Consider the following 288358-nt stretch of genomic DNA (forward strand, 5'->3'; position numbering starts at 1 on the left):
TTCAAATGATTTCCTAAGGTAAGAAAAGAATTATTTCCTAAAGGAAGGAAGACAGAGGGGTGGGGCCTGAAAATTATGGGGAGAAGAATTGCAGGAGGCTTGGGATGATTTCCTGTATCTGTCAGAGAAGATCACACATTCACATCTTCCTTCAGACCCAAGCAAGTATTTATTATTTTTTTTTTTTTTTAATTTAGAGAAGAGATTATCTTCAGACAAAAGTGGTACCAATATCCTGCCACCCTGATTAAAAGCAGGAAAAAGATAAAATGATTCCTCTATCCTTCGTGGCCTGGGAAGACAACACCTCCCGGGGAAATGGCCCTTTCCCAGTGGCAGGCCCGCTGTTCACTTTTGAAGCTGCCCCTAAACCTGTTTGTTTGGGAGCTCCGGTAAGAACTGTGCTCCCTGCCCACAGGCTGGTCCCGCATGGCTGCTCCTGCAGAGACCGTGGCTGGCTTCCCAGATGAACAACCACGACAGTCAATTACATCAAGCCAATTAGCAGTAGCGCCCACTTTGTGCCAGTAAGGCTCCCCTGTGGTCTTACCCACGTCTGGAAAAGGGCCCCGGGGCCTTGGGGGGAAGTTGGTGAGTTGAGAGGCTAAATGTTTAGCAGTGATCTCCTCTCAGAACCTCTTGTCTTAGAGATAAGTGAGGTAACCGGGAAAAGACCAATCTCTTACACCATTGTCTGCTAAACAGCCTGCAAAGAATATGGTTTTCAGAATCTTCCACTGGCTAGGAACACAGTCTTCCCTCAGCACCTAGTGAACGATCAGAGGTGGAGCTTTATCAGATATGGCCTTTGGTAATGAGGCTGTGTTTGCCCTGCCTCTCGCAGAACCCGGACTAAGGACGGGCCCTTTCCGTGGAAGGAGGGAGGGAGGCCAGGGAATGGGACAAGCATTTTCCTAGGCTCCATGCTCTCTGTTCCCACCTTTACAGAGAATAAGAAGTCTGGGTTCAATGGCAAAGTCTAATCACCCATTAGGCACTTACCTTGAGCAAGCTGCTTAAATTCTCTGAGTTTTGGTTTTTTATTTACTAAAATATGATTGTACAGGATCTAGGGATGCAGAAGAAACCAGGGATTTACAGGGAGCTGGGGTGGGGAGGGAATGACTACGAAGGGCAGCACGAGGGTGATGGGACAGTTCTGTGTCACGATTGTCGTGACTTTACACATTGGTCAAAACTCAGAGCCTGAAAAGGGTGTCTCAATCTAAAAATAGATAAAATTTTTAAGTGTGGTTAAAAAATTTTTCAAAGGTCAGTTATAAGGATAAAGATGATAAAAGGTTTGAAATGACCTCGCGCAATGAATGGCCCATACAGGTCTTAAACATATACCAGGGTTCTTTTGTTTTTCTTTTCTTTTTGAGCTTGCTGTTTTCATCCATAAAATGGGTATGAAAATATTACTTCTTATAAAAAGTTTTATCTTCTTCCTAAGCATGGTGCAGCGATAGTATGAGATTGTGAATGTAAATACTTCATTGGCAGTCAAGATGTAGCAATTCACACATCCATTCACATTTTTGAATGTTTTTGCTGTGTCTGGTCCTGTGTAGGCCCTGCTGGATACCTACAACAGAGTTGTGCCTTCCCTACTGTAGCTCATAGCCTAGGGAGGGAGGCAGAGGTGGAAACACCAGAGTAGCGAATGTTGCACGTGTGAAGTTCCGGCGGCCAAAAGACGTTTCTAAAGGACATCTCAGGTAGCCTCTTATCTAAGTATTTTCTGAAGTGAGACTTGGAAGGCAAGTAGGAGATGGGCCCAAGATGCAGCAAGGAAAGGAGAAGGGTACTGCAGGCTGAGGAAGCTCTACGTAGAATGATCTGGAAGTGGGGAAGACCGAGGCTCATTTACGAGCAGAGGACCTTTCTGTCTGGTTGCTGTCAGGGATGGTCCATTTTGAAGATTCAAGCCTTTGACAGGAGGCTGGACCAAGTGAGCATTACAGAGTCTTGTAATCTCTTGAGTATATGATTCTACAGCTATCCTTGTCTCCCTCTTTGTACACAATTGAAGGCAACTTTGACCTCGGTCCCTTTCTTCTCATTGAGCATCTGGGTCAGAACCTAGGAAAAAGCCTTTCCCTTAGGAATGTGACCTCTAGGTTTCCTTGCATTTGCTTTTGAATAATCACTCAGCTCCCAACCTGAGGTTTTCACCACCAGATAGGAGGAGGCAGGAGTCGTAGAAAGGTTTCAGATCCTCAAAGGCTGCTCAGTGATGTCAACCCAATTACCAGAAACAGTGCTGTCTGCCCGGCAATGCCCCTCAGGTATCTGCACTTGTGTGGCTCTGGGTGGAATTCTTTGATGTGACACTTGGGGGTCTTGCTGACAGATATTCTGCCCCTCTCTGCCTCTTTTTTTCTCCTCCTGAAAAGGAAGCAGAATCAGCAATGAGGCAAAGCCCCAGTTGCCTTAAAAGAGCTTCAGCAGTTACAAGGAAACCCTGCAACTTTGGGTATTCTGAGAAATAAATATTTAAAGGCCAGGCCTGATATTGCACTATGATGGAATGGCTCTACCAGTTATTAAATAATTCCAGACTTTTATAAATAGCGACTTCCCCCGGCCCAGCCCCTGGACCAGTCCAACCCCTGCTGCCCCCTCCTCTAAAACCCCCGGGACGTCCTCACGATCCAGCAACTGACAGGGTAAACCCTGCATGGAGGGCTTCCCCTGGACTCTCCCCCACCCCCCAGTGCTTTATTTGTTCTGATTGGTTAGAATATATTGGTTGTTATATATTGTAAATATCACCTCTCTGGAAGAAAGACAACTGACCAACTGACTTCCCTGAGCAAATCATTTCTTCTCCCTGGGCTTCTATCAGTCAATAAAAACTAAAATTATTATCATTTTATTAGATATGTAGAGTTTTTGGATTTGTTGATTTCTCCGGTCTCTTTCACCTTTAACATTCCATGATTCTATAAACTGTGAAGTTCAAATTCCTGTATCTGTGGTCTGGTTAGTTCGAGTACTTGTCCAGAGGAAGTATGCGTCTGATAGGAGTAGGAACTTCTTAAAATCATGGATTTAAAGTACTTTAGAGGTGGGAGTGGCTTAGAGTTCAGTTCACCCAGCAGGCTTTTTGGAATATGTTCCACTGAGCTCTAGGGAGAGTACAGAGGCCGACAAAGAGTGGAGACTGGACAGGGCTCCAAAGTCCTGGCTCCTGCTTCAGCCCAAGCTCCCACAACTTTTCCTGTTATATACACTGGTATTCTTCCCAAGATTTTATGTGTCTGGATGGCAAGATGCTAAAATCCTTCAATCCTGGCTTGCTTGGCAACGTGCTCTCACTGGGGCCATGAGTAAGTTACTTAACTCCTTTGGGCCTTGGTTTCCTTATCTGTAAAATCTGATGGCACTGTTTCGCAAGGTTTAGAGCACACCAAAGCGTTCAATACAACGTCTGGCAAGAACTAGGGGTTTGATATCTATTAGTTGGATCTAAATTCAATCCATGGTTTCTTCCTTGCAGTGGAATCTAAGTTCCCAGAGCCACTTTGAAAAGATGGTAAACACACACGCACACACACACACACAAACACACACACACACACACACACACCAGGAACTGCCAAGAGGACATTTCAACAGCAACAATTACACTTGCAACACTTGCTATTGCTGTGTTACCAAACAAGGTGACAACAGCAAAATCCTATTCAACCACAACTGCAGAGGGAGATCGCCCTGATAATCCCCGCAACACCACGGATTTGGTTACTGTTGAGTAACTCACTGACCTTACTGGGCTTAAGTTTGTATCCATACAGTAGCTATACAGGAGAAGTTGAATAACCGGTCTGGTCCCTCACAATCAGGGTGTGGCAGCTATAGCACTTGAAGCACTTTAAATTGGCTAATCCATCCCCTTCCACCCTCTCTCCAAGGACCCTCTCTAAGATGGTGGCCAATAGGTTTCTCCCCTCAAGACAGGTGGGCAATAGACAGAAAGCTGTGTGCATCTTGAATTACTTCCCTTTGCTGAAGGGAGGATACTTTTCCAAATGGAACAATCTAGAACAGCCTCTCTTCTGTTAAACTGTCCGTTCTCATATGACTAATTTGAGAATCCATCCACTCTGGGGGCCATTAGGCAGGTGTGCAGAAGGATATCCAAGCAGTGTTCTAATCACAAATTGTATCAGTGCAGGGTTTTATGATCAGATGGGGATTGGCCCACTTTTGGTGTCATTTTCCAGACTGCTAGGATAATTTATCCCTGGGCTGAGGTTCAACCTTAGCCCGATAATGAATTGGATGTGTTATCTTGGATCAGCCGTCTGCCTCCTTTGCATCTCCTCACATATGGAATTCTCAGGTCTCTTATACATCTATTTTTTTGTCTCAGTTGGAACTTCCACAGTGCTTCTCTTTCCCTTGTTAATGTTTTCTTCCTTCTGAGCCCTCTTTAATCACAAGTTTGGATTCTGGCTCTTACGTATCATTGACTGCTAGACTTTGAGAATACCACTGCTTGGAGCATCCTTAAAGATCCCTGAGTCCAAGGCCTTCATTTTAAAGATGGAGAAAATAAGAACTAGAGGGAGAAAGTAATTTTCTCAGTCTCACCCAAATCCTGTGTGGCTGAACTAAAACTCGTGACTCTCAGTTAATTGTCCTTTGATTGTGTGTCCGCTCCTTCCTGTAATCATGTATACATGAATTCAATCAATATTTCTGAATTTCTACTCTGTGCCATGTACTATTTTAAACCCTGGAAGTGTAGTAATTAATAAAATTCCTGCCCTAGAAACGATATTCTGCATGGTGGGAGACAGGCAGCAAACAGAATTTATTAGGTAAAATGTTAGATGGTGATAAGGGTATGAAAAATAAAGCAGAGAGGGGGAGTGGGGATGGCAGCTGCAAGAGTTCAAGTGTAGAAAGAAGATCCCCTAAGAAAGTATGCTTTGACCTTGACTCCATAGGCGTGAATGATGAGCCATGTGAACACCTGAGGGGAGAATGGTTCGGACATCAGCAACAGCAAATGCAAAGGCCCTGAGGCAGGTGCATGCTGGATGTGTTCTAGGAACAATAATGAGGGCAGTGTCACTGGAGCTAAGTAAGGAGGGAGTATATAGAGGGAAGAGCAGAGGGTAACTGGCTTAGCCAGTGAAATGGAAAATGAGCGAAAGATTTTGAGCAGAGGGGTAAACATGATCTGACTTATGTTTCAGAAGGATGACTCTAGCTTTTGTGTGGAGAATACACTCAAAGGAGACAAGGATGGAAAGCAGGACAGAAGTTAGGAGGCTTCTGCGATAATTCAGCAGAGAGACAACAGGTGCTTGAACCAGGACGTTGAGAGTGGAGGTACTACAAAGACATCTACTGTGGATAGCAGGGGAGATGGATCTCATCTCAGTAGTTAGGAGAGTGAGAAGGGTGGCAGCAGGTTGGGGGTGGACTACTTACTCAGTGGGGAGATGGAAATTATAGCCTGGGGCAGTAGCGGGTCAGGAAAGGCTTCCAAGAGGAAGAAGAATGCAAGACAAAAGCTGACTCACGTGTAAGGTGACCAGCTGTCCAGGTTTGCCTGGGACTGTCCTGGTTTGAACACTCTTCAGTCCCAGAGAAACGGGGACGGTTGGCCACCCTCCTGTGAGAGTTTCCTGGTGAAGCTGGAGAGGTTTGGAGAAGATGAGAGTGTTCTGGGGAGAGAAGACAGAATGTAAACATCTAAGAGGCAACAGCGGGCAGTGTAAGGTAGGGAGTCAAGGAGAGAAGAAGGTACACAGGGCTCCAATGTGCACAGTTCTGTCACCGTAAGAATAGTGACACTGGTTTTGATGTCAGTGGAAGGATGTTAAGCGATGAATGGTAACACTAATAGCTTGGCAGTTTTATCCCTCATTTCAGTTCCTTCTTGTAAAAGAGATATATGCAACCCCCATCATTTATAAGTATCAGATGAAAAGTGGAAAGCAAGAAATCGATAAACAGAATAGGAAGTAACTTTGTACCAAAGCATTCCAGCTGAGGGTTGACTTGCCACTTGGAAGTCCTCCTGTCCTGTAAGGTCACGTTCCCTCCGAAACCAGTTTACTTTTTTCTTCACTTCCCTATTTGCATTATTGACATCGTTATTTTCCTAGGCTCAAAATCTCAGAATCATGATTTTTATCTTCTTTCCTTGGTGATTCCATCAGCTACCAAGTCCTTATTTCTTTTTTCTTCAAAATAGCTTTTCTCAGTTTTTTACACTGCTGCCAGCCTGATTCAGGCTGTCTTTACGTTGTGCCTTGACAGTGGTAGACCAGAGGGTGTATGGGACTAGGGTAGGAGGATGGTGGGATTTGACCCCCCTGGGTTGCGGCAATAAGGGAGTGTGTTTTCTGTAAGGAATTTAAAACCAGTCAATTTAAGGTCCATTTGCTTTGTAGCACTATTTACAATAGCCAAGACATGGAAGCAACTTTAATGTCCATCAACAGATGAATGGATAAAAAAGATGTGGTACATATATACAATGGAATATTAATCAGCCATAAAAAAAGAATGAAATAACGCCATTTGTAGCAACATGGATGGACCTAGAGCTTATCATACTAAGTGAAGTAAGTCAGAAAGAGAAAGACAAATACCGTATGATATCACTTATATGTGGCATCTAAAATATGACATAAATGAACTATCCACGAAGCAGAAACAGACTCACAGACATAGGGAACAGACTTGTGGTTGTTAAGGGAGGGGGGGTGGGGAAGGAGTGGATTGGGAGTTTGGGGTTAGCAGATGCAAACTACTCTGTATAGGATGGATAAACAACAAGGTCTTACTGTATAGCACAGGGAACTATATTCAGTATCCTGTGATAAACCATAATGTAAGAGAATAGGAAAAATAATATATATATATATACACATATATATGCATATATAGTTAAATGAGTCACTGCTGTACAGCAGAAACTAACACAACATTGTAAATCAACAATATCAACAAATAAATTTAAAAATTTTTTGTTTTTGTTTTTGTTTTTTTGTTTGTGGCCTCTCCTATTGCAGCGCACAGGCTCCGGACACGCAGGCTCAGCGGCCATGGCTCACGGGCCCAGCCGCTCCGTGGCATGTGGGATCTTCCCGGACCGGGGCACGAACCCGTGTCCCCTGCATCGGCAGGCGGACTCTCAACCACTGCGCCACCAGGGAAGCCCTAAAAATGTTTTTAAAGGTCAGCCTTCTTTGTATTATTTCTATGTGCCAGCAGTTAATGGCAATCATAAAATCTCCTCCCATCTGGAGCAGACCACTCCCACTTACTGCCACCACAGCCTCAAATCCTGTAATATTTTCTTTATTGGTATCTTGATTTCTCTCCTTTTCTTCCATTCCCTCGTGTGCCAGATTTGCTATGCAACTGCAGCAAAGAACCACCCATCGCTAGTTTCCCTAAACCTCAGAAACCTTCCTGAGGTTTACGGGATCAAGCCCCAATACCGCAGTCTAACTCTTGGTCAAGCTCTTGGTAACCCGAAGCCAGCCTAACAGCTGAAGCTTATCCTATTACTCTGCATCCCAAACTCTCTTTGCTTTGAGAGTCTGCGTCACAAGAGCCATGGTTTCCTGCTGCATTAGCTGGGAGAAAAACTAGTTTGGGGATCCTAGCCCTAACAGAGACGGCTTGTGTGACCTTAAGCGCGTCATTTTCCCTCTAAGGGTCTCAGCGTTCTTACTGGTCAAATTAGAATAATACCTGTAGAGCTGAAGTCGCAGGATTTCAGCAAGGGCCAAATGAGGTCACGGTTGTGAAAGCCTCCATCCACGTGAGCCGTGATGACTGTTATAAGACATAGAGGTAATACTTGTTGCAGTAGTGGTTGCCATGGTTACAGTGCCGCTGTTGATGGCAACGCAAGACTCTTTGGTTTTGCTGTCTATTTTACCTTTTGCCTCATCTTTGCCATGCCATGTCCAGCTCATCATTTAAGGAACAGCTCTAGACCAACTCCCTCAAAAACTCTTCCTGTGGGCTTCCCTGGTGGTGCAGTGGTTGAGAGTCCGCCTGCCGATGCAGGAGACACGGGTTCGTGCCCCGGTCCAGGAAGATCCCACATGCCGTGGAGCGGCTGGGCCCGTGAGCCATGGCCGCTGAGCCTGCGCGTCCGGGGCCTGTGCTCTGCAACGGGACAGGCCACAACAGTGAGAGGCCAAGTACCGCCCAAAAAAAAATTTTTTTTCCTGAGCTATTTAAGCCTACTCTAAACTCTGCTCTCTTCAAAAATCTCCAAAACACACTTTCTTTGTGTTTGCATAGGTACCATGCTTATCTTTTATTGTGCAGCCTTCCCAACCTGGACTCTCAGTCCACCTCTTGTGTTACTTTAGCACCCCTCCGAATACCGAACACACAACAGATATTAAGCCACGACTTGTCAACATGAATGAATGAATGAATGAATGCACAGAGGCATCTCTTTTTTTAACCCCTTAAGGCAAAATATGCCGACAGTGCCCTCTGCTGCTAAACGATGATTCTGTGTTTCCTACACAGTGGAAAAGCAAGTGAGAGAACGTTTAGTGAAAGGAATAGTTGAAAATTGCACTTCTCAACATGCTGAGACAGAGAGGATCAGGAAAAGCCATTGAATTGTCCCGGTCTCGGGGAGGCTAGGAAGTCAGAAGGGCCAGATAAGGTGGCTGCAGGAAAGGCGGGCATCTCCTTTCTAGACTGATGACAGTCAGTTTGGAATTGAAATACCCTCTCGATTTTGTACAACAAATTTCCCTTCTCCTGTGCCCCTGTCCCAGAAATAAGTGTGTTATGGGGCCAGAGATAAATCTTAAATCTAATAGTGTGAAAAATAACTTTGAAGATTCCAAAATGCTTCATGGGAAAATGCATTTTAAAAAAAACGTCATGAGAGCTGGAAACATTGCTAGAGAGATCATAGTTCGTTTTCCTTCTGTTGAGGCATTCTGATATGGAAAAATTAACAATTGCCTTTTAATGATGGCCTGCTAAGTGCTTGGTGTTTTCCTTCTATTATCTCGATTAAATCTCATGACAACTCATCAGATAGCTATCACTAGCCCTTTACAGATGAAGACATTGAAAATGAAAGGATAAGAAATTTGGCCATTATCAGAGAGCTAGTAAAGTCAGCAAGGGTTTCCAAGTCTAGGAGGCATAAAATCCGAGCCTTCCCTGCTATTATATACTGACTCCAGGGATGGGGCTACCTGGGACTTAAGCTCAGATTCTACCAGTAACTTTCGTAGTAAAATCAAGTGAATAACCGCTTCTCTGGGTCTCAGTTTCCCCAACTCTAAAATAAGGGGTGTAAGACCAGATGCTCCCTAAGGCCCCTTCCAACTTGCAGTCTGTTATTTGCAGCGATCTTCATTTGCTGAACTATAAATACAAAGCCTTATTGTGACCATGATTCTCCCTTGTGTTTCCACCACAGGCTTGATCTCTCCAGTCTAACCAGATTTGAACAGTTCAATGTGGACTGAACAATGACCACAAGCACTCTATGCTCAGCTTTGAGGACTGAGATATTTTTCTACTTAATTTGTAAATCCGTCTGCATGTAAATGATGCATTTCATTTCCCCATAGAGTTCAAAGCATGATGGATATTCTAGGCTGGTTCCGAAGGTAGAGCAGTTTGAAGTTGCAGCATGCCAATCTGTCACAATCTTTAAGTGTTTTGGTGGGCAGTGTGTCCCGGGTTGGTGGGCACACCTCGGTAGAGCAGAGTCCCCAGGAACAGCATCTCCCTGTCCGAGTGGTGCTCAGCCTTTGAAGTGGATCGCTGGTGCTTCAAAGCAAAGTTCATGGTACAGGGAGCAGCATCAGATGTACTTTTATTACCCTTAGAGACAAAAAAAAAAACATTACTGAGAAGCCAAATGACTGGGAGAAAAATCTGTACCCTGTGCTCAGCCCTGCAGCTTGGAAGATCAGAGAAGATTCAGAGCGTTCCTCATGAGGAAACCGGAGTGTGCTGGAACAGAGCTGGAATCAGACCTGGTACCCTCAGAGCAGTGGTAGCAACCATCTTGCTGAAGACAGGAGCCTCCTTCTGGATTTCCAGAAGGTATGGAGGAGTGGGGAGACCTAGAATCAGATCAGCTCATAGTAATTCCTCCTGCCTCCTAGCTTTTCGTAAAAAATGATCAGAACTGCAAAACATCCTTAGAGAGTACAACCGCTTGTTTTTTTTTATTTGGGGAACTGACATCTATCAATACTATGACTTTAAGTCAATTTATTCGTCTACTCTGGGTTTCTTTTTCCCTCTGTGTGAATAACGGTCCCGTCTCCTGGGATGCTGTGAAACACTTAGTGACCACAATGCTAAACAACGAAGGAAAATGGAACACTCTCCAGAAATCTTGACTCTGTGTAGTCAGCGGAGGTCCCACAATGCCTTCGTGCCTGTTCTTTACTTGAAGTAGCTAAAGGTAGAAGAAATTGCATATTAAGACTTCTCAGAATCCAACTGTGCTAAAAAAATGTTGTTATAACTTTATCTTGGATACTGAGAGGGAAAAAAACTGAATAGCATTTATTTAATTACCAATAATAACGCCAAATAAGTATAATTCTGATTCATATTATCTTGTGAGGAAAGAGTATTAATTATGCCCCATTAATGCCTGTTGGAGATGGTTTGCTTCCAAGGAACCCCAAAGCTTCTGAAACTCTGCTCCCTGTTTGACATTGAAAGAGATGTCCTCACTAAAACATTCCACAGCTCTCTGGTTTCACCATAAGCTTGACTGATTTAACAGATGCTTTAGGCTTTGCAGAAAGCATGACTGAATATCATCAGATGGGCTGGAATATTGTCATTACTCCTATTTCTAAGGTGAAAGTGTAAGAATTTGAGAGAGTGGACTGGCCCCGGGGCATATGGGATAAAAGCTTTCTTGGACCCACGGGCAGAGGGCAGTGCCGCTGGGTGAGCTCATCGCCCAGCACCTGACTGATGGGGTTCCCCTCAGCTTTTTCTGATGCCGGCTGGGGCTCCGCTTTTCAGCAGGAAACCTGGTCCTCAGCGGCCTCACTCCACCCACTTCCAAAAACCTCCTCACAAGGGAATAAAATAAAACTTTTAAATTGGTATTCATGTGGATTTTCACAGCATTCATTAACATGCTTTCCCAGAAAAATTTGTAGTAAAGATGCTACCCCACCCCACCTTCAAAACAACAACTGTAAAATAAACTCTCCAACTTTTCTGAAAATTTAATATTTTAGAACCCAAGAAACTACTGAGTTCGAATTCAAACACTTTTTCAGTTGAGGACATTGTGGCTCATTTCTGCTTATTGGTGACAGACAGGCACTCAAGACCCAGCTTAACTGCCACCTTCTCTGCAAAGCCTTCCCTCTCTCCAGCCACTCCTTCTCTGAACTCACATGGCCTTTTTTTTTTTGTACCTGCCTCTATCATAACCCTTCTGTCACCGCACTTACCTCATTTTATATTTTTCATCAGTTTACATCTACTTTTTCCACTGTACTTAGAATTTCTTAAAGGAAGGGAAGAAATCATACTCATTTTGGAACCCCTCTCTAAACCCACTACTAAGTAACAAACTGTCTAAGGAATGAATTCATGAATGACAAGTGCTTTCCTATACCTCCTTCGCTGTGCCTGTTCCTTTCTCTGCTTACAAAATGAAGATTGCACTGATGTGTCTCTTAAGATAATTATGTACTTCCATTTGACTGCCAAGTGCTTCAAGGTCATAAAAAAACTTTATAAATGCCAACCATGACTACAACCCTTTGAAACAATGGGATATATGATTTACAGACGGGAAAAAGATGAGACATAACAGGTAATCCTTCTTGTCTGATCCCCACTTTTATCCCCACCCACCATCAGATAGTAATTCAGAGGTAACAATGCCAGCTTGGGAAGAAGGAGGAGGGTTTAAACTGGGGTCTAGATAGGATTTCCAGGGCCTTTTTAGGTACCTCTGTCTTGAGGGAAGTTACCTGAATCTGACAAGACGGGCCAAGGGCAAGAGTTCCCAGAAAGATGGGTGACACCCAATTCCCAGTTTCAAGAGAGGACTCGGATAGAGAAGGCAGCTGGTTGGCCCTTGCAAAGCAGAAGATGGCTTAGAGAAGGACTATTAAGGTGGAAATGCTGTCAAACTCTGCTCTATCCTCAATCTCCAGTAACCTAACAGGGAAAGAAAGGGCAAGACTTACCATGTTCACCCTCTCTCCAGGTGTATCATAGCAAGTGACCAGAAAAGGTGGGTTGTATACTGAATTAACAGAGCATGCAGATTTTCCTCCCTAGCAATGTGTGTCAGGAGAAGAGGGGGCTGGAATATTTTGTTTGGCTATTTTTCTGGTGGGCTCTTCATAAGATCTTTCAAGAAACTATTGTATTCAAATTCCATAGTTTCAGAGGTGAGTCACTCAAAAGCCAGCTTTTCACAGAGCTGATGCCATCCATCGTAGAGCGAGGCAGGATCAGTGATCAGATGGTTCCAGACTTGACGCTGTCTGGCCTCCGAGGTCAGAAGCAGGCACAGAAAACACCGTGATTTACCCGGGGATGTGAGAATGAGGAGACTGACAGCAAGAGCCTGCAGCTGCAACCCAGCAGTGAGCTCCAACGGTGGTGGACGTTACGTGTCTCAGTGTGCCTGAAGAAATCGCCCAGGTCCAGAACGGAACGGGCCCTTGTGTCTCGTGCTGGAAACATCGAATTATCTGGGGGTAGAAGATTTGCAGGTGGGATGAGGGGCTGTGGGGGGAGGTCACTTCACATCACAGGCTTCTTGACAGGATGTATGTAGCCAGGGATCATAACCATGGGCTCAATCAAACTTGCAGTTTGGGAGTTTCTGCAAGTGGCTCCTGTCTCCCGGAAGAGTTTTGGATGTGGGAACAGTTCAACTTTTTCTCACTTCTCAGCCATACATTGTCAGTCACCTTGGGATGTTTCATTCTTTGGCATCAAGAACTAGTGAGGTGGCCCTCATTACCTCCTTTCTTGACGTCAGTGAGCGAGTTGTTCCCCATGGCTGTCTTCTGTGAAATAATTCAGCATTTGTACTGCAATTAAAACTCATAGGTGTATGTTATTAAATGGTACTGACTCATTCCACGGTTTCTCCTCAGCTGAGGAAGTGCCAGAAAATGCTATGCACAAAGCAGTGATGAAGACTGTGTGCCTCACACATCCAAAGAGATCACTCTGTCCTGTGTCGGGGTTTTCTCAAGAAGAAATTGAAGTTCCAGATTCTTTCTGCCTTGGAGGGAGAGGAAAATGGCACCTGACTAGAACCTTCTTCCCTTCTTCCCTTTTGTGAGTTTCATAAAAGCAGGGCCAGGCACCAGGTATTTGCTTCATTGAATTAGGCAACCATGATCAAAATCCCTCAGAGGAGATACACACAGGAGATTCGCCTTCACACATCAGCAGGAAAATAGAGGAGGAGAAAAAGTTTAGATTTTATAAAAACCTAACTCTGTTCTTTACATGAATGTGCCATTTTATATTAAATATGCCTGGGGGCAAACAAGCTGGTACTTTATTTCTTCCCTCCTGTTCAAAAGACTGTGCTTCTGCCTCAGACATGGACACTCGAAGCCCAGGGACCACAGGCTCTGACTTCTCTTCACTGCTCTCCGTTTCCTCATCTATAAAATGGGAATCATAATCTGGGCCTGGAACAGCTCTTGGCGTTCCTAGTGTGAGAACCTGTTCTGCGTCATAAACATTCAATACAACAATACGAGTGAAAAAATAAACTCTGTAAAACCGCAGGCTTTGGGCTTCCCGGGTGGCGCAGTGGTTGAGAATCTGCCTGCCAATTCAGGGGACACGGGTTCGAGCCCTGGTCTGGGAGGATCCCACATGCCGCGGAGCAACTGGGCCCATGAGCCACAACTACTGAGCCTGTGCGTCTGGAGCCTGTGCTCTGCAACAAGAGAGGCCGCGATAGTGAGAGGCCCGCGCACCGCGATGAACCGTGGCCCCTGCTCGCCGCAAACTGCAGGCTTTTTACGCAAGGGATAGTCATCAAGACACGTGGTTGTTCTCCAAGTGATATCGATGAAGAGTCCTAGACTTGGAGTCATAAAAATTGGGCTTCTTAGCCTAGGCTGCCTCAAGCACATACAGTACTTTTAAGTGAATTAGAAAAAGGCACCCCTTGTGACAGAGTCCTGCAGGTCTGTGGACTGATGAGCAAGTAGCATTTTGGGGCCAAACAGAAAAAGGCACCCCTTCCTCTAGTGGATGCTGCCCTGTGCCTGGATTCTCGTATAACTCAATTCAGCAGCCCTGGCTCTTCCTGCTTAAATTCTGGAACCACACAATCATTTTTATTACCTCTGAGCCTCCTTTTCCTTCCAGACAGAAAGAAAGAATTGAATTGTGATTTCTATGACCTCCTTGAGCTCTAAAAGCTACAAAAATTCTAATGAGCTTTCCCTTCCTTCTACACAAGGGACTAGGCATCACATAGATTGAAATTCCTGAGCTTGATCTTTTAAAAATCGTCTGATGACACTCCCTAATATTTGAATGAAATTGTGTATGGTTTGATGTGGGGCAGATTAAAACATAAATGCTTGAGAGTATACGTGATGTCCCAGGTAGAACCGGACATGGGTAGCCTGCCAAACAAGAATAACGACTCTGCGTTGTCAGCAAGGAAACAGGATGGGGATCTACCCCAATGCCCATCTATTGAGGTCTCTGCTCACTGTCTGTGGGGCTGAATGGCAGTCAGTGCTGGAGTCCTAGCCTCTCCCAGAGCGCCCAGAGCATCCAGGAAGCGTGGGCTGTAAGGAGCCAAAGACTGTTTTCTTTGTTGACGCCTTGTTGCCAGAAAACAGAAATTAGATCCTTGGCCAGAACCTCCTATCAGCAAATCTGTGTGCCAGCAAATGCTTCTCAGTAAGAGAGCAGACAAATAGTAACCTCCCTTTCCAAAGCTCAGGGATTTTCAGCCCTAAAATTAGGTTTCAAGTTTTAAAATCACACATACACATAATGGACCCATTCACAATTCTGAAAAAGTTGGTAGAAGTAAATTTGGTTGTATTTGTGAATATTTCTAAAATCAGTTTTATGGTTTATTTCATTTTAGCTTTGTTTTGTATTTAGAGCAAGAGGGAGGGCTTTTGGAAACAATTACAGCCAATGATGTCATTTTCAGAGAAGGAAACTGAAGCCCAGAAAGGGAAAGAGAGTAGCTCCAGGTCACACAGCAGAGCATATTTGATCAGGCTGGGATTATAATCTGATGCTCTTTTCACTCTCCCATGATGAAAATGCAACCAGAAGGTTGGGTGAAAAACGGATGGCACATAACTCATTATGACTCAATTTTTCAGTCTCAAAGGATGAATGTTCTTACCACTACCCAAGATCATAAATGGCAGAAAGTAAATGTGATTTTAAGAAAATGCTTTTATCTGCTGGTTTTCTTAAGGGCTACAACCTCTACCACTGCCCATCACAGAGGCAGATGATCTCCCATGGGTTAGTGGAGCAGACTCTCTTAGCTAGGACAATCTCAGTCCCCACCCCCCAAAACATTGTCTTTGCAGTGTCTTCCTTAGAATTCACACCAAGGACCAGATGTTCTCTGGATTAACGCCTGTTTGCTAACCATCTGTTTCTTCACAAGTAATGCTCCCATCTTCTTGTAGCCCCAAAGCACCTGCCAGCAAAACTAGCCATGGCCCAGTATTACCCCGGGTGGTCCCCAAAGCTCCTGGGGGATCACAAAACCATTACCTGGAGACAAACAAAACATTTGGGGGAAGAAAAATAAACGCCAAATATTAAAAGAAGGCTCCCTTTATTTAAAAAATCAGATACAAGCACTAAAATCCGTGAGCTGGAGAGCACCGAAGAGAAGGGGACCCCAAAATATATGCAGATGGAGAGTGGAATCAATCAGAAATCCATTTTATTCTTCCTGAAGAACAAAACACACCTTCTCAACAGTGGACCCCACTCTCAGGCAATGTGGCCATGGTGCCCTGATTCAGGTGGGATTAAAGATTTCCTTCCAAAGTCACTGGGATGAAGAGCCATTCCACTTCAACCCCTGTACAACCTTTTTAAAGACACAACTCCTCGGGCAGTCCTTTCTGGCACCCGGTTGGAGGGCGAATTGAAGTTTCCAGCGTAAGGGTGCTCTCTGCTGAAAACACCAGAGTCACAAACTCCACCCAGGCCCTGGGAAGGCTGAGCTCCCCCGTCTCACGCCGTCCTCATCAGAGTCGTTCCTTTGCAGAGCTTGGAGGCCCTCAAGCCAGCAATACCTGAAGCAGTTCTGACCTCACCAGAGACTCCTCAGACTCAAACTCATGGCCGTCAGCCCTGGGGGAGATGGTGGCTGAAAGGCACAGAGCCAGGAGGGCCTTCTGAGTCCAAATCACACGCTAACTTTAGACGTGGGCATGTCAGGGAGCTGTTGTTTCGCCAAGAATGGACTTACTCTTTCTGCTTGAGTTTTAGGATCTACAGCAAATGAATTGTGTGTGTGTGTGTGTGTGTGTGTGTGTGTGGTGGGGAGGGCGTGACTGGGCTTTGAGAGATGACCTGCTGAAAACCAAGACACAAAGACTGAGAGGGGAAAAGCAAGCATCCTTAGGCACAGAAGGGAGATCTGGTCACTCATATTAACCTGTTAATTTATACCGTGGCTCTGTACAAAAATAAAAAGGTTCTCATAAGATTAACAGTTTAAATAAATATCTGATAGAATACTCTTTTTCTCGTTTTTATAGCTCATCTTTGGGGTTGATATTTGGTCTGTGCTTCCCTTGCTGTGCTTGATCCAGGATCGTGATCACTTCATCAGCCTGTATTCGCTCCTGCAAAAAAAGACAATTTACACATTGCTGTTACAAGCATACTAGTCAGTGGCAGAAGCTTCCTCAACACTTCCAGGCATCCATCTGTAATGGATGGGTGCTAAATCTGGCTAAGAAGGAAACCTCATCTCCATCCCTACCCGGGTACCTTCTCTTAACTTCCCTATGTCCTGAGCAATCACTTTCCAAGATTTCTCTCTTGCCAAGCAATCTTGTATATTCAACTGCTGACTTCCCTTGCTACTTTGTGGTCCCACAGAGATCTCCAATTCAGTTCTCCAGGTCAGTATTCAAGCTGAATTCACCATTTTCTCCCCCACAGGCCTACTCTGTCCCCTTCACATATTTCTTCTCTCAGTAAAGACCACCACTGCTCCCCGATTTGCCCCAAAGGCCTGACCAGGGTTTCTTGGATCTGATAAATCACCAGTCCTCTCTGTTCTGCCTCCTGTTTCTGTCCCCTCTTTTTTTCAGTGCACATACTGTTGCCTTACTTGAGGCCACTGTTTCTCAACCTTGGCATGGCTGACGTCTTGGAGCAGATAACTCTCTGTTGGGTGGGTTGTCCTGTGCATTGTAGGATGTTTAGCAGCATCCCTGGCTTCTGCCTACTACAGGTAACCAGTGGCACATGCCCGGCCCCAAGTCGTGACAACCAAACATGTCTCTAAATGTTGCCAAATGTGCCCTACAGGACGCACAATCGCTCCTGCTTGAGGACCATGGGTTTACGCGCTCATCCTCTCTTAACTCAGTTACTGCGGCAGCTTCCAAATTGATCTGTTTCACACCCCCTCCCACGTGCTTCTGATGGACTCTCTGCGCTTGAAGCATGATCCCCGCCCTTTCCTGCTCACTGCTCACTGCTCACAACCCTCACGTGGGTTCCCGTGGCTCCACGCTCCAGGTCGAACCTTCTTTTTTTTTTTTTTGTGGTACGCGGGCCTCTCACTGTTGTGGCCTCTCCCATTGCAGAACACAGGCTCCGGACGTGCAGGCTCAGTGGCCATGGCTCACGGGCCCAGTTGCTCTGCCGCATGTGGGATCCTCCCAGACCAGGGCTCGAACCCGTGTCCCCTGCATTGGCAGGCGGATTCTCAACCACTGTGCCACCAGGGAAGCCTCCAGGTCCGACCTTCTTGATGTGCTTATAAGGACTCTGACTTTTCTCTCTTCTTCAGCTCACCTTGTCTTCCCCCCTCGCCTCACCTTACATTCCACCGTCCTGACTTACTGCAAGGTCTCTGAATGCAGCACTCTGAGAAGGACTTCCTAATTCTAGTCCAGGTTAAGTGCCCCTAGGATTTAAAGGATGCTTCCATTGTGCTTTCTCTTATCCCCACACCAATCCTTCAACAGGCCCAGCTGGTCTACCTCCAAATGGCATCTCCAATCGCCCACATCTTTTCACCGTCTTTATCATGACTCTAGTCTATGATGTGTTAGCTACAGTAATCTTTCCTCTCCTGTAACTCCTGGGGCTGGAGGAGGTGAGGAAGGAATATGGCGTCCCCTGTACAGTTAGAGTAGAATTCATATTTCTTGAGCAGCTTTTCCATCCGATCGCCACCTCCTCTGTGCCCTCTTGTCAGCCCGCTCTCCGCCTTGCATGCCCTGTTCTGGCCACCCTGGCTTCCTTTGCTTCTTGACTGTTCTGTGCTCCTTCTTGTCTCTGGGCCTTTACAACCTCTTCTCCCCCTGGAATACTCCTTCGAAGACCTTTACCACGGTTAGCTTCTTCTTGTCACTTGTCTGGGGGCCCCTCACACTTCACCCCCGGCTCCTTTTTACTCTCAGATCAGTTGCCTTGTTCTCTTTCCCACACATCATTTCTCACTATCTGAAAATCCCTCAATTATTTATTCTTTTACTTATTTGTTGTCTTTTTTCATTAGAAGGTAAGCTCCATGAAAGCAGGGAGTCTTGTCATGTTCAGTCACTGTTGTTTTTCCTGTGTCCAGAAAAGCTACAGACATTTGGCAAGGGAGTATTATAGTTGATGAATAAATACAGAAGTGGATGAAGGGCTGTCCCTGTCTAAAATATCTCTCCCTAAGGAAATCATGCTCATCTTTGAAGGCTCATGTCAAATGCCATCTCCTCAACGAAGCCTTTCCTGGTTTCCTCTTTCTATCCCCTAAACACCATGCATTTTTTTAAATTAATTAATTTTATTTTTAACTGTGTCTCGTCTTGCTGCATGCGGGATCTTTCATTGCTGTGTGCCGGCTCTTCATTGCGGCACATGGGCTTCTCTAGTTGTGGCATGCGGGATCTCTAGTTGTGACCTTTGTGCTCAGTAGTTGTGGCGTATGGGCCACGGCATGTGAGATCTTAGTTCCTCAGCCAGGGATTGAACCAGTGTCCCCTGCATTGCAGGACGGATTCTTAACCACTGGACCATGAGGGAAGTCCCCACCATGCATTTTTGCCTCTAATAATTCCTACTGAACTTTGCTGTGCTTTTATTACTCAGGCCCCTGTATTATCTCTTCACTTTGACTTCAAGCTCCCTGAAAATAAAAGTTATGTCTTATCTAGTTTGTATCTCCTATAGGTAGTCCCTAGCACAATATCCAGCATAGTGAGTTATATAAAGAACATTTTATGACTTGAAAACAAAGCCTCTTGTATTCAAGAGCTTGTAATTGAGCATAATGTTGACCAAAAGGCACCTACGAGGACCAAACATACTGAATAACAGAAAACTAAACTGTCTTGATGTCCAAGTAAAATGGGCGAGTATTACTTTTATGAATATGGGGAGAACATCTTGCTGATTAGCAAACTGATATAGATACAAAATGTTGCAATCTGAATGCACAGGAGACTGTTGTCACGTACACCCTGAAAGGAAAGATGTTTAAGAGCTGCAAGTCTCTATAAAAGCAACTGAAGCTTCTAATATTGGGCATCCTTACCGGTGTATGTTGCTAAATACTCCTTGAGAATTCAGTGCCTTTAAAAGTAATCTATGAGCATGGAAGTCTGCCAGTTCTCATGAGGTATTGATAGGCAGGCTTTCTTTGCCCAGGGATTCAACCTGAGAGCAGATGCCTAACTCAGGGACTCTGAAGATTTTTTGCACATTGAAATCACCTGGGGAGCTTTTAAAACTTCCGACACTTAGGTTACAGCCCAAATCAATTAACCCAGAATTTCCAAGGGTGGTAGACAAAATGTCAATAGTTTGTAAAGATCACCAATTGATTCCAGTGTGGAGCAAAGTCTGGGAATCACGTCATAGGCAAAATTTTCTAGCAGTTGCTTCAGAGGCTCTGGTCATTTTCTTCTGTGACCACTAGATGTCACCACAGCCTGGAGATTGAAGAATTTTCTTAACACTGTACTTTCCAGGTTAGCAAGGCTCAAAGAGAACTTAGTGTTAGCTTATTTAGATATAAAAAATATCTTGGGAGAGAGGGCTGAGGTAATGAATAATAAAACAGGTTATGTGTTCATTGAATTAAACACTAAAGAGAAAAAAGGACGAGGCAATTTTTCAACAATGTGATAGCTGCACTGCGTACTCAGGTACCTAGGTTCCTTAGTCCAGAAGGAGTAATGTGGAGGAACGCTGACATTATGGATGTGGAGACACAGGAGGAGAGAGGAATTACAGGTGAAGGAAGTGAAGTTTTCAGATCTCTCCCTGCTCTGCTCCCTCTGTCAGGACCATTCTTTTCTCTTTCTGTGGCTGGCTATCTTCCTCTGCTCTCTTAGGATTGCACTTATATACATAAGTCTTCCTTGCTATCCCCCTGCAAACGCAGACTGTTTTCTCCCCGTCATTTGCTTTTCAGCCTTTCTAAGCTCCTCGTGGCCAAAGCTATGCTTTGTTCAACTGTGTCCCCCCAGGGCCTACCTAGTGGAGTTTTCCAGACACAGAGTAGATCTTCCATAAATATTTGGGAAATATATGAAAGAATGCTTAGGGGATATGGCTTAAAAACTGAGCCAGGTTTGATGGCAAAAAGTATATGAGAAACTCATTTTAAAGTTTCTGATGAAATTGGATTCAATTTAGGGATGTAAAGAGGAAATTTGGTTAGAATGCCATTTTCAACACAAGAATTTCATAGCTTCATTAAGACTCAAGGCTGGAGGAGACTTTGAAGTCGTCCGGTTTAGCCCTTGCCATGAAGTTTCAGCTTCAGGTTCAGCGTTCCATGCCAAGCAGTTGCTGAGGCTTTGACTGGAGCCGTCCAGTGACAAGAAACTCAATACTTCCAAACAAGACAAGTTCACCAAATAGTGCTGACGATTAGAAAGTTATTCCTTATGTTGAGCCTAGATTTTCCTCCCAGGGGCTTGTATCCAGAGGTCTTAATTCATCCCTCTGCAGCCTCACAGACAGACACCATAATCTCTGCCCACAGCACCCAGAAGGATGTGATCATGGTCTATGACCCAGGCTAAGCATCCTTAGCTACTTCCAATAGAATAATAACAATATTTTAATATTTAATTTACTAGTAGTAAATGATAAACTTGCAGGTGTCCTCACCCTCTTCTACATATGTTTCATAAATTATTCAGTGAACTCTTAAAGGATTTGTTGAGAAAATAAATCAGTCTTCCCAGTGACCAGTAAAAAATGACTCCTCTCTCTTGATGCTACAATTTATTAATAAACTCAAGACTAATTAGAGACTGCCAAATATGGCTGTGATGTCTATTTCTGCAAACCTTCATTTCTAAGAACCCATCTGATTAAGAACTGCATTCATAGCCCTTCTTTTCCTCAAACTCATCCTACAAACGTCAAATGTGTAATTGCTAGGTTATGGGTCTGATTAACAAAATCTGTTCTTGCTTAGAAAACAGAGCCAGTGTTGGAAACCAGACAGAAAGGATTCTGTAAAAGTTTTTGTTTGGTTTGGTTTTGGTTTGGTTTTTTTCCCCATGATCTCTAAGATCCCTGAAGGGTTATGAATCAACCCAAAGGGCTTTTCTGATAAATCGGTTCATGAAGCAGGTCTATAGGATGTCTCAGTGGCTTTCTGGGTGGGTCAGAAACTCACCAATTCTCTGTAGAGTGGGTCCAAGGTAAACCACAGAGCCACAGCACACCTCTGGCCCTTGGTGACTGCCTTCACCCCATGCGGGTTCTCTCCTCCAGATGAGAAGCTGATCATACGCCCACACTTTGGTTTTATAGAGGCCTGAGAAAGAGAGTGAAAATTTGACTCTCAATTCCTATACTGTTAACATTTCTACAATCCCCCTTCTCTGTCCTTCTAATGGAATCCTGGGGTTGAAAATTGCTTCAATTTCCTCGTCTGTAAAACAAAGATAAGGTCAAAACAATACGTAATTCAGAAAATAAAGTTATCAGGTAAAACGGTTGGCACAGTCCATGGCAAATGGTAATCGCTCAATACATGCTATGTTGGTGGCTGGTAAACTCCATGAAGGCAAAGCCTCTCTCTTTTAGTTCACGTCTCTAATTTTAGCACTAGTACAACATCTGGCCTAAGCAGATGTACATTTAATATTTGTGGAATGACAAAAACAAACCAAGGGGACATGTAGAGTGCTGGTAAATTCTTATAATTGATCTAGGTAGTGGTTCCATGGATGCACCCTTTCTATTTCCTTATTGTGCATTTATGGTTTGTGAACTACTCATAATACAAAAATTTTTTAAAGTCAAGTCTAATCCCATGTGATACTTTAATTCCTGTTACAATATTCCTGCCCAGTAGTCCTTAGCCAATGTTTTCATACCTCCAGTGATGAGAACACACCACCCCTTCAGATGACCAATTCCATGGCCTCCAGAGCTCTGGAATGATGGGCACAGTCCTTCCAAGCTTGGCTCAGATGGAGCTGTCCACTAATGATTAGGTAGGACAGGGTAGAAGGGAAAGAGGCACTGCTGGGGGCCCTGAGCCAGAGCATTAGATCAAACAAGCAGGCTCTCCGAACTGAGTAAGCGGAAGCGATGGAATATTAGGGGTCTTGCTTCCGTGAATAAAGTGTCTGCTCTAAGCAGAGTTCATTTTTCTTTCTTGAGAAACACAGAAACCTGACTTATTCCATAGTACAGCTTAGAAATAAAAGCAAGAAAGTAGCACCAATCGTTGTACTATTTGATAAGATGGACCAGTTCTAACTAGCTATTTTCTGAATTGAATTGAGTTGATACGTGACCATTAGAAGAACTTTGGTCCCCTTCAGCATAAAATGGGATGGCTAAGTTTTTCCACTGCCATCCTCAGGAGGAATATTTGGAAGATTTCCTGAAGTCCTTGGACGCTACTTAACGTAGGTACTCCCAGACTGTGTGACGAACTTGTGGAAGGTCAAAGGTAAGTGGAGTAGTCAAAGATCCTGAGGTGTGTGTGTGTGTGTGCGTGTGCGTGTGTGTGTTGTGTGTGCGTGTGTTAAAAGGAAGAGCAGAGAAAAGCAGTCACTTTCTGGGTTACTCTTCTGTTCACGATAATTGAGGAGTGATTTGTCTTTGCGAGAGAGAGTTGCTTTTCCCAAGCAGCTTCATCAAAGTGACTTTCTGACATAAATCTAGGTTCCTAGTTACTGGTGCCTCCAGCATCAATCCGATTTTGTGTTTCTGGAGCAGGAATTTGTTGTGCATTTTCACACAGAAACAGCAAGTTAACTAATACTAGAAGACATATGAAGCAGGACAGGAAAGCCTTCCTATACGCATGGCTTTAGGATCTAATTTCAAATTTTCAGAGCTGCTCATCCCCTGATGCTGGTCAAGGGCTTACTTACCCACACACGCTTGCCAGTGCTTCTATGTGATTAGAGTCTTGGCCTCAACATCTTACAATACTAAAGAGAGGCTGTGGGAACAATTTAATGCTTTGTCTCTGATGGAAGAATTGAAAATATGTTTACACATGAAGAACTTTGGGAAAAGAAGCTATCCATTGCCTGAAGCAGTTGGGACTGGTTGCAGGTACGTGGAGTCACAAAGGACTAATCTTATCAAGTGGAGAGCATCACCTCTCATAGATCAGGTATGCGGAGGAATAAACAAGCTCCACTAATGACATTGCTTCTAAGGGAAAATGTATTCTGAAGTTTAAATGATTGTAAACATACGTTTGGAACACAGACCCACTGAGTTTAGTTTTTCATGAAGCAAATGGAACTCATTGGATTTTATCTTTTTCAAACTTGCACAGAGAAACCAAAATAACGAAATACCCAAGTTTCACAAATATGCTGCTGTCGAAAATAATCCATGGCTCTTCCAAGTATGATGAAAGAAAATTCCTTTTGATTTGCATCTAACTGATGATTAAAGTCAGAGAAGGCTTTGTGCTGTACTTGCCTTGAATAAATGTAAATCTTCAGCCACCATTCAGTAATTATACAATTTCCAGATTTTTCCAAAGTAAAGAACTTAGGAGACTATTCTTCCTTGCATAGCACAAAGCTGGGGCATTTCCCTGCTCCAATTTTCCCTCCAGAATCAAGGGAGGGAAAACTGAAAAGAAAAGCTATCCATTTCTCTTTGTTATTGGCACTGGTTAACTAAGAATTTTAATTATCTACAAAATGCTCCCAAAACTCTACCATATGCATTAATCTGAAGTAGAACTAATTTTTGAAAATAGCTCTCTCAACTTGGAGCTTTTTCATTAAAACGTTGTTTAAATTAGTTTTTCTTTTACTTTTTTAGGGGATGGTGGTGGTTAGATTCAGTACTTTTAAAAATAGCTGCATCTTGATCTTAAAAGTATAAATCTTTTAAAAAGGAGTAGTATCTGCTTTCACATCTTTAAAAAGCAGAATTACAGTTAATTTTAATTCAAAAATTGGTGAATTCACACATATTTAATGATTCATTTATGATTCATACATATCAATAATATTCCCGCCTTACTTATTTTCAAACATTGAACATTTCCAAATATGGCCACTAGATGGCGCAGAAGCAAAGAAATCTTTTCAACCACCTGCCTGATTTTCTCTCCAATTGTGTGAGATTCAAACAGTTTTGAACCTGTTAGCAGAGCTCAGAAATCAAATGCTTTCTGCACAGAGGCTTTTCAAAAGTTGATATTTTTGTACTGGCATTTAAACTGAGCCTGGATCATCAGTCTTGATTTAATTTCCCAAATCATGAAGCATCAAAATACTCCCATGATAATATTTAAGCTTTTTACAAAAAAGAGTGTGAGGCATCATGACCTTTTAAATATACAGTACATTAAAGAGTATGAAATATTTTTCTTAATTATATCAATGTTTCTGGGCAGTTCTAACCAGAATTCCCATAGGTTTTCCCTTTAAATCCAGTAATACATCGTTTTTATATCATTTGCTTACACCTGGTAGTATGCCATGAATGAGACCAAGAAAAGGGTACAAAATAAGAGGGGAAAGACATAAAACTCAGAAAAAAGTTGTGGAAATAACTTACATAATGCAAAATCCTTGAAATCTATCACATACATGTCTCAACTATTTTGATTTTGTATAGAGGAAAGAGATATCTCATAATCTACTTATAATTCAAGTATCTCCTCAATCAGAAAACCTCTTTTTTCTACCATGGCATATGCCGTTCGGCTTAAAAACCAAAGATTCTGGCTATACGGTTTATATGTGTTCAGTAGGCTGGTTGTCCAAAGGCATTAGTTTGCTTAGGAAGATGGTGGTTGAGTTTAACTTTCGATTTTTGATCTACGATAGTGTGTTTAGAATCTCTTCCAAAGTATGAATATGTAACACATGTGTGTCTGTGTGAATGTGTATATATCAATTTTCAAGTATAGGTTTACTTACTATCAGAATTATATATATATGTATACATATATATATACACACGCATATCATAATTTGGATAATGAGGGGTATGGAAGCCAATGCTCACCTAACATACAGAGCACCAGGGTACTTGAAAGCCATTCTGTAGAGTCATTTGACTTGTTATAGTCGTGGGTGATTTAAGAATAAGTGTTTAAAAAAAAAAAAAAAAAAGAATAAGTGTTTTTAGGTTCCCATCAGATTACTTGGCAAAGAATCAGAAGATCTAGGTTCTAGTTCTAAGTCTAACACAAACTAACTATATGATCCTTAATATATATTATTTATATTACCCATCTGTAAAAAGGAAAAGAAGATTTTTATTGATGATTCCATTTCTAACATTTTATAATGTATACATTTACTGGATCTCTCTCCACCTCATGAATTCTCAAGCTCAGAAATATTTGAAATCCAGCAGTCTTTGGAAAATGGCAAAATTGAGACTAAAAATGCTAGATAAATTTGCAAGAATCGGCTTGCTTACGGTCACAGTTTTGGCATCCATCTCAGTGAATATGAATTCGCCTCCTTCAAAGTCATCATTCATATATAGGAGAGCACTGTAAGAAGAAAGGGAAGCAATTTGTACTCTTATATGACTACACAACATCACCGCAGAACACTGCAGACTGGGCATGAACTGACCAGCCTGATTAGTAAGTTTCCTCTGAACTAAACATTAAAATGATTGACCCTCCTAACCCTCAAGCGTAAGATCAGATGTAGGGTCATAACCCTGAAGTATTTATTTATTCCACTCAGGTTAAAGTTTTAATTATATGTCAGACTTCATCTATCATTTCACCTCCTCCAAATAAAATCTAGCTAGGTTTAATCTAGCCCTTTGATCTCGCCCACAGCATCTAAAACTCTGTTCTTTCCTTTTATACTAGTAACTCGAAAGGATGTATTTTTTCCGTTAAGTAGCTGGAGAGATCTAAGGGGTGTATCCAAGTCTTGCAGATAGGGGGCGCTCAATAAACATGTTTGTATAGAGCACAGTGTAGTAATAATTAACACATTATATACATGATGACTACAACTCCTGACTGTTTACACAGTAAAATATCATTCAATAAGACAAAACTTTTTTGTCCTGAGTTTTCAGTTTCTTACTTACAAAATGCAGACATAGATAAATGATGTGTTGTGATCCCTATGCCTGCTGAGATGCATACCCTGTGTTCTCAGACTGAGATATTAATACATATACCACAAGGAGTATGTTTAAATAAAAGCCAAGTGAGAAAAAAAACCCCATAAACTTTACTTTTTATATTAAAACAAAATGGGCATTCTGTGGAATAAGACACAACAAATCGTGCAGGGATTTTTAAGATAAAAATATGATATGCTGAAATCACTTCTCAGTTGTGGCAGCCGCTTCAGAAGACTGAGCATTTCTGCTTCATTGAGATGAATGTGATGACAAGCAAAACAGATCAGCTTTCTAGTTTCCATGGGGTTTTGATAACTGTTGGGCACAAGTTTGGTTCTGAATCAGATGCTGGCAGTACCTATAGTCCCGGAATGTGTAAGCAGGAGGCTCCTTCCAGCATTCATTGGCCTCTGGATCCAACAGGCAGTTGTCAGCATGGATGGGATGACTGAGGTCATTTCTTCTATCCTGTTGACCTGCCAGAAAAGGGAACAGGGAAGCATGAGAAATTGAATGCCGTAACCTCCAAGAGCAAAGCTGGCAACCTGTCTTCTCCCGTGGCTGGTGCCCCTTGCAAATTTGAGGATCAGAACTCAGAGCAGGCTAAAGAACGCTGGGCAAGCACCGTGAAGAGACTCTGGTCCTGCTTCGATATGAACTTGATGTAAAAAACTGTAGGCAAGTCACACCTGTCTCTTCAGCTATAAAAGTTCTCCGATATAAATATACATGCAGAAATTCCATGCATTTCATGGGCTGTACTTTGTGTGGGACAAAGGATGAGGATAAAATGCAAACGTCAAAAAGAAAAGATTTGGGCTTCCCTGGTGGCGCAGTGGTTGAGATTCCACCTGCCGATGCAGGGGATACGGGTTCGTGCCCCCGTCCGGGAGGATCCCACATGCCACGGAGTGGCTAGGCCCGTGACCCACGGCCGCTGGGCCTGCGCGTCCGGAGCCTGTGCTCCGCAATGGGGGAGGCCACGGCAGTGAGAGGCCCGCGTACCGCAAAAAAAAAAAAAAAAAAAAAAAAAAAAAAGAAAAGAAAAGATTTGATGCAGCTGAAGGTTCACAAGTAGAAAAGTCTACTTCTGTGACATTCTCTCCCCCCCTCCTCCTCAGGAGGGTATAGAAGAGAAGATGTAGAGGAAAAAAATAGTGATGCCAGGGAGTGAGGAGGTCTCTGCCTTTTGAAAACATTTCTTTCAACAATCCTTTTTATCTTCTATGCTTCCCCTCAATGCTGGTGGGCATAATGGTGACTGTAATTTCCAGGTTCTTGAACCCTGAAAAGTGAAACCTAGAGCAGAAAGGTATTTTTCTGTGTGATTGTAGCAAGCAGAAGAAATGGATTTGAAAGGGAAAATAGGTCTTCTAATACTTTAGGGGACCAGCAAAGTAGAAAAAAAGGGAAGGGAAAAATCAGAGTGAGTGAGCTTCTTTTGTTTTAGAAATGTAGAACTCTTCTGAACCGTTAGTCTGACACGTTCATAGAGCTTTGTCCTGCATTGTTTTCTTTCTCATTTCACTGTGGGTAAAAGGGAACATGTTCAGATTCTGGAATCTCACCAGACAGGGCTGTGCGGCAGACCATGTGTGTATAGGAAAAATACAGCGTTGAGTTCAGCATGAAATAGGATTCGACAATCTTTCGAGCCTTCTCGCTGATGTCATAAAACAGACGGGCACTCTTCAGGGAGACTCGGCCTTCATAACCAAACTGAAGAAAGAGAAGAATATTAGAAACCACTGGGTTGATTGGAAGGCTGGAGGAAAACAGATGTTAGGTTTTATTAAGCCAATATAGGACGCTCATCTCTCTGTTGGCTCGTGGGAATACTACTACAGACTTGCGGATTTGGTTTAGGAAAATGAGGGAAAGTTGAGAGCTAATTATCCCTCTCCTCTCCTCTCAGAACACTTTCCTCACTCTTCTACAAAAACACCTCTCGCAGTACAGACTGATAACTTTTTTGAGTACGTTTTCGCCATTGGACCTTGAGCTACTTGAGGACAGGGGGGTTGTGTATTATTTGTCAGATGCCAATCTAGGAAATAGAGTTTGATCAATTGATAACCGAATGGAGGAATGCAGGAGTGATTAAAAACAATGAAGGTGCCATTTCATACTTGCTCCCTTCAATGACCTGATAGGTCTATATCTTAAGCCCTTCTCTTCCCTGTATCTGCCATTCCCAGAAGATCCTGGGTTGACCCTTAGGAATTCAAAGCCAAAAAAAGTTAAGTTTTACTTTGAGTGCTTTCAGGACGGTTGCACCTTCAAACTTTTCATTGGGTGTATGGGGTGAAGTCTTTCCTCTGTATCCATCACCAACAAGCATGATTCCCTAGAAGCAAAATACAGGGTGCTTTATTAATGAGGATAATGAATTCATCCCATCTCCCTTTCTGCCTTGACCGCCAGAAAACTGAGAACCAAAGTCAATACTCAGAACCGTCTCCATTTTATTCTAGGATTCCGGTATCATTAATTCTTCCAACCAAAAGAGGCATCGTTATTTAACTTTCACCCCGCATTTTCATTACAAAATGGTGCCACCACTTTCTGTAGAAATGGGTAGAACATAAATAATTAATATATTGATTAATCATTGATAAAACTAAAGAGACTTTTCCCAACGACTTTATATGATAGGCAGGGCACATGCTGGATACAGTTGTCCTAGGAATGAAGCCTCTAGCTCTTCCAGACCCAAGAGCTATGTCCAGAGCTGGACAAAACTACAATCACCCCAACCCAAAGGCTATGAAAGTGCCTCCACAATCAATGTCCTTCTCCTAAAGAAAGTAACGTTTCAGGCCTGGTTTCCTGGCTCCAAGTAAGTCCAGGACCAAAGCTCTTCCATGCTCAGGCCAGACCAGCACAGCAGGGCTTCCGGTCCTCACACTAGCCACGCTGTGCAGCTCCCGGCACTGTTCTTTTGACAGGACGTTGTCCAGGAGGACGCGCTGAGTCCCGTTCAGCTGCTCGGAGTTGTAGACGAACGTGATGTTCTCATAGAGCAGAGGGCCACCTGCAGGGACAAAACACATGGTTGTCCTTGTTACCTCTGTCCCCAAGGCGGGAAGCACAGAACACCCAACAGCTTTCAATGTGCGGTTCAGGAGTCAGTTTCCTCACGAACATTTAGGAACGCAAAGACAAATTACAAATCTGGAAGCCTGAGAAACGCAATATGGATTCAAGAAAAAGGCAGATGTCTGGCTACCAGGTTTCCCCATGATGTCGTAATTAATATATTACATTTGTATAGGATTCGGGGATTGATAAACTATTTTTTTTCAGTTGATTCCAGGGATGATCCTGCAAAACAGACTGGGCATCTCATAGGATTCTTCTCAGTGAAGACTTTCCAGGATTTTCTCAGCGGTGGGCCCCTCCCTTCTCCACAGCCCTGGGTTCCTACCTCTGCCACAACATCTCATGCAATTACTGGGTGACATGACCTCAGGGTAGGTAAAGACTTTTTAAAGAGATAGCAGGACAACCAAACAATTGAAAAAAAAGAAAGAAAGAGAGAAAGAGAGAAAAAGTTATTTGACGACATGTTTGTGTCCTCAGTTCCTAGAGCAGTCCTCAGTCCTAGAGCAAAACCTTCACCAAGTAACTCAGGGAATAAATGCCCATCAGGACAGTCATAACCAAGTCACCTGACTCCTTGCCAGTCTTCTTTCCACCACCTACTGACTCTGGATGGTCTGACTTTTGGAATATCTCTTTTTCTCTGCTCTCTGGGCAAATTATGTCGATATATATATTATATATATATATGTATATATATCTCCCCCACAGGAGAGTTTCCTGTAGGCACCTTCCCCCTCACTGGACAGAGCTTACAACTTTATAAAATTAGCTCCATATTGGCTCTTCAAAGCATGATGCTTTGGGGCTATGTTTTAGGTAGCGAAATTACAAAATCTAGACCTGACATGGTTCTTTCCTCATAGAGAATAGGACTGAAGGACAAAGCCTCTGACGGTGAGGAAATCTTCCAATGTAGCAAAGTACAAATACCTTGAACCAGAAAACTGAATAGAAAAGCAAAACTTGTTTTTCTCCTCTTTATAATATTCCTCCTAAGGGACCTGATGCCTGTCAACAAGGGCAGCTCACCATGGAGGGCACAGAGGTGAGGAGGGCTCCTCCCATTCCCCCCCCCCCAGTTGGGCAATGGTCACCAGCACACTGGTCTAAAACACATCATTGAAGGAGAAGGAGACAACTGAAATTGATGTCTACTCTTTGGCTTTAAAACAGATTAGTCAAACTAGGGAACGGCACTGAATGTTATTAGTCCAGTTGGGATAAAAGAGTTAGTACAGCCCATGATTAATGGAATATTAAAATAATGGGACAGTGTTTCTTGGTCTTGAGTAATGTATGGTTATCTGTTAAAGCAAAAGTTCCCTAAGAAGCTTCAGTGAATTATTTGTACTGCAGTTTTACTTCCATGTTTGCAATCATAAAACTGTAGGTACAGTATTTATTTTTATAGCTTCATACAACTATCATACCCAAACTAATTTACAAGATTAAATAAAAGCAAGACCATAAAACCAGTTAAATTCAAATTAACAATCTTAATAAAATGGTTAATGTTGTTTTGTGGAAACTAAAAAGCAATGTTCCACATGAATATTCTAATGAGTGATCTGGCCCTGGTTCTTCTGAGCCAGCATTCCTCAGAGTGCTTTTGGTGTGTGATGACTCATTCTACTACAAGTTTTCTCTGTTGAAACTACTGTGGAATCTTAGTGGACCATAATGAATTTTAGCCTTCATCTGGTCTTAATACATTATTCATAAGTTTGTCCTACTTCAATTCTTATTAGTCTTTGACCATTGAAGTGTTATTAACCGATGCCAATGTGATGGTAACTGCATCCATACCCACTGAGGTATGAAATCTCATGGCAGTCCTTGGCTATAAGGGGTTATTCAGATGACCCACTAGTTGTCCCTCTTATTATTTTTTTTTTCTCTTAATTTTTTAAATGGCCGTCAACATTTATAAATACAGAATTTCTTGGATTCCAGGAATATACCCACAAGCTCCCAGTTTTAGTATCAATCTTTTGGATGAACAGAAAATACATAACATAAATATCTATAACTGTAACTATCTATATCTATATATCTCCTACAATTCAATGTTTTTCCAACTGTGCTCTACAGGAAAGTTTTTAATGAAAAAAGAGTTTATAGATCAAATACGTTTGGGAAGTACTGGAGTAAACAACATTTAAGAGGACTTCTTGGAACTTTTAATATGTGAACAGGCATTATGAATACCAATATAATATGCAGCCATTCTCACCCTTAAATTAGCACAATACCCACCCTTCTCTCCTTCCCTCCCTCCCTCCCTCCCTCCCACCCTCCCATCCTCCCTCCTTCCTCCCTCCTTCCTTCCTATGGCAGAGAGACTCTAGGTTGGCCCCTAATGGTCACAGCCTCCTGGTACTCACAGGTTTGTGTACTTTGCTTCCCTCAAGTGTGCGTGGGGCCTGGAGCTTGCCTCTAACTAATAGAATATGGCAAAGGTGATGGGATATCACGTCTTTGATTGGTTACATAACATTGCAACTCCTATGTTGCTGGTTGACTCAGTCTGTTGCTTTCTCAGCTTATAGTCTGATGAAACAAGTGGCTGTATTGGACAGGCTCACACGGCAAGGAATTGAGGGCAACCTCCAGCCAACAGTCAACCAGAAACTGAGAATAGCCTTCAGGAATCGAATTCTGTCATCTGAGCTTGGAAGAAGATAGTTTCCCAGCTTTAGAAGAGACGTCAGCCCTAATCAACACTTGATGGAACCTTGTGACAGACCCTGAAGCGATGGACCCAGCTAAGCTACCCCCATAGTCCTGACCCACAGAAAGTGTGAGATAGTAAGTGTATGTTATTGTAAGCTGCTACCTTTGTGCTAAATTTTTTCACAGCATGGAATGGACCTCTTAACAAAAAACACAGTTTGTCTGGGAAAGGTTGCTCTAATCTATATAGTTAAGATCCATAGCCACATTGAGACTGTCCCTCAAATATTCAAAAGTGAATGGCATATTCCATTTCCATTCAGAAACATAGAAAGAGACGTTCCTTCAACAAGAAAGACAAGATACTTGCACGTTCACTGGAAAGAATTTTTTAGTATAAAATTCGAATACAGGGCTTCCCTGGTGGCGCAGTGGTTGGGAGTCTGCCTGATGATGCAGGGGACACGGGTGCGTGCCCCGGTCCGGGAAGATCCCACATGCCACGGAGCGGCGGGGCCTGTGAGCCATGGCCGCTGAGCCTGCGCGTCTGGAGCCTGTGCTCCGTAACGGGTGAGGCTACAGCAGTGAGAGGCCCGCGTACAGCAAAAAAAAAAAAAAAAAAAAAAAAATTCGAATACAAATGGAAGACAGATCAAGGGTTTAGTGGACTAGGTTGGTTTGTACTTCGCCATGTTTTTCTCATTTTCTATATTGAGGGTGTATCACTTTAAATACATTAGTTTATTTTCAAAACATGACTTCAAAAGTTATTTTAAAACATTCAGAAAAGTGCCTACCATGCTTAAGCTCTGTATAAGTATTTTCCATTATTATGATGATCATTTTTGAATTGTTAAAATGTGCCTGGTATATTGTGTTAAGTTTGAATGAGACATCTTAATAAGCATATGGCATAATGGATTATATTTAAAAGAGAGCTACTGGGATATTGACAATTTCCCCAACCATGGCATAAGCAATATACAAAGATCAGGTGAAGGGACAGAGTGCAACACAGAGTCTAAAACACCTAAATTCTAACAGGTTTGGGCAGAATCTGTATAGACATCTGCCTTTCATGTAGCTCGCACAACCACCAGTAAGCACAGAGCTTCATACAGAGGTTTCCCACACATCCATTTAACAAAAAACAGGCAACTACCTACCCACTAACCAAAAGGAAAACAAAATGTAAAAGGAAAAATAAATCCTGCCATTCAAAACTGCAAGTCTACCAGCCTATAAATGACTAGTAGCACAACAGACAGAGAAAAACATTAAAATAAAAATAAAAATGTAGTCCAATAAGTTGTGGTTCCTGGGATCTGATCTGACAGCTTCAGCCAACTCTTAACCACAGCCTAAGGAGGTTTAGTTAAACAACTTAATTCTTCTCTCATTCACAAAGTATGTGCCTGGCTCTGTCTCTCCATTTGCAATAAAGAGGGATCTTACAGGAAAATGCTCTTTTGTGTTCACTGCCTATGGCTCATGGCAAGAAGATATATTTACCATAAATACGACAAGGTCATATAAGTTACGACGGGAGTGTGCTAACAAGCCCTTATATGAGCACCACCCTTTACAGTTTACAAAAGACTTTCATATTCGTCCTCTCCACAGAGTTGCTATCCTTCTGTTACAGGTAAAGGACCATAAGGGTCAGAGAGAGTGAGTCTCTAGTTACCCATCACTCTGGAGAACATCAGACTAAGATACGCTTCCTGACTCCAAGTTCAAAGTTATTTCTACTCTACCCCCGCTGACTCTGGGATTATTCTCGAGCAGGGCTTTTGGAAAACTGGTGGTTGAAAGAAGAATGGATAAGTGACAGATGTTTTTAATAAGATGACACGCATATTCCAAGGGCTGGAGTCGCTCTGGGGTGCAGTAGCCCTGAGTCACTCCCATCTTAATGCTCGGAAGACATCCAGTATGAATACTACTAAATACTGTTAGGTAACCAGAGTAGATGACAATCTCTTTGTGGAAAATGAGAATAGCTGAAATATATTCTATCTGGAAGCATGCATCCTTTCTTGCCTCCCTGACATCTGCTTTCAGCCAGACTAAGATGTTGAAAGTGTTTTCTCATTGGGAACTTTGCCTCTGTCTACCACTGTTCTTTATTTAGACCATATTTTGATCTCTAGTGACTGCACAGAAGGCTTTCCAGTAGGTTCCCAGGGAACATCCTATGATTCATTAGCCCATTCAATGGCAGAAATGATAGAATTTGGCCACCCAGTCAATCATGACCTTTCTCCATCCTGTGTAGTTTTCTGTTCTACTCTTCCCATTAGCCTTCTTAGTCAGTTGCTGGACATCAGATCCCCTGGTAGCCAGGAAAAAAATGCTTTGAAATTTGCCAGCTGTCCTGGAGCTTCCCAAACACTTCCCAGCTTACTGGCATGTACTTCCTGGGTGATTTCTCAGCTTAAAAAGCAACATGAACTCTGGCTGCCCATGAAGCTCTCTGGCACTCGTAAAATAGCTTGGGCTTTGTGACGACAAACTGAGGTCCAGGTCAGATTAGATGAGCATATTATCCTGTTTACTGCCTCAAACTGACTTGGAAGCTGAGGAAGGAAAGGGCTGGGAAATGTGACAGCTGTAGAGAGCCAGAAGTTTTCAAATCAGCTAGAGGAATGTGCTGACATCTCTCCTGTTGGGGAAAGGGGGACTGTACTTACTCTCAATGCAGGTTTTTGAAAAACCTCTTCTTATCTTGCAATTATTTAATCAATAGGGGATACATTTCAGATATCTAGACACTTCTATGTTCCATCATCAGGTGAGGAACAGAAAATGGGATTTGGATTCAAAGGCCTGCTTAACCTATTACAAGCTCTGAGGCTTTGGATAGGTCACTACATCTCTGTGAGCCTCAGTTTTCTTACCTGTGAAGTGGGGGACACTTGTCTCACAGGAGATGCTGCCAGTATTAAAATGAACTGTGTATAAATTTGCTGGGAAAATTGTAAAACATTTAGAAGTAGTAATAATTGTTAAGGATTACTACCGTTGTTAGTACTACACTTGCTAATAAGCTATGATTACAACAATGTTTGGCTCCATTTAAAACCTATGTTTGGCAACACTCCACCTACGGCTCCAGTCATTTTGAGGTTATGTAAACAGGCAACTAATATCCTGCTGTCTCCATCTCTGAGCCTTTTGTGTCCTTTGTTTCATCCACTTGAATGGCTCCCTCCACACTTCTGTCAACCTAATCTAAATTCTACTGATTTCTAAAAGCCCTGATCAGATATGTGCCTCAAGGATCTTAAGTTAACTAATATCCCATGTGACCTGTCTCTTCAAGTTCCCCCGATACACAGTCTATTCCATGCTCTTTAGCACTCCCCTCCAATGTGAGAGAAGTAAGCCAGGTAACCTCTCCAAGCCTCAGGTACTCAGCTGAGGACGGCAATGATCATATAGTCCCTGCCTAGCTCACAGGACTCCTGTGAGTGAATTTGGTAGCGCTTTTGTTGAAAACCAAAAGTAGTGATATACACAACTGAGACATTCTTGTTTTTGAGACTTGCTTTCAGAATTTTATGAACTGGAGTAGTTTAGTCCTATTCTTTATTTTTCAATGAAAATGGGTTCTGCCCTGATCTGGGTAAGAACTGGCCAAGTCCCAGCCTCCCCTTCCCCTCCTTCTAAGAGTAAAAGTGCAACAATACTTACCCTCTCTTAGGTTTCGGTCTATCTTGGGTGATGACTTTTTCTGTGCTGATAATCCATGAACTTCTGCCCTCTCCACATTCACTCCTGAAGGGACCCTGCCCATTCAAAAAAAAAAAGTTGAAATAGCAATATCCCATTGAATAAAGATGTTCAAAGGCAAAGGATACTTTACTCAGGTAGTCTATGACTTCATATTGTATATTTTTGTGGTTCACAAGTCCACATCTTTCAAGATCAAATTAGATGCCATTGCCTCCGTGAAGCTCTTCTCTATTTTCCCAATGAGTGTGCTCTATTTCACTTCTCTAAATCTTCTTAGCAACCTTTATTACAGTTCATTGTATCCATAATGTAAACCCCTTGAGATTAGACTTTGAGTACCAACAGAGCATGAAACAATGATCACGTGCATGTTTACCATGCTCAGAGTGCTGTATTATATGTCTTGAATATAAAGCGCATCACTGAAAGATGGTTGAATTGAAATAAATCATGTCCGAGTGTAGTGGTTCTCGACTATTCCAAGATAGAAGACATGAGTTTGTGTCAAACCTTGTGAACACACACAATTGCATGATGCCCTTTCAATATATACAAATTGAGCAAATCCAAATATGCATATACATTCTTGGATCTCTTGCAATAATTTGAGGTCACCCAGGGGTTGAGCCCTTGAAGCTCAGCGAAAGACCACAAGATTTTGAATAAGAAGGTCTGGATCTGCCAGTCCTTCATGGTGAGACACTGAGTCCTTTGCCTTGTCAGGGTCTCAGTTTCTGGTTTTGATAATAACCTGGACCTCAAGATCTTGTGGACTAAGAATGCCGCCTGCCATATCAGTAAACGGAGGATGTTGCAACCATCAAGCCATCAGCCACTACAGCCTCCCCTGATGGTGAGCCCTGAGGAACTGAGGATGGAAACGGGATACGCACCATCAAGCAGTCAGGCACTGCAGCCTCCCCGCAACGGTGCACCCTGAGGGGACTCAGGATGGGAAAACACAGGACACTGGCCCCAGAGAGCTGAGGTGCATATCAAAGGAATGATTTCAATGAGCCCAGGCTCTTGAAATCTTCCCATACATAGAAAAGCGTAAACCCTAAATTAACTAGGGATGTCTTGTTTTCTTTAATTAACAGTAATCTTTTGCTATTCTGACTGTCTGCTTTTTGTTACAAAACTCGTATACATCCTGGCTCCTCCCTTAACTCTTGGGAGCAGTCCCTCAGAGCCATCTGAGAGGCTGTCTCCCGGGCTTGAAGTCCTCAGAAAATCCACTGAATAAAGCATAACTCTCGGGCTTTCCCTGGTGACGCAGTGGTTGAGAATCCGCCTGCTGATGCAGGGGACACGGGTTCGTGCCCCGGTCCGAGAAGATCCCACGTGCCGCGGAGCGGCTGGGCCCGTGAGCCATGGCCGCTGAGCCTGTGTGTCCGGAGCCTGTGCTCCGCAACGGGAGAGGCCACAACAGTGAGGGGCCCGCGTACCACAAAAAAAAAAAAAAAACAAAAAAAAAACATAACTCTCAATTTTAGAGTGCATATTTTTTTCAGTGGACAATCTCAAACATGTAACTCCAAAATTCTATGACTCCTTGAAATGCTCAGAACATGTAAACTGACTTTTGACATCTATCATTTTAAAAATTGTGTTTTCTTCATTTCTGATTGAGTCCATGACACTTAATATTTTAGCTTGTTGTAAAACTTTCCAAGCTTGATGCTTTCAAATAAATGCAGTAAGAAAATTTAGCATGAAAAAGATAATTTAATTGATTTTTTCCTATTAAAAAATCAAAAAGGGCATCCAACTCTCTCTGATTTAGAGTCACAGAACATTTAGCCATTAGAGATCACCTGATTCAACCCCTTGATGTGAGGAAAAGCATGAGACCCAGAGAGGAAGATAAATTATTTAAGGTGCCTTGGAAATAAGAGGAAGAGCTGGGACCAGAATGCAGAACTCCTAATTCCAAGTTCAGAGCTCTTCTAATTATATCCCTTTGCCTATTTCATAGAGCCCAAGTTCTTTATAATAAATATGATTATAAGTATTTCTTCTCATTACAAATAAACATTCTAAATGGAGAACTTACTGATTCTCATCCTGTCGTCCTCCATATTGAATCCAATAATTCTGTTTTAAATTAAAAAAAAAAAAACTCAGTAGTTTTGTCACTAAAATTCCATGTACAGAAATAAGATAAAACACTCAAAAGACCTAAAATATTAGAAAACTTGCATATTATATAAATCTATAATATAGTATTTATTTTTAAATTTTAATAAAAAGGAAGGCTAAGGTTGGTGCAATTTTGGCTAAGACAAAATGGATTAAAAAAATAGCATGGAATTAGCCTGGGCATCCATCCCTTTGTCCAAGAAAGTGATTTAGAATTTGGTAGCAAGAAGACACTTAGAAGATAATTAAGTATAACTCCTTTCACTTTTATAAATAAAACAAATAAACAAAAAGTCCAGTCTGGTTACTCATCTGTATAGGATCATAAAGTAAGTGATTTTTTTTCCTAGGGTCATTTGGGATAACATAACTTTCAAAAATAGTAAGACCGGATGTAAACATATTAGAAATGTTACACTAGAAACGTACATTAAAATTATCTTAATTTAAAAAATGTGTCAATAAAAACATAATATAACTAAGAAAGAGACGAAAAATGTGTTACAAATAGGATATATTATAAACAGTGCTTTTTATATTAACTATTAACATGTACAGTATATAAAGAACTTATATAGCAATGAACAGATAAATGAATAAAATACATGTCCAGGTAAATCAAATGAGAGGACAAATACTTAATAATAATTTGTGAAAAGTTGATTTTTGCTGGTAATCAAAGGAATACAAATTAAAACAACAGTGGTGCACCATTTTGTACGTAATATATCAGGCATATGAATGAGTTTAAGATGTTATTTCTCATTGCTGAGATGTTCATGGTAAAACTATAAACTTTTATGAACTGTTAGGAATAACGAAGGTACCAGAAAAGTCTCCTAGAAAAAAAATTTTATACCTTCTCATATCCTTTGATGGCAGAGTTAACCCACTTCTGGGAATTTATCCTATGGATACATTTCAGTAGAAAGAAAAATGCTTAATGCATTCATTTGGGCACAAAAAACCAAAAATAAATAAAACAAATGTTCAACAGCAGGAAAAGAATTAACTTATTTATTGTACATCAACTATAGATGTAGCTAAAAATAATTTTGAAAGCTGTAAAGATATAGAAATTGCTTATGCTATCCCAAATAAAAATCAATAAATAAAAATAGAAATCTATATATATAGAGGTACTACTTCTACAAAAGGGATGTCTTCATATGAAGAATGTTTAAAAGACAACATGGGAGACTTCCCTAGTGACACAGTGGTTAAGAATCCTCCTGCCAACTAAAACCTGGTTTTTTGAGAAGATAAACAAAATTGATAAACCACTAGCCAGACTCATCAAGAAAAAAAAGGAGAAGACTCAAATCAACAGAATTAGAAATGAAAAAGGAGAAGTAACAACTGACACTGCAGAAATACAAAGGTTCATGAGAGATTACTACAAGCAACTATATACCAATAAAATGGACAACCTGGAAGAAATGTACATATTCTTAGAAAAGCACAATGTTCCGAGACTGAACCAGGAAGATAGAAAATATAAACAGACCAATCACAAGCACTGAAATTGAAACTGGGATTAAAAATCTTCCAACCAACAAAAGCCCAGGACCAGATGGCTTCACAGGAAAATTCTATCAAACATTTAGAGAAGAGCTAACACCTATCCTTCTCAAACTCTTCCAAAATATAGCAGAGGGAGGGATACTCCTAAACTCATTCTACGAGGTCACCATCACCCTGATATCAAAACCAGACAAAGATGTCACAAAGAAAGAAAACTACAGGCCAGTATCACTGATGAACATAGATGCAAAATCCCTCAACAAAATACTACCAAACAGAATCCAACAGCACATTAAAAGGATCATACACCATGATCAAGTGGGGTTTATCCCAGGAATGCAAGGATTCTTCAATATACATAAACCAATCAATGTGATACACCATATTAACAAATTGAAAAATAAAAAACGTATGATAATCACAATAGATGCAGAAAAAGTTTCTGACAAAATTCAACACCCATTTATGATAAAAACCCTCCAGAAAGCAGGCATGGAGGGAACTTACCTCAGCATAATAAAGGCCATATATGACAAACCCACAGGCAACATTGCTCTCAATGGTGAAAAATGAAACCATTTCCACTAAGATCAGGAACAAGACAAGGTTGCCCACTCTCACCACTATTATTCAACATAGTTTTGGAAGTTTCAGCCACAGCAATCAGAGAAGAAAAAGAAACAAAAGGAATCCAAATTGGAAAAGAAGAAGTAAAATTGTGACTGTTTGCAGATGACATGATACTATACATAGAGAATCCTAAAGATGCTACCAGAAAACTACTAGAGCTAAACAATGAATCTGGTAAAGTAGCAGGATACAAATTTAATGCACAGAAATCTCTTGCATTCCTATACACTAATGATGAAAAATCTGAAAGAGAAATTAAGGAAATACCCTGCCTTACCATTGCAACAAAAAGAATAAAATACCTAGGAATAAACCTACCTTAGGAGATAAAAGACCTGTATGCAGAAAACTATAAGACACTGATGAAAGACATTAAAGATGATACAAACGGATGGAGAGATATACCATGTTCTTGGATTGGAAGAATCAACATTGTGAAATTGACTCTACTACCCAAAGCAATCTACAGATTCAATGCAATCCCTATCAAACTACCACTGGCATTTTTCACAAAACTAGAACAAAAAATTCCACAATTTGCATGGAAACACAAAAGACCCTGAATAGCCAAAGCAAACTTGAGAAAGAAAAATGGAGCTGGAGGAATCAGGCTTCCTGACTTCAGACTATATATACTACAAAGCTACAGTAATCAAGACAGTATGGTACTGGCACAAAAACAGAAATATAGATGAATGTAACAGGATAGAAACCCCAGAGATAAACCCACGCACATATGGTCACCTTATCTTTGATTAAAGGAGACAAAAATATACAATGGAGAAAAGACTGCCTCTTCAATAAGTGGTGCTGGGAAAACTGGACAGCTACATGTAAAAGAATGAAATTAGAACACTTCCTAACACCATACACAAAAATAAGCTCAAAATGGATTAAAGACCTAAATGTAAGGCCAGACACTCTAAAACTCTTAGAGGAAAACATAGGCAGAAGACTCTATGATATCAATCACAGCAAGATCCTTTTTGACCCACCTCCTAGAGAAATGGAAATAAAAACAAAAATAAACAAATGGGACCTAATGAACCTTAAAAGCTTTTGCACAGCAAAGGAAACCATAAACAAGATGAAAACACAGCCCTCAGAATGGGAGAAAATATTTGCAAACGAAGCAACTGACAAAGGGTTAATCTCCCAAATATACAAGCAGCTCATGCAGCTCAATATCATAAAAACAAACAACCCAATCCAAAAATGGGCAGAAGACCTAAATAGACATTTCTCCAAAGAAGATGTACAGATTGCCAACAAACACATGAAAGGGTGCTAAACATCACTAATCATTAGAGAAATGCAAATCAAAACTCCAGTGAGGTATCAGCTCACACCAGTCAGAATGGCCATCATCAAAAAGTCTACAAGCAATAAATGCTGGACAGAGTGTGGAGAAAAGGGAACCCTCTTGCACTGTTGGTTTGAATTAAATTGATAGAGCCACTATGGGGAACAGTATGGAGGTTCCTTAAAAAACCAAAACTAGAACTACCATATGACCCAGCAATCTCATTACTGGGCATATACCCTGAGAAAACCATAATTCAAAAAGAGACATGTACCACAATGTTCATTGCAGCAGTATTTACAATAGCCAGGACATGGAAGCAACCTAAGTGTCCACTGATAGATGAATGGATAAAGAAGATGTGGCGCAAATATACAGTGGAAAATTACTCAACCATAAAAAGAAACAAAACTGAGTTATTTGTAGTGAGGTGGATGGACTTAGAGTCTGTCTGTCCTACAGAGTGAAGTACGTCAGAAAGAGAAAAACAAATACCATATGCTAACACATATATGTGGAATCTAAAAAAAAAAAAAATTGGTTCTGAAGAAGCTAGGGGCAGGACAGGAATAAAGACACAGATGTAGAGAGTGGACTTGAGGACATGAGGAGGGGGAAGGGTAAGCTGGGACGAAGTGAGAGAGTGGCATGGACATATATACTCTGCCAAATGTAAAATGGATAGCTCGTGAGAAGCAGCCACATAGAACAGGGAGATCAGTTCGGTGCTTTGTGTCCACCTAGAGGGGTGGGATAGGGAGGGTAGGAGGGAGACACAAGAGGGAGGAGATATGGGGATATATGTATATGTATAGCTGATTCACTTTGTTATATAGCAGAAACTAACACACCATTGTAAAGCAATTATACTCCAATAAAGATGTTAAAAAAAAAAAAAAAAGAATCCACCTGCCAGTGCAGGGGACATAGGTTCGATCCTTGGGCCATGAAGATCCCACATGCTGCAGAGCACCTAAGCCCATGTGCCACAACTACTGAGACTGCACTCTAGAGCCCATGAGTCACAACTACTGAGCCCACATGCCACAACTACTGAGCTCACGCTCTGCAGCTACTGAAACCCACATGCTCTAGGGCTCGTGTGTCGCAACAACTGAGCCTGTGTGCTGTAACTACTGAAGCCTGCATGCCTAGAGCCCATGTTCCACAACAAGAGAAGCCACCTCAATGAGAAGCATATGCACCGCAATGAAGAATAGCCCCCGCTCACCACAACTAGAGAAAGCCAGAAAGCCCGCGCAGAGCAAGATCCAACGCAACCCCAAAAAATAAGAAAAAACAAGACAACATGGACACGTGGAAAAAAGTAGTCAGCATGATAGGTAGTACGATTGTGACTGATTCTGTTCTTTTGAATTCTTTTTATTGTTTAAAATGTTTAAGAGAAATGTTTAAAAGAAAATACAAAATGTTGTATACAGAAATTAGGAAATAAAACAATCCAGAGGCAAACATCACATTCAAAACATTTCTTTCCTATCCAAGTATATTTGCTTTTGACTTTAGCTCTCAGTGACATGGAAATCTGTTAAAGTCTTTTACAGTTCATCACATATACAGGGTAAACACCCCCTCCCTCCAGTGTTTGTTTACAAAAGGCAGGGGATTATAATCTTCAACAAAAGGGGCTGGGGAATACAATCATAAATAAGAAGTCCACCGAATAGTTCCTTTAAAGACCTTTTCCTCTCTCCTCTTTGTTCTTACCGGCTCAGTGTATGAAAATCCCAGACCCTCTGCAGCTGATTTTATTAGTTCTGATTCCAGTTTATGATGCTTCACAAACATCGCCAAATCCTACAGAAAAAAAAGAAAAGAAAATGTATATTTAAATAACAGGTAAAAGGTATGATTAATGTTCAAGTGGAAATAATTTTCTTTAGACAGTAACAAATGAGCTAAAAAAATATTCACAGCTGCAGAAAATGTCTCTATCTCTGTAGATTTTCACAAGCTAGCACATAGGCGAAAAACACGCTTTTAGCATTACTAATTAAAGTTGCAACGAACTGAGTCCTAGAACCTTTACTAAATTGTTAGCTATCTTTAAGAGAAGTGTTATATTTTTACCAACTCTCCCCAGAGCACTGAGCAGAATAATGAGTTTCTTCTCAGAACATGGGTCTCACCTCTCTGGCCTGGATAGATGCTGGGTCAGTGCTGTCATCCAACAGACTCTCATAGTAATCAACATTGTCTCTGACATCCTCGTCATCCGGATGGAGTAGAAGATAGGCCTTGGCACACTCCAAGGCTTTCACATATTCGCCAACTGAAAAACCCAGGAGTTGCGGCATTAGAGTCAGTCTAGGTTGGTCTACAAAATTTTTAAAAGCTATGTCAACACATCCATGAGAGTCAGCATGAAATGATCAGTAAGAGGGAAGATGCTACCTCTGTATAGCACAGGGAACCCTACTCAATACTCTGTAATAACCAATATGGGGAAAGAACCTGAAAAAGAATGGATATATGTATAACCGAATCACTTTGCTTTACACCTGAAACTAACACAACATTGTCAATCAACTGTACTACAATATAAAATAAAAATTAAAAGAAAAGAGGGAAGATGCCGTGAGGCTGAGTAGAAGCAGCAGAAAGAGTTGCAGATGAAAGGAAGGACAGGATTTCAGGTATTCCAAAGGTACTAACTTCGGTCTGCTCTGCTGCTAGATGTCTTCAACAAATTATCAAAAGCTCCACCTGAGGGCTTCCTTGGTGGCGCAGTGGTTAGGAATCTGCCTGCCAAGGCAGGGAACAGTGGTTTGAGCCCTGATCCGGGAAGATCCCACATGCTGCGGGGCAACCAACCCCGCGAGCTACAACTACTAAAGCCCGTGTTCTACAACAAGAGAAGCTACCACAATGAGAAGCCCGTGCACCACAACAAAGAACAAAAGCAGCCAAAATAAATAGACTAAATAAATTTAAAAAAAAAAAAAAAAAGCTCCACCTGAAAATATTTGCTGGCAACTTACATTATTTAATACAGAGTAGAATTTTTGAAGTTAATTCTGATTTTTGTACTGAATTTGAAAACATAATATCTAAGACCAATTTCAGCAATCCAAATTCTATTAATTGCTTTTAAACATAAGATGCTCACTCTTTCTTTCTCAATGAGACAAATGGAAATTAAAACTTTATTGAGATATCAATTTTCACGTAATGATTTGGGAATATTTAAAATTTGATAATATATTCTGTTGCTGTTCAATGAAAAGTGTCCTCCATGTGGAGAAAAAATCGGCAACATCTGTCAAAATTACAAACAAATAAACCATTTGATGCAGCAACTGTACTTCTAGAAATTTATCCTATAGGTATTTACATGCAAACGTAAATGACATACAGGAAATATTATTCATTTGATCATTGATTGTAATAGTAAAATATTACCAACAACACAATGCTCATCAGTAAGGAGACACATTAAATAAATTATAGTATGGTGATATCTAGATATAAAGAAAAATTAATGAGGAAGATCTTTATGTACTGAAACAACTAGATTGAGCCATATAAAACTTCCCAAACTTGACCATTTTTGACCAAGCAAAAGGGAAGTTCATAGGTCCAACATACTAAAAGAAATCTGATATGTATCATTAAGTGAAGAAAACAAGGTGAGGAAGAGTGTAAATAATGTGCTATCTTCTATGTGTAAGAGGATAAAATAATTCAGAGACAGTGTGTGTGTGTGTGTGTGTTGTTTCTGTATAAAATTTTGGAAGGGTAAATAAGAAACTGTGGATTTTAGGGCGTGAAATTGGGTTGTGGGGAAAAGAAAGAGAGAGGTTTTTAAATATTTAGTCTTTAAACCTGTGAGTATATTATCTTTTCAAATTAAGTCGAAAAATTAAATTTAAAAATCACATAAAATATCAATCTAGTATAACTTTCAGGGCATTGTCACAACATTTGCCCACTTGTGGTTTCACCGTCTGCTCTTGTTCTGAGCTGTAGTGATGTGAGGTGAGACAGAAGATGCATACACACCCATAGCTTGATTACAACTGAGGAAGGTGGAGGACTAACCCACAAAAATTCGATGTCTCTTGTGATGAGCCACACCCCTTCCCCCCAAAGTTTTTCACAGATGATCCACGCTTTACCTCGATAGTAGGCAAACTGCAGGTAGTCATAATGTAGGGGAAGAAAGTTCTCGATTGGTGAGAGGCGGCCAGGGCGGGTGGCAAGTTCCCTCACGCATTCATGCTGACAAACCAGCACCTGCACATAGTGATCTGAAAAACAAGAGCCAAGAAGTGGGTTCCTCTCATCTGCTCAACGTCCAGACTTCAAAGTGAGAACCACGGTTACGCAGGGCATCTCACCTCACCACACACTCATTCATGACCAGAAATCCTTTTCACAAAGAAAGTAAGTGACTCGCCAACTTCCTAAGCAGTGATCACTAGACTAATTACTAGTAGATTCTAAATGTATGGCACTCTTTCCTTCCGTGTATTCTTTTTCTACATCTCCTGAAAGTGACATAGGCCATCTCATCCCACCCATGCCCAGCTGAGTAGATTACTTTACTTAACAACTTGGGGGTCTCTTTTTGGACTTTAGATGGCCTGAAGTGTCCTGGAGTCAGGATGGGAAGTTCAGATCCCAGTTATGTTAAGGACCGGTTGAGAGAAAGGAACTGCCACGTACGTGGGGAGTTCACACAGAGAAGTGAAGCCACAATGCTCTTTTTCCCTGTTAATATTTTCAAGCCACTTTTACCAAAGGGGAAATAAAAACAACATTCCTTTACATCCATTGATCAGGAACCTATTCTACCCAGTTACAAATTAGTCTATCACCTGGACACTATAAATTCTAATACTGTAGGGACTGGTAAAATAGGAGAAGCTAAAGAATTTGAAGAAGCATTTTGCCTCTTTTTCTTTGTTCCCCTTTCTTTGTTCCCATTCTTCTCACTTGCAAACAGGCCAGGATCCTGAAGTGCAGGGGTTTTCATGCTCCTTTTAGCTCTGGGTTCTATCTCATACAAGCATGAGCAGAGGAAACACAAGTGGCTAATGTCCCAGAAAGAAAACGCTTCTTACATTTTGCCCCGACTCTGATTTCTACAATGAAGATAGAGGCAGTCTTTTCCATTAAGAGAATAGTCCATTCATGCTTGTGCAGAGCAAGTTCTCCTGAGAATAATGATAAAACCACCCGACTTCATGACTGTACAGTCTAATCCACAACTGCCTCCTTTCAAAAGGCTTTCTATTATGCAGAGTCTGGCTTGTATCTAGATGACCTTGAAGAGGGACCCCCAAAACACAGCAGAAAGGAAATAACTGTTTCCTGGTGTGTAGGGAAATGTGCTAGTTCTCTTAAAACCTGGCTAACTCAATCTAATATAGTACAGCTAATAGGATCACAATCATCCATTGGTTCTTAATTTCAGTTGGAAGACATGAGGAGAAGAATGGGTTATGTTTATTTGATTAGCATGTTATAAACAAATAGCTAGCTATTTTATTTCTTAAGAAAACAACAAACAACTCAAGCATTTCTCCGAGTTTCGCTGGCCATTTGCTTTCCTTTTTACCTTTTAATATACACTCTTAATTCCAAAACCCAAGCAAAAGGAAAAGGTGGGAAACACACCCAACAGGAATCCACAATCTGAATGAAAGTATTTTTCAAAGTAAGATATTAATAGCAGCAAAATAAGAGTGACAAAATGATATCCTTTAGGGCTTCAGTGAGCATGGCTGGTAATAAATAACTGCATTCAAAAGCCATTTGTAGTTTTCTCCAATTGGTAATGTTCTTCCAAGTCTAAAAGTAAAAAACTCTGGCTTTCTAAATACATTCTGTATTTTAAAAGCCAGTTTTACTCCTAATCGAGAATAGTTTTGAACCAGGCAGGAATTTACATAGTTTGAGTAATGATATCCCTTTTTATTAGTTGTATTCCTTGCCTACTTTCTATAGCAAATGTTACTGTGAAATGATTATGTTTTAATAGGTTTGAGATTCAAGACACTCGCATGGAATACTTTTAAAGATTTCCATCTCATTATGAACTGGATATGCTTCAAATTCCTGAGAAGACTTACCATATTCCTGCAACATATAATATTTGATTAAACTTGAGGGACTATGAATTTTTTTATCACTTTTCTTTATTGGAAGTGGGGTGATGGTGGTGGTAGCTGTGTTAGTAGCCTGACTTAGGAGACTTCTATTCTTTTCCAGCAACCAACAGGCTGTGGTGACCTCAGAAAATTGCAAAATGTTAATTTGTGGGAATTTGTCAGTCAATTCTCTTAAACCAGATCTAGGACATTTGCCAAAGCTGTTCAGTGGCCAGTAGAGGTAGGTGTAGAGAGGAATGTGGGAATGAAAGCAGGGAACCTATCCTTAAAAAAACTACAAGATAGTAAACTGTAATAAAGGAAAAGCCTGCCCATTCTCAAATAAAAGATTAAGTTAAAGAAATATTCAGCAATTGAAATGTGAAGCACACATAAAAGTGACATTCAAATGAGCAGTGTTTACAAAAATGCAAGTAAATGGCTCTGGTAGAGGCCCAACAAAATAAAACCTTAAGGGAAAAAAATCCCCAATAATGCTGTATTGATTTTAAATGAATTGAGTTGAACTTGGGTAATTGAATGTGTAGCAAATAAGTCACTTGACAAATAATATATTTACAATAGCCAAGGTATGGAAGCAGCCTAAGTGCCCATCAATAGATGAATGTATAAAGAAGATGTGATATATGTGCACACACAAGGAACAGTACTCAGCCCTCATCCATAAAAAAGAATGACATCTTGTTACTTGTGACAACATGGATGGACCTAGAAGGTACTATGCTAATAAGTCACAAAGAGGAAGAAAAATACTATATGGTTTCACTTATATGTGCAATCTAAAGATAAAACAAAACAAAACAGAACAAATGAACAAACATAACAAAACAAAGACAGAGTTATAGATACAGAGAACAAATGGGCCAGAGGGGTAGGTGGGGGGGGAGGAAAAAAATAGGTGAGGGAGCTTAAGACATACAAACTTCCAGTTGCAAAATAAATAAGTCATGGTTATGAAATGTACAGTGTGGGGAATATAGTCAATAACTATGTAATATCTTTGTATGGGGACATATTTTAACTAGACTTATTGTGGTGATCAGTTTGAAATGTATAGAAATATATATATTTCTAAAATGTAAAAAAAAAAAGGCTAAAAGAAGGCACATTGATTTTCAGTTTACTTCTTACTCTAAATTTTGATTGATAGATATTTCCTAATTACCCCTCTAAAAAACCTCAACACAAACTTGCACAAGGCTCTTAGATAACCTCATCCACCAAAGGGCAGACAGCAGAAGCAAGAAGAACTACAATCCTGCAGCCTGTGGAAGAAAAACCACATTCACAGAAAGACAGACAAGATGAAAAGGCAGAGGGCTATGTACCAGATGAAGGGACAAGATAAGACCCCATAAAGACAACTAAATGAAGTGGAGATAGGCAATCTTCCAGAAAAACAATTCAGAATAATGATAGTGAAGATGATCCAGGGCCTCAGAGAAACAATGGAGGCAAAGATCGAGTAGATGCAAGAAATGTTTAACAAAGACCTAGAAGAATTAAAGAACAAACAAACAGAGGTGAACAATACAATAACTAAAATGAAAAATACACTAGAAGGAATCAATAGCAGAATAACTGAGACAGAAGAACGGATAAGTGACCTGGAAGACAGAATGGTGGAATTCACTGCTGCGGACCAGAATTAAGAAAAAAGAATAAAATGAAATGAAGACAGCCTAAGAGACCTCTGGGACAACATTAAATGCAACAACATTTGCATTATAGGGGTCCCAGAAGCAGAAGAGAGAGAGAAAGGACCTGAGAAAATATTAAAAGAGATTATAGTCGAAAACTTCCCTAACATGGGAAAGGAAATAGCCACCCAAGTCCAGGAAGCACAGAGAGTCCCATACAGGTTAAACCCAAGGAGAAACATGCGGAGACACATAGTAATCAAACTGGTAAAAATTAAAGACAAAGAAAAATTATTGAAAGCAGCAAGGGAAAAATGACAAATAACATACAAGGAAACTCCCATAAGGCTAACAGCTGATTTCTCAGCAGAAACTCTACAAGCCAGAAGGGAGTGACATGACATATTTAAAGTGATGAAAGGGAAGGACCTAAAACCAAGATTACTCTACCCAGCAAGGATCTCATTCATTTTCAATGGAGAAATCAGAAGCTTTACAGACAAGCAAAAGCTAAGAGAATTCAGCACCACCAAACCAGCTCTACAACAAATGCTAAAGGAACTTCTCTAAGTGGGAAACACAAGAGAAGAAAAGGACCTACAAAAACAAACCCAAAACAATTAAGAAAATAGTCATAGGAACATACATATCGATAATTACCTTAAACATGAATGGATTAAATGCACCAACCAAAAGACACAAGCTCACTGAATGGATATAAACACAAGACCCATATATATGCTGTCTACAAGAGACCCACTTCAGACCTAGGGACACATACAGACTGAAAGTGAGGGGATGGAAAAAGATATTCCATGCAAATGGAAATCAAAAGAAAGCTGGAGTAGCAATACTCATATAAGATAAAATAGACTTTAAAATAAAGAATGTTACAAGAGACAAGGAAGGACACTACATAATGATCAAGGGATCAATCCAAGAAGAAGATATAACAATTATAAATATATACGCACCCACCATAGGAGCACCTCAATACATAAGGCAACTGCTAACAGCTATAAAAGAGGAAATTGACAGTAACACAATAATAGTGGGTGACTTTAAAACCTCACTTACACCAATGGACAGATCATCCACACAGAAAATTAATAAGGAAACACAAGCGTTAAAAGACAAAATAGACCAGATAGATTTAATTGATATTTATAGGACATTCCATCCAAAAACAGCAGATTCTTCTCAAGTGTGCACGGGACATTCTACAGGATAGATCACATCTTGGGTCACAAGTCAAACCTCAGTAAATTTAAGAAAATTGAAATCATATCAAACATCTTTTCTGACCACAATGCTATGATATTAGAAATTAATTAAAGGGGAAAAAATGTAAAAAACACAAACACATGGAGGATAAACAATACGTTACTAAATAACCAAGAGATCACTGAAGAAATCAAAGAGGAAATCAAAAAATACCTAGAGACAAATGACAATGAAAACACGACGATCCAAAACCTACAGGCCACAGCAAAAGCAGTTCTAAGAGGGAAGTTTATCACAATACAATCCTACCTCAAGAAACAACAAACATCTCAAATAACCAATCTAACCTTACACCTAAGGGAACTAGAGAAAGAAGAACAAACAAAACCCAAAGTTAGTGGAAGGAAAGAAATCATAAAGATCAGAGCAGAAATAAATGAAATAGAAACAAAGAAAACAGTAGCAAAGATCAATAAAACTAAAAGCTGGATTTTTGAGAAGGTAAACAAAATTGATAAACCACTAGCCAGACTCATCAAGAAAAGTAGGGAGAGAACTCAAATCAATAAAATTAGAAATGAAAGAGAAGTTACAATAGACACCACAGAAATACAAAGCATCCTAAGAGACTACTACAAGCAACTCTATGCCAATAAAATGGAAAACCTGGAAGAAATGGAAAAATTCTTAGAAAGGTATAACCTTCCAAGACTGAACCAGGAAGAAATAGAAAATATGAACTGAACAATCACAAGTAATGAAATTGAAACTGTGATCAAAAATCTTCCAACAAACAAAAGTCCAGGACCAGAATTCTATCAAACATTTAGAGAAGAGCTAACACCCATCCTTCTCAAACTCTTCCAAAAAATTGCAGAGGAAGGAGCACTCCCAATCACATTCTATGAGGCCACCATCACCCTGATACCAAAACCAGGCAAAGATACTATAAAAAAAGAAAATTACAGACCAATATCACTGATGAATATAGATGCAAAAATCCTCAAGAAAATACTGTCAAACAGAATCCAACAGCACATTAAAAGCATCATACACCATGATCAAGTGGGATTTATCCCAGGGATGCAAGGATTCTTTAGTATATGCAAATCAATCAATGTGATACACCATATTAACAAATTGAAAAAGAAAAACCATACAATCATCTCAATAGATGCAGAAAAAGCTTTTGACAAAATTCAACACCCATTTATGACAAAAACTCTCCAGAAAGTGGACATACAGGGAACCTACCTCAACATAATAAAGGCCATATATGACAAACCCACAGCAAACATCATTCTCAATGGTGAAAAATTAAAAGCATTTCCTCTAAGATCAGGAACAAGGCAAGGATGTCCACTCTCACCACTCTTATTCAATATAGTTTTGGAAGTCTTAGCCACGGCAATCAGAGAAGAAAAAGAAATAAACTGAATACAGATTGGAAAAGAAGAAGTAAAACTGTCACTGCCTGCAGATGACATGATACTATACATAGAGAATCCTAAAGATGCCACCAGAAAACTAATAGAGCTAATCAATGAATCTGGTAACGTTGCAGGATACAAAATTAATGCACAGAAATCTCTTGCATTCCTATACACTAATGATGAAATATCTGAAAGTGAAATCAAGAAAACACTCCCATTTACCATTGCAACAAAAAGAATAAAATATCTAGGAATAAACCTACCTAGGGAGACAAAAGACCTGTAGGCAGGAAACTGTAAGACACTGATGAAAGAAATTAAAGATGATACAAACAGATGGAGAGATAAATCATGTTCTTGGATTGGAGAATCAATATTGTGAAAATGACTATACTACCCAAAGCAATCTACAGATTCAATGTAATCCCTATCAAATTACCAATGGCATTTTTTACAGAACTAGAACAAAAAATCTTAAAATTTGTATGGAGACACAAAAGATCCCGAATAGCCAAAGTGGTCCTGAGGGGAAAAAAATGAGCTGGAGGAATCAGACTCCCTGACTTCAGACAATACTACAAAGCTACAGTAATCAAGACAATATGGTACTGGCACAAAAACAGAAATATAGACCAATGGAACAGGATAGAAAGCCCAGAGATAAACCCATGCACCCATGGTCAACTAATCTATGACAAAGGAGGGAAGGATGTACAATGGAGAAAAAACAGTCTCTTCAATAAGTGGTGCTGGGAAAACTGGACAGCTACATGTAAAAGAATAAAATTAGAACACTTCCTAACACCATTCACAAAAATAAACTCAAAATGGATTAGAGACCTAAATGTAAGACTGGACACTATAAAACTCTTAGAGGAAAACATAGGAAGAATAGTCTTTGACATAAATCACAGCAAGATCTTTTTTGATCCACTTCTTAGAGATCCACTTCTTAGAGTAAAAACAAAAATAAGCAAATGGGACTTAATGAAACTTAAAAGTTTTTGCTCAGCAAAGGAAACTACAAACACGATGAAAAGACAACCCTCAGAATGGGAGAAAATATTTGCAAACAAATCAACGGATAAAGGATTAATCTCCAAAATATATAAACAGCTCATGCAGCTCAATATTAAAAAAACACACAACCCAATCCAAAAACGGGTAGAAGATCTAAATAGACATTTCTCCAAAGAAGACATACAGATGGCCAAGAAGCACAGGAAAAGTTGCTCAACGTCACTAATTATTAGAGAAATGCAAATCAAAACTACAATGAAGTATCACCTCACACCAGTTAGAATGGGCATCACCAGAAAATCTACAAAAAACAGATGCTGGAGAGGGTGTGGAGAAAAGGGAACCCTCTTTCACTGTTGGTGGGAATATAAATTGATACAGCCACTTTGGAGAACAGTATGGAGGTTCCTTAAAAAACTATAAATAGAATTACCATATGACCCAGCAATCTCACTACTGGGCATATACCAAGAGAAAACCATAATTCAAAAAGACACATGCATCCCAATGTTCATTGCAGCACTATTTACAATAGCCAGGACATGGAAGCAGCCTAAATGCCCATCAATAGACAAATGGATAAAGAAGATGTGGTACATATATACAATGGAATATTACTCAGCCTTAAAAAGGAATGAAATTAGTTTATCTGTAGAGACGTGGATGGATCTAGAGACTGTCATTCAGAGTGAAGTAAGTCAGAAAGAGAAAAACAAATATTGTATATTAACGCATATATGTGGAACCTAGAAAAATGGTACAGGTGAACCAGTTTGCAGGGCACAGATGTAGAGAACAAATGTATGGGCACCAAGGGGGGAACATGGCAGAAGGGGGTGGTGGTGTGTTGAATTGGGAGACTGAGATTTACATATATACACTAATATGTATAAAATGTATAACTAATAAGAACCTGCTGTATAAAAAAATAATTAAATAAAATTCAAAAAAAACCTCAACAATTTAAGACCTATATTTTCACAAATATAGAGTATTAGTAGTAACCTTTTAATCTCTGCAATGTGATTGATGGATATGTCATCTCCTTCCTTCCTTCCTTCCCTCATCTTTTCTTCCTTCCACCCATTCATTTAACAGATATTCACTAAGCACCTGCTATTTGCCAGTCACCATAAGTAGGCAGTGAGGATTAAGCACTTAACAAGATAGGGCAATAGCCAAGTGAGAGAAGACAACATTTTCAAGTCTGTAAGTGGAAATGAGCCTGGCGTATCTTAGGAATTAAAATAAGTACAGCGGGAATAGATTAAAGAGATAGAAAAAGAGAGAGGATGAAAATGAACACTACTACGCAGTCATGAAAGTCCTTGTTAAAGGTTTTGGGTTTTATTTCAAGTGCGATGGAAGCCAGTGGCGGGGCAGGGTGTGATTCAGTACATCTGTGAGCAGACTTTCTGTTTTTTGGAAAACTGTTCTGTCTGCCTACAGAGTAAAACCTGATCAGAACATGAGGACCAGCAAGGAGACTATCACAGTGAATTAGTTAAAATATAGTGTTGATTTGAACCAGGGTGGTAGCAAAAGGACTGGAGGGAACCAGGAAATCTCAAATGCTATTAGGAAGTAGCATCTTTCAAAGTTTGGTAACAAGTCGGAGGGGAATAAGAATTGAAGGAAATGTTGGATTGAAAGATAACTTCTAGGGGTTTGGCTTGAGCTACTAGATGAGTGATGCTTTTTATGAAGACAGAAAACATTGAAAGTTGGGGAAAGAAAACTGACTTCATTAATTTGCATTTCTATGAGTATATGAGAAGTTGAACATTGTTTTTCATGTTTTATAACTTGGAATACAATATGCACTCAACAAATATGTGTTAAACATTTATTATTGAATAAATAACCTTTGCCCATTTTTCAACTGTGTAGATCTTCAAAGTATGGGCTCTAGAGTGAGAAAAACCTAGGTTTGATTCCCAGTTTCACCTTAATCCCATTTCTTAATCTTTCTGAGGTCTAAATCCCTCATTTAAAAGGGGAGAAGAGGGTGAATAATAATACCTACAAGGAGTTGTTTATAGGATTAAAAGAGATATAGCTATATAAAAGGCTCTGTATATTTTAACTGTTAAATAAATTCTGCTTATTTTTATTACTACCAATAAATAAGAAATGAATTACCAGTACTACTAATAATTCACAGTCTGTGTTTAAGTATTAATGATATTAACTGTTTTCCTGTAAACATTCTGCAACTTTTTCCACTTGCTATTACAAATCAATTTGATTAAAGTAGCTTTTATATTTATAAATCTTATGTAAAATCTATCTTTTTCTTAAAATTTCTTGTCTTTCATCATGCTAAGAAGAGCTTTCCTACTGTTATACAAATATTCCCTTGCATTTTCTTCTAAAAGTTCTATTTTTACTCATATTATTAATATAATAGAATTTATTTCGTGTATTTTTTCATATGCAGCAGAGAACTCAGTCCCCACCATACATGGTTAACTAGTCAACCTCCCCAATTAATGTATAATGAACTTTACCTACTATTTTAAAGTGTTATATTAAAATCCCATATGTAACAAAATATTCATTTAAGTAATAGAAGAAGACTATACAAAGATATTCACTACTACATTATTAACCATAATAAAAAACTGCAACTTCCTTAGTATTCATCAGTAAAGGACTGGTCAAATAAATTATGCTTTCCCCATATAATGCAATAAGGTAGATCTACATGTACTTACATGAGAAGTCCACAATATATTGTTAAGCATAAAATAAAACAAAAACAAAACATATACTGAAAATCAATATTTACAGTGTTGTCTTATTTTTATAAAAATGAAATAATAATTATAAATAAATACCTAAATATTTGTGTATGTATCTGAAAAAGCTTGGAAGCATAGTCACCAAAATTTAAGCTAGGGAAAGTAATCCACGGGAGAGAGGATGGCATACGTATATGAGAATTTTTTTACAATTATACTTTTTACAATATATACGTCTACATTATTGGAATAGTTTTACAGATGGCATGTAGTATTTCTATAAACAGGAAATCAAGGGAAAAAATAAACTTTACCTGCAATGGCTTCATAGAGACCAGCTTTATACCCTAAGTACTCATACTCCTCAAATCTCTGAGGCCCCTCACACAGGGCTCTGCACTCTGTATCTTCATTGAAATATTCTCTTAAAGCTTGTTCAAAGTACTTGATAGCTAGTTCAAAGTCATCTGCCTCATAATGTTTAACTCCTTCACTGTAACTCTCCTGTAAAGAAACAAAGAAAAAATTTTTTTCAAAGAGCACCCAAGGGGCACTTGGATGGCAAAATGCAGGCAGACTCTGGATCACTTAGGTAGGTGGGTGTGGGACTCTTGTGCTGTGGAAGATAAAGAAGGATCGCACTGGGAGATAAAGGGAAACTTCCCTGGCTTCAACTAATTGTAAATGAGAAGGGACTGACTGAGTAAGCCTACTGCTGTGGCATCAATCAATTTCATTTTCTTCCTGAGCTCACTCAAGACTACATTTTCTAACCCTTTTAAATGCAGGTAGGGCCACGCAACAAAGTGCAGGAAGATGGATGTGGGTGGACGTGACACTCAATTCCAGGCCTGGTTCAAATATATATATTTTTGTGTGTGTATACTGCAATTTTACTTCAATTGCATAAACAAAGTTAGTGTGTAAGAAATTTAAATGAAACAGTATGGTAAAATTATCAGAGAACCAAAAAATCTAAAAAGGAAGTACACCTAAAACATGAGAATTCAACGTTCATTAATGTTGCATCTTCAATTTTGATTGACACTTGATGCTTGCAAATTTTGAAACAAACTTTGAGATCATGATGACTATTTTGAATAGATTTCAGCACCAGCACTAAGATTTGTGCATTCAGTTGGTTTGCAGTTGACTTGTTAGCCATGTACATAATGTATAGTACAGATTTGTCACAGATCGGATCACAGCGTTGAAGGAAAGAAGTACCTTCCTGTGATTAGAAAGGGTCCCCTAGACTGCACTCAGCTTAAGACATCCAACGTGCAAGAGCACGGAAACCATCATAATAAAGTGGCTCCAGGGAACATAGTTCATTTTTTAAAAAAATAAAAGGAAAAAAGACTTTCATCTAAAATCTTCCTCTCTTAGCCTTTTCTTCAGTCCTCTTGGAGGCCACACATTGAGAATGGTGATGTATCCAATTGAAAAAGATGCCCTTTCAACACGCTGTGAATTTCAAGTAAGATTTCATTTAAAGGAATAATTATGTAGCTTAAAAAAATCAAAATTTGTAAAGTACAGGTACCGTGGAAAAAGCCACTGGACTAGTTGCTGGGAAACCATGGTGTGACCCTGAGCAATTCACATGGGCTTCAATTCCAGTGGGTAAAATTGAAGTGCTGGAGTGGGTGCTGAGGCTCAGAGAGGGTTACAGACATTTACGTCACATCTTACTTTTCACCATATCATACTGATTTTCTAAGTTAATTTTCTTTTTCTTTCAATTTTTCAACCCTGAATTACAATACTTCATCTTGGGAACTCTGAAAGTGTAAAAATGATACCGTATTGGACGTTGGAAATCAATGTGAGATATCCATTCATAGGAATTTGCTTTGAGTCCATTGAAAATTAGGAGCACTAAGTTCCTCATGGTTAGGACAGGGTCCCCAAAGCTCACCAGGTGTGGTTTGGCATCCCGATCTACCAGCTGGAGGTCTTCAACACCCGCCATCGTTCTGTAATTCTTGATGTTCTGCTGCATTTCCATGTGCTCAGGGTTGGCCATGAAAAATGTGTGTGCTGCTTCCACTGCCTTTTCCAGCTGGTTAAGCTATAAAGAGAAAAAAAGAGGATCAAATGAAGGCGAATATTTCTAAACTGGGTTCAGTACCAGTCCAAGGTCTCACAGACAGAAAGTGTCAGGGCTGAGTTTTAGTTCACATTCACTCTACCCAGCCTCCACACTAAAGGGCAAGAGGTTAATAAACAGTGCTCCTAAAATGATATGTGGGTATTTTGGCATTGGTGAAAATGGATGAATGTGCTTTGTTCCAAGTTTGTTTCCTTCTCCCTCTTTTCTAAGCCATATGTGTTTTCTGGGAAATTGAATCTACATGCTTCTGTTTGTCTTACGATTGATCAAAATTAAAATCTGCCAATGCTGTGCCACCTCTAATTCACATTTTCAATATTTTTGTCTTTTATTTTCTCTTCTTTTCTTTTTGTTCCTTTTGCCTTTAATCCTGACAATGGAAGAATAAACTGTGACTTTCTGAAGGATGAGATTAGGGATACCTCCCACTCCTCCAAATCTGTTTTCAGGCTTTAGAATGTGAAGAACACAAGGTTAAAGGGAATAAATTTTTCCAATCCAGAAGAGATGCTAAATACAGCACACCACATTCCTTTGATTGAGAAATTGATTCCAAACTTACAAGTTGGATTCTCATTAATATAAAAGGAAGGATTTTTAATAAACTACAAAGACACTATAAATCTCCTCTTAAACCACTTAATAAGCTGCTCTCCATGTAACGTGCAATGATGCATTTTTTGGTAACAAAATGTAATTAAATTTACTTGATTTAATACATTTTGCCCTATGCTTTATCCATGGAGAATGTCTATAGACAGAACCCTTTGCCTCATTTCAGAAAAGTGAATATTCACACTAGTACTAGTCATTTTCATGGTGAAATCCAAATTATGCTTGGTCTATTTTGAAGTATAAAGAAATGAAACTCACTGTTACTGAACAAATAAATATAAAATCATGGAAGGCATATAAGATTCACCTGAGTAGGCTTTTGATAGTCTGGCCACTCAAGTATTAGTAAGAAATAGAAAGTAGTAGTAGGTTCTGGAGTTCCCAGTCACTGCCTTCTCATGATATATAAAGAACTGTATCCCTTACTACAGAAAACATAAACTGCCCTATTTTAAGATCTGATATCCTTAACCTTGTCTAATAATAGTAAAGCCTTCTCCTTTTTTTTTTTTTTTTTTTTTTTTTTGTGGTACGCGGACCTCTCACTGTTGTGGCCTCTCCCGTTGCGGAGCACAGGCTCCGGATGCATGTGGGATCTTCCCGGACCGGGGCCGAACCCGTGTCCCCTGCATCGGCAGGCAGATTCTCAACCACTGCGCCACCAGGGAAGCCCTTTTCTTTTTAATTTGCATATTCTTCGCTACTGGCCTTCCTTCCATTAAATCAGCTTTCCTTGCCACTTTTACCTTTGTTCTCGATTCTGTGGTTTCAGAATTATTTTTGCTGTCAAAATCATTCATTTTGAATTCCTGGTTTTTTTCTTAAATTTCCTCAATTTCTCACACACCAACACAGACAAATATGAGTTGTATGGATATCTACATAGTGACAAGCATATAGCTATAGAGGAAAATGAATAGGTCCTAAATCGGGTATGTGTCTACACTTACTGACCAAGTGAACCTGGAAAAAGTCATTTAAACACTTGTGTCTTGGTTCTCCATTAAGAAACTGCCATACCACCACCTACTACATAGGATTTTGGAATGATTTAATTGTGTATTATATATAAATGTGCTTCAGAAATCACTAAAACTCTAAAAAAATAAAACTGGATACAATTTATATAAGATCTATTCATTTCAAGGATGTGAATATACTCTCATTAATGCTGGGTATGTACAGTCTACAACTCCCATAGACACATAATTTATGAGGATATAGTGAGGTACTTGTGGTTGGTGGAAACGGCCTCCAGTTAAGGGCCAAACTATAAGTTCCGAACACAACAGGTTAGTACTGACACGCTCTAGTTTTATAACACCAGCCATTAACATTGAACGAAAATAGATAAATTTTTATAAATTTTGCACTTTCCTACCTTCATGTTTTGCTCAGACTGTTCCACTGACCTAGAGATCCTCTGACACTTGGATTTTCTTGTTGGAAATCTAACATATCCTATAAGGCCAAGCTTAAATCCTGCCTTCTCTAAGAAATTTTTTCTCAACCCTAAAGCTACAGTCAAGCACTGCAATATCATTGTATCCCTGTTCTTCTACTGGCACTTAGCATACTCTGTCATATGTGGCACCTACCTAAGTACATTTGTTACTCCTAGTAGAACTTTCCGAGGATAGGGACCACATGACTTACTTATTTCTTTGTTTTCCATCTACTTTACATATAGATGATGTCTATGATATGTCTAGGAAAAGAGAAAAAATAAATTCTAAGAAGCAAACATTTACACACAAATCAAAAGGTATATTACATGTGAGTGTGCTTCATAAGCTATAATGGACTAGAAGGATATAAGTTTAATAACAACATCTCTGAGAGCTTCCAATACTGATGATCACTGATGAATGTGATTCAGTGGCTCTTGAAGACTGTTAGCCAACACTGATACATTGGTTCCTTCTCTTAAGTTTGACCACATTGGTTTTTTGCTTATTTGGTGCTTTCCCCATTTATAACCCAGTATTAAACATAATGCCATGTTCCCCAATATAAATATAAAGAAGATTCCATGACTTAAGGTTAATCCATAAAACTTATTCATGAACTGGCTTTTAAATTATTGTGAACCAGTTCAGGAAACTAGAATTGGCTGCCAGAGATTATATATAAAACAGGCCATGATTTTAACTGGAAGCCTGATATCTTTGTAGTTCATTTTTGAAATTAGATACACACATCTGAAGTGGTAGGAAAAGTCCAGGTGAACATGTGTGTGCTACATATAAGCCTGTACTATTAGATGGAGATTATTATAAGGCCGTATAAGTACTAGGTTTCAGCTAAGGAAGGATCTACCTGCTACTCCATTGAAGCAAGCAAGAAGCTAACTGCCTTTAAAGGCTTCAAACTGGATTTCCTTTAAGACCAGACCAAATTAAAACATACCACAGGAGAAGGTAACTCTAATGTGAGGGTAACTCTATGCATTAGAAAAGTAAATTGTAAAATAAAGAACAACTGAGGAAAGGGGAATGATTCAGCAAGATGGTATCACGCTTTGGGGGAGCTTGCTGCTCTACTGAGATATGAGAAATAACTGGTAAGAAATGCCTTCAACAAGCACTGGTTCACTTCATCTCAGGCTGTGAAGAACTAAGGCAAAAATTTTCTCCTGCCAGCCATGCTCCATGAAAAAAGGCTGATTAAATCAACACCCTGCTGATGTTTGGAAGTTACTCAGTCAACTGGTGAGTGAACCAGACTCTACTGACACACAAATGGTTTCCATAATGAATAATAAAGGAGCATTTCAAAAATGTTTAAAAACTGTCAATAGCTATCCATTGACCACAGAGGTGATTCCAGAAACTATGTACCACGACATTCAGGAAACTGTAGGATTTGGCCCCTGCCCTATCTTTCTAGCATAACTTCCTCCTATTTACCACTATGCAAACTTTTCCCAGGAAAGTTCTAGAAAAACTTCTAGAAGTTTTATAATTTACCAACCCCCATTCAAGAAAACACAGGCTCAGTACTCCAGCCATACCAAATTCTTTATTTCACTCATTCATTTATTCAACAAATATTTATTTTGCATTAAATCCATGCCAGGCACTGTGAAAGTCGATGAGAATAACTACATGGCCAAAACAGACAAAAACCCTGCTTTCCAGATGTTTACAGTCTCATCCAAGGGGACAAACCTCAAGTAAATCAATCATTAATGAAAATAAGTTTAGATTGCACTAAGTGCTATGAAGAAATAAATGAACAAACAATACAGTAAGAGCTGGCTGGGCTGGGTGAAAGCAGGACTCCTTTAGATAAATTAGTCAAGTAAGGTCTCTGCAATGTGATTTTTGAGCTGAGACTTAAACGTTGAAAAGCCAGTCATGAACAGAAGAGGAGGAAGAGTGTTCCAGGCAAAAGAAAGTCAAGCAAATGGAAAAAGCTTGACATGTTTTAAAAGCAGAGTAGAAACTAAGAAGAGAGATTTGAGAAGTTGGATAACAGATCACTTGTACGCTACAGTAAAGAGTTTGAACATTATTCTAAGTGCAAGAGGAAACGATTAAAGAATTTTAAATACCTGATACATATTTTCAAATGATAATTCAGACTGCTATGTGGAGAACAGATCTTTGGTAGCAGGCAGGAGAACACTGCAGTAATCCAGGTCAGAGGTAATGCTTTCACATCGCAAAATAAAAATGGGACAGCATAGGTTTGCCCCCTCTTTTGAACCCCTCCCTCTTCCATTCCTTTGTCTTCCTTTCCATTTTTGCCCATCCTTGCCATAGCAAAATTTCTCAATTCCTAAGGCAGACGCATAGCCCAAAAGGAAACAATTCTAAAATTTCCAAACTTATTTTAGGAAAGATATACAAGTTCCCTCTCTTGTGAATTAGCATAAATATGAAGCTCAAATATTTTGAGTGTGAGTTTAGAACAGCTTGTAAGACATGTGCAAGAAAGGAAAGGGACTAATTCTAAAACACATTAAAAGATGTAAAGAACACTGCGTCCATATGGGAACATATGTATATGTATAACTGATTCACTTTGTTATAAAGCAGAAACTAACACACCATTGTAAAGCAATTATACTCCAATAAAGATGTTAAAAAAAAAAGAACACTGCATCCTTTTGTAAGAGAATATTTAAGATCACATTCCATTTTCTGAAGCCTTTTATACAACTAGTATAAAACATCAAGCCTGAAATAAGTAATTTCCATTCTTGTACTCAAACGACTTTTTCAATAAGGAAAGGAATTCTTTCTCTACTTTCCCCACCCTAACTTTGGGAATTCATCCAATATCATGCATTTTAGTTTGATGCAGTGCTATATTTTTGCCTTGGCTCTTTACTTAAATTTCACAATATAGCAACTTTAGAGAATTTTTAACCCCATATGAAGTTTCTTACCAACTGCCAAACATGTAAATAGACAGTGAAGACATCCTGTTTCTAAGCCACAGCAGAATTTTTAAGCTCTGATTAGTAGCATAATCACATTAGATGCAGGGGGAAGGAAGTCATCAGATTACAGCATGTACATCATCCTGAACACTAAAAATTCATGGGCTAAAAACTTTCTTTTATGAAGCGGGAGGATTTTTTTTTTATTAATGATGATACCCAACACTTTTGTAGATACTTCAGCTCTTGCTAATGTCTCCAAATTTACCTCAAATTTTTGTCAACCTAAAGTTAATTTTCCTTCACAGAACCACATCGTTAAATAAATAAATAAACTTCAAATAACTGAGCAACATATTAAAAGAATACTGTTGGGAATTTCCTGGCAGTCCAGTGGTTAGGACTCCGTGCTTTCACTGCCAAGGGCCCAGGTTCAATCTCTGTTTGGGGAATTAAGAGCCCGCAAGCCATGGCATGGCCAAAAAAAAAAAAAAAGAGAATACTGTTAAAATAAAGACCCATCCAATTTTGAAACAAAATTTGGAAGCAGTTTGCTTGAACTACTGAATTAAACTAAATCCTACAAATTACAGTGTTCCAAATTTAATGACCAGGATTTTTCATGAGAATTCAATCTTAGGAAATTCCTAAACATTTCCATATAATGGAGTAAGATTTTTAGAGAGTCCAAAAATAGCTATATGAAAAATAACTTTTCCTTCTTATGCCATAAATTCTGGCGATGTTACCATCCTTTATTTTGGTAATATAACTTGCAAAAAGCCCCATATATTGAGCTCTTTTCATAATCCAGTTATAGTAAATAATTGGTTGATTTTCCTGATTAATTTATAAAATTAATTTCACCAGACATTGAGGACTACATGATAGACTGTGTTGTCCTTTTTGTCTTGACTACAAGGAAGCTCAGAACTAAACTGTATTTTCATTTACTGTTAACTGTATCATGCTGGTTTATAGTATATCAAAGTGAAGCTAGTATATTTCTATTTTTTTCTTTGAGTTTTTTTTGTTTTTGCTCCCATTTCAAAAATCTAATTATACAAATAATTGCTTTCACAAGGTAACTCAAAGTTCTTTTGGATACAGAAAAGGTGCAACTTACTCAAAAGATAAACCTCCATAGTAAAGGAAATTTCTAGTAATTAAGTTCTTTCCTGCATGGCAAGGGAGAAAATTTAGAATTTTTTAGCTTTAAAGAACACATAGGGCTTCCCTGGTGGCACAGTGGTTGAGAGTCTGCCTGCCAATGCAGGGGACGCGGGTTCGTGCCTCGGTCCGGTAAGATCCCACATGCCGCGGAGCGGCTGGGCCCGTGAGTCATGGCCGCTGAGCCTGCGCGTCCGGAGCCTGTGCTCCGCAACGGGAGAGGCCACAACAGTAAGAGGCCGCGTACCACAAAAACAAACAAACAAAAAAGAACACATAGTAATTCACACATTAGGTGTTGACGCTAAATGAAGAAAACTAACTTATCTTTGCATTTACAGAATGTTAGTCTAAAGTGTAGTCATGGTTATAAGTAAATATTTGTAGCTTTCAAAATGCTATTTGGTAAGGTTTAGATGAGAAATGACATATTTAAAGAGTAACATTTTCTCTGTAGAGTAAGCTGGAAAGGAAACATATGTCTTTTTAAAGCACTCTCTTTTGCCAACTGCTTGTATCCTTTCCTTCAATTACTTACTGTCCTGAGCCTGAATAATGGACTCCCGTTTTTTCTAAACGCTCTAAGTTTTAATCTGATGTTTACAACTGAACGTTAAACACTGATGGTGCCTTGCCACCGTCAAATGAGGTTACCAGTATGAACTCAGTGGAACGACAGATTCTATCAGTTAAGCTTTCAGGAAGATTTCTTATCTAAAGAAAAACCATCTCTCAGGGTAACAAAAACACTAAAGTGAAGGAGCAAAACTTTTAAACGAGCTACTTCATATTAGAGACTATTTAAAACAAAAAGTCCTTGAGTTTTTGAGAAGAAAAAAAAACCAGGGAACTCAAAGTATTTGCCAAAAAATATGTGTGTGCTTAATTGCACAAAGTCCTCAGGCTGTCTGTGTATTGTTGTATTGTCTAAGTCCTAACAAGAGAACACAAAAGACTTGGATGGCTGCTGGGTAAGGAGAGAGTACTATCTCAGTGATGGAAGGGAAGCAAGTCATATCTGCCACGGATCAAATGAAATTAACGTGTGGTTTATTGGTATGTTACTGTTATTTTTAGTTTTAAACATTAGGACAGGGTAAGACTGAAAGACTGAACAACTGGGAAGGCATCTTAACCTCTGTGGTATTGTCCAGAAGTCTCCCTTGAGGTGTCAGAGAATGACTAACGTTACCGAAAAGAAAGTTTAGGCTAAGACCTCTCTGACCTTTGTTTCCTGCTACTGTTTTTCAAAACACAGCTTTCATCCTCTTTAAAAATGTCTTTGGAAGGTCACTCATTTCATGTTCAGTTTTGCCAACATCCCATGACTGTTGTAGTAATCATCACTTTAACATGTAAAGAATCTTATTCGTGTCTGATTTTGAAAAATAAATAAATAGAAATCCAATGTCCCTCTTTATGATCTCAGAATTGTACTCTCCTTTGTGACCCCCATATCATGTGAACATAATTTTGTTTGTGAGCTTGTTAATAAGAATTTACACGCGTGTACTGTTGTGTAGTTTGCAAAGCACATTACAATACTACTAACAAGAATTAAAATAATAAAAATGATCATTTATCAAGTGTATACACAATCCTGATTACGAAATTCTTCAAGAAGCTGGAAGATGAACCCCTGTACATCACCCCGGGTCCAGTGCAAAAGTAGTTGATCATTATTTACAAGAGCACAGTCATAATACAATGAGCTACAGCACCATGGGGAAGCTAGTGCTGGCACAGTCTGAGCGGCCCTTCATGAACCTGATGGTATGAAAACGAAGTTTGTTGTTCTAACTGTTCATGCATGCTTAGCTTCTGCCTGGCTTTCATTATGACAAATGGAGATGAATGCTGTCTATCCCTAGTGACCCACTGAAAAGTTCTAGCTGGCCATCACTTTGCTAGAGCCAACAGCCTAATTGCTCACTACCAGAGTTGTATCTCCTCAGCGATCAGCAGCCAGATCACATTCTTTACACCAAACTTCACAAAGGTGCAATCATTTGAATTTATTTGTCAGATACGATTGCAGAACGGCAAATAAACTGGATTTGGGCTTTCTGCTTCTAAGATATCCTTTAAAAATCAGCACAGAAATAGCTTAATATAGATCTGGCACTGATTTTTCTGCTCTTGAGAATACAAAAAACTTTTCAAAACTTTTTTTGTATATCAGCCACATCGTTTTGTGAAAGAACAAAGTGATGGGTATAAAATGCTCGTCATAGGTGAGAAGGAGCGGGAGAACCGAGGACTGAGAATCAAAGTTTGGGTTTAGTTTCTGTTTCTTTCATAAGCACCCACGTTTCCTGAGTGGATGACAGATGAAGGAATATGTGTCAGGGAAAAGAAGTAACACACTGGGCTTTGCCTTCTTAAAAATTGTAACAGTGCTAGGATAACGCTGGAGATAGCTCGCCAAAGTTGATGATTTGGGGAGGGGCTTTAGGGTTTAGTGAGCGTATAGAAAAATGCTATCATTACCATTTCTACCATCTTCTTTTCATTTCGGTCTCCCTTCCATTTTGTGTTTATGAAACAAATTTAACATTCCACCCAAACCACTCCACTGTGAGAAATATAAGAATAGCAAACAAGCAAATCAAACGCTTTCTCACTTGTACCTTTTTGGTATAAAGATGCCACATTCCTCTATGAAATATAAACTTTCTCTTGCTCTTATAAGGGTGGGGAGATTTACTTCAAAAAGTATTTCAAAACCTTCACTTCAGCTTCTGTAAAAGAAAGCACCATGGCTGCAAGCCAAAGGGAGTTTCACTCCAAAGACCCCTCTTGGAGGGGACTTCAAGAAGAGACTAAGGTCCTTTCAGGTATTTAACCCATCAGGATGACTAATTGGTACTCTTAACCTGCCAGGCTGCAGGGTCTTATTAAAGAGGTGTTTTTTGTTTTGTTTTGTTTTGTTTGCGGTATGCGGGCCTCTCACTGCTGTGGCCTCTCCCGTTGCGGAGCACAGGCTCCGCACATGCAGGCTCAGCGGCCATAGCTCACGGGCCCAGCCGCTCCGCGGCATGTGGGATCTTCCTGGACTGGGGCACGAACCCGTGTCCCCTGCATCGGCAGGCGGACTCTCAACCACTACACCACCAGGGAAGCCCAAAGAGGTGGTTTTGATGATAGAGTTCTTTCAATGTTTCATTAGCTCCTCTGGCATCACACCTGTACTTTGTGAAACATTCAGCCATAGCAATAACCTTAGGCTGTATTGTAAATTAAATATCCCTGCCATATACACAGGTTAAATATAAACCCAAACATTTCCTCCATACCTCAGTCAATAGACTGTATTGGAAAGAAGTTCCAGTCCACCTGAATTTCTGAGGACGTTAAAGCTTGGAGAAAATCTGCTTACTTACTGAACATTTTTCTGTTACTTTAGTGGAACTTGCATTGGTCTTCTGAAAATTAACTTCCATTAACCAAGATAACCAGGGCTAGAAAGGCCCTTTAAATCACATAGTACTAGTGCTTCACTTTGCAGGTGGATAAAACATTTGCACAGAAAATCAGTGGCAAGACTACGGTTAGAATCTACACCTTTTCTTAAAACATTCACAAACATGTATTTGGGATTTTAATCCCTGTGATTTCAAAGTAGAGGTGAGTTCATGTAACAAGCATTTCCTGCTCACCTCTGCCATAGAAAGAACTGTGATAGATGTTCTCTGAGGATATAAAATATTTACAATATAGTCCTTGACCTTTTATTAAATACAGTCCAACGGGGCAAGGAGACTTACATGACTATTAATATCAAGAACTAAGTCTGTACAGGTAGAGTGAGTTACAGTCAACACGGTGCTATTGAAATTGAGAGAAATTTGAAACTACAGTAACCTGGAAGGTACAGGAAAGGCCTCATGGAGAACTGAGGACTGAGACTGGGTCTTGAAGGACAGAAAACATGTGGATGTCTCAGATGCAGAATAAGGTGAGCAGGAAGACATAGGAATGACTCAGATGTTTTTATAGAATAGTAATTTGGCTGAACTGGCTCATGTGGAAGGACTAGATTGCGGAGTAATGGAAAACAAGGTTGAATGCAGCTGGAATTTGGGGACCTTTGAACACTAAACTGAGGTGTTTTGACTTTTATTTTTGAAAAAGAGACTCAGATATATCTATGTGTGCATGTATGTGAGTGTAGTTATGAAAATAACCTCTGTATCATTTAAAAAATAATTCAAAAAATAAAAATATTTGAGGTAACTATAAAAGTGTTTTTCTTAAGACTTTTTTTTGGGGGGGGGAGCAATTTTAGGTTCAGAGCAAGATTGAGAGGAAAAACAGATATTTCCAATATCTCCCCATGTTGCCAAACAGACATAGCCTCTCCCATCATCAACATCCCTAACCACAGTGGTACGTTTGTTACAACTGAGGAACCTACATCAACATACCATAATCACCCAAAGACCATAGCAATCACTACTGGTAGTATACATTCTATGGGTTTAGAGAAATGTATAATGACAAGTATATATCATTATAGTATCATACAGAGCATTTTCATGCCCTAAAAATCCTCTGTTCTCCATCTATTCATCACCCCCACCCCAACCCCTGGCAACCACTGATCTTTTTACTGTCTGCATAGCTTTGCCTTTTCCAGACTGTTATATAGTTATAATCTCAGTATTGTGACTTTTCAGATTGGCTTCTTTCACTTAGTGATGTGCATTTGAGGTTTCTCTGTCTTTTTCACTTGATAGCTCATTTCTTTTTAGCATTGAGTAATATTCCACTGTCTGATGTACCACAGTTTATTTATTTATTCACCTACAGTATGAATAAATACTGTAGGTATGTCAGTATTTGTGAGCAGTAGGTCATGGCTTTTTCCAAGTTTTGCAAATTATGAATAAAGCTGCTATAAACATCTGGGTGCAGATTACTGTGCTAACATAAGTTTTCAACTCCTTTAGAGAAATACCAAGGAATGATATTGCTGGATGGTGCAGTAAGAGCAGTTTAGTTTTGTAAGAAACTGCTCTTCTGTCTTCTGGAGTGGCCTCACCATTTTGCATTCCCGTCAGCAATGAATGAGAGTTCTTATTGCTCCACATCCTTGTCAGCATTTGATGTTGTCAGTGTTCTGGTTATTGGTCTCATAGTTGTGTGGTAGTATTTCATTTTTGCTTTAATTTGCATTTCCCTGATGAAATATGATGTAAAGGATTTTTTCATATGCTTATTTACGATCTGTATATCTTCATTGGTGAGGTGTCTGTTAAGGTCTTTACACATTTTTAAAGTGGGTTGTTAGTTTTCTTATTTTTGAGTTTTAAGAGTTTTTTGTATATTTTGGGTAACAATTCTTTATCTCAAATGTGCCTTTTGCCAATATATTTTCCCTAGTCTGTTGCTTGTCTTCTAATTCTCTTCACATTGTCTTTTGTAGAACAGAAGCTTTTAATTTTAATGAAGCCCATCTTATCAGTTATTCCATTTATGGATGGTGCCTTTGGTGTTGTATCCAAAAAGCTACTGCCATATCCAAAGTCATCTATGTTATCTTCTGGAATTATATTTGTGCAGTTTCATCAATTTTGAGTTAATTTTTGTGAAGGACATAATTTTTTATGTAGATTCCTTTTTTTGTTGTTTTTTTTGCATGTGACTATCCAGTTGTTCCAGCACCATTTTGAAAAGACTGTCTTTGCTCCACTGTATTTCCTTCACTCCTTTGACAAAGATCAGTGAATATATTTATATGGGTCTATTTCTGGGCTCTTTACTCTGTTCCATTGATCTATATGTCTGTTTTTGTGCCAGTATCGTACTGTTTTGATTGCTTTAGGTTTGTAGTATAATTTCAAGCTCGGAAACATTGGTTTTGTTTTGTTTTGTTTGGTACCTTTCTCAAGATTTCTTTGGCTTTTTGGGGTCTTTTGTGGTTCCATATAAATTTTAGGAGTATTTGCTCTAGTTCTGTAAAAATTGCCCTTGATATTTTGATAGGGAGTGTATAAAACCAGAGATCAACTACAAGAACAAAACTAAAAAAAAAAAAAAAAAAAAAAAAAACACACATGGAAACTAAATAACACACTACTAAACACAAAATAGGATGATGAAGAATTCAAAGAGGAAGTCAAAAAATACTTTTAGACAAATGAAAATGGAATCACAACTGTCCAAAACCTATAGGATGCAGCAAACGCAGTTCAAAGAGGGAAGTTTGTAGTGATACAGGCCTCTCTCAAGAAACAAGAAAAATCCCAGATAAACAATCTAAATGTACATTTAAAGGAATTGGAAAAAGAAGGATAAGCAAAGACCAAATTTAGTAGAAAGAAGGATATTATAAAGATCAGAGCAGAAATAAATAAAATAGATTAAAAAAAAAACAGAAAAGATCAGTGAAACTAAGATTTGGTCCTTTGAAAACATAAACAAAATTGACAAATCTTTAGCCACACTCATCAAGGGAAAAAAAAAAAAGAGAGAGAGAGAGAGAGAAATAGCCCAAAGAAATAAAATTAGAAATAAAAGAGGAGAAATTACTATGAATGCCACAGATATACAAAGGATCATAAGAGAATACTACAAACAATCATATGTCCACAAATTATAAAACTTAGAAGAAATGGGTAACTTCCATTGTATGTAGAAACATACAATCATCCAAAACTGAATTATGAATAAATAAAAAATGTGAATAGACTGATTTGCTAGTAATGAAATTAAACAGTAATTTAAAAAACTCCTCCCCCAAAAAAGTCCAGGTCCAGAGGGCTTCACAGGTGAATTCTACCAAACATTTAAAAAGGAGTTAATACCTCTCCTTCTCAAAGGATTCCAAAAAATTGAAGAGGAAGAAACACTTCCAAACTCATTTTATGAGGGCAGCATTACCCAAATACCGAAACCAGACAAAGACACCACAAAAAAGAAAATTACAGGCCACTATCCCTGGTGAACATAGATGTAAATATCCACAACAAAATATTAGTAAACCAAATTTAACAGACATTAAAAGAATTATACACTATGGATCAAGTGGGATTTATTCTAGGGATGTAAGGGTGGTTTAACATCCATAAATCAATCAGTGTGATACACCACATTAATAAAATGAAGAATAAAAATCATATGATTACCTCAACAGATGCACGAAAAGCATGTGACAAAAGTCAACATCTATTTATGATAAAAGTTCTCAACAAAGCAGGTATAGCCGGAACATACCTCAACGTAATAAAGGGCATTTACGACAAACTCACAGCTAACATCATACTCAACCCTGAAAAGCTGAAATCTTTTCCTCTAAGATCAGGAATAAGACAAGCATTTCCACTCACCACTCTTATTCAACACAGTATTGGAAGTCCTCACCGTAGCAATTAGAAATAAAGAAATAAAAGGCATCCAGGGCTTCCCTGGTGGCGCGGTGGTTGAGAGTCCGCCTGCCAATGCAGATGCAGGGGACACGGGTTCGTGCCCAGGTCCAGGAGGATCCCACATTCGGCGGAGCGGCTGGGCCCGTGAGCCATGGCCGCTGAGCCTGCGCGTCCGGAGCCTGTGCTCCGCAACGGGAGAGGCCATCCAAATTGTAAAGGAAGAAGTAAAGCTGTCACTATTCGCAGATGACATGATACTATATATAGGAAACCCAAAAGACTCCACCAAAAAAAAATTAGAACTAATAAATAAATTCATAAAGTTGCAGATCCCTTCCTCCAGGTCAGTTAGTCTCTGATGGTACTAGAGCAAGTTAGGTTCTGGTTAGCTAGTTTCTCCTGAGGGTAAGCCTTGTTAAGAAGAACAAAGTTTCTCTGGTGTACTTCAAAATGGTTCCTTTTCCCCCTCCTTGCTGGAAGCACGAGGGGATTTTTCTCTAATATTTACTGTGAGAACCTGGTCGAGTTTCTAGAGGTAAATTTCACACTATTGAGTGTGCCCCTCTATGATTGGGTCCTCCACTGGAGTTTTTAACGCTCAGAATTGTCCATACTGAACCTAAAGCAATTTGTCAATTACAGTTTAGGTTTTCCTACCCCTGCACTGGTCTCCTCAGTGGTTTCTGCTAATTAGTCTCTGCTTCATAAGCCAAGATAACCTGTATTCATCTGTCTATCTCTCCAATCTTGGAAGCAGTGGTTTGCCCGACAGTCTCAACCTCTTTTACGGATCCTAGAATAGTTGTTGATTTTTCAGTCTGTTTAGCTCTTTACTTGTTGCTAGGATGGTATGGCAACATCCAAGTTCCTTATGTGCAGAACCAGAAACCAGAAGTCTGAAATACATTTCATTTCTCAGCAGGGGGAAGAATATAAGAATGGCACTATATAACCAACTTGATATTCTTTCTCTTGTGGAAAAGTTAGCCTGGTGTTTGTAGGATAAACTGGGAGTAAAGGGAGACTGGAGAAGAGGCAAAATTCCTGGAAAACATTGTGATTTTTTTCTCACATAAAGAAGAAGTAAGTTGACTGCCTTAGTCACCTTAGGCTGCCATAATGAAATACATTGAACGGGTGGCTTAAACAAGAGATATTTATTTTCTCACAGTTCTGGAGTCTGGATATCTGAGATCAGGGTGCCAGCATGGCCAGGCTTTGGTGAAAGTCCTCTTCCTGGTTTGCAGATGGTCACCTTCTCCTTCTGTCCTCATATGTAGTGGGCTGCTCTCTGGTATCTACTCTTATAAGGGCACTAATCTTATCATGAGTGCCCCACTCTCATGACCTCATCTAAACCTAATAACCTCCCAAAGCCCTCACCTCCAAATGCCATCACATTGGTAGTTAAAGATTCAACATATGAATTTTGGGGGAACACAATTCTGTCCACTGCATTAGTCAAAGGAAATGTAAAAATTAAGGACATGCTTAAAATTTCAAAGCCAGTCAGTTATGGAATATGATTGAAACAGCAATGGAAATAAGTATTTTTAGGAGATTCCAAAATTTTGTTGTGGGTTGAAGAAAATATTTCATTTTGAACTTGGTTGTGTTTGGTGTAATGGGAGGAATGCAGAAGAATACATCTCCTTAGCAGTGAAGAATCTTGACTGGAGCACTGATCAGTTGAGAGTTGGGCAAGGTCTTCACCTAAGGCACACTTGGGATCTTTGGTCCAGAGAAAGAGAGGACTTTCAAGGATGAAGGCATGATCAATTGGTATAAGTAACTCAGAGCAACCCGGAAGTGCAGGGAAAATGCCTTTGGGTCTGTGGTTAACCCTTATCTTACTAAGAAGTGTATTCCCCTGGATGGTCATGAGAGTTATTATTTTTTAATGTTTTTATAGTTAATTAAGGATAAGATAAACTGTATTAAAAAGTAAATTTATATAGGGTAAGATTTTTAGAATCTTTAATATGCTACTATGATAGTTCATTTCTATAAATGGAATTTTTTCTCTACATTTTTCAAACTTTTTTGACCAAAGAGCCATCCTTCCTTCTTCAGAGTGACTCAAGGAACTAATCAGCCTTCTGAGACTCTACATTGTTGGTATGTATATAGCGACCCACACTGTGGGTAAACTTCATTAACTGATGAAAGAATGGTTTAATTGTAAAATCATTACATAAGTGATCCCGGAATCCCAAAATGCAAATACTGAAATGGTCCTTATACATCATTTGGTGTAAGACTCCCTCCTCCAATACTTATGTGAATAAGATAACTAAAATATAAAGTGAAAAATTGTTCTCAGGGTCACATATATCCTGATAGAAATGCTAGATCCCACAACCTGGTCTTCTAATTCCAAAGTTAATGGTGTTTTACTACTTCATTGCATCTAAGACTAAGTGGCCAATCCTTTTTATTTAGCAGGAAAATAAAGAATGTACCATTTTGGCTAAGTACATATAAAAAAGTTACACCCAAAATATATCCCTCCAAAAGACATAAAAGAACACTTTTCTCCATGCCACCCAGAGTAAGCAAAATTAAAGTTAAAAAGTGGTTGCTAATGAGGACAGAAGAGAACTATAGGATTGGGTTCAAATGAAGAGACTGGTTTGAATTGAACCACAGCCTAGAAAAATCATATCAATAGACTATACAATTATATCCAGTGGTTAAAAAATAACTCAGGGTTTCTGATTTTAACTTTGCACATACTGTGGGTTTACATTGGCTTCCTTCCCCTTAAAATGTTATGTTGTGGCAGAGTTTAGCAGCTGCATGTTTGGTTTATACTAAGAAAATATTGCCATTATGATCTTCCACATATGGAGTTCAATCCTCCCACTTTTCTGCATAACGCAATACAAGGTTTGTATTTCTAGGGAAACTGAGGTTCAGGCCACTCCACTTTGTCTTTCAGTTCAACCTGACCAACATTTAATGAGGGTCTTATGCTGGGTATTGGGTGGGTGGGGATGATAGGGAGGAATGTGAGTTAGTTCCTGCTTTTTATTAGTAATCTGCGGGACGGGGTGAGAAATCAGACAAATACCTATAATTCAGGGTTGAGTATGATTAAGAGAAGAGAAGTAAAAACAAATACTGTAAGGATTCAAAGTAGGAAAAAGCACTTCTAAATAGGTAGATTTGGGTCTAGAAAGTCTTCACGGAAATCTTATTATGAATATGGCATTTGTAATGGAACCTGAAAGATGGATGGAATTTCAACAGACAGAGTCACCAGGAAGGGTGACTGAAAAAGATGGATGGAATTTCAACAGACAGAGTCACCAGGAAGGGCATCTCACAATTGGTAAGACACCAATAAAAAGTGTTATCCATATGTAAGGATTAGTTTGTTGGAAGTACGAGTGTTGAGAGTGGCTTAAAGTATGCAAGAACACTTAAAAAGTAGGCTGGGGACAAAGTGGTATGGGTTTGAAGCTAAGCACATATTGTATCACATTTGGGGGAACACTTGAAACTTTCAGAGCAAATGGAGTGACTTGAATCTTCTGAAACTCGCTTCCAGAAACATCTCAGTCTCATTGGAAAGGAGTAAGTCTAGGTTACTAGGTTATACTAGGTCAGTCTGTAGTGAGGCAGCTTAGATCAATCCCACTGAGCTCCAGGGGCCAGTATACCCTACTCCATCCGGTCAGGTCTCAACCTGGCCTTTCATCCCTAGCATTATGGAACCAAGCCACATAATCACACTCTGAAAGTTACAGCTGGTCAGGCATGCCAACAGAGTGCTAAATTGCCACATTTCCCATTACTGGAAGACCCACTTTCTGTTAGTCTAAAGCCTCTTTAAGGCTTTCAAAGACTGAAAGCCTTTTAAAGACTCCACTGCAAGTCCAATTTTCAATCAGAAAGAAATCCCAGCCAAGTTATTAAAATGAACATAGCCGTCCATCTGGGAGTTGCCATCTCTGCTCTCTTTACCCAGAACATGTGGTCCTGCTACAAAATAATATAAGCAGGGTTCATTCTTTTCATTTGAAAACACCCCCATGAGGCACTAAAGGAATTCTCACTTGCTTCTCCTCAGAGACAGTTAGGCAGAGAGATTCTGTTACTCTTTTATTAATCTTTGCCTCATGCCCCATGTGAGCAGACGGAAGTCTTATAGGAAAGGCTATATGAATTGCAATGATTAACCTTGTGCTTTCCTGTTCAGGAAGTGAAGATGTTGAAACCTATAAGAGTAAACCTATAAGAGTAAAAGGATTTAGGGAGCCTAAATCCTACTTCTCCTGCTCCAAGCTCTAGTGAAAAAGAAGCTCAGAGCAAATGTTCATATTCTTAAAGGGAAGAAAGTAAGTATGCGTGTGAGTACTTAAGATAAACAACAGTCTCCTACCACTTATTTTATGAAGAAATTTAACATAGCTAATCTCAAGTCATTATCATATGTAGGCTGGGCAGATATTAATGTCCCAATTTCACAGTGACAAAAATGAAGCTCAGAGAAGCTAAATAATAATAGTTGTTACTATTATTGAGGCCAGAGACATGAAATAAATGTCTTATATGTATGACCACATGTTTATGAGCTGAATTGTATCCCCTAAGTCTCATAGGTCAATTTAGGTGAACTCTTACCCCAGGACCTAAGGATGTGACTGTATTTGGAGATAGGGCCAAATATAAGAAAAAAAGATGAGGATACAGAGAGAGACATCACTGACACTAGTGCATAGAGGAAAGGCCATGTGAAGACACAGGGAGAAGGTGACCACCTGCAAGCCAAGGAGAGAGGCCTCAGAAGAAACCATTCCTGCAGACACCTTGATCTTGAACTCGTAGTCTCCAGAACTGTGAGAAAATGAATATCTGCTGTTTAAGCCCCCCAGTCTGTGGTATTCTCTTATGGAAGCCTTAGTAAAGTAATATACAACATTTTTAAAATGAAAATAACAGCGAGGTAGGAATCAATAACTTCATTTTCAACTGAGAAAACTAAAAAGCCTAAGTAACTGAATCTGACTTTAAACCCAGAACTCGGGCCCTTCATCTCACTGCTGTATTCCCCCAAGTGATAAGCTGATCAACGACAATGCTAACAACTAAATTAGGACATTGTAACTTTTAACTCAGTGTTCTTGCCATCAGAGTATCATGAAATTACCTTGGTAGGCCAGTTTTGACATTAAAACAGGGTGGGAAACAGGGTTAAGAAAAAAATAGAGTTCCAAATGAAAATTAAAATACCTGGTTTTCCTTATCATTTCTCAGGATAAGACCAGAAAATTCAAGACAAATGAATCTTCTCTTCTAGGCATTCTGGAATGGTACATCTGTTTTTATTTATGGTACTTAAACCTCCCATTCTGAAAAGGAGTTTGATCAAAACTCTTCCTCTAAGCATCCTCTTTCACTTTATTGTAACCAAAAAGTTTTCCTAATGCAGAAAGCTCCCAAAGGGAAGATACTTTCCTGGTATTATTTTAATTATCTGGTAAAGTTCCTGAAAAATGCTGAAAACTCCTAATACCAGAGAACCAGACAGAGAAGTCTGCCTGGGAAATGTCATGGCAGTTTTGTAAAGCAGAGTTTCTAAGACTCCATACTAACTCTGATCTGATCAAATTAAAAGTGAAGTTTTTAACAATAGGTCTGGATTAATCACAGCATAATTATTTGGTAGAGTATTATACGCCCACTGAGACTAATGAGCCATGCAAAGATGCTCAAGATACATTTGAAAGAAAAAAGCAGGCTGGACGAAACTATGAATAGTATGAACCCATTTATGTAATATAAATTCATTAAAAGATTTTATACACCAGATGTTAATAGCAGCTGTGTTCAGGTGGAGTCAGGGAACTTAACTTAGGACTTAATAATTAATCTCTGTTTTTCATCTTGTTTTCTAATTTTCAAAAACAAATATGTGGTATGGCTGTGTTATGAAGAAACAGAAATGGAAGTCAAATGAGAAAGTAAGCAAAAGTCAAGGTTTATTATGATTTCCTGAAAAAAGAAATATACTAGTCAAGGAAGGACTTAATCTTGGAAGAAGCTCTTTTAATACCATCAGTGAATTTGATTTCTAGAATTCAAGGAAGACAAGTGAAATTCTGAGAAGCTGTGTGTGTGTGTGTGTGTGTACCTGAGCATTCCTGTGTGCATAAGGGCATCGTGTTTAAATGCACAAAGGCAAACAGCTGTGGGGAACTTTCTTGTGAACTCCTGTTCCCCTTAATCTATTGAACACTGAAGCCAGAATAATCTTTCTAAAATGCAAGTCTGATCTTATCCTTCCCTGATTGAAACTTTCAAAGGCTCCCCCCTGGTCTGAGGATAAATTCATAGTCCTTAAGTGACTCCCAAGCTCCTGCCTAACCGGTCCTGGTTTACTGGCCCAGACTTTCTTTTCACTATTCTCTGTTGCTTTCTCAGCTATGGTCCTGTTGGATTTTGTCTCAGTTTCATTTACTCTCTCCTCTCTGAATTTCTATGTTCTTTTTTTCGAAAAAATATCCTTCCAAATCTTTGCCTAATTATTTCTTACTCATCTTTAGTTGTTTGCTTAGACATCATTCCCTCATAGTGCCTCCCTCAAGGCATTACAATCATCCATTGACGTGCCTGAGTTCTCCATTGGTTCTCTTGGGGCAGAGTTATGAAGATGTTGTTTACCAGGATACAGAAAGTTATGAGATTTTGCAAGTTAAAAAAATTGATGCAGGGCTTCTCTGGTGGTGCAGTGGTTGAGAGTCCGCCTGCCAATTCAGGGGACACGGGTTCGTGCCCCGGTCCAGGAAGATCCCACATGCCGCGGAGCGGCTGGGCCCGTGAGCCATGGCCGCTGAGCCTGCGCGTCCGGAGCCTGTGCTCCGCAACGGTAGAGGCCACAACGGTGAGAGGCCCGCGTACAGCCAAAAAAAAAAAAAAAAAGGATGCATTTGTAGAAAAAATAGAACAATATTCTCTCTTAATTTGAAGATATGCTCAACTCACAAAGAGCTCTGTCTCTATGTGGCTCTGATTGGCTATTACATTGCTGGTGATTAACCCTCCTTGGCACATCTTGGGTTTTCAGTAACTGGATGAAAGGCTGTTCATGTAGTTGTCCACTCATCAAACACTGGAGAGTTTTACTTAATGTGTCAGTGTAGGCTAGCCACCAATTATAAGTGATAGGCACACAGGACATGAGTGTGTCCATCACAATGTATCAATATCAACATAGTAAGAGATGACAGCATTGTGAGAGCTACAAAAAGTAGATAAACAATAATCGGGTGGTGAATTAAGTACAAAAGAGAGTGATGTGGGTATGCAGAACACTTAACTCAAAACTGGTGGCATTTATTCTATCCCCAAGTTTTTCAAATTATGGAAGATGATTAAAAACTGTAGCACTCTCCTGATAGCTGTTTTCTGAAAGGAGTTTGGTTAAACTGGAACTAGTAAGTCATTCTTGAGCAATTTTTAAAGATAAAAATAAACTAATAATAATGATAAGAATCTGTTACCAAACCGACTAACTGAAAGACATTTACTTAAATAGGCATAGACTTCAGCCAGCTACCTGATGACAGATTCATTGGTGGAAAGACGAGCAGGTCTGTCTTCTTGCTACATGGGATGGGGCAAGGGTGAAACATGTAAGAAGAGAAAAATATACAAATAAAACCTGTAAATTCCAAAGAGAAGACAGATTTTCCTTGTAAATATTTTCCCTTAGGACTTCTGACATCCTTTAGGGAAATGATGATTTTAAAAACCCTGGCTTTGCATGCTGCTAGGTTTTCAAATATATTTTCCAGAACTGGAGGGTAAATGGAATGGTCCTGGCTGCCAAATGCTGATGGCTTCAAAAATCCTCTATGAGAAAAGAAAATTGAGTCAATTAAATCATCACCTCATCATTTTCGCATATGAAATATTGCACTGAGACCAAGAATTTGGTGTGGGTAAGATATCAGTAAATCTGATTTGATCCCATTTTTTAAAAATAGGAGAAATTATTTATCTTTTTCTTTGTATTTGTCCTCAAGAAAAATACTTCTTTGGGAATTTAGGGAGAAAAAATCTTCTTTGGGAATTTAGGGAGAAAAAAACTTTCGGTGGCAAAATATAGACAAAATATAGACAATAGATAGCTGAGTTATGAGGAGCACTTATTACTTACAGGTGAGGAATTAGAAAGAGATAATGAGAAGAATATAATACGTGCTGGTCTTTGAGGGAAAGCGTGATTTGGCTCTGAGGAGTGGATGCTCAGCAAAGGTTTGCTAAACTAAAAGAATGAATGGGTGAACAAATAAATACTTATTTCAGGTCTACATGAAATTGGAGAATTTTTGGAATTTTCTTTTCATTGAAATTCCATTCTCCAGTTGTATCCGAATAATTTTTATTCTTTCTGAGAGAAAAGTAGACAGGGGACCAAGAGGTACGGTTATGTGAGAAAGCATATCACTGGGGAAAGAGAGGTAAAACTACATAAAGGAAGGGATACTTGAGATCAACCTTGACAGATGGATAGGGTTTGACAGCTGAAAATGGAGAGAAAAACGTATTCTAGGAGAAGTAACTATAACTGAGAAAAGCATGCTATGTATTGACAAAGAAGTTCTAATTGTCTGCAGGTGAGGTTGATGACGGGGAGAGTGTGAATGTACTCGAATGAATGAATGTAGACAACAGCCCTAAGCCCCCAACATCCCCTGTGGCTTAAGTCAAAATGAGGGGCTCACTGTTTTCTATGCCATTCATGGGGGTCTTGTGGCTTCTCCAATGCCTTGGTCTTAGCACGAGAGCCTTCTTCATCTATCATTCTGATCTATATCACTCTTCCCCATAGCCAGCAACATGCTCTCAAGCTGATATCTTCAGAACTGCAGGAAATTCTTTACTAGACTTGTGAGGAAGGAGACACTCAGGTAATGAAGAAAGTATGGGACCAGGACACAGGAGACATGGATTCTAGTTCTTGGCAACTTGCTGAGTAAACTTAAGTAAGCCAATCAATATTTCTGAATCTGTCACTTCTGTAAAATGAAGGGGTTGGGCCAGGTGATTTTTAAGATGACTTCTAGCTTGCTGTGTTTACATATTTAGATTTTATAAATTTTAAGAATGAAAGGCAAAAATAGTATAATCAACTTAATCCCTTTTAGAAACTTAATTGTGAAAAATTTGAAGAGTGTTTCAGTATATAACAAGCCTTACCCAGAGACCCTCTGGCTCACCCTCCCTTCACTCACTGAAGAATAATTCATTCCCATCCCATAAGGGACTGTATTCCACAGTAGAAATAGCACTTATCTAGTTCGGAGCTTGCGATGAACTCTCTTTGTCTGTCTTACTCATCCCCTTTTGACCAGCCTAGACCTACTCCTCACGATGAAAGATCTACTTGAGAATGGGTCCCACATTTCTGATCTTTCCTAAACTGGCATCTTTAGGATCAGGTTTAGTTCAGCATCATTGCACTCACTGGGCCCATCATACAGAGGGTAGATTGAGGCCCTCACTACTTTAGCCTTTTGGGTATTCCCGGAATGAGCCAGTACCTTTGGAGAACCACTTCAGACAAATCATAATGGCTATATTCTTGCCTGGCCTTAAATTCTGCCCGAAGGATAGGACCGGAGATGAATGGTCCACTAGAAGTAAGCAGTTAGAAAAATCTGGATAGAGAAGTTTGTGTGTATGTGTGTGGTGGGAGGGAGCAAGGAGGGGAATTTGCATTCTGCTTTTTGAATGAGTGTTTTCCCTTGGAATTCAGGCATGCTGGTAGGTCTCTAGTAAATACACTTGCTCTTTAGTTTGTTGTTCTGTCTCTCAATCCTCTTAGTCAATCATCAGTCACTCTATCTCTGGCTCATTTATCCTAAGGGAAAGAAATCCACAACAGAGTTCACTGGTGGGATTTCCTGTTCTTCTGCTGATTTCAGTGTGTGGTAAATCTTAATCTTAGTTTAGTTGCCTGGTGTGTTTAATGGGAAGAACAGTAATGCTTAATTTTTATTCAATGTATCTTATTTTTTCACCTGGAATATGATTTGTGGAAAGAATGACAAGTTCATAAGTTACAAATCTAACATAAATTTACTATATTCCCACTGCTTTTTCCATTGAATCTCTGCAATGGAAAAGACCATAAGAGTCACTTGGCCAAACCTCCACCCTCTCTTCTGGTGCTTAAATCCTCTGCAAAGTTCTGTCAGTGGTCATGTGACTTCTTCTTGAATACCCCCAGTGACAGGAAATTCATAGTCTTCCAAAGCAGCCCATTCCAGCTTTGGACAGCTCTGGCCATTCCAGTGTCCTTTCTTATGCTGACTAGAATCTCTCTTAAAATTTCTACCAACTCAATCCACTAGCCACGGCCATTCCAAATAGGTCTAAGGTAGCCCTTCAAATGTGTGTACAAAATCAATGAGTTCTTTCAGTAAAAAATCTGGTTCCTTTAAGAATATTTTTATCAGTGGCTACCGATATCTTAGATCTGAAGCCAGATAGGTGGCAGCACACTCTATTATGGGACCTGCCCCATCCTCTCTCTGTGTGTTCCCTTGAATTTGTTCTTTAACCCCTTTCCAGCTGTCCTGTCAGTCAGAAGTAGTCTTCTGTATCCTAAAGAATTTTGTTCAAGGAAGCAGTATATCATACGGCAATGTCATTTATTTTTCCTTCATAAATCAGGCAGCCATGGCTTGAGCAGTACAGTGAAATTCTACTTACAAGTATACATTTAAGCCACCTCAGCTGCTCTCTCAGGAAAGAAAGAAAAAAAAAAAAAACTATTTTATTGTTGGTTCTCCAGTTACCAAAGTTTGGGAATCATCCCAAAAAATATTTCAAAAGGAGATATTATTTCCAGAGGCTAAATAGCACACACATGGGATGCAAAAGGTTTGTTGATTCTATGGAGCCAGTAACAGCGTGGTAAATATATCTGACTCCTGACAATAACCAAAACAAGTCTCAGAGACAGCTTGGTTAATGGGAAATGGATTGAAAAAGAAATTCTCCTCTGGCTTTCTCCTTAGCACATTTACTGCCAGCAGTACACAGTTATGTGTTTGCCATGGAGCTACACCCCTAAGCCACAATGCATTATACATGTGGTATGAGTTGTTGAGTGCTGTTGATGCCACAGCCCCTGCTAGTCTTGGAACAGGAGGCAAGCTTTGTTTGTGGATACACAAGCAAACAGATGAATATTATAACTCTCCACAGTCTATCTCCTGAAAGGTTTCTCTCTTTCACTTGAACGATCTTGTCTTTGTGATTAAAGCCAAATTATTCGGGACACTGGAATGGTGAAAATTGGTCCCAAGCGGGCAGAAAGTGCTTTAATGCCACAGAAAACTCTGTAATGCCATAGACACATATTCCCCCATATATACACATACATATTAACTAAGTATAACCGATTCGAACAAGTCAGTGAAAATGAAGGCGTTCAGCTTATCTTTCCCATGAGTTATCAGGTGAGTGAAGACACAGTGGTCAATTCCATAGCCTTTTATGAATTTATCCTTTTACTATGAAAGCTTTTACATGCAGCTGCTCAGAGGTATATGAAACTTTACAAGGAAGTGTTATTTTACTCAGCAAAAATAATTTCTAATAAGAGGACATCTACTTTAAATTACTTTCTTAGCCGTTGTGGTTAGTTCTGCTAAACTAATTATTCACATTTTCTCACCAGTTCAATCTCACTTGTACACAGATGCACATTTCTGCAAAATAATGGTAATAATAATAATAGTAATAGCTACCACGCATTGTACTGCTGTGCTAAACACTTTAAATATATTATCACATTAAGTCTTCTTAACATCATTATAAGGTGAGGGGTAATAATCTCATTTTTACAGATGAGAAAAACAAGGCTTAAATGTTAAATATTTCAGGTATTTCTAGCTCTACTACTTCACACTGGTAGTTTACCTTCACACTATAGGCCTAAGGAGAAAATGAATTATAAGTGGTTGTGGATGTATTTCCACATGTTATCACTTGGATTGTTACACTCCTCTCTTTAAACAGTTCACTATTCTAGGACAGACTAAATATTTCTGTCTTTCCCTCTAATACAGATGTCTGTAAGCTCCTTGTGTGGTAATGGGCCAGATTACTATGGAAATAGACGCAGAAACCTTAATGCCACTGTGACTAATGTAGGAAGAAACCACTGGATTCTATACTACTTGTTCCTATCCAAAATACACACAGGAGACTTAGAACACCCAAGGAAATTTAGACTTAGCTTGACCAAGACCTCCCTTCAAAAAGTCAAGAGAATTGCCATTCATTCAGTAACTGGGAAGATTCAATACAGTCACTTCTTTGACCTGACATTTAAGGAAAGTTTAGCCAGACAAACAGAAGAGAAAAATCCACACGAGGAACTGGCCCTCCCAGAGTCTGTGAACACAGACTCCTCTCAGGCAATGGAGGTTACTGACACTGATATTACTTTAACCATGTTTTTCCCTAGAATAGACACCTATTTTTATGCCAAAATACAAGGTATTTCTTTCTAATCCAGAAGTACAATGTGAGAATCTCATATTCAGAATGGCTGGAGAGGTTAAGCTTAGTTTCCAGAACTGAGAAATGGTCAAAATACTCAGCAGCATTGGTTCAATGATTTAATGATTTAGTCTTACATGAGAATGTCCCTCTATCCTTACATCCATAAATGGCAGGATGCTTACAGTCATTCCCAACTCAGTTGACCCTTGAAAAACGCAGGGGTTGGGGACCCATCCTCCACGCAGTCAAAAATCCCATATAACTTTAGAGTCAGCCCTCCACGCAGTTCCCCCATACCTGTGGTTCAGCATCCTGGGATTCAACTATTAAAAACAATGTGCGTATAAGTGGACCCATGCAGTTCAAAGTTCTACGGTCAATTGTATTGTTAATTTGACACTTTGTAAGAAGACAGATGAGCTGGGTCTGTCTTCCATTTTGAGAACCTCAAACAAGCCACCACACTGCCCTCCTAGTTTCGATAAACTCATTAATGAAATAGCAGTGATGATTCCTACATGGTCTACCTCGAGGGGTTGCTGTAAGGGACAAATAGAAAAATCTATGTGACACTACTTAAAACTCACGTACACAAATACATACACCAGCAAACCCACGATTGAGGTTGCTGCAATTATTTCTATTTAAGTATGTCTTCTCTCCATCGTGATGACAAGAACTTGCCATATTTTCTTGTTATCTTGAGTATTTAGGACAGATGGGCATTTAGTGAATGTTAACGATAATCATGAGAATGAAATTAAACATGCCTTGCCCAGTGGACACAATTCTGCCAGTAGTCATGATTGCTGGCCGCAAGAGGTGGCACAAGCCTGAGGACTTTGATTAGAAAGGTTCACGGTTGGTCTACTTCTGTAATAAGGTAGGAAGCTATGACATTAGTTCAAAGTTTCTTCCATTAACTGTGGTGACCACCACCTCCAGAAAGGCTAAGCCTTCCACATCAGGTTTCTGGTGCAAACAAAGGTAGTGATTCAAGAAACCTGTATCACGTGTCTCCACCGCACCAGATGAAGTCAGCGTGCAAGTGGGTCATGTGGATAACGTAAAAGTCAAAGAGATTTGGGAGAAAGTAAAATCAATTAAAAGTAAAATCAATCCCCAAAATATTCCTTTTGGGGAACACTGGGAAAACTTTCCTAAGAGCCAAGTTTGCCTCTTCTTTTCCATCTTAATCCAACCATCTTATCCGTCCTATTTTTATTTAAGCAGCTTACTGGATCCCCAAATATAGTATCAGCAGTAACTTCAAAGAAGCCATGATGAGTCTTTCAAGGACTTACCCTCATAAGCATCATTTTTATGGTTGAACAGACCTGACCTCCTGGTCTCATCTTAAAAGTCAAAGCTTTCCCCTTTCATGAAAGCCTCCTATGTCTGATCAGTCCCAGCTACACAGCAAAGTTAAATAGGGTCACAGTTAAGTGTGGGTCTCTAGTGTGAAGCCCATCCAAGGGTGGGGTGATTTTTCCTGTGCGTGGTCTGGCTGGGCAGCTGCCACAGACACATGTTGATAATTTTAAGCCGCTGAAGTGCTTGAAGACTAACTGGCCTTTCAGAAAGGCTTCCTGAGGAGTCATTTTTCCAAGGAGGAGTGAACTCAGTCAAAAATGTAAAACAAAAGAAAGCAATGTCTACAGAATCCTAGTTAAAATGCTGGAGTGAAAACTGGCTGGTTCTGCAGTTGCAAGGAGCTTTTAGGCATACTTTAGTCCAAATCCCACAATTTTATAAAAGAAGAAACTGAGAACCATAAAACAGAAATGATTTTCCCAAAGTCACTTGGGAAAACTCCATCCCCAAGGCCCTAACTAACCATCTTTGACTTATACTATGCTAGTCTTCCAGATGTTTAGTCTAAATAATGCCTAACTACAGACTTCTGGAAACCCATGCTTACAGAACACCCAACATGAAAAGTTTCCAAATAATCAAAAATTTGGATTGAAAAATTAATATAACAACAAAAAACATCTGAGCAATTTCAGAGATTTCACACCTTTTATGTAAATGTTTTAATCTGATGGAGAGGTAAACACATCAGAAAGTACAAAAGTGTTTCCCTTTCTTACGCATCATTGTAGCTCATTAAAGTAATAATAACTTGCCTCTGCCTCTGCTTGTTTTTTAGCATTTCTTGAGCCTGGAAAGTGAAATTCAATTGGCCTGGTTCACTTTGTTTTTAAAGTCTTCCTTTTTTGATTTTTGGGATTTTCAACACTGCTATAATGCATAAATCCAAAACAAACACATTTTTTCTCACTTATAATTTCCTTTTTTAAAAAAGTAGCTTCTTCTTCTCTGCAAATATTTTATTCCTAGATTATGTAAACCCTTTCTCAACCAGTTTTTAAAAATAAAGTCCACACTTAAAGCTTAAATTGTACAAATTTGTAATATTCATACTGTCAGATGCCTATCTACCTCGCTACCCATCAGCCAGCCCATCCATCCATCCATCCATCCATCCATCCATCCATCCATCCATCCATTGACTTCCTTTCTGTTAGCCTATTTACTTAAAAATGAGATTCTTGAGAATTCTTATAATGCCTTCCTCATAGTATTGTTATAACAATTAAACTGAAATGAGAGCTTTGTAAACTGAACATATACAGATACTACTTGTTCTAATATTGTAGCCTGGTTCTTCAATCAGTGAAATGCATGGTCCTTCTTAGGAGCTCTGTGAAAATTTATTGGGTGTATAAAGCTATAAAATTAAAACTTTAGGCAGGGGGGGAAAATCTCTAAATTTTATTTAAAACATTTGGCTTTCTACAAGCCAAGCACTGTTTTAGGTGATTTACAAACATTAACTCATTTAATCCACATAACACTCTTATAAAGTAGGTGCTATTGTCATTCTCATTTATATATGGGGAAACTGAGGCACTGAAAGTAGAAGGAACTTGCCCAAGTTCATAGAGTTGGAAATAAGAGAGAACATAATTCCAACCCAGGCAGTTTGGCTCTGAGGCATGTGATTTTAAGCTATGATGTCTAATTCCTTGCCATTTAGCTCTGGAGAGAGAAAACCCCAAATAGATAATACCGTACTCTGAAGTATGGATGATATAAATTTACCTCTGTGTTCTATCCATAAGGACAACCAGAAAAGGGTATCACAGCCAGCTAATTCCACCCCTGTGTAAAATAACTAATGAGAGGAAGAATGGCTGGGTACCTGAAAAGTCTAAAATAGAAGAATTCACTGTGAGAAATTATGTCCATATAATGAAATATAAGATTATAAAGAAGGAAGTCATTACTTAACCTATATTGTAAATATTTGTTGTATTTTCAGTAACATAAAATTAAGTAGCTCTCTAAATAAAGTAGATGCTGTTAATATTACTGACCCTTAAATGAGTAACGGACTCAAACTACTAATTTCCAATCATTCCCTGCTCAGGATTTCATGTAGCCGTCTTCCCACTGGTTGCTGGTACATGTGTTTTGCACACAGGAGGTCCTCTGTTCTGGGTCTGAGCATACACCCTCCTCCCTGTTATCACAGAATACAGTTCTAAGACCAGGCTTCTGCTCCCAGCTTTGTCTATATTGCTGCCTGAGCCCTCTGTACTCCATTCCTTGGCTTTTCATTTGAAGTGGCTCTCCTATTCCTAGCAACAAGTTCCCTCCATTTCCACACATTTCCAGAAGAGTGACTGATAATCCCCATACCGTCCATGATTTGAAACCCAAATTTACAGTACCATGCCCAATAAGAGACAAATAATAAATGTTAGCCCTTTCCTTAAAGGGATAATTACCATATTTAGCAAAAGAATAGGAAAGCCACTCTCACTCAGAATACCCAGTAGTAATCTGTTTGTGTCCTACTTTAACAGAGCACAAAGTCAGGGTTAGGGGGTTAATGTAAAGTCAGGATTGGAAGGAACAGGGATACATGTTTAAAGAGCTATCCCAGCCAAGCCCTGGAGTCCAGAAATCCTCCACCTCTTCTTTTAAGTTGACACACTTGAAGGGGATGTTCCTTGTTAGATGTTTCCATGCTGAGAGGCTCTCATGGTGATGCACCCAGATCAGCAGCCATAGCTCAAACCAAGGGTCTTTTTGACCATAGGTGTCTTGGCTTAATCTTTGTAGTGCCCTGCATAGGGTGTGATATGCAGTGAATGTTCCTAGAATTAACTAAAATTCTATGATTCTTAGAATGGAGACCCTGTGTTCTATTATGACGTTATTATTATTTGGGGTTTTGTTTGGGTTTTCTCTTAGTTTTCTTACAAAGTCCATTCTTTAAAAGCCCAAAGATGTCTCTGAGGATATAAGAGAAGAAAATGATAATGTGTCAGGACTTGGGCTAAGCGAGTCTAGGGAGAGGAGAGTGAGGAAAGCAAGGAGAAATTTCCAGGAGCCAAGATGGTGGTAGAAAGCAGGAAGTTGCCACTAACTCACAATGTCCCTTACAGGCCTCTTTGATTTCTATTAGGTTCTTGCCAACTCCTAGAAAGCTGGCCTGTGTTTCTTAAGTAAATATTTTATTACCTCTTAAGGACAGAGTGAGGGTGGTTAATATTTACTGAGTATCTATTGTGAATTTAGCATCTTGCTGACATCTCACATATGTTATCTGATTTAATGGAGCTCTCAGTAACTGGGTACCAGAAGCTGGTGATCCCAGCAGCTGAGACTATTGATTCAATTAACCATGAAGCCCTTGTATCAGAGATAAACCTCTTATTTAATCTCTTGCTGATAATTATTAACAAGAAAGTTTTAGGGGAGCAAAAATATCCAGGGATTTTTAAGAACTGCAGACTGTTTCCCATATTTATTCTTAAATAGCCCCCAACTTGACAATTTCATTTGGTGAGAACTGTATGTTTACATGTCAAATTGTGGTCATTCCTTCACAACTGATAATCCTTTAGAAATGCCAATAGGCAATAGGAAATTGGGGACTTCCTTTTTTTTTTTTCTCTTTTTTCATTAAAGTATCTGATCTGTGTCTTGCATTCAACATAATTTTGGACTCAGAATCATATTTAATGACAAAATATTAGAGAATCATTATCCACAGTGCTATTTAACCCTGTTCTGGAATTTTGATCAATAAATCAAGGTATGACAAAAAATTATAAAAAAGACAAAATTTGTCACTACTTGAGGAACAAAAACAGTTTGCTAAACTGTTAGATTTAATGAGTTCAATCAAGTAGCTCTATAATAGACAATACAAAAAATGTTTAGTTTTCCTGTATTCCTTTAGTAAACAATTTAAATATATAAAGATAAAAGATAACATCTACAGATTGAATATGCAAACCTTTAAAACAATGACTTTTGTAAGTTATGTATTACAGCCATTGGAAGAACACTAAAATTTCACTAAAAGATAGAAAATATCTAAATAATCAGAAAAACAGTGAGTTTCTCTTAAACTTGACCAAATGATTCTGATGTTCCCTTGAAAAACTGAAAAGACCAAAGAGATAACGTTTTGAAAATCAAAAGCAATGAGGGCAAATTTGCTATAATAAAGCCACAGTAATGAAAATACTCTATTAGTGAGAGAAAATCGGACAGAAAATCAGTGGAACAAACTAAATAGCCCATAAATAGATCTTAGAATATAAAGGAACTTAATATAGTAAGAATGAGGCAATACCAATCAATGAGAATAGTATGTGAATCCAGTTAATGATATTCGAAAAACCGTTGATTATTTAGAAAACATCACTTTGACCTTAGCCTGAGATCAAACTAAATAATAAACTGCAGATGGAGTAAAGAGTTATAGGCACTAAAATGCATTTCAAATTATATATTTAAAAAATCTAGAATAAAATGGATGCAAATCAATAAAATTAGACATGAAAAAGGAGAAATCACAAGTGACACTTCAGAAATACAAAGGATTATAAGAGACCACTACAAATAACTATATACCAATAAAATGGACAACCATGAAGAAATGGACAAATTCTTGGAAACGTACAATTTTCCAAGACTGAACTAGGAAGAATTAGAAAATATAAACAGACCTATCACAAGTAATTAAATTGAAACTGTAATTTAAAATCTTCCAACAAACAAAAGTCCAGGACCAGATGGCTTCACAGGTGAATTCAACCAAACATTTAGAGAAGAGCTAACACCAATCCTTCTCAAACTCTTCCAAAAAATTGCAGAGGGGGGAACACTCCCAAATTCATTCTACAAAGAAGCCACCATCACCCTGATACCAAAACCAAAAAAGATATCACAAAAAAAGAAAACTATAGACTAGTATCACTGATGAACATAGATGCAAAAATCCTCAACAAAATACTAGCAAACAGAATCCAACAACATATTAAAAGGATCATACACCATGATCAAGTGGGATTTATCCCAGAAATGCAAGGATTCTTCAATATATGCATCAATCAATGTGATACACCATAATAACAAATTAAGGAATAAAACCCATATGATCATCTCAACAGATGCAGAAAAGCTTTTGACAAAATTCAACACCCATTTATGATAAAAACACTCCAGAAAATGGGCATAGAGGGAACCTACCTCAAAATAATAAAGGCGATATCTGACAAACCCACAGCAAACATCATACTCAATGGTGAAAAACTGAAAGCATTTCCACTAAGATCAGGAACAAGACAAGGATGTTCACTCTCACCACTCTTATTCAACATAGTTTTGGAAGTCCTAGCTACAGCAATTAGAGAAGAAAAAGAAATAAAGCGAATACAAATTGGAAAGGAAGAAGTAAAACTGTTACTGTCTGCAGATGACATGATAATATATATTAAAAATCCTAAAAATGCCACCAGAAAACCACTAGAACTAATCAAAGAATTTGGTAAGGTTGCAGGATACAAATTTAATGCACAGAAATCTGTGGTATTCCTATACACTAAAACCGAAAAATCAGAAAGAGAAATTAAGGAAACAATCTCATTTACCATTGCAAGAGAAAGAATAAAATAACTAGGAATAAACCTACCTAAGGAGGCAAAGGACTTGTACCCAGAAAACTATAAAACACTGATGAAAGAAATCAAAGATGACATAAAGAGATAGAGAAATGTACCATGTTCTTGGATTGGAACAATCAATATTGTGAAAATGACTATACTACCCAAAGCAATCTACAGATTCAGTGCAATCCCTATCAAACTACCAATGGCATTCTTCACAGAATTAGAACAAAAAATTTTACAATTTGTATGGAAACACAAAAGACCCTGAATAGTCAAATCAATCTTGAGAAAGAAAAACGGAGCTGGAGGAATCATGCTCCCAGACTTCAAACTGTACTACAAAGCTACAGTAATCAAGACAGTATGGTACTCCCACAAAAACAGAAATATAGATCAATGGTACAGGACAGAAAGCCCAGAGATAAACCTACACACATATGGTCACCTAATTTACGACAAAGGAAGCAAGAACATACAGCGGAGAAAAGACAGACTCTTCAATAACTGGTGCTGAGAAAACTGGACAGCTACATGTAAAAGAATGAAATTAGAACACTAATGAACACCATACACAAAAATAAACTCCAAGTAGATTAAAGACCTAAATGTAAGACCAGACAGTATAAAACACTTAAAGAAAAATATAGGAAAAACACTCTTTGACATAAACCACAGCAAGATCTTTTTTGACCCACTCCCTAGAGTAATGAAAATAAAAACAAAAATTAAAAAATGGGACCTAATGAAACTTAAAATCTTTTGCACAGCAAAGGAAACCATAAACAAGACAAATAGACAACCCTCAGAATGGGAGAACATATTTGCAAATGAAACAACAGACAAAGGATAAATCTCCAAAATATACAAACAGCTCATGGAGCTCAATATCAAAAAAAAAAAAAAGTCCTATTAAAAAAATGGGTGGTGGGGCTTCCCTGGTGGCGCAGTGGTTGAGAGTCGGCCTGCCAATGCAGGGGACGTGGGTTCGTGCCCCGGTCCAGGAAGATCCCACATGCCGCAGAGCGGCTGGGCCCGTGAGCCATGGCCGCTGAGCCTGCGCGTCCGGAGCCTGTGCTCCGCAACGGGAGAGGCCACAACAGTGAGAGGCCCGCGTACCGCAAAAAAAAAAAAAAAAAAAAAAATGGGTGGAAGACCTAAATAAACGTTTCTCCAAAGAAGACATACAGAGGCACATTAAAAAGATGCTCAACATCACTAATTATTAGAGAAATACAAATAAAAAGTACAATGAGGTATCACCTCACACCGGTCAGAATGGCCATTATCAAAAAATCTAGAAACAATAAATGCTGGAAAGGGTGTGTTAAAAAGGGAACCCTCCTACACTGTTGGTGGGAATATAAATTGATACAACCACTATGGAGAACAGTATGGAGGTTCCTAAAAAACTAAAAATAGAACTACCATATGACCCAGCAATTCCACTACTGGGCATATACCCTGAGAAAACCAAAATTCAAAAAAGACATGTACCACAGTGTTCACTGCAGCACTATTTACAATAGCCAGGACGTGGAAGCAAGCTAAATGTCCATCGACAGATGAACGGATAAAGAAGGTGTGGCACGTATATACAATGGAATATTACTCAGCCATAAAAAGAAACAAAATTGAGTTATTTGTAGTGAGGTGGGTGGACCTAGAGTCTGTCATACAGAGTGAAGGTAAGTCAGAAAGAGAAAAACAAATACCATATGCTAATGCATATATATGGAATCTAAAAAAAAAAAAAAGGTACTGATGAACCTAGTGGCAGGGTAGGAATAAAGACATAGACATAGAGAATGGACTTGAGGACATGGTCGGGAGCGGGAAGCTGGGGTGAAGTGAGAGTAGCAGCGATATATATACACTACCAAATGTAAAGTAGTTAGCTAGTGGGAAGCAGCAGGATAGCACAGGGAGATCAGCTCCGTGCTTTTCGAAGAGCTAGAGGGGTGGGATACAGAGGGTGGGAGAGAGGCTCATGAGGCAGGGGATATGGGGATATATGGATGCATATGGCTGATTCACTTTGTTGTACAATAGAAACTACCACAGTATTGTGAAGCAATTATACTCCAGTAAAGATTTATTAAAAAAAAAACCAAAAAAAACAGATTTTGAAAAAATAAAATACATGTGAATATTTCTTATACCTACATAAGGATAATTTTATTATGCTTAGAAGTGATGGAAGACACAAGTAAACTGCAAATCAATTAAAATACTAAATACCCTAAAATAAACTATAAAACAACTAGAATAAAATATTTGTAGACATTTCTGATTTCTATAACAGAAGACATCAGTAGGAAAAGCTTGTCAATGTGAACATACACAAACTAGAAAAAATAAACCCTTATGTATACCTAATAACATAATCATGTGGGAGAAATATTTTTAAACAAATGTTAGCATCTTAATATACATGGAGTTTTTGTAACTTTTAAGCAAAAATCACTAAAACTCTAATAAGTATCCCATAACTCACAAAGAAACAAATGCAGGTTGGTAACGAACATTTAAAATTTCAGCTAAGATTTGTAACAAGCATTTTAAAAGTTCGACTAGAGATAGCTGACCAATACTCACTAAAAGTGCCAAGATCATGAAAGACAAATACTGACTGAGAAACTATCAAAGTGGAGGAGACTAAAGGGACATACCAACTAAGGGACATACCAACTAATACAATGTGTGATCTTGGACTGGATCTTGGAGCAGAAAAATGACATTACTGGAAAAATTGATGCAATTGGAATAAGTCTGTAGTTAATAGTATGGCATCACATGTTAATTTCCTGGTTTTGACAATTGAATGTACCATGGTTATGTAAGTTGATAAAATAAGGAGAAATGGGTAAAGGATATCTTATTTTTGCAAGATGTCTGTCGTATTTTTGCAAGCTTTCTATAATTCTAATATTTTACTCAAAATAAGAAGTTAAAAAGAATTAAGTCACCATGTGACTAAAGGGGAAGAAAGAAAGCATAATAAAATGTGTTGTATGCTATCAATAAAAACAAACTGCAAAGTTTTTCTTGGGGAAAAAATAGCTCAATTACATAAGAAACAAAGAATTACAAACAAGAATTAACAAACCGTATGGTTTAAGCAGTTTACAAAAGAGTGCAGAAGCCCATCTAGCCTGAAATCCCATGTTTATGTTTCTTTTCGCAAGCAGAAAGGAGTAACATTCATATTCTATCACTCAAGATAAAGAGGTTTTCCCCCTTTCAACAGTTTTGTTCTTTTACAGTCAAACATTCAATAAACAGAAATTTGCATACAATGGTTCCCTTGGCAACCAGGGAAGCTCCTGTTTTCTGCTTTTGGGTATATATTTGATTTCCTAACACAGTTCTCCCTACAATTTCAAGCTCATATTATGAAATACTTTTTAAAGTGATATTCAACCGAACAAAATGTTCTAAAAAGATTTAATGTTTTTCCCCATCAAGTGGTAACGTAAGACTCGGCATGATGTAAAAGCATGTAAAGGAATTTACATAGACTTCTAAGTAACAGTGCTGTGCAGAGGGCTGATTTAAGTAGCTGATATACTTAATCACGTATCAATAATTATTCCTCATAATCTCAGTCAAAAGTCTGATGTAGTAATGATGGTGACACTCAAAAACCCTGACAGCCAGACTTGCGTTTTCTGTGTTGGTATTCCCTCTAGGTATATTAGGTACAGCCATTAGTGGTATAATATGACCAATGATTTGCCTCAGAATTTGGACATCATCTTTCACAATAAACATGGGAATTCAGCGGTTTCTACAGGATTGCACAGTTTCAGATATAAACAAAAATATAGGGAAATATTCACATATTTTCCAGGTGATTCCAAGCACTCATATGAAAAATTTGAAAACAAAAAGAAGCTAGACTCAAAGCTCCATACTGTTTGATTTCATTTATAGAAATTCTTGAACTGGCAAAACTTGAGGAACAAAGAGATCAATGGTTGTTAGGGACTGGGGGCAAGGGAGGGGATGAATATAAAAGGGCAGCGTGAGGAAATTTTGGGGGGTGATGGAACTGCTCTGTATCTTTTTTTTTTTTTTTTTTTGCGGTACGAGGGCCTCTCACTGTTGTGGCCTCTCCCGTTGCGGAGCACAGGCTCCGGACGCGCTGGCTCAGTGGCCATGGCTCACGGGCCCAGCCACTCTGCGGCATGTGGGATCTTCCCGGACCGGGGCACGAACCCACATCCCCTGCATCGGCAGACGGACTCTCAACCACTGCGCCACCAGGGAAGCCCTGTACCTTAATTTTGATGACAGTGATTACTTGACTCTATGCATTTGTCAAAAGCAATAGAACTGTACACCAAGAGTGAATTTCACTGTATGAAAATTCAAAATAAATACATTTTAGATATTTGAAAATATCTGACTGAATTATGTTTCTTTCTCCTCTCTTTCTCCTTCTCCTTCTTGTTTTGTTTCTAATTTGCTTCTTTAGCCATCAGGAATAGTTGTCACAACAAAGGACTTGGCATCAGAAGACCAGCATTTGACCTTTGACTCCTGCATTATTTGTTGCATGACTTTAGGAGAACATTTTAACTTCTCTGGTTCATTATATATAAAATGGTTATGAGAAGAATTGACACCGAACCCATCCCACTGTATTTAGGAACTGAGTGAGTTAATCAATATAACATCCTATAAACATTATCACATTTTATCTGAACATAAAGCTTATTACATAGGTAAAGTTTTAACTCACTAAAAATTACAGGGTCCTAAACAGTTAAATAATTTATTCTCTATTTTGAAATTTTGATTGCATTTTGGGGGACATCCTTTTTGTCACTCCGTTTTGATCCACCAGCTATGATCTATTTACCAATTCTCTGTCACCCATCAAGGAACCTATGGGTTTCCCTTTTACTTCTCCTATTTTGTTGATATGGTTAACATGCCCTTTGCCTTAATTTTCACTAAAAGGCAGCAGGGTTGGGTGTTGCACTATTGATACCTCAAAGTTATTCTTCTTTAAACAAAAGCAAGAACCATCTGTTGAGCTTGAGGGCATTTGGGAGATTTGAAGCAAACCCAGATCTCATGTAGGAATGTCTTACCAGGCTTTCTTCCCCTAACATGTGCTGCTAATTAGCACTGAGATTTGGAGTAGGGGAAGGGAACAAAAGGTATAAGCAGAATATGTGCTCAATTGTTAAGGAAGTTTAGTTTGTCATAGATGGGAAACTGCAGTGAAGAGTCCCTGGAAACTACCTACTAATAATTTTATTCTATTACAATCACCGTCTCTGCTACTGTTATACTTCTGCATCATTTGGCTTCCCATTTTTCCACTTTCAGAACAAAATTTACCTCTGAAAGTACTAGCGGTCACTACCACCTCCTTCCTACCTCTGTTCTTCTCTAATATGAAGTGGCAGTTTCTTTTTTACCACATGACTCTCCCTTTTCTTCCAAATTCCTTCTCACTGCTTTTTATGTCGTCTTTGATTCTCACTGTCAACTAATGATGCAGCCTACTTATCGCACGTGTCCCCAAACAAATAGTAAATGATGAGTACACACAGACTACATATATATGTGTGTATATATATGTATATATTCAAATATATATATTTAAATAAATAAAATACTAGTGAAATCCTATCAGAACAAGTGCCAAGAGAGTGATCTAATCATTTTGCACTTTGGAACTGTCTTGAAATGATTATTCCTTAATGACTAACAACATTTAAAGTAGTATATCACTTTATAGTTGACAAGCTGCAGCCTACAGATATAATTGCGTCATGCTTACTATAATCTTGTGAGATCATTCTTTTTTATCTCCATTTTAAAAATAGTAACATTGAGTCTCAGAAAGAATGTGAGAACTTATGATTGCATGGAGACAAGGCAGGGAATTCAACTCATAATCTAATGTCAAAACACATGCATCTCTATTCTTTCTATTTCTTCCTCAACCTCATTCACTCAACCTACTATTGACCTTTATTCAAAGAAAACAAAAGTAGTTCTTCCAAGTTTCCTTTGTAGAATCTGACCCAGGCCAGGGATATCCCGGTCTCTGCACTAGCACAGTGGTCACCCTGCTCCTGCCCTTACTATGATATAGACTAGGCAGTTGTCATGGTGTATTAGATACTTACATTGATTCATTTAAAAGCAAAGGCCTCCAAAAACATGGAAAATCTATGAACTGGGTAATCATTCTTTGAAAAACTAAGTTGACAACATTGGCAAGGTAGGAAGGATATATTTACTTGTAATATAATAAAATTTTTAACTAACAAAAAAAAGTATCATGGATTGGCAGATGCAAAAGCCCAAATAACCTAAGATAATAGTAATAATCTCTATGTGGTCTATTTTTTACTGTTTATTTTAGCCAGTCACATAACCCATTTTATTTGACTCTCAGGTGAAAATGGAGTATCTGCCCATTTTAAAGATAAAGACACCGTAGTTGAGTAATTTCTCTGAAGTCACACAGGTAGAAAGGAAAGAATTAAGGACTATAATTTATGCCTTTTCATCTTAATTCTAGGATCCTTCCACCAAACACACTGTCTTCCCTAAAAGGAGAAGTAAATTATAAGTCAAATATGCATTAGTGATTTTTTTTGTTTTTTTTTTTGTTTTTGCGGTTCGCGGGCCTCTCACTGTTGTGGCCTCTCTCGTTGCAGAGCACAGGCTCCGGAGGCGCAGGCTCAGCGGCCATGGCTCACGGGCCCAGCCGCTCCGCGGCATGTGGGATCTTCCCGGACCGGGGCACGAACCCGCATCCCCTGCATCGGCAGGCAGACTCTCAACCACTGAGCCACCAGGGAAGCCCCATTAGTGATTTTTAATATTACTGGATTATTACTTTTAGAAATTAGCATAAACTTCAGATTTCTCCCCAGAAGAATGCTCATGTGTACACAATTGTGCATACAATATTATGGATTTCATAGATCCCCAAGCCTCAACAAAAATATGGACTCTGAGGACAAATGACTGCTCTGGATAAAATCTTCAGAAAATAATAAGATACCGTGATCTGAGATTTTAGCAAATGGATTTTTAATATCAATCCTTTTCCCTCAGTCTCAATCTCCCGTACCTGTGCATCCTATGCGTTTGCATAGAATTGCTCTCTTCATATAGTTATTAATCAGCATGCTTTTTAAGGTTATTTTAAATTACTGATGCACATTAGTCATTTGAATTATGAATGTTGATGAGTCTACGGTAAGGCATTTTGATAAAATCAAATCGTAAGCAATTTAACTGTGGATGCTGTATCTAATTCTTTTTTTTTTTTTTGCCTTTTGCTTTTCTTCCGATGCCATATATTGCAGATATTCGATGTTTGTTACATGAAATCATGATTTAAAAAAAATAAGACAATGGATTATTCCCATTGCAGTGAATAAATAGAGGCCCTGAGCTTCTACACAGGTGGCATAAGGCTGGCCCTTGCCACAAGTACTCTTTCCTCCCTGCCCCGACTGTGATTTAGTGACCTTCAAACACACCCAGAAAATATTCTTGTGCCTCTTGCTTATGTACTCCATCTTGATCCCCAATAAAGGCACTTGCCCATGGGTCCTCTTTCTCTCTCGACCCCCCCAGCTGCTTGGTTGAGCTGGCCCCATTGATGCTCCCACTACATGACTCCCTCATGGCATGTAGTGCCTCTCTTTAGAAGCTGTGAATATAATAAACTTTGTTTTCCTGAACCTTGTTCCCTCTTGTGGCCACACCTGACTAACCATCTCATGAAAGAATGCAAAACACACTCAAATGGTTTCACAAAATGCTTATCTACAGCACCTAACGACATAGCAAGAGAAGACCTGGCACTGACATGGAATCCTGATTGGTCCCAAGCCTCATAGAGGCCATGAGTGAGTAACAAGGTAAGACACACAGAACCTTTTGGCACTTGAGCTGCTGAGGTCTCTCGCAGCCTCCTGAGCATCCGCTCTACCTCCAAACCTTAGGCACAGCCCGGCATTATCTCTATCACCTCCCGTGTCCTCCTAGATAACAACCTAGATATGCCCAAGAAAAACTAACTCCAGAATGGGAAAAAAAAAAAAAATGTAAAAGACACAAGCAGGAGTCAAAGAAAAAAGTTATCTAAAATAAAAGCTAAATATTTTTCAGTTCACATTCCCTCTAAAACTCAAGGGATGAAATAAGGATAGCAACTGGCATTGCAGCCTAGAGAAAGTTGTTCCTCTAGGATGCATTAATCATTGAAACCAGAGATGGAAGTGACTGCATAGGCCATTTATTTCTTCATCAAGGCAAGCCAGAAACATACCTTATAGTTTCCTCCCGAAGTACATACAGCATTTATCATACCCTGAATAGAGCCATATTCCACAATAATTCATATTTTATGGTCAAGACAGAGGTTAAGAGTTTGACGAATAAGCTATACTTAGTATGCTTCATTAGAACCTACTTTAAATTTTTTTTTTTTAACAATTGAGCATTATAAGGAAGGAAAATTTCATGGCATGCATGATGGTTGAGTTTTCCACTAATAGTAAGGCCCCTGAGATCCCTCCAAACATCATTGCCAGGTGTAGTTAAATGGCAACTGAGAGTTAAATGAAAGCATATATTCCATTTTAATAAGGGTGATTCTTTTCATTGGTATAGTGTTTCACGGACTGCAAAATTTAATGCATCTAATTTTGATATCATAACTTTATAAGATGTAGCATGCATTATCCTCACTTCCTCACTTACAGATGAGGAAACAGGCCCCAGAGATACTAGATTACTAGTTAGAAGTCTTATGGATTGTTAGTGGCAAAATCATCAGATCATTCATTCATTTTTTTTTTTTTTTTTTTTTAATATTTATTTATTCTTGGCTGCGTTGGGTCTTTGTTGCTGCACGCAGGCTTTCTCTAGTTGTGGCGAGCGGGGTTAGTCTTTTTTTTTTTTTTTGCGGTACGCGGGCCTCTCACTGTTGTGGCCTCTCCCGTTGCGGAGCACAGGCTCCGGACGCCCAGGCTCAGAGGCCATGGCTCACGGGCCCAGCCGCTCCACGGCATGTGGGATCCTCCCAGACCAGGGCACGAACCTGTGTCCCCTGCATCGGCAGGCGGACTCCCAACCACTGCGCCACCAGGGAAGCCCCATTCATTCATTTTTAAAACGTGTAAGTTCATAATATACACTAGGAATAATAGTGGGAACCAGGGATACAAAGATGAGGAAGACAGTCTTTGCTTCCAGGAGTTCCAAGTCCACCAAGAAGCATGCAAGGAACACACATAAGATTCTAAAGATAGACTACACTATATCCCCAAGAAGGCCTCCAAAATAGCATGGGCACTCACAGGAGGGAGGGATCAATATGAGAGATTATTTGAGTTGATTTTCTATTTATAGTGAACTTGCTTAGGGTAGAAAATAGGACTGATTCATTCTTTTTTATTTATGTATTTTTGTATTTATTTATTTTTGGCTGCATTGGGTCTTCGATGCTGCACGCGGGCTTTCTCTAGCTGCAGCACACAGGGGCTACTCTTTGTTACGGTGCGCGGGCTTCTCACTGCAGTGGCTTCTCTTGTTGCGGAGCACAGGCTCTAGGCACCCGGGCTTCAGTAGTTGTGGCATGTGAGCTCAGTAGTTGTGGCTCGTGGGCTCTAGAGCGCAGGCTCAGTAGTTGTGGTGCACGGGCTTAGTTGCTCCACAGCATGTGGGATCTTCCTGGACCAGGGCTTGAACCTGTGTCCCCTGCTCTGGCAGGCGGATTCTTAACCACTGTGCCACCAGGGAAGTCCCAGGACCTATTCATTCTTGTTTCTCCTCAGAGTCTAGAACATCCTGTAGGTGTTGGATGGATGAAATAAATAAAATGAACGCATTAAGCTGTCTGTTCCCTGTATTTCCTTTATGTGATATAGCTAAAATGATTACTGTACACTCTAGGATTAAGGAACAGAACAAAAACTCACTGGACTGTGGAGAAATGAGAAAGGTAACTATGGTTGCATTAGACATTTCTTAAAGGTGTATTCAGCCTTTTAATCCTTTTCCATGCAATGACTCAGCATTTGTGTATCGATGCCCATAGTAACTGGCACCACAGAAATTTGCCTTACAGTTTATCCCTGTAAGGCATTATGTATTATGGGGATGTTTCCAAGGCACTGACAGAATATTTAAATAGTTTTTATTGTGTCTATATTATGATTGCGTCTACAAATGATTACGTAGCTCATTTAATCCACAAACCTGAGTTCAAAAAAGGGTGATTTCGGGGCTTCCCTGGTGGTGCAGTGGTTGAGAATCTGCCTGCCGATGCAGGGGACACGGGTTTGTGACCCGGTCCGGGAGGATCCCACATGCCGCCGAGCGGCTGGGCCCATGAGCCATGGCAGCTGGGCCTGCGTGTCCAGAGCCTGTGCTCCGCAACGGGAGAGGCCACAACGGTGAGAGGCCCGTGTACCGCAAAAAAAAAAGGGTGATTTCAGGCTTGTAAGAGAGAATGCCAACTAATGGTTACTGAATCTGTCACTTGCAGAATAACTGGAAAATCAACCTGTTCCATCAGAGTCAAGACCTACAACTGGATCATCTTTTTGTAAGACATGAATCTGATCTGAATGGTCATCCAAGGACAACTGATGTATGAACCAAAGAAAAAAAAATCATATCCATCATATCCATTCTCCATGAAGGCAATGCTTTCATCTTCATGATCATGAACATGGAAAGTAGCATTTTTTGAGGTGTGGTGATGATTTTGACTTAAGACATGTGCATCTTTTAGTTTGTTGGCCTTATGCAAAGTAGCCTCAACTCAGAGCAAACTGAATTCTTGTCTGGAAAGCTACTGGCCTTGCAGATAGACTGGATATATTTCTATCATACTATATGCACAAAGTGAGTTAACCAATATGTGATCCATTCAACAAATATTTACTGAGTATCTACACACAGCTCGTATGTAATAGTCATAAATTAGGTTCCATTTGGTGGCTTGTGTGACCTTCAGGGAAGCACTAAAATCTGTGTTCAACACAAGTTCTTCATTTGTTATTTTCATACCCCGTTTCCTTTCAGCTTATTAAGAGTGCATTTTCACCAAGAGGGTGGGAATAAAGAGAAGAAAACTTTACTGCCTACTCAGCAAAATGTTTAAAATCTCAGTCCAATAAAGGGTTGTGAGAGGCTCACAGCTGGCTTCTACTTAGTGCAATTACAGAATGAAAACCAGCACTTTTGTCAGAGCCTGCTTAAAAGTTTCCATGCCTGACTTGCAAATGCTTAAAGGAAGTAACAGCTATTCTGCAACCTGAAAGGCCCCAAAGACCTAGGTCAATAGCTCAGCATCCGGTTTGGTCACTGTTTACCCTCCATTAACATTTTAAAACTTAAATTAAGTAATTTCTCCCAATTGCTTTTATATGTCCCCAAGGACAGAGAGAGACAATCTGCCTTTATTGGCCATAAGGACAATTCTGAACTGTTGAGTGGAAAGTAATACCATAAACAGAACTTAAAAATTCATGGTCATGGGAAGTTCAACTTTTCAAAATTTCTCAACATATCAGAAAGTAATTACTTCATTTTGATTACCTAGTTTTTTACAGTTTAGAATCACATATACACACAAAACACATTCCTCTAAGGGAAATACATTAATGATTAAAGTCTATAATTGCCTGGATGTCATCTGGCAATTAGGTGCTTTAAAGACAGTAAACTGGCCCCTATTTTCCCAGTGCAATGGTGGAGCAGTGGAGCGCGAGGAGGGAGAAAGTTATTTATTTTGTTGAAGACCCATCTGGAGTAGATCCTCTGATACGTAACTAACCTAGTAGACATAAACGGGAATCTCAGATTATGTACTGTGTTGGGGGCTGGGGATCACTGGGTATTTGATGCTTTTTTAAAAAACTGGTCAAGTCCATAAAGTTTATTGCACGTGTCCACGAAATTTCAGTGTAGACAGCAGAAAGTACAGTATTAGGAATCAGATGATATGGTTCCAAAATTTTTTTTCATTTGTTTACTTTGTCTCCTTGTCAGGACATCCTATGAATGTCATTTTGTGTGTGTGTGTGTGTCCTGGCCATCTGTCTCACAGAAGTATTGTGGGATATATCAAAATATATCAAAGTAGGTTACAAACTCTAAAGCTATATAGCAATGTAAGAGATTATTGTATTTAAGGAATGATTTTAAAGATTAATATGGCAACTTCCTTCAGAACAACCTACGAATAAAAACACCATATTTTCTATTTCATATCATCTCCAGTCCCAGTTTTAGTGTACTAAAACTTTCGGCCTGGATTCAAAGGAATGGTTCCTATTTCACATTGGCATAGTTACTGATACCTTTTAAGGGTATGTGGGATTCCAGCATGTTGACTGTTATTAGTAACAAGAGGCAGTGAAAATTTGTCCCCAGAGCTCCACATTCTGGAGAAAACTGGTGAACGCTTATGTTTGCTTTTCACAGAAATAAAAGAACACTTTGGTAGAAAGCCTGAGTAGGAAAAAAGGCTGATCGATTCTAATGCTAAAAATGAAGGCAGGTGGAGCTTTTCATTTGAAATTTAACCATTAGAGATAGTCATTATATATTTTTCCCCTAAAATAATCTCCAGTAACAGAGCAGAACCAGATACATGGCCTATTAGTGAAGGGCTGTGAAAGAAGAAATATAAGAAAGTGCTTGGAAATATATGGAATGAAACAATTCCAAAATCACTTTTACGGTATCACTATTATAAACGAATAGAGGTGTGTGTGTGTGTGTGTTTGAAGATGGAGTCTTACATTTATCACATTTCTAGTTAATTATAGTAAGGTCTCATCTGAGACTTATTACATGCCTTCATGAAATGCAGGCAGTTCTCGCCCACTAAGAACCAGAGCAACAAATCAAAATTAAGGAACTAGTGTCTCTAACATCCAGAAAGCCATGAGGATCCCACAGACAACTGGAGACGATGAGCCCACAGAGTGATGAGTGGAAAGAGTGCTGATTTGCTATGGGTAATTCACAGCTTTCAGCAACTTTTCATTCTTCTTGAACTAGTACCTTATGCTGGTGGAAGGGAGAACGGCAGCCTGTAAGATCTTTATTGGGAAAACATTATACCTCTTTCAAACCCTTATCCTGTTCTTGATATCAACCGAGTGTTTATGTCATGATTAGAAATGATAATGAGAATAATGATAATCAACCCCCAGCCGACATGCTCCACAAGTCCTCAGCAATGTTTCCCAGGGTTAGGTGGAGGAGGCTGAAGTCAAAGAGTGACACGGTGTCGGGGCTGAAAGGAAGCACAGAGGCCACCCTCTCTGATCTTCTCAAGGGGACACTGCAGCTCAGGGATAAATGGGGTGAGGATGGAAGGTTTGTTCAAGGTCCTAAGGGTCGATAGCAGAATCAGAGCTAAAATTCAGGTTTCTCACTAAAATATTCTTTCCACTGTACTCACAGTTTCCCTTTTAGTTTTCTAGCAATTGCAGGAAGAGGAGAGAGATACAGAAATATAACTAATTTGACTGCTAAGTCAGCAAGTTCATTTCTGATGGAAAAGGAAAAAAAATTAAAACAAACAAAAAAGCTTTGAAGGCAATAAGGCTTTGAATCTCAGTGTTATCAACTACTGGGCAAAGTACTAAGCCTCTATGATTCTTACTTGCTTGTCTACAGTTTAACTAGGATCTAATTTATGCTTATTTTCTCTTCCTAGTTTCTAGGACAATATTTTTCATTTAGTAAATACTCAGTAACTGGCAGTGCCTGAGGGAGGCATGATGCCTTAAAACAAATCTGGGGTTTTATAAAAACTCCAATCAATTTCCTCCTCTATGTCTGCATCTACACCACCACTGTACTGTCCAGGCTCTATGTGATCTCTTTCAGGGTTAAGGAGCTCATTGGATTAGATTTGACTGTGCTGCCCTGCGACTTTATAAAATCCTCCCATTCTGAGTGGTTCTGACTTCTCCAGGCATTTCTAAGAAGTCCCACCTTATTTCTTCCTTACACTCATTCCAAAACTTGAACACAGCTCTCAAATTCCCATGTTATCTTCCCCCCCCACCAGTTAAATTTTCCCATTTCTTAGAGCTAAGTGAATTTCCTGTCTTTCTTTCATCGGCAACTATTATGACTTGTGTTTCACGTACAGTGTAGGACAGGACATGCTACTGATGACATGAAGCAGCCCATCTAACCATGAGGTGGTTAATCATTTGATGACAGTTGTTTATCCTGTCCAAAGGTGGTCCAAAAATTTGTATAAATAACATGCTGCTAGCTGGACCTCCATGTGCAACATTCCTCTCATTTACTATTTTAGGTTTACAATTACTAACCAACTTCAGCTGGAGAAGACATTCCTTTTGTAATTTATGAACATTAGCAAAGCTACTGACTATGGGTCAAGGTCAGTCACTTAAATCGTTAGCATATGTAAATAGAGTAACCTGCCTTTATCTATGATGGTAAAGTTTTCTGGGAAGAAAACAATCCAGGCAACAGAGTTATTTCATAATTCAAATAATACTGACAATGCAGGTGGTCTTAGTGCATTGAGGTACAAACAGAAAATTGCATTCTTGCAATTTCATAAAGGCAAATGACATTTGGGGAAACTTTCTCCTTCTGAAACTAGAACACTCACATCAGCAGAAGGACAATCATAAACCACAAGTATTATTTTCTGATAATGATGAAAATTGTAATTTTCTCTTCTGAGTTCTATTTTTCTTGGTATATATTATCTATCCTATTATACACCCTTTTATGACTATCAGAGTAGGAATTGGTGAAATTCTATGTGGCACATTTCCAATTAAGAAATTCTTAGAGTCGGCATAATCATCAATCCGTTACCAAAAACTGCCCTAGTGATGCCCTGATAATCTACATAAATTCACGTTCCTCCTACCAGAGAACAATATAGGCAATAGAGAAAATAAAGTACAACATATTTCATAAAATATCTGCTAACTATGATATTCAAACTTTGAAATTATAATCTGCCCATAAAATGATGCTATTTTTTGAACACACACACGGTGAAGTAAAAAATTTTTCTTTTCTAGCAAATCTGCCTTGAAATCAGGTCTTTGTTACTAAAATTGGAGGTTTGGAATGTTATCTGGATGAATTCCAGGGAGAAATCAAATCAAAACAACAGAAATATCTTGCTTTACAGGCTTTCCCAGGTAATAATAAATTCTTAGCAAATAAGTATAACATTACAAAGAAAATTGTTTACATATTATTTTACTTTTAGCATATTGCACATCTGTTAAAGTATACGCAGGGTCCAAAAAATGTCTTTAAAATAAAAGCACAAACAAGGGAATGAACAGGTGTCCAACTCCTTTTTCGAGATATTTTGAAAGTCATCAGCCAATCCTTCCTCAGCACTAGTTAGAGGTAGAAGTTATTCCCTAGATACTCACCACCTTCTCACCACACTTCATAATCACGACACATTACATACTAGTTTCGGCTGAACCAGATGCCAAATGGGAGAAGTTTTACTGTACAGAGGAGTCAGCGTGGTGGAATAATACAGAAAATTTCAGCCAAGGCACATTCCCTCGGCTCCCTATTCCCTTACAGCTGCCATGAGGCTTCCTAGAATGCATCACACACAGCATACTGTTCTGACATCTGCCTCCCTGTGGTCCCAGTGAGAATTCTAAGAGGTTGATATATTATATTCCACTCAGGAGTGGAGAATGAGACAACTCACCAGGGACACTTGATTACCTCTGCAAAGGCACACATTTATCAACAGAGTGTATACACATAAAACTTCCAAAAATAATATTTATCGTAAGGCAGCTTAAAATAAAGACGTATATAAAAGGAAAAGACAGTATTAGAAGGAAAGACCAAACAAATACAGAAAGGAGTGATGAATTGTACCTGGAAAGTAAATTGGGAATCATTTATTCATTCCATAAGTATGGAGTAAAGCTCTACTAAATGTCAGGTAAGGCTCTTGTCACTATGATTTAGTGGAAAACAAAAAGTCTCTGCTCTCCAAAAGATGCAGATAAAGTGGAGATATATAATAACTAAGAAAACTGCTAAATCACTAAGATTATTATAGATATAACTTTTCAATATAAAAATTAAAATTGGATAGCGGGATAAAGTAATTTGGGGATGAGGGGACTCCTTTAGCTAGGGTGGCCAGGAAGCCCTCTCTGAGGGGGTAATATTTGAGCTGAGATGCCAATAGCAAGGCCAGGAAAGAGAAGACTTGGAGAATGTGTTCAAGGCAAAGAGAAAAGAGCAAAGATTCTTGGGAGAAGCACTTTGGCATTTTGAGGAAAAAAAAAAAAAAATGTTGGTTTGTCTGGAACTTAATAAGCTGGATAAGCAAAAAAGGCCCAGATCATCTAATGCATTGCAGGCCAAGGAGCTTGGATTTATTGCTAAATGATGGGAAAATTAATGCAATTAAAATTAATGCAATTTACACTTAGATCTGAGCTTCCAAGCAGCTAAGATCTTTATACTTGTTTTTCCTTCAGCAAGGAAAAATAGGGCTGTCATTGTAAGAAAAGGCATCTGAAAAAAACAATCAACAAAAATATTCTTTTTCCCATTAACTTGGCTTCCTGTTTAATAGATTTTATTCTTGCCCACCCCCCTGCCCCAAAATTCTTTCATAAATCTTAGTTCCAATTATAGCAGAGAGAAAGAGAGAGACAGAGGGATAGAGAGACAGACACAGAGAGAGAGAATGAAAACTAACCGCAGAAGTGTAATGGCCAGTTTCATGTGTCAACTTAGCTAGGCTACAGTCCCCAACCAAACATTAACCTAGATATTGCTGTGAAGGTATTTTGTAGATGTGATTAATGTCCATAATCAGTTTACTTAAGTAAAGGAGATTATCCCAGATAGTCTGAGTGGGCCCGATTCAATCACTTGAAAGGCCTTAAAAAGAGAATTTCTTCTTCTTCCCTAAAGAAAAATAACTTTCTTCTGTAGGTGGCAGCTTCAGCTCATGACCAAAAGTTCACATCTGCTCTTCCTGATGGCCTGTTCTATGGATTTCACACTTACCAGCCAGCCCCCCAATCATGTAAGCCATTTCCTTACAATAAAGCTCTTAATATATATCTGGTTCTATTTTTCTCGCTGAACCTCACTGGTCCTATGTCACACTTACTTTGAAGTAATGTCTTAAAGATAATCTGTGCCAAACACCGAAGAGGTAAAGATAAGCATAATTCCTTCACTCTATGACCACACTAAATGGATTTATTTATGTGGAAGACAAGGAAAAGAATAACAGTCAACTTGTATAATGGGGCCAAATTCAAAATTCAATTGTTCTGAACAAATGAAATCATGGTAGATGATGACGAAGACAGGATCAGGGCTCTCACCCATTTTGGGCGTGAGGGCCACTCTAGTCCCTGATACCTTATCACAGTGACCAGTGATGGCATAGAATTAAGAATAAACATTTCAACACAGAAACCTCACAGATGAGAATTTACTTTAGAATTTACTGTAAATCTCATTGACAGATGAGAAACAATAAGATATGAATGAAAAAATTGATATAAAGGGATTTTCCTCAGTAAAATTTGCAATTAAACAAAAAGAGGATTAAACTAACTAAATGCCTATCATTAGTGTGAATTAAAGAAATTTGGGGTAATTTATATCATGAAACACTGTTCAGCCATTCTAATTAGTGTTACAGAAGAAGATTTAAGAATATCGAAAATTTTTATGATATATTGGGGTTAGAAAATATAGGTTACAAAAAGTATTAGCAAGGTGATACCAGTTTTGAAACAAATGCTCATAAGTTGGAAACAAAAAAGACTTGGAAAAATACCTCATCGTGTTACCAACGACTATCCTTGGGCATTGAGATTTAATAATAAATTTAATAATTTTCAGTTACTTCTTTTTACTCATCTCTACCCTTTATTTTTTCTTTGACAGTGAACACATATTATTAAAAGAGTAAAAACTATTCAAGTTATTTTAAGAACTGAATAGCCAAGAAGTGTCCTTCACTTTAAAATTAATATACTTTGCTTGAAGTTAAAAATCATTGTGGCTAACAGTAAGTATGATGTCCCTATCACATCATCCAGCCATCTTCTGACCCATCAGAATTATCAGGTTGAGCCCGTGCCTACCATCCACTTTCTCACACCCACAGCACCTTCAGTCTTCCCAACCTACCACAGTTTCACCAGCTCAATGTCAATTAAGTATCCTCATCCTAACTGCATCTACTCTTTATATCCCTGGATTCCTTCAACATTAATACAAACCTTCTTTCTATCATGTCTAACATGGCCATATCCCATTCATTTTCCTGGGGTATCAGTTTGCTCTCCCAAATGTTCACCACCTCCGTAATGGTGCTTCTGCCTGAGACCTTCAAGAAGAACCCAAACTTGACTACAGTCACTCTTAAGGACCTTCTCTGCTCTTCTCTGACAAGGAGCTACATCAGCCTACTCATCACTTCCTAACAAGCTACAAACTTCCATCCATACTCATTAGGTTTTCTATGCTTTAAACCCCTTTTTGAACCCATCCCCTTTGACACAGCACAGAATTCTACTCATATTCCAAGGAAGAACTCAATGATCACGTATTTCATATCCTTCTAATGCTTCCAATCACAGTCAATTCCACTGAGCTCTCACAGAATTGTGTTTTCCCTCCACTCTGGTACTTAAGATATCCCGCTTCTTATTCTAGATAGTTGAATCCATTTTCCTCTTTAGAGCACACTTTTGCCTTATTTTTTTATTTTTAATCTCATATAGTAGACATTCAAAAAAGCAGTGGACAGAATTGAAATGATCTAGAATGTGAAAGAAAGAAATCATAGACCTTAAGAATAAAAGGATAGATTAGACCTTCCATCTTTGATCTCTAGTATCAGCATCACGCTGGCAATCAAAAGTACTGACTGCATTGGACTGAAAATCCAATGACTTTATGATTCTATCCTTTTGTGGGGAGCAGTAGTAGTTCCTAAACTTGGGGGCACAAAAGACTCACCTAGGTAGGTTTTATTAATTTATTTATTTTAATATTTTGGATGCAAATGCCAGAGCCTAACATAAGATCTACCAATTCAGACCTTCTGGGTTTGTGAGCCCAAAACCTGTGTTTTAAAAAGCTTGAGGTGATCCCGAGGCATAGCATTGCTTGGGACATCTGACCTAAGAATATGTCTTTATGTTTCCCTGGTTTGGAATGCAATGACACTAAGAAAAACAAAATATAAGCTAGGCCATATTATTAAAAAGCAAGAGGTAATTTTTTTGGCTATTGATATAGACTTGCCTTACACTGAATAACAGAGAGATTATTTCATCCTTCCTGATTCATATGGGTCTTATGATTTCCTATATTCTAGAGTAGTGGTTGTCACACCAAGTTCCCGGAGGTACCTCAAGGACTGTAGGCCACAGAAGAGACACAGTTTTACCAATAAAACTCTTCATTTATTGTTATATTTTTCTTCTTTTTAAAAATCAAAATCATTCAAGACTTTTCATTTGAAAAATGGCTTCTGCTAATTTTAAGAAAAACGGTTTGGAAATAATGACTCCAGATTTTGCTTTATTTTATTAGAGATCCTTTTACTTAGGTTATTGATGGACTCTGAATTAATAACTAAATACTTTAAAAAGAAAAGGAGAGTGAGAGACAGAAAAAGGAAAACATAAGCTTGATATTATATCTTTGGCCTATTTCAAAGTTATTATTTTCCATTTCTTTGGCTAAATGTATGTTATGTAATATTTACATAAAATACTCATACACATATACTCCTGCAGCAGTTTACCCTATCTGAAGACTTACTATCTGATTGGACTATAGGGACAACAGCTGGAGATCAGCTGCAACATATTTGGGGAACACTGTTTCTTCTTGATCAGTATTAAATCACTCACGAGTTTAAATAAAAGTCCTGTAAGAGACAGGAAAGAGATTCTCTTTACTGTTTTCTATCTATATGTCCTTCCACTCCTAGAATCTTCCAGAGGAACAAAAAAAAAAAAAAAAATAGCTTTGCATGTGTGTGCATATATGTGTGATTGGCATTTCAAGAGCTAAACAGCAGTATTGGAATTTGCTTCAGATTTTGGCTTCAAATTACAGAAGACGTGAGTAAAGGCATGTCCATGACTCAGTCCTCAACCCTTGCCAAAGCAGTAGTTTTCTAGAAAGAAAACTACGGGGGGAAAAAAGCCCAGAAAGTCAGAAAAGAGACAAAGAAACTGCTACGCACATTCATAACTTGTGCTCATAACTAAATCTTGACAGTGCCATAAGGAGCAGAGGATCGGTGTTTAGGAAAGAGAAATATACATACATAAGGCCTACCCAACATTTCTGTAGACACACAGTTATTTTCAGTCACATTAATTAAGCTCTGTGCATGGTGCTTGCACATAAATAAAACCAGATGTTTAAGTTGTGGTTCAACCCTGTATCCTCTCACAATCTACTCCTGCCCTCCCTCACCAAGCTCAATAAATTGGCTTTTTGCCTAAACTGCAAGGGAGGGGAGGGGAAAATTAAAAAAAAAAAAATAGTTCTGGAGATGCAGGCTTACTTTTCTCTTGATGAACAGTTGATAATGTGTGGTGACTATAACAGGCTTTCATGATCTCTCTGAGGGAAAGTGGAGAATTGTAGTCTTTCTGAGGCAGTTGGGATCCTAAAATGATTATTTTTTCATCATGCTATCAACTTATCAACCATCGAGACAACTACGTTTCAGTTTGGTCAGTTATATATGAGCATGCCTTCAAACTCACTCTCTGAGGGCATGATGCCAAGTGAAATAAATCAGACAGAGAAAGACAAATACTGCAGGACATCACTTATATGTGGAATCTAAAAAATACAACAACTAGTGAATATAACAAGAAAGAAGCAGACTCACAGATATAGAGAACAAACTAGTAGTTAGCAGTGGGGAGATGGGGGAGGGGCAATATAGGTGTAGGGGACTAAGAGGTACAAACTATTAGGTATAGAATAAGCTACAAAGGTATATTGTACAACATGGGGAATACTGCCAATATTTTATGTGGAGGATAACCTTTAAAAATTGTGAATCGCTATATTGTATACCTGGTACTTTTATATTATTATACAGCAAATATTATATTTCAATAAAAATGAATTAAACCAAAGTCTAACAAATTATATTAAAAAAAACTCACTCTCTGATACACAAGCACAGGAAACACACACACACAAATACAAGTGTTAGTTAACATGTGAATGTGTTAATAAATATGGAGAGAATGGTTTCATGGAATCAAAGTCATTAGGTCTCCCTCCTCCAATGCATTTTTCCATATGTGTTCTGAAGCATATTTGTTCCACAAAATGTGACACATTTTTAGGATCTAAATTAATTTGAGAAGTGATGGGTTACACAGAGTTAAACAGGTTTCTTTAATGTAGGACTTGCAGAGCATCTAATATGCTGATGTACACTGTGAATATTCAAGAAGCAATACCCTAGATAGTCTCTCTCAAAGCTAGTTGACTCAGAGTCTTGGGGACTATCTTGTGAGGGTAGTGATCTTCAGGGCATGCTGTGAGAAATGCTAATCTAAATTAACCCAAGATATTTGTCCAGGCTCCGGTTGAACTTTTCCTGAGTGAAGAAAACCACTACTTTCCAAAAAAAAGTCCATTCTGTCTTACAAAACATCTAAGTCAAACATAATTTCTTTAACATTGAACCGTAATCTACTTCCCTATAACTTCCACACTGCTCTCGGTTTTGTATTTTGGAAGAACAAAAACAGGCATAATGCAATCCCTTTTTCTTATGCTAGATCTTCAGGCATTTGAAGGCAACAATTATATTCCTACACAGCTTTCTATTGTGCAGAAAAGAAACTTCAGTTCTTAAATGAATGTGTTAAATTACATGCGCTAATCCTCTCTATTTGAATGTCTTCTTTAAGAGAAGGCACCAGAAATGAATACAAATTCAGATATGCTTCAATAGATGAAGTCCTAGATCTTATTAGTTTTTGTCTAGAAGACATATCTTATTGACGCCTATTAATTTACTAAAGCTTTTGAGTCCTTCTCATAAATTTTGTGGCAGCGCATGAATGTATGTACGAGTTTTTTGAGGAATGTTGGGAGAACACAAGTCTGCTAGATTTCATTTGCCCTCCATCACAGAAACTCTTCTGTATAATAAATTGGTTCTCCTTTCTCAGTTATCTTACCTCAGTCTCACGCACATTTTATCATTTTAAGAGAATGGGGTGTAGTATCCTGGCACTTACTATCAAAGTCCTCTTTCCAGTTTAATACTAATTCATTATTTGACACCACGTAAATCCTTCCAAGCTATTACAAAGCCACATGATACCAATCAGAAAAAACTTCTCTAGCTGGTTATGAATATTAGAATATAATAAAAGACACTGTCAAATGCCTTCTGAAATTAAGATATTAATCTGTAGCAATTTCCTGGTCTGCAAACCCAAGTAGCCAATCTCATAGCTGTAGATAATGTAGTTCTTATTAATTCACCATCTATGTCATCAATAACAGTACCATCATATAATTTGATATGTTATGAATGTTGTGGGAATAAGACAATGTTGATTGCAGCTGGTGTAATTGCAGGTTAGGATCTGAAGGAAGTAGGCCGTCAATAGCTGACAGGTCACTTTAAATGACAGGAGAGTGAGGAAACAAATGAAGAAAAAAACCACCATAGTCATGATGATAAGCAACCAGTACACAGGAAGGCTTTCCTTTTCGTTTTTGTTTTTTCTTTATAAAAAATGGGAATGGGAAAAGAGGTGACATAGAATTTTATAGCATTAAAATAAACAATGTCATTTCACTCTGCTCAAACAATGCAGTTTAGTATGAAAGGGTTAAATAATTTGCTCAATCTTCTGTACCACTAGACTCCTCAGTTAAAAACAAAAACAAAAAAAACACCCAAATAGATACAAATCCTGGGTATTCAGTAGCTGCAATAATAAGATTTTACCTAAAGGAGAGTTGATTTTGAAAAGTTATATAGCTTAGTCTACTTTTTCTTAAAAAATTAAAAGAAGCAAAGGAAAACTGCCACTGGCAAATTCAAGTGTCTTATTGAATTGTCTTCGGCCATACAAAGTCGCTCATCTGTAAAATCCTCAATGATTTAATTGCAACATAGAAAATAATATCTGCAATACGTATTTGTCATTTTAAGAACAGATATTACTTTCAAATCACTTTTTCTCCCCCGGGATTTAATCTGCCAGATTTCAGCCCACAGTGAATTCTTGCAGCTGGGTTAGGATCCCCCAAGAAAGGGCGTTCAAAACAGAAATGCTGAGGAAGGCATTTCAGCCATGGAAGGCATTTCAGCTGTGGAGGAGGATGGAAAGTTTCTGAGCGCAAGGATTTCCCCTCTCAGGCCCGGGAATGCCATCTCACAAGGCTTCTTCACAATTTTTTCTGCTCACGCTTCCACAAGAGTCAGATCTTACAAAAAAAACCCAAACCAAACAAAAAACCCTCTAGAAAATAGTTCTCGAGGGAACACAATTTTGCTCCTGGTAACAGACATTCTCAAAAATAAAAGAAAAACAGACAGGCAGAATAAACAAATCAGTAAGGTTTAAAACGAAGTGAACTATTACCACAGAGTAATAATTTTTGCTAACATTTTTTGAGATCTTGCTCTGTGCCCAGCATTGTTGTTCTCCTTGAGGGAAATAACATTATATCACCGTTTTAGACAAATATAAACTGAAGGCAGAGAGGTTATTAATTTGACTAAGAACACGCGACTGTGTGCATGGAAGTGTAATGAAAGTGTATATATGTGAGTATGCATATATGTGTGTATGCATATGAGTACATGTGTGCATATACATGATATATATAATCTTTACTGACAAATAATTGGTGACCAATAAATTACATATATTAAAGAACACAATTTGATGAATTTTAACATATGTATTCACCCACAAATGCCTATCATAATCAAGATAAGGAATATATCCATCACCCCTAAAAGTTTCTTTGCAGCTCTTTGTAATCCCTCTCTTTCCCTTTGTACATTTGAGACTACTGATCTGCTTTCTAACCTATAGGTTAGTTTGCATTTTTAAAGAACTTTATAAAGAATTTTATAAAAGGAATTATACAGCATATACTTTTCTATATGGCTTCTTGCACATAGCCAACACAGAGATTCAGCTATGTTGTTGAACATATCATTAGTTTATTCCTTTTTATCGCTAAGCAGTATTTCATTGTATGGCAATACCACAATTTGTTTTGTCATATACTTGTTGATGGACATTTGTTTCCAATTGTTAACAATACACATAAAGCTGCTAAAAATATTCAGGTACAAGTTTTTAATTTCTCTAATGATGTTGAGTATCTTTTCAAGTCCCTGTTTGCCATCTATATATCATCTTTGGTGAAATATCTGTTCAAATTTTTTCCTGCTTTGTATTTTTAATTGGTTTATCTTATTATTATTGAGTTGTGTTCTTTATATATTCTAGATACATGTCTTTGTCAGATACATATTTTGCAAATAATTTCCCCTGGGCCATAGCTGTCTTTCCAGCTACCTTTTTATTACAGTGTCTGTGTTTCCAGCTACTTTTTTATTACTTTTTTTATTGCTCTTTTGAAGAGCAATCCTTTTAAATTTCAATGGGGTCCAAGTTCTTCATATTTGCTTTCATAGTTTACGCATTCCATTCCCTATTTAAGAAATAATCACCAAATTCAAAGTTGCCAGGATTTTTCACCTATGTTTTCTTATATAAATTTCATATTTGTAATTCTTATACTTAGGTCTATAATCCATTAGAGTCAATTTTTGTATATGGTGTGAGATAAGGATTGAGCTTAATTTTTTTGCACGTGGCTATCCAATTTTTCCATCACCCTTTGCTAAAAAGATTATTCTTTCTCCATTGAATTACCACGGTACCTTAGTTAAAAATCAATTGACTATATATGTAGGGGGTTATAACTGGACTCTATTCTCTTATGCTCTTAATCACTACACAGCATTACACTCAGAGGCCACTAGCTAAACACTGAGGTCACTGAAACAATACCTAATCAGAGGCCCCCATCCCCACCTATACTTTAGTTTCCAAATGCCTAATTTACTATCAATGAAGTGATGTAGGCGATGACAGTAACTGGCTTATGTAATTATGGTGTTCAAAAGAACACCATAATCCGAGGAACCTACATTTTGAATAATCTGCAGGTGAACTGAACTGGTCTCTGAGGATCTAGTAAAGTCATCACCTGCTATTCAGACTGACCTGAGAGCTCATACCAGAAACGATATTCAGCTTTGTCTTATCTTTGGGGTCTTGAGGGAGGTGCAGGGAGAAGAACATAGAAGCTCAGAACTGAGACAGACAGTACTGGGCTAGCAGGTCAACTGTCTGACAACAGGATTACCTTTATCATGTATGATATCTTTACTCAGTTATCAAGGTTTGACTGGACTCCTACAGAGAGGCCAACATCCCTCCCTCCCCCTACCCAGAGCAGCCCATTCATCTAAGGATAGTCCTCTCTCTCACACTGTACAATTCCTATGATCCTGAAACTCTCACCTATGAATCCAAGTTTTGTAGCCCCACATGGATTCTACCTGCCTGGCCATCAGCCGTATGAAGACACAATCAGGTACTGCCCTAATCTCCCCACCACACCCAGTGTTATGGGTGGGAATAAAGGAAACTAATCTTAATATTCCCCCTCCTTCACTTATAGAGTTGTATGCCCCTTACCATCTTGTTCTCCACTTTGAATAGCTCTCCTTTTACAATATTCTTCTTAAATGGTTAGCCCAAAACTGAACACAATTCTTCTACATGGGCATCCCATGGTAATGAGAATGCTGACCTCTGTGCCCATAAACAAGCTTTAATGGGGCATTTTAAAGTTAGGAATAATAACAAGGTGTGCATAACAAACAGTCTCATGTTCAGTAGTCTTCTTCTTACTTATCCAAGTTTGTTTTAGTTTGGATAAAAACTAAATATTCTCAAGTTGATTTTTGAGTGACGTTATATTTAATTTTTGTAAATCTGAGTTTGAAAAATTGAAATTCACATTAATGTGTTTTTAATTACACCCCTTTTACTTGAATAACAACCATGATAACAAACAATTTTTCAAATCTTATAACAAGGACCTTTAGATGCTAAACCAAATGTAAGCAGAATTCTGGGATAGAAAGTCTTGCCAGATACAAAGTGTTATTTTTCTCTTTCTCTAGTTTCAGTAAATACCAAAAGGCCCAGTACTTAGATGTGTAAGGTATCCACTAATTACATTTCAAGAGTCAGGCAATGGTCATAGTTATATTTCACAAAACTATCACATACTCTTGAAGGAAGTCAAAGATTATTATGTGGGCATTGAAGCAAGTATGAATAAAATAGACTCTGGTTTCTAAAAAGGGAATACAGAATATAATACCATTCTCAATTTTATCCTCCTGGCTTTACTGATTGATACTTTTGATAGATAATAAAAGTAATCTTTATAAAGCAATTCCAGGTAATACAGCTCTAAAAAGAGCCTATATCTTTCTTCTTCTTAGCATGTATCATACTTTGTAATTAGGTATTATTTGTATGTTTAGTTGTGTTTTAGACAGTGTTCCCCTCCCTACCTCCCAATTCATATGTTGAAGCCCTAACCCCAGTGTGGCTATATTTGGAGATAGGGGCTTTAAGAAAAAAATTAAGGTTGAATGAGGTCATTAGGGTGGGGCCCTGATTTGTACGATTGGTGTCCTATGGATCAGGCTATAGAACAGAGGGTCTTACAAACCCCTCCTCGGATTTGAGTAATTTGCTAGAGCAGCTCACAGAACTCAGGAAACCCATTTATTCACTAGAGTACTGATTTATTTTAAAAGGATACAACCCAGGAGCAGCCAGATGGAAGAGCGGTCCCAGGCAAGGTAGATGGGAAGAGGAACAGAGCTTCCGTGCCCTCTCCAGTCACACCACTCTCTCTTCATCTCCATGTGCTCACCCAGAAGCTCTCAGAACTCTGTCCTTTGGTTTTTTTAAGGAGGCTTCAGTGCATAAGCATGATTAACTAAATCACTGGCTATTGGCAGTTGAGCTCAGTCTGCAACCCCTCTCGCCACCCTGGAGGAGAGGTGGGAGCAGGGACTGAAAATTTCAACCCTCTAATAACCTAGTTGGTTCTTCTGGCAGCTAGCTCCCATCCTTAGGTTACCTTAGGGCTTTCCACGAATTGCCTCATTAACATAATAAAAGACATCTTCCCTGGAAAATTCCAAGGGTTTTTGGAGCTGTGAATCAGGACCCTGGAAAAACACTAACTTTATATGTGAAATATATTCTGGTCATCTGAATGACCAAATACATATTTCTTATAAATCATAATATCACACTCTGAAAAGCCATATCAATAGGAAACATTATTTCACAGGGGTGTGGGTAATAATCTGGATTAATTCATCCGTCTTTAAAGAGTCTTACCCATAATCAAGCTTCTAAGCACTAACAGAAACGTCAGAGACTTTTTCCTAGCTCCAGGCCACTGGATGCCTTAAACATGCCAGCACAGAGTCTATTTCCATGAGTCCAGGAAACTGGATTAGAAAAACACATGCAGCTGCTCAGGCTTCCCCACTTCCTCTGCCTGGGGAATGTCCTCAAATCCATGCCCTGCCCAGACCCTGCTTTGTCTTACACAGGCTACACTTCCCAGGCCTTAACAGCCCAGACAGACTCTCTGCCTTCACCGCAGCCTAGAAACCCATCTTCGGAAAATGTGATCTCATCCCAGGATAACCTGGGTTCATTTATACTGGAGAGAACCCATGAAGCTGCTGCCAACCTTCAGACAGAGGAGGGATGCAGGGGAACAGAAAGTGATGTAGAACAGAAAGAAACAGAACTACCTATAAATCAATTTTGAAACATTTGGAAGACCTGACTTTAAATCTCCCCTTATCCTGCCGCCTTTTACATAGTGATGGGTAGCTTAGAGCCTTGCAACCCAGGGTGTGATCCCCAGACCAGAAGCAAAGACATCAGCTAGCTGGGAACTTGTTAGAAATGCTAACCTCAGGCTTCACCCCAAACCTACTGAATAGAAACCACGTTTAAACAAAATAGCCTAAGTGATTTGTATGCACATGAAAGTCTGAGAAGCACTGATTTTCACAGTTTGGAGTAAGAGCTAGAGAAGGTTAAGTCCCCAGGGAACTGTTTGAAACCTACTAGTTCTGCTCCCTAGTCAGGCCCTGGACAAACTCTTTGCTCCCTCACAGCTCTCTTTTGAGGCCTCCTTCCATCAGCGCTAGCCCTTGTCTTGTCCCCTGGGAACAGAATCCTGCAACACTCTTCCACCTGAAGCAGGCACTTGGTCCTTTGGGGATTTCCCATAGGTGTCTATCTAGGTTAACGATGTGGATGCAGAGAAGGAAGAAAGAGGCTGCCATGATTTTGTACCTCACAGATCCTCCTGCAGGAGACAAAATTCAACCAAAGTTGCTAAAGTGTGGGGCAAATAGAGATGGTGTGGGGTGAGGTCTTGGTTTTAGGCAGAATTTAAATTCCTCTACATTTCAGAAAACAAACAGAAAAAAAACCCTTTGGCTATCAAGAGCATCGTTCCATAAAAACATGGGAGTGAAGTGAGAGATGAAAGGAGAGGCACAAAACTACTTTCAGAGCCTAAGGAAGACATGGAGGTGGGGGATCACCATTAGAGGCTCCTCTCCCTTCTTCCCTTCTCTTTCTCAGTCACTCACAGCACTAATGCATAGCTGACCTTCAACCTGAAATAGTCAGAAATGAGAAAAGAATCTGAGATCTGTCTATGGAAGATGCGGGTAGTTGAGATACAGAAGCAGCTGGGGCAGATCAAAAATGGGATGACAGGCTATCCTGTCAGCAGTACCTCCCCCAAAATAAAAGAGTACAAGGGAGGGCATGGAAATTCCCAAGATCCCCTCAGCAGCTCTTGACTGAACAGAACTTATTTCACAGGGGTGTGGGTAATAATATATCTTCTACACGTGGGTAATAATATATCTTTTACATGTATACCTAGGGAGCCAGCACAATGCCTTGTACATAGAAGGTTTTAGTCCATGTCTCTGATAATTGCCTTTTTGAAGACCTAATCCTTTTCCAATAAGATGGGGATATGCCATACTCTCCTGTGTACAGGTAAGCAGCACTTATCAAATATTTTATGAGTCAATTTTTTAATTTCACAGTGAAGATAATGGGTCCTGATGGATTTACTTCCTTACCTCCAGGAAGTAAAAGTGTGCCTGAACCAAGGCAAAATCTGCTGGGATCCACAGGAACTACAAGAGACAAACTCCTGTTGTTTCAACCCAGGTCAAAGTTCTGAGATGGAATGGGGAGTCAATGATCCCAAGAATGCTGGAAAAACTTGGTAACAGAGTGGGAGTGAGGGCAAGAAGGGGAATGACCCGGAATGGAAAGGATGACATGTTTATATCAACTTAAAAGAGCAAAAGAGACTCATTGCCTTGACAGGTTCAACAACATGCTGGAAGCTGGGGAGAGAAGGGGCCCTGTGCTTTGCTGATATAGACAACAAGTTACAGGGACTATGTGAAAAGGTCAGCAAATGCCAACCTTCATTTGAGCTACTGCTGTTATTTTAACCCTGTTGCAAAGGGTCACAGTGTTCCATCCCAGATAATGAAAGGATGTGGGGAAAAGAGCAGAGAAAGCACAGAGAAAATGGAAATTCACCAAACAAAGGCCAGATTTTGTTCAGGGAGAAATCAACTGGCTTCTGCTGGAGAGTTTTTGTAGTGATACACTGTGGCATCCTCTCTCCCCTGCTCTCCTACTAGCTTAATGGATTGAGGAAGGAGGACGTTATTGTTAGCTACCAAGAAGGCACATCCAGTTGTGGAAGTTCCATTCTGATAACCACATTCCTGGATTGCCTCCTGGTACCCAGGACTGTCCTCAGACAAGGCCGGGCCAGAGAGGAAGCAGGGCCAGAGAGGAAGCAGGCCCAGACAGGCGGCACCTGCTTCGTGGCAGCTGGCAAGGCTGCAGTGGCTTCCTACCCTGAGCTTCTGTAGCCCTGTGGGCATGCTTCATTATGTCCCAACCTGTGCCACAGAACATAATGATCTGTCTTCACATTTGTCTGCCCCACCGATTGTATGTTCCTTGAGCGGCAGTTCTGTGTACTTTCCACTTTTATAAAGCTGATGTACATCGCAGGTGCTCAGGATGTGTCTGGCAAATGTATCACAGAAAGATGGAGTAAGGGACTCCGAGCACAGCTGCAATGGACAGTGGCACTCTCAGCACAGCTGCACGAGGCAGCGTCAAAAGCACATAATTGTCATCCAACACTGGAGAATGGAAAATTAAAAAGGTCACTGGTTTCCATCATGGAGCCCCTCACTTCCTCTGCATCTCCAGCCATACCGGCATCTTGAAAGAAGCAAAGACCAAGGGAAGGAGAAAGCTGTGAACTGTCAGTACTGGAAAAAATGACATTTTCCTATTCATCCTCATATCCTCATTTCCCTGCTCTACTCGGCTCCCAGAACCCTTCACCTCCACTGTATCTGCCACCGACACCTTCCAACAGCTCTGGCCACCGCCCACGAATGCAGGCCTCCTGGTTCTGGGAGGTCTTTAGGATGTGGAAAACAAACAAACAAACAAAAGGGAACCACAACTAAGAAGTCCGCATGCCGCAACTAAAAGATCCCATATGCCGCTACTAAGACCCAGCACAGACTAAATAAATAAATAAATAAATAAATAAATAAATAAATAAATAAATAAAAGTAAATCTTAAAAAAAAAAAAGAAAGGAAAAACTGAATGCCAGCTAAGGGACCAGAACAAATATATTCTTGAACTTTCTTCTGCATCCTGCAAGAAGCCTAACCATGCTCTCTTCACAGCACGTACTTGTTTATAAGTCTGACTTCTTATTTCTCACACTGTGAAAGTGAGGGTGTTTGCTCATAACCTGAGATTTTGTAAGGCCAAGGAGTACCATCACGATTCTAATTAAGTTACACTGGGAAAACCTAACTAGGCGAAACCATACTTAACCCTGAGTTGTGGTTCCATTTTTAAAAGAAAAGATAAGAAATTTTTACCAATTGACAAGTTAATAAAGAAATTCAAAGTAATAATCTTGGATTGCTGAGATATTAAGGTTTTGGCCAAAATCAAGAATTTTTTAAAATAGGCTTTATATGTCACTTAAGCATTTCGAACGTTTTGATGAGAACATTTTGCTTCAATCTAATACAATGCCTGAGAAATATCTGAGTATTTTAACAAATAGCTGGAAATGTTTGTCTTCAAGCAGCCTTTGGAGGGAGGCACCGAATTTACCGAAATTCACTGCTTTAGAAATTCCTAAAATGCGTGGGGGTTAAGGGAAAGAGGTAGCCGTTACAAAAATACAATACCTGCCACTACAAATAAAGCATATGGCTAAATCCTAATCTAGGTATCTATTTTTAAATTACACTTAAGATTTGTAAGGAAGTTCATATCTAAATTGTAACTCATTCAACAGCCAAAGCTACCAAGTTTCTGAAAGTTACAAATGAACACAAAATCTATTCAAGCTCATGTACTAATTTTGTGGGAATTAGAGGGACCATCAATGCCAAATAAGAAAAAATTCTGGATATTTTTAACAGTCAGTGACTCATGGAAGTATTTCCCTCTTACTTGCTCGATTTCCAATTTTTTTTTTTTTTTAGTCATTGTTCGTCTTTTGGTCAAGTCATCATTTCTCTGTTCTTAAGTAACTGAATGATATACTGTAACTTATTCACAATAGCCTAATTTAGACTATGATCTCTACTTCCTGAGATGAAGTATATCCCCAAGGGACAAAGCAAAGATTTCACATCAAAGTATAATTTGGTGCTATTTTGTTCCACTATCTCATAAATGGGAGAATCTGATTATAAAAACTTCAGAGAAATAAGAGTGGATTGTAAACTAAAATCCACCCATTAGCATGCTAGAAATGTAGGGAAGCGGAGGTTGGGATGTCAGGAATGACTACATGGTTTGCTTTATTTTGATTACCCTTATGTAACACCAAAAGCCTGCTTTATTCCCGTTGGTGGGGCTCTCGGCACAGCCGATGCTGTTGTTTCTGACCATGGAGCCTTTACAAAGTGAGACTGAGCTGGAATCAAAAACAAAACTAAAACATCTTCTTTCCCTACTTCCCCTTCTTCTTTCTTCCCCCATAATTGCCAGAGAATCCCTGCTCCAGTTTATTTTCCCTGGGCCTCACGACAGCATTCACAAAGTATGCTGTGTTTGGGAATTTACTGTGTACTAATCTCAACTGAGGGAGAACTGATGTCCCATAAGGCTGCACATTCCAGTGTAAGGTTGATGTCACGAGCTTATGGGTAGACTTTATTTACTGCTAGATGGTTCAATGTTTTTAATGAAAAGCTCCGATGATAAGGTAGAAGTGAGAACAAAGGCTCAAGGAAAGGTCGGGCATTACAAAGATCTGGAGCAGGGTGATGGGAATGTGGGTTTAACCACAGAACTCAGAGACAGAAATAATTCACCCAGTTTGTGTTTACCAACCCCCTCCTACTGTATCCAAATAATAGTAAGCCTTGCAGATTTCAATTCCACAATGTCCTACAGACCGTTTCTTATTCTCTATTCTTCTACCAATACCCTGCTTGAAGCCTCCGGTACCTCTTAGTCTTGCCTCCTTCCTACTCAGTAAGCAAACTGATGCCTAAGAAGTAAATATACTCATGTATTCTTCTCTTAAGAAATTTTTAAGAGCTCCTCATTGCCTTCAGAAGAAACAGGGTATGATGGAGTGAAAAGAACATATGTTAGGATCCATGCAAGCCTGGATTCCAATCCTAGTATATTTCCAGTTGACCTTGGGCAAGTTCCTTAGTCTGTCTAGGCTTCAGTTTTTCCCTTGGTAAAACAGAGAAAACAACAACTATTTGTGGTTGTGAGAATTACATGAGAAAAAGAATGTAAAATGCCTGGCACATATTAGGTACTCAATAAATGATAGATGAACTTTCTCTCTTATCAAGTCCTCTATGATATACCATAATATACTTTACTAATCTCGTCAATGTGCAACAAACAGAAGGATATTCTTTCCCCAGCTTCCTGGACTGTCGTTTATCCTTCATCACAGTCACCCTACATCAATTGTATTCAAATGCTACCCATCCTTCAAAATTCAACTGGAATACCATCTCTTTGTTCTCAAATACAAAGGGAGTGGGGACTCCCTTCAACCTTCATATTTCCCTGTGGATCTCATAGCTCTTTACGTTTACCTGTCTTTTGGCACTTCCTAATCCTGTGCCCTGTACCATAAAGAGATGTATATGACATGTCATATCCCCTTCCACTGCAGACCTTGATGCAAACATCATTTTATTTAACTCTCTAGTCTCAGAGTGCCTTGCAAGAATAGCCCCATTTAACAAATTCAAATTGAATAAATGAATAAAATAATTTCTTATTCTCAAGAGCAATCTCTGATAACTGAAACCCCATGGGCGATGCATTACCCATTGCTCTATCACTGAATGTTGGAAAACTATACTTGTATACTGTAGGCTTAATAGATGTCCAGTGAATACTTACCAGTTAATAATAACCCTGGCACTATTATCATGTGTGAACATTGCATTTTCAAAGCAAAGCTACACTGCCTATGTTGAAATCCCAGCTCTTCTACTTACTAGCTTGGGCGAGTATCTTAAGCTCTCTGTGGCCTGGATTTGTCATTTGTAAAATGGGGCTAATGATATCTTGCTTCAAAGTGAGTGATTTTTCCATCATAAATATAAATATCTCTTATATCTGCAAACCCCATTCTCTACTCCAACTATCACCAAGGACTTCAATAGGGAGCAAGTTCCTGAGACAATGAACTGGTAAGAAGAGAAGGCTAAAGTGGTATAAAACCAGCGTTGGGAGCAAGGATGAGAGTGTGGAGGCAGGGAGTAGTTGGGAGCCACATAAAAATCCTATGGGACAATTTTGTTTATGTTGAGTTCTAAGCTTCCATTACTTTATGGGGTTTTTTTTTTGTTTTTTTTTTTGCGGTACGCGGGCCTTTCACTGTTGTGGCCTCTCCCGTTGTGGAGCACAGGCTCCGGATGCGCAGGTTCAGCGGCCACGGCTCACGGGCCTAACCGATCCGCGGCATGTGGGATCTTCCCGGACCGGGGCACAAACCCGTGTCCCCTGCATCAGCAGGCGGACTCTCAACCACTGTGCCACCAGAGAAGCCCTAGTTTATGTATTTAAAGAAGTTATATCAAGTTATTTTTCTATTAAGCCCGTATACAGGGTCCAAACCAAATTCTCCAATAAATGGCTTCTGAGATGTTTTACTTCAAAGTTAAGAGTTCTACCTTTACAAGTTGCTTCAGAATCTATGAAAAATGTGCCATGTGTGGAATGCAGCTACTGGCAAAGGACAGGTTGCTTCTAGTTAATCAGTGACGAATAGTCTGCAGATAGCATGAGCTGTGGGTTATCAAAACGTAAACAGTAATTCTGCCCTGGAGAGACTCAACATTCATCATTTTCAAGCCCGAGCACAGAATCCTACTTCCCAGGATGCCAAAGCCAAAAGGAAATGTTCTTGGGACAAAGATATTTTGCTAAACTCTCACACAGGTCAATGAATTTGGCTATTAGGGACAGACTGCAGGACTAATGGTTCTCTTTAAATAGGACAACTCCACCAGACACTGCTTGGTCAAAAAAATTATTTTTAAAAATCATAACTGCAGTTGCCTCCAAGACTTCTGTTTTGCATTTTTTCGTTTGAAAGGCTCTGTCTGAATTTTTATGTTCTATTAAATACCAGGTATGTGCTTTGTCAGACATCCAGATGATAGTGCTTCAATGAAGTTTCCACCCCCGGTGTTCAGTGACATGTAAATGTGTCCCGTCTCCTCCTCTTCATTGTCATGGTTGTTGTGATTATAGTGAATATTATTATTGGAGTGAGTGAAGCCTGTGGTGAACCAGCAGAGACCCTCTGAGCTGCCTCTGGAACTTAAGCTGTCACTCCAGATCTGCAGGGAAAAGGACTGGGAAGAGAGAGGCAGAGGCCTTAAAGGGAACAGCTAATTTTTTTTTTGGCGGTACGCGGGCCTCTCACTGCTGTGGCCTCCCCCGATGCGGAGCACAGGCTCCGGACGCGCAGGCTCAGCGGCCGTGGCCCACGGGCCCGGCCGCTCTGCGGCATGTGGGACCCTCCTGGACCGGGGCACGAACCCGTGTCCCCTGCATCGGCAGGCGGACTCTCAACCATTGCGCCACCAGGGAAGCCCCAGGAGCAGCTAATTTCTTAACTATTTTCTGCAAGGAAAGAAATTGAGGAGCCTCCATTCTCTCTTTCCTGATGAGTTAGATGTGAGATTGTTTATATTTAACTATGTATCTATGGAAACAGTTCAATTTAAATCAACCCTAATAAAAAAGTAAAACAAAATAATTTTAGCATAAAAATTCTCAATAACAAAATTCTAGGACAAAATTAGGTCATTTTATCTCTGATCCTTTCTGAGGAGTGAGTCAGGAGACAGGGCAAGGCTGAATGGACAAATGAATCATATTCCGACATGAATATTGAGAGACTAGAGCTGACAGGTTCAAGCTGGGGCTTATTTTGTAACTTGATATAAATACCATTAACATCTCACATTTCCAGTCTTTGTGAATTCACATATGTATTTATTGTTTTAACCTATTTTTATTGAGAGTCAGGGTGTGCAAGGCACTTTGGTAGGCACCAAGAATAGGTGCAGAGCAAATAATGGCATAGCTCCAGGCTTTACTGAAGTGATCCGATGGTTCAAATGTGCATATGTTAAAAATCAAAGATGCCCACATTTTAACATGATGAAATTTGAGTCATTCTGTATAATTTTGTAAATCTCCTTTAAATTAACAGAGCATCTTGAGCATGTTCCTGGAAGGGGAGCTAGCAGGATGACCTACTGGCGAACCATAAAGTAAGCCTTCCTGTTTTGTGCCGGGCAAGATTCAGGCACAGAACAAAGCCTTCAGATACAGAACAAATTCAAAATGTAATGCAGGCATATTAGGTACAAACAGGAGACTGAAGAGGCGTTCAGCTAATTTCATCTTCAAGGTCAAGCCTGCTTTTGCACAGAGAGTCTGGGCTGTTGGTTTCTGATAGGTTGGCTCACCGGGCTCGGAGGACTCCCTGCCTAAAATCTCCTTGCCCCGGAATGCAAGATGTCCAAGGTCTCCAGGAGAGCACGGTCTCCATGGAAGAATCCAGTGTCTCCTAAGATCAGTGCAGACAATGCCAGTATTTCAAAGTCTGTCGGGTTGTTCACTAAACCTGCTTTCCTTTCACCTTGAGCACGAAGCTAGAGCATATTTTCCAGCCCCTTTGCATTAACTGTCACAGTACTGAATTAGAAAATGAAGTATGGATACAAGAGATATGTCATTTCCAGGTTTACCCAAAAGAATCTCCTGTGTAATGCTGCACTTTCTCTTCCCTTGCCTACCAGCTGGCTGACCAATGTCAATATCCAGGATTACTTTGGAAGCCGTTTATTGAAGATGGTAGAGGAGCAGTACTTGCCACCACTCCCCACCACCACGTGGACTTTTTACAAGAAATAAACTTTTATTATGTTAACGCTTGAGATTTAGGAGTTTATCTTTTACAACAGCCAGAGTTATGTTAATAAAGACCCAGAGTTTTGCTTTGCTTTTTTTTCTGTACCTGCTCCTATGGAATTCTAACTGAAGGCTCTCGCCCTCTCTCTCTCTCTATCCCTCTCTCCAGCCAAATCCTTGGTCAACTTTGGATTCAAAAAGAAATATTGTTTGGTTTATTTTACCATTCCCTTAGTTTTATATATAACCCCAGAAATATTTGGTCATCATATCTGCCTTTGTCACCATATGAGAAAGCCTTTCTGGACTACTGCAATAGCCTCCTATTCAGTCTCCCATGAGACTGTCCTCTTACAATCTATTGTCTGATTAATGAAACAAATCTGATAGTGAAGTTCCTCTACTTAAATCATTTAAGACTCACCATCTACATTACAAATTTCTTAATGCGCCATTCAAGCTCATGCCCAATCTGGCTGCAACCTACATCTCCAGCCTTGTCTATTCAGAACTCACACACAAAAATAAAAAACTCACACAAACAAAAAAATGCCAGAGACCCCTCATCTGGCCTTTTGCTTATGTTGTTCCTCCCACCTAGAATGTCTTCTGAATGCCTTCCCCTCCTACCTTTCAAGATCCAGCTCAAATGTCACTTTCTGGGTAAAGCTTTCTCTGAAAGTCACTTAGCTGAACAGTAATTCTCTCCACTATATCCACAGTAGTTTATCTTGACACTTAGCTTTAATTATCAGTTTCTTAGCTCTTTGTAGACATAATTTGAGTCTGACTCATCTTTTTACCTAGTAAAATGCCTGACACATGTCTTTCAAGAAATATTTATTGAATAAATAGTAAATGAAGAGAAAGGGGAAGGAAGAAGGAAGGAGGAATATGAATAACTGTGAGGTCCTTTTCTACAGTCTAGAAACTTGAGTTCCATGTTTCTGTCACAGAAGAAACGAGACAAATCCTTGTGTGATTCTCATATCCCTTTCAGTCATTATTTCCCTCACACACACACAAAAGAAAAAGAAATAATTAGCGACAAAAACTCCCAGTGACAAATTTTCAGTGCCCTTTCCACTATTCTATGTCAGCTCAATTTCTCTAGGGTTTCTCTTTGGATACATAGTGGTTCTGTGTTACTCTCTGGTATTTAATATTGATTTACCTATGGTGCTGGCCCATTAACCTACTAACCATATACTTACGATTCTTCCCGCCCATAAGTGTCTGACAAAAAGGTTTTTTGTAAGTATTTACAAAAGCTGTTTAAGATAAATTTTAGAAATCACTTAAAGCATCCTTTCTCAGAACTTTCAAGAGAATGTATTGTCAGCAAACATTTCAAAAAGGACCTTAAGAAGGAAAGTAACCTGCTGAATTTCAACAGACAATTAAAACTAAAAGTGAAACCTAAATAACAAGAACTAGAAAGAAAGTGGGCAAGTTAGCCTTGTCCCAGCCTCTGATATTGACAAGACCCCAGAGACCTCAACCCCAGTGGTCACTGTAGGTCCCCCGCCCTGGTCTGGCCACACGAGGGGATGCTCAGCCTGTTGAACAAATATAGATGTTTGTAGGAAGTCATCCCCCTCTCTTTTTCTCTCACAGAAGTTGCTGGGTATTAAAAATGCCAGATTTAGTAAACTGGGCTCACTCTAAACCTTAACTGATATCAAAACTGAACAGTTTCCTATCTTTTTTCCAACGTTTCTAAGAACCTGGCAAAGACACATAGAGTAGTACTATGTAGGAGATTAGTTTCTTTGGAAAACTACCATTTCATCAATTTACCAATGCAATATTCCTGGAGGATGAAACAGGAGCAGAGAGGGCAGTTTCACAAAAGCCAGAGTTGCAATTTCCTGAGTGAGAAGGCTTATCACTCAAAAGGGTCTCCTATGTTGCTCAGTGGAAAGACTGATATTTGCTGATCTACGTAATGTATAATTTTCTTCTTTGGCAATAATTTTCAGTTCTCCTATATATTGATTCTTTTTTTTTTTTTTTTTTTTTTTTTAGCCATACGCGGGCCTCTCACTGTTGTGGCCTCTCCCGTTGCAGAGCACAGGCTCCGGACGCGCAGGCTCAGCAGCCATGGCTCACGGGCCTAGCTGCTCTGCGGCATGTGGGATCTTCCCGGACCGGGGCACGAACCCGTGTCCCCTGCATTGGCAGGCGGAGTCTCAACCCCTGCGCCACCAGGGAAGCCCAATATATTGATTCTTTTACATCCAGAAAATGAAATTAAAGTATAATTTCTAAGACTTTTATTTTTAAAAAAGAAGTTGCAATTTGTTTTCAAAGATCAGGCGTAATCTCCTATTATAACTCTCCAAATTCTTGCTACACATACCATTCCACGCCCAGTGGTATCCTGAGAAACCATGAAAAAATGCTTCATATTAATGAGGTCAGTATTTTCATAAGTGACACTTAAATTAGTTTCAACAAAAATTCTATTCTCTGATATATTTGTCCAAAACAGCCTCACGCATCAGTGCCTTCCACACAGTAGAAACTCAATAACTATTCGGGTAATTAAGGAATGAATGTCGGCCCCTATGTGGTTTAGCCCCAGGCCCTGGAGTTGTATCCTTTGGAGAGAGTATACCAAGAAAAACAAGAAAGTCTATGGTGACACACTTTCGTTTCTCTTCTGGAGCATTGCTAAGACTTTGGTTTCCATGGTTGCCAATAAAAGGAAATTGCTACTTTCAATGTGTGGCTTAATTAGCTCACCAATCTCACTGGATGTGAGCATCCAGTGACTTTTCACTGACCTTCAGGGTTAAAAACAACTGAGGGTTCAGAGTTCCTAGAAATCTTTTCCTAGTCTCAAAGTAGATACAACATATTTGATGGGACATTTTAAACTCCTTCTATAAATAAATCTCCTCTTCACCTACCCTAAGTTCCAGCCAAAGAAAACTTTCCTATAAAATTTAAACACGTTCACTTTTCCTCCTTTCCCAGTCCTCCCTATGTGTTAAAATTCTGCCTATCTCTTCAGTGACTGAAATGTCCAAGCACTCCAACATTCAGAGGTAAAGTAAAAATGAAGATCCAGCAAAGGAGACAGAAAACAGCCAGTTAAACAGAAGGAAGTCTAGCAAGAGTGATGGAAAGAATGGCTAGAGAAGGGAGGGTTTCAAGATACAGTGTGTGAAATACTACTGAGAGGTCAAGAAGTTGAAGTCAGATAACTGATCATCGGTTCTAGCAAGGGGTAGACCACTGGGGACATTTATGAGTGCCATTTCAGTGCATGGTATAGATGGAAATCTAACATGAGTACTGAGGAAAGTGAGAGAGAGGAAGTAGGGACAGAAAGTCCAGACAAGTTTTTAAAGTTATAATAATGGAGGAAAAGTAAGGTCAAAGGTGGTTTATTTGTTTTAAGATGGGTGCATTCAGGTAGGTTTGTGAGCTGATGGCAATCATCCAGTGACTACAGAGAAACTCATGATGTAGAAGAGAAAAAAAGTATAATTGTAAGCATGAAATCCTTTGGAAGGCTGGAGGAAATGGGCTAGATCCAGGGTACTAGTAAAAAATCTTGATCTAATGTTGATTTTGTATAGAGATTTATTTTATTTCCTTTCATATTATTATTATCATTATCATTAGTATTGAGATAGGAGGGAAAGAAGCAGTGTCTATCTACCTACAGAAGCTGGTGGATTGATGGACTTGATTGTGACAAGATGGGATTGTACTCATCTCATGACCTCTACCTCATTCTCTTAGAAGTCATAGTACATTAGCAGATGTAGAAGGGGTTCTAAAAAGAATCTGGTTCAACTTTCTTGTCTTGCATTTAGGGTAACTGAGTTCTAGGAATGTCCAGTGAGTTTCTAGTTACAAAAAGCCATGTGTCCTCTGAAAGAGTATTGGGGATTCCTCTTAGTCATGCTGCCTCTCCTTTTTCTCTCCAGCATTGTCAAGAGAACCCCATCCAAGGAAGGAGTACAGCAAGGAGGCAAGAGTTTATGGGACAATAAATCTTGACTATCTACATAGTCATTTTTCCTTCCCACATTAAACATTCTTATTTTTAACAGGACACATTCACAGCCAGGCTTCTCAAAAACTTATCTTTAGTAAAAACACATTGTCTGCCTGAAGCAGGAATTTCCATTACCTCAAACCTGCCTCAAATTCCAGGCTCCTGCTACAGCTTCATCTTTCATGTTTATGTGTTGCCCTCACTTCATTAATTTCTCTTTGTTAAGCCCAAAATGTTGGTCTTTAAGCTGACCAGAGCAGAACATATTAAACACAGACTGCACAGGATCTTTTTCAATGATTTAAAAGCAGAATAAATTAAATCAAGGAAAATAATTTATTAGAGAAATTTTAGAAAGTAAGATAACTTGGCTCTAATTCTGGATTCTGGAACTTTTTTTTTTCCCACTAGCCTCCAAGAGATACATCAAATCTATGTAACTAATTTCCTCAATAAATACCAACGTGTTCCAGGATGACATCTTTGCACTGAAATTGATGAACTCAGCAAAGTTCCATGACCTTGGCTTTAGCTGTCATGATTTGTTTTAGATAGTAACCAAACTTTCGATTAGAAAAGTTAAAACTAAGATAATTACTATTCAAATTATTCCAATGAGGATTTTAAAAGCATTCTTGGACTATTTCACTACTTTCTGTTCCAGAAAAGATCATACTCACTATCTTCGTGTACTATCCATGGGTCTTTCTAGGCACACACATGTTGAAACCAAAAAGAAAAAGTTGCAAATGTGAAAGAGTCCTCTGAGAGTGATTAAAAAGGGGATTTATTTTTCTAGTATTTAGGATTTATTTCAAATTAGCTCTGGGTAAATCTTCTGATCTCAGGTCTAAGTTTGGGTGATAAACAATTCAAGAAACAATGACGAACTAAGAAAAATATGTGCAGGATTAATATCCTTAGCCATAAAGTACATCCAATATAGCAACAAGAAAAATAATCAATACCTCAATAAAATGGACAAAAGGCATAAGCAATGATCAATAAACATTTTTAAAGATGTTTCATATTTCATAATCAACAATGCATATTAAAACAAGGTGTACTTCTTATCCATCAAATTGTCATAGTTTCCTTTATTTAAGTATAATTTACAAAGCTGGCAGTGGTTCTAGGAAACAGATACTCAGCCTCCTATATTTAGCGTATTAAGTGATACCAACTTTCTCAAGGGCAATTTGGCATTATATATCAAATGTCTTAAAGCATGCATACTATTTGATCTAGCAAGTCTACTCTTAGGAATGTATTTTTAAAAAATGATGACAAACGAATATTTAAATTAAATAATGAGCATCGTGCAATATTTATGAGAGTGTAAAACTGTACACAGCCCGAATAACTAAGCAGGTATTTGTTAAATAGATTATAATATATTCATATAATAGTTACATTATAGCCACTTAAAAATTTAAGAGGTCTATTTTATATTTTTTAATTAATAAAGGTTACAGAACAACATGCATAATATGATTCAAATTTTAAGTATACGTGAACATGCAGTGTGTGCATATCTGAAATGGTATACATTAAAGTGTTACAAATGGTTAGGCTTAGGGGATGAAGCTGACTAAGTACTGATTACTTAGAATTAGATTTCTTATTTGTACTTTGCTTCTCTGTATTTTGCAAATTACCTGCAATGAGCATATATTTTTCCAGAAAAATAAATATTGCTCTTAAACCACTTAAGAATAAGTATTATTCTTAAACTCCTATTGTAACAGCTTCATGTCATAGTTACTACCTTCCTGTACTGTTCTTAAACTGCATTTATATGACTGCAAATAGCAAAAACAAAATCACATGATTATATAAAAAGATGATATAAACAGTAGCATGTAATCAACTCTGTAAAAATGCTGATTATCAGAATTTGGCACTAATGAAACACAGGTATCTAATTTGGAATTCTGAATGGACTGCAGATGTTGGTAAACAGTCTTTGTTAAATAGATGTGCAGTTTGTCTTACAACCTGTGCAATTTTTTGTGCGTATGTGAAAAAGATTAAAAGTGAATCCAGCCATTGACCCCTGACTTGCTCCTACAGACTCACAGCAGAGCTAGAAGGAAATATGAAAGGTCACTGAGGCTAACCTCTCACCCCAACTCCTGAGTGCTACAGATAAGAAATGCTGCAATGGCTTGGGTGTCATTCCAGTTTGAACAGCTCTGAGAAGGCCTTATTCCTCACAATGAACCACAAACCATCTGCCTCCTTTCAACTTCCAGGCAAGTTTGAGCTAATCAGCTACAGGCCTGCTTGAATGTAGACAGTAAAAAGATCATCAACCACTAAGGCCTAGAATGCACCCTGTCATGTGGTTTGGGAACTGTGGCTGCCACTGCAACTCTGGTGGGCACGACCGAAGGAAAATGACAGCTGTGTACCCAGAAACTACAGTGTGGTCAACGAAAGTAGGACAAGTGCAAACAGCAGGGCCAGAATTTCTAAGGCTTGGCTGATGGCAACTGAATTTCTTTTTTCAAAGCCAGTGGTGCAGTGGGGTATGGATGTTTTCATAATCATGAGCTAAAGGAAGAGATGTTTGTGATAATGGAAACAGACAGTCCAAGTGCAGCCAAAGACTTTTGTTCTTTTTGAACTAAAGCCATGCCTCAAATGAGCTACAAATAATAAGACTGTTCGGTGAATCAGGACTTTGCCTAAATTTTTCAAATGATAAAGAGGACTTACAAAGAATGCTTTTGAGGGCAGTTTGCTTTTTTGTGTGTAAGGATCAGCTATTGAAGCAGATCATTCAGTGAATGATTTGTCATTAGATTAAAAAATATCTCCACACCAAAAAAAACCAGGATATTTAACCTACGAGTCAGGACACTTGGATTTTACTCTACAGTCTTTATAAAAAAGCTATGTGACTCTAACTAAATTACTTAATCTTGTACAGTTTCAACTTATTCATTAGTAAAGTGTCATTGAACCACTTAAGATCTCATTTATCCCATTGAGTCTGAATCTAAACCTAGAACACTAGGATTCTAAATTTATAATCTCACAGCAAAGATTTCTCTATAAAGAGAAAGCGACCCCCTAATTTTATAAAACACAATATAATTCCCATGTTTACAAAAGCTGTACTTGTATGAATATTAGAGAACCAACCCCATCTCATTACAGCCACAGGGGAAAAGATAAAGAGAGAGGGGATGTGTGCACATGTAAACACAAGCCTATTGTCTCTGTACCCAACACTCTTGATTGTTAACTGTTTGTTTCATGTCTTTTTCTCTCACTTTCTCATGCATCCTCTTAGTTCCCTCTAATACATTTTAGAGGGTTTTTAGCTCTGGTTGATTCTGACTCAGCCCCACTGGCATGTGTGATTCAATGGTTTGTGTCAAACATGAGTTCCAGCCCAGTGCCCTCCATCCGACGTGTTCTCATTCCTGAGCCTGATGGCAGAACTGGTCTCCTAGCAACACTGAACATTTTCTCTGCCTAGTCATCTGTAGCAACTGGCTCTTTTTCAACGTTCTCCTTCGCTCCTTCCCTGTCCAGACAAACCAAAAACCTTTATGCCATTAAATGGATCTGAGGTCTGGATTCAGATCTGGAAAATCCATTGAAATTACATTTTTTCTCTCCCATGCTAGGTCTCCTTCTCCCCTTTTCGCTAATCTCTTTTCTGTCTCTCACTCAAATACACACACACATCAGCAGACAATGGTCTTGATATCTATTCTGAGTAATGGCAATATTGTCTAGTACAAACACATGGAATGCTCCTTACTAGAGGTAAACTTAAGCATCCTCATCACCTCTTTAATTACGTCATCACGTAAAAGGGGGATGATAAATATCCACCTCACAGAGTTTGGGTGAGAATCCAAAGATACAGTGAATAATAAAGGGTTTTGAAATAATAAAGGCTGCATAGACATTCATTATTACATTAACTGAATTAATTTTAACAATAAGCAGAGGAAATGACCTTTACATACAGATTTAGGAAGAGAAACATAGGAACAACGTTGTGAAAACTAGTCATTATTCACTTACTATCAAAGTTCTGATCATGACATGACCGGAATTTACCCTCTCTTTATCATTCAAATTCCAAGTTTAATCAGAGCCTCCCAGAGAGGACTGATTGCAGCTGATGGGAATATGAGACGAGGAAAAGGGAAATGTCATTAAATATAGCAATTTTCAGATGGTTCAAAATGCTCCTGTTGGCCCAAGGGAAATAAATCTACAGAGGGCCCTTCTACCTGCCTCCAACATAGCTCAAACTAAAATGGAGGTACAGGAGCTACTCTGAACCCTTTCCATCCCCTTCCTCAAGAGACAATAAAGTAGGACTAGAGTTTGGAGGTAGGTAGGGTGGAAAAATACTTAAGGGGGAGAGGAACTTGGTCAGCCTTCAAAATCCCTAAATTGTAAACTTCATAAATCCAGAGACCAAAGGTTGTTTGTTTTATTCTTAAATTATCACTGTGCCTTCATTGCTCAGAATAGGGCCCAATGTTTGGCAACCTTTTGATAAACATTTGTTGAAAGGTGGAAGAATTCAGTAGTCAGGGATATGAAGCTGTTTATTTTAGCAGTTTTACTTCCATTTATGATGAATTTGATTGAAACTAATATGATTACTACTATTGAACAAGAAAATATGTGTCAATCATTTGGCATTTAATAGGATCTCAATAAATGGGAGCTGCTGTTGCTTCATCTTCTACTACTATATAATTCAACCATCATTTATTGCCACCTGCTAAAGGTAAGTGATTAGAGGAAATTATGTACAAGGAGCTTTATAATTTAGCAAAGGAGAAGTACAAACAGTAACAGCCCCACGAGACAGAAGAGCATATATTATACGAAGACCAATTGGCATACATGTCCACAGACTGGAAAGGGCTAGAGGGAGCAATGTCAAGTATTACCACCCTCACTCAATTTCATAGAGAAGAAAAAACAGGCTCAGTTCCCTAGGCTCTGACTGTACATCTAGACTTGTCCTTTGTTTGTTTTTTATTTATTCTTTATAAGAGTATCATTTACTTCCTGCAAACGAAGACTTTGCACTTTCAGGGAAGCAGCAAAGAAAGCAGTGTGTATGCCTGCATATTCTTTGTCAAAGGATGCAAGAATCGTCAGACAGCTCCCTCGGACCCTCCATTAGAAGGTACAGGATGGAAGGAGGACTGTCTGCGTGGAGGCTGTATGCACAGTGGTTGAAGGTGTGGGCTCTGGAGCCCAAATGCCCACTATGCTCCAGTCTGAGCTCGGTCACTCACTAGCTACGTGACCATGGACATCAACTTAACCATGCTGTACCTCAGCAGCCCACTTTGTAAAGTGAGGACATAACAGCACCTACCATAAAGGATAATTGTAAGAATCAAGTTAATACATGTAAGCACAAGTGAGCAATAAATAAATTAAAATTTTATTTTTATTAGGATATGATCTGGCAGCATCCCTTTATTTATTTATTTATTGTGGTACGCGGGCCTCTCACTGCTGTGGCCTCTACCATTGCGGAGCACAGGCTCCGGATGCGCAGGCTCAGCTGCCATGGCTCGCGGGCCCAGCCGCTCTGCGGCATGTGGGATCTTCCCAGACTGGGGCACGAACCCGTGTCCCCTGCATCAGCAGGTGGACTCTCAACCACTGCGCCACCAGGGAAGCCCAGTATCTCTCTAGATATATGCCCACAGGTTATAACATCTTATTTCCTTAACAACAAGTTTTCCTGGGATTGAGAGCCCACTAACGTCCCAAAGACATAGAAAGACACTGCCAAGTGTGCATCTCTCCACCTTAACTGAGTATCCACCAACACCATGCACAGGGATTGGAACTGGTATACAGAAATAAATAAGACATTGAACTTCCTCTTTCTTAATTCATAGACTTGAGGTAGTATGTTTACTGGTCAAAAGTCTGGGCTTTAAAGCAGATTGATCTGAATTTAAAATGCTGTCTGTCATTTACTAACTGTGTGCCCAGTTTTCTCATCTGTAGTGGGGAGGGAGAGTGTTAATAGCAATGTCAGATATTTATGATAGGCCATTTACATAGTGTATGAAAAGTGATTAGGGCAGCGCTCAGATTATAATACAATTCAATAGATAACTTCACTGTTATTATATAGTAGAGAAAGACAGGTTATACATTATAGTAAAGGCAGAAAAAACAAATAGAGAATCTACAGGCATGGACTAGTTAGGTAATTGGCTATACAGTCTTGAAAATCCGTTCAGAGGGTGGAATTAAAGCTTGAAAGGCAAAAAGAAGAGTATGGATAAAACCATAGATATGGGGGGCAGATAAATTGGGAGATTGGAATGGACATATACCCACTACTATATATAAAATAGATAACGAATTAAGAACCTACTGTGTAGCACAGAGAACTCTAGTCAATACTCTGTAATGACTTATATGGGGAAAGAATCTGAAAGAGTGGATATATGCATATGTATAACTGATTCACTTTGCTGTACAGCAGAAACTAACACAACATTGTAAATCAACTATACTCCAATAAAAATTAATTTAAAAGACACAGATATACAACTGAGCATGATGAATTCAAGAAGCTGTAGGCATAAATAGTGGGCAATAAGGCTGAAAAGAAAGCAAGGTTACATCATGTGAAGGACCTTGGGTGTTGTGTTAAGAGTTTTAGTCTTTATCTCATTGTCTCCAGATGATCTTGATGACAAACCTGGAAGAGAATGAAATTTGAGCAATTTTTATAACCTCCACTATAGGTGGGGGTAAAAGTTGAGGGAAAAATCATTTAAAAACCCACTAATCCAGGCAATGTCTGTGATGAAGTAAGGGAGAACAAAATTAAAATAATGGCCTTCTCATCTGCTAGATTCACAGACACCTTCTAGAATCTCTTAATTAAAGGAAGAGAAACATTCTGATGTTTCATTCCTAAACAGACAATAATTTATTTCAAAAGAAGTGCAAGGTTTAGATTGCCATGCTCATGTGAGCAGCTCTGACTGACATTCACACCCAGTTAAACTATCTCTTACAGTGACACCAAGCAAACAAACGGCACTTCTGTGCCTCAGTGTCCGAGTTTCCTACATAATAGGAAAAGCATATATATCTTTTTCATAGGGCTATAGAAATTATCAAAGACTAGATTATAATAAGTATTATACATTTAAATAAAAGTCTTTACGATTTTCTTATCTGATTAATTTTTTTTTACTTAGGTATATAATTAATATATAAAAATATAGCTTCATGTTACCATTGACCCCAAATAGAAGGGCTTCCTACATTGAGTTGTATATACGTTTACAAAACTGAAATTGAATATAAGTTGAAAGAAAAAGAGTGATTTGAAAAGGGAAAAATGGCCTTCAAGTTTTTTCAGGGAAACGAGTCTGATTCCTAAAGTGAACTACCATCCAGTTTGACCGTCTTCTCTTCTTCAGGCCTAAGAGCACAAGAAACGCTTTCTAAGCCCATCATTCTAGTCTGGAGGAGAAGCAGAGTGGTACATCTGCCAGCACTGTGTCTATGCCTACCCTAGGTATTATCATTTTTCATTGCATTATTCTCCTCAAATTTTTTAAATGATCAATTTACTTTAAACCAACTCTACCTTAGAACAAAAACGAAGTTATAATATGAAATGCAGAAAAACTGAAGGGATTCAAAAAGTCAGTGATAAGACTGGAGCACTAGGAAGAACATGAAAATACCCAGCCATTTATTCTAACAAAATTACAATTCACGGAGTTAAAAAATGTTCTGAATTTCTGAGGCACTCTGAGACATGAGACTCAAGGCACTCAGCTGAAGAGGCTAAACAAATCAATGGCTAAAACACTGGCCTTGTTGTGAGATGCACCTCAGATGTCAGTCCTGAATTTGTCTTCTTCTAATTGTATGAATGTGCAGAAGGCAGTCTTGATTTCCTTGCAGAAAAATGTCTACCTCAAGATTCTTATGAGGAATGAATGAGTATATTAAGGCATGTACTTAGCAGAGTGCTTTGCATAGAGGAAATGCTCAGAAAGGATTAACTACAAATCCTAATGTCTATAATAAGGGAAAATGGAGAATTACTTACAGGAAGAGACTATATACACACACATTTTTTGACAAAAATTGAAATTTTATTGTAATCATGTTTTGATTAAAGAACATAATACTCCAAGTTTAAGTGGGTGAATATGTATATATAACTAGAATTTCACAATGCAGAGAATCATGGAACTTACCTGCATCCACCCAAGGTCATCAAAACTAAGCAGCTAATAAGGGTGTCTAGCACTTTCTCTTAAGACAAAATTGATTTTCTGAAGTCTTGAAAACCCACTTATGAAAATACTTTGCAGTCTTCCTTCTTCAGTATAATTTACCCAAGATCACATTTGGCCTGAGAAATGCAAAACATTTTACATATTTTAAGGGAAAGAGAGGGAGAAGAGATGGGATGCTCATGGCCAAGTCTGAACAGCATGAAACACTAAGTCATCAGAAGTGTCAGGGAGGAGGCATGCCTCATTCATCTACATCAAAGGAAGAAAGCCCACACCCTTTCTATTTTGGATAAGGAAAAGGAATTAACTCCCTGGTGTGTTCTTTTCCAATAAAAACTACAGCCTGCATAAATATCCTCAAGACTCAAAAAAATTCACATTTGCAAAAAGGACCAAACCATTTTCAAAGGGTTTTTAAATGTTAATCTTTTAACTGGGGAAAAATGAGGGGGTAGAAATTACATCTGTCATCAAAGGATCCTCCCTTCTAAAAATGTGTAATTGTGGTGTGGCCTGCCCCATCACTGGCATAAAAGCAGCTCTAAATAAAAGTTCTTTCTAAAATCAACTGTGTATAAAAATTACCTAGGCACCCATAGAGACCTAATCCATCCTCAATTCGTGTACAGCCTTAAGGAACATTTCGGATTAACATCAAACATTTGTTCCCCTTTGCCAATTGCACTCAAGAGCAACCCTGGGCTCCATACAAGAGAATCCTGCCTTGTGGCTCCCACTGGGCTTGTATTTGTGTTCAGACAAAATAATTAGCTTGTTTAAAAATGAACAAATAAACAATAACCACAAACTTGGCTGGAATTTAAAAATGGGAATTTGGATGTTTTCATTATAGTAACAATTGATACGTTAAAAGCCTTTTAATGTGCTCCATGCCCATTATTTTGAAAAAATATTACCTCAAAGGCAAAAGATACCTGTCAAAGCAACTTGAGTTGTTAGTGAGAAGACGATTTGAGGAGCAGTGTGATTCCTCAGTGACTTAGCTTGAGTCAAACGGCTATTAAAGGGCAGAGTCAGGATTTCAATCAATTCATGAGAAGCTTAGGACTCAAATGAGCTGATTGTGTATACTGTGCCTACTGTGTGTGTAGCTAGAATTCCTGAATCATTCCTCACTATTCAGTTCCTTGATCCTGCAGTAAAACGTCCTCAATGTATTTGCAGCTAACGAGCTTCAGGATGGGAAGATTTCATAAACAAGAGGTCTCTACTAGCCCTTTGAATGTGGATGACAGAGGATTTTTTTTAAACCAACCTTTGCCACGACTTAAAACAGCATTTAAACAGCATTTTTTCATCATCTAAAACGTAAATAATATTATTTTGTGTCTAAATTATTCAGAAAGTTGTCCTAATTTTCTCCATCTCTTGGTCAGAAGATGTACCTTTAGTCTTAGGTCATGTTATTTACTTACAAGTCCTAAAAGCATATTTGAAAAGGAGGGAAACTCAACTGTGAAGACTCTTTGTCAAACACCAATTGAATAAATGAATAATTATGGATGCTAAAAGTAAAGCTGTTATTCTAGCCAAAGGCCTTGCAGTTGTAAAATCGTATTAAATGTTAAAAAAATTAATATATAAAAATATGCCAACTCTATGAAATGCCTTTATTCCATTTCTTTATTTTTCCTTTAACGAGACGATATGAAATAACACAAAACACACAAGCTTTGGAGTCAAACAGACCCCATCTCCAATCTTTTCTCAACTGAACTTTTTGAGCCACAGTCTCCTCAGTCCTAGAGCAGACTTAATATCTATCTCACAGTTTTTTATTCAGATTAAAAAAACACTATACAGATTTTGGAGGAAAAAAAATAGAATTATGTTCAACCCAAATGCTGAATTAGAGAGCATATGCAGGTTTGGCTTAAAGAACTTAGATATGAATTATTCTTATGTTGCTCCTGGTGAAACTCTCTCATTTCACAGATATAACAAATGAGGCTCAGAAAAGAATCGTGGCTTTTTCAGGGTCATAGTAAATGGGGGGAGGAAAAGGAGCTAGAACCTAGTGATCCGACTGCTGCACAGCATTGTCTAATGATGCAGCCATTTGTGACGTCTGCTGTTTTTACTGGGGGTTTTAGTATAACCAAGAGGGCCAAAATATTGCATTACCTATCTTTGTAGATGCAGACATACTTAAAGCTTGCTAACCCCCTGAGATGCTACAAGTCTCTGGATATATGCGGTTAAATATATAAGCTTTTAAATGGAGAACAGAAGTGTTGCCATAGCAGGAAAGTGACTGATTTCCCAATTGCCAGACAAATGCCTGCACAGATTAATTATCTAATCATGTGTAGCTCTGCACAATCTAATAGATTAAACACGTTTCTTGTAAATGAATGCCTCTTCAGAATTGTTACTCTTATTGGAGCTGACTACCTATTTTCCTGTTCATCGTTCAGTAACAATTACTTTTAACCCTTTATTTGAAACAGATTAGAAAATCCAGAGGGAGAAAATACTAACGTCTACACACAGAACTGACTTTTGAATTAATGACATATTTAGTATGTTTGTGAACGTCCCCCGCCACAAACATGGATTGTAAAAATGTGGCATATTTTCACTTTGTTGAAAAATTTGTCCTTACCTTGCTTAGATCTCAAATTTTAAAATCCACACTTCTATATGTTCCCAGTAAGTTTACAAAATTAATAACATGTAATGGTTTGATTTTTAAATTTTCCCTGGACAGGCAAAGAGAGATGTGAATATTCTATTGAGTATAGCAAAGCATATTAAAAAGACTTCAGTAAAGTTCCTTCTCTATTAGTGCAGAAGACTGCATGTTTGTGTTCCCTCCCAAGATTCATATGTTGAAACTCAATCCCCAATATTATGGTTTTTGGAGGTGGGGACTTTGGGAAGTGATTAGGTCATGAGGATGGAGCCCTCATGAATGGGATGAGTGCCCTTTGAAAAGAGACCCCAGAGAGCAACCTTGCTCCTTCTACCATGTGAGGCAAGAAGACAAACATCAAAGAACCAAATTCAGTATCTGCCAGTGCCTTGATGCTGGACCTGACAGCCTCCAGAACTGTGAGAAATAAATTTTTGTTGTTTCATAGGCCACTCAATCTATGGTATTCTGTTACAGCAGCCCAAAGGGATTAAGAAAATTACCAAAACTAGCCTTACTAAATTTACTTCCAAACTCATTATACTGTTTATTTTGACTGATGGCATCACTAACTACATCATCACCCAAGCAACAAATGCTGACATCATCTTCAACTACTCATCCACCAAATTCAAACTAAATCCGTATGACTCTAATCTTCCTAGTATATCTTGACCCCATTGTCTCCTCCTATTCTTCACCGAGTCTTCTAATTAGTGTCACTGGATAGTCTCTTCCTGGATGAGAAAAGAGGATGGACAGTGCAGAGAGAAACTCCTGGAGAAAGAATCAGACTTTTATGAAAGAACCTAAGTACCATAGCATGAGGTGTCAGCTTCCCTGGGTGTCACCTAGAGGTACTGCTGGCCCCCAGATGCCCAGCTCTTCCTTCTACCTCCCAACCAGCAGCGGCCTTCCTGGTTTCCTCAGCCTGCATATAGCCTGAAGGGGATCCAGTCCTCCAGCTTGCACAGGAGAAACTTTAGAATTGATACAATCATGGTTGTGCAGAGTCCTGAGGTCATCACGCAATGAGAGTGCAGTGTGTAAAGATTTCAGTTTCATAAATGGTTAGGACTAAGGAAATCATAAATCTGAACTCTTCTGCCTAAAAGGTCAAGTGGGACCAACTGTACCTCGGTGAATGTCAGTCCAGGGGCCAGAGCCAAAGGACTCCATAAGGATCTGGACAAATCTTCTCTCCTGATACCAAGAAGTTACATTAAACCCTTTCGAATACTTAGAAACAATTTCTATTATGTTGCAAAGGAGCATAGGGAAGAAACAAAAAATTTGAAAGACTGAGTATTTTCCCAAAAAGATTGAGTTATTTAAAACAGACAAGATGGACTTCCCTGGTGGTGCAGTGGTTAAGAGTCTACCTGCCAGTTCAAGGGACATGGGTTCGAGCCCTGGTCCGGGAAGATCCCACATGCCGTGGAGCAACTAAGCCCATGTGCCACAATTACTGAGCCTGCGCTCTGGAGCCCACGAGCCACAACTACTGAAGCTCGTGCACCTAGAGACTGTGCTCCGCAACAAGAGAAGCCACTGCAATGAGAAGCCTATGCACCGCAACGAAGAGTAGCCCCCACTCGCCGCAACGAGAGAAAGCCCACGCACAGCAACGAAAACCCAACATGGCCAAAAATAAATAAATAAATAAATTTATTTTAAAAAATTGAAAATAAAACAGACAAGACCATAAGGGGACGAGATGTCATTAACTGGCAAGTTAAAGTCCCTCTCCATAGCCCAGCCCCTGGCTCACTCTCTACTCAGTAGGATAGAAGCTTATGAGAAAGGTTACATCTGTTATGGAACATAAGCTTTAACTTATTTGCACATGTGAGTAGTAAGTAAATTTGCAACCCCTATGTGATTATCCATGCTATTGACTCTTACTTGAACTCTGCAAACTCTTACCCATCTACCCAGACCCAGTTAAGGTCACCTCCTCTTATAATGTCGCAGCCTGACAAATGCCACCAGGTAGAACAAATTCCTTTCTATGCATATTCCACAACACTCTGCATGTACCTCTCTATAAAAGTATTTTTCAAATTCTATCACTACTCTTTCAACATCTGTATCACCTGCTTTAAGATTCTTTAGGAAAAGGTCCATGTCTTATCAATCTACACTGCTCTACAATATAAATTAAAGATCTTAGTGCACCTCAGGAACTCAATATTTGCTGAAGAATTGATTAGTAATTCCAAATTCCTATCTATAAAATTCCATAATGCTCCTAATTCCTGTGCGGTTTTGTTTCTGATGAGTATTCTTGGGTACAAAGTGAGTGGGAAGAAAGAAGAGAAAGACAAAAATTGTCTGGATTACTGTAAATTAAAGGGAGAGTTGACTACCCTACAGTGTCATAGATAACTAATCAGAAGGATGCCTTATTATATTTCATTGACAAATAAATATTAGAAATAAAGGCATTGGCCCAAGATTTTAATAAATTCTTGAAGCGATTGCCTTCTGACTCCTCAACACATGAATTACACTATTAAAGTTTTTCTTATCAAAATTACATGCTAGATTTTCAACTTGACTTTAGTCAAGGTAAGTTTAACAGAGACCAAATAAAAAATTCCATCTGTAACACATGGAAACAATCTTCATTTCAATAGATCTAAAGTCTCGGTTGTTGATAAACATAAAAGTTAAAGCCGTTTTTTAAAGGAGCTCTTTCTTAGGTCCTTAAAATGAATACCCCCTTTAAACATTTTTGGAATCATTAAAACGTTATTTCCTCAGAATATTAATATACCTAATATTGCATCTGTAAAGTCATGCTGTGGGGTAAAATCCCTGGGCAATACTGAGTGACATAACTGTACTGGACTACATTAGAAGCTTCTGAGATGTCTTGGGTGGAAGGGAGAGAAGGCAGCTTATTCATTAAGCCCAAAACTTCCATGTTTCTTTGTTGATCTGAAAACTAAATCTGTGCTTCTTTCTACACTGCTGATGGTAAAGAAAACATGTGGGTCTCTCTTGTGGCTGGGCTGTCAGCAAAATGAGTCAGACTTGGGGACAGAAGGATAAGAATTGTGTCTAACATCATACCCTTCTCTTGGCTTATACTTGATAACTGCAATATTGGGGTCAACATTAACACAACCTATGAGACCAGATCAGAAGAAGGGTAAAGGGAAATTGTTTTTTCTCCCCTGACTAACAGCTATGGACTTGTGAGAATGTCAAGGACTGATCTAAAGAAAGATCCTTGTGCTTGGATCTCTTCTCACTTTAAAAAAAAAAAGAAACTAATTTTTTTTTAAATTAATGAGATTCATTTTTATTAAAATGAAAAATTTTTGCATAGCATTTTTACATATATGACTGCCAAGGAAACAGTCCCTGTAATACTTGGGGATATTCAGGAGTGAACTTCCTTTCACCCATGGAACGTGCAATATTTGACTCACCTCTAACCACCCTCCAGCTCCCCTGTACATACACCATCCTGAGCACCCAGAGTGTATGAGAGCCAGAGGGAATAAGAACTAGATCTAGTTTTGTTAGAAGTCTTCCCTGCAGTCCCTGGTGTCCTCAGGCAGATGCTGGGGGTCCCACAATCACACCGCACGCTCTAGTCCTTTATCTCTTAGGACCCCTGCCCGCACCATCCACAGACAATGACCAGGGAAATTTCCAACGGAGTGAATCAGGGGTTGAAGTTAATTAAAAATCCCAAAGTAGTCATATGAAGGAAACACAATGCAGGATGGGCCCCCATGTCCTTAGGCCAGATTATTAAGAACTGCTTAATCTCCCCTTCCCTGTGATCTTCTCCCCCTGCCCTCCTAACCAGAGGCAGGACTGGGTGGATGCTCTCTACTGACTCTAGAGGGTAGTCACAAATGCTTACCATATACCCCATCCTCTACCTCCCCTCTTTTTGTATCTTGTCAGTGTGTGGATGTACCTTTTATAGGAATAAGCCAGGGAGGCCTTTGAGACATTTGAAGGGAAACATGTCAGAAACTGGGAGACAAGTGTTTGGTTGTCATGCTGGGGCTTTCCAGCCCAATGGAGTCATAACAATCTGGGCAGGGCAACACGGGTGTCCAATTTGTGAGGTCTGTTAAAAAAGACTTGGAAACCACAAGGCTACCACCCTAGTGCAATTTGGGTTTTCGATCCCATATTTAGCTCTAGTATTGCTTGCTTCCACATCATATTTCAGTCACAGAGTGAAGAAATGATGAATGGAGGCCTTTGTGGGGAAAGCTTTCTGGGCCTGGCACAGTCTCAGTGGTTGATGAGGTAAAGGACTTGTGGTCTGGTGTCTGTACCATAAAGTGAAAGGAATGTGAAGTCAGTGAGTCTCTCTGTAGGGAGATCATCGAAGACCTGGTGGGTAAGTCTTCACAACTGCTCCCTCCTTTCTGCTCCAACGTCATCTTTTCATTTCTCATTATGCATCAGGTCACACATGTTTCTTACCTAAATAAACATGGCTATGTCCTCAAATAATTGGTTATTTCTTTAGAGGACAGTGTTTGTTTCCTTTTCATTTCCTTTTCTTTCTGGGGTCTTCCAGATCATAGGCACTAAATATGTGGAGTTAAATGCTTACTGAAAACAAAATATTAATCTGGCAAACAGGCAAACATTTTAAAGATCTCATTTTGCAGTTCTCACTGTGCAGATGAGAGATGTGAAAAATCTTTACCAACTATTACCTTAGAAAATGGACTGTATACCTAGTAGAATTCCTCATTGAGCACTTAGACATCTCCAAGGCTTTATACAGGATACTCCTCTTATTTGGATCCTGTTTCCTCTGTGTGAGGGCCTCTCACTCATCTGAAAGGCATAACTTCAATGTCAACTTCCCAGAGAAGTTTTGCTTGACTCACCCAGAGTTATACATCACTGCTGAGTACTTTCATAGTCCTTTTCACACACTATTTTTAATACTGAGTTATGTGTCTGTGTACCCCCTCCCAGAACTATAAACCTCTAAGACAGGTTCTGTCTTAGACATTCTGTTATGTTTACTATATGATGTTTGTTCTCTAAATGAATTAAATACTGAAGCTAATTTCTTATTGTACAAATGAAGAGGAATGACAACCACAAATAAATCAAAAAGCAGGTAATCCTAAAATTATGTGTGTTGATTTTCATATTAAGTCTATTTGAAGAGGCAAATTTACCTTCTATGTAACGTTTGCCAAGGGATAATATCAAGCTTAAGTTTGCTGAATGCCTTGTGGTCTGAGCTAAAGCATCCGGATTAATGCAAGTGGTTCTAAGAGTCACATTTGCCATGTGGAAGAACAAGTGGACACATTTGTTACCTTGATTTAATGGTAACTTAATTTAATGAATATAAACTCTCAATCTCATGCTTCTCCCTAATTCACAGTGAATGAAATAATATCATAGGCTATGCCAGGCTGTTTCCCAGTTCAAGAAAGGAAACAAGAGTGCTATTACAACAAGTGTGAAGCACCACTGACAACTTAGAAAGAGATGCACCTTGATGTCTGTAAATGGATATTTGGCACTATTATATATATATTTACGTTAGATAGTTTTCTTAATGCTGATATATAAAAGTTTAAAGAAATATGGCAGAAGCCAGACCTCCAACAAATAGACAACTTGTGTGACTGCGAAAAGAATGAAGTTTTTTAGAATATGTAGACTGGCAGAGGAAAAAGGCATTTGACGTTACTAGAGGAAAAGGATGCTAGAAACTCAGTATGTTTCTTGTGTCTTGACATTCTCTATGAAGTGGGGAAGGTGGGATACAAAGAGACACACTGTAGAAAGGAAGAGAGAAGCTGACCTGAGCTTTATGTGTCATCAAGGATGTGCAGCCACCTTTCCCAGTAGGTCGTTGCCAGACTATATTTCTATCAAAGAGGAAATGTGTTAGCTGAAATAATACACAAGGGCCATGTAGGTAGATATTCGGGGCAACTTGCTACTAAAACAACTCCCGTGTCAGGTGTCACTTGGCACCAACACTGTCAATCTTTGACTTGCTAAAAAGAAAAACCCTCTGAGGAGAGAGTTGGCTCAGCAAAATAGCTGGTGCTTAAGAAAGACATAAAAATCTAGAAAATATTCCCATTAAGAGCTGCATCTCACTTACATAGCTATTTTTAAAAACAAGAGGAAGGGCAAAGGACGTAGGGCATTTTTCCAAAGACAGGATGCTGTTCTAGTTGTCTGACATTACAGAGCTTAAACTTGATTTATTAAAAAGATTATTCTTTCTGGAAGCCAGGACCTGAAATCTTTTTCGTCTTTCTGGTATGTGCTGCTTTATTTTGGAAGCTCATTTATTTGAAGCAATAAATTGTTCTATTTTATGTAAGGTAATTAAGCACAAATAATTAGATTTTTAAGAAGGGCAAAGAGGAACAAAGTGGCAAGGGAAAGTCACTTCCTCTCTCCCTATCCTACTTTCTTTCTTATATTTGCTTCTGTTCATGGAATCACAATCCATCAGTTCCCCAGGCTCCAAATCTCTGGGTCAATTCTGCTGATCTCCCTCTTTTACCTTTCCCTTCCTATTGACAAAAACAATATAAATGCTTATTAATTTCACTTTCTTAATGTCTCATACATGTGCCCTCTCTTCTCCTTTCCCAGCACACCACCCTAAATTCCGTCCGTTATCAAAGCTTGCCTTAGTAATGTGGGAGATAAAGTTATTCCTAGAATGAAGGATTACAGATTTGGGGACTATAAATGATTCTGGACATCAACTCACAGAAAAAATACTGAGCAACACCAGCAGAAAACTGCTAAACGACACTAAAACCCCAGCTGTGAGCACACAGTGACAGTAAGTGGTAGACCTCAAAGACATGGCTGTGCGACATCAGTCTGCAGTGATCCGCAAACAGGGGTTGAGCCTTGCAAAGCTTGACAAGATGGAAAGCTATGGAAGAGAGTGACTGCAATCCTTACTGCATTACAAATGCCCACAGGCCCCTATATAAGTGAATAGTTAAAGAAGCTGCCCATGGGCTTGGTTTGGACAGAAAGGTAAACAGAGGAGGAGCGGACATCAAGGTAAGTTCTGAAATACTAGATAGCTAGGAAGGGAAAAATCAAGTAGAGAAATTTGAGAAGTTTAAAGGAAAACTCTCAAAGCAATGTCCTCATGATGGCTGAATTCACAGAGGCTGGTCGTTGACAAAAGCAAGGACAGTGATGAAACCACAGACCAGAAGCTGAAGCCATCAAGAAAGGTATCCAGGAGGGCAGGAGGGGGATCGGCAGACAGCACTGGTGAGAATGTGACAGGATGTGGGGATCAAAATAAGTGACTGTACAAAGACTGTTTGTTTCCTTTTGTTTTGGTTTGGTTTAATATCATTGTCACCAGGATTAGCAGTAGATACATTAGAAATAATTGAAAAATTGGTGGCTTTTTTATAAGCTTTGCAAAACTCACCATATGAATCTTTAATGAAAATTCCATGAAAATGGAAGATTAAATGCTGTAAGTTTATACTGTTCACTGAAAGATTCTACTGAAGTTATTTAGGTTTCCTTTCACAAGATGAAAAATTCACAACCTTCCCGTTATCACCTCTGCTTCCAAGAAGAAAAATGGTGTCGTGTAGCATAAACCAAAGTAATTTAGAATAATTCTGAGACTTTCACAAATATTTGTACAGAGCAATGGCTAACAATCTGATAGACTGTTTAACCAAAATTGAGAATGTGCTGATCTGGCAAATTGATCTCTATTCTATTCCCTGCACCTCTGGGGCTACATACATTGCAAAACCCACTAAACGGCAATCTAATACTGATACTATTCCTTCCACCCAGGAAGGCAAACTCTTGGACCACATCCTCCCATCTACATCCACACTGTTTTGAGTTACAAGCAGGAAATCCCAAGCCTCGAGCTACATTTCTTATTTTGCTTTCTTCAACACTGCAGTCCTAGCCTTGGGATTCTTGCAGAAGGCATTACTTTGGGAAGTTATTTTCCATTTCTCTTGTATATCCGGTATCCTTCAATTCTATGACCCTGGTTGCTGGCAGCAACGAGAACCATTCTAGATACATCTGTCCTAATATATGAAACAGTGAACGAAATTTAGCAGTCAAGTCAAACAGCCTACTGATTCACGTTTCCCCTGCAATTTCCACAGAACCTAGGCACAGTGCCATAAGTATTGGGACAATGGTGGCCTTGGAGAGGCTGACTCAAGGTCAACAGCCCTGATGTAACAGTTTGGTTGTGCTTGAGCACATATACCAACAACAGTAGAGTACTAGGTTCCTTTGACATTCTGCTCAGCCCAAAATAGAAACTGGGATAGAAGCTGGGATAATAAGAAGCCACATGTACGTAGTATTTTGCAATGTACAAAATGCTTATACAGCCAATACAAAGAAATGTCTCCCCAATGATCTTACAAAAGTAAGGAGACCAAGTATAAGTATGCTCCTTTTCTCCACCATAAGAGAAATCTCATATTAAGGATGTAAAAATATTTGTCCAAAGTCATGCAACTAGAAAGGGAATGACCAGGACAATATCCAGCCTTCCTGACTGGTCATCCACAATTGTTTGGTTGTAGCAAGATAATTCTGCCATAGCCAGGCCAAACCTAATCAATACCACAAGTCTGAAAGCTTACTAAAAGAATAGAATCAGTATTTCCCAAAGTGTGATCCATTAGGTTTAACAGAAAAGCTAACATGTGTTTCATGCTAATGACTTGTTAGGCATATCTAAGCACTTTATATGAATTAGCTCATTTAATTGTCATAATACTTCTGGGAGTTGCTCATCTGACAGACAGGAAAACTGAGACTTATTATCATGCTCATTTTCCACACGACAGAAGTGAGCCTTAGAGACATTAAATCACTTGCCCAAAGTTACAAAGCTATACACACACAGGAGCTTGAAGTTGATTTGTACCTTAAGTCCAAAATCTATAAAATATAAAGAAATACTTCTGAGAAAGATACAGTGTTCAACATTTTGCTTATAATTCCCAATAGGAAAGAACAACAAATTCCATCCAACGCTTTAAGAACAGGGATTTAAGTGGAAATTTCTCTTGGCCACATAGTGAATAAGAACAAGACAGGGCTAAGTCCATGAAGATATATCAGCTTAGGGGAAAACTCAAAAACGAGTTGCTATTCTAACTTATTACAGCTCAAGGGAAAGACATGTACATATATCATGAAAGGCAAAATCGAAACCAAAACAACAAAACCACATGTAATTGTAAACCATCTCTTTCAATGTACTATTTTAGATTCTGAAAATCATGTAGTCTTCAGCTGATCAAAGAATGGAATCCACACTGTACATCAGTGTTTACACTGAGCACAAGTAGACTATTTACAAACTAAATCCAGACATAAACCAAGAACTCGACAAATATAATTGAGGAGCATACAACTGTTATTTCTTTCATGTGAAATGGACAGTTGGGACTATTACCCAGATGGCTCAAGGAAGACGAGTGGGATGTAGATTCCATCTCAGATGGAAAAAGCTTTGGGGTAATCCCACATTCAGCTGTGCCACTGTGCTAGCTGTTGGCTGGAAACAGTATTCTCATACCCAGCCCCTCCTATGCTGTCATAGATCAAAAAGCGCCCATATATTAAAGAGAGGGCCAAATGACTGAATTAGAATCTCTGTAGCTCAGAAATACCACATATCAGAAAAGATAAAGATACAAAAGAGCAGCAGCATGAGGGCCTGGAAATGGAAACTTATTAGAATATATAGTTTTGTGGCTACAAAGGACTCTCCAAATCTTAACAGAGAGCAGCTGCGACATGTCGGCAAGAACGCTGGCCTTGGTCCACAAAGAGCTCCCCTGAGTCACGGTGGACATTCTCTCAGCGTCTGACTGGACAGATCACGAAACTTCAGCTTTCCTTCTCATAGGGCTCTCCTGAGGAAGTGAGGACGTGTGTATGAATGTCCTTCACAGATTTCCAAGCATGATGCAAACACGAGCAGTGATTACCTTCATTTCCATTGTAATTGTCACCACTCAAAAACAAAGAGTACTCAGTTCAGGAAGCTGAGTGCTGGGATATATTAGGCATGTCCTGACTCTGTCACTGATACACTGCATGACTTAAAGGAAGGAATTGCTCTGATTTTTCCAACACTGATTCTTTCCATGCATTTGAGTATCGGAAATAATGATACTGGTTTCTCACGCACAGTTCGATAACACAGTCAATGAGAGACTGACTCATAAACAAGCTACTAATAAGAAACAAAAGTTTTTAAACCCTAAGAAGGCATAGCACTGACATAACTTCAGCCCTATGATCATGCCAGTTGTGATTTGAAAAGTAATGAGACCCCCCACTTACTACACTATGGGGCCAACTCTGACCTGCTCACATGTTCACATTCCTTAGTTTCTTTCTAACCTGCAACACATCTAGAAAGTCTTACTTGAAGGCCCAATTGTGACTGCTCCTGGACTCCCCACAAATTGCTAGATCATCTTTGGGAGCTGATGTTATCACAGGAATTCAAAACAAGAAGCTGCAAATATTCTAACCATTGGCCTTATTAAACAATTCCTGCGCCAAGTGTTGTTTCAAGCAACAGCTTCCACTCCCTACTCCCCAACCCCCAGGGACGAAAGCATGCATGGGTCTGGAATGTATGAAAGGAAGTCAGAGATCTTAAAAATGTCAAGGACAAAAAGAAACCTCTACATATGCTCTCTTACATCTTCGCGGCCCATATTTGATTTATGTAAGCTCAAAAGCGTTCTGAAAAATACTTTTAGGTCATATTATTAAACTTTATGGCCAGCATGGATGTTGTCATTGTGCAAGTAAAAATGAGCAGCTTACCAATCCAAAAATGGGCGGAAGACCTAAACAGACACTTCTCCAAGGAAGACATACATGTGGCCAACAAATACATGAAAAGATGCTCAACATCACTAATCATTAGAGAAATGCAAATCAAAACCACAATGACACATCACCTCTCACCAGTCAGAATGGCCATCATCAAAAAATCTACAAACGATTAATGCTGGAGAGGGTGTGGTGAAAAGGAAACCCTCCTGCACTGTTGGTGGGAATGTAAGTTGATACATTATGAGACACCTTATACATTATGAGAATGTAAATTCTCCATTATGGAGAACAGTATGGAGGTTACTTAAAAATCTAAAAATAGAACTACCATATGACACAGCAATCCCACTACTGGGCATATACCCTGAGAAAACCATAATTCAAAAAGAGACATGTACCACAATGTTCATTGCAGCACTATTTACAATAGCCAGGACACTGAACCAACCTAAATGTCTATCGACAGATGAACAGGTAAAGAAGATGTGGCACATGTATACAATGGAATATTACTCAGCCATAAAAAGGAATGAAATTGAGTTATTTGTACTGAGGTGGATGGACCTAGAATCTGTCATACAGAGTGAAATAAGTCAGATAAACAAATACCATATGCTAAAGCATATATATGGAATCTAAAAAAAAACCGGTACTGATGTAACTAGTGGAGAGGGTGTGGAGAAAAGGGAACACTCTTGCACTGCTGGTGGGAGTGTGAATTGGTACAGCCACTATGGAGAACAGTATGGAGGTTCCTTCAAAAACTACAAATAGAACTACCACATGACCCAGCAATCCCACTACTGGGCATATACCCTGAGAAAACCATAATTCAAAAAGAGTCATGTACCAAAATGTTCATTGCAACTCTATTTACAATAGCCCGGAGATGGAAACAACCTAAGTGTCCATCATCGGATGAATGGATAAAGAAGATGTGGCACATGTATACAGTGGAATATTACTCAGCCATAAGAAGAAACAAAATTGAGCTATTTGTAATGAGGTGGATAGACCTAGAGTCTGTCATACAGAGTGAAGTAAGTCAGAAAGAGAAAGACAAATACCGTATACTAACATATATATATGGAATTTAAGGAAAAAAATATCATGAAGAACCTAGGGGTAAGACAGGAATAAAGACACAGACCTACCAGAGAATGGACTTGAGGATATGGGGAGGGGGAAGGGTGAGCTGTGACAAAGTGAGAGAGAGGCATGGACATATATATACTACCAAACGTAAGGTAGATAGCTAGTGGGAAGCAGTCGCATAGCACAGGGAAATCAGCTCGGTGCTTTGTGACCACCTAGAGGGGTGGGATAGGGAGGGTGGGAGGGAGACTTAAGAGGGAGGGGATATATGTATATGTATAGCTGATTCACTCTGTTGTACAGCAGCAACTAACACACCATTGTAAAGCATTTATACTCCAATAAAGACATACAAAAATAAAATAAAATTATTTATGAAGAAAATGAGCAGCTTAGTGTGGTAAAAAAGGTAAGAGAAATTTTTATTACTATAGTAATAGTAATTTTTTAACATCTTTATTGGAGTATAATTGCTTTACAATGGTGTGTTAGTTTCTGCTGTATAACAAAGTGAATCAGCTACACATAAACAATAGTAATTTTATGACATAAAACAATTTAACAAATTATACATATTCTCATATGAATAAGAAATTACTTGCTTTTTCATTACATTTGTATAGAACTTGAACATCTTTTAAATTCCTTCCTGGGTCCTTATAGTAAACTTGTTGCATAAATAGAGTAAATATTTGTAGCATATCCCCCATTTCAGAGAAAGGGAAATTGTTTCAAAGAAATTAAAGACTTTTTCAGGGATCTGTGGAATCAGTCTATTGTTTTGTAATCAGACTGTATACCATTTAGGATTTAAACAACACTAGGGTAGAGTTAATCTCATGCTACAAAACTAAAAATTAAGAAGGTGAGGTCTGAAAATTAGAATTGTCACAATTCTTCTTAAGTTATATAAGCAAGATGTAAGACAGAATAATAGATGATAGGCAGCCCATTAGAAAAATAATACTGATAATAATATAACATCAGCAACAATTATTATTTACTGAGTGCTTATACTATGAGCCAGGTGCTGTCCTAGGTGCCTGACAGGTATTCACTCATGAAATCCTCACAACACCCCTATGGACTTAACCCTGTTTTAAAGACAGAGGCTTTAAGTAACTTGTGGAAGGTCATAAAACACCATCTCATTTACTTTCTAGAACAGTATTTCTTAAAATATATCCGTCGTCCATGGCTTATTACAAGGACCGCCAACAGTTTCAGACTTAAAAGTGATTTTGTTAAGGTATATTGCACTAATTGAAAATGTAGGTTCAATTAAACTACATTTAATTGAAAATGTAGATTTCAATTTTCATAGAAATCCCATGATGGTCTTAATAATCATGACATTTTTAAGGTCATACAAGTTCTTCACTGCACTACTCTGGGTGTTTTCTGTCAGCTACCTTTCAGTTATCAAGGTGCATTTAATCTTTCTTACTTTATAACATTTACAGGTTGTTTATTATTATTAAATTTTCAATTGTATTATCATTGCTATGTTTTGATATAGTACCATTTTACAAAAATAAAAATAAAAAAAAGAAAAAGATACATGGTTCCTTAGTGATTCACCAAAGGTTGATAGTAGAGATAAAAACAGTAACAAACATCAGAACTAAAAATAATATAACTGATTAAAAAAAGACATTTTGCAAAGTTACACTCCTTATAGCAAAAATAATTACACTGAATACTACTGCCTAGAAGCTTATAAAAAAGAGTCTAAAATTAATAACACATATTATGACTAGAAAGAAAGAAGAATGAGCTTCTGGAAAAATTCCATCTTTAAATGACTGCAAAATGTCACATAATACAATACATACAATGAGGAAGGACAATTACTATCATATGTTTTGATATAACTATATTTTACTGTATAGTTGGATAATCCACTAGAGAAGAATCACATCTGGTCAACTGGTACATATGTAAGGGAAAAGTCAGGAATAACTTGTTCATTTATCACTAAAAGCCCATGCATCATGAAAAAGACTTCAATGTTCCAGTTCAACTCATAATATTATGTGAATCAGAACACGAGTGTGTTGGAACAAGATGTGTTGAAATCCAAATGGATGATAGAGCACTGATTTTTTTATGCAGCAAACAAAAAGTACATTTCAAATAAGAGGTCTTGCCTGAATGTCGATACTTAAAATCTGCTTTATTTGGGCTTCCCTGGTGGTGCAGTGGTTGAGAGTCCGCCTGTCGATGCAAGGGATGCGGGTTCGTGCCCCGGTCCGGGAAGATCCCACATGCCGCGGAGCGGGTGGGCCCGTGAGCCATGGCCGCTGAGCCTGCGCGTCCGGAGCCTGTGCTCCGCAACGGGAGAGGCCACAACGGTGAGAGGCCCGCGTACCGCAAAAAAAACTGCTTTATTCATAGAGAACAGTTGGTATTGACATTTTATATCCTGATCTTGACATTGTCATTGTCCTTGTCCTTGTCATTACAGGAAATAACAAGAATCTTAACTATTAGCTTACAAATTTTCAGAAGGGAGTCTGCAGAACTGTGTAGTAAATACAACACTTTTTCTAACACTGAATTTAGAAAAGAGAGATACAGTTTTTGAATTGAGTGATGGGATCAAAATATTTCTTCAGGACACTGACACTGGTGAAAAAGACTACTTCTATGATTGCAAAAGGCTTGCCTATTTGGCTTTCCTCTTCAATATATTCAGTATTTTATATTGCCTAAGCTTACCATTTTAGTGTCTTAATATCAAAATTTTTAATGTTGAGCGTAAGATACGAGTATTTACTGAGGCCACATTGAGGTAGGTGCAAACAGTTTAATTGCTGAGAGTTTCACAGTTTACTAACATTTAATGACCTTGTTTTATCAAGGATATATTCTGCCAAACATTAAAACATATTAAAGTTAATAGAGACTTTCAAGATTATACATTCCAATTACCTCATTTTATAAGTGAAGGAACTGAAGCCCAGAAAGGAGAAATTCATCATCTTATCACCATAGAGAGTTAGTGCCAGAGTTATAGTTAGAGCCACGGTCTCCAAACTCATTACTCTAACTGGCACTGTTTCTAGTGCATCCACCCAGCTTCACATTAATAATCGTAAATTGACCTATGAACTTAGCACCCTCACGAAAGAGCCCTCTTTAAAAATGATGACCAAGTGCACAGAGTGGCATTTTTAAATGCCTAACTATATGGAGTATCTTAAAGGGATAAATTCATGCCTTAGGAGAATTGACAGTTCAATTTCAACAAACAAGTATCAAGTTCCTACCAAGTGTAAAGAATCAGTGATGTTAGCCATGTGTGCATGTTGAGGTCAAAGACTTGCACATAATAATCTGGAACATAGGAAGTATTGATTATGGGACTGTCATATGGATTTTGGGACAGTGAGAAAGAGAAAAGAGAATTGTTACTTAGCGTTTTTCTTATTCTAAACCCTAAATGAAATTGGTTTCCCGTATGTAACATGGTAGGTAAATCTTTATTAAATATCCTACTGGGAAAATGAACTGGAATGATCACATACTTACTTATTTATGAAGAGTTAAATCACAGTATTCCAGAGGGGTCTCCTCTATGGACCTATAAATAAGTGAAAGGGCAGGCGGGTGGCAACTCAGCTATAAAGGGCTGGGACTTTTTACACCTCTAAGGAAAGACTTAACAACCTTATATGAACCATAGCACAGTCCAGTTGATCTACTTAGGTTTGATTTAGTGGTGGTGAGACTTTTTTTGTTTAACTCACTAGATCACTGGCTTATTCTAAAAGGACATAACTCAGGAACAACCAAATGGATGAGAGACAGAGGGCAAGGTATGGGGAAGGGGCTCGGAACTTCCAAGCCCTCTTCAAATGCCCTACTCTCCCAGCACCTCCACACGTTCACCAATCCAGAAGCCCTCCAAACCCCATTCATCTGAGGTTTTATGGAGGCTTCATTATGCAAGCCTGATTGATTAGCTCATTGGCCACTGGTGACTGATTCAACCTCTAGCCCCTCTCCCCTCCCTGGAAATCAGAGGGTGGGACTGAAAGTTCCAACCCCCCAAATCAATGTTGGTTTCCCCAGCAACCAGCCCACTCCTTAGGTGCTTTCCAAAGGTCACCTCATTAACATAAACCCAGCTGTGGTGGAAGTGGCAATGAGATCTGACTAGACATTTTTCTTAGAGATCAGAAAGGCTTCTCTGTAGCTTTTTGCAGTAAAGCATTGGTAACAAAGATTACCTCGAGTTTTTTTAAATAAAGTCCACTCAAATTGTATTCATCATCATCGTCACTATAATTTAAAGATCACTTAAAGAATCTACATGAAGACTTCTGATTCTGAACAAGATGGAGTAAATTCATTTTCTCCCTAGACCTTCTCTTAAGCACACCTAAAAACTCCGGACAGACACAGGAAGATTCTGAACCATGGCATGAAGAGGCAGATGGGCTAAGGACCTGCCCCTTGAACACAGAGGTGAATTTCCTGGGTTTTCTTTTTGTCTCCCTTATATCCGTGATTGGACTCTGCCTGCAACCTGGATATACCAATGGGAGCAGACACAAAAAAGACCCCCCCCAAAGCATGCTCCCTTTAGTTAAAGAACCGAAATAGTGAGGCATAGCAAAATAGAAACATCTGTGATCATACTTGCCCAACTCCAGCCAAACACCAGGGGAAAAAAATCTTGCTGTCCCCTGCCCTTGGTCAGCTCCTAGGGCAGGGAGCCTGGACTTCTACTCCCCTCCTCCCCAAGGGTAGCAGGCACTCCTCCCCCTCCCAATTAGAGAGTAAGAAAATAATTTCAGAGGAGAGGGAGCCAGATAAAGGGATTTTTTAAAACATTCTTTAGGAACATTTAATATCCTTTAAATGTTCTTAAATATGATGATCTGGGCAGACCCCCTAGCAACTCATATGTGAAACTGACCAGAATGGACATTGGCAAAAGGTTTGATAACTGAACTACAGTGTGGAATACGGCAAGGTTTTCAGTTTAGCCTCGGGATAGCACACAAACGAAGCAAATTAGCAGCGCCAAGGCTCTGTGAACGAAATTGGGTTTTCGGAGTATACCATAATACACTCGCTAAGAGAGTGCACCCACTTTCAATTCCTAAGCGTGTTTGTTCTGATCAGTTGTTACCCATTTAACCTAAAACTCTCACTGGTACTATGCAATTAAATCCTTTTCAGATGTTATCTCAGAGATACTTGAGCCAGAAATCAAAGGACTGATGCAGATCATACATATGGATATTATTACTGCTAAATATTCCGTGTGTGTCTGTGTGTGTGTGTGTGTGTGTGTGTGTGTGTTTCCGTGTGTGTTTTAAGGCCTTGGCACTGTTGGGTTTTTTTTTTTTCTTTCCTTTTTTGCCTTATGTAAGTTATTTATAGGGAGTGTGCTGGTGACCATGGTCTAAGATTACATTAGCCAGAATTAAGAAGCAGGATAGACAAAAAGCTGTAAGATTTTTTCCAATGAAAAAGTCTTTAATGATACACCATCTGTGGGTATAAGACATTTTCATTTCATAAGATCATGGAGTCTTATTAACTCTGGATTGGAAAATATGTTAAATCTTATCTATCTCAACATTGCTTTAATGTTTAAACCTTAAATGCAACTTCCCTGTTTAGGCATTTGCCTAACTTATGTTTGAACACCTTCTTTTTGGGCTATGTATTATATCTGACAGCTGTCAGTGTTAGGAAAGTCTTCCATATCTGAGCCAAGGTCCTGTTTTCTGTAACTTCTGTTACTTCGGCCTACTTGTTCAATTCCTAGGTGCCATAAAGATCAAGAACAATTGTCTCAGATAACGATCTTTTTAAAACCTCTTTTTTTATTTAGTCTACTCATCCCTATTTCAACTGTTTCTCATAAAACATAGTTTTGAGTCTTTTATCTATATGTTTTTGTCCTTCCTGAATGTGCCCTAGTTTATCTTGTACCTCTTAAAGTACCACCAAATTAAACATTAGTGTGTCCTTCTTCAACCTTTACTTTAAAATGACTGATTGTCCAAAGGCGAGGACTAGAGCATCAGACACACTGAAATTACCTCCCTTCTTTTGACCTTTTAAACTTCCTTTATCTCCATTATACTGCTTTGTATTCCATTACTTTATCTCATCATTTTTCTTTTCCATAGGTAGATGGTTGGCTCACAGTGTACCAGTCCACTGAAGTATTTTAGAATCTCAGGCAGAGGTAGCAGAGTTCTTATAAACCATCTGGTCCAACTGTGCCCTTGTCCAAATGGAGACCTCAAGGCATTAGTGCCACCATTGGAGACAGGGCCTAAATTGCTTGATTCCTAGACTCATAACTCACTATATTTTTATTTGAGCTACTCTTCCACTTGCCTGACTGTTATACAAGAAGCGGTCTTATTTTTGGTATCTGTGATGAGATGTTTGTTGATTCCCACACCTAGGCCATCTCCCAGGAGTACCTGAGATCAGGGTGGTGAAGAGATTTAAAGGGGTTTAAAATTCCCAAGATGTGTTGGTCTGTGGGAAGAGATTTTATCTGTTAATAGGAAACAGTGAAGGTTTGGAATGTGTTTGAACAGAGTCTATTTTTTGAAAAATACAAAGAAGAGGCCACAGTCTCAGGAAATTGTGAAATCAGAGGGTTAGAGAATGTAATGGGGAGAGAGCAAAAGGACTTTTCTCAAAACAGCAAACAGCAATCCCAAGTTTTCATTAAGAAGATGACTTGTTTTAGTCTGATGGTGAAAGGAGACTGCTAAGCATATGCTCCAATGTCTAGAGAATCAAACTTGAAGTCAGTAGCTCCAACTGAGCAGGTAAAGTTCCTGTTTTGTGTGTCCCCAAGTTTTCTCTACCTACTGTACATGTAATTATCGTCTCAGTTTATCATGATATATTTGCCTATCTATTCTTTTGCCTTTCATATTCCCTTACAAATTTTCTCTCTCCATAGCAGCTATGAGGCAAGGAATAAGTACAGTTGACCCTTGAACAACATGGAGGGATAGAAGCACCCACATCTGCGTGGTTGAAAATCACATATGATGTACAGTTGGTCCTCCTTATTCACGGTTCTGAATCTGTGGATTCAACAACTGGGGATCATATAGTGCTGTAGTATTCACTACCGAAAAACTCATGGGCCCCCATAGCACAAACCCATGTCATTCAAGGGTCAACTGTACTTCTGTGTCAATGCTGACCTAAGTAAGCCCACAACACTTTTTTTTAAATTAACTTCTCACAAGAAGCCAGTGAAGTGGTGTGATTATCCCCATTTTCCAGATAAGAAACTCAGGTTCATACATGTGAACTTTTCCAGTGTCACATAACTAATAAAAGGCAGGACTCTTTTGAACATAAGCCTGTTCCATGTCAAAACCCAAAGTGTGAGAAGTAAAAAAGAACTCCAATTTTGTCATCAGAAAAACCTGGATTCAGATTCTGACTCTATTACCGACTAGCTGTGTGATCTGAGACATACCATGTAACCATTTAATCAGTTTCCCCTATTGCAAAATGAAGAAATGGGGAACATTTGGCTACACCTAGGATTTCAAAGAAACCTGAAATGGCAAAGTGGCATCTCCCTTAACAGTTGGTAAATATTCACTGTTGTGCATGTGGAATCTGCCCCAAAGCCATTCCTTCCTTCTCTGTTTCACCAGGAAACTGAGTGGCTCTGCTACCCTGGGCTGTATCAAGGCAGAAACATCTCAGCCAAGTATGGGGCCTTTGGCATTACAGGAGTGAAGAAAGACCAACATCTGCTTCCGGATGATTGGTTTTATTACAGTGACATGGATTTCAGAGGATGCAACATCCATGTTTGTTTTTTGTTTGTTTGTTTGCTTTTTAACACCTTTATTGGAGTATAATTGCTTTACAATGGTGTGTTCGTTTCTGCTGTATAACAAAGTGAATCAGCTCTACATATACGTATATCCCCATATCTCCTCCCCCATGTTTGTTTTGTGTAAACTCCCTTCACATGTGGAGTCCTGCTTGGACTTTTTGATTTATTGTTCTTGCCTTCCTTTACCTAATTTTTGCTATCATCTCTTCATCTTCCTCCATCTATTTCTGCATCTTCCTCCGCTATGGTATGAATGTTTGTGTTCCCCCAACATTCATATGTTGAAACCTAGTCCCCAAGGTATTAGAAAGCAGGCATGTGGGAGCTGATTAGGTCATGAAGGCAGAGCCCTCATGAATGGAGTTCATGCCCTTATAAAAGAGGCTCCAGAAACCTTCCTGCAATGTGAGGTCAGAGCAAAGCAAGACTCTCACCAGACACCATATCTGCAGGCACCATGATCTTCGCCTCCCAGCTTCCAGAACTCTGAGAATTAAATATTTGTTGTTTATAAGCCACCAGCGTATGGTCTTCTGTTATATCAGCCCAAAAGGACTGAGACACCCTCTGACTCTCACTCTCTCAATCTCACAATCATTTCTTCTTTCCTCTGACCCCCTCCCATATTCCCCACTTTCCAGCCTTCTATAAGATGGCATTTGGGGTTTGAGTCAAGCTGCTTTCTAAGAGTATATGTGATAAAGAACTAACCCCAAGAAAACCAAGAGTTGCAGTGGATTACTTTTACATGACTGAGTTCGGGTACTTTCCGAGTTGAATGAAAAACACATTAATTCTGGAGGTTGGAGTTCACGATTGAAAGGTGTTAGTTTCTATTGCTAAAGTAACCTGTCCTGTCATGTTCAGATAATAAGTAGAGAGAAGCCAGATACTCTGGTCTTTCCTACAAGCTGAATCAGCGCAGCCACGGGCAGGACCAGCTAAGGGATATAAGCCCAGTGATTTGCATCTTGCAGAAAGAGGCTCTATTTCCAATGGAATTCCCCTCATAAAAGATATGAAGCTATAGCCAAACTTTTTCAAAAATATCATGATTCATCAGTGGGTATACTACCATCTAGCATATGGGTTGTCCAAAACTTGATTTGTACTTGTCAAATGTCAATGCCCAGTTATGTTAAACATGGTTACATGTTTAAATCAGTGGTTCTCAGTGTGGGGTGATTTTGACCCCAAGAGACATTTTGCAATGTATAGAGACATTTTTGGTTGTCACAGCTTAGAAGCAAGGTGAAGTGTGTTGCTACTGCTGTTGAGTAGGTAAAGGCCAGGGATGCTGCTAACCGTCCTGAAATGCACAAGACAGCCCATCACAACAAAGAATTATCCATCCCAAATGGCAATAAGTCAAAGTTGAGAAACTCCAGTTTAAATGCCTACTGACATGAATACCCGCAGATTCCACTGTGTAATTGAGCCCTTGATCATCCTATTGAAACAATAATTGTCTGTGAGAAGTCTCTGTCCCTAGTGGCATTTCTAAATGCCTTGTACTACAATCAAATGCTGATTGTTGATCCTGGATTCAATCTGAAAAATATTACTAAGAAATAATTCTTACTTCAGTGGGGAAATAATTTTTTTATGGTCTTCTGGATTAATCTTTGATACTATAATTTGAGATCATTTTTGAAAACGGCCAAATCTGGCTTTAAGGTAATTCACTGTGTCTGGTGTCCTAATTATGTGTTGATTTTTTTGTGCAAGCTTATTAATCTTGACGAAGTGAAAACTAAAAAATTAGCATTCAAGCAGAAAGAATAAATCAAAATTGGCTGAATTAACTTTCCTGTGATTCAGGGTTTGTTAACAATTTCTCTGTTTTGTTTTAGATTTATTTATTTTATTATATCTTTTGCTTTTCTCCATTCCTTTTCCAGAGTTCCAGTATAATTACACTGTAGTCTTCAGCAGTGTCTCATTACTTGCACAAAAACTCAGCCCATTATTTGTAGATAATGAATTCCAGCAGGATCATTCTGATAGCCCTGAACTTCTGGAAAATCTGACTTCTTGGATCTCCCTCCTTCTGGCTCTTATACCTTCATTTCCCTTCCAAAGAAGATTCTTTGCCTCATTCATTTTCATTAGATTTATTGGGGGAATACCATTAATCCAGGGGCCTGTTTATGAGTTTTTCCCAGAAATGGGCAGAATAGTAGTGCAAGGAATAACATTGCATAAGGTAGCTTTTATTTTCAGGGTCTATCCCATTTGGTAAATAATGTAACTGGCATGCTATGTGTGTCAAATTAATTTTGTTAAGTTTGTGGTTTCAGTGTGTGTCTTACAAGTAGTGGTCATCGGCAATGTCACAGAGGTGGGAATTGGGATTCTTAGATTCTAATCCTGACTCTTCCATTAAATTGCTGGATAAATTTGGACAACTTGATTCTTTTTCAGATTTTATTTTCCCATCTTTAAAATGGGAGGATGGGGACACAAATGTTCTATGAACGTGGCAGGGAGCAGTTGCAGAAAGATGGGGAGCCGAGAGGAGAGGGAAATGAATATCTTTCCCAACATATGCTCAACTCACGCACAAATCATATGGGGAAAAGGGACATAAAAAGAATTTCATAGTAGATGCCTATGTCTGTGGAGCAAATTAAATAAGAAGCTGTATGGCCTTCATTTTATTAGAACCAAAGCCGTAACATTACCTCTACCACTACCTACTTCTCTCCTCCCTTGATTGATCCCAACAACCCTCTCCTTTGTAGAAGTAATTTCACTGTGTAGATCATCAGTAAGACATGGAACGTGAAAGGAGAGAAAGAGAGAAATAAGTATAGAAAACAAAGTAAAGCAGAGAGGGGTGTGGTCAAGTGAAATCAGCTTCTTCTGACTATAGCCTGCAGCTCTCCTCAGTACTAAACCCCCAAAATCATACACATGGCACTGAAACATACCATGCAGAAGGCTGACTACAAATCATTTTTTTTTAAAGATATGTTTGGGCCATTTGGCAAATGAGGGCCAGCTCTCATGGAAATTACATAGCTAGGAAGTCAGACAGCAGGAAAGGACGGATGCATAAAAGGACAGAAAAAGAATTATAGGAGAAAAGCTGAATGGAAAAAAAGACAGGAGAAATTATTTTTCCTAATGAGAAATGCAAAATTTTCCACCAGACAACAGTGACTCTTGGCTAAGGGGCCAACTTATCACATGAATGAAAATGCAGGGTGGGTGAGGTAGTCCAGGAAGCAGGGCCTTGTATCAGCACTGTCGCTGGAGGCACCAGGTCCACCGCAGGTCTCAGTGGCACCACTGATTCACCGGACTGCCCCTCAGGAGGTAGCAATACCCACTGCACAGAGTCTGGAAAAAGCACTGGACTATATTAAAATATTTACATTCCAACTCAGTTCAACTTGCTCACCCTCCTTGATTCGTCCTGAAACCTCTGAGGCCAGTGTCATCAGCTATTAAGTGACAGGGATAGACTTCTTCATGATTTCTGAGGTTCCTTCAAGCTGTAGCATTTTTACCGTTTTGATAATTATCACTCCTCACCCTTGCAAGACCGCATTTCTTAAGGAAAATACTTATCCCTCCCTCTCTCACCCCTGCTTCACTGCCACAAACCAATTATTTAACTTGGAGAGAGAGGGTTGAACAAGATGCTCTCTTGGAGTTCCTTCCAGCTCTCCAAGATCCGGGATTCTAAGACACCCAAGTTTACTCAATTCCTTAGTAATACAAAAGAACCATTATTACACCAAATCCAATCAGTTTTCATTTTAGGTGAACCCATGCACTTTTCAGAATTTTCAAACTCCATCCACGAAGCAAACTGACATTTTATCAAACATTCCCAAAAGAATACCACACACCTATCCCTTTGGAGTTTATCACTGAGCAAATGATATTCGTGACAGAATACATTTGGTCCTCAGACATGGGATCTGTGGAGACAAGCAGTTTATTACTTTCTTTTATTAAAACTTGTAAAGGAATACCTGTTTCTCGCCAGACTGAGATAGGAGAAAACCTGTAAGCAAGTGCTTCCCTCATCTAATTGAATTTTAAGCTGCTGTGGCACTGACTGTAATCACAATGGATGACTGATAAAGAGCTGACTGGGCCTTCAAATGGTCAGCCCCCTGGAAGGAAACAATAGAAATTCTATCTCCTTAGCACACAGGAACTAAATGCTGGCTACACAAAGAAGCTCCCAGGTTTCCTTCCTAAGGCGTGGGACAGAAAGATGATGACTAGTGAATTTTGACGATTCAAGCTCAAAAAAAAAGAAAAATACCAAATGTAAGAAGAAAAAAAAAAAGTCTCATCCCTTGAGGAAATAACCACTAGGAAACTTCAAAACAACTATTTCAAGAAGACATAAAATCAACTTCCTATTTGAAATAATTTGGGGACAAAATGTACATAGTCTACATATAGGTAAAAAGAGATTGAAATATGGGATTTGGGAAAAGTTTTTATTCTGAACTAATAGAATATGTATCATGTCATGTGGCCTACGTTTCAAACTTTTTTAAAGGCCTTCATCTAGAAAGAGAAAGAAGTTGATAAAGCAGAATAAGAGTGAGGAAAATCCTTGAACTTACTTTTTCTCTTTTCTAGAAACCACTAATAAAATAAATTATGGTCAAGAAAAAGGAAGTTTGGGGAGCTGACTCAAGGAGGGAGATAGAATCGCCTAACTTAATTGCATTTCCTCCCCCCCTCCCCCAATCTTAAGAAGAAAAAGAAAGGTCAAATAGCACAAAGCACCAACTTAGAAACAAAACATGGAGGGGCAAGCTTGTTTTAAGTAAAAAACATAAATAAGCAGCACTGGTTGTCTTTTTCTTTTTAATTTTTTTTCTTTAACTAAATGGTTGGGAACACTGAAAGAAAAACAGATACTGTCAAAGTATTCCTGATTATAAAGTACACAGATAAAAAAAAAGAAAAGGATCTCGCTTACATTTGTTTAAATTCCACAAATGTACATAAAACAGGAACAGCGTGTCAAGAATTTTCCGAAGCATAGTTTTAGGAAATAAGGATTAAATTAGAAAAAACAATGGAGGGGGAGGGAAAGGAGGTTTGCAACATTAGCCGGAACTTGAAAGTAGAAGAGAGTGAAAAGTCAAGCAATCTACAGTCCTCCTGTAACTTTCTCCCCCAACTGACCAGTCAGGAAACCAAATAACTAATTTGAGAATACCTTCTGCCGCCACACAGAAATCTTTTTCAACAATATTTCATACACGAGCAACCAAACTATCATTCATTCAACAAACATACACTGAGCATTTACTGCTACTGCCCCCTGTTTTAGGTATTTGAGGGGAATATAAATGCTGAGACCCAACTCAGACCTACTGAACCTAAATCTCCAATTTTAAATCACATTTTTAATGCCCAGGGGATTCATAATAATCATCCATCTGCTGATCTTCCAGATCTGGAAACTCCTACTTTAGGAGGTGCAAAAATGACTGTGACCATTCTTGATCTCAGGGAGCTCACATTAAGTGATGAACAAATATATGAATTTCTCCAAAACAAGGTTAAAAGTGAAACATGATATGAGAGGAACATATTCTTTACTGTGGACATTCAGAGGAGCGAGAAATGATGGATTGTTGGAGGTTGCAGAGAGAGTGAAAGAGGATCTCACAGAAATAGGTATATTTGTGCTAGTACACTTACCATTTGAACACATAGAGAAGAAGGTGGGAAAATCTACTGTTATAATAATAAGAGATACATCTCCAGTGTTTCTGGAAACAGAAATGGGCCCTGTCCCCGGTGCTTTATATAAATCCTCTCTTAAACCTAAACCAGTCAGGTAGGTCCCATTATCTCCCCATTTTGCAGATGGGGAAACTAAAGCTTAGAAAGTTTATGAGATTTGCTCGCAGTCACAGAGCTAGAGATTGAAGAACTAAAGTTCAATCCCAGATCAACCCCATGCCAGAGCCTACATGTCTCCCAAAGAAGAATAAATAAACCCAGATGTGCAGAGTGTCAGACACGTAAGATTAAGCATCCATTGTTCCCTCTAGCTGAAGGACGGCAGAGTGGGAGGAGACTGGGCCTGTAAAGTTAAGGGGCAGCCAGGCTGAGGGGTGCTGTATTCAACACTGTGGGCTCTATACAGAAGTAAGGGGAAACCAGCGAAGGTTTCCGAGGAGAGACTGCTCTGATAAAAGCTTTATCTTAGGTTTTAGGCTGTGAATCATGAGTTATATCTTACAATCTGAAATAATAAAATTTGAAAGTTTGAAGAGTCTCACCCTGTCTTTAAACAAAAAAGTGTGGATAGGATCTAAGTGGAACTACCACCTCGTAGCTGTCCAGAGGATTTCCCAGCATGCCAGGGCTTAAGGAAGATTCTACAGAATAGCCCTTAAGATAAATGCAGTGAGTGTCTGTTACCCCACAGGACAAGGACTGACTCATTCCTGGAGCTGTCCAAATCTGGCAAAAGGATAGCCCTGGGGACAGAGCATTCCCTGGGACCTGAGGTGACTCCACGGGACAGTGGATGTGCACAGGCATGACCAATTATTGGCAGATCCCAGACCCCTGACTCCCAGTCCTGTGCTCAATTCATCAAATCAAATCATATGTGACACTGGGTGAGCCCCTTCCCTTGTCTGGATTTCCCTTTCCTCATCTGTGAAATGAGAAATTGATCTCAACAGGCCTTAGATTTCACAATTCTCAATCTTTCCCTTCCAACACTCTAGCATAAAGAATCCGCTTCCATCAGTAGCTCACTAACTGGGATTTGGGGGAGGAACAGCATCTCCCAAGAGCTTCTACAGTTTGCAAACCCCTAGCTGAGAATAAATGTGTTTCCTTATCTCTAGGAATTCTGCTAGTTCTGACCATATTACAGGATTCACAATTCTCAAATCTTGGCTACAAAGTCCTCACTGAATTCAATCTGGCCCAGGATTATTCTTTTCAAATGCAGACTGGATCACTGATGTCCAAAGTAAGTAAGCAACACAAGGTACCATGATTATGTGCAGGGAACCCCTCTATCTTCAGGGAATGAACACTTTAGGATTCAAACCTGTCAGAGCCCAAAGATACCATTATTTTGAGAGTTTTGTTTTGCTCTCAGAAGACTGTGTGTGTGTGTGTGTGTGTGTGTGTATTTATGAGTGAAATTCCCAGGAAGCCAAGCAAAGGCTAAAATTGTGGCGTTCTTGCGGGGAGGGAACACCTTATTTGATGTTCATAAAGATGCTCCTGTAAACTCCAACCCATCAAAAATGAATTTCCAAAGGGGTAAGAAGATTTCCTCCTTATGAGATTATCAATTATGTAGAAATTGTACCTATCGGAGTGGAGGTGAACAGGAAGCAGATGCAAGATTTGTTCTGCTCTCAGAAACATTGCCAGTAAAACAGAAATTAGCACATGAACTCACATAATTTTGAAAGGACTTCTTAAACTTCATTGGTTCATCAGACCACAGCCAGTAGTTCACCCACAGAGCTACCTGTGAGTGACTCTCTCCTGTAATCAATTCACTGAAAAAAACTGAGGCATGTTAAACCTATGGCTTCATCTTCTTTGACCTCCAACCAGGAGATGGGAGCAGGAGAATGATAAATGTTAACATCAGCAGTGAAGCAAGTGTAATTACAGAACCAAAGACACTCACATTTTGAGAGTTACCTCGTGGTTATTTATTTTTATAGGAGTGAAAATAAATATGCATTCCTTTTCCAGACCTGAGAAAGGAAAATGTGCCCAAGATGTGTGACAGAACAATCAACAGGACTACCAACCTCACATCTGAGACTCCTGGGAAGACAGTATTACAGGGCGACCAAACCCGACCACCCACACTCTGCTCTGGGAACTAGCTTAGTATATCTTCAGCTGTCGGGTACTCACAAGCCCCTCTCTGCCTGCTACTGACTGATTTCTCTAAAGACCACCAAAAACTGTGCCACTCATTTAAAAGAAAGCAGATTTATACTTAATACATGCCTCAGCAAATGCTTCAGGAGGCACAAGCAAATAGAAGACAAATCCTGGAAAGGATTCAGGCTTTCTCCTTATTTCTTGCCCAAGATACTAAATCTAGCAACTTAGCCAGAGCACTGGGAGTTAAAGAGTTAGTTACAGCTGCGATTTCCTGAACTCTACCCAAAACTGCAAATCTGCAGAGAGCCCTACCAACTGTGAGCTCAGAGACCTTGTGGGATGAGCTGCAAAAGACATTAGAATATCAGCACCTGGTGTGTATTTTCACCACTCCAGAAATGCAGCCTGGTCCATTGGCTGGCATGGCCAACCGACCAACCCCCAAAGCTGCCACTTCTCCAACAGCTGGAGAACAGACATTGATATACTGACATAGAAAGGCAGAAGGGGGAGAAAGTAAGTTCAGAGCAACATGGATGAGTGAGAGTGGGAGATTAAGGAACACAGGCTAAATTCTCTCTGCCGGAGCATTCACTTAGATCTTTAAAACTGTGAATGTAGGGAAGATGTCAGTATACACTGTCTGCCTCCTGGCACTAACTTCAGGCAAGTTGAATACACAAAAATAAAACCAGAAAGAGGGAGCATCTGGTGGTGAATAACTCAGTCCGATGCTTACCTCCAGAAACTGGAAGCCTTCTATCAAAGGAGAAAGAGTCAGCACTTTGGGTACTTTTAGTGAGACTGCCTCACACAGATTCACCTCTTCCATGCATACCTCCTCTTTAACCTTTGATCTTCCCTTTTTGTGCTAAGTGCAGGGGAAAAGACAGAGGGATGGGTTTCGGAGCAAGTCTACTTTTAACTCTGCTGTTTTGAGACCGCTCTCTTTTAAACTTCAAAGAAAAGGTGCAGACTAGCTTGTAGGAGGGATGAGGGAGCGGAGATGGAAGAGAAACTGGGTGAAGCTAGACCAGGGAATGAAGCGAGAGGAGACCTTATACTAGACCCGGCTCTACCAACGTTCAGACATTAGTGCTGAATGGGTACTTTAAACGTCTTATCAGTACAGTCCTCTTTTTGAGAGAGAAGTGTCTGCCGAGAGAGCTAATGGCTTGCCCAAATCCATCGAGTGTTGGTTACAGAGCTCGGGCCACCAGCTATGTAGATCCACACATGAGACAGAACCGTTAAAGGAGACCCAGTCAGACTCGCTAAGGAGCAGCGCGCCGGCCAAGAGACGGGAGCCGCGGGGAGGGCTGGAGCGCATCCCAGGGCAGCGAGGGGCGTGAGGTGTGCGCTCCGGGTACCTTGATGTAGGCCCGCTGCAGGTAGTTGTAGGGCACTCGGCGCTGGAAGTCGCTGCGCACATCCTCGCTGGCGCGGTGGCGGGACGCGGGGCCCCCGAGGCGCTGGCTCTGGCAACTGCGGTAGCAGCGCGCCCGCTCAAGCAAGGCGCGGAAGAAGGGCAGCTCGGCCCCTGGGCCAGCGCCGGGGGGCACGAGCGGGCGGCGCGCGGCGCAGTGGCGGGCGCAGCGTGCGCGGATCTCCCGCAGGCGCCGGTGGCTGCGCAGCGCCGCTTCTAGGTCGCGCACGGCCACCTCGTAGTCCCCGCTGTAGTAGGCGGCCACGCCGCTGGCGTAGAGCAGGTCGAAGGGCTGCAGAGGCCCGGGCTCGGGCTCGCGCTCCGAGAACCGGCCGTCCGAGGGGCCGCCCCACAGCGGCGGCGGCAGCAGTAGCCAGGGCAGCAGCATAGGCAGCTGCGCCCAGATACGCTCCCGCATCCTCCGCCGCGGACGGGCGCCGGCCGGCCACGCTCGCAGTCGGCTCTGGGCACTTGGCGTCCAGGCCCCGTCTCTCGGCTCCGCGGGCGAGATCGCCGGCCCCGCCGCCAGCCGGTTGACCCGAGAGCCTCAGGTGACCGGCGGCGCTCGGCAGACTGAGAGGCGGAGGCCGGCTCGGACGGCCGCTCTTAAAGGGACGCCCACAGCTCACACGCTCCCCCTGCTGCCCGAGCCTCTGCTCGCCGCTCGCTGCCGGCGCTCAGCGCGCGCCCTGCAGGCTCCCGGCTGAAGCCGCCGGGAGGCCAGGGCCCTCACACCCCAGTGCCAGCCAGAGAGCCAGCCCCGCTGGGGGCCAGCCCGGGGGTGGGGTGGGGTGGGGCAGAGCCTGACGCGTGGGGTCCATTCGAGGTTGCAGAATGGACATGATTACTCCCTTTTTAGAGAGGAAGAAAAGCCGGCTTAGCGAGGATAGGGCTTTCATCATTTCCTGAAATTTGTCCGTGACCTCGCAGTTTGCAGCGTCCTTCACCTTCACGTGGAAGCTCCCTCTCCGGCTGTGAGGAAAACCCTAGAGGGCCCGTTGGCTCCGTTGGGAGGCCTGAGGAGAAAAGTGATTAGTCCACGTTTATAGAACTGTGAAAAAGCGAAGGAAGGACTCAGTCCTGGGCCTTTCGAATCAAAGCTTGCTTACTGCTCCTTCTCTTAGAGAAGGTCCCACCCTTGTTTCTCATCCCACTTTGTATGGGTGTGTGTCTGTGCATTGGGGCAGGGAGTAGGGACACGGGAACAGTGAATAGCCCACCTTTCTGTGCAGAGGAGGGCGTTACAGGACCCAGAGAATTGTTGGAATGGCTGTACTTACATTCTGCCTCTGTCAGTTTACCAACGCCGTAAACTTGCACAACTGAGCCTTAGGTTCCTCATCTACTATGGCAGACAAATATCCCAGCACGTCAAACGGTTTTCAGGTCTAAGTCTTTTTTGCAAGAGTTGAACAAAGAGGCAATTTAATAAATCCAGTACTCCCAGGACTTAAGCAATGAGCGTCAGTCTAGGAATGGGAAAGCTGACAGAAGTGGGTGCCAGGCTCCAAAGGACTAGCTGGAGGCTTTCCTGTTCCTCTGTTTCTCCTTCCGCTTGAATACCTTCTGAGCCAAGGTATTTCCCTTCTTTCCTGTTCCTTGGCTTCACACTCTCACAAGGATTCCTGCCTCCTGGAAACATTCCTGTGGTCTCCTAGTGCTTGTAGCAATCTCACCCAGGTCTCCCTGGCCACTGGGATGGTGAACAAGAGGGAAGGGCAACAGGAAAGAACACTTATCGTGTAGCTGATATGAATTCCCCAAGAAGGTTTTTCTGTGGAATCACCACTAGGCCCAGGAGGATGCCAGAGTTTTGTGCTCATTCCTTCACTCATTTTGTTGGGTTTGACCACTCTGGCCATAAACAGCCTTGACTCTGGAACTCCAAGGAACCCCAAAGAATCATGCTCTTATTACTTTTCTCCACCAAACCTCACTTGTTTGGCTTATTCCACTGATGGAAAAGCTTCACCTTGGAGCTATGTCCTCAGTACTTTGGATGTTCAGTACTCCAGAATGTGCACTTAGGTCATCCACCCAGACTTTTGCTCTAAGGATCTGTCTCTCTTGTCAGATAAAGACTTTGGAGTCAGGAGTTATTAATCCACTTGTGGAAGGTTTTGAAGCATATTGGCTAGGAAGTCCTGCTGTGGGACTGAGGGCAAAGTGCCAGCATGCTTTGCTATGGATTATCTCTACATTCCATGACATTTCCACATATATGTCAATTAAATTTATATCTTTGGATACCTACTCTCAAAGTAGGTATTGTGGGGGAAAGGGCTATAATACAAGGGCTAGTCTAACATCTACCATATAATAGAAATGGCAGATGTTAGATTTGATTCAAAGTGCTATCGAAATGCAGAGACTGCAAAGATGGCTTCTGGTTGAAGGATCTAAGAAAACTTAGGGGACGAATTGGCAATGGCACAGAATCAAAAGCTTACAGGTTGTAGCCGTACCAAACTTTATGCTGATTACCAAACTGGCATTTGCTTTCAAACCTTCTGCATGTCCTGTTACCTTTTCTCCCTCTGTACAAACCCTATCTGACTTTATAGAAAGTGTTCAACTGGCATCTCAAGTGTGCTTGAAGTTTGGAATCATTTGGGAAGGCCAAAATACTGATATCTTGTTCTCACTCTGAGAGATTCTGGTTTAATTGGTCTGGGGTTTGGCCTGAGCATTGAGATTTTTAAATGTTCCCTAAGTGATTCTAATAGGAAGCCAAGATTGAGAACCACTGGTCTAGAGTCAATGCCATAGCCCAAAGAGTAAGTCTATGAGTCAGGGCCCAGGTGCACAGAGGATTCATGAGTCTGAGATGTGCCATCCCTCAGATCTCCCCTCCCCAAGAAGGAAAATCTGATCTGCCTTTTAAGGCTGAACCAGAGCAAAATTCATGACCATATGGTGATAGAAGCCACACAGGATGGAGCAATTGATTCCAGGCAATGCTCTACCTAATGGTATCAATGCTGTGTTGAGAAAGTCCTCTCTCGCATTTCTGAATGTCTTTCTGGGTTTACTAAGAATGCACTTCTTCTTTAGCTGGGCCATTTCTTAGACAACTGGGTCCCATCTCAGAGATTATGATTCACCAAGCCTGGGGTGGAGCCCAAAAATGTGCATTTCTAGCAAATTCCTCAGTGATGCTGAGGCTATTGGTGCAAGAATCATATTTTGAGAACCATTTCATCAACACAATTCCTCATGAACAGTGGTACTCAAACTTTGTTGTGTATTTAAAAGCTAATTAAAAAACAAACAAACAAAGAAGCCCAGAGGCCCTGGCTTTGTAATTGAATCCAGTCTGGGCCTTTATGTTTTTACCAAGTTCCCCAGGGGTTTTGACATCCACCGAAGTTTGAGAACCATTGCTTTAATCGGTGACTTTTTCAGCCCAGGAGTCATTTGGCAATTGTTGGTTTTCACAACCAGGGGAGAGAGTATAGTCGTACTGCAGGCATCTAGTGGGTAGAGGCCAGGGGTGATGCTAACCATCCCTTGATGAACAGGACAGCCTCCCACTACAAAGAATTATCCAGCTTAAATTATCAACAGTGTACAAATTGAGGAACCCTGGGATAGAACATAGTTTGAGCACTGCAAGTCTTACTCAATTCCCTTATTTTACAAATGAGGAAACTTAGGCCCACAGGTCACATAGATAGGCAGTGGCAGGAGTAGTATGCTTAATTTTATACACCAAAATATAAAACATGTATGCTGAATGTCATGGAGCACTGGATGATAGTAGCTTTGCAAAATTTTTTTAAAAGAGAAAGAAAACAAAAATGCATGAAAGTAAGAAAGAAACAAATGATGATTTAAGAAAAGGAGCCATTGGAAGCATAAGATGTTGAAATTGCTGCTGGGAGCCTGCAATTTCGCTTTTGTTCTCCATTCCTTACAAATCCAGAGAACAGCCAAAGCACAAGAGAATCCATCCAAAAGCTCTAAAAGGGATTCCATCATTTCCTTTTTTTGTTATCTTTGGAATGAATCTTGACAGAAGCTTGAATTTCCTTTTGACTTCTGTTTACAAGTCAACAGCATCATCATTGCACCCCTTGCTTTAGGGAACCTCCAGCAGGAATGAATTCAGAAAAGGGAAGATCTTCAAATGCTTCTTGTTTTTCCCCAAATCAGCTTAGTTTTTTTTTTTTTTTTTTTTTTTTTTTTTTTTTTTTTCCATAGGTGACTTCTCTCTTTCCTGCAGAATCTTTAGGGAACGATAAAAAGTGTACTCAGGCTTTAGCAGTAGACTCAACTGACACTTTCCATAAGCAAATCTAACACTCGTTTATTTTGATCATGTGTAACCAGGGCTCTTGCTTACTCCAAACATCTTTGATTCCCTTGAAATGAAAGGAATAATTCTCACTATGCAGCAGCCCAGGCTGTTCAGCTGCTGTTGATGTGGAGGCAAGGGAGCTGTTTGGAACTTTTTTTCTTATTCAAATAAGATCACCTGAAGACTTTTTTCCTCCAAATAAGTTAGTGTGAAGGGCAAGCCACCAACAATCTGTCAACATGAGAGACAGAGAGAGAAAAGGGCCTCCCTGGAAGGAAGAGGGATATTTTTTTTTAGAAAAATTAATATTTAACTTACATTTAAAATCAAACAGGAGCTGCCACATTCCAGGACTGTCTGTTCCTTTCCAACTGCCTTAATAGCTCTGTCCTTGTGCTTACCTTAATCCCTGATTGAGCTCTAAAATTCCAAATCAAATAAAACATTTGCAAACACTCTGTCCCCACACTCTTCTCATGGAGGCATTCCAACCTCATTCCTCAGGAGACTCACATTCTAGCTGAACGAGAAAAAAAAAGTGAAATAAAGAATGATAATTATTCCCCAAATAATTTAAGTTAAAAACACAATTTAGATTGAAATTCGGAGAATCCGGTGGGCCTACCCTTATCCAGTGGACTTGGTATCATGCCAGTTCTTCTCACAAACGTGTAGTCATTTGACTTGCAAGGAAGGGTCTCTCTGAGTAAGGTATTCGGACTGTAATTTTACCAGTGAGAAAGCTGAGGTTTATAAATGAGGGATGACTTACCAAAGGTTAGTTTGCACGTTACAGGGCCAGGACTGAAGCCTATTTAGTGTTTCTCCCACTGCACTACACTGCCTCTTTCTAGGCCTTAAATATCTTCATAGCCCCTGTCAAAATTCTGCTTGGGTTAAACTTGTACAGACCACATTTTTTCTTTAGTTACCAACTTTGTTTTATGTTCCTCATTCAGCTAGAACAGGGGTCCCCAACCCCCAGGCCAAGGACTGGTACTGGTTGGTGGCCTGTTAGGAACCAGGCCGCACAGCAGGAGGTGAGCGGTAGGCAAGTGAGCGAAAATTTTTCTGTATTTACAGCCGCTCCCCATCACTGCCTGAGCTCCGTCTCCTGACAGATCAGCCACCGCATTAGATTCTCACAGGAGCGTGAACCCTACTATGAACCGCACATGTGAGGGACGTAGGTTGCGCGCTCCTTATGAGAATCTAATGTCTGATGACCTGAGGTGGAGCTGAGGCAGTGACGCTAGCACTGGGGAGCGGCTGCAAATACAGATTATCATTAGCAGAGAGGTTTGACTGCACAGAGACCATAATAAATCAATTGCTTGCAGACTCATATCAAAACCCTATCAGTGGGCTTCCCGGGTGGCGCAGTGGTTGAGAGTCCGCCTGCCGATGCAGGGGACACGGGTTCGTGCACCGGTCCGGGAAGATCCCACATGCCGCGGAGCGGCTGGGCCCGTGAGCCGTGGCCGCTGAGCCTGCGCGTCCAGAGCCTGTGCTCCACGGCGGGAGAGGCCACAGCAGTGAGAGGCCCGCGTACCGCAAAAAAAAAAAACAAAAAAGAACCCTACCAGTTGAGTGGCAAGTGAAAATAAGCTCAGGGCTTTCACTGATTCTGCATTATGGCGAGTTGTATAATTACTTTATTATATATTACAATGTAATAGTAATAGAAATAAAATGCACAATAAGTGTAATGTGCTTGAATCATCCCCAAACCATCCTGCTACCCCCCCCAGGTCTGTGGAAAAGTTGTCTTCCACAAAAAAGGTCCCTGGTGCCAAAAAGGTTGGGGACCACTGAGCTAGAGTCACAGGCTCATAAACGTTTTCTACAGAATAAATGTGGACAAGGTGTGTGTATCTGTGTGTAAAATCATATGTATTGGACAGAGGCTGAATATGACTGTGAACTCAACTTGATAGGTGATCTAATGCCTGTCGAAACAGTCATGACCACGAGAGTAAATAGGTTTAATTCATTCCTACATTAGAGATGTCAGGTCATTGTTCGTGGATGCAAAGAAAAACCTTACCCATCAGAAATTCTGGGAGAGATGAGACTGTATGCATGAGTGATACATCATTCTAGGTTACCCTCATGCCTTTCCTATCTTTGAGACCCACCCTCCCATCTCCATCCTTGAATTCTTCATGTGAAACCCCACATTTCAGGCTCAGCCCTGCTGTAGTAGTTGGAGGAGGCTTTCTCCCATGGCAAAGACAGCTTCACTGTTCCTCAACTGGCCTGCTCTGTCCTTGAAATCTGATTTAGAAACTGAAACCCATGTCTTCTCCTGTTTGAAGATATTTGGGTTGATAATCACTTCTCTTTTTCCAATTTCAATTTTGAAACCATTTGAAAAGACTCAGAAATAGAAGCAATAAATACCCAAATATCACTTTGTTGCTGAAAAGCAGGTTTGGAGAATATGGGTTTTAATATGCAGTAAATGACCTTTCTGTTCCTTCTGCCACCCACGCCCTGAAATCAAACTACCTGCCTATGCTCAGGCCAATCTAGTCAACGACTGAAATATTAATCTAGAAGTTTTCTCATCATGACAAATAAGGAGAATAGGGGCTCCCCTCCAACACTCTACTTATCTAAATAGAATAATTATCACCCCGTTTCTTCTGAAATGGGGCCCTGCTTGTTCCTGCTTGTTCTAACTGAGGCTATTTTCAAACCAGTCCCCTATTCCCAGCTTTCGGACATCACCAACGCCAGTAAGCTGCCTGGACTAGTGCCTAGTTCTTGTTGACAGTATCCTTAGGTCTGCCGTGGTACCCGCCTTCTGTCTCTTACAGTCACCCCTGATGTGGACTGCTTTGCTATTGGACACCTGGCTGAATTTCATCCTGTTGCTTACTGATTCTGTATGTCTAAGCCTGGCCTACTAAAGTGTTTCCATTCTGTTGTCAGACCTTCCCTCTGTATCTGTTTTACCCTGCTTGTGACTGGTTCCCAAGCTGACACTGGGGCCTTTCCTGGCTACAGCAGAACTGTAGGTATTCTCATCTCTCCGGCCTCAGCTTCATAGTGAAAGGATGGAGGAGACCACTTCAAAATGAAACATATCAATTTCCAGCAAAAACAGACTGTTGCAATTTCCACATTTTGTTGGGGACCTAGATGGAGAGCTAAATGTAGAAAGCACAGGAAGGAATATAAAGGTAACATTTTTTGGTAAAGAATTTACATTAAATTCCCTGGTAGCATTAAACTTTTATCTTTGTTCAGGTTCAGCTAATGTTAATTGAGGATTCTGAGCTGGAAATATTTTGTGATTTTATTTGATCCTTGGAGTTGGGAGTTGGGGAGAAGTTATGGATATGTGGTTATACAAACTTTACAAATAAAGAAATTTGGGTAGAAAAAGTTAAAAGTTCACAGACCAAATAAGTTAGGGAGTCACGACTTGAATGAGTCCAGAGCCCACTTTCCTGAAGCTCTCTTCCTTCTCCTGTTAGGGTCTCTAGACAGGAATTTCTTTTAGTACCTTCTGACAGAGGCTTTGTTCTAGACAACTTCTCCAGCCTTCTGGTAGCCACCAGATTCAGCTTCTGGTGGGATCACAGGGAAATAAAAAAGAGCCAAGTATTTGGGCAATAAAGCCTCAGCTACTAAGACACCCTGAATTCTAGAGCTGTGTGCCTGCCTCTCTCACACTGTCTGCTTTGCCCACTGTTATCACCATTTCCTTCTTTTTGGACTATTTCCAACAACGTCCACGTCATGAATGGTCCAGCCTATGGTACCCTGCGTGCTGGCATCCCTGCTTCTCTGGAGAGCATTTAGGTGTGCCTCTGCCAGGACTGCTGAGCCTTCTCCCCGGTTCTGTTCTCCAGGGTCTGATAGGTTTTAGCAGCCCTCCCAAACTGCTGGAGGATGAGCTCCCTCCAAGTCTCAAGGAGATGTATAGTCCTTCTCCGCCAGCCCCAGAAATTTCAACATCTCATTAATAGCTTTGTCTGTGGCAAAACTAGGATAAATTGCTTTTGAAGTAATAAAATGATACATAATTTTAATTTTAAATATATATAAAACATAATTGCCCCATCTTTTACGAAAATTTGATTTGTAGACACAAAGATTAACAACCTATATGATTTGCTACCAACTATAGAATAAAAGGAAATTAAGTAAAGAGGCAACATTTACCATATATATATGGGAAACTTGAGAGGAAAGAGAAACAATTTTGTTTTCCTTTTGAATAAAGAAAAGTATCCTCTGCAGAATTTTTCAAACTGTTCAATAAAACTTCGTGATCAAAATAAAATTATCAAAGCTAAAATACCAAAATCCATGTTTTTAAACTAGATTATTTTGCTTACCACATTGATTTTAAAGAATTCATTCGAACAAAAACACTGGCAGAACTCACCATAAAACGCACCAATGTGGCTCTGCTGGAAATCTCGTCATGCATTGTAACTGACTATTTTAGGTTCTGACTTCACTACTCATTTTGGCTCCCCTGAAAATAGACTCCAGCTTCCTGATTACCTGACCACCTGTTCCTCCTCCCCAGCCTGGCTGGGTGCCTGCCTGTGGTTTCTTTAACCATGCTGCCTCATACACCAGCCCACTCCTGCTGGTTCTCTCCCAAATTACCTTTCATTAGCAGGACCTGACCATGTGCAGATTACCCAAATGGAAACTTATTTTTAAAATACCTAATGAGGGCTTCCCTGGTGGCGCAGTGGTTGAGAGTCCGCCTGCCGATGCAGCGGACGCGGGTTCGTGCCCAGGTCCGGGAAGATCCCACATGCCACGGAGCGGCTGGGCCCGTGAGCCATGGCCGCTGAGCCTGCGCGTCCGGAGCCTGTGCTCCACAGCGGGAGAGGCCGCAGCGGTGAGAGGCCTGCGTAACGCAAAAAAAAACCCCAAAAAACGTAATGAACATCATCCTCTTAGCCTTTTGGGAAGGAAGAGATTTACTACATCTTAACACTGTCTGTGTTCTAGAAAATACTATTTGAATGAGTGAATGAAATAAATGTATTTCAAAAGAGCCAGGCACATAATATAACCCTGGACAGGAAATCAGAATGCCCTGGATCTTGTTCTGGCTCAGTCGTGATACCCTAGGCAAGACATTCCTTCCTGGGCCTCCTTTACCCCCAGTCAGGAAAGGAAGTTGTGGAACTGGACTTCTGAGATCCATTCCAGCTTTAAGTAATTTTTGATTCTTTCATTTTAAAAGTGTAATGTTATCACATTCTTAGTGGTTTTCCAAAGAATTACTCCCCCTCTTCCTACATTTATCTCTGGGATAAAGCTAAACTTAGATCCCCAAGCAAATTTCAAAGCTCCCTCTGGGGTCGTTAAAAGTCTCATCTTACTTCAGAGCTTGTTGGTTTTGCCTTGAAATATCAGCCAGCCTTAGCCAGTAGAACAGGAGACGAGTTATTGTTTTGAGGTAACCGGAGGCGTAGTAACAATTCCAGGCACTGAAGAGTTGATCCATATGCCTGCACTCCCTGGGGAACCTCCAACCTCAGCATATCCAGCATATGTACTCTCCTTCTCTCTCTCTGCCTTTACCGGCAGGAAAGAATCATGAAAGGAATCCAGGATTTAGGGAAAATAATGAGTAGAGGTATTGCTACCCTTTTCTCCCATCCTAGTTGATAAATAGAGAAGGTAAGACCCAAATGCAGCGATGAAGTGGCTCAACTGAAAAAAACTTAATAAATAATTGGCCAAACCAATATCTTAACTCCTCTCTTCCGTTGAATCTGACACCCTTATCACCTTACCCTTGGAAGAGGTCAGAACGTAAGTAGTATACTGACTTGTGTCAATTTACTTTTGGAGGAAGGGACAATTTGTATTTACAATTTAACTTATCTCCAAACCACTTTCAGATTTTTAATCAGAACTTTTAAGGTACAGTAGAGTATATTCATATACATATGATGTATATATATATGCTTAAAAACTTTTTAGATAACTTTTTCCTCTTAGTTCCAATGAGGTAAATTAAATAAATAAAATCTCCATTTTCTCCCACTTCAGTCCTAATACACCTACAAAAAAACATGGGACACTAACTTGAACTTCTGTGTCTCAAAGACTGCCAGACCTTTGATTCTACCATGCAAAATGTAACCATATGTCTGTTTGTTAAAATAAACATAGAATAAATTTTATGGTTGGTTGCCTTCAAAGTAGACACCCTGGATGCCATATACTAATTCCATTTATGATACCAATGCTTTGGGAAGAATTTGTAGAGAAATTTTGCATATTATTTTATAATCAAAACTGAATTTTTACAAAAAAAGGGTCTTCCTTAACTTATTTTCCAGAATCAACTTCAAGTGACATTTAGATGTCTCCGGGAATCAAGTGTACTTTGAAAAGATAAAGAATTACTGCCATTAAAAATATTGCAATCGGGGTTTCCCTAATGGTGCAGTGGTTGAGAGGCTGCCTGCCAATGCAGGGGACACGGGTTCGTGCCCCGGTCCGGGAAGATCCCACATGCTGCGGAGCGGCTGGGACCATGAGCCATGGCCGCTGAGCCTGCGCATCCGGAGCCTGTGCTCCGCAACGGGAGAGGCCACAACAGTGAGAGGCCCGCGTACTGCACAAAAAACAAAAAATTGCAATGACTGAAGCCAAACTTCTAATGAGTCAGAGGCTTTCCTTTTGATTCATGAATAATCATTTAATATATAATAATATTACTTTAAATAAATGGCATCATCTTAATTTTTGTAGTACTTGATCATTTTCAAAGCCCTTCTACACATGCAAAATGATAGATTCTCTCTCCCCGCCTGGTCTGATCTCCTAGGCATTCCTTGTACAAAGCCTTTGGGTTATATTGCAAAGCAAGGGAAAAGCAAAATCTCACTCAGCCGCTAAGACTGCTATTAGCACACGCTCATCCATATCCAGGGACTGAATACTCCAAAGCAATCCATTCCTCCTCTTTTTCCAAAACCCCATTCAATTTTCCTCACTGAAAACTTTAGCCAGGAGGGAAACAATTTTATTAAAGCAATATACTTAATTTTCTGAAGGTGTTACTGCATTTTGAGAGATAAACTTAACCAAAATGATTCCCAAAATTTAGGATATATGAAAGAGTTACTATTGAATGTCCTATTCCTCTATTTTTTCCTCCACTTCATTCCTGATATATCCACAAGAAAACAAGACTGACTTCCACACTCTGCATCTGAAAGGCTGCCAGATCTCAGATTCTATCACTCCTTATTGGAAATTCTCTAGGAATCTGCTTCTGTATTATTGCAGGATAACAGGAAAGAACAGATGAAAATAGGAGCTTATCCTCACTGCCTCATTTTAATCAGCAAAACTTATAACCCTTTTCTTGGAAGATTTTGCCATAATTGACAAAGGCTTTCTGGCAACCCTGAAGGGCACTAAAAGCCAGAGACAAATTTTTTTCATTTATTCATTTTTTTCTGCGGTGACGTTCCTCTTAAGAGGGTCTCTCATCTAACATTTTAAGAACAGATCAATGAAGCCAAATTATGTATTTATTCATAATCTCTGTTCTTTTTCCACGAGTATAAATCAAAACTTCTCAAATTGTCCTGAAAATGAAACAGATCAAGATCTGGGGATTTCCCTCGTCCTCAATCCCACAGTGAGTCTGGAACTAAGTCAGCGAATGAAGTTTGGTAACTAGCTTTCTGATGGTGGTAGGCCAAATCACCAGCCTCCTACTGCCATGCTTGTCCAAGTTTCCCACTACCTTCCCTTCCCCCCACAATCACACACTGACCTACTACTCAGAGAGCAAGTTGAAGAGGTTATCATAAGCATCAGTCTCAACAGAGACAAGCTTGAATAGTTAAGCTCATAGGATGCTTTGGGATGAGAAAAGCTTTTAAGATCATCTAGTGCTTTTAAGATTCAGCTGAAGACCTCCAGGCCTAGAATGGAAAGTTAACACACAAGCATACAATGATTTCGTGGCTAACCTAGCATGAAAAAATACTTTGATAGACAAAGCTTTTTCTTGGGAGAAAGAATTTATCAAGATTGAGGTTTGAACTCTTCCTAGCTAATTTGCTTCAATTACCATTAGACTGCAATCAGTGAGATGCTTTAGAGGTACTTAGAGTCCTTGAGACCTTTTGGAACCCCTGCTTCCACTTCAGCCAGAGCTTTTGGATTTTATTTGCATATAATGCATTAGAAAAGAAAGGTGCTGTGGTTTTGAAACTTGGAAAAACCCTCATTTCAGATAGGCCGAACTTTCAACCAACGTACCCTCATACAAGTCCAGGCAGGATCTGGGGAGGAGAACTTCCTAAGGACAAAGAAAACATATACATAATTTCTCAAGTTCTCAATACCGATGTTCAAAGTTGAAAACGTCAATATTGTTCAATTGCACGAGACTTTATAAATTGCTTTTGCTTTTATTTTACATTACATTTGTGATATGCTCAGACTTCTGTGGAAGAGAATATTATTTACTTCTAGGCTACAGGTCAAAATGTCCAAGGAAACAAAAAAAGCATGCTGTAGTCAGCAGTTCTGAATCTGAATCCACCAGATCTACAATCTGAAGACAGATCCAAACACAATGGAAATTCAATGAAGGGTCGGGGGTGAACTCTGAAAAATAATTTTACTTCCGAAAGGCAAGCTGGAGAAACTCGGGAAAACAAAGACAGAGCCACTGGGTAAATCCAACCAATTTTCTCTGGGAATACCAGACAAGAGAAAATATTTCTTGGGACTTCCCTGGTGGTGCAGTTGTTAAGAATCCACCTGCCAATGCAGGGGACACGGGTTCAAGCCCTGATCGGGGAAGATCCCACATGCCACGGAGCAACTAAACCCGTGCATCACAACTACTGAGCCTGCGCTCTAGAGCCCGCAAGCCACTACTACTGGTTTGTGCTGCAACTACTGAAGCCCACACACCTAGATCCTGTGCTCCTCAGCATGAGAAGCCACTGCAATGAGAAGCTCATGCACCAAGACGAAGAGTAGCCCCTGCTTGCCACAGCTAGAGAAAGCCCACGTGCAGCAACGAAGACCCAACACAGCCAAAAAAAACAAAAAAACAACAAAAAAAGAGAAGATATTTCTTTATCAAGTCTCTTCCCTCAATTTCATTTTTTCTTTCCTAGTCTTCCCCATATTATTAAATTCACCAATATCCACCTAGTTGCTCAAACCAAAAAATCGAAAATTATTCTTGAGATCTAGTTTTCCTCATACTCAATAGCTAATCACTCAAATTTAAAAATATATTTGTCCATTTGGATAAAGAAGATGTGGCACATATATACAATGAAATATTACTCAGCCATAAAAAGAAACGAAATTGAGCTATTTGTAATGAGGTGGATAGACCTAGAGTCTGTCATACAGAGTGAAGTAAGTCAGAAAGAGAAAGACAAATACCGTATGCTAACACATATATATGGAATTTAAGAAAAAGAAATGTCATGAGGAACCTAGGGGTAAGACAGGAATAAAGACACAGACCTACTAGAGAATGGACTTGAGGATATGGGGAGGGGGAAGGGTAAACTGTGACAAAGTGAGAGAGAGGCATGGACATATATACACTACCAAACGTAAGGTAGATAGCTAGTGGGAAGCAACCGCATAGCACAGGGAGATCAACTCGATGCTTTGTGACCACCTAGAGGGCTGGGATAGGGAGGGTGGGAGGGAGGGAGATGCAAGAGGGAAGAGATACGGGAACATATGTATATGTATAACTGATTCACTTTGTTATAAAGCAGAAACAAACAAACAAAAAGTATTGGCATTAAAAAAATAAAGTATTTGGCATTTGACTCAAAAAAATATATATATATATTTGTCCATTCAAATTTTAAAATAAAACTCTAACTCATTCCCTTTGTCTCCAATCCAGTCCACCACTCTAGAGCAAATCACCATAATCTGTCACTTGGTAAACTGAAATAGCCCTTTTTCTGGTCTCCCACTTTTCATGATTGTCCTTCTCCAATTTATTCTCCATACAACAGCAAAAGGATCTATTAAATTCATGTAAATATGATTGTGTCATTCCCCATCTTGATATTCTTCAATGATTTCCTATTGCAGTTGAGATAAAATGCAAAATCCTTAATTTTTCTAAAAGGTAATGCATGATCTAGCCAATGCCAAACTCAGTCTTACTTCTTGTAAATTTCTTACTTCTTGTAAATTTCTTCCTACTTCCTACCTCTATTTTTACTGGACACCTTTCATTTTCATAAACCTGCCCCAATATTTCACACCTCAGATCCTTTCCACGTGTTACTCTCTCTTTTTAGAATTCTCCCCGTTTTTTAGTTATCAACCTAAATATTACTTTCTCAGAGGGATTTTTGTTACCCCTACAATACTAAATCCCTCTCATAATCAATTGCACTGTACACTCTCATTTTTCTTCATGGCACTGAGCACAATGTATATATTTGGTTTCGTTTTTGTCGTTCTCCTTTAATAAATCACGAGCTCTATGAAGGCAGGAATCAGATATTTTGTTCACCATCGTGTACACAGTAACTAAAACAGTACCTGACGTTTACCAATACTGTCAATTGACTAGTCAACTGAAAGAACCAATGAATGAATAAGTGAAGTAAATAGAAAGATAACAAATATTCAGCTGATATACACCATGAAAAACTCAGGGAAAGCTTCCTTTTTCAATCTCCATGGTCTCTGCAGCTTCCATCAATTTGTTTTCATCATCCCCCATGATGAACAGTAGACAACAGTTAAGTGAATTCACTTGGCATCTCTTTAGATATTTGAAACAACTCATGTTTCTGAATTCTTTTAAATTCTTTCATCTTTCATAAGATACAAAATAATTGCATGAATTTAATATGTATCTTTTATGTTTCTGTTATGTTCAAGGGACTTGCCTGATTTAATGGAGAATGCAAGAGTAGATAATAGACCTGTCCTCAAAAAGGACAATCTAGGGGATGTAGAAACAAACACAACTCAAAGTATTAATACAAGGTGACTTTTGTTTTAAGAAACTTCAAAAGACTTTAATACTTCTAGCTTCTGAGAACTTTATGGAAGAGCTAGTAGTTGAGCTGAACTTTATAGGACAGGTAAGATTTCAATAGAGCAACATGGGGAAGATATAATGGCATTCCAGGGAGAGAAAAAAGTATTAAAATATGCACATCTTTAGAAAACATAGAGCATGTTTTGGAAAGAGAAAGGAGCCCAGTTTTCTTGGAGCATATGTTATAAGAAGCAGCTACCTTATGACCCCACAATTCCACTCATGTGTATATATTTTAAAAAAATAAAAATATTAATTCGAAAAGATACATGACCTCAATGTTTACAGCAGCATTATTTACAATTCCCAAGATACAGAAGCAACCTAAGTGTCCATAAACAGATGAATGGATAAACAAGATGTGGTATATATAAACAATAGAATACTATTCACCCATAAAAAAGATCAAAATTTTGCCATTTGCAGAAACCTGGATGGACGTGGAGGGCATTATGCTAAGTGAAATAAGCCAGACAGAGAAAGAGAAATGCTGTATGATATCACTTATATGTGGAATCTAAAGAAATACAATAAACTAGTGAATAAAACAAAAATAGAAACACAGACATAGAGAACAAACTAGTGGTTACTAGTGGGGAGAGGGAAGGGAGAGGGGCAATATAGGGGTAGGGGAAAAAAGGTTAACATGGGACTACATGAAACCATGTGTATGAAACTTTTGAAAATTGTAAAGCACTATAGAATTTAAAGAATTTTTCATTCAATTAAAGAAGCAGCAGCAAAATATAACTGTAAAGAAGGGAAGACAACAATTTTTGGAGGCCATTTATTCCCTGGATTTAGTTCTACTTATAGAGAATTACCATCTATTGAAACTCTTTTGCACATGGCAAAAGATTAGACTGGAGCATGAGAAACAATTGTATTATGTAAGGAGACCCTGCACCCCTAGTTGAGGGGATATAAGTGAGATGATTTCTACAATTGCTTAGGAAATAGCACTATAGACGACAAGTAGGATGTGGTGGAGGGAATGGAAAGAAGAGTAATGTTAGCCATTGGTTGTGATGAACAAACTCAGGTATGTTGTATATTCTGTGAGATTTCTCCAGTGGAATTGAGCCTCAATCACTCACAGCAGTACTATGCCCCCTAACACGCCTTCACTGGCTTTCTTCCCTTTTCTGTTTCACTTTCTCACTTCCTTTCCAGTTCTTCCTGGAATCACCTCCCAAATATGCTCCTCACACTCACATCCGTGATTCAGAGTCTGTTTCTGGGAAAACTCAACCTAAGTCAGATGATATTAATAATAATACAAAACACAAAATTAGGGCAAGCTGAGGGTAGGGGTTGGAAGGAAAGGATCAACATTGATTTTGACATTTTCAGTGAAGCTGGAATTTGTATTATTAGCTGAATCAAATCCATGCAAAACATAAAGTAAAACATGAATTGATAAAATAAGCAAATATTTGTAAATGATGCCAAATTGTGAAAATTTACATCTGCAAATATTTTACATCTGCATCTTCAAGTTTTGTTATTAAACATTCTTTTTCTAGCAAACTGATTAAAAAATCAAAGCACCTGAGGGCTGTGGTTTACACACACACCAAAGAGCCCAAGGCTGAATTCCAAAAATCTTCTGAAAAGGCTACATTAAAAAAATATATATATATATATATTTTTGGCTGCATTGGGTCTTCGTTGCTGCACGCGGGCTTTCTCTACTTGCGGCGAGTGGGGGCTACTCTTTGTTGCGGTGTGCGGGCTTCTTATTGCGGTGGCTTCTCTTGTTGCAGAGCACGGGCCCTAGGCGCACAAGCTTCAGTAGTTGTGGCTCGCGGGCTCTAGAGTGCAGGCTCAGGAGTTGTGGCGCACGGGCTTAGGTGCTCCGCGGCATGTGGGATCCTCCCGGACCAGGGCTCGAACCCGTGTCCCCTGAATCGGTAGGCGGATTCTTAACCACTGTGCCACCAGGGAAGTCCCCAAAATCTCAATTTTTAATAGAGAAAACAGGAAAATAAAATGCCTCCTTTTTATTCAACATATACCAAATAAAATTCCAACAGAATCTAAGTTAAATATAAAATCTGTAGTCATGAGGGAATAGGAAAAAATAAAAATCAATATTTGATCTATAAGTGATGGAGGAAACATGGAAACAAACAACTCAGTTACAAAGTAAGAGATTAATAGATTTAACTACATATTTTTAAATATTAAAATTAAATATAAATTATTAACTGTGAAAAAATTTTAAGTATATTATATACAAAGGGTTATTATCTTTAATATAAAGAATTATTGTAAATAATAAGCTGAATACTTCAAATGTTAAAGAGCAAACGGCATCCTAGGGATACCAATAGAAAGAAAATACAAATAAATAGCATACGAAGAAGTATTAAACTTTTTGACATATTTCAGTTTCACTTATCAAATTGGTAAAATTTTAAAATAATAGTTGCTGACAATTCTATGAGTTACTCTTCTCATCTGCTCTGGGAAATTGGTCTGGATCTGCAATCTCTTATCCACACTTTCAAAGTTCAAAGGCTTTTCATAGCTTATTTGGTGGCAAAAACAGACTTGAACTGATATGAGGCTACTGAAAATTTTTATTTATTCTACTTAGTGAGAATATTAATACATTTTGCTAAAGAAATATTAATGTATTTGATTGAAGGTGTTTCTCTATACCTAAAGAAGGATGTTACCGTATGTAAGGTGAATGCAACATACTATCTTTCTAAAATCCTAAAATTTCTAAATTCCAAAACATATATGACTCTAAGGATAAGGGGTTGTGGACCTAGACTTTAATTTTTGGGAGAGGAGCAATTTTTCAGCAGTTTGGCTAGTGTCTTAGAGAAGTTCTACATTTGGCCTAAAAATAATAATATACTTAGGTACTTATTCTAAGGAGTCCTCAATAACATGCAGAAATATTTATAAGTAAGGTTATTCACAGGAGTGTTATATCTAATATTAAGAAATTGAAAATAACCTTTATGTTCATCAAAAGGAGAGTGTAAGATAAACAGTGGTGCCAAGAGATGCTGAATACCATAGTAAAATCATACATTCAAGGAAATTGGATGACAGGTACCAGAGTTGAGGTAAGAACAAGACATGAAATAAATAATACCAACTGTATATTTATAGAAAAAAAATACTTGAAGGAAATTATTAACTCTGGAAAGTGGAATTATGGGTTGTTTTATTTTTTTTAATTTCACTCTTATAAATAAATCCTCCACAAATTATGTGTGACATTTACAAGCAGAAAAAAGTACGAGTAATTTAATTTTAAAATTTGAGATTCTTTCAATTATTTAATCTCAGAAAGAGCTTTCAAAAATAGAGGCCCACCTTAGACATCTGGAGTAATATTTACATGGCCCAGACTCCCTGACGTAATTAAATCACAGATCACATATTAGCTTTTGTAACTAAAAGAAAATACTTTTCATCCAGCAATTATTGACTCACTCAAGCGTATATTTCAGGGTATTTGTTATTATTTGTCATTTATTATAATAGAATGTAAAAAAGGGTTAGACACGCTTTAAACCTCAAAATTAAATGTTACAATAGGTTAGAAACATCACCTTACGTTTCTATAGCATCTTACAGTTTGTCGAGGATTTTCACGTATGTTTTCTAATTTGCTCTTTATGTGTATTTCTGTGATTCTGCATTTTATAAAAATAAGGTTGCAAAAATGCAAAAAAGCAGAAAGAATAACAAATTTCGGAGTTTTCACAATCAGGTATTAATAACCATTAATATTTCCATTTTTATAAATAAGAATGAACATTCTCTGGATAAAACTGAAGTCCCCTATCCACATTCTCACAGGTGTCTCAAATGTATGTTCATATATGTATATACACATATCTCTCCATGAACAATATGTAGTAATTTTTTGTTTTGTGTGTAGGGGCTATTTTAAATTTTATACAGTTTTATACTGTACATATTGTTCTGCCCCTTATCTTTATTTCAGTATTATAAGTTCTACCCATATTATACACACACAAACACACACACATACACACCATTTGTGTAAACTACCAAATTTTATTGTCATTTGCTCACAAAATAACAAGGCAGGGATTTTCATGCTACTTTACAGATGAGTTGTTAAGTGAATTACCAAGATGTATAAGAGGCTTAATTGGAATTGTTCTAACCTTAGTCCAGTGTTCAGTATTTCTTCCCTGATAAAAAGCAACTTTAGACAGAAAAGCCAGACTTACAGAAACATGGAAATTTACTGCTAGTTACAATTGACGTTACCCCAGAGAACATCCGGAGATTTGTCTCTTTTTCACCAACTAAAACAGTTGGAAACAATGACTTCAAGTTTTACTAGTATAACTCGTATGTTGAATTCATGACATAAATGATACATAACTGTATGTGATTCTTTAACTGTCCTTTAAATTTTAATCAATGGGAGTAAGTCTTCCCGGGCCCTGGATAACAGATCCATAGGTCTCATTGCTTCAATTCTTAGGTTATAGTCTTATGGTTACTTTAAACATAAATAGAGTCTGAAATTAGATGTTATAATGTTCTGTCCAAGATACTAGCCAAATTTGTGAACCAAATTTCTGCTTCTTGGCAAAGCAGCTAATTGTTCCCTGGCCAAGTCTGGGTCTATTTCAGGCTGAAGGCCTGCAGTGGGGAAGGCGAGAGTCTCAGCATAGCAAGGTCCTTCTGCTTTCTGCTCCCTCCCTGCTTGCTTTTCTGCCCACTCACCAGCTATTTTCAGATTTCCTTCTACCAGAGTGGCAGCAGGAAAAGAAGGAAAGATAAAGGGTAGTACATTTCTAACTGCATGGGGTGGCTGTCATTCATGGGGTGAATGGTAAGGGTCAAATCTTTCTCCTGGTGAAGTTTTTATGAGTTCTGCAGACGTTCTTTGCTGGATCGCTCATTTAAATTTTCTGGATAACTCTATTCCAGGTAGCTACTGTATTTGTCATTCTGTCTTCAGCACCTGGTTCTCCAGGCTACACATACAGACTCTTCCTTGAGGTCCTCTTGCCTCTCCAGGCAACCCTTTTGGAGAGGATCAAGAAGACCTTAACTAGGGGCTTCCCTGGTGGCGCAGTGGTTGAGAGTCCTCCTGCCGATGCAGGGGACACGGGTTCGTGCCCCGGTCCGGGAGGATCCCACATGCCTAGGAGCAGCTGGGCCTGTGAGCCATGGCTGCTGGGCCTGCGCATCCAGACCCTGTGCTCCACAACAGGAGAGGCCACAGCGGTGAGAGGCCCGCGTACCGCAAAAAAAAACAAACAACAAAAAAAGAAGACCCTAACTGACATTCTCTCATAGGACCTTTACTTGAACCTTAAAAAATATTCAAGCAACCCTTAGCCACTGGTGATGGATCCCAACGCAGAAGCCCTTTCCAGGCCCTCCCCCGCAAACCCAGACTGTTTTTGTCCTTTAGAATTCCTTGTTTGCAGCCTGATAAATCTTTCTGGGGAAAGAGGCAGGCATAGTGCTTTATACTGCCCAATTTTGGGGAACACATTTGAAAGCTCTTTCAAGGGTTGGCTTGAAACCCTTCTCCTTATGTTTGAGATAAAACATTAACTGTGTCCCTCCCCCCAAATGGGTGGGGTGAAGATTTAGAGCATAACAACATGTTTCGAAAGAAAAGTCTTTGCAAATCCTCTGATCACACTTTCTCTTCTAGTCTTTGTTTTTATTCTTCATCTGCCTGAGAGATTCCATATCCCCCGTATCATTTCATGTAAAAAAAAAAAAATGTGTTGATAAGAAGGGGTTTGTTTTACACTGTGGTAACCAATATTTACACTATTGGCCCCTCAGTCAAAATGAAGAGGGAAAATCTCATTCTGATTTCCTGTGTTACCTGACCAAGTGACACAGGGCTAATTATTTAACCACTCTGCAATTTCCCCTTCATTTAAAATGAAGAATAAATGAGGTAATGGGATAATAGTAGTATTTAATTCATAGGACTGTTGTGATGATTAAATGAGTTAATACATGTAAAGTCTTAAAACATGTCTGACTTGTCATAAGAACTCTGTAAATGCTATTATTTATCTTTCAAACTTCCAGGTATAAAATAAATGTCATAGAGATATAATGTACAGCATGGTGACTATAGCCAATAATACCTTCTGCATGTTTGAAAGTTGCTAAGAGAGTAGATCTTAAAAGGTCTCATAACAAGAAAAAAATTGTAACTGTATATCATGGTGGATATTAACTAGATCTATTGTGGTGATCATTTCAAAATATATACAAATATCGAATCATTATGTTGTATGCCTGAAACTAATATAATGTTATATGTCAGTTTTACCTCAAAAGATAAAAAACAAAGCAAAACAAAAAATTTTAACTCAATTGGCATTTCCCTAACAAGCTTTACTTAATTTATTCTGTCAGTGATACATGCCTTCCTCAGTGTTCCCAGAAAAACTTAGGTGAGCTCTGTCTCTTTGTGTTTTCAAATTCATGTAACACATTCCTATAAATAGGTGTTTATATGCATGTTTTCCCCCATAACCATTTAAGTCAGGGATTTTGATTTATTTATTTTTGTTTCCTAAGCATGTTTGATGGATAAACAAGTGAACACGAAATATATGATGGTGAGACTCAAGAGTGAGGGGATATGGGGACATATGTATGCATATGGCTGATTCACTTTGTTGTACAACAGAAACTAACGCAGTATTGTAATGCAATTATACTCCAATAAAGATCTATTTAAAAATAAATAAATAAATAGATCGAATTGCTTAATAGTGTCAGTAATCAACTGCTGAGGTAGACAAATGAATGAATAAAGCCTGAATAGCAAACAAGTCTCTGAAAGCTCTAAAAAATCACAGAAACATACACAGTTTACACATGGCGGTGCCAATATTTTCCTATTAAAGCCATAAGAATTTGTAAAAAAAACAGACTAAGGAAGCATTGGATCTTACCAGATGTTTAATGATACCAGACTGTGTTCAGAAAGGAAAGCATGTATTTTATAATCATCCCATGTCGTAATTTGTTGAAAGAAATATAAGTCTAAAAAATAGAGATAGCCATTGTTCCCTGTTTCTGTTGGGTAATTCTAGCTGATCATTATGCTTTAAACCTCAAGGAGAGAAAATGAAACTCACAACTGATCAAAGTAGCTAAGTGATGAAACTATTGAGTATTAACACTAAAAAGTCTGATAAAATTAGAAACAATATTTAATTATAATTACCTTGTACTTATAATGACTATGGATAAGAGACTACAATAAATACAGAGTTAAATGTAGCACAATTACATTCTTTTTCTTTTGATTCATAAATAATTTTTAGTATTAAATTAATTCTTTAAAAATATTATAAGGTTAATTGAGACTGAAAGGCACCCAAACAGAAATAAAATTGATTTCCTTGATATTCAAAAGTAATTTAATTATTTTTCAATATTTTTCATTTTTTCAAATGGATACTTTCTTCAATGGTAGAAGGCAGATGCTAAAAACATTAGCAATCATTAAGAGAAAATAATAGTGAAGAAAAGTCTTGCTCTTTTATATGTTATTCCTCTTTAAGCCAAAATATTCCACTTATTTAGTTCCATCAGATCTGAAACTTGGGAATGTTTTGAGCCATAAAAAATAAAGTTATATTAACCCTTATAATGTTCCATGAATTCCTCTCTGTAGCATGGAGAACTACTCTGGAAGCTATGTTGAAACTTTGGATATGTCCTCTTGTGGAATTGTTATCCTGCCTACTTCAGTCCGAGTAAGTCCTGGTAAGTCCCTGGAAAGGTTTGGATGCTAATATGGGAAACGGGGAATGAGTTAGACTCATTCTGCCTTTGCTTTGCTATTTCACTTTGGGCAAGTTATTCAAGCTCAGCTCTAGCTATAAAATGGGACATTTGTTTAATTATTGGTAAGGTGGAGATGAGTACATTTATTTCCCAGGGTTATTTTAATGCCTAAGGTCAATCTTTATTCAGTGCCTTAGAAATTCCCACATACCCTATAACAACAAGATTATTATGTTAGTAATAGATTTTGATTCCAAGGAACAGAAACTAGTTCAAATAGAGGAGGGATGGGTGGGCAATACTCTTCATGGCGGGAGTGGAGTGGGTCCACTTTCCTCTGTTCTCAACTTGGGATGTACTCATATATTCAGTCCTGCTCAGGGGGTTTCACCCCTTGTCTCAGCAGGTATAAGCACACTTATTTGGTGTATGAAAACTGGAAGCTCAGGGAGGGTATTTAATGCACTCACAGTTTTGACTAGATATTTAAATCAGAAGGACAGGCAGGATCATGTTCCTCTTTACACTAGGGCAGCTCTTCCTAAGAGATCACCAGCTGGCCAAGGCGCAGAGTCAGTTCTGTGGAAAACAGCTCTGAACACTTGGATCATCTCTCTCCAGGTCCTCAGGTCCTGCTGGGTTGTAAGCCACAGACCACCTATGGACCACTCCAAAGGTTGGAGCCCACGAAGCACCCTTGTCCCCTTGTCCCATTTCTGCTTTCATAACCCCTCCTCTTTAGACCTTCTCTTTCAGAAGTTCTCCTTCAGTTTCTTATCCTGCGCGGGCTTAATAACTAATCAGAAAGTGTTTAATGGCCAATCAGATGGAGCCTTAGGACCTAGTGACACAAAATACACTTTATACCCTCGTTGAATACATGGGGTCAGATCATTGGAAATACAACTGCTGCTTTTTGTCATCTGTGAGGAAAGAAGAGTGATTCATTTCCTTCTTGATACGTCAAGGGCTGACAACTGGGGCTTCTTAATAAAGCAACAAAAATAAGTAAATACATAAAAGTCCAAAGCACAAGCAGTTTCCCAGCCTTGTCACAACATCATAGGTACTCAAACAGATTTTCAAGTGAGGAAATAAAGCACTGTACTCAGGCCTCACAGGAAGTAGTATTCCAGGTACTGAGAAGACTACCTCTCAGAGGCCACACCATTTTTCCTGCTGCTCTTTCTCTCTGCACATTTTGGATCCATTCTCCCCTTTATTATCCAGCTTCCTTGATATATTCATCTTGCACATAATCATGATTACGATCATTATTCTCGGATATACATTATGACTTCTTAGGTCTGGCATCTACCTTCAGCTGGCAATGGTCTCTGTGTCTCTTAGATCAGAGAGACAATTAGATTAGCCCAGATTAGTATCAACTCTCTGAAAACACCAGCAAGATAACCTGATGACCACCAAAGTAACCTGTTGATAAAGGAGAGTTTACTGCTCAGTAGCATCTCAAAACAAAGGAATAGAAAGGGTGGGATATATATGAGGATTTGGAGGTCTAGTTCAAAGTCTTTCAACGCTGGAGCCAACTTGAGATTGAACAAGTTTGTGACTTAACAGTTTAGGGTTGATGGACACAGAGAAGAAAGGGTTTCTAAGGGTGTTGAAAAAACAGTCTTCTGATGAACCTACTGAAGTTACCTATCGTCCTAAGAAGGAGTAAGAGTAGTTGAGTAGTCAGTTGTTCAGATAAATGGATTCAGAGGGTAGTTATTGAAACAAACACTAAAGTCACTTGGAACTTCATCTTCTTGGGCTAGAGTTTCCCAAAGTCATGTTAATTTAAACAGTAACCTGTGTGTTTTAGATAGTTTTCTGTTCTCAAGTCTCAATGCTGACTGTGATTAGAGTCATTTGGAAGGGAGGACATTAAAAAAGTACACATCATCCCACATTGGGACGTTTAAATGTTTATCTTCAGGGGAGGTGCTTGGGCATCGGTAAATTTTTAAAAAATTTCCCAGGTGATTCTAATGTTCAGGTGTGTGGTAAACCAATGACTTAGATAATCTTTTGAAGCCAGGCCATAAAAGTCATATATATATGGCCACTCAGTGGTTTTGCCATGTTTGATCAGCTATCTATCTATCAGTGGTGGTGAGGGAGGAGGGAAGAAAGGTGGGACATGAGAAATATAAGATCGCTCCTTCTAGGGACAGTGGGTGTGGCAGCTAACTGGAAACTTGTCTACCAGAGGTATTTATTATCCCTAGGGAGTGCCTGATCTGAGATGAACCATGGTATGTGCACTCCACCCACATTTTTTATCCAGGTGTTAAAAGACCAACACCCCTGGAAGTCATAAGGGTTTGAACTGCCAGGACATGAGTATGTCAGGAGCCTGTGTAGGCTGGATACACAAGGTGCCATGATTGCTACTGATGACTAGAAATGGGTGGAGACAGCAGAGGGAATCTTGTTTTGTTCCTAAGCCATGGCCCAGAGCTTCCAAAGAACAGACACTGAAAAGATGATGAATCAGCTAATCAGTGTGGGAGTACCAGATTATGGTCAGAAAAAGGCTGTGGGAAACAGAGGAATGGAGAAGTGGGGAAATGGCTAGAGGTCTATTAGGGCAGAGAAGGGGTTTGACAGGGATTTAAACTAGGGTCTCATCGTATTCTCGGTGGAGGAGGGTAACGAAAGCAGGAACTAGAGGTGAGACACTAGGGACAGCAGCGGAAAGAATCTGGCCACACAGTACCAGAGAAGAAAAAGGATTCAGTCTGGGGATAGTTGCTGTTGGTGTTTTGATCTCAGGCTACTTGACAAAAGTAGAATTGTAAAGATTATCTACAATGACCTACCACAGCAAGCAGGGAATAGAGGGTTAGTAGCAGGAAATGGGAAGGGACAATCTTTCAGTGTTTTCCCCAGTGAGACAAAAAACAGATGAATAAAGAATACCTCAGAGAATCATTGTTCTCAGGGAGGATGGCATCAGATCCATAAGTTACTTACTAATGGACCAGAAAAATTGGAAGGGAAGAAAAGCAGCCATAATACTGAATAATAAGGCAAAAACTAGTTTGGCAAGATTATGGCAACACAACTATGTCATATACTACTAGTTTATGAAATCCCTTTGAAGAGCAAGCTGTTCTCAGAAAATGATTTAACAATGCCATTTCTAAGTATAACTCTTAGAGAAATTCTTACAGAAGAAGATATTCACAAGGATGCTCAAAAAGTGTTGATTGTAAAGACCCATAATTAGAAATAGTCCCAATGGTTGAAGAGGGACTAAATTAATTATGATACTTTAATATCAGGGAATACAGTACGTAAATTAAAATAAATAACTTTGACTCTAAGAATTAACATTTATAGATAATAAGTGAAAAAGCAAGTTGAAAAGGAATACATGTAGTGTAGTAGTACTTATATTTATATATATTTAAATATATAGACAAGTAATATATTTCATTTATTGATACATATGCATATTTAGGAAAGATATAAAAATATAGATTGCATATGCACCAAAGCCACGAGAACAGCTGCCTATGGAGGAGGAAATGAGGTTTGGAATTGTAGCACTACTTGCTGTATAATAAGTTATTTTTAAAAGTCTGAAGCATATGCGGTATATTATTATCAGATTGGTAGGCTCATGGGTGTTGTCTACATTTTCTTTTGGCTTTACTGATCTTAAAACAAACTAACCAAAAATAAGTATACACAAAACAAAAAGCTCAATCGCTAGATGCTTTTCACAATATTTGGTGAATTTTATTAGTTCAATTTATCAAATACCATATAGGGAATTGAAAATGTAAGGACAATAAGATTTAGTCCATGCTCCCAAGACTCTCACAATATCTGAAGACACACACACAATTATTCAATATAAAGAAAACACACACACACAATTATAAAGGTAAGTATAAACTTTTATGGAAAGACATATAAAGAAGATATTAATTTTTGTTAAGAAATGGGAATTTAAAAAACTACAATGTGGATAGAACATTTTAGATTGGCCACTAGGAAAAGTAATTTTTACAGCAGGGCAAGGAGGAAATGGTGTTCAGAAAGGTGGTAGAGCACAAATAAAAAGGCAAAGAGATACAACATGAAGATATTTTTAATAACAATACTTAGTATTTTGTGATTGGATCATATGGATTGTGGAGGTAAATGGCTGAAAATGGACCTAGAAATTGGGGCTAGTTAGTAAAGAGCCTAGAATGCCATATTAAGAAGCTTGGGGTCCAAGGTGCATTGCAGTAAAACAATGTTGCTGGCGATATGGAAGATGGATTGAATTGATGTTAATCTGGAGGCAGGAATATAAGAATACAAGTAATAGCTACCCATCCTGCATTACTAGATGACGAACAATGTTCAGATGGAGTCTCTTCCATGTCAGTCACTACAAATAGAGCCTCATGTCTTTAGAGGTGAGCTGATGGTCAGAGCTGGAAAGATTATCTTGCTCGTGGCAACCCCAGAGAGAAGCCCATATTGAGGCTCAAAATAACCAGAAAAGTAGAGCACAAAGTTGCTCTTCACCCAGTGGAGAAAGCTTTCTGTTGACTATTTTTCATTATAAAGAATAAATAAATATGTTTTGCAAAGCAAAACTGGCTTTCTTGAATGGTTCCACTGTAAACAGGAGCCCTTTGTAACTGCACCCTTAAGATTCTGTTCAACCTGCCAAAGGGTGGGTCCCCTTGGCTGGAGTAGTAACACAGATTGGCTCCTTCATAGGAAAATTGAGAATTTGCAATAAACCATCAAGGACTCTGAAAGCACTTGTTTGAGTGATATTGGTGCTTGTGGTTAGAGTGACATTCTGGCTGAGACAGAATTTTTTCTTTAACTCCCACCCTACTCTCCCCATACCTTAGAAAGAATACTGTTTTGTATGTCAGAGGACTTTGAGCTTACCTCAGTGAAACCCTTTCATCCTGTGAGTTATTTATAAAGTTGCTTTACCGCTCTGGGTTCCAGATTCCTCATCTGAAAGTAAATTTTATTTCTCTCAACTAATTCCATCTTTGTCTGGGTGTATGGAATACAATAACCGTATTACTCAGTAGCTGGGCTTGACTTCCTCATTCGGTGTCCTTCAAATTCCTTCCACTAATAAAAGTGAAGGGAGTGGAATGTTTTTGACATGTCTCAGAAACATTCCTGTGTGTCATCTAGACTTTGAGGGGAAGGATGATGTAAATGTGGTTCCTGATCCACAGAGGATTTGGCATAGAGCAGTAAGTATCAGTAGTTCAAGGCCAAGCAGATGAAGATGGGTGTAATTCAGCTGATCCCAAAGGATCTCAACTTGGCACCAGGTGACTCTCCCGTAAGTGTGTGTGGACTATGGCCTTTTCAGGCTTCCTGGAGAATTCCTCTGGGGACAAGTTATGTGCTTGGCTCTACCTCAGACTATTTTTATGGTTCTTATTTTTGTTGCTAACATTTGGCCCAGTCAGAGAGTCTTTCTCTGTCTTATGATGAGGTTGAAGTCCTTACCCATCTTACACTTCAGAGTTTTGTTAGTGAATTCAAAGTAATGTCTGTGCTTTTCTTCTAAAGAAGGAATTTGAAACTGGTAATCTAAAGGCCATTTCGAAAGCAATATTCTTAGTCTTGCCCAGGTTCAGAACTGGGCTTAGGGTATGCAAGGCAGTGTAGAAAAAGCTTTGATAAAGTTCTTTTACTAGCTGTGAAACGTTGGGCAAATTATTTACCACCCAGGATCTTCAATTTATTTGTAATCAAAATCAGGAACACAATGCCCACGTATAAAAATTTTTACAATGGTCACTTGAAGGAGAAGATTCACTTAAGAAATCTTGGAGCCAAGGAGATGTTCAGCACAGATTAGTTCAAGTTACTACTCTGTTCAGCGTAATCAATCAAAAAAAAAAAAAAAAGAAAATGCTGTTGCTTTCTAATAGCAACCTTGAATTTCAAAATTGCATTTTCGTAGGTTATTTTTTTCAGTTTCATTTTAAGATTAAAATAATGTTATTAATAAATAGGTTACAGCAGTGAGAATATGATAGACGTGGGAGGTAGGATGGTGATGTAGCTTTCTGATATACTCATCTTCTCAACTGGCTCCACCACTGCTCACTGTTGTCATGCCTTACAAACTAATGTATTTCTCTGGGACTTTTTTATACCTCTCTTTCCATTGATCTTTCTGGGTAAAAGCCAAGTTTCTGATTACTCTGTGTTGACACCTGAGTAGTCAAACATAGCTGGAGTAAAACAGATAAGTATGCTGTGATTTACAGCTCACTTTATTTATGTGTTTGTTTTAAAATTTTTATTGGAGTATAGTTGATTTACAATGTTGCGTTAGTTTCAGGTATACAGCAAAGTGAATCAGTTATACATGTACATATCTCCGCTCTTTGTTTTTTTTTAGATTCTTTTCCCATATAGGACATTACAGAGCATTGAGGAGAGTTCCCTGATGAAATCCCATAATGAATCTAATGAAATAGATTCATTATCTATTTTATATACAGTAGTGTGTATATATCAATCCCAATCTCCCAATTTATCCCTCCCTCCCTTATGCCCTGGTAACCATAAGTTTGTTTTCTACATCCATGACTCTTTTTCAGTTTTGGAAATAAGTTCATTTGTACCCTTTTTTTTGATTCCACACGTAAGCGATATCATATTTGCCTTTGTGTGTCTGACTTACTTCATTCAGTATGACAATCTCTAGGTCCATGAATGTTGCTGCAAATGGCATTATTTTGTTCTTTTTTATTGCCGAGTAATATCCCATTGTATATATGTACCACATCTTCTTTATTCATTCCTCTGTTGATGGACATTTAGGTTGCTTCCATGTCCTGGCTATTGTAAGTAGTGCTGCAATGGATATTGGGGTACCTGTATCATTTCGAATTATGGTTTTCTCCGGATATATGCCCACAAGTGGGATTGCTGGGTCATACGGTAGTTCTATTTTCAGTTTTTTAAGGAACCTCCATCCTGTTCTTTAGATTTACAACACAAACCTCAGATGTGACCTCAGGGCTACTGAGCAATCCAACTACACCGCCTGAGTCAATTTACCCTTCTCCTCTCTTTGGACACCTAGTTTATGCCTTTTCTCATATCTGAAAACCTCTCTTACATCCTTACTGGTGCATATAAATTTGCTTTTTATATTCACCTGAAAAACAAAAAAAAAGCCATCAAAATAGAGATTCAACATTCTCCCTCCAACAAACTAAACCTGAGCTGCATTAGAATCTGTATTTTGTGCTATCCTTTCTGTTAAAATGATGAACTATCCCTGTTCCTATTTAAAGTCAGGATTTTCACTTGTGTACTGAAACCTATTTCCTCTTAACTTCTCAAGGGCATTACTCCTACATCATAAATCTTACACTTTCTGCCAAAGTATTCTGACATCGCAAACCTGCTATAATATATTTTATCTTAAGACAACAACAACAAACCTTTACAGATCCCATGCTTTTGGCTCCTTAGAAATTAGTCTGTACATGCTGCCCTCATCTCTTCCCTTCCATTTGTTCCTCAACACATTCTAATCAGGAACCCATTCCTCCGCTTCACTGAAACTACTTGTCAGGGACACCAACAAACCTCATTAATCAAATTCAATCATCAGTTCTGTTTTATATTATTTAACTTAGAAGCAGCATTACCAGAGTTATTGCCCCTTTTTGAAATGCTTCTACTTTTGGTTTTCAGTACCTTCTCGGTTAGACAAAGGCATTTTACATTTGTGAAGGGCACTGTCCCACAGCAGCTTCACATGTAGATAAGAATAGAGAGAGACTTTTCTCAAATAATTTGTGGATGTGGCATTTTGGGTAGGCAGTGACATCCATTCAGTTTCATGGGAAATATATAAAGTTTAAGAGGGATATGCTGAGAAAAACACCACCAACTTTGATTAGAGACTAAGAGAGTCCAAAAGGAAAAACAAATGCCTTTGGACTCAGATTTCTATGGGCAGGCAGTAGGCTGAGAAAAATTCTCAGCTGCAAACACAGGCCATTTTTTGATGAAAAGGAAAGACGTCTTAGAGGCAGAGCTGAGAAAGAGAAAAATATTGGATTGAATATGACAAAGAGAAAAAGAAAAAGTTATATGTATATATATGTATATATATGTGTGTATATATATGTATATATATGTGTGTATATATATATATATATATATATATATATATAGCTGAATCACTTTGCTGTACACCAGAAACTAACACAATATTGTAAATCAACTATGCTTCAATAAAAAGAATCTGAAAAACATTGGATTAGAGAACAACTCTAATTGGTTCGACTGGAAACATTGGCTTAAGGAATTTAATTTAAAAACTATTCCCTGCTCCTAGAATAGGGGGTTCTGACATCATATGCTAGCTGTATTTCAGAATTGCTTACAGACAGTGATTGCTATGTCACTCCCCGCCCATCCCTATTTTGACTGAGAGTGTCTGTAGCTGTTTTCCTGGCTTTGTAACTTTATTGTTGGATAACTTCCTTTTTTAAAAATAGCTCCCTGGACTGGAGCTTCATCCGCTACTGACAAGCTTCATCTATATCCCAAACTGATGCAGATCACAAGATTTAGCACTCCGAGTTTAATATGATTGGATGATATTTGGGAATCTTGTATGGTTGGGTGTAATCTGTATGTGGGAGGGACAGAAATTTTACAGGGATTGTTACAGTAATAGGCTCCCATGAATTTTGCCTCCACGTATCTGTGTCCTTGGGTTGTTCTCTGCCATATTAACTCTGGCGCAGAGACTTTGAAAAGGGCTCATGCACTGGGGTCACTTGTAATCCTTTACCACGCTGTAAAGAAACCCTGGCGGGAATGACCATGTGGAGGGAGAGGCCAAACATCGCCGCTATCACAGCGAAGTCTATCCCCCAACCATCCCGCCAACTGCATATCGCTACATAATTGAGCCCAGATGAGATGGACAGAATAAACATCCATTCAAACTATAGAATCATGAAAAATAATAAGTCATCATTGTTTTAAGCCACTGTGTTTGAAGGTAATTTCTTATGCATCAATAGATAACTGATACAATATATTCTTGGTTTCTAGAGAGCAAAGTAGCAGTTATATCTTTATTAACTGGGACTAAATGTCCAATAGCCCATGTAGTCAAATACTTGACAGAAGAATCTTTATGTGTTCATTGTCCTTGGCCAGAATATCAGGTGATGGAGAATGGCAAAATAGTCTTAAGAGAGCTGAAAGCAGTTAAGAAAAAGGTATTAACAAATGCTAATATAATACTTGATTTTATTACTATTTATGGTTTAATTAGCTGTCTTTTCAACACATCCTTATCTATACACCTCAGGCAACATATGTGTATTTGGGGAAACATAGCATGCTTAGAAGTTAATAATGTAAGGTTGGTCACTTACAAGTTGGGTGATATCTGAAAAGTTAATTTAAACCTCACTGTATGTGTCACCTCACAGGTAAAGAGAGAAATAATAATGGTGTGTCTACCTCATGGGGTTATTGTGAAGATTCACGAAATTAATACAAGTAAAAACCTTAAAAATCTGCTTAGTGTAGTAAACACTACATGTACATTAGTTCTAATTACTAGTGGAGAGAGCACAAGTCTTCTGATCTTAGCTGTGCTGAGTATGTGACTACCTACTGTTCTCTGATTATGTATGTTGTTGAGCAATACATTCTGATCTCTTGAAGCAGCCTCCATTTTCTGTTCTGTATAATGTGAATATTTCTTTATGATGTTTTAGCAAGATAATGAATATAAAAGCATACTTTAAAACGACAAAATTTTACATCATTTATTTTTAAAGTATTTATGGAATAAGGTAAGAATAATGGGTGAAAATTATGAAGAAAACAAAACAAACAAAAAAAGAATCCCCTAACACTCAATGAACAGTCCAAACCCAAAGATGGTACAGTCTGGTTTGAGATAGTTTTATTCCATTCTGGTAATCCTTCCTTCCTTCTTGGTGTATTCAGTCATTTATCACACATTTGCTGAGTATCTACTCTCTAACAGGCCAGTGATATTTAGAAAAGCATTCTCTATCAGAGGAGGTATTCAAGCGGAGGTAAAGGTCCACTTCATACCGAACATCCATTGGTGAATGGGTCACATAAGGAATTCAGTCTTCAGATGGGTGGTTGAACTAGATTAGAGATTCCACAAACTAGGTAGCCTTTTTTTCTTCCTTTTTTAAAAATTGAAATATAGTTGATTTACAATGTTTCATGTGTATAGCAAAATGATTCAGTTATATATATATATTTCACATTATTTTTTATTATTGGTTATTACAAGATATTGAAAATAGTTTCTTATGTTATACAGTAGGTCATTGTTGTTTATCTATTTTATATACAGTAGTGTATATCTGTTTATCCCAAATTCCCAATTTATTCCTCCCCCACCCATTTCCCCTTTGGTAACCATAAGTTTGTTGTCTATGTCTGTGAGTCTATTTCTGTTTTGTATATAAATTCATTTGTAACATTTTTTTAGATTCCACATATAATTGATATCATATGATATTTGTCTTTCCCTTTCTGACTTACTTCACTTAGTATGATAATCTCTAGGTCCATCCATGTTGCTGCAAATGGCATTATGTCATTCTTTTTTTAATAGCTGAGTAATATTCCATTGTATATATATCAATCACATTTTCTTTATCCACTCATCTGTCAGTGGACTTTTAGGTTGCTGCATGGATAAAGAAAATGTGGTATAGGTAACTTTTTAAAAATACAGATTTCTAGAACCTAGTTCTTGGTTCTACTGAATAAGAATCTAGAAAATGAGAAAGGGACATTACAAAGAGAAGGAATCTAAAAATTTCACCAAAAATTCAAATGTAGACAGTCCACAGACATTGACCAATTTAAAAATGGATTAAAAGGCCTCTTAGTTCTTTCCAATCTAAAAATATAATAAATCATTTAAAAGGACAATCATATAAAACAAATGAATGTTATTGCTTTCTTAATTTTGACATTTGAGGACTGCGATACAGGTCCCCTTCAGAATTTTCTAAAGAGAACATTATCATTCAGAGAGTGATAATGCTAATCAGGATGGTAGAAAAAAATACACTCCAACACCTCTTATACCAAGATCCAGAGTGTTTGTCCAGTGGTATTAAGTTAAGCATCTTGCTTAACAGATCTAGGTTAGGGGCAAATCCTCTTTTTGAGCTTAGGTAGTTTTGCTCCATTTTTACCCCATGTTCGAGTCACTCCAAAATGTTGATAACAAAAAGGAAAGAGGTTATAACAAAGAGGAAACATAACTGGATCAGCCTGAACCCATTTCTACTATGAGAAAGAGCATGTTATCTGTGAGCAATGGTTACTATCATCATCGTCACTCACAATAAAGGACTAATTGTAAGTTTTTTTATTTCAGGCTTCAAAGTTTAGAAAGAAATAGTAATAAAATATTGGACTTTTTATTGTTATATTAAACAGTTTCTGGTTTTCTAATGGCTTATAGGTCAATCCCTTGTTAATGCCTAATAAAAAATGAGAATACAACGTTCGCTTTTAGAAGCAGGAAATAACATCATTTTGGAACACACATCATTAAAAATGGAGGTATTTTAGATTTATCTGTTTAATTTTCTCATTTAACATGTGTTTTCCCTATGTCCTGGAGAGGTAAGTGATCATGTATCATTGGCAGAAATGGGAGCTAGAATTTGTCTTCAAATTCCACTCTGGTGGGACTTCCCTGGTGGTGCAGTGGTTAAGAATCTGCCTGCCAACGCAGAGGGCATGGGTTCAATCCCTGGTCTGGGAAGATCCACATATCGTGGAGCAACTAAGCCCGTGTGCCCCAACTACTGAGCCTGTGCTCTAGAGCCCACGAGCCACAACTGCTGAGCCCGTGGGCCACAACTGTTGAAGCCCACGCACCCTAGAGCCCGTGGGCTGCAACTACTGAGTCCACACACCACAACTACTCAAGCCCGCATGCTCTAGGTCCTGTGTGATGCAACTACTGAGCCCACGAGCCACAACTACCGAAGCCCATGCACCTAGAGCCCATGCTCAGCAACAAGAGAAGCCACCGTAGTGAGAAGCCTGCGCACAGCAATGAAGGCCAATGCAGCCAATAAAAAAAAAAAAAAAAAAAAATTCCAGTCTGGTGATTTTGTTGTTGTTGTTAAGTCATACCTATGCCAATTAGAAGTCTACACACTATTTCTAGTCATAAGATTACTTTATATGGATTTCAGAGCAGGCACCATAAATGTATAAATACCTATGTATTTATTTTAAATTTCTTGAATACTAAAGCATGTGAGCATTCGTGGTCTCACATTTAGTCAAGAATATCTTTCCACTATTTGTGCATTGAACACTAACAAGTAGATTCCTTTGGAAATTTGGCATTGCTTCCTGAACTAGAATTAAAGAAAGTTTTCTCCTGAAACAACTGGAAATATAGTACATGTTCTATTCGTTGCTTCATACCAAAGCCAGCCTTATAATTCCTATTCTGATTTTGTCTGGACAAGCCCAAATTAGCTACTACATGACTAGCCCAGATACCCATTCATAATCAAAATTGGTTGGCAAATGGCAAGAATTTTGGCAAAAGCTGTGTTTTCCTGTGCTCTTATAAACTGCTTAGAGGAAAGTGAAAGTTAGACAATTACTGTTTTCCTAATGAACCATCTTAGAATCATACAGTGGTAGTCTTTATTAGAACAAAAAGGCACTTTGGGGATCATTTGGTTCTGTTTCTGTGAAAAGGACCAGGTGTTTGCTTCTTTCACTCCATCATCCATCTGTCAAATATTGATACTTTTAGAAAAACAAAATTAAAATTAATTAGTAGAAAAAAGATAAGCAAAATATAGGCCTTATGTTTTATCAGGTTTCCAAAAGAAGTAAAGTGACCCTGTCAGAATGTGATGGAATATTTCTAAATATTTGCTCTCAATTTCTGTACTCATCTCAGACCAGTAACAAAAATTTTAAGAACTGACACTAGTCTGAGGGTCCTGCACCAATACAATTACCTCCTTCATTTTATACATAACATCCCTGAGACTCCTGGACTGACTTTCTCAAGATCACAGAACCAGTCATCATCAGAGATAGGATCTGATCCCATGACCTTCGATGTGTAAGTCAATGCCCTTGGTAACAGAGGGCTGCCTGCACTAGTAACTTTTAATGTGGACATAAGGAAATCTTAGAAGATGTCTGTGCAATTCAGGTACCTGTGCAAGTCACCACCAGAGTTCAAATTGATTTAAAATATGTCACTTTTATATAAATTCTAAGATACTTAGGAGTTGGGTTCTTTAACATTTCTCTCATAGATGAGAAAGGCTAAGAAACTTTTAATGTAGTTTTTATATTTTTATTTTAAAACATAAGAGTATTAGCTTTGTTAAATGATTAAATTGAATATAACAATTTTAATATTTGACTTTACCCAAGAGTTCAAATCATAACAAGTCCATGTGATTTACGCATTTCATTTTTCTTATTTTTTCTGGATGCAGAATGATATTCAAACGGATGACACTTATTTTTGCCTTCGTAATTAAATTCTCCCTAGGGAATAGACTACCTAACTGACCTTGATAGTTTTTATAAGTGTCACAAAGGACTCATAGAAGAAGATAAAATACCAGAAAAAACAAAAACAAAAAATTTCACAGATAAGTTTGCATGTTGAAAATGTAAAACTTCCTAGTTCTTAAGTTTTATTTTGGTTTACATGTTACTGATTGATAGATGAGAACAGTTAAGTTAATAATATTGTAGACATTTTATTATGTGTTCATAAAATTATGTACAGTATAAATAGTCAGTTTCTAACTTATCAATTGGTTGGTACATTAATGATCCAAATGTTAATTTCTAGATAAGACTTTTCTAACTTATTTTTTTAATTTCCCAGAGGAAAAATATGTATAAATTCTTTCAAAATACTCCAGTTATTATATAGATTTACTTTGTATATACGATTCCTGGATTATAATATAATACTTTCCTAGCAGAATGATAGAACCTTAAAGTTATGTTTAGATATGTGTTAATTTTTTAAATGTGTACAGAATTCCAGGGAAGCAAGAATAAACCTGAGTCATCCTTGATTAAACAAGGCACCACATCACTCTAACAGCCAATACCTTCCCATTAAAGAATAATGGATTCTCCTCTAGTTCCATAACAAAGGCAGTACCTATCACCTTGAAGGCTCTAGAGGGCAAAGAGATGGACATCTTAGCCAGACACTCTAGGCCTTGAACTACTTACTTCCAATTAGCTGTAGTTCTTCAATTGTTCAAAGGCTTATTTGATCCCAAATATTGTGCTCAGAAACGTAAAAGCATATTTTTACATAATGGGGTTGAAATGAAATGATTTCAAGTCATATATCTTCTCTTAGTAATTTTGAACACACAAGAGTCAATAAAACACTGGAATGAAAAGTGACCCATTGGGAAAATTCAAGATGGTGGACTGTAAAAAGATGTTGAAGAGTTTAAAGAAATTCACAAATGTTGAATAAAAAACTTTCATAAAATCCCAATTAATTTACCTAGTTTAGTTGGTTCTGCAAGAGCTTCTTGTTATTGACAGCCTCCTCCCCTACAATAAGGGATGAAATCAACTCTTCAGTAGACTAAAGCAGATTTACCATGGAGCTAATGAATGTAAACTTTCTATAGACCCTTCCTGAGGTCTGGTAGGAGCCCTTGCATTGTATCCCTATGGTCTTATACTGTTATAAAATTTACATATTTTTCTTTTCACTCAACTTCCTTCTGTCACACTTCCATTCATGAAGTGTGGCCTTGGAGTGACCACAGGGAGATTACATTTAGTTTGAGTTCAATGGACTATCTATATAGATATAGCATACAAATATTTAAGCTAAAGTATTTAAGTTCTACATAGCAGTTGCAATGAGCACACTTAGTACATAAATCTTGGTCTCTAGTACCATATCCACTGACAGGAATTGCAGTTCCTAAAGTTATGAATGGTACCAGTGTTGGGGCAGGTCAAAGTGAGCCTTGTTAGTCCAGAAAGTGAAAGAACTTGTTAGTCCAGAAAGTAGAAGTGCTCAAAAAAGTATAAGGGACATAGAAACTAGCTTGAAGGAGCTTCCAGTGACCACATATGGTACAATATGATAACCAAAATAAACACAGTAATTAATTATAAACCATTGAATAAATATGAATTCATGAGTCCACTAATAAATAAGCAAGTAAGTAATCAGAGGAAAAAAGAGAAAGCAAGCAAAAATACAATAAATGGAGTAAAATATTAGCAATAGGGGAATACTGGTGAAGGGTATATACAGTTGTTCTTTTACCACCCGAAGGGATTAGTACTGTTATTACAGTACTTGGAGCTCACAGAAGGCCAAGAAGAGTGCCTCTTCCCACACAGCCACACAAAGAAAAACTCCTAATTTATGGAGATTTTGTGTAGAGTGCTCAGAATAAGGGCATTGTCTCAGTGGCAGGGTAAAATGAGCCCTAGAATAAATACTACACTACACAATCTTAGAAGAGCTTAAAAGCAAGGCTCAAAAGGAACAAACTGTTCCCAAGTAATTTATCATCATACCAGAACAAAGATCAAGAATTTTTATAAGAATACAAAAATATCCAGCAGCATATTAATTCCCTAGCTGCCATATAAAGTATGAAAAACTGTGTGGCTTAAAACAATAGAAATTCATTGTTCTGGAGCCCAGAAGTCTGAAATCAAGGTGTCATCAGGGTCATGCTCCCTCTGAAGGTACTAGAGAAGATGCTATTCCATGTCTCTTTCTTCACCTCTGGTAGCCTCAGGCATTCCTTGTTTTGTAGATGCATCACTCTAATAATCTTCTGTCTTCATATAGTGTTCTCCCTGTGTGTCTTCACATTGTCTTCCCTCTGTGTGTTTCTCTTCCTGTGTTCAAATTTCCTTTTTTAATAAGGACACTAGTCACATTGCATTAAAGCCCACTTTAATGACCTCACTTAAACTTGATTACCTCTGTAAAGACTCTTTTTCCAAATAAGGTTACATTCTGAGGTAATGGGGGTTAGACTTTAACATATCTTTTTGGGAGGAACATGATTCAGGTCATAACAAACACTCAACAATGTAAAATTCACAATGTCTGGCATCTAGTTAAAATTACTTGACATAAAAAAAAACAAGAAATATGATATATAATAAAGAAAAAATCCATAAATCATAAAGAAAACCCAGAACTATCACAGATTTTAGAATTTCTAGAAAGGACATTAAAATACTTACCATAATTATATTTATATGTTCAAAAAGATAGAGGAAATGTTGGTTATATTAGGTAGAGACATTGAAGATATTTTTAAAAGACCCAATCAAATTTCTACAAATGAAAATTACATTGTCTGAGATGAAAAATACATCCTCTGGTTTAATGAGAGATTAGATACAGCAGAAGGAAAGATTAGTGAATTGAAGTCATAAGAATAGAGAAACTATCAATATGAAATGAAAAGATTAAAAAGAAAATACTCAGAATCAGTGAGCTGTAGGAGAATAGCAAGCTCCTTGCATATACTCAAGTTCCTGAAAGAGAGGAAAGGCAGGACAAAAAAGCATATTTGCAGAAATAATAATCAAAATTTTTTCAAATTTGATGGAAACTATGAGCTTACAGATTCTGTACGCCCAGTAAACTTCAAACATAAGAACCATGAAGGGAGCTACACCAAGACACATAACAACTGAATTGCTCAAAACCTATAATAAAAAAGAAAAAAAATTTAAACCCAGGAAATAAAACAGATTACATCTAGAGGAACAAAGATGGATAACAGACAATTTCTTGTAGGAAACAATGCAAAGAGGAAGACAGTGGTGCAGCTTCTTGAAAGTGTTCAGAAAAAATGTTGTCAACCTAAAATCCTATACCCAGTGAAAATATCATTCAAAATGATGGCAAACTAAAGCCTTTTTGAGATATACAGAAGCCTACAGAATTCACCAGAAAACCAACACAAAAAAATCTTAAAGGAAATCCTTTAGGAGGAAAGAAAAAATAATACCAGATGGAAAGAAAGGAATTAAGAAGTCTAGAAATGGTAACTATATGTATTAAATATATGTATTAAATCTATATGATATATATGTATTAAATATATACAATTTTGTAAAATTATCTCTTAAATCTATTTAAAAGATAATTAGCTATTTAAACCAAAACAGTACCAATGAAGTTGGTGTTTATAATATATGTGTAAGTGATGTGTATGACAACAATAACATAAAGGCCAACAGAAGAGAAATGGAGGTATATTCTTATAAAATTCTTATATATAAAGTAGTATAATATCACTGGAAAATATAAATTGTAATAAGGTAAAGAAACTTCTGGAATAAAAAAACAAAGAATTGTAGCTAATAGGCCAACAAAGGAGATAAAATGGAATCATAACAAGTGCCAAAAGAAAACAGAAAATAGGGAGAAGGGAACAAAGAACAGATGAGACAAATAGGGAACAAAAAACTAGATGGAAAATTTAAACCTAAACATATCAATAATCACAGTAAATGTGAATCATCTAAACTCACCAATTAAAAGTTAGAGACTATCAAATTGGATAAAAAGCAAGCACCAACTATATGCTGCCTAAAAGAAACCCCACTTTAAATATAAAAACACAGAAAGAATTTAAACATTCCTCTTTCAATAACTGATAGAAAAAGTAGATAGAAAATCAGTAAATATGCAGAAAACTTGAACAACACTATCAACCAACTTGACCTAATTAATATTTATAGAACACTCTACCTAACAAGCACAGAATATACATTATTTTTAAGTGTACACAGGAAATTAACCAAAATACACTATATTCTCGGTCATATCAATAAAAACCAATATCGATAAATTTAAAAGGATTCAAGCCTTACACTGTAGGTTCTTTATCAATAATGGAATTAAATTAGATGTTAATCAGTGAACCCCATATTTGGAAACTAATCAATATACTTCTAAATATATGAGTCAAAGAAGATTTCAAAAAGGAAATTAAAAATTATTTTGAATTGGATAAAAATGAAGGTATCCTCAAAATTTGCGAGATGCTACTAAAGCAATATTTAAAGGGAATTTTATAGCACTAAACATCTGTATCAGAAGGAAATATAGACATATGAGCTGGTGACACTAGAAAGCCTTGGATATGTTACTAACAAAGGTCTTACACCTTTATACCCTACAACATGGTAATGAAACGATATAAAATTGATCCAGGTGGACACATACTTCTTAGTAAATGTTTAAAAACATGACTGTATCAGAACTTTCCACATACTTTCATATACACTTTCTCCCTAAATGCTGTAAGATATTATTGTTTCTTTTAACATATGAGGAAATTAACTCAGAGAGTTAAAGCGAATTTGAGGTCACACACCCTGTGAATAGCAACCAACATCTAAGACTTTGGAGTTATAACCTAGTCTTTTTCTTATCTGAGATTCAAGAAACTCTATATGACTGTGAAGCATATATAACACCAAGGCATTGCACAGATGGACAACTGTAAATAGTAGGAAACTGGCCAATTTCCCTTTGGGAATTCTAGTACTGCCCAGAATACACATTCTGAGACCAATACAAAGCATTTATTGGGGGCTTTATTGGAGACATGACCAGGAACATTCACAACAGAGGCATTTTACAAGGTTTAGTCAGGAGATTCTGGTGCCTTTTTCCATGTGATACATTTTTTAACTGAGGATGTGGTTTGAGGATTTAATCTCTCTCAGCAGTTACTGCTTGCTAAACCACTTTACTTTCATCTTTTGAAAGGCTTATGGAATTAAGCGGTGGTGACTTGTAGTGAAATACAGAATAGAGAAAAACAAACCACTTGAAGTGGGCTATATATTGAAGAAAAAGACATTTTATTATCTTAGTCAAGGATGCTATTGACTGGAAGAAGATGACTTAAACGGGTTGCTGTCTGCCAGGCCACAGCATGTGGCAGAAAAACAGAGAACAGTGAGGTCATAGAAGTAGCTCATTATCCCTAACACAATATCGACTTTAACAGAAGCCTGATTGGGTCTTGGTGTCATGTTGAAAAGCACTGGATGTGAAGTCAAGACATGCGGGTTCTAGTTCCAGTTTGACTAGTAACCAGTTGTATGATTTTAGTCAATTCCTCTTTTTTGGCCTCAGTTTCACTATTTGTGAACAAATAATGAAGGCGTAAGTTTAGATGATACGTAAGACCTTTTCCAGCTTGGCAATCAATCAATATATGTTTATTTAACACTAATATGTGCCAGTAACTTTATTATGTGCTGGGAATGCACTAAAAAACAAAATAGACTTGATGTTTCTCTTTATTTGAACATGAAGGAAGAGCCAACAAATTGATGTAGAAAAACTTTACAGGGCCTTAAATATTCCTGAGAATTAAGAAAGCCCCAGGAGTTCTACTGCTGTGCCGGAAGGAGACTATATATTTGTATTAAAGTTTTACCGCAACTCCCTACTTTATCCTCTCATTACTTTTTGCTGGAATCATTGCAACCACCTCCTTACTAGTGTCTTTGTCTCCGTTCTCAGTCCCTCCACACAACCATACAAACTGCTATCAGAAGTTGCTATCAGTGTTCCAAGAAACGATTCATATCATTCCCTTTTAAAAATATTTTGCTTTCCCGTGGCCAACAAAAGCACGCACAAATTCCTTAAGATGAGATTTAAAGCCCTCATGCTCTGGTCTGAAATTTTCTTTCCTATTTTTACCCAGCACATACGTTAGTCTGTGCTCTAGAGGAGCTGAACCACTTATGTGGACAACCATAGTATGTACTGTCTCTCTTACCAGTGTTAATTTCTGCCACTACACCGGGGGCTCTAGGAGAACAGAGACAGTGTCATTTTAATATCTGAATCCCTGTGTATAGGCCGGCACTTGGTGGCACTGTAGGTACTCAATAAATATTTGTGGAATTGATCGGATACCCTTTTGGCAGGATCTTTCCCTACCTGTTGTGTCTTTCACACTGCAAGCTCTCAATAAATAACTGTTGATTGTTGCTCCACTAGTGCTAGGCCGTGGTCTCTGAACTGCCAGCATCAGCTACAGCTGAGAACTTATAAGAAATGCAAATTCTTGAGACATGTCCCAAGTGTCTTTGAAGGTGGGAACTACAGAAACACCAGGCCTCTCCAGAATTCTTATGCATGATAAGTTTGAAAAGCAGCCCACTAAACCATTACCAGAGATTAATTTATAGACTGACTCATTTTTCATTTGATAAAACTGTGGTATTTAACCAGTGCCAAAATACTTTGGCTAGGAGTTCCAGTAGTTGTTATAAATCTAAAGACAAAGCCAGAATAAGGCTGGAGCATTGGCAAAGTTGAGACAAATGTCAAGATTTTTAAAGCTACTTTGCTTATCACAGCTCCATTGTAATCTTTAGCTCTACTCCCAATAAGAAAATAGCAAAAATAAACACTTGCCAAAGTTGTATAATGTGATCAAACTCCCCTAAGTGTCCATCAACAGATGAACGGATAAAGAAGATGTGGCACATATATACAATGGAATATTACTCAGCCATAAAAAGAAACGAAATTGAGTTATTTGTAGTGAGGTGGATGGACCTAGAGTCTTTCATACAGAGTGAAGTAAGTCAGAAAGAGAAAAACAAATACCGTATGCTAACACATATATATGGAATCTAAGAAAAAAAAAAAAAGGGTCATGAAGAACCTAGGGGCAAGACAGGAATAAAGACACAGACCTACTAGAGAATAGACTTGAGGATATGGGGCGAGGGAAGGGTAAGCTGTGACGAAGTGAGAGAGTGGCATGGACATATATACACTACCAAACGTAAAATAGATAGCTAGTGGGAAGCAGCCACATAGCACAGGGAGATCAGCTCGGTGCTTTGTGACCACCTAGAGGGGTGGGATAGGGAGGGTGGGAGGGAGGGAGACGCAAGGATGAAGAGACATGGAAACATATGTATATGTATAACTGATTCACTTTGTTATACAGCAGAAACTAACACACCATTGTAAAGCAATTATACTCCAATGAAGATGTTAAAAAAAAAAAAAGTGATGTGTGTTAGGCAAGAACTAGGGAGGTGTTAATATGCTAATCCTCCTGGATAACACAACTTGAATTTACAAAGACCTCCATGATATCAATCCTCTATTCACTAATGAGATCCTTTATTCTTTCAACTAACATTTATTGAAGGCCTACTATGTGTAATTATTATGCCAACTATTGTAGAGTTGCACAAAGGCACAGTCTTTGCACTCGAATTGCTGACTATAATAGAGGAAATACCCAATAAATGTGCAGTTTTAAAATGATGTCACTTGTGTTAATTAGGAGTAAACGCCAGGTGTCAACCAGCCCAGCACGTGAGCCCTAACTCAGCTCCCAGGGCTTGGGAGGCTTCCTGAAGGGACTGGAACGTCGGCTGAGGTCAGAAGCACAAGTGCGAGCCATGCAGGCTGAGCGTGCAAGGAGAAGCCGTAAAGTGGAGGACAGGGTGAAAAGATGCTCCAGATGGAGGAAGTCGCATGTACCTTGGCCACAGAACAGGGTGGAAGAGTAGCAAGGTGCCTTCATGGGACTGTAAGTGGCTCAGTTTGGATGGAGCATAGAATACAAAAAAAGGGTAAGGAGAGATGAGGGTGGTAAGACACGGACAAATCATGAAAGCCTCCCAAGCCATATTAAGGAGTTTGAAACTTAATCCTTAAGAAGGGGTGAAAGGAATGAGGGCGAAGAGGTGAGGAGAGGAGTGAAAGGTCAGCCAAAAAGAGCAGAAAAGTTTTAAAGCATTGAAAAAGCCACAGTCTAATTTCTGTTTTGGAAGAACAGTCTTGCTGGACTGTGTGTAACACAGGATTGGAATGGGACAAGACTGGATGGAGGGAGGTCCAATAGATGTATCATGACCTGACCTGACCCAAGTCACAGTGAAGAAGGGAGAAAGGATGGCTGCAAGAGGCAGAGTGCCAAGAAGCAACAGGCTTGATGTAATGTTGGATGTGGGATGGGAAAACTAGTCTAAGACGATACCTAAGTTGGCAACTGGTGGGTATGGGTTCACTGAGAAAGAGAATTTAAGAGGAGGGAGTCAGGGAGTCGACAGAAGTAGTTGTGAGAATAATGAGGGAGCTTTAACCTCAAAGTAAGGATGCTTTTTGAAAGCTGGAAATCTGTTGTTCTTCAAAGGCACACTGTGAGACCACCAGCTCTGCTCTGGACATTCCACAGATACCTCTGAATAAATCCACTCCATTACACAGAGCAAGGGTCTGCTGAGCAGTCCGGATTGAAGAGGAGGTGTAGCCATAAAACAGCTCTTTGTCTCATTATTCAGTTCAGTGACCTAAGGAAAGGTCTGAAGATCGAAGACTCTGCCCCTAAGTTGCTTATAACCTCTGTATTTTACTTTTTTCACTTGAGAAGTGGGAAAAATATTCTATCAACCTACTTTGCACAGCTGTCCTAAGGAATTTCCACTTAAAATACACATAAAGTATTCGATAAATTGAACACAATCATAACTACGTAACAACTGACTTGCGCGACTTAAAAAAAATGTTTCCTAATCTGTGAAACTTTTCACCAGTCTGGAACTTCTTTGAAGTCGCAAGTCCTGAGTTTTTAAACTGAGTGTTTACTACCCCACCCCTTAGCATAAGCTCAGGGAGAATATAATATTTCCTCTGATCTAATTAAAAGCAAGAAAAATTTTAATCTTAAAACTTTTGCTCTGGGATTAGAAATTCAGAACTCTTCATGCACTGCTGCTAAGCTTTGGGTCGCTGGTTCTTTACGACTATCGTGTTTAAGTATTCTATTACCTCATTTTGATTAGAAGATGACATTTTGAAGGGAAAACTATCTCATGATTAGTTTCAAAGAATTTGAACTTGAGTCCCAGGTTTGATATTGCCTAGCTTGGTGACCTTGGACAGTCCTCTTTGTCTCTTACACTTCAATCACTTCCTCTGTTCTATGGAATGAAGGTGATAGCTTTTGTTTTGCTTTCCTCACTGGCATCACTAAATTTTTACTTAGGAAGAGTTTACTTAGGGCTTACTATATGCAGGGAAGTTTGCTAGGTTTGGTGAAACAGAGGAAATCCATAGTATGGCTGTGGAGATGCATATTTATCCAGAAACATTACAAAACAACATGGCACTTACTATTCATTTCTTCAAACAACTATAGGAAGACAAAGAACAGAACTAACAGCCTGGGCAAATCAAGGAAGGCTTCATAAAGGAGGTAGTATTCAAGCTATAATCTTGAAGGATCTGGTTGAGTAAATAGGTGGTTGAAGGCCATTGCATTCTGAATAGCATGTAATGAAAACATAGGGTCATGCTCGGGAACTATGACAGATAATTATTACTATTAAGAGTATTTATATGTCCAAGTACTACTGAAGAAGAGATGCAAAGCTCAGATAATCGTTTCCATCTACAAGGCCCCGACATTTACCCATCATTACCTCTTTTACTCAGACTTGCAGCACCCCAGTGTACATGCTGCACACAAACTTTGTGGTCTGAAATAAGGGAAAGGTTATGGCCCAAAGGATATTACCCAAGGGATCCAAGAGCAATGCATTGGAAAGGTGAGTATGAGTTAAAGTCTTCAGCATTCAACAAAGTTCAAAGCCAAGGAATCCAACCCATGCCAAGTCCAAAGGGCCAAAGGGAGGCCACCAGATGGAAATGAAATCAAGGGTTAAGCCCAGGATGGAAAGTGGCATGGCATCAGCTCCTGAAAAGAGGAAAGCTCCTGGAATCTAGCACTGAGATGTGGTAACTTTCTTTTACTGGTCATTGGGCGCATGGAATGTGTTGTATATGGTCAGTTTTATTTATTTTTTCCTAATTCTACTTTTGCATTTCCTTAATTCCACTTCTTGCATTATTATGTGATCTGTATCTTGGTTTAAAAAGAGTTCTGGCTTTTAAATCCCACTTGAACTTCCCATCTATCTTTATCTTCACCCTATCTTCCCCAGACATTAATTCATTATGCAGATAGTCTGATTCTCACCCTTTTTATTTATTGTAAGTTAATTTAGAAAGGTTTATCCAAATTGTATTCAAATACCTACTAATGAAAAGAAGTAAACTATTTTTTTTCTTTTAAGTTTCTCTTTTTAAGATTTGAGGTGAGGGTTGGAAAATATAATACTTAGGATTCAGGAAAACAGACACATTCACGTCATTTGCAAGAGGGTGTGAATATGTGTAAATATCTTATAAATGAAGAATGTGAAAGTCCACTGATCCAATAATTTTATTTAGATCATTGAGTAAAATTCTCAGGACCAAAATTTCAGTTATCTGTGCTCAAAGAAATATAAAATATAATAGTAAGATACAGTTTATACTCTAGTAGATTTTTAAACGCTAAAGAAAGTTTTTGAATATCACATGTTGGCGAGTACCTAGGTTTCCCCAAGGCAGTGGGAAAATGGACATTTTTTAGGAGTGCTAATGAGCATTAAAAATAGTGAAAACTCTCTAGTGAGCAGTTTGACAATGTATGCAAAAATTTAATAAATGTCTCATTCTATCTGTCTCAGAAGATCCGCTTCCAGACATTTAGCTTCTAGACGGAAAGCATTATGTCTCCATGTTCTGACTGTCCCAGAAACTCATTTCACAGTGAAGAAGGTACAGCAGTGAATGCCTGTTCCTGGAATAGAAAGGCTTCTAATGTTAATTTAAAATACGTTTTGAACTCTAGGCTCTTCCCTTGTCTCATCAGGAAGAGAATCCTAAATACTGTCTCAATTTGTGCAAGAACTATACATTGGGCATTTCTAACCCTGTGTTTGGTTCAATCTCTTGTTCGATGCCATCGATTCATGTCCTCTTTTCTTCTTTTCTTAATTATTAAATTATGTCTTTAGTTGAGATTTTTCTTGCTTTTCAAATAGGAATTTTCTTTTAATTTTATTGGAAAGGGACTATAGGAGTTCAAGATAAAATCTGGGTACCTTAGAGCCTAGAAAACCAATGTGCTCCAAACCCCACAAACATATATATAGTTAAAAAATTAACTCAAAATTAAAACAAAATTTCCAGTTTTTAATAGTTTTTTTTTATTGACTTCTCTGGTCTGCCACTTATATTTTATGTATTACATTTTGTATAATACCTTAAATTCCACAGAAGACTTTTAAGATGCAATATTATTTCTTTCTCACAACAACCTTATGAATAAGTCTCTAACTTTATTCCATTTTTTCAGATGATGAAAATGAGTCTCAGGGTGGTAAAATATCTTGTAGAAGATTCAGCTAATAGTTACTAGCTGGGCCTCAGAGCCAAGTATTCTGCTTCCTGGGCCCAGGCTTTTTATATAACACCAGATGCCTTTCTGGTTTCCTCAAGAAGACCTTTCAGAACTGCCTCAGAATCTTGGCAACGTCTCCCTCTGAACTGTACGTTTTTTCCAAAGGTCTTCTCAGCGGGATCCTCTGGCTGCGTCTGAGACCAGAACACTCAATAGCACAGTTGCTTTCTCAAGGTCATCACCGCGTTCACCTCAGAGTCCTGTGTCACTCAACACAACTTTGCCAAGGCCACGTGCTTGGTCCCTGAGACCCTTGTTGTTGTGACTATCTCACTTTCCCACCCCTTGCATACACAAGCTGCATGGCTGGACTGCTACATCTCATAGTCCGGAAAATTTTAAGATAGTTCTAAATTTAGCCTAACATTTATGTTTCTTTTTGTATACCTTAAAAATGTTACTGCATCTGTTAGACAGCTTTCTGGAGCCCAACTTCAAATAAGGAATGCTTGGAAACTGAAGAAATATTTAAACTGCTCCCGAATCAGTTGTGAAAACAGCAGCATATAATCAGTTGTTATTTATAGAAGCTTTATAGATATTACCAGATGCTATAGAGTTCCCCAGAGAATACTGGCTCTTGCTCTGGTGTCGTTAGTAAAGACTCATAATCTACATTGGGAGACCTGCCTATTAACTTCAGTAAGCTCTTACCTCTAGTATTTAAGACCCACAACCATACTGCTTAAATGTAGTTTTCAGTCTCCTCTTGCATCAAATTTCAAGGCTCCAGCTAATATGGAGTATTTGCTTTCTTGAACATGCCTTTTGTGTTCACATTTCATGACTTTTACTTGTGCTGATCCTTTGACCTGGCGGAATAATAGTCCAGTTATTATGGAAAGCCTACATCTGCACAAGCTTCTCCATATATATTATGTTTTATGGTCTTTACAATAGCCCATTGCCATTTTACAAGTGAAGAAAATGAAAATTGGGGAGGGAAATGCTTTGTTGAATGTCTTACTCTTGAAATCTAGGCTTCAAAGCTTCACCATGCCAGACTGCCTTTCCTGGTACAATTTTATTAAAATTCAGAGAAAGGTACTTTCAAAAAATATAACCACATATTTATGATGTGGTTTAATAAAATTATATATTAACAAACTGATATAAATGACGTTGGGATAACAGAGTAAAGAAAATAAAAGAATTTAGACTTAAAAACAGCAAAAAATTGAGAGAAGCATCCTTCACACATAGTATTCCCTCAGAGTAGAACATTCTTTCCCCTTGTCTTTTTCTAATTCTTACTCATCGGTGAGATCTTAGCTTAAGTGTCACTTCCTGTAGAGAGCTTTTTCTGACCTGCCCTTTGGAGACTGGGATAAATGGTCTTGCCATGGGACCCTGTGGCCCTGTGATTTCTCGATCATAGCAGTTAACACACTGTTATTCCTTGTTTAATTTTCTATTTTGCTATTAGATTGAAAGCTCCATAAGGGACAAAGTCTGTACTATCTCTTCTTTACTCTAATGTATAGCAGCACCATACATATCTCCTGGAACATGGTAGCCACTTGTATTTGATGAATGAAAGAAAGAAGAGGGAGACAGAGAGAGAAAGGGGTAATAGAAAGCCCTTAGACTCTAGAGTGTAACCAACTTATCCATTTAAGAGTTTTTTACTTTGAGCAGTTACTCTCTCAACTTCTCTCAGTGCACAGTTTCTCACCAGTAAAAGGGTCACACTAGCTAGAATAACAGCTATTTATAAGAGGTCTTATGAGATGCTTGGAACATAATTTAAAAAATGAAAAGAATTTCTTTTTGATATCCAATTACATGACATTCTCTCATTCTCAGTTATAGTGTGACTCTGGAGAACCTCTGTTTCTAGTCTTTTGGTAGCAGTTCCTCTGATAACACCCCGTGTTCTAATCATGCAGAGAGCCCTTGGATATTTCAAAATCAACACTGAAAACTTGAATTCATTGTCTTTCCTCTCAAGACTTTTCTCCCCCTTTATTTCCAGTTCCTGTTAAATGTACCACAATCCACACAAAAGATGAAATCAGAGCCGGAAACCTTGTCTCCTACCCTCGCCACTCTCATTGTCTCCCTTAGTCTATAGCGTTGCTTCTCAGTTAGACATAATTTTGCCTTCGAGGGGATGGTGATGTCTGGAGACATTTGCCTTCGAGCTTGGTGATGTCTGGAGACATTTATGGTTGTCACAATAGGGAAGATGTGGTAGCACCTCGTGGGTAGAGGCCAAAGAGGCCATAGACGCTGTGAAAACTCCTACAATGCATAAGACAGCCCACTATAGCAAAGTATTCCACTCAAGGTAGCAGGAGTGCTGAGGTTGAGAAAACTTAGTTTAGAGTGGGAGGTTAGTAAATTTCAAAACTGGCATTCTAATCATTGGTCTTTGAAACTACTGGCAGTACTGCATAATTTACTGGTGGAAAAAAAGGGGTGACTTCCTCCAGAAAGTGCTGTAATTACCCCAAATGTCAGTAGAATTGGTGAGGTACGAGGCTGACTGTTTTGGAAGGAATTATATAGATTCTCTAGATTTTCTCTAGAACAGCAGTCTCAAAGTGTGGTCCTGAGACCTCTGGAGGCCCCTGAGACATTTTCAGGGAGTATTCAAAATTAGAATTATTTTTACAATAATATTAAGATATTATTTGCCTTTTTCACCCTTTATCTTACGAGAGTAGAGAGGAATTTTCCAGAGTCTATATGACGTACAATATTGCCACATGTTAAATTCAGAAAGAAGTGAGTATCCACCTGTGTTATATTAAACCAGACATTAAAGAGACTCAGAGGGCTTCCCTGGTGGCGCAGTGGTTGAGAGTCCGCCTGCCGATGCAGGGGACACGGGTTCGTGCCGCGGTCCGGGAAGATCCCACATGCTGCGGAGCAGCTGGGCCCGTGAGCCATGGCGGCTGAGCCTGTGTGTCCGGAGCCTGTGCTCCGCAACGGGAGAGGCCACAACAGTGAGAGGCCCGCGTAACGCAAAAGAAGAGATTTGGAAAATTGTATAATAATGTTATCGTCACAACTTTTTGTCTTTAAAATATATGGTTATTTTTCATGAAAATGTTATTTATGTTAACGTATAATGGGTTTATTATTGTTATTTAAACTAATTAATAAATATTTTGAAAGTTTTCATTTCTAATACAGGAAATATTGATAGATATAGCCTATACAAACAGAAATACTTTGAGATGCTCAATAATTTTTAAGAATGCGAAAGGGGTCAATAGAACCAAAAATTTTGAGAATTGTTATTGCAGAACCAAAAATTTTGAGAATTGTTATTGCAGTGCAGTGTTTCTCATACTCTGTGTATTACTTGTATACATATGTGTATACAATATATTAAAACACATATTCTGATTCAGTAGATATGATGCTTAATTTTTTGTGTCAACTTGAATGGGTTATGTATCCAGGCATTCGGTCAAATATTATTCTGGGAATGTCAGGGTGTTTCCGGATGTGACTAACACTTGAATCTGTAGACTGAGTAAAGCAGATTGCCCTCCCTAATGTAGGTGGACCCCATCCAATCATGTGAAGACATGAATAGAACAAAAAGACTGATCTGCCTAGAGTTAGAGGGAACACCTCCAGCTTTGACTGCCTTGAGCTGGGACACTGGCTTTTCCCCTACCTTCTGACTCAAACTGAAACATCGGCTTTCATTGAGTCTCAAGCTTGCTGTCATGTAGACTAGAAGTATGCCATATGCAATCCTGCTTCTCAGGCCCTGAGAGTCAGATTGGAACTATACTGTCAGCTCTCCTAGGTCTCCAGCTTGCCTACTGCATGGGACTTGTCACTCTCCATAATCACATGAGCCAATGCCTTATAATTAACTTCATTATATGTATTTATCTCTGATTGGATCTGTTTCTCTCCAGAACCCTAATATAGTAGGTCTGGGGTGGGGCCTGAGATTCTGCATTCTAACATTCTCCCAGAAGATGCTAATGTTGCTGACCCATGGACCACACTTCTAGTGGCAAGGCTCAAAGCATCAACATCACTTGGGAGTTTAGGGAGTTTATTAGAAATATAAAATCTCAGACCCTGCCTAAGAACTATGGAGTCAGAATCTGCATTTGGACAAGATCCCCAGGTGATTCATGGGCACATTAAAATTTAAGAGACGCTGCTCTAGTCAACCCTGACTACTTAGCAGAATCACTTGGACAGCTTGAAAAAAGAGATGCCCGGACTCCACCTTGATCAAGTCAGACCAATTAAATCAGAATCTCAGAGAATGGGGCCTAGACATCCTCACGTTTTAAAAGCTGCACAGGTGACCTTAACGTGCAGTCATGAATGAAAACCACTGGTCTAAAGAAAAGGCCGAAGATCAACAGTTGCAGTCTTTGAGGCTTTTAAAAACAGAAAATTAATTACCCAGGGTATGGGATGAGAGTAAAAGATGGCAACTAGCCACTTGATGTTTTTGGATATGTAGCTCTCAGATAAGATATCCACAGAAATTATGGCATTACTGTCTGTAAGAAGAGATCATACAATTTCTTGCGTGTTTGATGTTAATTTTTTCTGGAGTGGGGACTTAACTTTGAGTGTTTACAGAAAATTCTTTCTAAGTCTAGAGTTTCTTAAATTGTTATGTGCTGTACTATATAGAAGTAAACTCACAGAGCTGGAAGGTGTCTCAGGGATTATCTAATCTAACTGCTTCATTTATAGATGGGGAAACTGAGGCTCAGAGAGGCCAATTCACTCATCATAAGGACAGCATTGTATCGTGGAGGCAACAGACCTGAGTTCAGCTTGAAGCTCTTATACCTCCTCTGGAGTCATTCTCTTGTTCCAAGTTACACACTACGGCTAGCACCACCGGAAGTCTAGAAATACCACGATCAGATCAGTGCAGTAACGCCTTCATTGAAATTTTGCTTATTACCGAGTGTTTTACACTCACTTCTTATAATTCAACAAAACTGTTTAGTGAGCTTGTGTCAAGTGGTGCTAGAAATTTAGTAGCTATCATTAAAAGAGTTATTTTGTCATACTACAATTATCTGTAGAATTATTTAATAGAACCCAAATCTCTTGATTTCCACTTCAGTATTTGTTTAACTTCATGTCATTCTGTTCTCCTTGGCAGATGAAGAGGCTGAAAAATTGGACTATTCACCCAGCTGAAAAAGTGGGATTGGGATCTTGATTCTGGACTGATTGAACTGCTCTGTCTGCAAACGGACTGGGGTCTGAAGAGCAGAAACTGATGCTGGAAATCCTTGGTAACTAAAAGCTCCTCCCAGCTGTTCCTCCTTTCTCTGAAAATAGAACTACTTAAAGAGAGAGAGAGAGAGGGGAATAAAGGAAAGAAAAGAAAAGGCACACTGTTTGATGTACTGTATGTTGGAGGGTTCTGGAAAAATTTATAATGTGTTCTGTACTCAGAGACAAAATTTTCCAAGAGGACATTTATACTATTTCCTTCCAAGAATCTGCATCCTGTTATACTCTGGAAGAAGTGACCTCATGGTGTTTGTATTTGTCTCTCTCACAAAACCTCTTTTATAGTATTAATGCATATGTAGCTCTTAAGATATGTAATACATGAGGCTCTGACTTTGGCAGGTCATTCAAAGAACATGCTGCTACTTTCATGCTGGCGTCCTCTTGTTTTACAGTGGCAGCGGGTCTGGGAGAAGGAGATCTGGATAGGAGGAAGTTCTATGCCAAGTTACTTGGAAAATATATGCCACAGCAATCTAAGGAACCTAATAAAAGTGAAAGAATATTAACTAGTGATACTTGTTATTAGTCTCAGAGGAACTGACGGTAATCACTATAATCCCTTGCAGCCTATTAGAATTATAAGCTGATTGCTTGCACATTACCTCATTTGTACAGTACTTTACAGTTTATAAAGTACTTCCTCATAGGTCATCTCGGTTGTTTCCAACATCCATGTGAGTTATTCAGGACCACTATTTCCCAAATTTATAGGTACAACAACTGAGGCTTTGAAATAAATAAAAATATGTAAATTCTTTGATGTAGAATTTAACAACATCAAAAACCCTTTGTATACACATGAGTTCATTTGGTTTCCACAACAAATATCTGTAGTACATCATTTGCTTATAAGGAAGCCCAGAAACAGAGTAAATGACTTAACTGAGATTTCGCGGCAAATTAAGTGGCAGAATGAGACGTTAGATCCAGACTCCTTAAAAAGTGCTCCTTCCACTACATAAAACTGCCTCTTTTTACAGAGCATGGGCTTGGAGTCAGCCAGACCCATGTATAAATCCTGGCTCTTGAACAGGTGGACTGTAGGGTGAAGTCTGAGACACTACTTAACCTCACTAAACACAGCTCTCTAAACGGTAAAGTAGGAAAAGTAATCCCTACCTCATGGGATTTTACTGTGAGGAAAAAATGAGCAAAAAATGAGCTAATGTTTCTAAAACGATTAGCATAGTGCTTGACACGCAGAAAGGGCCCAATGACTGTTATTGTAATAAATTGTATCGCGGGCCCCTGCTGCTACACAAGCCCATCAGATCCCAACTTTAGTCCCACCAGTGTTTACCAATAGCATTGGAAAATGTCACTTGTTTTTTCCAACTGAAGCTGTGGACTCCTCTCTGAGCAGTGCGGGAAGATCTCTGAACAGAAGTCAAGATTCAAAGTGCCAATGCTTTCATCTCCCTCCTTTTCTGTCTCCTAGAACTCAGGCAAACCCTCTTGTTTCCAGCCTCTGTTTCCAGCTGTAGGTCAGAGTGAACAGGATAAAGTGAGAACCGTGCTCAGAAGGAAAATAAACGGAGGCTGTGTCCAAACATCTGGTTAAAATTCCAGAGCCCAGGACCCCACACTAAGAGGATCCTGCTACTTTACGGGGCATCTCGTCAACCTCAGCTGTCTCCACTGCACCTCTAAGAAATCAAACAGCTGATACTTAAGGGGGTTTGAGGCAAAGTAGCCCTTATGGCCAGGGAATAATGAAGGTGTGTAAAGGTCAGCCCTGAACACTTATTTGTTAAACATGCTGCTCATTCTCATGGGAGATAGATCCTTCCCAAGGCTTTTCTGCTCGCGGACTCAGCATCTTACCGCGGCAGTGATTTTCATGACGTTGCCCCACTGGCTTTGAGCCTCAGTCTCTGACACTCGCTGACATACACCTTGCTTTCCATTTGTTCCGAACTGTTTTGAGTTCTCCAAATGCACTTTGCCTCTCACATTGTAGTGCTTTTTCACAAGTCATTCTTTTTACCAGGAATTCTCACTCATTTGCTGAACTGTTGTTGGCAAGGTGAGTTCCTCTTCATCTTGAAGACGTAGCTCAAGTAGCTCTTCTTTGAAGGAAGGTCTCCTGGTGGCCTCTCTCCCTGAGGAGCTGTTTGGGGTAAAGTTGGTGATTTAATCTTTTTTCTCTCACCACCTTTCTTGGGGTCTTTAAATACCAAATATATATATATATATATATATATATATATATATATATATATATATATATTAATGTTCACATGTCAATTTCCTTTGCAATTCTCTGAGCTCCCTAAGGGTAATTTTTTTCTGTTGATTTATGAAACCCAGTGCTAGGCACATGGTAGGAATGACTTCTGTGAGATGAAGTATGGAAGTTTTTCAATCTTAACCTTTTCAATATGCTGGCTGCCATTGACTGTCTTGGGCCTCCAATGCTACTGTGATTTTTCTTTTTTTTTTTTTGGTCACTATTCATAGTTAAAGAAAATGTTAAATTTCAGTTAAAAACTAGTATGAAAATGACTTTCTATTTGGTTCCAGATTAATGAGCCCCTTGAATTCTATTGTCATATTCCTGGTCAAGAAGCCCTAGTACAGGATTTACAATCGGACTGAGATTCAATTATCAGCATCTCTTAACACCAAATAAATATGAGCTGACATTCCTTTCCTGATTTTTATAATACTTACCTGTGTGTGAAGTAATGTGAAAAACAAAGTCAGACAACTGTCTATAATGATGTCTAACATGTGGCCACTGATAAGTAAGTGCTATTTAGCAGCTTTATTATGAATAAGTGTTATTAGTTTATTGAAACTTCATGAGACAACGAGAGAAGCCCAAATACTCTGGATTTCAATCCCAGCTTTACCTTTTATTCGTTATGTGACATGGGCCCCTTTAAATGTCAGTTAATTCATGTGGAATATGGGGCTAACAATACCTACTATAGAGCCTTTTTATAACAAGTAATACAGTAAGAAATGTGCTAGCAAAGGCTTGGAAAATAGGAAATGCTCAATAAACAATCAACTGAATGAATGAGTAACTGATATTTTAAAACATAATTAATTCTACTTCTTTCAGTCCGACAAATTTCACTTCTCAATTAAATTAAACATTCTCTCTCTTTTTTTTTTTTGGCTTCATTTTTTTTCTGTTTATAGTTCTTTTATTTAGGTAAACTTTACATACAATATAATGCACAAATCTTAAGTGTACAACATGCAGAGTTTTGACAAATGCATGTAACCAGGTAACTCATGCTCCATCAAGATATTGAACATTTCCATCATCCCAGAAAATTCCTAATTGCTTTTTTCTCAGTGAACACTTCTCAGAGGCAATCATTTAAAATTGTTTTCATTAGTTTAGTTTCACTGTTCTTGAACTTTATATAAATGAAATCCATATACAGTGATTCTTTTGCGTCCATTTTCTTTCTCAGCATAATGTCTGTGAGCTTAATGCACAGGCATACCTCATTTTATTGTTTCACTTTATTGCACTTCACAGATACTGTATTTTTTTTTTTTACAAATTGAAGTTTTGTGACAACCCTGCATGGAGCTAGTCTATTGGCGCCATTTTTCCAACAGCACTTGCTTACGTAGTGTCTGTGTCACATTTTTTTTGGAATTTTATTTATTTTTTTATACAGCAGGTTCTTATTAGTCATCAGTTTTATACACATCAGTGTATACATGTCAATCCCAATCTCCCAATTCATCACACCACCATCCCTGCCGCGCCCTCCCCACCCCCCCCCCCCGCCACCGCCGCTTTCCCCCCTTGGTGTCCATACGTTTGTTCTCTACATCTGTGTCTCTATTTATGCCCTGCAAACCGGTTCATCTGTACCATTTTCTAGGTTCCACATTGACAAATTTCACTTCTCAATGAAATTAAACATTCTCAGAAAGATAATACTGATTGTATCTACTCATTCTAAATCAGTTAAAGTTATGAAAAACTATTGATTATTTTAAAATTGAAAAGTTAAAATTTAATGATGAGATCAACTCTACTTGTCTCTTTTTTTTTTACAAACACATTTTTACCAGATGCCAAGATTTTTCTGCAATCTGAAGAAAAACTCTGAAGAGGGGAGCTGCTTAAATAAACAAAACATATTTCAGTTAAAAGATTAATAGAATTATAAGAAAATAAAATTTTACATGAAGTTTACTTATTAGTAAACTATTTTTATGTATAAAACTGTTTTAATATGTTACTTAGGGACACATTATAAATAATGGAGATAAATACAAGTAAATATGAAATACTTTGAAAAAACAGTTAATAAGATATCTAAATACTTAATGAACACAAAGGCTAAATATTTATTGAACACAGATACTGGTGACATACAGAGACATGGAGCCAGTTAGATTCCACAATCTGATTGCTCAGAAGAGATGCCCAGATCCTGAACCACACCGCAGATTTGCCCTTCGATTGACTGCTGACTCTTGCATTTTCCCCAGCTGCCCATCTATGCTCCAGTATCTCAAAGGCCAGAGTGGATGGCCAGTGTTGCATGTGAGCCGCACAACTCCAGCCGCCCCAGAGGGCTTGTCCTAAGTCTCTAGCTGATGATTAACATGAGAAGAAAACATTAACAGATGCCATGTCTTAACTTTGCCTGCTGACTGTCTTCTCCAGTGGGTCCCTCTCGGCCAATGACTAACTTTGGAAAGCTGCTTTGTAGAGTAAAGGGAGGGAGAGAGAGAGAGAGAGGAAGAGGGGGAGGCAAAGAAAAATAGTTGTGTTGTGCTGAGAAACTAAGAAATCTGGAATGTAGCTCCACTGCAGCCATGAACTTGTGGGAACTTGGTAAAGATACTCTCCCTTTCCGTGCCTCAGTTTCCTCATCTATAAAATGAAGCAATAGGATAAGATGGTCTGAAATCCTTTCTAGAGCTAGCAATAATATTTACTGCTTAAATTACCGTTTTAAATTACCACTTATCCTATACAGTAATAGCCCTACCAAAACAATAAAATCTCTATAATAGAATAACCTGAGCATTTGGATAAATCACCTTTATTATTCCAACAATAAAAGGGAGGAGGACACCAATACACAGCATGCTTACTATCTGTCATACACTTTCATAAATTCCTCATTTTACATGATCACAAAAATGTAAGTAGACTTTCCATATTTTAGAGAAGAGTAAAATTAAGTTCTAGGGCTTCCCTGGTGGCGCAGTGGTTGAGAGTCCGCCTGCCGATGCAGGGGACACGGGTTCGTGCCCCGGTCCGGGAAGATCCCACATGCTACGGGGCGGCTGGGCCCGTGAGCCATGGCCGCTGAGCCTGCGTGTCCAGAGCCTGTGCTCCGCAACGGGAGAGGCCACAACAGTGACAGGCCCGCGTGACACACACACACACACACAAAAATTAAGTTCTAGAGGTAAATAACTTGACTAAGGTCAGGATGTTAATTAGCAGTCAGGATTTGATTCCTTGTATTCGTTTATTCATTCCTTCAATAAATATTATTGAGCACCACGCCAGGCACTGAATTAGGCATAGGGTTAGAACAGGGAACAGTGTCTCCAAAGATCATATTTCTTTGTCTGAGACAGTGAAGGTGTACTCTTGCCAGAATATGTTGAGAATGTCAACCTTTGGTGTTCTGAGACTCAATTTCCAATACGGGCAATAGGACAGGGGGAAAGACGAGGACCACCACACCTCAAAAAGCAATTCTTAGAACACTTGATGGGTGTCCCAGAAGTCAACTCAATTCTGACACTATCTACCCAGAGATAGCATCAGATTCCACAGTTTGAGGGCTCAGCCCTACAAGACTGCCTGTCCACCCCACCTCACTTCAAAGGCCAGTCAAAAGTCCAGGCTGTTATCTGTGCTTCTGACCCACTGGCTTATAAATCAGAGATTCCCATGACTCCTTTTCCTTGCATCCGAATAATTTGCTGCAGTGGCTTACGGAACTCCAAGAAACATGTTACTTACTAGATCACCATTTTATTTTAAGAGGACGTAACTGAGGATCAGCCAGCTGGAGGAGATGCATAAGGCAAGGTATGGGGAAAGAGCGTGGAGCTTCCATGCCCTCTCAGTACACACCGTTCTCTCCATATCTTGATTGTCCACAAACCTGGAAGCTCTCCAAATCCTATCCTCTTGGGTTTTTATGAAGCCTTCATTAATAGTCATGATTGATTAAATCATTGGACATTGTGGATTGATTCAACCTCTAGTCCATCTCCCTTTCCAGGAGATGAAAGGTACTATCTCAAGTTCCAACCCTGGATTCCAAAAGTCACCTCATTCACATAACAAAGACACCTTTATCACTCCCAACACCTAGAAAATGCCAAGTTTTGAGAGCTGTGAGTCAAGAACTGTGGACAAAGACCACATATATATATATGATAAATATATTCTGGTCATCTACATGAGCAAATATATATTCCTTATAAAGCACAATATCACAGTCAAGGAACCAGATAATTTAAAATTTCCAAAGTACATCAAATATTTGAGAAAAGAGATCCTCAAGCCACTGTTGAGTAGTTTTCCAACATTTAGGCTCTGACTCTTCCTGTTTTACATTTAAAACATGGAATTCATAATGAGGAAAAACAGATTTTATTAATCTCATCTCTATAAATGCAAAGCATACACGTATTTCTCTTTTTTAAAAAAGGAACACGGGACTTCCCTGGTGGCTCAGTGGTTAAGAATCTGCCTGTCAATGCAGGGAACACAGGTTAGGTCTCTGGTTCGGGAAGATCCTACATACCGTGGAGCAATGAAGCCCGTGCACCACAATTACTGAGCCTGCGCTCTAGAGCCCGTGAGCCACAACTACTGAGCCCATGTGCCACAACTACTGGAGCCCGCGAACCTAGAGCCTGTGCTCCACAACAAGAGAAGCCACTGCAATGAGAAGCCCGCGCGCAGCAACTAGCGAAAGCCCATGTGCAACAATGAAGACCCAATGCAGCCAATAAATATATTTAAAAAAATAGGAACACCACTAATATCTCATAATTTTCACTACAAAATTGTAGAGCATAAGAAACATTTTTAGAAAAAAAGAGATTCTCTAATATAGAATACAAATATAAGCACCTAAGGAAAATAATATTACAAGATTAGTTACATAACTAAAAAGAATAATTAGAGAATATTAAGATAAAATGTTTAACCCAGGCACACCCTATTATGGAGTGCATTCCACGTACTTCACATTAAGCTATGTACTATGGAGGTGAAAAACTCAAGGGAATCCAGATAATACCAAAGGCTTGACGAGTTCTGCTGATTTCTTTCAGGATTGTTGCTGCCACTGCTACTACTATTAAAAACAATAATCCACATTTTTTGTGTTCTTAATATTTGTCAGACACTGTGTTAAGTGCTTTGAAAGCATCATACCATTAATCTTCTTAGTGACTCTTTAACATAGGTACTATCATTATTTCCATTTTATAGATGAGGAAGTCTGAGCATTGGAAATGCTAAGTAACTTGCATAAAGACACACAGAGAAAAAGTTGTTAAGCTGATATTCAAAGCCATATTCTCCTGAGTTAAAGCTTTTATCATCTAACCTAATATTCTTTTTTTTTGGTACGCAGGCCTCTCACTGTTGTGGCCTCTCCCATTGCGGAGCACAGGCTTCGGACGCTCAGGCTCAGCGGCCATGGCTCACGGGCCCAGCCGCTCCGCGGCATGTGGGATCTTCCCGGACCGGGGCACGAACCCGCAACCCCTGCATCGGCAGGAGGACCCCCAACCACTGCGCCACCAGGGAAGCCCTAACCTAATATTCATTTTAAGATCTCAAGCCTAAGTAATTAACAGATAGATAAAATTGTGAATACCATACAAATTAAGATATAAGCTGATTTGAAACAGAGAAGATGAGTTAAGTTTCAAATGTGTTCACCTTTAAATGACAGTGCGACTTACACATAGACTTCCTATGGAATTTCAGCATGAATAGGGTTTAGACCCACTCTTCCAAAAAAGTCAGGCAAGGATAGAGTATACAGCAAGGCTTAGAGGACAGCAAGCTGGAACTCTGAAGCTAATTATGGTAGGACAGATGGGAGAGCTCATATACCTAAGCACCTGTGGAAAGGCTAGGACTTCTGTGACTTTAAAGAGACATCTAGGTAGATTTCACAGTCTGATGCACCTAGAAGCATAGAGTAGGATATTTGTGCAAATATATTCAGTATTTGTGCAAAGGCCGGGGGTTAGCATATAAAGTGGCATGGTATATTTTGGAAAGTGGAACCTAAGTATCCTCATTATATTAGGTAAGATGAAGTCTGAGAGATTCTATTAGGACATTTTTTTTTCTTTTTCTTTTTCAAGCTTTTTTGACTGTGATCCACAGTAAAAAATACATTTTTATCACAATCCAGTACACATATTCATACACATGCATATATTTAGCTGACACAAGTATCTCGTAGAATGAATATTTGCCCTTACTATGGGCATTGCTCTCTGACATTTTTCTACTGCATTATTTTTTATATTACTGGATGCAAATAACTTAATTGCTTTCACAGCCTACTAATGGGATGCAATTTGTTGCTTGAAACGAATCAGACAAGAGGTCCCTGGAGGAGGCAAATGTTAGCAACCTATGTGTCCTAGAGGAAGAGAAGGACTCAGGTAGTCTATGGGACATGTCGGTCCATTATTAAAAATAAGATATTTGAGGATGAATTTAAGTTCAAAGTCATGAATGCGGTTCAGGAGTTCTGGGCACAGAGATGATGATGGTTGAAACCTTACAGTAGATGAGTTATTTAGATGGAGTAAAGCAAAAGGAACAAAGCAAAGCAGAAGATCAAAAATTGAATTCTACAGAATACCCACAGTTCTGCAGTATAATAAGGAAGAATTCAAGGAAGAATAATAAACGTATGTTTACATAAAGAATTTAATAAAGTATAATTTATGGCAATTGTTTTTTTTTTTTAAAACATCTTTATTGGGGTATAATTGCTTTTCAATGGTGTGTTAGTTTCTGCTTTATAAAAAAGTGAATCAGCTATACATATACATGTGTTCCCATATGTCTTCCCTCTTGCGTCTCCCTATGGTAATTGTTTTGAAGTAGAGATCATTGATCTATTTAATATTGACTTTTTTTAGGTCAATATTATTGCCAGTGTATGCTGATGTGTTGTGGACTATAAAATAATTTATTCTTCTCAGAGGCGTTGTTTCTTTTCTAAAAAAGCGTACACCAGTCCAGAAAAGATGGCTTCTTCTGCCATCTAGTGGTCTATTTTTATTACATTATCATCTATAAATTGACAAGTACTGAGCTGGGAAAAACAAAACCCAAATTAACCCGAAGACATATTTTAATTATGGTGTATGCTAGGTGAGTATTGGAGGCCAGTCAATAGAGCTAGAAATATTAAAATCTGAAGTAGGCCGTCCTCTTGGGCACCCTTTCAATATACTCTTCCTCACAAAATTCTAGGAAAACCCATAAATTAACTAGGAATAAGCCTAACATGAAGAAAATTGTAGAACCCTACCAAAGCATACAGAAGAAGGAAAAGGTATACTGTACTTTTTAAAAGAAGTGCAGTATATTATTATTATAAATATGCGTACTGTTCCCAAATTTAGCTACAAATCCAACAAAATCCCATGCAAAATCCCAAAAGATTTTTGTTTGCTGTATACTGGAACATATATATGTTCTAATATGGTCATATATATGTTCTAATATTTAAATTTAAAAAATGTGAAACGATACTCCCCTAATAAAATAAAGGACTTGCTTAAGATATATAAAAATCATAAAATAATAGTCATTAAAAGATGTCAAATTATGCAGAAATAAATAAGTAGGCTCACTGAGTAGCACACAGAGTCCAGAAACAGAATGATGAAAAAATGTTGAAGTTCAGCTGTTAATTAAAGTGACAGTTCAACTCAGTGGGAAGAAAGAGAGCAAGTCAGTATTCAATGAACGGCGTTGCCAGAATGTGTTATGCATTTGGAAAAAAATAGTTATTTTCAGCTTTGAGCCATCTACCAGTATAAATTCCTTATGGCTTAGAGAGGTAAATGTAAAAAGCAAACTATAAAAGTGTTAAGGAGAAAATGCACGATAATTTTTACAACCATATGGTGGGGAAAATCTAAGCAAAACACAACCCCAGAACCATAAAGAAAATGTTTGAAACACTTGACTACATAAAAATTTTCAATTTCTCTGTGATGAAAGACACCATAAACAAAGGTAAACAACAAGTGGCAGACTGGAAATTATATTCTGAATATAAAAATCCTTCTACATCTACACATCATTAAGAAAACAGGTCAATAGAAAAATGGGGAAATGATTTGTATCAGGATTCACTTAGGATTTATAAATGGCCAATAAACTGATAAAAAGATGCTCAAACTTAACATTAATAAAAATGCAAGTTAAAATCAAAATAAGATATTTGTATGTATTTTTTAAATTTAGTATTATCAAGAGTGTGTAATAATATGGGGAAACAGGTACTGTCACACACTCTTGAAGGGTGATTAAATTGGTGAAGCAGTTTTGGAAGGCAATTTGGCAGAATCTATAAAAGTTTAAAATGCACACATCTTTAGCATAGCAACTCTACTTCTGGAATCAATCCTTAGGAAATATTCACATATATGCACAAAGATATACGTCCATTGCCTAAATTTTTTTTTTTTTTTTGCGGTACGCGGGCCTCTCACTGTTGTGGCCTCTCCCGTTGCGGAGCACAGGCTCCAGACGCGCAGGCTCAGCGGCCATGGCTCACGGGCCCCGCCGCCCCGTAGCATGTGGGATCTTCCCGGACCGGGGCACGAACCCGTGTCCCCTGCATCGGCAGGCGGACTCTCAACCACTGCGCCACCAGGGAAGCCCCATTGCCTAATTTTTAAAAAATTACTGAAAATGCGGAACATGTTAAAGTGAAATCACTTTCCTCTCTTGCTTTCAGCTCAAATTTCCCCTCTGACCTCCAGACTCATGCATCCACCTGCCTACTGACATCTTCTCTTCCATATCTAGTATACACCTCACACATAACTTGAAAAACAAACTCTTGATCTTGTCTTCCAAACCCGTTCTCATCTTGGTCTTCTAGAGCACGATAAACAGAAACTTCATCATTCCAGTAGCTTAAGCCAAAATCCTAGAAGTCATTATTCGAAAACACTTTCTCTCATAGCCTCCATCCCATTTGTCAGTAATTTGTACAGTTCTATTATGGCTATACTTTAGAGATATATGAAGAATCAAACCATCTCTCACCTCCTCTATTCTTACTTTGCTCTGAGCCATCATCATTTCTTATCTGAATGCCTAAAACAGCCTCCTAATCTGGTCTCTTAACTTTCAGTCTTATCCGCCTGTGGTCTATTTTCAATAGAGCCAGTAGAATGATGAATCCTGTCTCTCTCCTGCTTAGAATTCTCCACTGGATTCCCATCTCAGAGTAAAAGCCGGGATTTTCACAATAACTTGTAAGGCTTAATTAACATAATTTTAGCCCTCACTTCTTTCCTCCCAGTGCTCTCTCCTCTTATCTTTCTCACCTCACCTACCAACACTCTCCTGGTTCACTCTTCTCAAGACTCTCTACCTTCCTTTTTTTAATTTTTTTTTTTTTTTGCGGTACGCGGGCCTCTCACTGCTGTGGCCCCTCCCGCCGCGGAGCACAGGCTCCGGACGCGCAGGCTCAGAGGCCATGGCTCACGGGCCCAGCCGCTCCACGGCATGTGGGATCTTCCCGGACCGGGGCACGAGGCGGTGTCCCCTGCATTGGCAGGCGGACTCTCAACCACTGTGCCACCAGGGAATCCCTCTACCCTCCTTTTAAACCTTCAAAACGCCCAGACATAACCTTGGCATAGGGGCCCGTGCACTTAACTGTTCCCTCTGCCTGAACTTCCTCATATATCCCCTGAGCTATTTCAAGCCTTTACTCAAATGTCACCTCATTGAGCCTTTCCTGAGCACCCTATTTAAAAGTGTACACTTTGTCATCACCATCTGACATAGCGTATATTTTATGCTTTTATGAAGTTGTGTTTTTATTTTCTATCTCCTTCAACTGGATTGTTTTTTGACTGTGTTTTGGTTTGGTTACTTGGATGATTTTGTTTATTATGATCCACTGGGGCACCTCCACATCTTAAAATAATTACTCGGCACACAGTAGGTGCTCAGAAGCATCAGCTGAGTGAGGAATGATGAAAGTCCATCAATAGGAGAGTATCAGAAGACTATTGCCTTTAAAGTTTTTGTTCATTTATTCCTCAAAAGAATTTTGAGAAACTATGATATTGACGTTACTTTAATCATAATGTTTTATTGCAAAAGATGTGATTTCTGATGTTCTTAACTTGTGCATATGCTTTAAATATATTTTCATCCAAGTCTAAGTGCTATAAATTCACTCATTCAATTTATGGAGAAAGTCTGCCATATAATCTAAAGAGCAAAGACAGCTCTCATATTTATGTCAAAAATATTTGACTTCATTTTCAATTCAAATAGACATATAAATACCTGTTCCAGGGACAACCATCTCGCTTTCGAATTCCAGTGCTAAGCTATTCCAGTTGCCTGAGTGAAATCAATGTTACATTGCCAATGTTTAAACTTTCTGTGTCTTATTTTTCCTGGCCCCTTCCCACAGAAGCTATGCATTTTCCAAGGGTCCTTTGATTTGCACCCCAAAGTGCTTTATATCTTGAGGCAATTACATCATAGCAAATAAGGGGGATTGGTGAGAGACATGTTTTTCTGCTGTTAAATAGGAGAGTGGTGATTGATTGATTGATTATGAAAGTGGAGAGAGGAAACAAGACCGACCCGATCACAGGAGCATTCTCAGGCAAGTCAATTTTGGGGCAAAGTACAATGGAAAGTTGAAGAATCTGGAAATCAATTTCTTTCTTCATTCCCATATGTTCCTGGAAAGTCTATGAGCAACCCTGGGTACTCAGGCACTGAAACTTTATTCTAAAGAGAAATTATACTGTAGAATTTTAGGCAACAGTAATTAAAAAAGAAGTGCATCTGTATGAAATGATGCAGAATTTTTAAAGAAATAATTTTAATTGAAAAGACAAATTACACAACAATGTTTCCCATTTGTTTTTGAAATATGTAATTATCTGTGTATGAATGTAAATTCATAGAAGGGGACTGCAAGAATACAGACATGTCTATTAGTGGCAGGTGCCTCTGAGGAAGGATGGAGGAGTGGTGAAGGGGACGTGGAATAAGAGATTCACATTTTGCTCAGCTAATGTTGTATACTTAAATTATTTTTTCTTAATTTTACATGTTTGTTAAGAAAAGTTAAGATTAATTAAAAATTAATTAAGAAAAATACTAACAGACTCTGATTAATAGTGCTGAGGTAATCTTAGACATGTTTTGCCTTAGAGCAGTTTGTAAATACTAAAGAATATTATCAATAGCTTTCCAAAAGTATAAGTCAGTTCCAAGAGCTCCTACTTCGCTCTTCCCTTCTTACACTGATATTTTCCTATCCCATACCCTTGATATTCACGTTGAGCCTCCATCATGTCATGTGTTCTGCTATAGCTCTTTGTGTCTATAACTATTGTGTCTATAACTATAACTAGAAATATCAGTTATATTCTTTTTTAAGTTCAAGGTGGCCCATGAGAAATATGATAAAATACCTCCCTTCTACACAAAACCCATTAAAATGATATATACATATTTTTTTAATGAACAAATTTTTAGCCACACTCAAAAACAAGTAAGAGAAAGTTTCATGGACCAGAATTGAAGAAGTATTTCTAAAAGAGTAAAACAAACTCGAAACCACCACAGAGTCTGCTGCTTTACTATCATGAAGCTGGAACCAGGGCTGTGTTGCTTGGAAAATAATTCTGATATGTCTCTGCCCAGCAGACAAATCTAAAGCTAGGCCATCTTCAAGGTTAGTATCTACACAATTGTGAAGCCACTACACTAGGAGAAATTCTCACCACAGAATGTGGAAATAATTCCTGTACAAATAGCTAAGAATGACAAAACCGCTAAGTAACACCAACATCTTTACATAAACACAGATAAACTCAACCACCAAAAGAACATATAACCAAGGAAGTAAAGGTCATAATGCAGCCTAAAAAGGATTTTAAAGTAATATTTAATAAGCTCAAAGAGCCAAAGGAGGTAACTTCTTCCAAAAACTATCTTCAAAGAGTTAGACCCAAACATTATGATAAAGAACAGGTGCTTATGAAGAAGCACAAAATAAAAATTCTAGTAAATAAAAAACAGTATTTTAATTAAAAAAACAAAGGGATTAAAAATGTGCTAGAAAGTGGAGCTGAGAAACTTCCCTGAATGTGTCCCAAAATACTAAATATTAAAGAAAAGTCAAAGATAAGAATAGGTCCAGAATCTAAATATTCAGTTAAAAGAGGTTTCAGAAGGAAAAAAGGGAGAGAATAGAGGGGAGATAATATTAAAGAAATATGACCAAGAATTTTCCAAAAGTGAAAAAAACATGACTCCTAAGATTAAAGGTTTCTCTAGTTGCCAAGCAAGATTAAAAAACAAACAGAACAAACACCCATAGCTAGAAACAACAAAATGAAACTTAAGAAAATAATGGAAAGAAATTCACTTCTGAGGAGAAACTTAATATAGAAAAAAAAATAAACTACAAAGGAATGAGAAATAGAATAACATTAGTAATACTGTTTTTGAGAAGACAAAGTAGCAATATCTTCATATGATTAAGATAAAATAAACTTGAGGGCTTCCCTGGTGGCCCAGTGGTTGGGAGTCCGCCTGCAGATGCAGGGGACGTGGGTTCGTGCCCCGGTCCGGGAGGATCCCACGTGCCGCGGAGCGACTGGGCCCATGAGCCATGGCCGCTGGGCCTGTGTGTCCAGAGCCTGTGCTCCGCAACGGGAGAGGCCACAACAGTGAGAGGCCCACGTACCGCAAAAAAGTAAATAAAATAAACTTGAATGTAGAATTCTATACTCAGCTAACCTATTTTAGCTGGGCAAAGAATTTTAGATATAGAGGATTCATAAAGTTTATAACTCACAGATTCTCTTTGAAAGGGCAAGTAACAAATATAGTCTACAAAGAATAAAAATTAAGTTAATAGTATATACTAAGATGCAAGAAGGAATCACAACCAAAGAAACCAATAAATGAGATTAGTAAATTTAAGTATTGTTTGATTAAAAATTAGCTTTAAATGACGAGGGAGAAGTAAACTTTTAGATATTATCAACATGGAGGTTGGATAAAGCTAGTGATAAGATTTTGTTAAAATAATTTTTTTTTTCTTTTTTTTTTTGCGGTACGCGGGCCTCTCACTGCTGCGGCCTCTCCCGTTGCGGAGCACAGGCTCCGGACGCACAGGCCCAGCAGCCGTGGCTCACGGGCCCAGCCGCTCCACGACATGTGGGATCCTCGCAGACCGGGGCATGAACCCGTGTCCCCTGCATCGGCAGGCAGACTCTCAACCACTGCGCCACCAGGGAAGCCCTTGTTAAAATAATTTTAAATGTGTATGTCAGATATTTAAGACATCAGTAGATGATAGAAAAGAAAACTTTTATCTTTCAAAATTTAACAAAAAATGAAAAGGAGCACTAATCAGCTAGAAAGCTACAGAGAAAAAAATATAAGCTAGGAGAGAAAACATGGCAATTCATAGTTTTCTTTCTATATCCAAGTTTTAAATTTTCATGTAAATTTATCAGCCTTTAAAGCATTTATTTTTGTGTCTATTTAGGAAGATTTTATACCCCAAGGCTATGATAAATTTCACTATAATTTTGTTAATAATTTGGAGGTTTTTTTTGTTATCGCTATTTGCGTGTTAGTCCCATCTGGAATTTTTTTTTTTTGCGGTATGCGGGCCTCTCACTGTTGTGGCCTCTCCCGTTGCGGAGCACAGGCTCCAGACGCGCAGGCTCAGTGGCCATGGCTCACAGGCCCAGCCGCTCCACGGCACGTGGGATCTTCCCGGACCGGGTCACGAGCCCATGTCCCCTGCATCGACGGGCGGACTCTCAACCACTGTGCCACCAGGGAAGCCCTGGAATTTGTTTTCGAGAATTAAATTAAGTGTGAATCTATTTTTCTACATAGATAATCAGTATTTTTTAGTAGTCCACACTTTCTTCACTGATTTAAAAATGTTAATACATAAGTCTTTCTTCTGATCCCGCTGGTGCATTTCATTGATCTATTTGTTTTTTCTTGTAAAAAATGTTACACATTTCTAATAAGTTGGAGATGGACAAACTGAAAGTTGGGAGACTAACTAGGGGAACATGTCCAGGCATAAGATGGTGGTAGTCTGGACTAAGATGATGGTAGTAGAAATCGAAGTAGGTGGTTTTGGAGATAAGAACTAGCACGGCCTGATTATTAATCAGAAAAAGAGGAAGAGAGGCTCTATAGATTTTAGGATTGAGAAACTGAGTCTGGGGTGATGTGATTTACTTTGATAGGAAAAAATAGAGGAGAAACAAGTTAAGGGCGTGGGAAATCAAGAGTTCGATTTGGGACCTATTAATATGGAGATATTTATTAGACACTAAGAGGTGCTATATATATATATATATATATATATATTTTTTTTTTTTTTTTTTTTTTTTTTTTTTTGTGGTACGTGGGCCTCTCACTGTTGTGGCCTCTCCCGTTGCGGAGCACAGCCTCCGGACGCACAGGGTCAGCGGCCATGGCTCACGGGCCCAGCCGCTCTGCGGCATGTGGGATCTTCCTGGGCCAGGGCACGAACCCATGTCCCCTGCATCGGCAGGCGGACCCTCAACCACTGTGCCACCAGGGAAGCCCAAGAGGCAATATTTTGATTCTTTATGTTGATCCAAGGCTAAAACGGGCTGCCACCAAACAACTGCCTCACTCAGTGGTAGAGAGTGGAACATTTTAGACTTTATTCTTTAGAATAATTTTGGACTTTCAACAAAATGATGGGGTCATGCTACATAGTGCTTGAGTGAAAGAATGTGCCTACTGGTCTGTATCCTTAGAAACCTGGCTCAAATCGGACCTACACTCTAAATAAACTGACACCTATTCTGTCACACCTTTACATAGTATTACTTTAGCACTGAGTTCTACTTAGTTTATACAACATTGCTTTATGTTGCTTTGAGCTATGTTTCCTTCTAGGAGTCTTAAATTGCTTTGTGCTTGAACTTTGCTGAAACTATTACTTCATGGGTTTATTTATTCACTTATCAGCAGTTATTCATTTATCCAAAACACTTATTTGGGATTTTACCATCCTATGCTAGGCACTGTATATTTTTACACATATAGTTAGTTAATTGATTATACCCCTCTTCGTCCCAGTGAAAATTTGGGGCAGCAAAGAAATAAGAACAGTGTCTTTTGTCCACGTGGAGATCACAGTATAGATATAAACTAAATCATTATCACATAAATATTAAAAGGCTTATAAAGAGGTACAGGTAAAGTGTGACAGGAGTATAGAGTTGTAAATGTTACTTCCTGAGTCTGAAAATGAGGGAAACATGATGGAAAGGATGCCATTTATTTGTGCCTTGATGTATCATCATAATTTTCAGAGGCAGAAATCAGAGAAAAACATTCAGTCGTTCTGCAACGCTAAGGCAATTGATTCTTGACCTGCAAATTCTTCAGCTCCGTGTCAATATGATACCTGAATCTCAGTCACTAATTTGCATTCAAATTAGTACATTGGTCTTTCTTAGTTTTGACATTTATGCATTTGGAGGGATGGTGATGTTTTAAATTCTGCCCTATTTGAAGGATTAACTAATAAAAAATGGCTTCATAAGATCTTCATTCCATAAAAGACGTTATTTTGTTGTAAATATTTATGATTATTGGTTATTTTCAGCAAAGCTTAAAATGGACACCAAAGAAATCATAACAAAAATTGTATTTTAATATGGTCTCTAGATGCGTGGATTTGTTAAATTTTTATTACCATGTCTCAATAATACATGGTCCTTTAGTGTAGCTCTTAAAAATAAAAGCAGTAGTGATTTTAAAGATCTCCAATATTTATAAGCTAAGTAGTTCATCTTATTATTCATGGCAAAGAACACATTTTCCTGTGAGAATATAACCCTCTCAGCTCTGCTCCAGAAACCATCTGCCGCTTGAAAAGCCTTCATTGACTTAAGGATCTGAAAAACAATTTTTCTGCCCATAGGGGGAGCTACATGAACACAAATTAAATAAATAATTAATTAATAAAACTTTATACCATCACTCAAAGCTGATACCTTTCTTTTCTTTCTTTTCTCTTCTTTCTTTTTCTTTTCTTTCTTTCTTCCTTTCTTCTTCCTTCCTTCCTTCCTTCCTTCCTTTCTTTCTTTCTTTCTTCCTTCCTTCCTTCCTTCCTTCCTTTCTTCCTTTCTTCCTTTCTTTCTTTCTTTCTTTCTTTCTTTCTTTCATCTTTCAGAGGAGCCAAATTTTCTTTACAATTCTTTGGTTATTTCTTCTTCTTTCATTTTTTTCCTTTCCTTGTTTCTTTCTCCATCTGTTCCTTCCTTCTTCTTTCTATCTCCTTTCTTCCTTCTTAAGTAAAAGAAAAATTACAGAACTATATACATTTTTTATATCAAAATGTTAGAGGAGTTTTGTACTTGAAGGGGCCCTTGCTGATGTTCTAGTCTAGTCCCTCTGCCTGGGTTTTCAGGACCACAGTCTTTGGGATTTCAGGGTTCATCAGAAATCTTGCTCTCCCAACTGACTACATATGTAGCAGGAGGCTTGAGAAAGAGAAGTTTTCTTTCTTTCCTTTTAAGAACTACATCCACTGCTTCCTGCCCCCTCAAGAGAGTGTTTTTCTCTCTATAACCAGCACATAGAATATCCTTTCCTCAAAGAAAAAATTAATTTTTGGCTGAAGCAGTGGCGATGGTAATTCAATTATTTGCTCAGCGAATACTTCGTAAGCACATTCAAGTTGTTACTATTTTATGTCAGATATTTCTCTCCTTTCTCTGCTAATAGCTATTAATGTAGCTGCAGCATCAGTGGGAGGCAAAAAGAAAGGACTGCAGTAGTGAGAGAGGATCAAAAACAAATACCCACACTTAAAGTAAAAAGAAGGATGAAATCAGAAAATGTTCTTTCTCACCTAAGCTGTCTAGATATCAGACCACCCAACATTGCTTATGCCCTGGTCTTAATTATATGAAATTTGTCACTTTGGTCTCCCAGAAAATTCATACAATCTTTCAGATCTTCCAACAGAAAAATATTTTCTAATTCACATGCCCCGAAGGCTCACACTGCAGAAGACATTGCTTTTGATTTTGTGGCAAATTATTAAGGAAGTGGAATTATTCAAAGTTCCTCATCTTTGTTCTTGAGGAACTTAAAATTAAAGTGGTGGTGGAACAAACCCCGTTGGAAAAACAAAAAACTCAAAGGCTATTACAGAAACATTGGACACATCCTTACACAGTTGTGGTTGCACAGCGATAGACTTAATCCACGGGATTCACTTAAAACTCTTTATGGGAGAAACAGTCATTATCAGTGGTCAGGAGAAAAATGACTCTGTTCATTGGACAAGAAATTGGGCAGCAGGCCATGCAAAAGGGAAGGAATATGTGTGAGCTCCAGAGACAAATCAACTGCTTTGTTTACCTAGGAAGGTTAATAATTTTTCTGGTCAGAATAGAGAATACAAGATGGGGCAAAGCAAGCTATTTGAAGATAGATGGTAGGAGGTAAAAGATAAAGAGAAACAATTGTAGTTTTGGAGTCATCCAAGTGGTAATCTGGAAAACTATAAAAGAAAATCTTCCTTTTGCATTTTGCTAGGGAAAATTTCAAACCTACATCAAAGTAGAGTGGGACCAGTCTATGGACATTTAGGTTGTTTCCATGTCTTAGTTATTATAAATAGCGTTGCAATGAACATTTGGATGTATGCATCTTTTCAAATTATGGTTTTCTCTGGATATATGCTCAGAAGTGGGATTGCTGGATCATATAGCAGCTTTATTTTTACTTTTGTAAGGAACCTCCATACTTTTCTCCATAGTGATTGTACCAATTTACATTCCCACCAACAGTGTAGGGGGGTTCCTTTTCTCCACACCCTTTCCAGCAGTTATTATTCGAATGGATAAAGAAGATGTGGTGTATTTATGCAATGGAGTATTACTCAGCCCTAGAAAAGAATGAAATAATGCTATTTGCAGCAACATGTAGAGATTATCATACCAAGTGAAGTAAGCCAGACAGAGGAAGACAAATATCATATGATATCACTTATATGTGGAATCTAAAAAAAAAGATACAAATGAACTTATTTACAAGACAGAAATAGACCTACAGACATAGAAAACAAACTTATGGTTACCAAAGGGGAAAGGGAGGAGGGATAAATTAGGAGTTTGGGATTAACATATACACACTATTATATATAAAATAGATAACCAACAAGGACCTACATAGCACAGGGAACTATATTCAATATTTTGTAACAACCTAAAAGGGAAAAGAGTCTGAAAAAAATAGATATATATGTGTGTATAACTGAATCACTTTGCTGTACACTTGAAGCTAACACAACATTGTAAATCAACTATACTTCTATAAAAAAATAAACAAATGTTAAAAAAATAAACAAATGTAAAAAAAAAAAAAGCGAAAAGAAAACCCAAAGTAGAGTGGAATCATGAACCCCTCTGTGTCTGTTACATATCTGTTGATAAATAGCAACATTTTGCTAAATATTTGAATAAGTGAACATGTAAATTATTTTGTGTCTTATAGGTAGAAGTGACTGAATACTTACATAGGTTACCAGAAAAAAAAAAATCATGGAATTTCAAGCCAGAAAGCATTTAAACATTCAGAGTAAGTCAAATCGGTTCTGCTTTTAAATTAGCTTCCCACAGGCCTCACAGGAACAAAATGGGAAGTCCCTTAGAAGTCAGGTTTTTGATATGACAGTCTTGCCAAAGGAGCTGATGTGAGGTAGCGAGGCCTTCATGGGGACAGTGTGTCTCATTGGACACAAATAGAAATATAGTTTAAGTGTAACTAAAGAAGCCAAGTATTCTTACAGACTAGAACCAACAATACCCTCCAGGTAATAACTATGTTTCAGATACCAGAAGTGGAAATGACATTTGATAAGAATACTGACAAACACTATGCCAGATATTTTACCCACATTACCTCATTTAATTCTCATAAAAATCACTTTTTAAAATTGTTTTCCTATTTTACACATAAATGAACTGGGACATAGAGCTCTTCAGTCACTTATTCATGACTTACGACCAGTAAGTGGTAGATCTAGGACTGCAGCCCAGTTCAGTCTAACTTCCGGTTGTGTTTGCTCCCCCGTTACAGCCAAGAAACCAGAGAGGAAAAAACAAAAACAAAACAACAACAAAAAAAGTGGTCTTGCTCAAGGTCATTGCTGCTCAGGGACACAAAGCAAGAATGATCTCTAAGAGGGTCAGATGGACCACGCTGAGCAGTTCGGGGTGTTCTGATACCCAGAAGGAGAATATGAAGTTCAGCTAAGAAAGTACCTTCTTTGTCAAGGAGATGGTGGACTGGGCACAACTGAAACTGTGTTATTTTAAGTCGCTACCTAGTGTGCCTTTTTGTCTTTTACGTGTTTGTGGTGAAAGGAGATTTGTCCACCCATAGGACACACAAAAGGACTCTGAAATGTGAGGCCCGGTGGTGATAGAAGATTTCAGGATGAAGTAAGTGAATGAGTCAACCTGGTGAATTGGACAGGTATTGAGAAAGCACCTGAGAGGTGGAGAAGGAGGGCAGTCAAGGGTACTGGCTCCGTTCCCAGCTGGACTTTCCCTCACAGCTTGTCTTTGTTTATGTCTTCTCTGAGATGAGGACAAATTTCTTTGTGGAGTCCCAAAGGAAAACTTGAGTTTCCCAAGGTACGATTTGTTTACAATGGATGATATACAAGATTTTGGGTTCAGGGGTAAAAGAAAATTTAAGGTTATCCATGAAATTCCATGAGTATCAGAAAAAAAATTTTTCTAAATGTATGAATTCATAGACATGATTAATTAAAACAAAGCTAAAGTTTTGCATATTAATTTAGAGAATAATATTAAGTTAAAATAGTGTGGGCATTGTGGTGGTAGATTAATATAAAGCATGTCTGAGCAAGGTAGTAATTGCCAAGTAAGGCTAGACTGGAAAAAAGAGGAAAGACATGACGAGGATGTGTGGGTAGAAAGGTAGGGGATAAAGTTGGACAAGCTAATGCCACAGGACAGTTGGCTGTACGTCAGTGACACACTTCATAGAACTTCATCATGTCAAAAATGGGAAATCTGAGGTCTGGAGGAAAAGATAATTACCAACTATCTCACAGAAAGTCTGTTAGAGAGCAACGACTGGAACCTGGGGTTTTGCTTCATAACCCAGTGTTTTTTTGTTTTTGTTTTTTTTTCACTAAACCAATCCCTTCTTAAAAAATGGTGGTGGGGGCTTCGCTGGTGGCGCAGTGGTTGAGAATCTGCCTGCCAATGCAGGGGACACGGGTTCGAGCCCTGGTCTGGGAAGATCCCACATGCCGCAGAGCAACTGGGCCCGTGAGCCACAACTACTGAGCCTCCGCGTCTGGAGCCTGTGTTCCTCAACAAGAGAGGCCACGACAGTGAGAGGCCTGCACACTGCAATGAAGAGTGACCCCTGCTCGCCGCAACTAGAGAAAGCCCTCACACAGAAACGAAGACCCAACACAAGCAAAAATAAATTTATTAAAAAAAAAAGATGGTGGTGGGATGAATTGGGAGATTGGGATTGACATATATACACTAATATGTATAAAACAGATAACTAATAAGAACCTGCTGTATAAAAAAATAAATAAAATTCAAAAAAAATTTTGACTACATATGAAGAATGTCACTACTCAGTTCATCATGTTGTATGTTCTTATTCATACCCTTATTTTTATATTATCTGGTGTCACCAATTTAATTCAAAAAGTATTTGTCTGGAGGATGTTCATATCTTCATGATTTCATTTGAACGATGTCTACAGGTAGATCCCAGTGATTGAAAACATTTTTTAAATTGCCTGGGTTATTAATGTAAAACATTTTGAAAGAAAAAAGTTGAGACTTGGACAGTGCTGCTGACTGGTAAGAGCAGGGGCAAAGCACCACCGTGCTTTGAATTCTACCAGTTTGAACTCTTTGAATGCCAAATGCCTCTTTGAATTCAAACCAGAATTCTACCAGTTTGAATTCTTGTCCCCTGATCCACAGGACTGTAAGCAATGTCCTTAAGATTCTTGGGATCTTGGTTTCTATAACATGGGAACAATGAAACCTTCTTGAAAGATGTATTTGGAAGTTATAGACAATAAAGAGCCCTGGTGCAGCTCCCGACACCTATTAAATAGGTAGCAGTTATTATTATGTGTGTGATAGGGAAAGAAAGAGGAGAAGGAATGCTATGGAACGGTCTTGGGGCCAGAAACAGGAAGTATTTTGATGTGCTACCAGCAGAAGTGGATAAGTAGGAAGAGAATGATGGGTTTGGGTTTTACAATCACTTTCAGAGGAGCTGGTAGGCATGCAAGTTCTGCTTACATTAGCACCCTCATTCTAGAGAGTGAATCATTTTCCTACCCTTAGAGGTTTTGGTAGTTATGCTGTTTCACTTAATATTTCTGTAAAATAATGAGAATTTAAAAGGGAATTTCCTAAGCCAAAACTTAACTCCTACTATCTGGATTCCATGAAACTACAATGCTGACAGCTTCAATGAACATTTTTAGCATCTGGATTATATCAACTTTCCTTGACTCAAAAATCTTTTATCTTTCCCACTTTTGCAAAAGCAAATTAATAATATTGCTTCCATGTGGCTATATTTCTTTGAATAGCAGGACAGAGAGATATACAATGTTTTGGGGGTGAAGCAAATACGTTTGTGTATGACTGGTGTTACCAGCAGACTCCTCAGATGTAATCTACATTATTTTTAAAGTAAATACAAATACATTCTTTACATTTATACAGTTCTTATGAGTTTGCCAAGTACTTGTATTTGCACACATATTAACTCATTTACTTTTCATGACAATAGCATAAGTACTAATATCCTCATTTTCTAGATGAGACAGCAAAAGCCCAAAGTTTCAATGTCTTGTTCAGGGTCATATGGCTCGTGAGAAATTGATCCAGATAATCTGACTCCAACTTCAATATAGCTTTCATTCTGTGCCTCCATTTCTTATTTCCATCATTCAATATAAGATGAAACATGAAACATATTTGTCCCTGCCCTCAAATAATTCCCAATTTCATTTGGCAAGGAACACACACACACACACACACACATCCCTGAGTGAAACATCACTACAGGCAAGACAGTATACGATGCTAGATGCCAAATGCCTCATTACTCACAGGGTTGTTAACACAAACAGGGAAAGAGAGATTGAGATCGCTATGAGTTGGAGTGTTCAGGGGCATATCGTAGAGGAAGTAAGAAGAAAGGCAAGAAGAATATTTTCTGAGAGTAGAAGACAAAGCACCCATTTGGGATGACTATAGTAATCAAGTTGTCCTCCACCCCCAAGCTCTAACTCTCATCTGTAAACATTCCAAAAGGAGTAAGACATTGCATTCTTGGCTGAAAATTAAACAAGCAAATGAATCATCTGAAAATTCAGGGTTGCAGCAGGTTTTCATCTGATCACTATGAGAGATAGCCACGTTGCTGGGCTCCCTGCTGATGATGTACCTGCAGTAACCAACTCTGTGATGTCTGGCACTTTTTACATGCTGCTACCTTACTCATAACCAGGCTTCAACAAACCAAACCATAACTTTTTTGTCAGTATGGTAAGCACTGTGGACAGGGAGATAAAGGAAAGATCACTGAATTAGGAATCAGAAAAACCGGGCTTTGTCTTAGTGCCGCAGCAACTGTACGAGCATGACCTTGAGCAACTCCCTTCAACTCTCTGTGTTCCAGTTTCATCATCAAATAGGCTAATAACAACAACCAATTACTATGTGACACTTCACTCTCTACCACTGTGCCATTAGAAAGGGGCTCTAGGGACCAACCACAAGGGAATCTCACGCAGAAGCTTGTTAGAAATGCAGACTTCCCTGCCCTGCCCCAGATCTACCCCAGAATCTACATTTTAACAAGATCCTGGGTGATTTGTATGCAAACTAAAATTTGAGACTCACTAACCTATGAGGCACTTTCAGATACATTATAGCATTTGATTCTTGAGACTGTTGTGTTAAAAGCAGTGTTAGTACCTTGTCCTCCCAAACCCCATATTCCAGTGTAACTCAGAGAAGTTAAGCCGATGACATGGCTAGATGTGGTAGCTGAGGGATTTAAGCGTGGACTTCCTGATTCTAACGTTTGTGCTTCTCCCACCATAGGTCTCTTTTGCTGCATGTGTCTCTCTCTCTGATATTTTATGTGAGGACCCACCTTGAAACTGGATATGACCTCCAGCAATCCTTTTTGACTTAAAGATCCACTAATTTATGTAAGGTACCCCACTCACAAAACCCTGCCTCGTGGTGCAGGAAACATCACACTAATAGAGGAAGAACTGCTTCCTTCCGTAGCACAGTAAGACACTTATCTGTGCCAAGCTGATGACGGGGGAAATTCCCTGTCATCAGGGAATTTGTCGTTATTTGCCTATTTCAACAAGTCTTCAGAGAAGAACATTCTTTAGTCTTTACATTAAATTTTTTTTTATCTAAGTAAATGAAATTCTTCTTCATTTACTTGGATAATTGAGGTCTTAAATGACATCAGACTTTCTGAGATCTTTCTGGGAGTTCATTCTTGTCTGATGCCATCATCAGGATACCACTATTATAGGGTGCCACCCCTGGAATTCCTCAAACCCAGTGGCTGACTGGGCTTCTTTTGGGTGTCTCAAGGGAGCTCCTTGGAGTACAGAGTTTGCTTGCATTGTAAGATTCAATTGGGTACTAGAAGTGCTTGGAATATGTTGTTGGATGTCCTTCAGCTGTTCCTTTCTTAACAGATTCCCAACCTTGTCACAGAAATCATAAGGTAAGCAGTCAACAGGTAGTGGTTTGAAAAGTTTCACCAACGGTGATTTAAATACAGCTGAGAACTGGGGAATTAACTACACTCCATGAAATATAATATCTATGGGCAAAAAATGAAAGAAAACAAACCAAAAATGAAAAATTCAAGGACTAATAAAGATACTAAGATTGTGTTTGGAAGCTTTCTAATACCAAGTGTGCCAACTGTAGTCCTATACAGAGTTGAGGCTTTTATTGTCTTCCTTAAGAGTGAACTCAATGGGCTTTCCAGGGTGGAGAGACCTGGGCTTACTATATATTACCCGCTTCCTGTCGACCCTTAGGATGTAACACAGAAGACACCAACAGATTCTAGAGAGCTTTAAGTTAAGAGTCAGTCATTCTCAAAATGAGAACTTATACCCAGATGGCTGTTTCTGTTTAGTTCAAGTCAATGAGCTATTTATTCCCCACTAAGTCTTTCTATTCATCACTGGATCCCCAGCAGCTCTACAAGATGTACCTTTAACTCTTGCACTATTGTTACACCTATCTACAGATGTCCAAAGATTTTTGCTAATACTGTTCTTTCAGCCTGAAATGTTCCTTATCAACTCAGCTATTTCAAATCCCAGGCGTCATTCAATGCTATTCCTTTCTGAATCCTCCCCTGATTGTTCAAATAACCACAGATCACAACTTATATCTCTACTAGAGCACTTGGGTTTTCTGCCTGATTTAGAGTTATTTGTGCAATCGTCAATCTCTCCTACTAGGCACATCTCAGTCTGTTTTACTAGATTATGTTTTTCTTGTTTGTGTGATTTTATAATACCTATTTCTGATCCTGAAACACATGAGTGCAACAATAAATCACCATTTGAATGGGAACATCTCTCTCAAGGTTAAGAAAGAAATGTCAGGCTTTGCTCCTGCCCTTTGGAGTAAGCAAGTTATGTTTATAACCCTCAAACCCTGTGGGTCTTTGAAGTCACCTGTGTGCCCCAGGGGCTGAATCCAAACCCGTAGAACTTGTTCTCCAGCCTGGATGAAAATAGTTCTTCACTTCAAAATGAGGTTCCACCCTTTCTCGTTTCGTAAAACCTAATATCCTCTTCTAACATAACATAGATATGTGCACTAGACTTGAAGAAGGTTTTTTAAAATCTTTAATAAATTAGTACTGTGGCATAAGGAGCATAAGAAAAAAAATCATGGACATTATAAGAATAAATATTATTATAAAGCCTATTATTGTCTCCAAATAAATATGCCTTAGCTTATTTTTTATATTGCTATAGAAATAAAAACATTTCAAACAATCCTGAAAAAAACCTAGTAATTACTCCATGATTGAGACTTACAAGGAGGATGGCTTTAGGGTAGGTACCTTCAAAGCAAAACTCTTAAATGTGTAAAAAAATCTATAAAGATTCCAATGAGAAAGAACTCGAGGCATAATCTTTGAAGGGATCTACAATATCTTGAGATCTGGAAGGCAGATGAAAAAATATTGGAAAGAGAAATTTGAGATGACAAAATATTGTGGGTAGGGGATTTGATAGCAGTATAAGAGGTTATCTGGGAAATCTAGGTATCTTCCTCTCAATTTTGCTGTGAACTTAAAACTGCTCCAAAAAAATAACGTCTTCAAAAAAATCTCCAGACACTGCCAAAGGTCCTCTAGAAGGCAAATTCTCCCTGGCTGAGAACCACTGCCTTAGTACTTGTTAAAAATGTAAACTGTGGGCTCCAGCCCAAACCCACTGAATGAGGAACTCTGGGGGTGAGGCCCAGCAATCAATCTGTTTTAACATGCCTGTCTCGCAGTTTATTCTGATGCAGCTTAAGTTTGAGAACAACACAGGTCTTATCTACTCCTCCAAGCAAGTGTATCCCAGAGGATGTAGACTAGTATTCCTTAGTGTGGGGACCATGAATCAACTACATCAGACTGCTGTTGGCTGTTTCTTGAAGCAGCATCTAGGGGCCCACCCTAGAGTTCTTTAATCAGAATCTTACAGGGGATGGGAAAGATGAGAGTGAAGTAGAAAACAGGGATCCAGTGTTTTCCTTTTTTTTTTTTTTTTAAGTATGTATACCCCAATTTCTCTTATGTATGCAGAAGTTTGAACACCACTGACTGATACAGACTGTGCAGACGTTCTTTATTTGTATCACTGACATGGCAATTTCTGGTTTTGTGTGTCCAAAACAACTTTCTGATGAGAAATTGGCTTCTGATTTAGATCTACCTACAGCAGTGTTTCTCAGCCCTGGTTGCATTTTTGAAACACCTGGGGAGCTTTTAAAAAACACCAATGCCTAGTCCCCACCCAAGACCAATTAAATCAGAATCTCTGGGGGTGGTATTTTTTTTTTTTTGCAGTACGCGGGCCTCTCACTGCTGTGGCCTCTCCCGTTGCGGAGCACAGGCTCCGGACGCGCAAGCTCAGTGGCCATGGCTCACGGGCCCAGCTGCTCCGTCGCATGTCGGAACTTCCCAGACCGGGACGCGAACCCGTGTCCCCTGCATGGGCAGGCAGACTCTCAACCACTGCGCCACCAGGGAAGCCCGGGGGTGGTATTTTTTTAAGAGTCCCAGATAATTCTAAAATGCCGCTAAGCTTGGAAACCACTGGCTGGTCAAGGAAAACATTTTAGTTAGTTTAATGCTTCATATCTCATTACAAATTATGGAAGTAATATTCTGGTTTTTATTTCATTGCTCTGTGTCTCTAAATCCACTCAAGTTCTGAGGATCAGAGCTCAATAACAGATCCTGGAATGCAGTCATGTAATTGGGATATTCTCCTTTCCACACCACATGCTGGCATTACCTGTATTCTCCCTTCCATCTCTTGTAAGTCAATCTTCAGGGTTTTGTGAAGTTAATTATACTAGAGAAATGGCTGCCAATTTCTATCTTCAAAAATAGAGGCATTTTAATGTTGATGTAATCAAGCCTTTATATCTTACTTCCAATTCACAGGGAGTGGGTGGGGGGGGGCAGATAGAAGAACAAAACAAATACCCATAAGGAAGGATTTAGACTAACCCAAAAGGTGAACATTTTATAGAATAACTTTCCTGTCTCTTCAAATAATCAATATTATTAAAAAACTAAATAAATAAAATTAAATAATATGATATTAGAAGAAAGAATATTGTAAATTGAAAGAGACTTAAGAGACATAACTATCAAAGGCAATGTATGGGCCTTGATTGGATCCTAGTTAGATGAAACAGCTATAACTGAAATTATGGCAGTATTTGGAAGAATTTGAATATGATTTGGGTATTAGATGATGCTAAGAAATTATTCTTAATTTTGGTAGGTATGATGGTTTATGCTTGCGTAGGGAAATATCCTTATTTTTTAGAAATGCATAACAGGGACAAAATGCCACGCTATCTGTAATTTAAACTACTTCAGTAAAAAAGAAAGATGATACAAATATAGCAAAATATTAACAATTGTTCAATCCAATTTGGGTTATAGACATATGAGTGTACATTATACTGTTTTCTCTTCTTTTTTTTCATTTCTTGAAATTTTTCATAATGAAAACTGGGGTTGCAAAAAGAAAAAATAAATACATATAAAGGCAGTTTAGATAGTGGAGAAACCTCTGGAATGGGAATAATACCACCTGGGTCTGGTCTTGACTTTGAGCGGTACCCTCTCTGGGCCTCAGTTTTTCCTGTGCTGAAGGAGGGTGTTAGACCAGTGTCTTTCCTGCTGTAAGCCCAGGGTAAATGTCCTCATGCACAATTTTATTAGGACCTGAAACAGTAACTGGTATTTCTAAAAGCAAGATATTGCCCCTAAATATGATTTAAAACCTCTCTGGGTAATAGCAATTGTGGATGGAGAGGTGGGGTTTTGTTGTTGTTGTTTGTTTGTTTGTTTTGGGTTTTTCTGTTTTTGGTAAAGATTTTCTGTTGCTAATATTTCAATAATGAAGAGTTTACCATTTCTCTTTGAAGTTTATGGAAAACTCGAGTTCTGTAACCTACAGTAGAAAAGCCTCAGATCAAATTTTTTTAAAATTATTTTTTCTTTTTCTTCTAAAGTATAGTTGAGTTACCATGTTGTATTAATTTCTGGTGTACAGCAAAGTGATTTAATTATATATATATATAATATATATATATATTCTTTTTTATATTCTTTTCCATTATGGCTTATCACTGGATATTGAATATAGTTCCCTGTGCTATACTTGTTGTTTATCCATTCTATATATAATAGTTTGCATCTGCTAACCCCAAACTCCCACTCCATTTCTCCCTCACCTCCCTCCCCTTTGGCCACCACAGGTCTGTTCTCTATGTCTGAGAGTCTGTTTCTGTTTCGCAGATAAGTTTATTTGTGTCATATTTTAGATTCCACATATAAGTGATATCTTATGATATTTGTCTTTCTCTGTCTGACTTATTTCATTTAGTATGATGATCTCTGGGTCATTCATGTTGCTGCAAATGGCATTATTTCATTCTTTATTATGGCTGAGTAATATTTCATTGTGTATATATACCACATCTTCTTTATCCATTCATCTGTTGATGGACATTTAGGTTGTTTCCATGTTTTGGCTATTATAAATAGTGCTGCTATGCACATAGGGGTGCATGTATCAGATCAAAGTTCTTATGTGGAATTCTTGGCAGTGGAAAACACTCAGGGTGCAATCATGTCTAAAGCTGAAAAAAAAAAAAACCTCAGCATTTAATTTTATTCCAGATTTGACTATGGAAAGGATACAATTCTAATGGGGTCAGTGTGCTCTATCAGGGAATCACGAACAGATGCTTTTAAAGAAGTTCTCAAGGTATAAGCTTCCTCTAAAGTCGGAAAGTATAATAAAAAAATATTTCAATGGCATTCATTTGAGCAAATCCTCACTGAGCCCCTCCTAAATGATCTCACCTTAACGAATTGCATCTGCAATAACCTTATTTCCAAATAAAGTTACGTTCTGAAGTTTGGAGACTAGGACTTAAGCGTATGAATTTGGGAGGGGGACACAATTCAACTTTCTTTCTAAGAGGAGAATTGAATGAGATTCTATACTAAAGTGCTTTACTGAGGAACTAAGACATGATAGTTACTTAACAGGTATGAGTTTCCTTCCTTTTGTATGATGAAACACTTATTGCTAATTTTTTTCCCAAACACTCCATTCTGTTACTCTTTGCTATGATTCTTTCTTTCTTTACCTTTACCCTTCGCCTCCTATTATGACCTGTTGAGGCTAATTGCCTCTTCTGTTCATTCCTAGAGGAATTTCTGAAACCTAGGATGGAGTTAGGTAGGTCCCAAGCTACACCTTTTATGGGAGAGTGCCCTAGGAATGAGCTCCAGACTATTTTTTCAAGGTCATCCTAATTCCTCCACAGCTCTTTTTAAAAAGTGGAGATTGACCAACTTGACCCCAATCACGGAAGTGTCTGAGGGAGGCCCTGATGCATAAAAGAGTAGTTGTGAATTCATTAAGACTTGGCTGCAAGGAAAAGCTCCTGACAAAATGTCCCAGAGAGGTACCGTCAGAACTTTCTGAGAAAAGTTCATAAACGTGTCCAAGCATGAGGGGGTGGTTTGAGCAGTAGATGCCAGATTCTGAAGAAAGAACAGTTCTGATGGAACAAAAGTTCACTGGGGCAAACAAAGGAAGGGAAATACAACTGCATCTTTTTCATTTCAAGTTTGTCTAAAACCAAGATGTCAGAAGTGTCTCCTCTGGTCTTTAACTAGTTATTCCTCACTTGGGAGGTTGAAATATGGTTGTAACTCCTACAGCAATCTGACATGCCCTCTGGGGACTGCGAAATATTATTTACCAAGAGGATTGCTTTAAAGCAACAGGCTTTAAAACTTCTATGGGTAGTTAGAAGTAGAACTTCTCTCAAAATCGCTGCACAGACTGTACACTAAAATATGAAAATTAGAGTCCAGAGGCTGGGCAGATCCCAGGCCTGCCTCTGATTTGCTGAATACATCTGACACACATCAAATAGCCAGACAGAAGTATTTCATTACGAGTGAAGGAATTCTTTTTTGCATATAATACGTACAGGCTGCCCCAGGGCAGAGAGGCAGAGGTTAATTCTGGGGTAGATGTATTCGCAAGATAAGAGACAGACACTGAGAAACACTACATTCCCTAAACCTAAGCTCAGGCTGCTGTTTGAAAAAATTGGGTCGCTGGATTGGGAATACCTTTTATAAGCCTCTCCTTAGGGTCTCGAAACCTGCGTGTCTACATCTCTAGATATCTGTGGATGGGACTGGGAGCATTGGAAAGGCAAGGAAAGCTCTTTTTGATGAAGGGATTCAGTGGGTGGAGTTGAAGTTGGAGGCTAACTCTCTTGGTGCAGGTGTGTGTGTGCGCATGTGTGTGTGCGTGTGTGTATGCTGACCTGGGCTTGGCTAGCTCAGCTGTTATTTGGGAGGGCAAAACAACAGCCTAATTCCCTAGTGCACCATCAGCTGGTGTTCCAGCCCCACAGTGCTGGTGGTCTTGGGGATCACAGCGGACCACCCACACAGAAAAGAAATGAAAACAATATCTAGCTCCTCAAGCAGGTTTTGAACTTTTAATCTCAAAGTATTCAGAAGCTGGAAATCTTTTACAGTTTATTATCATGGATTCCCTGGAACAGGCATCAGCATTTTAGAAGGAGGGGACCTAAGTCAGCATGAGACATAATAATATCAATAGTGTATAGCAATAACAATGGTAATTCATACTTTACATCCCTCTTTGAAGAATTTTTCCCATGGAGATTCCTTGCAGAAGAAAATGCCCTTGGTTTGGAGTGACCTGAATTACTGTTTTGACTCTAGCATTAGCTCCATTACTTTGTGCAATTACCTTATCTGTGCAGTTAACTTAACTGAGCCATATTTTCTCTTCAGCAAAAATGAGGAGAATACTGCCCACACAAGGCAGCCCTCAAGACTGGCTAATCACACACACATATATGATATACACTCATATATGTATGTATGATAAACTAAATAATTGGAAAAATAAATTGTACTATCAACTATCACCCTGCTTATTTTGCAAAAGCCATGAAGAATTTCATGAAAACAGAAGAGTTATATCCCACTTTGATTCAGCTTTTGAAAATTAAGACTGTCTACTTTACAGTATACTTTACCCAAAATGCAACTGGATTTTCATAATCAGCATTAACAAAGCAACTAAATTGGTGTATTTCACTATACTAGAGCTTGGAAGAGTCACAAAAAAGTAATGGAAGACGGGCTAGCTGGAGGGGCAGGACCTATACACAAGAGTCAGGCAGGAAGGAGTAATTAATGTGTAAACTCCTAATATCTTAATTATGAACGTCCCTCCTGTATGATCTTGGACTCATTTCTAGACCCTGAAGACACTATGGCTTCCTATATCTCATCCCAGAGGCACCTCCTTTTGTACATTTCAGAGAGTTTTTGAGGATTTATGGCTTCTACATTGCACTGTCTTCCTCACTGATCAAGGCGATGATTTTTTTGCTGGCATTGTTCTCTTCAGTAAACGTTCCTCAGTGGCTCAGTGAGGTATACTAGTTCCCCTTGATCTAGTTTTGGAGAAAGCACTTATGGCAGGAATAGCCCAGGAGGATGGTAACTACATAGCTGCAGAAACTTTGGAACAGGGAGAAGAGATGTTATTTAGAAATTTGGACAGCCTTTCTACAAAACAAGAAGTTCTGAGATTTAAAATCTTCATGTATCCTCAGTATCTCTAAACATAGATGTGGAAAATAGCAAAAACACTCCATGTTCCAATTGCGCCAAAAACTTGATTCAAGCCATCCTGTGCATTGTCAAAATAGCCAAGTACAACCCCCTTAAAGTGTACAAGCCCCAGTAACCTTTGGTTGCAGTTGTCACCATGTGGCAGCACCCATGGTGTGCGGTGAAACTAAAGATTTTCCACACCCTTCCCTCCCACTTATACAAGTGTTTGAGAGGGAGGATGGAAGAGCGAAGTGGTCCTCAAACCTTAGTGATCCAAATGAAAACTTGTCCCAAATGAAGATGCCTGGCCCTATCTCCAGAAATTCCCACTCAGTAGCCTTGGGGAAAGGTCCAGGAAACTGATTTATTGATACATACCTCAGGTAATCTAATGCAGGTGGTCTGGACAACACACTTTAAGAAATACTAACATAGGATCTAAGAGCTCAAGATTTCAAGTCAGAAAAATCTAGGTTTAAATCCCAGAGCCTGAAGTTCATTGCTATTTACCATTGGATGAGTTGTTCAACTGTTTAAGCCTTAGTTTTCTCAACTATAAAACTATGGGAGGTGGAGTACAAAGACCTTGGCTCAGTGACTGCCACATAGTAGGCATTAAATCAACTGTGGCTTTTATTTGACATGACTCCATGCCTAACTAAACTCTGGCAACTCTTTAAAAGGTTTGACATCTTGAAGGATCCAAGTTTATTCTTGAGAGGAAAAAAATAATAGTGGAAACAAAAAATAAATTCCTCACAATGATGGTGAAGCACAACGGTACAATGAGTTTGTGCCTTTTTATTCTAGTCAAACTCCAAAAACCTGCATTGAAGTATAACGAGTCAATTTGGACGTCAGGGCATGATACGTTCATCCTTGAGGAAACTGTCACATTGTAAGTCAAGTGCTGATAAAGGGTTTTGAGACAGTCATATGAGGGTATTGAAAAATATTTTGGTAGTCTTCATGGTTTGAAGTAGTAAACATAATCTTGGACTAGGGATCCAGGTGGCTGTTCTCCTGGCGATAGGTGATAATACCAGTTTGTCTTCTTCACAGGAATGTAAGAATCATGGAAACGCAAGAAAAAACAATCTGAAAATTGTGCAACACTAAAACGATAGGATAGTTATGATGAGGCCTCTGCTCTAAAAACGAGAAAAGTTAACACACAAAATAAGTACTAGTCTCCTTCGTAAAGAAAGCCCAGTATTATGGGCTGATCATAAGTATAGTTGCATGTCACTGTTGTGCGACCAGAAGACTAGATATCCACGTGGTAAGAATGATGAAGAGCTGATTCAAGAATCAGATAGGAGGTCCAGATTAAATCATTTCAAGATTTGCTTCTGTGCAGATATTAGAAGATTTTAAGCGATACCCCATCTAATTAGACACTCAAAAAAATAGAGAGGGAAAATTTATTCCAAATTTTGCCAGTTAAGCTGGCACAATTTCTAGAGAAAAATGTAAAGTAAAATAAATATTTTTAAAAGCCTGCAGTTTTGAGGCAATAGCTCAATCAAGTAAGAAAACAAAACCAAATTACAGACCAGGTGTTTACTAAGTGAAAATTCTGGCCTTCATTATGGTTGTGGGATTTGGATCTCCCAGAGCTATCACACCTGGCTTGTTGAGCAATAAATACCTGTGGCATCGTGAGTCAGATCATGCATTAACTGGCAAGTTGACAGAATAAGGACACAGTCCTAAAATGACATCTTTCCACCTGTATGGGAACAACACTTGCTACCCCACAGTGATACAGCTTAATGTGGACGGGAAAAGGGAAGGAAGAGGAGGGAAGAGGCCCAGGTTTGGGAGCTACCCTGAGGAAGATATCATTTCTGTTGACAAACCTTCAGGAAATCAGGCTCCTCTTTCTGTGTTCTCTCTATACTTTGTATTTATCTGCCCTACATTTTATTTATTCATATAAATGGATCCTTCTAACTAGATTTGAGGTCCTAGAAAAAAAGATTGATATTTGATTTATTTTTAGTCTCATCTTCTCAGTGCCTGATATTTGGTGTATGCGCAATGAGTATTTGTTGAATTATTTAAACTGTCAGGTTATAGGCTCTTTACGTATATTGTCCCCAGTTAGTATAGCAGGAAGTTGCTTAATCTAGGTAAGAAAATGGAATTCTATACTTTTCATAGGGTTATAATTGGGAATGGAAGATCAAGTGTCCCTAAGACATGCACAAGGAAAAGAAAAGAAGCAGATTCTGTTCAGCTTCTGGGAGAGCCACAGACTCAAGAAAATAGGGCTGCAACCACTGATGCAAGGGCAAGGCCCTCTTGCTATCTGCCTTGGTTTTATGATCTGTACTGAGAATAACTGAGCAATGACTCATGGTTATTTGTCAGATGCCAGAGAGAGGTTGAAGCAGAGAACAAATCTTAACCTGGAGTCCTGGCACATTCCATGAAATGCCTTTCTGGGCTCCTTGCTGTGGGAATTGTCCAAGCAGAGGCTAGATACCTGCAGAGCAGGGATGTTGTAGGGGAAAACTTTGATGCTGAGTCTTAGGTAGAATTGAATCAGGTGGGCTTTTAGTCCTTACCTATTATATGGTTTTTTTTTTTTTTTTTTTTGCAGTATGTGGGCCTCTCACTGTTGTGGCCTCTCCTGTTGTGGAGCACAGGCTCCGGACGCACAGGCTCAGCGGCTATGGCTCACGGGCCCAGCCACTCCGTGGCACGTGGGATCCTCCCGGACCGGGGCATGAACCCGTGTCCCCTGCATTGGCAGGCGGACTCTCAACCACTGCACCACCAGGGAAGCCCTGTTTTCCCAACTATTTTAAAAATACAAGCTATATCATTTATTGAGCATTGTGTTAGGTACTGAGCAAGGTACTTACTATATATATAATTATAGCCAACAGTTGCATAGAACTTACTATGTGCTGAATAAAGTTCTTTGTGTATGTGTATTTCATATACCTTCACACAAGCCTATGAAGTGGGTATTGTTTTAAGTTTCATCCTACGGTTGAGGAAACTGAGGCACATGTGGTTCAGCAACCTGCACAAGGATATTCAGCTAGTAAGTAGGAGAGTTGGGATTTTACCCCCTAGAGTCTGGTTTTTGACTCTACTCATATCCACCATACTATACTGCTGCTCTGAGGTTTAACTGTGTGACAATAGGATTGTTACCTTTTCTTTATAGATGAGAAACTGAGGTGTTATATGTCATGTGCCTTTGATCAATATGGGGTCCTCTGCAACTTCCCCATTGCCCCTACCTGGTTCTGGTGCTGCTCACTCCAAGCCTGAGTTCCTGCAAAGGCTTTTTTTTTTTTTTTGCGGTACGCGGGCCTCTCACTGCTGTGGCCTCTCCCGTTGCTGAGCACAGGCTCCGGACGCGCAGGCTCAGTGGCCATGGCTCACGGGCCCAGCTGCTCTGCAGCATGTGGGATAGTCCCGGACTGGGGCACGAACCTGTGTCCCCTGCATCGGCAGGAGGACTCTCAACCACTGTACCACCAGGGAAGCCCCCTTGCAAAGGTTTTTTATCTCTCCTTCCAACCTCTCTCCCCTCCCACTCACCCTTTAGATTGCTGCATGATGTCATTCAAGAATCTCCATTGACTTCTTCTTGTCTGTGGCATCATGTTTAAATATGTCAAACTTCTGTGACTTTTTGTAACCCGCCTCTCTTACCTTTTGCAAACTTATCTCTGACTCTTTAAAATATAGACTCTGTTCCTATTAGACTTATAATTGTCTTACTCATATTTGTGAGCAGAAACAATAATACTAATATGTCCTTGTTAGGGAACATATTCAGTTTATATAGTCCTCAAATATAAGTGTCTCTCTCTATCTCTCACCTACATTCATTTTGGCCCCATGTCCCTACCCGTTCATCAATATACTCTTCTACTTGACATCACCATAGTCTTAGTTCAGACCGTCATCACTTTCAATTGAATTAATTATATATTTCCTGATTGTTCTGCTGCCAGTCTTGTCTCTTTAAAAGCCACTCTCGGGCTTCCCTGGTGGCGCAGTGGTTGAGAGTCCGCCTGCCGATGCAGGAGACACGGGTTCGTGCCCCGGTCCGGGAAGATCCCACATGCCGCGGAGCGGCTGGGCCCGTGAGCCATGGCCGCTGAGCCTGCGCGTCTGGAGCCTGTGCTACACAACGGGAGAGGCCACAGCAGTGAGAGGCCCGTGTACCGCAAAAACAAACAAACAGACAAACCTTTTAATTATACTAACTTTCTAGATAAACAAAACAAAATAAAACAAACAAAAAACATTTATCCTAGTGGGCCTTGAAAGCCAGGCTGGGGATTGGATACAGAACATTTTTATATAGAACATAATAATATTGGAAAAATTTATGCTTTTCTTCTGGACAGTATGGTACAGGATTGTGTTATAAACCAAGCACAGGACATTGAAGGTGCTTGAGAAAGGGCCAAAGAAGAGTTTTGTTGCTATAGCTTCTTTTATTCCTCATCCCTGCTGTGATTCTTTCTCTGGAGAAGATTGGTTTGATGGGGAAAAGTCAAGGGAAACAGAAGAGAATACTGTGGGTGGCAGGGTGGTAGCACAAACAGAACTGCAAAGCTGTGGCCCTTACCTGTCTGAGATGACCTTTAAATATCATGATGAGAGCTTCTGACTCTTACTGTAGGAGGATCCTAAAGCCACCCAGTTGCAGGAAAATTCAGATTTTGGAATACACTGAAAAATGAAGATATCTGATCAATTCTCTGGATCTTATTTCTGATCTGTTAAGTCTTATTTCTGTTTCATTAAGGTCCTGTGGTTTCCTCATGGCTCCACAGTGGATCTTCATATACTTCCTCAGACATAAAGGACTTGTGCCTTTCCTGCCAGATCATAATTTGAATCCCTCAACTCCATTTTCTCTTACTTCTCTTTTCGGTATTAAAATTACAAGTTAAACCTTTTGAAAAATTTCCACAGTTCTTGGATATTCTGGGGTTGTTGTTTTTTCTGTTCAGTTTGGGAAGTTTCTATTTATTAATGTATCTTCCAGCTCACTGATTCTTCCCTCAGCCATGTCCAGTCTACTGATATGCCCATCAAAGACATTCTTCATTTCCATTACAGCATTTTTTATTTCTAGTACAGTTAGCCATCCATGACTGCAGTTCTGCATCTGTGGATTCAGCCAACCATGAATTGATCAGCAGTTGGTTGAATCCACAAATGCAGAACCTGTGGATACAAAACCTGTGGATATGGGGGGCAAGCTGTACTATACCATTTCCTACAAGGGACTTGAGCATCTGCAGATTTTGGTAACCACGGGGAGTCCTGAAACCAATCCCCATGGATACTGAGGCATGACTGTTTTTACTTTTGAATCTTTCTTAGAATTTCCGTATTTCTGCTTACATTACCTATTTGTTCTTTCATGTTGTCTACTTTTTTCATTAAATTTCTAATATAGTAACCATAGTTATTTTAAATTCTCTGATACTTTCAAATCTGGGTTACATCTGAGCCTGTTCTGATACTTGCTTTGTTTCTTTAGCCTATGCACTTCCTTATTGTGGCATGTCGTTTTTTTTAAAGCTGGATGTGACATATCACATAATAGGAATTAAGGTAAATAGGACTTTATTGTACGGATTTATGTTAATCTGCCTAAGAATTGGGTTGTTTTTAATATTTGCTGTAGTTGTAGGTGTCAGAGGCTTCCAATTCCTGTACCGTCCTTGTTTTCGTCTCCTGTCTTGACTTTGGGTTTCCCTTAGTACTCTTTCTCCAAGAAGGTCTGTCTTATAGCTCTTTCAGCTGTAATCTGTTATAATGCTGGAAACTGTTGGTACAGTGAGAAAGTGTGGGGGACAGGAAGAATTCTATAATCTTATGATTAAATCTCAGTCTTTTAGTGTGTCTTTGTCTCTGGTGACGACCTTCACAATAGTTTCTTCAGTGATATAGCCCATCATTACCTCAGGTGATACAGGAAGGCTAGAGGGGACTGAAGTTGGAGACATATCCTTCCCCCAATTGGAATAAAATTCTGATAGCATTTTTCCCTTGAGAGTAGGCCTTTGTCATGGAGAATACTTGTATATTTCACAATGATTATACCCTACCCTCCCCCTTCCCCACCAGAGACATGAAACCATTTTCTTGGGTCTTTAATTTTATAATCTTATGGGATTCCTGGAGGTAAAACCCACAAAACTGTGGCAATCTTTCTAAGACTGCATCCCGCATTTTTCACATCCCCATGGTAGTCTGTACTCAACCTCTAGCATTCATCAAAATCACCATTCAATTTTTCCTATCAGTTTATAACTTTACTGCCTTTTGCTCTAGGTAAGTGGATCTCAGCTGTGTCTTTCTGAATTCATCTGTCTCTGTAGGGTGGTGGTTTGCCCTGCAATCTCATTTCTCTGATGGGTCAAAGAAAAGTTATTGATTTTCAATTTGTTCAGCTTCTTCTTGTTGTAAGGACAGGAGTGACGACTTCTAAGCTCTTTACACCATTGGCACTGAAGTCAGAAGTTGGCTGTGAAATGGTAAAAGAAAGAGACATATATATGCTGTACCTTATTCAACTTTGCCTTAAGCTTTAAGCCCAGGAGGATACAGTAGGAAGCTCAACAGATTGTAAAGTATTAGAGTTGAGTCAACAGAAAGGGACAAACTGTCCCACACATCAGGAAACTAGTATACTAAACAGAGTCAGTGAATATTCCTAAGTGTAATAATTACATAAATCATAGAAGAGATGTACAATACAAAGACATAATAATGTTTTGCATTCTTGAATAAAATTACCATCTTATACCAAGCAGGTTATTATTCACGCTGCTTATAAACCTATAAATTTTCACCAAACAATAGCACCCACACAATTAATTCACATGTCTGCTGGTTCCCAAGCACCAGATTTTACACAGCTGCCTGGAATTTTGGCAGAGAACATCCCAGATGCTGCCAAGATTGTGAAAGAGGAAATGAGTCTTAACCTAGCTGATTCCAAATTTTAGGAGGCAAGATTGTACGTTTCTGAGTGTTTAGAAAATGTAGAGTTGGGAGGTGAGAACAATGGGTGAGGAGGAGAAAATTTCTATATGATTGAGACTAAATTCCTAATAAGTACTCATTAATAGAATGTAGGTTTAAGTTATAGTCCTATGTTCAATAATAAATCAAATAAATATTTTATATGGGTTTAATTGTGTGGTTCTGGCTTATATTTTCCTTCCTTTTCTACTGGCAACATTTTCACAGGATAACTATCCTTTTCCCACCCAAGCCATGCAAAACCTACTATTTCCTTCAGTAGTGTTGACTTTTGAAGCTCTATGTTTTTGTTTACATTAATATAAAGAGCTCCTCTGCCATTAAAATCTTACCATTTTTTTCAGGAAGATTAGAATGAAACTTGGGATAGTGGATTAGAATCAGAGATACCAGTATAAACTCCTGGTTTTCACGCAGACACACAAATAGATACAGAAGTGAAAATAGATGTGTGTATACACTTGGTCAGTTTATATACATATATTTCTAAGATGTTAACATCAGGGAATGCTGAATGTAGTTATGTGGGAAGTCTATTTACTATTTTTGCAACTTTCCTGTAAGTCTAAAATTATTTCAATATAAATAAAGGAAAAGAGAAGAGCCCTAAGAGTCCATATAACATGTAAAAATGTTTAAACAAACTAAAAAACTTGCTATGACTTTACAGCCTAAGTCAGCGTGACCTTCACCAACATCCCCAGAAGTCATCTGTCCTTTCCCCCATAGGTCTAGAGGCTTGAACCTCTATGATGCAATTTCAGAGATATTTTTTCTTATTCCTAATGAGATGAGTTAAGAAAGAGGTTAGATGTGAAGGAGAAACCTGGTAACGCTCTAACAAGTAACTCCTCATTCCTTCCCTGCCCCATTCATGGACTAGAATTCCATTTGGAATCCAATTGAGTCTCAGAGCAAGTATGCTAAGTGGTCATTCTTTCCCAGCAGCTGTGGAGCAGAAAAACCTGGCTGTAGTTGTAGGAGATGCACACACCTGGCTTGAGGTAGGAACTTAGGAGTGGATTTTAAAGGGAGCTCATGCTCCCAGGAAAGGATTTTTTTCTCAGCTTAAAACAAGAATCAGTCACACAGAAATTGTAAGTAACCCAAAACTCTTACACTCAGATTTTAAATTCAGTAAATAATTGTGATGTTTATCCTGGGAAAGGAATATATTATAGCAAAGGAGTCTGGATTGAGAATCGAGAAAAACCCATATAACTCCAATCAGGTCTATAATACCAGATGTGGGCATGCTACAATCCCCCTGTATGCCCATTTCTAATAATTATAAATACCCTTTTCCTGAAAGGAAGATGTATCCACATTGCTGTCTATAGCTCTAATGTGTTAATTTTTCATTGTTTCAAGGTTTTCCATTGTATAACTATACCACAATTTATTTGTCCTTTATTGATGGACATTTGCCTATCATAAACTGTGTTACAATTAATAATCTTGTACATGTAGCCTATTGCACACATGCAATAATTTCTTAAATCCTAGTTTTTGTTAGATTTTATGGAAATAAAGAAAGACCAGCTAAATGAGAAAAACAAAACTTGTTTACCGAGAACTTGCTACAGCAAAAGTGTCAGTCACCGTCACTTGCATTTTGGCAAAGATTCAAAGGCAGGGAGAGGAGTGGGAAAGTTTTACAGGAGAAAAAAAGGAAAGGCTACAGGTGTACCATGATTAGAGGCTGTTGGTGTGGGGAAGATATAGGGGTACATATTTGACTTTCTCTTGTTGGTCCTAAGTTGGAATTGGGGAGTATTAGGGAGGCTGTCAGTTAATAATCAAGTCCTGATCATTTGGGGTCAATTATTACAAGAATTACTGTTCAGCTTACTGGATTGTTACTAGAGAAGAAATCTGGCTTCCTACAAGTCCTTATTATAGAAGACTGGCTTCCTGGACTGTTTCTTGTAGATAAAAAGTTGATTTTCTGGGCAGGTTGCTTTAGGTAGTGGGTCAGAGCTCTATTTTTATATATGGTCTGACCATTGTCTATTTGTATATTCAGTCCCTCACTTTTGTGATTTCTGTCAATTATCTAGTTTTCTTGAGTTTCAGAGCATAATAATAAAAATAAATTTCATATTTTTGTCAAAGCAGAATAATATGTTGAATACCTACCTCACTCTTTGACACGTATAAATATTCTCTCTTCTTTACATCTCTTTCAATTCAACAGATGCTTGAGTGTCTATCAGTGAACTTCAAGCAGCATTACCTGAAGTGTAGATGTTAAAAAAATTCAAACATCAAAGTGTTGGAATAGTTATCTTGGTATTCTTTCCAATTCCAAGCATCCATGGAAGTGCTCCCAGTTGAAGCATCTTTGTGTTCTTTGTAAAGATAAAGATCCTTGGGTAAGGGCCAAGGACCTTGCCCAAGGTCATATAGCTAGTAAGTAGAACTGAGATTTAAATCTTGTTCTGATTCCAAATTATATGCATAATTTTTTTCTTTCCAATATATAAATGTCTCCCAATACTTTAGATATTTTCCTAACTCATCAGACCACAGGAATACTTATAAGGTTATAATGTATTAATAGAAATCCAACAGAGAATCATTAGCAATAATAAGCAATTTGAGTGCAGTGGATAGCTAAAAATGATTTCACAACTGAATTGTTGCCAGCAATGATAAACATTCATTTTTCTAATGAGTTGCTTTTAACTTTATAACAGATAAAAATAGAGAATTCAAGTTAATTTATATTTTGTATCTTATTTTGAGTACCACTTAACATGAAAATCCTATTTTATACGTATCCATTATAGTAAAGAGAGGATGAACCACCCAGTAATAAGCTGATAGTCTTGAATTAGGATATTCTAAACATTATTAATGCTTACATCTTGGAAAGATTATCACTTTTTTAAAACAAAGGATGTGGTTATTTAATTTATTTTAAGGATATCTGAATTTTTGCTTATTTCACTCAGTCATAGTTTGAGAACCTCAAGATTTTGTTTTGTTTTGTTTTCTCCTCTTAGCCACAGAATCTGTTTTAGTATATCTTAGTTATTCAAAATAAATATGTAAGACATTGCATTTTAAATAATGAAAGGATACAAAATATGTTTGATGTTTCTTAACATAATATTAAAATTAAATTATGGAAGGAGATATTTCTTTCATTATTTTTTCATAAGAACATCTATTAGCATTTTCTCAAGGACCTTTTAGGAAATACTCTTGTGTTAAAGCTACAGGGACGAAGCACTCAGCAAAAGTGACAATTAAGATGCATTGAAAATTTCCAACTTTGCCATGCTTTTTATAGCTGATTTTCACTCTCCTCTTATCCTACCAGCTGTTACTGAGAAGTTGGATTTTCAAAATAGCACTAAACTGTAAAGAAAGAGGCATTCAATGTTTGAAATATTCCAACCGGAACATCAGTTTGTTTATACCTCCAACATAGAGTAGTGCTGAAGTTAGCTGATACTTATCACGGAGGGTTTTCTCCACCGCGACTTTTAGAAAATAATTTTATGCATGTCTGATCCATGGAAATTATAAGGCATGGAATTATAGAATCCTTTCTACAGCTTAGTAAAATTTGCCACCTTGTTACTTGTTACTTCCGTCCAGCCCCCGTGGAATCAGGCTGGCTGGTTCCAGTCACCTGGCAAGAAAAAAAAAAAAAAAAGCCTGACAAATGCTGCAGCTCAGAAAGGTTTTATTCTGTTTACAAGAGACACGTTTACAACATAAGGATATAGAAAGAATGAAAGCAGACGGATAGAAAAAAATATACCAGGCAAATAATAACCAAAAGAAAACCAGTGTAGCTATTGTAATATCAGACAAGATTTTTAACAAAAGAATTTCTAGAAATAAATAGAGTCACATCAAAATGATTAAATACTTAATTTATAAAGAAGATATAATTTTAAATTGTATGCAAATAATAATGCAGACAACTAATAACACAGACTCAAACGACATACGATAAAATAAAAGTTACATAACAAAACAACAAAGGTCAATTTCTCAATGAATATTTGAAAAATATAAATGAAAACTTGATCTAATGGACATATAAAATACTATACTCCAAACTTTAGAATATACTTTTTTTTTTCAATTACTGAAGGAGCATTTACAATAATTGACCAACTCTATACCCTAAGGCAAATCTCAGCACATTTCAAAGGACTGAGATCACAGTGTGTGTCTTTTAAGCAAAACACAATTAAAATAGAAATTAATGATTTAAAAAAAGATAGAACAAAAATTTTTACTTTTTAAAACTTATGGTATGAACTTTAAAATAGCCTGTGGATCAATGAAATAACAATGGAAGTTAGAACATGTGTTTAACTGGATGCTAACACAAGTATGACATTTCAAAACCTACAGATTGCAGGGTAAGCTGTTCTTAGAGGAAAAATTTTATCTTTAAATTCATATTTGAGAAAAGAAATGAGACAGAAAACTCAATCTTAGCTCATCTATCTCAAGAAGTATTTTTTTAATAACAGCAAATTAAATTCAAATAAAATAGAATGAAAGACATAGAGAATATAGATACCAATGAAATAAACAAATATCCTGTAGAGAAGATCTAAAAAAAAGTCAAATGTTGATTGCTGGAAAAGGCAAATAAAATTGCAAATTCTTGGTGAAATTATCAAGGGAAGAAAAAGGCAAGAAGGAAAACAGATTTGTTTCACTTTAATGATGGAGTGTGGGTAGAATGAAGAAAAGAGATTGTACTTTGCAAAGCAGCTGTTTATAAATGATCCACTCTTATCCGCAGGGATTTACTATACCAGCTGGATTTTCCTTATGAGACTACTTATAAAACTCTCAATTGCTGATTTAAAAAAAATAGGTATTGTATCTTCCTCTAACGTGCTAACACAATGCAGAACATAGCCTCTTTTCCTCCTTGAAGTTCTATACAAAGACAGAGAGAAATTCCTCAACCCTATCGGTGAATGGAACCAAAACACTTGAATTTCTCTCTGTGTTTACAATAGGCAAGAGAATGTGATTTGAGTTATTTGTTCTGACACGTCTTGTGGCTTGTAATGAAACCAACCATATATGAAAACACACTTGTTATAAATATGTTTACTTTTGTGCCCAAAGAATTTAAAGCATAAGATACAATGATTCCTGAAATCTTTTAGTAATAACCTAAGTATCTTTACTTTAAGTAGAGGAATTGGATAGATCTTATGCTTGGATTTTGAGTGTTGTTACGTTTTTTTGTCTAAATATTCTAGAATCTGAAACTGGGCAGCAAAATACATGGAAAGATATAAAAATACAATAGTAAACACTGCTGTCAAAGATTTCCTCATTGGCTATCAGATCAGGTGTACATTGTTCATTCTGATGTTCTAAACATTCCACAAAATATTCCCAATCCCTTTCTCCCTCTTAGTTACTACTACTATTTACAAGAATCCTAAGTGCAATCAGACTATTCCATGCTCCCCACAAATATCTCTGACATTCTTGGGATATCTTTGCTCAGACAGTTCATGATGAAACCATCTTATCTTTCAAGTCTCCTCCATAATCTCTTAATTCCCTAACAAGATGTGATTTTTCAACTCTGTAACATCATAAGACCTTGCTTATATTTCTTGGGTAACTGTTTGTTTTTTTATAAATTGGGAATCATCATTTGAGAACTTGTCTAATTTTTAATTTCTTAAGGGTTGGACTGTGTCTTCAAGATATTTATATGTTTATTATCATGACTTGCACTGAATTGAATCAAGTTGTTTGGAACTAAACAGATAGTAAATGAGAAGTGAGAAAATGGGAGATGGTGAGGAAAAAAACATTGAAAAAACATGTGGCTGGTTGAGAGGGTGGAGTTTGCCTGGTGTGGGGGAGGGAGAACAAGAATGAAAAGTTCAGGTTTTTTTTGGCTGCTCTCATGTATATCAGATCACAAAGGGGAATTGAAAGAACCTGAATTTTGGAGGCAGAAGACCTTGGTTTGAACAACATACCTTCCTGAAAACTTGGTTTCTATATTTGCAGAAGAGGACTAATAATTCCTTCCTTGTTTGATTCGTACATATGATCTTAATGAAATCATTACATATTCAGTTATTTATTATAGAAAGCTTGATTCTCATTTTATGCCTCGTACTTGACAGAGGAATATTTTTGACATGGGGGGAGACATTTTCTAATAAAAGCCATACAACGTAAGTAGACATATTATGAATAAAAATGATAATGAGAAGAGAATAACTAGCATATATCAAACTCCTTAGGTACCAAACATTGTGGTAAGGATTTCACACCAATATGTCATTAATCCTTACAATAATTTGATTGTTATTCCTGTTGTAGAGAGGAAGAAACTGAGGCACTGGATTCAATTTACCCAAGTTTACACTGCTGGTCAGTGTTGGAGCCAGGACTCAAATCCAGATCTCTCAAAATCAGAGGTCATGCTCTAACCACTCTCCTGTATTATCACACCAGAGGCAACACTGAGATTAATTTGCTTGTACTTAGAAAAGTTATGGCGAAAGCACGTCTTGGACAAATCACTTCTTTCTCTGAAAACCTCAACTTGAAATGAAGACAGGTAGTGGTAGAATCAGAGCCTCAATTAAAAAAGACTGTTTTCCCCTCATAAGTATCAAATTATAAACATTATGGTGAATCCAACTGAATACAGTTTGGTGCCTTTTTGCTTCTTTCTAATTTAGTTGTAATGAGCTTACAGCAAATTAAGTCTGTAAGGAAGGGAGACCTAGCCAGACCCAAAGAATGCTTTCCATGGGATATAAGGTAAAACACTGTATATTTTAAAATTATGCTGTGGTTCAAAAGTGTTTGGACTGTACAGGGATTTTTGACCACCAGCATTGTTGAGAAACTGCTAAGACTGCAGAAAGGGAATTGTGTGTACTGCAGAGAAATCTGGCAATTAAAGATGAAGCACATATTGGTACCTTTAGCTCAGTAATCGTACAATCACAGAACAAAAAAGGAGTCTCCTCCCTGGAGACTTTCATCTTAACAGCATTTGTGTATTGCTGCATCTGTACCTACCCTCATGTCATCTGTCTAGCCAGGGGCGGATGCTCCCACCAATTATCATATTCAAAAAGAAAAAGTTAAACAGCTAGAGAGAATCCACATGATAAACAATCATTAGTGGTCTATGTGTGGAGGAAACAATTCATATCACGGTTTTTATTTATTTGTTTGTTTTTGGTGTATGTTGCCAATTTTTCCTTCTAAACAGTCCTTATTCAGTGTCAGTGGTGTGCTTGTATTCTTAGCTCTTGCAAAGAACAGTCAGCAACAAATCTATGATAATAGCTTTGTTATTTTTTGTCCCTAGAATTAATCTTGGTCTTAAGTAGGAGAGCAGTGCTGAGCCCTAAACTTCCTTGGTTATAGTTGTATCATATTTTTATCTGACAATTTCCTGTCTGGTAAGAGTCAGCTGACAGTTAACAGTTGATGAAGTGGACTAAAAGTCAACAGGTAACAGCAAAGTAACCCAGAGTTAGTAACAGCTGGAATTCTCTAACACACCAAGGCTGGAGGGACCAAGGATGGAGGTGGTAAACTTGTGCTTGGGGTCCAGGGTCTCCTAGCAGAAGCTGGAACCATGGGGGATGATAGCTAAAACCCAGAAGTGGTGGAGATAGTGCCAGAGATGATTCACAAGGTAGGGCAGGAAAGAGGGAAATATTAATAGCTGGTGTCTCCCTTCCTATATCCTCCCATTTCCTGCCAATGTCTCCCATTAGCAAAAAGCCTGCAGGCTCATAACCTGGTTATCACAGTCTGCAAGTGTTAGCCTCCTTACAATGTCAAACAGCACATGGGAAGAGGGAGGGATTGATCTGAGGATAATAGGCCTAGGACTGGCAAGGGACATGGAAATAGATGGAAGGGAGGGATCTTTTTGGAGACATTGAAATAGTTCAGTGGCTTAGACCAAGATAGTGGCAGAGAAAATGGAGAGAAACAAATGATTTGAGGTGTATTTAGGCAAAAATAACCCTCAGCATGACTTAGTGACAGATTAGGTTTGAGAATTAAGGGAAAAGAAAGTACTGTGAACAACTTCAACCATTTTCATAGACTGGGTTAGTTTTGTAGTTTCTGCAGAACGATAAGGCTGATGCTTAAAAGAATCCCTGAGTGTTTAACCAAACTGTTCCTCCAATTATTAATAAGTAAGAAAGGGTAGTCAGCAATTGGCTAGAAGTTAGACAACAGGGAAGGAAGGAGATTAGCTGCTGCCACGGGTTGCCATGGTTATTGTTGTTGGTTATTGCTATCAGGAAGCAAAGGAGAGAACAGAAAGTTATATAACCAAGGAGCAGAGGATTTATGGAATAACTCAGCTTCTTGATATCACTTGAGGCTGAAAAGGAGTATTGTTTCATAGTATTCAGTTACAAAGACTAACTCACTAGAGAAATGGGACAGCTACTGTAGTAAGCAGTTATGGTAATAATTGCCAGGTGTGTGTGTGTGTGTGTGTGTTTATGTGTGTGAAGTACTTGAAAAATACTTTGAGGATATCTACAGAGACAATTAGCCAGTCCAAAAATAAGGCTTTAAATTCAACATATCAGAACAAAGGTGGAGACTAAGGTGTGGTCTAGAGGAATTCATGAGCCAAAACAAACGGCTGCTGACTTGTCCCTCGCAGTTGCCCCTGCATTTAAGCGGGTTGAAGTGGAGAGGACAAGAGGGCTCAGTAGTCACTAGACCTGTCCTTGGCAGCCGTTGCCTATAAACCGTTAGCATAGAGCCAGAACCTTGACCCCAGATGCTTCTGTTACAATTAGTTTATAACATTTTAACTTTAGTAACCATGTGAGAAAAAGATAGCAGAATCAATTTTATTAAAAATAATCCAACTTTATAATGATAAAGTATCTCTGCAGCCCGATAAAGCAACATTACCTAAGTGCTTACCGTATGTATGGCTTTGTGCTAGTTCCTGAAAGGACTACAGAGAAATATAGGGCACACTTCAGCACAATCACAAGATCCTTTCATTTATAATTTTAGTAACAATTAATTAGCTCTAGCAACACTGAATTCCAAGCAAATTCATTTTCCTGGTACATATTGACATTTCGCGTACACTAAAACCTCTAACTAAATTTGTGGGGAAAAAGTCTACTTCAAGAACCAGAAAAAGTTAATATATAGGATTTGAATAGATAGTTGAGATGTGAATATTACCAAACTAGTATGGAATGAGAATTTGTTATAGACTGACGAGTTATTAAACAGGCTGTATCAGAGAAGCCCCCAAGTGTCATCTTGACCTACATACAATCTCTGAAAACTGAAAAGAAAACTATTAGAAGCTACATTCCTGTACCAAGAAAATAAAAAAATCGAAGGACTAATAAAAGTGCAGAAAAGAAAAAGTATCGAATGTTCTGCATAGGAAAATAATTGAAAACCAGTTAGGAAAAAATCAGATGACTTGCCAGAGCTGGGGACCTGAAGAGCAGGGTGCAAATAACATTATAGAAAATATATAATGGCAAATTGACCAAACTATTGAGATTGATCGAGCAATCCCACTTTTTGGTAGTTATCCAAGGAACTGAAATCAGGATCTCAAAGAGATAGATGCGCTACCATGTTTATTGTAGCATTATTCGTAATACTCAAGATAGAAACAACCAAAGTGTCCATTAATGGGTGAATTGATAAAGAAGGTATGGTGTGTACATAAAATGGAATATCTTGCACTTTGTGTTTTTTATTAATTTTTTATTGGAGTATAGTTGATTTACAATATTGTGTTAATTTCTGCTGTACAGCAAAGTGAATCAGCCATACATAGACATATATCCACTCTCTTCTAGACTCCATTCCCATATAGGTCGTTACAGAGCACCCAAAAGAGTTTCCTGTGCTATAGAGTAGGTTCTTATTAGTTACGTTTTATATGCAGAAGTGTGTATATGTCAATCCCAATCTCCCAATTTATCACCCCCACTTTCCCCCTTGGTAACCATGTTTGTTTTCTACATCTGTTACTCAATTTCTGTTTTGTAAATAGGTTCATTTTTACCATTTTTTAAGATTCCACATATAAGCAATATCATATGATATTTGTCTTTCTCTGACTTACTTCACTGAGTATGACAATCTCTAGGTCCATCCATGCTGCTGCAAATGGCATTATTTTGTTCTTTTTTATGGCTGAGTAATATTCCATGGTTTATATGTACCATATCTTCCTTATCCATTCCTCCATCGATGGACATTTAGGTTGCTTCCACGTCCTGGATATTGTAAGTAGTGCTGCAATGAACACTGGGATACATGTATCCTTTCAAATTATGGTTTTCTCCAAATATATGTCCAGGAACGGGATTGCTGGATCAATTTTAGTTTTTTAAGGAATGGTAGCTCTATTTTTAATTTTCTAAGGAACCTCCATGCTGTTCCTGTATTGGTAATGGCTGTACCAATTTACATTCCCACCAACAGCTTAGGAGGGTTCCCTTTTCTCTACACTCTCTCCAGCATTTATTGTTTGTAGATTTTTTAATGATGGACTTTCTAACTGGTGTGAGGTGATAACCTCATTGCATCAAAACTATCTTGCATTTTGAATCAGTATTTTATCCATGCATGGTTGTGTAATATTATGCACTGATTGTTTGTAAAATATTAGTTCACTAAGTTATACAGATTTTCCAAATGAATGGTACTATCTTTCCACAATATTAACAAATCAAATTTGTTAACATCACCAATCTCAAAAAGAAAAATCTTAAAAAATTTTTTTTATTGAAGTATAATTTACAATGTTGTGTTACTTTCTGGTGTATAGCAAAGTGATTCAGTTACAATGGACATTTAGATTGCTTCCATGTTTTAACTATTGTAAATAGTGCCACTATGAGAATTGGGGTACATGTATCTTTTCTATTAGAATTTTCTCTGGATATATGCCCACGGGTGGGATTTCTGGATCATATGTCAACTCTATTGTTAGCTTTGTAAGGAACCTCCATGCTGCTTTCCATAGTGGCTGCACTAATTTACATTGCCACTAACAGTGTAGGAGGGTTGCCTTTTCTCCACGCCCTTTCCAGCATTTATTATTTGTAAACTTTTTTTTTTTCAGTACGCGGGCCTCTCACAGTTGTGGCCTCTCCCGTTGCGGAGCACAGGGTCCAGACGCGCAGGCTCAGTGGCCATGGCTCACGGGCCCAGCCGCTCCACAGGATGTGGGATCTTCCCGGACCGGCGCACGAACCCGTGTCCCCTGCATCGGCAGGCGGACTCTCAACCACTGCGCCACCAGGGAAGCCCTTGTAGACTTTTTAATGATGGCCATTCTGACTGATGTAAGGTGATATCTCATTATAGTTTTGAGTTGCATTTCTCTAATAATTAGCGATGTTGAGCATCTTTCCATGTGCTTATTGGCCATCTGCATGTCTTCTTTGGAAAAAGTGTTTATTTAGGTCTTCTGTCCATTTTTTTTTATTAGGTTGTGGGTTTTTTGTTGTTGTTATTGAGTTGTATGAGCCATTTGTATATTTTGGAAATTAAGCCCTTGTCGGTCACATCCTAAAAATCTTTAAGCACTAGAAAGTTATCAAGTTCATAATAGCAGATACACGTTTTCCAAGTTGCAAATAGATATACATTTTCATTTGAAAGTGCAAATTTTTACCATCGACAACAAATATTCTCAGTTGTTTTCCTTGGAGTGACAGCTTCACTTCTTTTATTTTCAAGAAAATGTTTGCCTAATACCCAAGGTTTATTAGTTTGTCTTTCAATCAGCCTTTCAAGTAAAAATGGTGTTCCATGAAAAAAGCAGCTGGTTCAGTTTGCAACTCAAATAATCATACAAGAGCTTTTCCTTGAAACAGCTATCACACTTCAATATGACAGGGAAGTACTTTATGCATATGTCTCATTTTTGTCACAGGGAATATTGACAAAGCCTGTAGTCAAGGGCTGTGATCTAATAAAATTAATAATTCTTAGTGTTTCATGAAGGACATTCTTTGATGAATTAGTTACACTGATGTGGCAGAGAAGAATATTATATAATGATTACAAATACACTGTGGTGTCAAAGCCTTGATTCATGTTTAGATACCAGAAGTTTCACCAGCCAGTGCTTTTTCACCATCAGTGGAAATGGTACATAATATCTGAGTAGTATTATAAAAATAGTTTTGATTTCAGAAAACTCCTGAATAAGTCTCAGTGTTCCCCAGAAGATTGAACATCACACTTTGAAAACCACTAACTTTGGGTGATTTTGCTGCAGAACTGGAAAAAACTAATTTTATGATCCCCTTTATCACATTGACAAGACCCAACCCGTTTGTCCCAAAATCCAATCTCATATCTGAGATACCCATGAAGGGTAAATGTTTATATTAATACTGAAGTTATCAAATTGTCTAGATAATTGAATAAAAATATTTTATCTGATTATGGTACTATTATTTAAGTGGAATGTCTTCAAGTACCTGATTACCTTTTACTAGAAACACATATTTGCAAAATATTTTATAAAAATTCTATTTGAATGATAAATAACTCAAAATTTTATACTAATTCTAAGAAGTCTCACCTTTTACTTTAACTTCTAAGTGAGAACTTTCACTGGATAAATAGCGAAGAATTCTAGAAGATAAACCTATATCCCATTTTTTTCCCATATCATTATCAAGAAAAGAATAATAGTAGGTAATGTCACTGAGTGACTACCAGGACCAGGAAGTATAACTATTTATTTAATACTAACAACAGGGGGCTTCCCTGGTGGCGCAGTGGTTGAGAGTCCGCCTGCCGATGCAGGGGACACGGGTTCATGTCCTGGTCCGGGAAGATCCCACATGCCACGGAGCGGCTGGGCCCATGAGCCATGGCCACTGAGCCTGCACGTCCGGAGCCTGTGCTCCGCAACGGGAGAGGCCACAACAGTGAGAGGCCCGCATACCGCAAAACAAACAAACAAAAAAAAGGTTAAATACTAACAACAACCCAGTGAATTAGGTAGTTATTATTCCCAAGTAAAGCTGAGGAAATTGAGTCTTAGAGAGAATTAATGACCTCACCAGTGTCACAAGTAGTAAGTGAAAGACAACTTAATCATGAAGCTATTTAAGTGTCAGTGTGAATCCCTGACTGGTTAGAGTCAAGAAAGCTCATGTTAAAGTAGGTGACTTCTCATTTTTGGAACTGTTAAGTGGCTTTACTATTCATCAGCACTGATAAGCCTGTCACATAATCTAGTCCTGGTATAAATTCATGACAAAAGAATCTCTCTTGGGAGGTTCTCAGTCTCTCTTTGCTATGACCTGCAAGCTGAATCACAGTTACAGAAAGCCTGACAACATTGCCTCAAGGTCTGGAGGCTTGGCAGAGAAAACAGGACCTCATGTTGAGCTTCAGAAATTAAAACAGATTTTACACTTGGTTAAGATTGAGACTGAAAGAGGACCTGGAAGTTAGTTCTTTGGGGGACTTAGGAAAAATTCTCTAGTGATAAATGGAATATAACCTCTGAAAGATACTCCAGAGGATGGAGCTTACTTGGGAGAAGTATGTGACTTATGATATCTGTGGCCCTGCATCAGTGAATATCTTGTCTTTGGAGGTAGAAGGGGTGACCACTTGTCTAGGATGCTAGAAAAAGTTTTCAGCCTAGGCCGGGTTGTCCCATTTGACTTCTAGGACCTTATCTAGTCCTGGGTGGAAGAGAATTTTGAACAAAGGAAAAACACTGTCTTCGTCCTCACCATTTTCGTTTCTACAGCTACTTTCCTGTCAGCCAATTCATCCTTGGAGTTCTACAAATGTGTAACTAAGGAGGTATTTCATCTTTTATTCTACATCTCTGCCACCTTACTATGACTGTGGAAAAATCAGAAATAAAGAATTCTCCTTTTTTAAGAAGCTGTGAAGCACACTGTATGACAATGTTAAAGTAAAAGAAGAAAAGTTTATTATTAATTAATCAAGAAGTTTTTGATTGTCTGCTCTGAGCCAGGAACGGTTATTGAAACTGGAGATACAGCAGTGAACAAAACAGAAAAATTCTCCAATTTCATGGAGCTTATGTTCCATTGGAGAGATGAAAGATATGCACATAAACAAAGAAACCCCAAATATGTATAATATATAAAATATATATTATTTTATTTATAGAAATATGTAATATGCACATTGTATATTTGATATATATGTCGTGATAAGAATTATAAATAAAAAGCAGGTAAGATGTTAGAGAGTGATGAGGGGTTGGGTTATATGTTGTTTTATTTAGGTTGGTCAGGGAGGATTTTTGGACAGGGTGACATTTGAGCAAAAATCTGAATGCAGTGAGGGAATAAACCATGTGAGTATCTGGGGGAGGAGCTATCTACTCAGAGTGTATGACAAATGCAAATGTCCTCAATTGGGAATATGATTTTTGTAACTGAGAAATAGCAAGGAGATCATTGTGGCTGACAAAGAATGAGCCAGGGAGAAGAGATGATATCAGACAGGTAACTGAGGGTCAGATACTATGGTAGGGCCTTAACAGGCAATGGGTCAAGGTGTGGGATTTGAATTTTATTCTGAGTGAGATGTAAAAGCCTTGGATGGTTTTGAGCAGAAGAGTAACATCATATGAATTGGGTTATAAATAATCAAGCTGTTGTGTGGAAACTAGACCGTGAGTGAACGAGGATTGAAGCCCAGTGACCAATGAAAAAGTCCAATGAAATATCAGTAATCCAAATGAGAGACTATGTGACTTGGAGGAAGGTGGTGAGAAGTGATTAGATTTGAGATAACTTTTGAACTACAGCTGACAGGTTTTGATAATGGATGGATGGAGTGCATGAGATAAAGAATAAGGCCACTGATATTGTCAAGGCTTTGGCCCAGAGCACTGCAGAAACAGAGTTGTAGTTAAACTGAGGAGACAGAGACCTTCTCAAGTTTCTGTTTTGTTTGCTTTGTATCAAGAATTTGGTTTTTCCCTTTTGTAGTTTGAGATTCCTGTTAGACATCCTATTATTGGGTAAGTAGCTGTGTATCCAGTCTGGAGTTCTCGGAATACATTGAGCCTGGAGTTTTAAATTTGAGATGGCTTTAGTTGAGAGGGAAATAAGAGCAAATCATGAAGGAGAACCAAAGGAAGCTGCATATTGTTTTCAGAGTTGTTTCCTGTTAAGATTTACCCCAGTCTGGGGGATGGTTTAGCCAGGGCAGTTTTTCAGCTGAAAACACTGCCCTCTAAGATACTTGAAGTTTCAAACCATGTCTCACCATCTTTACAAAGCTAAATGCTGGCCTTATGACTGTGCCAGAGTAGACATCGGTTCCCTTTAAAAAAACAAATTTGCTAGTATTAGGTAAGCGTTCAGCGCATACTATACATAGATTATTGTGATCACTTAATTCATAATCTTGGCTGAATGAGAGGCTGATTGGTATAAAAGGACAATGTATTAATAGTTAAAGTGAAAACATGAGATTCAAAATTTCAACATAGAATGTAAATTAATTTAATTTAAAAAAATTTTCTGAACAACACATGCTTTTAGTTTGTTTTTTTTTAATTTTAATTTTCTTTTTACATCTTTATTGGAGTATAATTGCTTTACAATGTGTTAGTTTCTGCTGTATAACAAAGTGAATCAGCTACATGTATACATATATCCCCATATCCCCTCCCTCTTGCGTCTCCCTCCCACCCTCCCTATCCCACCCCTCTAGGCGGTCACAAAGCACCAAGCTGATCTCCCTGTGCTATGCGGCTGCTTCTCACTAGCTATCTATTTTACATTTGGTAGTGTACACATGTCCATGCCACTCTCTCACTTCTTCCCAAGCTTCCCTTTCCCCACCCATGTCCTCAAGTCCATTTTCTACATCTTTGTCATTATTCCTGTCATGCCACTAGGTTCATCAGAGCCATATATTTTTTTTTTAGATTCCATATATATGTGTTAGCATATAGTATTTGTTTTTCTCTTTCTGACTTACTTCACTCTGTATGACAATGACAAACTCTAGGTCCATCTACCTCACTACAAATAACTCAAATTCATTTCCTTTTATGGCTGAGTAATATTCCATTGTATATGTGTGCCACATCTTCTTTATCCATTCATTTGTTGATGGAAGCTTAGGTTGCTTCCATGTCTGGCTATTGTAAATAGTGCAATGAATATTATGGTGCATTTCTCTTTTTGAATTATGGTTTTCTCAGGGTATATGCCCAGTAGTGGGATTGCTGGGTGGTATGGTACTTCTATTTTTAGTTAAGGAACATCCATACTGTTCTCCATAGTGGCTGTATCAATTTAACTTCCCACCAATAGTGCAGAAGGATTCCCTTTTCACTACACCCTCTCCAGCATTTAATGTTTGTAGACTTTTTGATGATGGCCATCCTGACCGGTCTGAGGTGATACCTTATTGTGGTTTCTTTATCTTTTTTGTTTAAATCTGTGCATTTTATTTTACTTATTATTATTATATATTTTTTGCGGTATGCGGGCCTCTCACTGCTGTAGCCTCTCCCGCCGTGGAGCACAGGCTCCGGACGCGCAGGCCCAGTGGCCATGGCTGATGGGCCCAGCCGCTCCGCGGCATGTGGGATCTTCCTGGACCGGGGCACGAACCTGCGTCCCCTGCATCGGCAGGCAGACTCTCAACCACTGCACCACCAGGGAAGCCCCTCATTGTGGTTTTGATTTGCATTTCTTTAATTATTAGTGATGTGGAGCATCCTTTCATGTATTTGTTGGCAATCTGTATATCTTCTTTGGAGAAATGTCTATTTAGGTGTTCTGCCCACTTTTATTTTTTTTTCAATTAAAAAAATTTTTTTACATCTTTATTGGAGTATAATTGCTTTACAACGTTGTGTTAGTTTCTGCTTTATAACAAAGTGAATCAGTTGTACATATACATATGTTCCCATATCTCTTCCTTCTTGCATCTCCCTCCCTCCCACCCTCCCTATCCCACCCCTCTAGGTGGTCACAAAGCACCGAGCTGATCTCCCTGTGCTATGCAGCTGCTTCCCACTAGCTATCTATTTTACGTTTGGTAGTGTATATATGTCCATGCCACTCTCTCGCTTTGTTACAGCTTACCCTTCCTCCTCTCCATATCCTCAAGTACATTCTCTAGTAGGTCTGTGTCTTTATTCCTGTCTTACCCCTAGGTTCTTCATGACTTTTTTTTTTCTTAAATTCCATATATATGTGTTAGCATATGGTATTTGTCTTTCTCTTTCTGACTTACTTCACTCTGTATGAAAGACTCTAGGTCCATCCACCTCATTACAAATAGCTCAATTTTGTTTCTTTTTATGGCTGAGTAATATTCCATTGTATATATGTGCCACATCTTCTTTATCCATTCATCCGATGATGGACACTTAGGTTGTTTCCATCTCCGGGCTATTGTAAATAGAGCTGCAATGAACATTTTGGTACATGACTGTTTTTGAATTATGGTTTTCTCAGGGTATATGCCCAGTAGTGGGATTGCTGGGTCATGTGGTAGTTCTATTTGTAGTTTTTTAAGGAACCTCCATACTGTTCTCCATAGTGGCTGTACCAATTCACATTCCCACCATCAGTTCAAGAGTGTTCCCTTTTCTCCATGCCCTCTCTAGCATTTATTGTTTCTAGATTTTTTTGATCATGGCCATTCTGACTGGTGTGAGATGATATCTCATTGTAGTTTTGATTTGCATTTCTCTAATGATTAATGATGTTGAGCATTCTTTCATGTGTTTGTTGGCAATCTGTATATCTTCTTTGGAGAAATATCTATTTAGGTCTTCTGCCCATTTTTGGATGGCGTTTTTTGTTTCTTTGTTATTGAGCTGCATGAGCTGCTTATAAATTTAGGAGATTAACCCTTTGTCAGTTGCTTTATTTGCAAATATTTTCTCCCATTCTGAGGGTTGTCTTTTGGTCTTGTTTATGGTTTCCTTTGCTGTGCAAAAGCTTTGAAGTTTCATTAGGTCCCATTTGTTTATTTTTGTTTTTATTTCCATTTCTCTAGGAGGTGGGTCAAAAAGGATCTTGCTGTGATTTATGTCATAGAGTGTTCTGCCTATGTTTTCCTCTAAGACTTTGATAGTGTCTGGCCTTACCTTTAGGTCTTTAATCCATTTTGGGCTTATTTTTGTGTATGGCGTTAGGGAGTGATCTAATCTCATACTTTTACATGTACCTGTCCAGTTTTCCCAGCACCACTTATTGAAGAGGCTGTCCTTTCTCCACTGTACATTCCTGCCTCCTTTATCAAAGATAAGGTGACCATATGTGCGTGGGTTTATCTCTGGGTTTTCTATCCTGTTCCATTGATCTATCTTTCTGTTTTTGTGCCAGTACCATACTGTCTTGATTACTGTAGCTTTGTAGTATAGTCTGAAGTTAGGGAGCCTGATTCTTCCAGCTCCATTTTTCGTTCTGAAGATTGCTTTGGCTATTCAAAGTCTTTTGTGTTTCCATACAAATTGTGAAAATTTTTGTTCTAGTTCTGTGAACAATGCCAGTGGTAGTTTGATAGGGATTGCATTGAATCTGCAGATTGCTTTGGGTAGTAGAGTCATTTTCACAATGTTGATCTTCTCATCCAAGAACATGGTATATCTCTCCATCTATTTGTATCATCTTTAATTTCTTTCATCAGTGTCTTATAATTTTCTGCATAGAGATCTTTTGTCTCCTTAGGTAGGTTTATTCCTAGATATTTTATTCTTTTTGTTGCAATAGTAAATGGGAGTGTTTTCTTGATTTCACTGTCAGCTTTTTCATCATTAATGTACAGGAATGCCAGAGGTTTCTGTGCATTAGTTTTGTATCCTGCTACTTTACCAAATTCATTGATTAGCCCTAGTAGTTTTCTGGTAGTATCTTTAGGATTCTCTATGTATAGTATCATGTCATCTGCAAACAGTGACAGCTTTACTTCTTCTTTTCCGATTGGGATTCCTTTTATTTCCTTTTCTTCTCTGATTGCTGTGGCTAAAACTTCCAAACCTATGTTGAATAAGAGTGGTGAGAGTGGGCAACCTTATCTTTTTCCTGATCTTAGTGGAAATGCTTTCAGTTTTTCACCATTGAGGATGATGTTGGCTGTGGGTTTGTCATATATGGCCTTTATTATGTTGAGGAAAGTTCCCACTATGCCTACTTTCTGCAGGGTTTTTTTTATCATAAATGGGTGTTGAATTTTGTCAAAAGCTTTCTCTGCATCTATTGAGATGATCATATGGTTTTTCTTTTTCAATTTGTTAATATGGTGCATCACATTGATTGATTTGCATATATTGAGGAATCCTTGCATTCCTGGAATAAACCCCACTTGATCATGGTGTATGATCCTTTAAATGTGCTGTTGGATTCTGTTTGCTAGTATTTTGTTGAGGATTTTTGCATCTATGTTCATCAGTGATATTGGCCTGTAGTTTTCTTTCTTTGTGACATCCTTATCTGGTTTTGGTATCAAGGTGATGGTGGCCTTGTAGAATGAGTTGGGGAGTGTTCCTCCCTCTTCTATATTTTGGAAGAGTTTGAGAAGGATAGGTGTTAGTTCTTCTCTAAATGTTTGATAGAATTCACTTGTGAAGCCATCTGGTCCTGGGCTTTTGTTTGTTGGAAGATTTTTTTTTTTTTTTTTTTTTGCAGTACACGGGCCTCTCACTGTTGTGACCTCACCCATTGTGGAGCACAGGCTCCGGACACGCACTGCTCTGCAGCATGTGGGATCTTCCCAGACCGGGGCACGAACCCATGTCCCCTGAATCAGCAGGCGGACTCTCAACCACTGTGCCATCAGGGAAACCCTGTTGGAAGATTTTTAATCACAGTTTCAATTTCAGTGCTTGTGATTGGTCTGTTCATATTTTCTATTTCTTCCTGATTTAGTCTTGGCAGGTTGTGCATTTTTAAGAATTTGTCCATTTCTTCCAGGTTGTCCATTTTATTGGCATTGAATTGCTTGTAGTAATCTCTCATGATCTTTTGTATTTCTGCAGTGTCAGTTGTTACTTCTCCTTTTTCATTTCTAATTCTATTGATTTGAGTTTTCTCCCTTTTTTTCTTGATGAGTCTGGTTAATGTTTTATCAATTTTGTTTACCTTCTCAAAGAACAAGCTTTTAGTTTTATTGATCTTTGTTATCGTTTCCTTCATTTCCTTTTCATTTATTTCTGATCTGATTTTTATGATTTCTTTCCTTCTGCTAACTTTGGTTTTTTTGTTGTTCTTTTTTCTCTAATTGCTTTAGGTGCAAGGTTAGGTTGTTTATTCGAGATGTTTCCTGTTTCTTAATGTAGGATTATATTGCTATAAACTTCCCTCTGTTTTTGCTGCATCCCATAGGTTTGGGTTATCGTGTCTCCATTGTCATTTATTTCTAGGTATTTTTTTATTTCCTCATTGATTTCTTCAGTGATCAGTTCGTTATTAAGTAGTGTATTGTTTAGCCTCCATGTGTTTGTATTTTTCACAGATCTTTTCCTGTAATTGATATCTAGTCTCATAGCTTTGCAGTCGGAAAAGATACTTGATACAATTTCAATTTTCTTAAATATACCAAGGCTTGATTTGTGACCCAAGATATGATCTATCCTGGAGAATGTTCCATGAGCACTTGAGAAAAATGTGTATTCTGTTGTTTTTGGATGGAATGTCCTATAAATATCAATTAAGTCCATCTTGTTTAATGCATCATTTAAAGCTTGTGTTTCCTTATTTATTTTCATTTTGGATGATCTGTCCCTTGGTGAAAGTGAGGTGTTAAAGTCCCCTACTATGAATGTGTTACTGTCGATTTCCCCTTTTATGGCTGTTAGTATTTGCCTTATGTATTGAGGTGCTCCTATGTTGGGTGCATAAATATTTACAATTGTTATATCCTCTTCTTGGATCGATCCTTTGATCATTATGTAGTGTCCTTCTTTGTCTCTTCTAATAGTCTTTATTTTAAAATCTATTTTGTCTGATATGAGAATTGCTACTCCAGCTTTCTTTTGGTTTTCATTTGCATGAAATATCTTTTTCCATCCCCTTACTTTCAGTTTGTATGTGTCTCTAGGTCTGAAGTGGGTCTCTTGTAGACAGCATATATATGTGTCTTGTTTTTGTATCCATTCAGCCAATCTGTGTCTTTTAGTGGGAGCATTTAGTCCATTTACATTTAAGGTAATTATCGATATGTATGTTCCTATTCCCATTTTCTTAATTGTTTTGGGTTCGTTATTGTAGGTCTTTTCCTTCTCTTGTGTTTCTTGCCTAGAGAAGTTCCTTTAGCATTTGTTGTAAAGCTAGTTTGGTGGTGCTGAACTCTTTCAGCTTTTGCTTGTCTCTAAAGGTTTTAATTTCTCCATCAAATCTGAATGAGATCCTTGCTGGGTAGAGTAATTTTGGTTGCAGGTTTTTCTCCTTCATCACTTTAAATATGTCCTGCCAGTCCCTTCTGGCTTGCAGAGTTTCTGCTGAAAGATCAGCTGTTAACC

At 38.8% G+C, this 288358-nt stretch overlaps 1 protein-coding gene across 1 annotated transcript; it reads right to left on the bottom strand.

Moving 5' to 3' along the window:
- Positions 1-16763: 16763 nt before the first annotated feature.
- Positions 16764-172544, bottom strand: P3H2 (prolyl 3-hydroxylase 2). The gene is made up of 15 exons (XM_065876247.1): positions 172071-172544; positions 58040-58192; positions 56433-56622; positions 46060-46191; positions 44071-44213; positions 43649-43738; positions 38378-38418; positions 36280-36374; positions 29712-29839; positions 29057-29152; positions 28374-28524; positions 27164-27281; positions 26131-26206; positions 21881-22021; positions 16764-16856 (listed from the first exon to the last, which is right to left on the bottom strand). Exons 1-15 carry the CDS (start codon positions 172542-172544, stop codon positions 16764-16766), a joined length of 2121 nt encoding a protein of 706 aa, XP_065732319.1.
- Positions 172545-288358: the final 115814 nt, after the last annotated feature.

Source organism: Phocoena phocoena, chromosome 4 (genome assembly GCF_963924675.1).
Source record: "Phocoena phocoena chromosome 4, mPhoPho1.1, whole genome shotgun sequence".
In the NCBI taxonomy this organism is placed as follows: Eukaryota; Metazoa; Chordata; class Mammalia; order Artiodactyla; family Phocoenidae; genus Phocoena; species Phocoena phocoena.

Coding starts and splice junctions, on each gene's coding strand:
- P3H2 (XM_065876247.1), bottom strand. CDS start 172,544: ATGCGGGAGCGTATCTGGGCGCAGCTGCCTATGCTGCTGCCCTGGCTA. Junction 36,375..38,377: donor GGACGACAGGATGAGAATCA/GTAAGTTCTCCA, acceptor TTGAATGGGCAG/GGTCCCTTCAGGAGTGAATG. Junction 28,525..29,056: donor CCGTCCTGAAAGCACTCAAA/GTAAAACTTAAC, acceptor CTCTTTCTTCAG/TTTGGTTATGAAGGCCGAGT.